Below are 288,358 nucleotides of genomic sequence, written 5' to 3'. Positions count from 1 at the left end.
GAGATCCCTTTTTTGGTTCCAAGTATAACATTTTACCCAAAGGGTTATACCTGGAACCAAAAATGGTTATCCTATGGGGAAAGCAGAAGGACAATTTTGGAACTTTTTCCCCTAAGAGTATGTGAGGCCAATAAAAATGTAATGAATGACTAACTGTCTTGAACAACAAATGGGTCCTGGAGAAGACTAGCCTACCTTCATCAGGCCAGAAGGCACCTCAACTTTCTTTTCATTTGTAACATTGCATAATTAAAAAAGGATTATAAACCAACTTTGGGAAAAGTTATAGTCCTAATGAACATTCTGTAAAAGTACATCTGATTACATATATTAACTAGAGAGCCCTTTAGCTAGCTAGGTTGTACATAAAAAAACAATTATGGTATCAAAGGCTTTAAAAAATGTACTAGAATGTAGCTTACCGGAGACAAATCTCCAGGCGTTCAACTGGGCTGATGGACTCCCGGTAGTTGGTATCCATCCGGGCGATTCTGGCTCCAACCATCTGGAGCAGGTGATCGAACTGGCTTCGGTCCAGACGAAAGTAACTTCGGAATTCCTCTCCAAACAGTCGAAGCTCTTGAATGAGACGGTGGAACTCCCCTGCCTGCTTTCAGGACTTTAACCATCTCTAGACCTGCGCTTTCAGCGGGGCTGGTCCCGGCCCAACAGCGTGATCAAGACCACCTTCCTCAACGTTGGTCTCATTCAGTGTTGCCAACTAATTTTCAGGGTAAATTTCTAGAGGCAGGTTGATTAGTTGCTAAAAGTTCCTAAATGACGTTGCCATGTCATTGCGTGATAACGTAACACTGCGTCTTACGTAGAATACACAATAACGTCACTCAAATTGACTGGTCATCTCGGCAAAAAAAAATTGATATGACATTTGTTCAGGTACAGACTCCCACTATTTTCTGTAAATTTTTGATTAGGGCATGTTAATTGATGTTATAAGTTCTGTTCAAGAGCAAACATTCGTGACCAACTATATTCATTGGGTTAGGCTCGTCGAACCTGTACTACTGCTGCTGTCAGCCAGCCAACAATGATTTGCAATTTGCTGAAATTGCTGCTGGCTGTGCACGAGCTGAGCGCCTGCTGCTGACGCCACTCACAATGCAATTTTGCAGCCAGGCACGTGTGTTGTGACTGAGTGTGTGAAAATCATTTTTGTGTAATTTTAGAAGGAAAATGTGTGCATGTTAGCGACTTTTAGGACAGCCAATAGCTACTTTCCTTACTGAGGAGTTGGCAACACTGCTTAGGAACCTATAACAAGTCACAGTAACACATTAACATTTTTAACCATAACATTTTTTTTGTGTACAATCTACATTAACAATCTAAATGGACCAAAAAGAGACAATAGAAAAAACTGTCAATGGCATTGTGAGAAAATTATGGTAACTAGTCTGGCCCTAATTCAGGTTAATTGTTTGTTTTTTTCAGATCCCCCCTCCACACACACACAGGCTGTGCTGGCTCACAGAAAGAGTGGGTCATCTTCATTTTGGTCAAGGCTCTCTGGCAGGTTCAGCAACTGAGGGAGCTGACTTAAATGAGTAAGCAGCTGATGTGCCAAAAAGCTGCAAAACATTATCAGGCAGCTGGTGCTCATGCAAGCCTCACCAGACAGCTTCAGTCCATATCGAATGTACATGATGGAGTTAAGGGTCTGCAAGGACATCCGATTTCTAAGTTTGCTTTTTACCACACTCATCTGGCTGAATAATCTCTCGACTTCAGCATTCGAGTGTGGCAAGGACAACACAGACACAGCAGCCATGGCAAGTTCTTGAAAATGGGTTGATATCAGCTGCATCCCTGAACTTCCAAATCTCACTCCAGAAGCCCAGTGTGTTTTTTGTCTGCTTCCATTTACTAAGATGGATGGCACGTGTAAATGATTAGTTATTGGAGAAACAAGACCAAGATGAGACTCTGGACAAGGCGGATACGGTATATTAGAGGCCTTTAATCAAGCATAATAATATCTGGCAAACGTGCCGCACGGCTCCTATTCGTCCAACCCTTAGGGAGCTTTCGGAAAAAGAGGAGGTACAACATATTTGGGCAGTACATTTATACATTGAAATGACGTAGGTAGATTCTAGTAGTCCTGGCTCCTGGTTGGTTGTTCGTAGGTGATAGACAGTCCTCTCCAGCCTGGCGTCAGTATCCCATTGGTTCTCGACAGAGTTCTTTGTCTTTGGAGCCCATCCCAAAGGGTTTTGAGCAGTGTATATTTATGGGTTGTCAGTGTGTTTTATCTTATTCCGCCACCCTGGTGGGGGTTTCCCGTGCAGTTAGTATATTGAGAAACAGAGAGAGAGAGAGTATAACACAGAGTACAAGCCAAAATTGTATGGTTAAGCCCAGGCAGACAACAGTCAGTGAATGCGTCATTACATGTTTTAATATGTTATTACAACACACGCCATTGCTGGACAATCTTGTTTATCTCTGCAGGGGAGTAGCCAAGGAGCTTGGCTATTTTTTCTATTTCTCCGGGGCTCTTATTGTGCTTTAGAGTTTCCTCCACATTGAAAACTGACATGTACTGCAATGCTTCGATGTTGTCCGGCAGTCTCACCCTCAACTCATTAGTGAGGGAGATGGTGAAGGCAACACACCGCTTTCGGACATTGTTTTCATCCTCAGGCGCAAGGTGGAGCACAGCTGCCTTTGACTCAAAAAGGTAACCAAGGTACGGTTTGGGACTGATGAATCCATGTATTGGCCCTTTGAGGACATCAACATTTGCCAGTGGATTCAGCACCCTGCTGCGCACAGACATGATCAGGCTAACCAAGCTTGCTCTCCCTCAAAAGCCTTGATGGCCAACTGTACCTCACCCAGCACTGACTTCAAAAAAGTCAGATACAATATATTTTGAGGATCACTGTACATGGAGTATAAAACCTCAGCCATGTTGCAGTGTTCACTGGACTTGGTGACTGCGAAATGCAGCCTAAGCTCCTCCCACTGGTCCAAAATGCATGAAACCGCAGGTTCAATGGAGAGCAAACATGTGGCACACACCTTGGTTATCTGTAAAGGTCTCTCCCCACAGTTGATGGTCTCATATGGGGCCTTGTAGGCCTCCCTGCGCTTTGGAAACACTGAAAACCAGTTATAAGTCTCTCATACCAAGGACTCCACACTATGGGGGATGGTGTCATTGGAAGCATGACTGCAGAAAGTGGAACACACAGCGAATAAAAACCAGATATTTGAGGCCATACTCCTTCTTCAGCACTTTATGGACCCCATTGTTAATCCCCGTCATAACAGAGGCATTGTCAGTCCCTATCCCCAGGAGTTTCTCTTTTTTAAGACAACACTTCTCGAGGAAAGCCACAACAGCACGGGCTATAGATTTGGCATCTCCTCCCTCCAACTCAACAAGCCCCAGAAATGTTGAAACAGTTGTCTGCTTGGTGTCACTAAAGTACCCTATCACAACCCCCAGGTACTTAAACACTTACATCCGTGGACTCATCGAGGAGGAGGCTATAACGCTGGTCACCCACATCTGTGACCAACTTTTTCAGAAAGTTTGGTGCTAGAACACCATTAATCATTTCTGTGCACTTTGTCCTGTCCGTTTTGAAGTGGGTAGCAGCAGTGGAGTCTGAGAAAGCAGCTCTACATGCTTCTCCAATGTGATCACATGTCAGCATGGAACAGTGTTCAGCGATAGCTAATAGTTGATCTCTCTTTTGACGAACATATCAAGACTGTTTCAAGGACAGCTTTTTTCCATCTACGTAACATTGCAAAAATCATAAACTTTCTGTCCAAAAATGATGCAGAAAAATTAATCCATGCTTTTGTCACTTCTAGGTTAGACTACTGCAATGCTCTCCTTTCCGGCTACCCGATAAAGCACTAAATAAAATTCAGTTAGTGCTAAACAGGCTGCTAGAATCTTGACTAGAACCAAAAAAGGTGATCATATTACTCCAGTGCTAGCCTCTCTACACTGGCTTCCTGGGCTAGGGATGATTTCAAGGTTTTACTGCTAACCTACAAAGCATTACATGGGCTTGCTCCTATCTGTTATTCCGATTTGGCCCTACATACACCAAGTCCCGTGGTTTTGGCTTGCTAGACACTAAAGCATGCAGAGAAGTATTCAGGTATTCTGTTACTGTTTGTTTGAACTTTAGAATGTGCAAAATGACAGCACAGTCTGTGATGGTCTTTTGTAACTCAGAAAAGTTCCAAAACTTGTGCTGACTGTAATAAACTCCAACTGGACTTGAACAGTCTATCTCCTTTCCCAGTTTCATCAACAGTTTTGAATACACGCTGTTCCTGATGCAATGGGGGTTGTACCTAATAAAGTGACCACTGTATCTATAGACTTTCCAGAATGTGTTCTGGGAATACCCGGGGTATTAAATATTTGGCTGTAAGTGTTGAACAGTTGAATCTATTACCTCGTGGTACCATTCAGCTTGTCTGGGGATGACAAAGAAGGACTTCAACAAAGACAAAATAGAAAATGATTGGAAGGGGTAGAAATTCAACATTGGCCATGGTGACAATCCAGGATGACTTCTGCCGCGCTCAAAACAACTGGAAACACGGAACTGGGAAATCTCAGACTTCAGTTCAAGACAACTGGGAAAAAAAGAGCTCTGACTGGGAAAATACGTTTTGAACGGTCATCTGACTCGGAATTGCAAGTCAGGAACTCTTGCCTCTTTCTAGAGCTCTGACCTGAAGATCACTGATGTCATCATGATTCGACATAGTTTTTTTCCAGAGTTCCTATTTGTCTTGAAAGCGCCATAAATCCAGAGAATGCCAGACTTTGATGACCAGTAGTGCATTGTTCAGGGAAAAGTTATAAGGAAAATGGTGAAATAGAACTTTTAAGTGTGTGCCCTCAGGCCACTACTCTACTATCACATATCTATAACACAAAATCCATATGTATGTTTGTGTCTGTGCCTGTGTCTCTTCACAGTCCCCGCTATTCCATAAGGAGTATTTTTATAATTTTTTTCAATCTGATTTTACTTCTTGCATAAGTTACTTGATGTGGAATAGAGTTCCATGTAGTCACGTCTCTATGTAGCCATGAGCCCCACCCTGCCAATTGTAAACCCTTTCTCCATCCCATTCCCCCAGTAAAGCAAGCAAATAAACGTAGGGGGGAGGCTGTGATTGTAATTTATGTAGTAAATTACTTTTCCTGTCAATCACTTTATTTGATAAACTTCCTTTATTGTGCATGCGTGTCCCTTTTTGGACTTTTGGGGCCCTAAGCAAGATTTAGTTGGTGCCCCCCTCCCCCTCCCGACTTTATTCTAAATATATTGCCACCAATATTATCATGCAAAAAAAAGAATAAACACCACCCGTCGCTGTTTATTCCTTTTTTCTCTTCGATTGGCCCTAATACTCTTCTGTATTAAAATTGGACTTCCAGAGGTTTAATGTGAATAAAGTCATATTATATATATTTTTTAAATCACAACAGCTGTGATTGAAACAAAGTTTCAATACAATTTTATAAATGCCGATAGATAATTTGTTGGCCATGATGGAATCTTTTTGTGTCTGTATAATTAATTATGCGAGAAATGGCAGTTTTCTTTATTATTTTGGTTAGGTCAGGGTGTGACATGGGTGATGTATGTGTTTTTGTACTGTCTAGGGGTTTTGTATGTTTATGGGGGTGTATACTATCTAGGTGTTTATGTATGTCTATGGTTGCCTAGATTGGTTCTCAATTAGAGGCAGCTGTTTATCGTTGTCTCTGATTGGGAACCATATTTAGGCAGCCATCTTCTTTGGGTGTGGGTTATTGTCTATGTCTAGTTGCCTGTGTCTGCACTAGTTTTATATAGCTTCACGTTCGGTTTGTTGTTTTGTATAGTTTGTTAAGTGTTCTTCATTAAAATATAATGTATTCACATCACGCTGCGCCTTGGTCTCCTCCATACGACGAACGTGACAGAATAACCCCCCTTAAAAGGACCAAGCAGCGTGATAAGGAGGAACAGCGCTTTGTGGAATCGAGGACTCGGGAAGAAATACTGGATGGTAAAACATCCTGGACCTGGGAGGAGGTAATGGCAGGGGACAAGACCCTGCCATGGAAGCAGGTGGAGACAGCACAGGAGGAACGGCGGCGGTATATGGGTACAAGGCTAGCACGGAAGCCAGAGAGGCAGCCCCAATAAAATTTTTTGGGGGGGGCACACGAGGAGTTTGGCTAAGTCAGGTAGGAGACCTGAGCCAACTGCTTACCGTGGCAGGCGTCGTACTGGTCAGGCACCGTGTTATGCGGTGGAGCGCACGGTGTCCCCAGTACGCGTGCTTAGCCCGGTGCGCTACATCCCAGCTCCTCGCATCTGCCGGGCTTGGGTGAGGATCCAGCCAGGGCAGATGGTGCCAGCCCTGCTCTCCAGACAGCCAGTGTGTCTCCTCGGGCCAGGATATCCTGCGCCGGCGTTGCGCACGGTGTCTCCCGTATGTCTGCACAGCCCAGTGCGTGCCAGGCTAGAGTCACCCTCCAGCCAGGACGGGTTGTGCAGGCCATTAGCTCGAGACCTCCAGTGCATCTTCACGGTCCGGTCAATCCAGTACCACCAGTGCCAACACCACGCACAAGACCTCCAGTACGCCTCCACAGCCCAGTACATCCTGTTCCTCCTCCCCGCACTCGCCCTGAGGTGCGTGTCTCCAGCCCGGTACCACCAGTGCCGGCACCACGCACCAGGCCACCAGTGCGCCTCCAGGGTCCAGTACTCCCTGTTCTTGCTCCTCGCACTCGCCCTGAGGTGCGTATCCCCAGCCCGGTACCACCAGTGCCGGCACCACGCACCAGGCCTATAGTGCGCCTCAGCAGTCAGTACGCCCTGTTCCTCCTCCCCGCACTCGCCCTGAGGTGCGTGTCCTCAGCCCAGTACCACCAGTACCGGCACCACCAGGCCTACAGTGCGCCTCGCCAGTCCAGAGCGTGTCCGGCAACAGTGCCCAGTCCAGAGCGTCCGGCAACAGTGCCCAGTCCAGAGCGTCCGGCAACAGTGCCCAGTCCAGAGCGTCCGGCAACAGTGCCCAGTCCAGAGCGTCCGGCAACAGTGCCCAGTCCAGAGCGTCCGGCAGCAGTGCCCAGTCCAGAGCGTCCGGCTACAGTGCCCAGTCCAGAGCGTCCGGCGACGGGCCGCAGACCGGAACCTCCTACGACGGGCCGCAGACCGGAACCTCCCACGACGGGCCGCAGACCGGAACCTCCCACGACGGGCCGCAGACCGGAACCTCCCACGACGGGCCGCAGACCGGAACCTCCCACGACGGGCCGCAGGCCGGAACCTACCACGACGGGCCGCAGGCCGGAACCTACCACGACGGGCCGCAGTCCGGATCCGCCAGAGTCTCCCTCCAGTCCGGATCCGCCAGAGTCTCCCTCCAGTCCGGATCCGCCAGAGTCTCCCTCCAGTCCGGATCCGCCAGTCTCCCTCCAGTCCGGATCCGCCAGAGTCTCCCTCCAATCCAGAGGCGCCACTCACTCCAGACTCGACCGTCAGTCCAGTGGCGTCCTCTAGTCCGTGGTTGGCCGTGACGGTTCCCGCTCCAGAGACATTAAGTAAGTGTGAAGTGGAGCGGGGACTTCTAGGCCTATGCAATTTTCTTAAAAACAAAATACATAATGAAACCGTCTTTGAAAGCAGCCAATTACAATACTAATGTCACCTCCTGCTGCTGCACACAGAGATCGGTTTGGGCTTTTGAGAATGAATGGTATGCTTCAAAATAAAAGCATGAGCTGACGCACACCCAAAAGTGTAGAGGTGCTGACTAACAGAAGGTAAACTGTATTAAAAAAAATAGAATAAAATAAAATAATAAATACTCCAGCAAAAAACCACATCCACACTGGAGAGATGTTTGGAATCAGGTGCAATTGCCTAAAATTGGGGAGAAAAGGGGGTACAATTGGTAGTTACAGTCTTGTCCAATCGCTGCAACTCCTCCACCGACTCTGGAGAGCCGAAGGTTGAGAGCCGTGCGTCCTCCGAAACACGACCCCTGCTTCTTGACACAATGCCCGCTTAACCCAGAAGCCAGCTGCATCATTGTGTCAGAGGAAACAACGTACACCTGGTCCGCTACAGGAGTCGCTAGAGCACGATGGGACAAGGACATCCCGGCCGGCCAAACCCTCCACTAACCCGGACGATGCTGGGCCAATTGTGTGCCGCCTAATGGGTCTCCCGGTCGCGGCCGGCTGCGACACAGCCTGGAATCGAATCAGGATATGTGCCTTAGACTGCTGCGCCACTTGGGAGGCCTTATACCTACTTTTAAACAGTCCCTAAATTAAACAAGCATGTACCTCTTCATCGATGATGTTCCTCTGCCCAGGCATTGCTACCTTCTTCCAGATCTTTCAACACCTGGATAGGTATTTTATGTATCAGCTAACCACATCATATGTTATAGCAATCTGTCAGTCGATGATGTGGCACGCAACCATTGGTTGATGCACGCAACGTCTTAGCAGGGAAACACACCTAATGTCTTTGTCCTCTGGGGAGGAAGTCAACAGGTGTTAAATTAATTCCACGCTCTGCTAAATGAGAGCTCTGAATATCTCAAATTCACCATGCAGACTGATGAGTGAAAAATATGCTTTCTGGACTTATGAATCATTAAAGACAATGACACATTGCACACTAACTTGTACACAGAACCCACAAACTCCAACACCACGCCTTTATCCTGGAATTTTGGTTTTGTTTCTTACAACCTCATGCTAATCACATTAGCCTACGTTAGTGAAACCGTTGATTTAGAAGGCTGTAACATAACAAAATGTGGAAAAGGTCAAGGAGTCTGAATACTTTTCGAATGTACTGTATATTCTGGAATCAAACCAAAAATTGCGCACCTTTTCCAAGAATCCGCTTTAGTGGTGTACAAACGCAGTCATATCATTGTGGACAGCCTAGTGAGATCAGATCTGCCCCCTGAGCCCACTCAAACACTCTTGGCACCAATTCCAAACGGGAATGACAAATGTGGTTCACAATGCAATAGCACCACAAAATCACCCTTCTTCAGACACCCACATAGAAGCTGTAAAATCCCTGTTAGCAGTGACAGATTATGTAAGACAAAGGGTGTTATCTATCTTATGACCTGTTCATGTGGGAAAGCTTGCGTTGGGCAAACAAAAATATATTTAAATCAACCAATAGCTGAACATCTCAGCTCAATCAGGTGTAAGAACACTGACTACCCAGTAGCAGCTCACTTTGTTGAAGCTAACCATCCTATCTCCTCCCTCAAATACATAGGTATCGAGCATGTTACTATACCAATAAGAGGCGGTAACATCAAGACACTTAGACTACAGAGGGAGGCTTACTGGATCTCCTGCCTAAAAAACGCTGACCCCTAGTGGTTTGAATATTGACTTGGATCTCAGGCCCTTTTTATGAATAATGACAACTCAATTAACATATTTTTTCCACAGCTAATTAACTTACACTTCATATCATGTTTCCCATGTTGATGATGTGTTTAGTTTGACCCACAAGAACGTATGAAATTAAATAATGAAACAAAGATGAAATTACACTAAATGTTACAATAATGATCGATGATATTAACATAATATATTCTACTATATATGGGATATACAGTACCAGTCAAAAGTTTGGACACACCTATCCATTCAAGGGTTTTCTTTATTTGGACTATTTTCTACATTGTAGAATAATAGTGAATACATAAAAACTCTGAAATAACACGTGGAATCATGTAGTAACCAAAAAAGTGTTACATTTTTTAAAATATATTTTATATTTCTTCAAAGAAGGAATCCTTTGCCTTGATGACAGCTTTGCACATGGTTGTCATTCTCTCAACCAGCTTCACCTGGAATGCTTTTCCAACAGTCTTAAACAAGTTCCCACATACAGTGCCTTGCGAAAGTATTCGGCCCCCTTGAACTTTGCGACCTTTTGCCACATTTCAGGCTTCAAACATAAAGATATAAAACTGTATTTTTTGTGAAGAATCAACAACAAGTGGGACACAATCATGAAGTGGAACGACATTTATTGGATATTTCAAACTTTTTTAACAAATCAAAAACTGAAAAATTGGGCGTGCAAAATTATTCAGCCCCCTTAAATTAATACTTTGTAGCGCCACCTTTTGCTGCGATTACAGCTGTAAGTCGCTTGGGGTATATCTCTATCAGTTTTGCACATCGAGAGACTGAAATTTTTTCCCATTCCTCCTTGCAAAACAGCTCGAGCTCAGTGAGGTTGGATGGAGAGCATTTGTGAACAGCAGTTTTCAGTTCTTTCCACAGATTCTCGATTGGATTCAGGTCTGGACTTTGACTTGGCCATTCTAACACCTGGATATGTTTATTTTTGAACCATTCCATTGTAGATTTTGCTTTATGTTTTGGATCATTGTCTTGTTGGAAGACAAATCTCCGTCCCAGTCTCAGGTCTTTTGCAGACTCCATCAGGTTTTCTTCCAGAATGGTCCTGTATTTGGCTCCATCCATCTTCCCATCAATTTTAACCATCTTCCCTGTCCCTGCTGAAGAAAAGCAGGCCCAAACCATGATGCTGCCACCACCATGTTTGACAGTGGGGATGGTGTGTTCAGGGTGATGAGCTGTGTTGCTTTTACGCCAAACATAACGTTTTGCATTGTTGCCAAAAAGTTCAATTTTGGTTTCATCTGACCAGAGCACCTTCTTCCACGTTTGGTGTGTCTCCCAGGTGGCTTGTGGCAAACTTTAAACAACACTTTTTATGGATATCTTTAAGAAATGGCTTTCTTCTTGCCACTCTTCCATAAAGGCCAGATTTGTGCAATATACGACTGATTGTTGTCCTATGGACAGAGTCTCAGATCTCTGCAGTTCATCCAGAGTGATCATGGGCCTCTTGGCTGCATCTCTGATCAGTCTTCTCCTTGTATGAGCTGAAAGTTTAGAGGGACGGCCAGGTCTTGGTAGATTTGCAGTGGTCTGATACTCCTTCCATTTCAATATTATCGCTTGCACAGTGCTCCTTGGGATGTTTCAAGCTTGGGAAATCTTTTTGTATCCAAATCTGGCTTTAAACTTCTTCACAACAGTATCTCGGACCTGCCTGGTGTGTTCCTTGTTCTTCATGATGCTCTCTGCGCTTTTAACGGACCTCTGAGACTATCACAGTGCAGGTGCATTTATACGGAGACTTGATTACACATAGGTGGATTGTATTTATCATCATTAGTCATTTAGGTCGACATTGGATCATTCAGAGATCCTCACTGAACTTCTGGAGAGAGTTTGCTGCACTGAAAGTAAAGGGGCTGAATAATTTTGCACGCCCAATTTTTCCGTTTTTGATTTGTTAAAAAAGTTTGAAATATCCAATAAATGTCGTTCCACTTCATGATTGTGTCCCACTTGTTGTTGATTCTTCACAAACAAATACAGTTTTATATCTTTATGTTTGAAGCCTGAAATGTGGCAAAAGGTCGCAAAGTTCAAGGGGGCCGAATACTTTCGCAAGGCACTGTACACTGAGCACTTGTTGCCTGCTTTCCCTTCACTCTGCGATCCAAATCATCCCAAACCATCTCAATTGGGTTGAGGCCAGGTGATCGTGGAGGCCAGGTCATCTGATGCAGCACTCCATAACTCTCCTTCTTGGTCAAATAGCCCTTACACAGCCTGGAGGTGTGTTGGGTCATTGTCCTGTTGAAAAACAAATGAGAGTCCAACTAAGCGCAAATCAGATGTGATGGCGTATGGCTGCAGAATGCTGTGGTAGCCATTCAGGTTAAGTGTGCCTTGAATTCTAAAGCCAGTCTCATCATAGCGCTTGATGGTTTTTGCAACCGCACTTGAAGAAACTTTCAAAGTTCTTGAACTTTTCCGCATTGACTGACCTTCATGTGTTTTAAAGTAATGATGGACTGTAGTTTCTCTTTGCTTATTTGAGCCATGCTGACAGTAAGATGCAGACGATTAAAAAAATGAAGAAAGTGGAACATATGAATAAATATGGAGTGAAGGATTGCACAAGCTTTCTGGAAGATCTGGTGAAGAAGAGGATGGCGGACAGAGGAAAAAAAAGGAGAAAAGTGGAATATGTTTTGAGTGAATATGGATTGGAACAGAACTTTTGGAAGAGCTCGAGGAGGAAATTCAATGTGATGAAAGAGAGGATAAATTAACTGTGGTGGCAGGTGCAGAAATGACTGCTGAGAAGAAGTTGAGTGTAGAGGGAAGGAGTGTTGTGGGGAAGGTTGGCATCAAGTATAAGAAGAGGGATACGTGCTCCAGTAGTTCAGAGATGGAACCTGTCGAGAGTGAGGATGAAGTACCTGCGGTGAGAACCGCCGAGTTTGGGCCTCGTCCCGAGGATGATTCTGGCCCAGTGGGAGTGAGATTTGTAGAGAGAATTGATCCTTGCATTTTGGCTGATCCATATGTGGTGTCAGGTTGGGTGGAGAAGAGGTCGTGACTTGCTTTGCTCTCCGGAGCAGGGCGCTGTTGAAAGGAGTGATGACGGGGGTGGCGTTAAGTGCTGAAGAGGTGCAGTTGAAATTGAAGCTTCTCAGTGTATGTGACGCCTGCTGTTTGGTGAGACGAAGATCCCGTGGAGAGTGTGGGGAAAGACATTGTCTGTCATGCTGAGTTTCGATGCAGAGTCTTTGCCAGATAAGGTCATGGTAGGAAGTGTCAGTTATCCCATGAGAGGGGGGGCACAACTAAAAGGAAGGCATACACTATTGAGACAGCAAAGTATAAGGGAGTTATACTCCAGTCTAGTAGGTGGCGGTAATGCCGCACCCAAGGTCTTTTATGTGTATTTTTTATTATGAACAAAACAAATACAAAAACAGAAATATACAAGAGTACATCAACCTAACAGATATTACATATCGAGATACAATTTCAATTTGTCAAAAAGTTTGATGGTGAGTATTGCTTTTTTGTTTTTACATTTACTGATAATTTCAAAATAATATTTAAACTATCGTAAATAATGTGAAGAGGGGTTTGTTCTTCTTAATTTTATGGGTAAAGAATCTTCCATGAAAAATTAACAATGGAAGTTAAGTCCATATCAGTTGGATCAAAATGAAACATAATATCAGAGTCTCTCAGATCAATATTAATAGTTGTTTCTTTTCAAATAAAATCTAACTCACTCCAAAATGTTCTGACATAAGAACAGTCCCAAAATAAATGGTGAAGAGTTTCTGGATCACAATCATAAACTTTCTTTTAGGAGAATATAGCAATACTCTAAGTGCAACTGTTGAAGATTTTGTAGGCTCAATACAGCTAAAATGAATTTATATTTTAAACTATAAATGCAAGGCCAGCATCCCGGAGTCACCTCCTCACTGTTGACGTTGAGACTGGTGTTTTACGGGTACTATTTAATGAAGCTGCCAGTTGAGGACTTGTGAGGCGTCGGTTTCTCAAACTAGACACTCTAATATGTCCTCTTGCTCAGTTGTGCACCGGGGCCTCACACTCTTTGTATTCTGGTTAGAGCCAGTTTGCGCTGTTCTGTGAAGGGAGTAGTACACAGCGTTGTACGAGATCTTCAGTTTCTTGGCAATTTCTTGCATGGAATAGCCTTCATTTATCAGAACAAGAATAGACTGACGAGTTTCAGAAGAAAGTTATTTGTTTTGGGCCATTTGAGCCTGTAATCGAACCCACAAATGCTGATGCTCTAGTCTAAGGAAGGCCAGTTTTATTGCTTCTTTAAATCAGCACAACAGTTTTCAGCTGTGCTAACAATTGCAAAAGGGTTTTCTAATGATCAATTAGCCTTTTAAAATTATAAACTTGGATTAGCTAACACAACATGCCATTGGAACACAGGAGTGATGGTTGCTGGTAATGGGCCTATGTATGCATATGTAGAAAATCATATATATTTTTAAATCAGTCGTTTCCTGCTACAATAGTCATTTACAACATTAACAATGTCTACACTGTATTTCTGATCAATTTGATGTTATTTTAATGGACAAAAAATGAAATTTTCTTTAAAAAACAAACACATTTCTAAGTGACCCCAGACTTTTGAACGGTAGTGTATGTCTGCCCTTCATAAAACCAGACTGGCTATCATCAATGATTTGGTCAATACCTTTTTTAAGTCTTGTTGCAAAGATTGATGCAAGTAGCTTTCCATAATTCTTCATTAATGTGATTGGTCTCCAATTTTCTAACATCATAGGATCTTCATTTGGTTTGGGTATTACAGAAAGGAGGCCTTGAGTCATAGAAACAGGCAGGACCCCTAAGTCAATTGCCTCCTTAAAAACATCCTCCTGAAAATATTCACTAATAAGACCATCATTCCCTGGAGATGTGTTCTCTTTTACCTTGCCGATAATGTTTTTTATTTAATTCATAGAAATAAATTCATCACAAGACTTTTGGAAGTCTTCATCTATGAATTTTGCATAGTCTTTGACAGTCTAGAAAGGCAGATATGTCACTAGTAGGACAGGCATTACTGGTGTAAAGATTACCACAGAATTCTGAAACATATTTTAACATATATTAAGCTTGTGAATAGAGGTAAATTCAGATGTTTTTCTCTCTAAATTGTAAAAGTATGATGTGTTTTTTTCACCCTCCTCCAACCATCTCCTTCTTTATCTTACAAATGCCCCTTTTGCTCTCTTCATACATTCAGTCCATTTCTAGTTGAAAAGAAAATAACCAACCCTTTCCTTCTTCATCAAGGTCCTCCATAGAGATTAGGGAATGTATTTCCTTAAGTTTATCTTCCCTCAATCTTTTAAGTTCAGCGATTTCTTTACCTCTCTTCATGACTGTTTGTCTTATTTCATACCTTATTAATTCCCAATATTTTCCATAAGACTTAACTGGAGGAAGGTCCAAATATGTTTCTTGTATAATATCTTTGGCATCCATCTTGAAATGATCATCTTCCAACAGTCTACTATTGAGTTTCCAATAACAGATTTGGTTTATTAATTTCAGATCCATAAAAAATTTAAAGATACGAATATAACTTTATGATCAGTAAGAATGGATGGTTCAATGGATACCGTTACTACAGCGTTATCGAATGAATTAGTAATCAACCAGAAGTCAATTCTTGACTGTCTGGACATGTCCTTGTTACTCCAAGTGTAGTCCTTTTTATCAGGATATTTAGATCTCCACATAAACTAAACCAAGACATAGATTATTAAACTCAGGATTGACAATGCTGGATCTGTTAGGAGAGGGATATCTGTCAATCATCACATTAGATACAGAATTAAAATCTCCACCTAAGATCATTTTGATATCCTGAAATACACCTATCACTCTATTAATCTCTTCTTCAAATTCTTGAAATAATATCATGTTGTTTGTTGTTGGATGCACAAATATTCCCTAATAAAGACATTTCACTGTTGAAATTCACTGTTAAAATTAACCAACGTCCAGAGTGGGGGGTCTTACTACTGATGACCTTCCCTTTTAAATGGACATCTTGAAAATGCTTGACATGCAGAGTGGTTGTTGCCATATGATAACCAGATATCGTTACCCCGTTGATTTTTCCAAAAAGATAGAACGGAAGAACAAGCATGAGTCTCTTGTAGAATGTAAAAGCCTGCATTAAACCGTTTGCAATACAGGAAAATAGCCTTACGTTTGAGTAAATGACGAATATCCCTGACATGAACTGAACAAAGAGATAGACATAAACTTCTACCAAAAACCTTGTTATGCTAATATAAGCGTTTACTAAGGATATGCAAGTCAAAAGGATGTCCATCCCATTAATAACCCGTAGAACAAAAAAACTAAGAAATACTGGTCATAAAGTTAACAAATTATTCTTACTCCCACAAGGGGGAGACATTGTGTAGACCTTACAATAAGCGGTTATTCCCCCATAGTTAGTGTTAAATTGACCAGTTTTCATGTCAGCCTTTTCTCATTCAAGTGTTTGAGTAAAAATCTCTACAATAAAAGGCTGCTTTTCACCTGGCAATTGCGCAGAGTACAGGCCTACCAGTTTTGTCCGAGTTAGACTCTGTCTCTCTCTCAAATGTTCAGATTTGGCCGCATTTCTTTCCCATTTTATGACCACTCTTGCACCGACAAGGACTTGTCTCAAGTTTCAAGACCAGCAAGTCTTAATTCGGTAACGCCCAACTTCTACGTAACGAAGGAGGGAGTTGAGTCTTTTCCAAGATGGCGACGACCATAGACAGCTGCAATGCCGTACAGGCGACAAAGAAAAAACATCTCGGAATCCCCGAAGCAATATTTGTGGTGTGTAAAATATGAATTATATACATTGTGGCCATTATACTATATGAAATAACACTCTCGAATGTGTAATTGACGCTGTCCAGCCTCTAGGCTAGCCTGTCACGAATGTTCGCTAGCTATGTTCATTCACATCCTTTTAGGGAAATGACGCCTAGGAAGCCTATTAGGCCTAGCTAACTATCTATCGGATGTATATTGTCATCCAAAGGTAGTGAAACGGCCTTTCTTCAGCAATCTTGTGTGCTCACAATAAGTTTACTGTGCTATGTGAATGACTCGTCTGAAAGCTAACGCGTAACCTAGCTAGTTAACGTTATGTCAACCTTTGTAGGAGGATGTCGAGTCGTTTATGAAGCAACCAGGGAACGACACTGCAGACGCCGTCTTGAGAAAACTGGATGAGCAATACCAGAAATATAAATACATGGAGCTCAACCTGGCCCAGAAGAAACAAAGGTAACTAATATACAGCATAAGTTATTAACGGTAACTAGTCAAATGTCAAAACAGCAAAATGCTTGATTTGGTTTGCCTGGCATGTTATTGTGGGATTGCACGTGTTGGACTATTCCACTGGTTCCATTGTTTCAAGTTTAGCTACCAATATTCCCAGAAGAGAGGAATTTGCCAATCTACAAACTAGTGTGCTATTGCGTTGTCTTCTGAGGTGATATCATTAGCTTTATTTAGCTGATAGGATGACCCTGAGTTTTTGATGGATAAATATGTGATAGTGTTATAGTTCTGCTTCTATGGTGTTTCTCTCTGCTGTACCCAGGTTGAAAAGCCAGATCCCACAGATCAAGCAGACTTTAGAAATCCTACGACACATGCAGAAGAAGAAGGTAAACAGCATACAGTGCAGCCAGTGCACTCCTCTTATACCCTTTTCATAGACAGACAAAGATCCCACAAGTTTACCATGCCTGCTTCCCTTTTACCTACTTTTTGATATATCTGAGTGGGGTAGGGGGTAAAAAACATGGCCAATTAAAAGCCACCTGAAGACCTAGTCATGATTCCTGCATTTTCACAGACACTGTAACCAAAATAGGGGTGGCAGGTAGCCTGGTGGTTAGAGCGTTGGACGAGTAACCGAAAGGTTGCAAGATCAAATCCCGAGCTGACAAGGTAAAAATCTGTCGTTCTGCCCCTGAACAAGGCAGTTAACCCACTGTTCCTAGGTCGTCATTGAAAATAAGGATCTGTTCTTAACTGACTTGCCTCGTTAGATTAAGGTTTAAAAAAATATTACCGGTATCAGGTCTGTATGGTGGTTCTCAAAGTTTTTGCAGGTAAATACATTTCCGTTGTTTGATACCTCCCTAATTTGTAATGCAAACACCCCCCATGGTTTAACACCCTTTACCCCCCTTAATTTGCCAGTTATGTGGTATATAAGAGTGGTAAATAAGTTGCTGTTTGAAAGGGGGTCAGATAAACATTGCCTTATATTCTTACAGGTAATATACCACATCTTCTGTCTGGAATGGGTATTACAGTGATTACATCCTTGCAGGACAATTTGATCACTATAAGCTGTTGATCACTAACTGCATTCAAGATCAGTGGAGTGCAACGTATGTGGTGTTGAGTTGCTTTGTTTGCTTTACAAATCCCTCATCCTATAGGAAACCACAGACCCTATGGAGACACACTTCCTATTGGCTGACAACGTTTACTGCAAGGCTTCAGTACTGCCCACCGACAAAGTTTGCCTGTGGTTAGGGGTGAGTACTAATACATGTCGTGTTCCTAAGTAACATTGTTTGGGATTATCTGATCACTTGCTCCCTATTTATGGAGCCCACTCCTTATCCATGAGGTTAGCCCAATATTAGACCTCTGATTATTACTTAATGAGTCTAGGTCTAAGGGCATTCCATAGCGACATCGTGTGAGTTAAGTCATGGTCAAATGACAGTACCTGCTTGCAACATCCATAAAATTGTAGTGTTTCAATTGCCGATTGCATCGCTGAGCAGTGAACAAGAAACTTATTAAATCCACCTTTAAGATGCTACCCCCTCCCCAAATCAAAATCTAATATGGATGTCAATGCTTTCTTCTGGCTTTGCGCCAATACGTTTCCTCTATTTCCCGTCTGCTGTAGCATGGTACCCATGTTGCGAGGCTGATTAGCTAGACCAGGGGTGTCAAAGTCAAATGGACGGAGGGCCAAATAAAAAAATCAGCTACAAGACGAGGGCCGGACTGTTCGAATGTTCATTGAAACATTTTTAAATGACGCATATAGTCTAGTGAACCTAATTGAACCTACTGAAAACCTAACAAATATATTACAATATGATCAGATAAATAAAGCAATATTTTCTTATGGCTCTGTCAGTAATCTTTAATTTTCAACAGACACAAAAGACAAATTTCCTTTATATAAATATCCCCATAACATGAACATTAAATGAAAGAAACCGGTATTCAAGGCACCATCAGTAGACTATATTTTCTATTTTAGCAAAAGTGGGCTAAATTTACTTCAAAGAAAAAACAATAATAGCAATTTTCTATCATCCACTCAACTGAAATATTTTTAAAATATAATTGGATTGAAATACAAAAAAATAAAGTGCAAAAATCTATTAATCAAAAACAACACTTTGTTTAAGGAGAAGTAACATGCAGTGAAAACAAATATTAAATTTTAACTTTTAAACTTGAACTGAGTAAAAACTCTAAATATGTGATTGCACAGTAATGTTCACTTGTTTGAGGTTGAGGGTGATACTTGGTGGTGTCCCATCTTTTCCACAAGTTCATCAATGTTCGGGGTAAGGCTCTGAGCTGAAGAAATCCTCAGAATTGAGTGGAGGTGTTCAGCAGTAAGTCGACTTCTGTGTGATGTTTTGTTCAGGTTCATCAAAGAAAACAGTTGTTCACACAGGTATGTGCTGCCAAACATAGACAACGTTTGAGCAGCCTGGATGCGCAGCTGGGGCATTGTGCCGGGGAGGAAACGGGCGAACTCCGCAGCACCCACTGCCGCATATTTTGCCCTCAGTGCATCATTGCATTGGAGGTCAATCAACTCCATTTGGAGGTTTGGTGGTGAGCTTTCCACGTCAACAGCAAATGGGTTACCGAGCAGTTCCAACCTGCTTTTTTGTGCTTCAAAGTCAGCAAATCGGCGTCGAAAGTCAGCGGCAAGCATACCTATTTTATCAGCCAACTGTGTGCTCGGGAACGCACTGGTAGAGAGCTTCTCTTTCATGGTCTGGCAGCTGGGAAAGTGGCTCAAATTTTCTTTCCGCATCTGCGTCTCCCACAGAGTCAGTTTGGTTTTAAATGCCTTCACTGTACTGTACATATCAGAGATGACACGATCCCGACCCTGCAGCTGCAAGTTTATTGCATTCAGATGACTCGTAATGTCACACAGAAAAGCCATTTCACACAGAAACATTTCGTCTCGGAGTTGTGTTGTGTCTTTCCCTTTGCTGTCCAAGAACAGACAAATCTCCTCACGAAGCTCGAAACATCTTTGAAGCACCTTTCCCTGGCTTAGCCATCGCACCTCTGTGTGATAAGGCAAATCACCATGCTCCGTTTCTAACTCCGTCAGAAATGCCTTGAACTGGCGGTGATTCAAACCTTTGGCTCTGATAAAGTTAACTGTGCGCGTGATGATGCTCATTACATGCTCCATTTTCAAGGCTTTACCGCACAACGCTTCCTGGTGTATGATACAATGATAAGCTGTCAGCTCACCTGTCGCGTTTTCCTCTTGCATCTTTTCCCGTATCTTCGCCACCAGTCCGCTCCTGTGTCCACACATCGCAGGTGCTCCGTCGGTTGTCAAACCCACGAGTTTTTCCCAAGGCAGCTCCATCTCATTTACACATCTTGACACCTCTTCATACAAATCATGCCCCGTAGTTGTGCCATGCATAGGACGTAAAGCCAAAAACTCCTCTGTCACGCTTAGGTTGGAGTCCACTCCGCGGATGAAAATTGACAACTGGGCAATGTCAGAAATGTCGGTGCTCTCATCCACAGCCAAGGAATATGCAATAAAATCTTTTCCCTTTTTCACAAGCTGCTCTTTTAGATTGATGGACAACTGGTCTACTCTCTCGGCAATGGTGTTTCTGCTCAGACTCACATTTAAAAAGAGTTGCCTTTTTTCTGGGCAAACTTCGTCACAAACTTTAATCATGCAGTTTTTGATGAAATCCCCCTCCGTAAATGGCCGGGCTGATTTAGCGATCTCTTCTGCCAAAATAAAACTGGCCTTGACAGTTGCGTCCGCGTGTGTGTCCGCGTGTTTCGTTTCATAATGTCGTCTCAGATTATACTCTTTCAGTACCGCCACACTTTCTCCACACAGAAGACACACAGGTTTTCCAGCTACCTTCGTGAACATATACTCCGACTCCCACCTTGTTTGAAACCCCCGGTTCTCAGTATCCACCTTCCGTTTTGCCATTTTTGATGGGTATCTGAAAGTTAATTTTACTGTGATGCTGACGACTGCTGTGCCAATAAATATTGAAATGAAGCAGCCTACTGCTCGGTGCGTCACCTTTGCATTGTGGGAAATGTAGTATTGGTGCGTGTAAAAGATCTGCGGGCTGCCGGCTTGCTGCGGGCCGGTTCTAATAATAAATCAAGATCATCCCAGGGGCCGTAAAAAACCTTCTTGCGGGCCGGATGTGGCCCGCGGGCCTTGACTCTGACATATGTGAGCTAGACAAACGGGTGTGAAACAAGAGCTGGTGTACGTGCAAAGTGATGAAAACATGGACTCCATGTTTGGTTTTGGTTGATGAATTGAGGCTGTTCTAAGGGCTAAAGGGGGGGGGGGGTAAACTCTGTTTGGTATACTCTATATATGTGTATCTACAGGCTACATTGAGGTTTTTCTTGAATTATTTTTGGCTATCTGGCATTAGTGCGTAAGCCAAAAGATTTGGTGACGTTGTAGAAGAGGATCATGGCATTACCGGCTATGTTATGTGTGATGGCTGTGAGGCGCTAATAGGATTGGGCGACGTCTGAAATGACACATCGTCCCATCAACCTGTCCAAACATCGTTGATAGAAGATTGTATCGTTTCTATTTTTTGTTTTATCCGGGGCAGGGGGTGGAGCGCGTTGACTAGCAGACATCTGGCATTGTGTTGTGACAACTGCAGAGTTGCCTTTTATTGTCCCCAGCACAAGGTGGACCTGTGTAATGATCCTGCTGTTTAATCAGCTTCTTGATATGCCACACCTGTCAGGTTGATGAATTATCTTGGTAAAGGAGAAATGCTCACTAACGGGGATTTAAACAAATTTATGCACAATTTCAGCTCATGAAACATGGAACTGACACTTCACATGTTGTGTTTATCATTTTTGTTCAGTATAATTTGGAAATGATGCACAAAAAATCTTTCCCATTTTATTCGTTATTGCATTTTCTCCCCAGTCCCTAAACATCTTGCTCTTCAAAAGAAGCAGAGATAACAGAACTTTACTAATGTCAACTAGATTGAAACATTCTTTCTGGTGAGCAAGGGTTTATTTGGTCTTCTAGGGCTACATATAATGACATAAGAGAATTTAAGCTGCATGTATCTAGTTATAGACAAGTTGCGTAACAAGTAGCCTAACGAAATGTCGGAAATTATAAGCAGAAACATAAATAAGGCAAAAAAATATCCGTCATCCACTGTCCAATTTTTTTGGCTAGGGCTTCCTGAGTGGCGCAGTTGTTTAAGTTACTGCAGTGCTTGAGGCGTCACTACAGACCTGAGTAAAAATCCAAGGCTGTGTCGCAGCCGGCCGCGACCGGGAGACCCATGAGGCGGCCACAATTGGCCCAGCGTTGTCTGGATTAGGGGAAGGTTTGGCCGGCCGTGATGTCTTTGTCCCATCGCGCGACTCCTCGTGGCAGGCCGGGCGCATGCACGTTGACTTCGATCGGCAGTTGTAATGTGTTTCCTCCGACACATTGGTTTCAAGGTTAAGCGAACAGGGTCGTGTTTAGAACGGCGCATGGCTCTCGACCTTCTCCTCTCCCGAGTCCCATCGCTGCAACTGCCGTACGGACAAGACTGTAACTACCAATTGGTGCGAAAAAGTCTGACAGCTTATTTTCTATATTAGCGGGTCGGGTGTGGGCCTCCAGATTTTCACTTATCACATATAGTCGGGCAGTTTCAGATGGGTTATTAGTAGGGATGCATCATATATCGGAATTGGCCAATATTAGCTAAAAATGCCAACATCTGTATCAGCCAATGTCAAGTTTAACGCTGATGGGAAAAACCGATGTCAAAGCTGACGTGCATACCTATATAACGTAATGATGTAATGGCGCCACGTAAAATTTTGCGCAATACGTGCACCACAGTTGTCCTAAACTAGCCCACAATGTCTGCTGTGTGAATCGAGCAGTCAACAAGTCGAGCATTCATTTGAAAGAGTAACAACATTTCAGCGAGACAACTCGGGCGAAATCCATTAGTCTAGATAATGGATTTATTGCCCTTGACAATCAACAGTTCTCTGTTGTGGGTGATGTCTGCCTTCGCCGACTGGTCAAGCACCTGTTAACACTACCAAGTGCGCTATTTTCCATTGTTGCCCTACCGGAGTTACACAGTAATAGCGTCACTGCCATTAGCTTCACGACATGCATACCATGGAACGCCGTTTGGGTCTTTGCGTGCCAAAGATACAGTAGCACTGTCAAAGCTGTACAAAAAAGTCTGCAAACAAGCAATGTGTTTACAATACCGTGTTGGTAATAAAGCATAATTTGTTCGACCGCAACTTCTGGGGTAGGTAGCTAGCTTTAGATTGGTACTTAGCTAGCACCAGTACAGCCAGCCTGAAAACAATGACCTGTAGAAACTGCAGTCGTTTTAATTGTTCTCAGCAATGATTTAGGAATCCTTGTGAGTAAGTATTAGCTAGGTTGCCACTTGTTCGCCTATTGAAATTGAACTTCAGTTCATGAAAATAAATAGCTAGCCAGCTACTTAACCCTGTTTCCCAAAGCTAACGTTATAAGCGGCCAGCTAGCGTCATCTGGCTAGTGAGGCTCGACCGGACCGGGTTATATGTTGTGAAGCTAGCCACAATACGATTAGGTACAATAGTGGAATTTGCGGGTTGCCTTCAAAATAAAAGTTTGTCATTGACAGTGATGCAAATGAATACAAATAGTAGAATCATGCCATACTTTTATTTTGAAGGCTAACCGCAAGTCCACTGTCTTATAAATTAGGGTTATTTTAGATGATGACACCTAGCTGTATTGTTAGCTAGCTAACTGCATAGCTACTGAAACAGATTGTCGTTTTGCTATGTTTTTGGGGAAGAACATTGTTTGCACCCATGAGCTAGCTAGCTTTTGTTAATGACCAGCACTGTAGGTGCACGAGACAACTTTACCAACATCATAGCAATATGTATCGATCGATGAGTCGTTGTGACATATGAAATACGAGTGATGGTGTAATCAATGTGTAATAACTACGTAAAAAATTTATGAACGCGTTAAATTATTGTGACGTGCAGTCATTCAGGTTCTGATTGGTCAACAAGCTTATCTGACACTTCAAAATGTGTTATTTGACACTTCAAATAGTGTTAAATAGTATATTTTTTGACACACGAAGACACAAACGCCATTCCATAGAAATCCTGGTTGAGAATGAAACAACTAAACAACACAGCAAGTAAGTGAAAGAAATAGGTTTTGATTATGCTTTACTGGTAATGGGGACATATGTAAATGCCAACAAAATAACTTTTTGGTCAGTATGGTGTGTGTTTAACCTTTTATTTAACTTAACAAATTATTTACAATGACGGCCAAATCCGGACAACGCTGGGCCAATTGTGCGCTTCCCTATGGGACCACCAATCATAGCCGGATGTGATACAGCCTGGATTCGAACCAGGGACTGTAGTGACGCCTCTTGCACTGAGATGCAGTGCCTTAGACCGATGCGTCCATGTGTGTGTGATCACTATTTAACTGCACTAGAATGCTTAAAAGGCCGCTAAAATGTTTAATATCGGTTATCGGTATCGTTTTTTGGGGCAAGGAAAATATCAGTATCGGACAAAAATGTAGTATCGGTGCATCACTAGTTATTAACAGTTGCAGGTGGACAAACAGCTGACCACTACTGTATAAACATTAATACACAATCATGGAAAACAAACGCATTCTTCTGTAAAAAGATCCTCAATCAGCCTTTTGAATTGCCCAAGAGCATGGATGGGCAACTACAGTCAAACTTTCCCCCCCGCCCCAGCTAACACCCCTGACTCCAATAATCAACATCTTCAGTTTAGCATGCAATTACACTGCATTTATTTATATGCAGTACCAGTTATAAGTTTGGACACCTACTCATTCAATGGTTTTTCTTTATTTTTACTCTTTTCTACATTGTAGAAGAATAGTGAAGACATCAAAACTATGAAATAACACATATGTATCATGTAGTAACAAAAAAGCGTGAAACAAATCAAAATATATTTTATATTTGACCTTTTTCAAAGTAGCCACCCTTTGCCTTGATGACAACTTTGCGCACGCTTGTCATTCTCTCAACCAGCTTCACCTGGAATCATTTTCCAACCGTCTTGAAGGAGTTCACACATGCTGAGCACTTGTTGGCTGCTTTTCCATCACTCTGCGGTCCAACTCATCCCAAACCATCGCAATTGGGTTGAGGCCGGGTGATTGGAGGCCAGGTCATCTGATGCAGCACTCCATCACTCTCCTTTTTTGTAAACTAGCCCTTACACAGCCTGGAGGTGTGTTGGGTCATTGTCCTGTTGAAAAACATATTATAGTCCCACTAAGCGCAAACCAGATGGGATGGCGTATCGCTGTAGAATGTTGTGGTAGCCATGCTTGTTAAGTGTGCTTTGATTTCTAAATAAATCAGTGTCACCAGCAAAGCACCATCACACGACCTCCTCCATGCTTCACGGTGGGAACCACACATGCGGAGATCATCCGTTCACCTACTCTGCGTCTCACAAAGACACGATGGTTGGAACCAAGAATCTCAAATTTGGAGTCATCAGATCAAAGGACAGATTTCCACCGGTCTAATGTCCATTGTTCGTGTTTCTTAGCCCAAGCAAGTCTCTTCTTATTATTGGTGTCCTTTAGTAGTTGTTTCTTTGCAGCAATTTGACCATGAAGGCCTGATTCACGCAGTCTCCTCTGAACTGATGTTGAGGTTAGAGGTCGACCGATTAATATTTTTTTTACACCTTTATTTAATCTTTATTTAACTAGGCAAGTCAGTTAAGAACACATTCTTATTTTCAATGACGGTATAGGAACGGTGGGTTAACTGCCTCGTTCGGGGGCAGAACGACAGATTTTCACCTTGTCAGCTCGGGGAATCCAATCTTGCAACCTTACAGGTAACTAGTCCAACGGAGGTAACTTTGGTTATTCCTTTCCTGTGGCGGTCCTCATGAGAGCCAGTTTCATCATAGCGCTTGATGGTTTTTGCGACTGCACTTGAAGAAACTTCAAAGTAATTGACATTTTCTGGGTTGACTGCCCTTCATGTCTTTTAGGAATGATGAACTTTTGTTTCTCTTTGCTTATTTCAGCTGTTCTTCTCATAATATGGACTTTTACCAAATAAGGCGTTCTTCTGTATACCACCCCTACCTTGTCACAACACAACTGATTGGCTCAAACGCATTAAGAAGGAAATACATTCCACAAATTAACTTTTAACAAGGCACACCTGTTAATTGAAATGCATTCCAGGTGACAACCTCATGAAGCTGGTTGAGGGAATGCCAAGAGTGTGCAAAGCTGTCATCAAGGCAAAGGCTTGACTACTTTGAAGAATCTCAAATATATTTTTATTTAACTGTTTTTTTGGTTTCCACATGATTCCATATGTGTTATTTAATAGTTTATTCTACAATGTAGAAAATAAAGAAAAACACTTGAATGAGTAGGTCACAACTTTTGACTGGTACTGCATATATTTAAATATTTTGAATTGAATTAAAAATATTTGTTACATGGAGTCTTTTGTTTCATCCATAATGCATAATAAGCATCATCAACAGGTGGAAACATATTGGGTGTACGCTGATAAGCTGTAGGATGAATACATTAATGTACAAGACCTGTTCACCGAAAATATAATTGGTCATAAGAAGGGCCTGAGATCAAAGTCAATATTCAAACCACTAGGGGTCAATGTTTTTAAAAACAATATCCAGTGGGCTTCCCTCTAGTAGTAGGATCGAGGGCTGGGTGATATGGCCAAAATATCATATGGTATTTTTGACTGTATTTTATGTTTTTGATTACTATTAGTAATCACCCTATGGTGGAATGAATCACTTTGGCCTGTATTTTATTTTATGGTGGAAACGCGTGTGTGTGTGTGTGTGTTATTTCAATGGGTCTTTCTCCATTCGAATTGTTTAATACTGTTCAATTCAACTTAAACCTAAAGTAATTTCCTGCATTTCCATGTATTTCTGCATTTCCTGGGCTCCTTTGATATAATTTCCACACTGCCACCATATGGGCAAAAATACTAGGCCTTATTTTTAACCAAATGTTGCAATTGCATTTAGATCAAAACACTTGGGTGAACTTTTGGAATCATGGCAATAGAATATTTATTATAATTCTATAGTTAGAATATAAATAATAGTGAGCATTTTGAATACAGTGTTTGACATGACAAAGAATGGAAATGCCATGGACGAGTTATTGTGACGTTGTAGGAGCCAAAGTGACGTTTCTTAGGGGACCCTAAAATCTTTGGCTACATTAAATCTTTATTCATAAAGCCAACATATTCATGCTTCACCTATTCCTCTTTGATTTAGAAGATATTGTTGCACAAACAACATGCAACATAGCTAGCCAGCTAACTAGTGATTAGCATTAGTGGCTAACACGATTTAGCTTAACTTGCTAAGAATATACAAACTAGCTATTTGCAGATGTAAGAAATGCAAACTAATATTGTACTTATAGAACGCTTGGGGATGTATATGAAGATCAAAGTGGAAACAACATTTGTCATCAACATTGTTGCTTGTGCTGCATTGACCATGCAGACTGAACGAAAGTGTCTCATGGCCAAGCAGCAACAACATGCGCTCCTTGAGTGAATGGGGGTGGGACTAGGTCTGTGTGAAAAGTGGCATGGAGAGAGGGTATACTCAAGTAGCCAAGTAAACTATAAAAATTGACATTTACACACGCGTATCACATTTAACAAACCAAACATTAAAATATCGTTATAGAAGGCAAAGTAAAAAACCCTAACTGGTCCGTGCATAAATACCGGTGTATATAGTAAAATACAGTACATTGCTCAGCCCTAGTAGGAGCTCAATGTTACATCCTCTCATTGGTAGAGCATCATGCTCAATGCCTGTATTTTAGGGAGGAGAAAGGATGATTAGCTTCAACAAAGTGTGTTGCTACTGGATAGTCAGTGTTCTCACCTGGTTGAGCTGAGGTGTTCAGCTATGCCTTTTAACTGTCTTTTCGTTTGTCCTATGTAGGCTTTCCCACATGTGCAGGTGATGAGAGAGATTACTCCCTTTGTCTTGCTTGAGATGATACCCTCAACGGGTTTTTCGACCTGTATGTGGGTGTCTGAAGAACAATGTTTTTTTGCTATTGCGCATGAGCCATATTTGTAGTTCCCATTTGGAATGGGTGTCAAGTGTCTGAATGGGCTCAGGGGGCAGGTCATATCTCACTAAGCTATCCTCAATATTGCGACCACGCTTAGACCACCAGTGGGGGTTCCTTGAAGAGGTGTGCAGTGTTTTGGTCTGATTGCAGAATAAGCCAGTGCTTTTTCAGGGTTGCTTTCATTTTCTCCGAACACTGTGTGCGTAGTGTACTTCGTGCAAAACTCTGTTTTTCTTCTTTGGTTTAGGCTACAAGGACACAGCTCTAAATGCTGCAGTGATGAAAATATCTCAAAAACCAAGAGAGGAATTGCTAAAAACTAAACCAAAGAAGAAAAACAACACAAGCCAAAGTGATTTATAGGATATTTATTTTGTCCAGATATTTTCTACCTGCAGTCTGCAATGTTTTTAGTTGTTGTCTTTATGTAGGCTATTTTTCCGTAGTTGGCAATGGTTTATTTTCATTTAGATTTGGATATAATTTTGCTTAATGACATGACAATGATTTTCCTATATGAAGACATTTTAAATTTAAATGGATACTGTTCCACTAAAATGTGCATATGAAAATCATACCTGGCACACAGATTGGTAGGTTAACTTGGCATTCCACATGACTCCTTGTGTAGCCTATTACCGGCAACTTCAGGAGAGTAATGTCAGAATCTGTGAAAGCCAGCAGGAGTGGAAGGAGAATGGTTGGGTCAAGTTAAGGTTTTTTTCTTCTGTTTATCTAGATCTCTGGCTCCCTCTTGAGTTATTGTGTGTTATTTCATCAAACAGTAAGCTTAAAGCATAAGACAAGCTGAATGCATATAGTAGATTTAATTAAAACACATGGGTTGTGTGTATATATCAGAAAATACATGTTTAAAAATGTCAACCATGGCCTTCCGAGCAGCGCAGCGGGATCTTGAGTCCAATAGGGTGGTGCACAATTGGCCCAGTGTCGTCCGGATTAGGGGAGGGTTTGGCAGGGTGTGCTTTACTTGGCTCATCGCGCTTTATTGACTCCTTGTGGCGGGCCGGGCGCCTGCAGGCTGACCGCGGTCGTCAGTTGACGACATATTGGTGCCGCTGGCTTCCGGGTTAAGCTGGTGGGTGTTAAGAAGCGCGGTTTGGCGTGTCATGTTTCAGAGGACGCATGGCTCGACCCTTGCCTCCAGAGCCCGTTGGGGAGTTGCAGCGATGAGACAACGCAAAAAGGCGGTAAAATACAAATAATCTATATATGTTGACCAATTGATTGGTCGAAAGAACCGACTACTTTCGGTCGACCAAGATGTATATATTTTTTTTAGAAGGGGACAGCCCTAGGTCCCATGTTTCATGAGCTGAAATAAAAGATCCCAGAAATGTTCCATATGCAGAAAAAGGTTATTTTGCTCACATTTTGTGCACACATGTTTACATCCCTGTTAGTGAGAATTTCTCCTTTGCCAAGATAATCCATCCACCTGACAGGTGGAGTTGATTAAACTTCATGATCATTACTAGGGTTGCACATTTTGGGGAATATTCAGAGGTATAAACTTTCTGTGGGAATTAATGGGAATATATGTAAATTAATATTAATACCATTTAAATGTAATGTTTTTTGCATTGGATATATTTACCTTATCATATGGATGCCGAAACAAAAACCTTTTACCTTAACATAAGTAGACATTGCAAATGATTAAATCCTTCCAATAGAATTTTAAAAAACTATTTGGTTACAAATTGAACTTTAATTAAATGAGTTTACTTTTCACATGGGATGATTTCACTGAACAACAAAAGAAAGGGAACATGGAATGATCCCCAGTGATCTATTGCATCTCCCAAAAATGTTTTCAACATCTGTAAAATAATAGTCTAGAAACTAATGCTTAGGTTGTCTTCCTCCCTGGACCATCTCAATATCCACGTCTTGAACATCAGACTCTGAGGCCTCATCTCCACTGTCACTTTCCAACCCTGTTGAAAAAGCCAAAGATTTGCCCAAGATGCCACCAATTTTTCAACCCTTGTATTGATCAGCCTGTTGCGTACTTTGGTGTGTGTGTTCCCAAACAAGGATCAGTTGCACTCTGAGGAGGCTGATGGGATTTGGAGGGTGATGGAGGCAACAGGGGAAAGAGTCTCAGATCCACAAAGTCCCTTCCACCAGGTGGCTGGTGAGATATGTTGGCACGGCTGCCCTATTGCATCTCCCTCCCAAAGCCTTGCTTGGATGTGTACTTCACCAGACAGCCAAGAACCTTGCCCTCATCCAGGCCAAGGTGGCGAGACACGGTAGTGATGACACCATAGGCCTTGTTGAACTCTGCAGCAGACAGGATGCTCTTGCCAGCATACTTGGGGTCCAACATGTACGCTGCGGTGTGTATGGGCTTCAGGCAGAGGTCTTCATGCTTTTTGATGTGTTTCAGAACTGCAGTTTCCTCTGCTTGGAGCAACAGTGAAGTGGGCAGGGCAGTACAGATTTATTCTCTTACATCTGCAAGCAGAGTCTGAACATCAGACAGGATGGCATTGTCTCCCTCAATCAATGCAATTGCTACTGCTATAGGTTTCAGGCTGCTTTACCACTCTCTCCCAAAATACATCACCCATGAGGATCCTCTTGATTAGGCTGTCCATATCGGCAGACTGTGATATGGCCATTTCTTGGAGAGACTCCTTTCCCTTCAGGAGACTGTCAAACATGATGACAACACCACCCCAACGGGTGTTGCTGGGCAGCTTGGTGCTATTATTCTTCTCACTTTGCTTGGTGAGGAAGATTGCTGCTATAACTTGATGACCCTTCACATACCTAACCATTTCCTTGGCTCTCTTGTAGAGTGTATCCATTGTTTTCAATGCCATGATGTCCTTGAGGAACAGATTCAATGCATGAGCAGCACAGCCAATGGGTGTGATGTGAGGGTAGGACTCCTCCACTTTAGACCAAGCAGCCTTCATGTTCGCAGCATTGTCTGTCACCAGTGCAAATAAATTCTTGATGACTGCCTTCAGCTCATCTGCAATGTAGATACAGGTGTGTCTGTTGTCCCTTGTGTCTATGTTCTTGTAGAATACTGGTTGAGCGGTGGAGATGATGTAGTTAAATATTCCTTGCCCACGGACGTTCGACCACACATCAGAGATGATTGCAATACATTCTGCTTTCTCTATGATTTGCTTGAACTCTGTTGAACTCTGCATCCAGCAAATGAGTAGATAAAGCATGTTTGGTTGGAGGGGTGTATGCTAGGGGAAGAACATTCAGAAATTTCTTCCAATACACATTGCCTGTGAGCATCAGAGGTGAACCAGTTGCATACACAGCTCTAGCAATGCATTCATCAGCATTTCTCTGACTATGTTCCTCCATTGAGTCAAAACTTCTGATTCCAGGAGGACCATGATTTGTTGCTATCGAAAAGGTGTCGGATTCATCATTTTCACCTTGAATATAAATAGTATTTTGTCAGAGGTTGCTTGTTGTGAGTGCTGTGGGGACTTTATGCACTTGGCCAGATGATTCTGTGTCTTTGTTGCATTCTTCACATATGATTTGGCACAGTATTTGCAAATGTATACAGCTTTTCCTTCTATATTAGTTGCAGTGAAATGTCTCCACACATCAGATAGTGCCGTGGCATTTTCCTGTAAAGAATAGAAAACTATTTGTAAAAAAAAAACACACTTCCATGTACTGATACATAATTATGCAGTTAGATTAAACAACTCCTTTTGTAAGAAGAAATGTTTTTAAATGAAACATGTATGGAAACAAGTGAATTAACACTCCTCAGTTAGCAGGCTCAAGCAAGCGGAAACCCACATGGTAGCAAAAACTAACTAGCAGAAATTGTTAACAAGTTAGAAATGATTTAAACACACATTGTGGCGGCTACTATTTACTAGTTAACAAAAAAGCATGTATGTCATATAAAATATATTCACCCCACCCAGTATTGTAATCAAAACTTACCAGAAAGCATGTTGGCTCAGACCTTGTAGTACTGTGTTGCAATTCCATTGAATTGGGGATAGTTTAACTAAAATATGCCACAAGACCTAGAATTTCCTTATGTGTATCCCACAAAAAAGGTTCACTGTTATAAGCACTTTTTTTAATGAATTTAAGCAAAACTTCCCCAAATTCCAGGGCTTAACTAACCATGGAAAATGTATTTCAATTGACCTATTCAGTTATGAACTAAAACTCAGTAAAATCTTTGAAACTGTTGCGTTTTAAATGTTTGGTTCACTATAGTTTAATCCGCTGTGTGTGCTGGGGATGTTGGGGGGGACACACCATTCCGGCCGCACGGGACTGGAATTGCCCATCCCTGCCCTAGAGGTATCAATTCATCCAATTTTAGAAATCCCTGTAGATTTTTCTACCAAGTAAAGTGCAAAAAAACTAAAAGCGTATTTTGCCCAACTCAGTGGAGATCTCCTGAGTCAGCAGAGATATCCCTGGGACATCGTACGTCTCTAAGTTAACAATAAGTAAGATACGGCTGAAGTTTATGCAGGAGGCCCAGTCTCTGCAGTTTACTTTAATATCATTCACTCTTAACCTCCCACTCTGTTTTCATCTCCGCCTCTCCTCTTCCAGGCCAATGTGACGTTGGAGGACAGCATAGAATAAAAGCAAGCACTATTGAAGTTTACTGTTTTATATGTTGCTCACTCACTTTTCCTCGCTTCCCTCCATCCCCTCTCCTCTACCAGGCCAATGTGATGTTGGAGTACGACATCGACGAAGCCCAGTCTCTGCTGGAGAAGAATCTGGCGACCGCATCACGCAACCTGGACTCCCTGGAAGAAGACCTGGACTTCCTGCGAGACCAGTTTACCACCACCGAAGTCAGTATCCTTATGCTTAAATATAGGCCCAGGGACTAGCATTTAACAGGCCTGGAATCTGGAGAAAAATCTGTGATACAATGTTTGAATTAGGGAAATGTAACTCTGGACATTAATACATAGTGTCAGGTGCCCCCCCCCCTCAGGCAAAACTGATCCTAGATCAACACTTCTACTCGTAGAGACTATAGGGTTATAGGCCCAGGTTTTTGGGAGCTGAAATGTCTGCCTGTTTTCTCATTAGGACAGTTTTATGGTCTTGTAGGGCTGAGGTAATTGCTGCAGGCGTTTGACAGGTGATAGCTGTGGCAGACAGTTGTGTCAAAGCATGGAATGCAAGTCTGTGTTCAGTAGGCACGAACCAGGGGGAAACAACACATTGAAACTGAGGTACATACTTAACATTGGCAATTTGATCTTGTTCAAACTGTTGGGGTAAGTACTGTTCTTTTGATAGACTGTTAAAGATAGTGTTGGGTGCTCTAACAACTAAATTAGAGATGCCGCATGCACACACAAGGCGTGGTACTCTCCTTATGAAAGTACTAGATAACTTTCATAGACTGAGATGTCATCCTTAACCCATTGCCCCTCTCAGACATGGCACGAGTCTACAACTGGGACGTAAAGAGAAGGAGCAAGGATAACCTCCTCAAATCAGTTGAGAAGTCTTAAGAAATAGGGATGTCCTCCCGCCCCTGCAACCCACCCAAACTCCATGTCTTTGTTCACATCTCTAGTTTCTACAGTACAAATCTGCATCCTGTTCCCTATATAGTGCACAACTTTTAACATCAAAAGTAGTGCACTGGATCAGGATAGGATGTCATTTGGGACTCAGGCCAAGCTTTATTCTATTGATTTGTTACTTTTTAAAATTATTTTTTCAAGTAAAAAAAGACAAAACAGAAGTTACTACAGCAGTTTTTTTTGTATGATGTTACTACTATTATTAAGCACTCATATTTTTTGACCACCTGCGACTAGGTTTTCACTGTCCACTTTCTCATCCTCACTCTTTTTTGTTTTTTTTCTTTGATGATTTTTCCAGCTGTTATTGACAATGATCTTCACTGTGTACTAGTTTGGGAACTTGGTTTGCTTTCGGAACACCCTGCGCTACTACACATAATCCTCGCTGACCAGGAAATGGGAACGAGGAGGAGAAACAGCTCACCAGTCAAAGCGGAAACCTTCCTCTGATGTGATTTCATGAGTGTGTGATGTCAAAATGGTGCACTCTGGATTCAGAATGTTCAGACGGTTGTTCCATGCCCCCTCTTTCCTCTCCTCTGTTCTGTCCCTTACTCCCTGCATGAGTCTGAAATGGTGCCCTATTCTCTATATGGTGCAATACTTTTTACCAAAAGCCTACGGGCCTTGGTCAATAGTAGTGCACTATATATAGAGAATAGGGTGCCATTTTAGACAACTTCTCAGCCTTCTTGTCGCTCTTCTGCTACCACCTGCCTGTTTTGTTTATCTTCCTCCTGTCTAGTTTGCTCCTCTGTCCACTTCCTAAATGTATTTATTTGTCACGTTGTATCCATTAAGACACTTGAGTGACAAAAATAAATTACAAAAAAGAAACTTTACATGGTGGTCCTGTGTGGGTGACATGAAACATGTTAGAGTGGGTGTGCGCAGACATTTTACACTCACTTCACCTCTCACAGGCCGGGTGGTAGTCTGGCTAAAGCTACAACTTAATTTGGCTGTATATTCCAGTGTTTTAGATTTGATATCAAATGTTTGATATGAGAAAACTACAGAATGTCACCTCATATCGTCACTGTGCAGTGTCGCTGCACAGCTATTTTCAGGTCTCTCCAGAGAATTTCGATCGGGTTCAAGTCCGGGCTCTGGCTGGGCCACTCAAGGACATGCAGAGACTTGTCCCAAAGCCACTCCTGCGTTGTCTTGTTGGAAAGTGGACCTTTGTCCACTTTATGGTAGAGTGCCCAGGACGGGCACTCTGGAGCAAGTTGTCATCAATGATCTCTGTACTGTGCTCCGTTCATCTTTGCCTGCATCCTGACAAGTCTCCCAGTCCCTGCCTCTGAGAAACCCCACAGCATGATGCTGCCACCACCATGCTTCACCGTAGGGATGGTGCCAGGTTTCCTCCAGACGTGACGCTTGGCATTCAGGCCAAAGAGTTCAATCTTGGTTTCATCAGACCAGAGAATCTAGTTTCTCATGGTCTTGAGAGTCTTTAGGTGCATTTTGGGAACACATCCACACAATAAATATCATGTACCTTTCACTGAGGTGTGGCTTCCGTCTGGCCACTCTACCATAAAGGCCTAATTGGTGGAGTGCTGTGGAGATCGTTGTCCTTCTGGAAGGTTCCCCCATCTCCACAGAGGAACCCTGGAGCTCTGTCGAAGTGACCATCAGGTTATTGGTCACCACACTGACCAAGGCCCTTCACCGATTGCTCAGTTCCTAAAGCTTGCCAGGGGGCAAGTCTTGGTGGTTCCAAACGTATAGCATTTAAGAATGATGGAGGCCACTGTGTTCTTGTGGACCTTCAATGCTGCAGAAATGTTTTAGTACCCTTCCCCAGATCTGTGCCTCGACACAATCCTGTCTCGGAGCTCTACGGACAATTCCTTTGACCTCGTGGCTTGGTTTGTATAGACAGGTGTGTGCCTTTCCAAATCATGTCCAACCAATTGAATTTACCACAGGTGGATTCCAATCAAGTTGTAGAAACATCTCAAGGATGATCAATGGAAAAAGGAAGCACCTGAGCTAAATTGAGTCTCATAGCAAAAGGTCTGAATACTTATGTAAATACTTTTTTTTTGTTTTTAATCGATTTGAAAACATTTATAAAACGTTTCACTTTGTCATTATGGGGTATTGTGTGTAGATTGCTGAGGAAATTGTTCTATTTAATTGATTTTAAAATAAGGCTCTAACATAACAAAATGTGGAAAAAGCCAAGGGGTCTAAATACTTTGCTTAGGCACTATGTAATCATGGAAGCATCCACATTAATGTAGAAGTATGTAGGAAACATATATTCTTCACAATAAAATGTACTACAAAATGACTAGGTTATTTACAATTAATTTCTATAGGGCACAACACAATCTGAAACAACCAAAACTAATTGCAAATGCTGTCATTATATGGCCCCCCATAACCAATTGTGCTATTGTGTGCTTTTTTCACGTTATTTGTAACTTATTTTCTACATAATGCTTCTGCCATTGTCACTTATAACTGAAAAGACCTAGATATCTGGACAGCGATTATTCAACCATACTGGAAGATTTTTTCTTTGACGAGTCGGACGTCAAGGATTTACTAAAGACACCCGACAAGGCCCTGATCCCCATCATTCGCAGGAGTAAGAGACTGAGATATCGGGGATGTAGGTCTGGGTGCCTTGTAAGGATCCAAGGGTGAGTGGGTAATCTGCCTTTACCATCGGTCCTATTAGCCAACGTACAACCATTGGATAATAAAATAGATTAACTACGAGCACGTATATCCAACCAACGGGACATGTAATAAAAACTGTACTGTCACCACCGATTCGTGGCTGAACGACGACATGAATAACATACAGCTGGCGGGTTTTGTGCATTTTAAGCAGGATAGAATAGCGGCCTCTGGTAAGACAAGGGTGGCTGTCTATGTATATTTGTAAACAACAGCTGGTGCACGAAATCTAAGGAAGCCTTGAGGTTTTGCCCGCCTGAGGTAGAGTATCTCATGATAAGTTGTAGACCACACTATTTACCAAGAGAGTTATCATCTATATTATTCATAGCTATCTATTTACCACCACAAACCGATGCTGGCACTAAGACCGCACTCAGTGAGCTGTATACAGTCATAAGCAAAGGGGAAAATGTTGATCCAGAAGCGGCGCTCCTGGTGGCCGGGGATTTTAATGCAGGGAAAATTAAATCCTTTTTACATAATTTCTACCAGCGTGTTAAATGTGCAACCAGAGGGGAAAAAACTAGACCATAATTCTATCCTCCTAATTCCTGCCTACAAGCAAAAACTAAAGCAGGAAGCACCAGTGACTCGGTCAATAAAGAAAGTGGTCAGATGATGCAGATGCTAAGCTACAGGACTGTTTTGCTAGCACAGACTGGAATATGTTCCAGGATTTTTCCGATGACATTGAGAAGTACACCACATCAGTCACTGGCTTCATCAATAAGTGCATCGACGACGTCGTCCCCACAGTGACTGTACGTACATACCCCAACCAGAAGCCATGGATTACAGGCAACATCCGCACTGAGCTAAAAGGGGGAGCTGCCTCTTTCAAGGAGTGGGACTCTAACCAGGAAGCTTATAAGAAATCCTGCTATGCCCTCCAACGAACCATCAAACAGGCAAAGCGTCAATACAGGACTAAGATTTAATTGTACTACACTGGCTCTGATGCTCGTCGGATGTGGTAGGGCTTGCAAACTATTAAAGACTACAAAGGGAAGCACAGCCACGAGCTGCCCAGTGACACGAGCCTTCCAGACTAAATTTTTTCTATGCTCACTTCGAGGCAAGTAACACTGAAACATGCATGAAAACATCAGCTGTTCTGGATGACTGTGATCACTCTCTCCGTAGCCAATGTTAGTAAGACCTTTAAACAGGTCAACATTCACAAGGCTGCAGGGCCAGACGATTACCAGGACGTGTACTCCGAGCATGTGCTGACCAACTGGCAAGTGTCTTCACTGATAGTTTCATCCTGACTGTGTCTGTAATACCAACATGTTTCAAGCAGACCACCGTAGTCCCTGTCCCAAGAACATGAAGGTAACCTGCCTAAATGACTACCGACTCGCAGCACTCACCTCTGTAGCGATGAAGTTCTTTGAAAGGCTGGTCATGGCTCACATCACCATTATCCCAGAAACACTAGACCCACTCTAATTTGCATACCGCCCCAACAGATCCATAGATGATGCAATCTCTATTGCACTCCACACTGCCCGTTCCCAAGTGGACAAAAGGTACACCCATGTGAGAATGCTATTCATTGACTACAGCTCAGCGTTCAACACCGTAGTGCCCACTAAGCTAAGGACCCTGGGACTAAACACCTCCCTCTGCAACTGGATCCTGGACTTCCTGACGAGCCGCCCCCAGGTGGTAAGGGTAGGTAACACATCCGCCATGCTGATCCTCAACAAGGGGGCACCTCAGGGGTGCGTGCTCAGTCCCCTCCTGTACTCCCTGTTCACTCATGACTGCACGGCCAGGCATGACTCCAACACCATTAAGTTTGCCGATGACACAACAGTGGTAGGCCTGATCACCGACAACGATGAGACAGCCTATAGGGAGGAGGTCAGAGATCTGGCCATGTGGTGCCAGACCAACAACCTTTCCCTCAACGGGATCAAGACAAAGGAGATGTTTGTGGACTACAGGAAAAGGAGGACCGAGTACGGCCCCATTCTCATCGACGGGGTTGTAGTGGAGCAGGTTGAGAGCTTCAAGTTCCTTGGAGTCCACATCACCAACAAACTATCATGGTCCAAACACACCAAGACAGTTGTGAAGAGGGCACAACAAAGCCTTTTCCCGCACAGGAGACTGAAAAGATTTGGCCTGGGTCCTCAGATCCTCAAAATGTTATACAGCTGCACCATCGAGAGCATGACTGGTTGCATCACTGCCTGTTATGGCAACTGCTCGGTCTCCAACTGCAAGGTAGTACAGAGGGTAGTGTGTACGGCCCAGTACATCACTGGGGCCAAGCTTCCTGCCATCCAGGACCTCTATACCAGAGGAAGGTCCTAAAAATTGTCAAAGACTCCAGCCACCCTAGTCAGACTGTTCTCTCTGCTACCGCACGAAAGGTGGTACCAGAGCACCAAGTCTAGGTCCAAGAGGCTTCTAAACAGCTTCTACCCCAAGCCATAAGACTCCTGAACAGCTATTAAAATGGCTACCCAGACTATTTGCATTGCCCCAGACTATTATACCCAGACTATTTGCATTGCTACTCTCTGTTAATTATCTATGCATAGTCACTTTAATAACTCTATCTACATATTACCTCAAATATTTCAACTAACCGGGGCCCCCACACATTGATTCTGTACCGGTACCTCCTGTATATAGCCTCGCTATTGTTATTTTACTGCTGCTCTTTAATTATTTGTTACTTTTAGTTTTTACTTATCTGTTTTTTACTTTGACATATTCTTCTATTTTTCTTAACTGTATTGTTGGTTAGGGGCTTGTAAGTAAGCATTTCACTGTAAGGTCTACTACACCTGTTGTATTCGGCACATGACAAATAAAATGTATTTGATCCAACAAGTATGTCGTCACAAGCTGGATGTAGTCATTGTGCGCTAGGAATATGGGACCAAATACTTTACTTTTGACTAAATGTAATACATACTGTATGTGAATTTGACCAAATACTTATGGCATCTTCAAATGGGGGGACTAGATACATGAAGTGCTTTCATTTCTAAAACGGTAAAACATATGTATAAAAATACCCTCCTGGTAAAAGTTGACACTCGTGCAAAACATTTGATCTCAAATGTAAAATGTTGGAGTATAGAGCCAAATTAAAATATTTAGCTTCACTGTCTTCAACACATTGGGGAGTGTAACTCAATATCCTTCAGACTAGGGTTGAACAACTATGATTTCAATATTGAAGGTAGGCAGTTATTTGGTCTTGTTATTAAAACAGGCTATTGATGAGGCAAGCTAGGTGAACGTCAGCTAGCTGGGAAGCTAACTAGCTAATGTGAGCTAGCTATGTGGTTTAACCAAAGCTTCTATTATTGGTTAGAAAGATGGTTCTGTACTGAATGTATGTGATAATCATTGCTAAACAATATGAGTAGTGTAGGTAAGAGATGACGTGAACCTATAGGAGGATAGCTCTCCACGAGGTGAATTGGGCTTGAATTGATGGCATGCTGTTCAATACTGAGCCAAGCTGACTGACAAGTGCCGTGGATTGGTACAGGGCAATTTCGCAGTATTGGAGTGATGCTGAGAGTCAGATTTTTCACTTTAAAATGTGTGTGCAACCAATGATTGCACATTGTTAAAAGTAGTCATTGTGCAAAGCGTTGTATGGTTTGTTTTACTTTGAAATCATTGGTTTTTGTTTGACACATTTTAAAGTGAAAAATCTGAGTGTCCGCATCACTCTGTTATCGTGGATTTGCCCTACACCTGAGCTCAGTCCAGTCCCACATCTTGTTATCACTTATTTGGCAAAATAATCAACCATAGTTTCCTCTTTTGATACAGCAGTGTTAAAATGCAACATTTCAACTCCAATTGAATTTCCGGTCACAACTTGTGGACTTGTTTACGTGCTGCTGTGCGGGTTGTTGCAAACTTCACGGTTTTTACTTTGTAATTACCTTCTTTTTTTTTTTCCCCCCTCACTTGACTTTTCATTCAACTTTTTCACCCCGGATGCTTTATCTGGACATGATTCTACACGACCTCCACCAGTCGAAGCTAAGTAGTAACATTAACATTATGCCCTCTATTTACAGTCGCTGTACTCATAATATACAGAAGGACGATTGCCTTATGTTGAGGATCGCCATACTTTCTCATGGCTTCTGGACGGAAATGCTGTAGGAATGCTCAACCGGTGTCGCTCATTCAGCCGTCAAACTTTCAACCGGTTTTCCCCATGAAGCAACGAGTCAGAGGCCGAGCCTCCTTTGGTCTGTCCTCCACCCATTACGGCGCCTGAGACGCCAAAGCCTCCCACCATTAGCTCTGACAAATTGAAAACACTAGTCATTGGTGACTCCATTACCTGCAGTATTAGACTTAAAAAGAATCATCCAGCGATCATACACTGTTTACCAGGGGGCAGGGCTACCGATGTTAAGGCTAATCTGAAGATGGTGCTGGCTAAGGCTAAAACTGGTGAGTGTAGAGAGTATAGGGATATTGTTATCCACATCGGCACCAACGATGTTAGGATGAAACAGTCAGAGATCACCAAGCGCAACATAGCTTCAGCATGTAAATCAGCTAGAAATATGTGTCGGCATCGAGTAATTGTCTCTGGCCCCCTCCCAGTTAGGGGGAGTGATGAGCTCTACAGCAGAGTCTCACAACTCAATTGCTGGTTGAAAACTGTTTTCTGCCATTCCCAAAATATATAATTGGCCCTCTTTCTGGGACTCACCCACAAACAGGACCAAGCCTGGCCTGCTGAGGAGTGACATACTCCATCCTAGCTGGAGGGGTGCTCTCATCTTATCTATGAACATAGACAGGGCTCTAAGTCCACCATGAGAGAGGGTGCAGGCTGTTAGCCAGCCTTTCAGCTTAGTGGAGTCTGCCACTAGTGTAGTCAGCTCAGCTATCCCCTTTGAGACTGTGTCTGTGCCTTGATCTAGGTTGGGAAAAAACAAACATGGCTGTGTTCACTCTAGCTATCCTACTGGAATAAAAACCTCCATTCCTGTCATTATTGAAAGAGATTGTGATATCTCACATCTCAAAATAGGGCTACTTAATGTTAGATCCCTCACTTCCAAGGCAGCCATAGTCAATTAACTAATCACTGATCATAATCTTGATGTGATTGGACGGACTGAAACATGGCTTAAGCCTGATGAATTTACTGTGTTAAATGAGGCCTCTCCTTCTGGTTACACTAGTGACCATATCCCCTGTGCATCCCGCAAAGGTGAGGGTGTTGCTAACATTTAAGATAGCGTATTTCAGTTTACAAAAAAAAAAAAGAATGCATTTTCATCTTTTGAGCTTCTAGTCATGAAATCTATGCAGCCTACTCAATCACTTTTTATAGCTATAGCGTTCCCCAGTTCCCTGAATTCCTATCGGATCTTGTAGTCATGGCAGATAATATTCACATTTTTGGTGACTGATATTCACATGGAAAAGTCCACAGACCCACTCCAAAAGGCTTTCAGAGCCATCATCGACTCAGTGGGTTTTGTCCAACATGTCTCCGGTCCTATGCCACAGTCATACTCTGGACCAAGTTTTGTCCCGTGGAATAAATATTGTGGATCTTAATGTTTTTCCTCGTAATCCTGGACTATCGGACCACCATTTTATTACGTTTGCAATCGCAACAAATAATCTGCTCAGACCCCAACCAAGGATCATCAAAAGCCTTGCTATAAATTCTCGGACAACCCAAAGATTCCTAGATGCCCTTTCAGACTCCCTCCACCTTCCCAAGGACGTTAGGTGGTTCACCGATTTTTGTACTCTAACTGAGGAGCTAAATTTAAACTTGCGTAATACCCTAGATGCAGTCGCACCACTAAAAAATAAATAAAAAATGGTCATAAGAAACTAGCTCCCTGGTATACATAAAATACAGTGCCTTGCGAAAGTATTCGGCCCCCTTGAACTTTGCGACCTTTTGCCACATTTCAGGCTTCAAACATAAATATATAAAACTGTATTTTTTTTGTGAAGAATCAACAACAAGTGGGACACAATCATGAAGTGGAACGACATTTATAGGATATTTGAAATCAAAAACTGAAAAATTGGGCGTGCAAAATTATTCAGCCCCCTTAAGTTAATACTTTGTAGCGCAACCTTTTGCTGCGATTACAGCTGTAAGTTGCTTGGGGTATGTCTCTATCAGTTTTGCACATCGAGAGACTGAATTTTTTTTCCCATTCCTCCTTGCAAAACAGCTCGAGCTCAGTGAGGTTGGATGGAGAGCATTTGTGAACAGCAGTTTTCAGTTATTTCCACAGATTCTCAATTGGATTCAGGTCTGGACTTTGACTTGGCCATTCTAACACCTGGATATGTTTATTTTTGAACCATTCCATTGTAGATTTTGCTTTATGTTTTGGATCATTGTCTTGTTGGAAGACAAATCTCCGTCCCAGTCTCAGGTCTTTTGCAGACTCCATCAGGTTTTCTTCCAGAATGGTCTTGTATTTGGCTCCATCCATCTTCCCATCAATTTTAACCATCTTCCCTGTCCCTGCTGAAGAAAAGCAGGCCCAAACCATGATGCTGCCACCACCATGTTTGACAGTGGGGATGGTGTGTTCAGCTGTGTTGCTTTTACGCCAAACATAACGTTTTGCATTGTTGCCAAAAAGTTCAATTTTGGTTTCATCTGACCAGAGCACCTTCTTCCACATGTTTGGTGTGTCTCCCAGGTGGCTTGTGGCAAACTTTAAACGACACTTTTTATGGATATCTTTAAGAAATGGCTTTCTTCTTGCCACTCTTCCATAAAGGCCAGATTTGTGCAATATACGACTGATTGTTGTCCTATGGACAGAGTCTCCCACCTCAGCTGTAGATCTCTGCAGTTCATCCAGAGTGATCATGGGCCTCTTGGCTGCATCTCTGATCAGTCTTCTCCTTGTATGAGCTGAAAGTTTAGAGGGACGGCCAGGTCTTGGTAGATTTGCAGTTTTCATGATACTCCTTCCATTTCAATATTATCGCTTGCACAGTGCTCCTTGGGATGTTTAAAGCTTGGGAAATCTTTTTGTATCCAAATCCGGCTTTAAACTTCTTCACAACAGTATCTCGGACCTGCCTGGTGTGTTCCTTGTTCTTCATGATGCTCTCTGCGCTTTTGACGGACCTCTGAGACTATCACAGTGCAGGTGCATTTATACGGAGACTTGATTACACACAGGTGGATTGTATTCATCATCATTAGTCATTTAGGTCAACATTGGATCATTCAGAGATCCTCACTGAACTTCTGGAGAGAGTTTGCTGCACTGAAAGTAAAGGGGCTGAATAATTTTGCACGCCCAATTTTTCAGTTTTTGATTTGTTAAAAAAGTTTGAAATATCCAATAAATGTCGTTCCACTTCATGATTGTGTCCCACTTGTTGTTGATTCTTCACAAAAAAATACAGTTTTATATCTTTATGTTTGAAGCCTGAAATGTGGCAAAAGGTCGCAAAGTTCAAGGGGGCCGAATACTTTCGCAAGGCACTGTACCTGAGCCCTTGAACGGAAATGGCGCTACACCAAACTGGAAGTCTTTCGATTATCTTGGAAAGACTGTACCGTGCAGTATCGAAGAGCCCCCACTGCTGCTCAATCATCCAATTTTTCCAACTTAATTGAGGAGAATAAGAACAATCCCAAATGTATTTTGATACTGTCGAAGCTAACTAAAAAGCAGCATTCCCCAAGAGAGGATGGCTTTCACTTCAGTGATAAATTCATGAAGTTCTTTGACGAAAAAATCATTATCATAAGAAAGCAAATTACGGACTCCTCTTTAAATCTCCGTATTTCTCCAAAGCTCAGTTGTCCTGAGTCTGCACAACACTGCCAGGACCTAGGACCAAGGGAGACACAAGTTTTTTTTAAAATCCTAGATCTCTTGACACATTCATGAAAATAGTCATGACCTCCTAAACCTTCAAGCTGCATACTGGACCCTATTCCATCTAAACTACTAAAAAAGCTGCTTCCTGTGCTTGGCCCTCCTATGTTGAACATAGTAAATGCCTCCACCGGATGTGCACCAAACTCACTGAAATTGGTAGTAATAAAGCCTCTCTTGAAAAAGCCAAACCAGAAAATATTTAAAAAACTACCCGCCTATATCAAATCTCCCATTCCTCTCAAAATTGTATAGAAAAAGCTGTTGCGCTACCACATTAAAGACAATGTGTACGAAACGCTTCAGTCTGGTTTTAGACCCCATCATAGCACTGAGACTGCACTTGTGAAGGTGGTAAATGACCTTCTTAATGGCATCGGACCAAGGCTCCCCATCTGTCCTCGTGCTCCTAGACCTTAGTACTGCTTTTGATACCATTGATCACCACATTCTTTTGTAGAGATTGGAAACTCAAATTAGTCTACACGGACAAGTTCTGGCCTGGTTTAGATTTTATCAGTCGGAAGATAACAGTTTGTCCCTATGGATGGTTTGTCCTCTGACAAATCAACTGTAAATGTTGGTGTTCCTCAAGGTTCCGTTTTAGGACCACTATTGTTTTCACTATATATTTTACCTCTTGCTGATGTCATTCGGAAACACAATGTTAACTTTCACTGCTATGTGGACGATACACAGCTGTACATTTCGATGAAACATGGTGAAGCCCCAAAATTGCCGTCCCTAGAAGCCTGTGTTTTAGTCATAAGGAAGTGGATGGCGGAAAATGTGTTACTTTTAAACTCAAAACAAAGATGCTCGTTCTAGGTCCCAAGAAACAAAGAGATCTTCAGTTGGATCTGACAATTAATCTTGATGGTTGTACCGAGAACTAGCATCTTTGTTAAGGCAAATGGTGGCTACCCTGAAGAATCTCAAATATAAAATACGTTTGGATTTGTTTAACACTTTTTTGGTTACTACATGATTCCATATGTGTTATTTCATAGTTTTTATGTCACCACTATTATTTTACAATGTAGAAAATAGTAAAAATAAAGAAAAACCTTTGAGTAGGTGTGTCCAAACTTTTGACTGGTACTGTAAGGTGTCCTGGAGGGCAGGTAGTTTGGTCCTGATGATGGGTTGGGCAGACCATATACCACCCTCTGGAGAGCCCTGCGGTTGTGGACGGTGCAGTTGCCGACCAGGCGGTGATACAGCCCGACAGGATGCTCTCAATTGTGCATCTGTAAAAGTTTGTGAGGGTTTTAGGGGCCAAGCCAAATTTCTTCAGCCTGCTGAGGTTGAAGAGGCGCTGTTGCGCCTTCTTCACCACGCTGCCTGTGTGGGTGGAGCATTTCAGATCGTCAGTGATGTGTACGCCGAGGAACATGAAGCTTTCCTCCTTCACTGCGGTCCCGTCAATGTTGTTAGGGGCGTGCTCCCTCTGCTGTTTCCTGAAGTCCACGATACTCCTTTTGTTTTGTTGAAGTTGAGTGAGAGGTTATTTTTCTGGCACCACTCTCGTAGGGCCCTCATCTCCTTCCTGTAGGCTGTATCATCATCGTTGGTAATCAGGCCTAATACTTTTGTCGTTTGCAAACTTGATGATTGAGTTGGAGACGTGCGTGGTCACGCAGTCATGGGTGAACAGGGAGTACGGGAGGGGGCTGAGCATGCACCCTTCTGGGGCCCCTGTGTTGAGGATCAGCAAAGTGGAGGTGTTGTTTCCTACCTTCACCACCTGAGGGTGGCCCGTCAGGAACCAGTTGCACAGTGCGGGGTTCAAACCCAGGGCCCGAGCTTAATGATGAGCCTGGAGGGTACTAGTGTTGAATGCTGAGCTATAGTCAATGAAGAGCATTCTTACATAGGTATTCTTCTTGTCCAGATGGGATAGGGCAGTGTGCAGTGCGATGGCAATTGCATCTTCTGTGGATCTATTGGGGCAGTAAGCAAATTGAAGTGGTTCTAGGGTGTCGGGTAAGGTAAAGGTGATCTGATCCTTAACTAGCCTCTCAAAGCACTTCATGATGACAGAAGTCATTTAGTCATTTAGTTCACTTAGTTGCCTTTGCCTTCTTAGGTACAGGAATATTGGTGAACATCTTGAAGCAAGTGAGGAGAGCAGACAGGGATTGATTATGTCCTTAAACCCTCCAGCACTCCACAAATGCAGCTTTAAAGAGTTTGGTCTGATCTAGCTGTTAACATTAGAACCCTCAATTACCTAGTTTATACATGTTTCTAATAATGAATGTATCCAGTGTCTAATGATTTAATCACTCTAGGTGGTACTTACTGATGCTCCACAGATACAGGCTGGTTGACACTGTCAGTGGCCATCTTGTGGTTGGTTTCTGGCACTGCAACTAACAACCAAGATATTCTTAAATAATTTTTTGGTCCTATCCAGAATGTCGCCAATTCGGCATGTCCGGAGTCACCGTTTTTGGGTCACGAATATGAAAAAAAAAACTGTACTTTTTAGTGAAAATGGTTTTAAATTATTTTTGGGGTCCTATCCACAATGTCGTCAGTTCGGCATGTCCGGCCGGAGTCACGGTTTTTTTTGTCACGAATTTGAAAAAAAAATGTACTTTTTAGTGAAAATGGTTTTAAATTATTTTTGGGGTCCTATCCAGAATGTCGCCAATTCGGCATGTCCAGAGTCACCGTTTATGGGTCACGAATATTAAAAAAATAATCTGCACTTTTTCGTGAAAATGGGTTTAAAGGGGGAAAATTCTGTCCTCTCCTCGACTCTTCCGTCTTCCTCTCCATTTCCTGGAAACCGAAAAGTGGGTAGAGTGGTTGAGGAGAGTCAGTTCGTTAGTAGGCGAACCGAGGAGTGTCCTCATCTCGATAGCCTGCTCTCCCGAAGGATACTGAAGTGCATCTTCCATGGAATAATTTGGAAATCTGCCCCACACCCTTTGAATCAGCTGTTGTTTAATCAGAGAAAATCATGTTCACATTTAAAAACGATACGCTTACATAGCAGACATTTTTAAAGTCATGCGTGCATACATTTTACCTATGGATGGTCACGGGAATCAAATCTACTAACCTGCATTACAAGCGCAATGCTCTACCAACTGAGCTTCTTATACTTTTATTAATAACATGTCTTCCACAACTAGCTAAATTTGTATCACTTTACACATTTATTTTGGGGTTACAACCCCTGTAAAGGTAATTTGCCTAATGACGAGTGGAGGAGAGTCTAATATCATACAAGCGCATTTGTTTCAACATTTCCTTTCCTCGCATCCGCTCCTCAATTACCTCTGACATTTTTCAAAAGCAGGTGAGGAGAGGACAGAGTCGAGCAAATCCAATTGAGATTCTCCCCAAGACTAGCCGACATCGTTTTACCCAAACAACAAGAGGCTACATCTTTAGACACAAAGCAGAACAGGTTTGTTTTACCAGTCACATTTTATTATTTTTTTTTTGTACATTTCAAGTTGTTTTGATAGATGAGTAGTGGCACAGAAAATCCCATAGCCATTGTTGAATTGAAGGAACTGTAGTTACATGGCATTGTACAGCTTGGAGATAGAGACTTTGTCAAAGATGATGTAGAGTCATCCTGGGTCGTATTCAGTAGAGCACAACATAGCAAAACATTTTCCAGCGGAAAATGTGTTTTTATTAGGTAGTCAGGTAGTCTCTCTCTGTTTTCAATCTGTCTTCTTCATTTTGGTGTCTAGTGAACACGACCCTGGTAGTGCTGTACATTGATTAACGTATTTTTGTGTGTTATTAATATGATGAGCAACTGCTAGCTTGGTATCACTGTTGTTTCACTTCATTCAGTCTGGTTTTACCAGGCTAAGCACTTGCTGCAAACTCCTATGTTCTGACATGGCCTAGGAGCTGTACATGCTGTACGCCTACATGAAGGTCTGGTTGTTTGTTACAGACTAGATAGACGCTTCCTCTAACCACTGACACAGGACCGGATATTTGTCATTAGCCTACTGGTAAAGGTTAGTGCTCTGGGTTATCTGATCCCAGATCTGTGGTTGGGGGAAACTTCTACCTAGAGAGTATCTTACTTGATGATGAGGACCAACTGATCCAAACTCCTGAAACCCTCTGATTTGGTATAATGGAGCTCTAAGCATTGGAGATTTAAAGTGTGTAGAGATTGGTGAAGCCACTGTCGTTCAATTATGAGCACTGGTTATGGCTGGACCATAGTTACAGAAGGAGATCAGTTATCAGCATGTCAGTTATCATGATGTCCAAGATTCCATTCTAGACCCAGAATGTCCAAGCAAGTGGAAGATGCAACGGAATCCAAAGATGCCCATTCTTGATCTACGCCGAAAAAGTAATGAAAAGTCACACTTAATGGGATATCACTTGTCAAGGCCCTGCAAGATGTCCCCTTTATTGTAATAAATGATTGAGAACATTTCCCATCCTGTCCTCCTTGTCAGCGATACATTTTTAGATGAAAGTGCATTTGCACACTGTCAACTCCCCCTTTCCCTACAATGTTACATTCACATTAAATGGTGCTACCAAAACTCTCTTTGGATAAAGTGGATGATAGCAGTTCATCCTTGCAGTTATTATTACTCAGCGTAGAGAAGAAAGAATCAAAGTTTTGGATTCTGATTATCTGATAGCAGGGAGTAGCTTGTAGCGCTGATGACAAAGAGATTGACCTTGAACACAGTGGCTACAAAACATCTTGAACGGAAAATACGTAGGACATCTTTTGTTTCAAAACAGCAAGTTTTGTCCCTCCACCACCTATTGTGCCAAAGCATTTCATTTCTCAGTTACCAAACCAGAAACGTTGTTACATCCAGTGCGCCCAACTAAAATATGACTTTCAACACAACAGCACGTCATTCATGATAACGTTATCGAACGTTAATGTGATTATTTATGGAATGAATATCCTTATTTCTAGACTGATTGATATTGAGATATTGAATGCACATGTCTGTTGCCATACTTGTTGTACTGTGTCATTAATATGTGTAATTTAGATGCCTGCAGATGTGGAATTATAGGTAATGTAGTGTTTTTAGGGTGCGTTTCTCCCAGCTTCCTGTCTGTCCACTGTTACCATGGTTTCCTCAGCTAGATTCTGGAATCACTCATAGGCTAGTCTCAAAGGGGACAGTTAAATGTTCAGGTAAATGTACAGGTAGTGTCGGCCTCCGGTGTGCCCAATATCTCATCATCCGCCTTTACTGGGTCATATTCATTAGTGCACACCATAGCAAAACGTTTTTGAAACAAAAAAAATTGTACCTTATTCTCCCTCCCCATTTCAGTGCATTTTCTTCCGCTTGGTGTCTAGTGAATACGACCCTGGTGTCCCTTTGTCCACTTGTACTTAATGGAGAAGGGTGAGGATTGGAGTGTTAGTTAGATGATGGGAGAAGTAGGTATAGAACCACAGAGTTTGAGTTTGGGACCAGACTTAATTTCCCAAAAGGGGAAAGTAAAAGACTCTGAGACCCTCCTCCTCAGTCTCCTTTGAACAACTGAATCAGATAGGTTCGTTGGGTCAATGTGGCCTTCTAAGGGGACGTGTGATGCCTTCTGGTCGTATCAATTGTGTTATCGGATTGCATAGTGGAAGAGAATAGATCGGGGTAGCAGGTGACTAGAGAGCTGAAATAGATCTGGGTGCAATTCAAGAAAATTACATAAAGCAGGGATGGGCCATGTTTAGCAACTCAGTCAGGGTCTCAACTTACTGTTGTGAATTCTACTATTCTAACTCCCAAGGTGCAGTTTTGAAATATGGTTGTGCATCAGCAGGTTTTCTCTTAAGTCACTCACTCAATTAGCTATGTCAGCTAACAATTATTTTATAAAATGTTTTACTTGTAGTAATCATGGCCGAATAGTGACCAGACATGCCCAGGGGCCTTGACCTCCAGGGTGGACCAATTGATTTTGTTAGTCACTCTCACTCATATATCATATTAACATGGCATAAGTCATGGCAAAAAATGTGTAGATTTGCAGGAAATTAGTTTTAAAACTGCAAAAATGTATCTCCACTCCATGGCAAAATGGATAGAATTGCAGGAAAATAGCTGTAAAACTGCAAATTCTTCTCTCTGCCTCATGGCAAAATGAGTAGAATTGCTTGAAATTTGTTATAAAATGGCACACCATTTCCCTCCGCACCATGGCAAAATGTGTAGAATTGCAGGAAATGTACTTTTTTCTCTCCACCGTCAAGACGGGGGCCAGTAAAACGTTTTACCTGTGAGGTAGGGGGATGCCAACCAAGTCTTGCTTAACGCCACCAAAAGGCTAGGGATGGCCCTAGCTACTGGTATAATGCATTTAGTTAAAAGAGTTAAGTAGTTTAACTGCACAAATAGATTGATTGTACAAATCAGAGACAGGTGTGGGTATAGATGTGGGTACACAGACCACTGCGGCCCCTCATGATGTGAGCCACTGCGGCCCCTCATGATGAGTTCAGATTTTTTGTGTCCCCCACCCCCATCCAAGATCCCCATCCCTGACCTAAAGGGAAACCAGGTATTAACCAGGTTTTGTAGGGAAGGGATCCATCATCCATCCAGATAGCAGATCACTCTGAAAAGTGGACACCTTTTGAGGACCAAGGAGGATCAAATGAAAACCAGGCAGGGATCTAGTTGTGAGTAGGATCCCTCCATCCAGATGCAGATCAGTAGAGGCAAATGGCTAGACTAGATAGCTGAAATTGATCTGGGTGCAAGTTCAGGAGGACCTAAGGGAAACCAGACTCGACTCGGGGATCTAGTTGGATCTAGTAGATCCCTCTAGATCAGCAGAGGCAGCGTCGGTCGCTCTTGGTGACCTCCTCGGAGGAGTGGACCACGTTGGGAACGAAGCCGCTCTTCACCCCCTCCCAGCCCTCCTGGATAGTGATGTCACCGCTCCTCACCTACGGTGAAGATACCAAGGTTAGAAGGGACAATGTTGTATTCACATGCTAGCCTGGTCCCAGATCTGTTTGTGCAATCATATCAACTCCTTGTCACTCCTTGTCACTCATTGTCATGCCAAATGTCATGTTTGCCATGGCAAGGAGTTGACATGATAGCACAAACAGATCTGGGACCAGACTATTGACATGCAGAACATTTTGATAATAAACTATTCATGGGACCAGCTGTTGCCATTGCTAAGCTAGCCAAAGGTTGTACAGGACTCAATTTTAATACATGACTCAATCTTTGTATCTTCAACCTGGAGCTCCTCACCAGCTGAAAGATGTCCCTGGTCAGCTCCGTGAAGGCGTGCTCCACGTTTATGGCGTCGCGGGCCGAAGTTTCTACGTAACGCATCCCGTAGGCGCCGGCGAGTTTCTCAGCCTCCTGACGAGTTACCTGGAGAGGTAAACTTGCGATAGTATTGTCTGTTTATATGAAAATGTGTTGTGCATTACTTATATCATTAGTAAAGGTAGGGGGAAAAATGTATTTATTTCAATGCTCAATCAAACACACACACATCCCACCTACCCCCCTCCACACATACATGTAAACTACTGCAATCTGATAGGCTACCTGGCGCTGAGGTTCCAGGTCACACTTGTGGCCGACCAATAGGAACACAATGCTGTGTGGTTGTACGTGGCTCCGGGCCTCCTCTAGCCAATCATGAACATTCTGGAAGGAACGGCGGTTTGTGATGTCAAACAGGAGGAGCCCGCCCACCGAGTTACGATAGTAGGCTCTGGTGATGGACCTGGAAGAGGGGAGGAGACAGGGATGAGAGGGTGTTTATGTTAGGAGATGAGAAAGGGAATAGGGAGAGGAGAGATAGACAGGAAGTAGAGGAATGAGAGGAGAGAGAATTGAGAGTGTTAGAAGGAGAGGGGAGACATACAATGTTAGAATATTGTAGGGAGGGAGGGAGAAATAAAAATAGATATGTGTTGGGAGGCGAGACAAGTAGCAAGCAATGGATGTGAAAGTGAGAAAGGGGGAGGAGAGTGTGTAGTGAGGGAGAGAGAAAGTTTGGCAGAAAAGAGGAAGAGAATGTGAGAGAAGGAAGGAGGAAGAACATGAAGGGGGGAAGAAGTGAGAGGAGGGATATGAAAGACATGCGAGGTGTGGGTGATGAGGGAGGGAGGGAGGTGCAGTGAAAGAACGGAAGAAGAAGAAGACATAGAAAGAGGATGAAGATAGGAGGACAGTGGTAAAATACATATTCAAAATAAATAAATAACCAGTTTAAATGAATCACAGACAAAAGAGCAGGGTATGATGAGGAATTATTATGGAACGCTGACCAAGCAAGTGTGTGTGTTTAAAAGCTGTTAACTCTTTCAATATGTAAAATAAATGTTTATCTATGAAAAGAGACTCCTGCATACTTGTTTTTCACTTTTTTAGAAACTAAACTATTTATAGGCCTATTCTAACTGTGTCACTGATGTGCCAAAGTGTAAATATTGATGTAGACTAACCTTTGTACCTTATGCACTGTTTCAATAAGGCACCTTTGAATAGTCAAACAACAATATCAGTAGTGATATGACAAAAACTATCTGGCAGTTTAGACCTTGGTGCAAATTGCAACTGTGGACTATCCTATGATATCCTTGTATATACTTTGATCAACAATTATGAATGATAGCCTGCCTAATAGAGGGCTCTGAATAAAAATGATGTATACATTTCATGGTTTGGCCAGCTGCACAAGAAGCATTCTTGATAAACAAGAGCAAGCAAGCGTGATGGATTATACCGAAAACACAGTTTATGCATAATCATCTGTGTGACAGTTCTTATGGAGCCCCCCCCCCCCCCCTCCCCCCTTCCTCCTCCCCCCATACCTGAAGCGCTCCTGTCCCGCGGTATCCCAGATCTGTAGCTTGATGCGTTTCCCCGGCTCGATCTCCACCAGGCGAGAGAAGAAATCCACGCCGACCGTCGGGTCACTCACCTGGGCAAACCTTCCCTCCGTGAACCGCCGGATCAGGCACGATTTTCCCACCGTCGAGTCCCCAATGACGATGAGTCTGAACTGGTACAACCATATCGCCTCCATGGTGACTGCTGTCTAGCTTCTGTTCGTAGAATCGTGGTCGGATGGAACACACGCACAGGCACACACACCGTGAGACACAGACACATGCAGGGACACACGCTCACACAGCGCAAAAGCAGTGCTTTCAGAGGATAGATAGCCTCGGGCGCCCTGGTGAAAGCCTGTGAGAGAGACCTCGCAGACAGAGGGGCAGCTATAACGGAGATTTCAATTGGTTACTGCCCTCCCTCCTCCACAGCACCGTAGCTTGGCTTCCCAACAGAGCGCAGCCCCTGAATGATAACGAGGCCTTTGGATAGAGCACAACACCGCTACTCTTTGTGCCCTTGTTTTGTGACTAAATTCCCTTTGGTGACAAGTAAAAAGGCACGTCTCTTCTGGATTTGACTATGGCTTTGATCTAGGCCTAAGCCCTCCTGCGGTGTTACAATGCCTATTATAGTCCACATGTTTAATTACAAGCATGTGACTATTGGAAATCTGCTTTAGCCTATATTGGCCAACTTTCAAATCACTTGATTGTGGCAACTATTTGATAGCCTGTGTTTTACGTTAGGCTATGAATAAAGCCCCATTGAACTTCCCTTTAGGAAGAATTCAGTTATTCCATTCTGTTTGTAGCCAGTGGCACTTAGGTCAGTTTACATACTCTATTCTATAATCTATTATTTTCTATTCTATTCCATATTCTATAGACCTATGCTTATTTAAAACCCTACAATGCACGGATTTATTATGGTATTGCATTCTATGCACAGGCCTGGTTATCCAGTCACCAGACTGCCTCCAGTGACATCTAGACACACCGCCACTTCCTCACTCTGGCTGGCCGGGAATCACACAGTGAGCTTGGTATGCAAACACAACCGTGGACAAACAGATCCCCTAAATAATACCTGGAATATCCACCCCCATAGCTTTGCCTGAGACCGGATATAGGCTTCAGGTAGGGTCTCTGGAGCATTGACATGGACAGTAGCCTAGGCTAGATTGTACCCTACTATGGTAACTACTGGTCATCATAATGTCTATTGTATTGTATACCGTGGATATTTCACATCAGGTGCTTTTGGATAAACACAAATATGTTTAATTACATGGACAGTCTATTGTACAGAAGCCGTTACTGTAAAGAACTAATAGAGGGTTGTAAAGGTTAGATATTTCACATCAGGTGCTTTTGCATTAAATATCAACTGATTTATTCCAGATTCAATGAATAGATCCCTCCATTTTGCCTTATGGTAGGATCATTGCTTATTTTAGTCTTACAGGCATCATTTTACACGATATGTCAGTAATGGTAAATGGAATGGAGAACAGTAGAATAGAATCTCCACGATTATTTGATGCAGAAGTGCATTAGACAACATCACTTTTGTCGCTCTCACAATAGGCTTTCAAGACCAAGTAGTGTCGCTTTTCTTGTTTCTCGCATCATTATCCTCAAATAAGAAGGCCTTGTATAGTTCACATTTGCTAGAAAGGCCTATTGCCTAAGAGAGAACGAAATGGTTTCATCTTACGTGGTTTGGTTGCGCGGCTCAGAACCCGATTGCTGCACGTTCCATTGCATTGAGAAGCTTTCGTAGAACAAACGCCCGAAAGAACGTCTCACATCAACGCATGAACAGCAGTTTACAATTGCCCTGCGGAAATCTACCAACGGGTCTTCGTTGTGATGTCTTTATAACGGTCTATTAATGACTCCCTAAAAAAAATCAAAGCACGCTTTACTCCCCAGAATGCTATCATTTGTGAATGATAGCCTAGGTCTACACTGTTGTTTTGAAATCACACAACTGTAAAATGTGATAGACCTATGGCAAAATTCTGAAGGTTAATTTTGTTTTCACTCCTCTCCTTATCTCGTTTTGTGTTTTTGAAGGAAGCTAAATGAAATAAATGTTGCCGCTGATGAAATTACAGCGCGAGCAGCACCATCACAGACCCTGACTCATTCCACCGCCCAGCCCGCATCAGCACCTCTACTACCGTAAACATCAATATCGACGCGCACAAACACTTTATCGGCATATCTAGAAAAAAACCCACAGCGACACAAAACGTTGTTAATAAAACCATTAGAGCAATGACATGTAGATCAATGTCCTTGTTCTTAAGTCGTTTTATGAAATGTAATTAATTTGACCTATTGGCTACCATTCTTGGTAGGTTATTGAAAGAACCTTTCACCAATAGTCTTTTATAGCCTATCCAACAATATTAGTAAACTAAAAGGCAAAAAATATAGATAGTGCCACTGCCACTAAATATTTAAGTTTTAGACCCTATATACTGCGTACCAGACATTAAACATATTTTGGACTTTAACTGATATGACGATTTATAGTCGTGAGTGTAAAATTGACAATATTGTATACGCGTAAAGATACATAACATTGTATGTTTGGTTACCACAGCTGCTTGTGCGTTGGTCCGGATACAGTGTATCAAATACGCTGGATATGTAGTTCGTTTCCTTTCCCCCAGCAGCAAAGTGGTGGACAGAAAGTACAGTGAACTATTGACTTACTGTATGTACACAACTTTATCAGTAAACTAAAGGGCTGTGGTTGACTAATCTCCAAACAGCTGACGGGCAGAAGCAGAAGCTTCATGCGCAGATTAATGGCAACGGCTTCCAGGCGAGATGTGCGCGCACACTGTTTGACCAAAATTGACGGTTTGTGGATGAAATGCGCTGACTACTCTTTTTAGAAGTTCTCATTTTTTGCTCTGGATGGAATGAAGGTTGGGTAGGAGAAAGAACGAGAGAGAAATAATGAACGTTTGGTAAGAGAGAAGGGTCGCCCAAAGGATACATTGCATGACTCTGATATAAGGACATGTATGGAATAGAACAATTGCAAGAAAGGAAGACCATTTCGGAATATTTTTGTGCATGCACATTTTGAATAAAAGAGGGAGAAGTTCCTCTTATTTTCTGTCTTCAACAATTCATTAATATTGTTTTCTCTTGCTACTAAGATTTTGACAACTATTCACCTTTGACACACAGGCAACTTCGGGTAACGGGAAAAGAGAGCTGCTGAAAAGTGGACCCATATGAAATAGAAAACTGAAAAAAGAGGACACTGACTTTTGTAATATTATTTTCACATAGAATATTAAATTCTATGTGAACAACTAAGTTGTAGCCTATATTTGTTTCTATATCAAGCCATAACCCAACCATGCAGCAGGAACGCTTGCTGAAGGTTCTAGTCATCGGTGACCTGGGGGTCGGGAAGACGTCCATAATAAAGCGTTATGTCCATCAGATATTCTCCCAACATTACAGAGCCACCGTCGGAGTCGACTTCGCCCTCAAACTCCTCAATTGGGATCACAAGACGGTCGTGCGACTGCAGCTGTGGGACATCGCAGGTTGGTAAACTAATTACGAGTAATCTTCTTCGACAGTTCGCCTACCTTTACTTTTATAACTGTTATATTTGATTTAATACACACGTTTAAAATATGTCAAAAATATGTCACGCACATGGTATGGTGTCTGTAATAGTGGAACATTGCCAGTTGGTAAACTAATTACGCATAGAATAAGAGTAGGCCTATTATAGTAGGCCTATTAGAGTAGGCCTATTAGCTCTGCTACATTTAGTTTTATAACTCCTTTATTTTATTTGAGAATGGAACTTTAACAGTAGGTAGTTACACACACACACACACACACACACACGTGTAATAGTAGTAGCCTAACCGACCCATTCTTGAGCCTCTCTATATTTCACATGACCTGATAATCGACATATAACTGACATGACCTGATGTAAGGCCCTGACATACACTGTCCTATAAAACAGTGTAATAGTGTGAGTGTTGGTGTATGTGTGCGTGTGTACGTGCATGCCTGGCTGTGTATGCATTCATGTGTGCATGCGCGCGTCTGTATGTGTGTGGACTTTACCCCGTCAGTCAATGCACATGCACTAGACATTTTAAGACTCGCACACATCGCACCGAATGTGGATCTAGCGCTTGTCTGCTGATCGTTCCTCGTAGATTACGTTTTTCATATCGGTGCTCACTCGGTTCGGGAATTACGTTCAGAGGTAGGAAGTACTCTCGGCCAGCAAACGCTATGGGTGTGTCTGAGCCCTTATGGTGCTGTATCTCTAAACTGTCAGCAGACTTTTCCTCCGTATCATCTCAACGGTAGATAATGACCTCATCACACCATGTCTACCAGCAACCCCCCCCCCCCCCCCCCCCGCGGGAATCTTCAAAATTGCAAAGGAAATGGGGAGGGAGGGGAATTTGCCTCTCCACTGTGCCCAGGTTAATGAAACCACAATGTTGACCAAATTAATCTTTACAGACAAATAATAATTCATAATAGATCAATGATTTAGTTTTTACATATACATATATTTCATATCAATATTAATATAATCCAAGTTTTTCTCATAATAGTATAAACAAGTGTCAATAATCACCCACTGTCTGGTTCATAATAATGAACTATTCCACCCTGAGACAGTCCTCATGCATTGTTTCACAAGAAATGATTGCAAACATGACATTCATTGAAGCGCTTTCAGTGCAGGGCAGGAAAGGAAAAAGAAAGAAACAAGATGTATGTTTTGCCCATGTATCTGATGCTGTCTGGCCAAAAACAGAATGGCATGTCATACTCTTTTTGGCCAGACACAGCATCAGATACATGGGCTACATACAGTATATAGTAAGACAGAGGGGCGCTGTTTCGCTCACTTGAATGCTTTCTCCGGTGAGATAGTTTCAGCCACTTGCGAATTGAAGGAAAGTTGAAGGGTGCACTGTTCAGATGCTGGGATTATTTTGGATGAATGTGCGACGGTAAACTACTTTTTGAAGTGATTTGTTTGACAATAAGATGAAAACATCATGACTGGTTGTGTTCATGGCACATTAACAGGTAATACATTTTTACAGTTAAATTAAAGGCCTCAGACTGGCCTCTTGCTGATCTAGGATCAGGTTCACCCCTATCCATTGAGTCTTATTAATTTAGACAATGCATGTAGGCAGTGGAAAGACAGAGATATACATTGTAGGAGAACATAGCAGGAAAACCAGTGTGATGGTATTTACACAATGCAAGCTGGCTATTGGCAGTGACAACCAGTGATATTTCAAACCGTATTCTGTACGTTATGTATTGCTGTTAGAAATACCCTGTTCTCTCTCTCTCCGCCCCTCTCTTTCTCTCTCTCAGCTATATCATGGTTACTCACTGGTATATTACAGTCATGTGAGAGAGGTTATCTTCCAGGAGAAATGCCATTTATATGTCAACACTCACTTAAACACACACACGCACACATACACACACATAAATATACACACACACACACACACACACTTGAAATGTCTCAACACATTGGAGTATCGCTTTGCTTCTTAAGTCACTTTATTGAGAAATATTAATTGTTGTTATGTTGTTGATTTAGATGGTATAGTTGTAGATGTTGTTGTTGGTGCTGTTGTTGTTATATCATTGTTGTTGTTGTTTTTCCCCAGGCCAGGAGCGCTATGGCAACATGACGCGGGTTTACTACCGTGAGGCTGTAGGAGCGTTGGTGATCTTTGACATGACGCGGGCCTCTACCTTCCAGGCTGTCCTCAAGTGGAAGGGAGACCTCGACTCCAAGGTAAGAGATACATTATTACTTTAACATGCTTAGAACTAGTCATAATGAAGTATACATGCAGGTTGTACTATACAGTGAGGTGGTAGTGAGTGCCTGTAGCCTGAGTGGCTCAACTAGTACTATCCTCCCTTCAAATAAAACATCCCCACCGTTGTTTTCATTTCATAAAGACTTTTATTTTTTACGTTTGTTAAGATCCTTCTCTCCTCTCATCCATCTCACCCCTCACTCCCATTTTCTCTATATTTCCTTGCACTTACATCTTCTCCCCCATTTTACTCTCCAACCCCCCCTCTCTCTCCCTCACCCCACACCCCTCCCAGGTTGCTCTGGGTAACGGGCGGCCAGTTCCGGCCGTCTTATTGGGTAATAAATGTGACCAGCTGAGTACGGGTCTCTGTTCCAAACTGCCCAAACTGGAGAACTTCACTAGAGACCACGGCTTTGTAGGGTGGTACGAGACCTCCGCCAAGGTGAGGGGTGTGTGTGTGTGTGAGAGAGCAAGACCATGGTTTCGTAGGGTGGTAAGAGGTCAAGGGTCACGACATGGGGTCGCGGCATAGAGAGGGATGGGTCTCTATTGTTGCTGTATGTAGTGTATATCAGGGGATACAAGCTTTGTGTTTGGAAATGTTAAGAGACGTTGTGTGTGTTAGCAGACAATGTTTTGTGTGTATGAGTTGCTTTCTGGAATGTAAAAAGCGTCATTATACCTACTTACTGCTAGCTGAGTGAGGGATTGTGTCTGTGCATTTAAAGACTGTATTTTTTCCTTCCCATTCTCTTGCTCTCTCTATCTGTCCCTCACCCCCTCTCTTTCTCTTGCTCTCATGTCTCTCTCTCACACAAACATCTCTCTCTCTTTGCCCTTCAATTCTTTCCCCCTCTCTCCCCTCTCAGGACAACATCAACATCGACGCGGCCATCATGTGTTTGATAGAGAGCATCATGGCTGTAGAAGAGGAGAGGCCGCCAGCTGGAGATCCTAGCACCCTGGTCTCACCACGCTTTGACTACAATAGGACAGGGATGGCTGGACTGCCTGGGTGCGATGGGTGTAAAAAGTGACCTCTGCCTGGCCGAAGGGAGATGGGGGGATATTTGAGGGATGAGAGATGGGGGGGAAGGAGTGGAGGAGAGAGGATAGCAAGCTTTCTAGTTGTGATGGGTATAATAAGTTAACTTTGCCAGGCCAGAGGGACATGGGCGATATCTGAAGGGGGGATTGAGGGAGAGAGAAGGACAGTGGCTTTTGACTCCAACAAACTCTCTATGCTAGGATGGAAGGGGACCGAGGGGGAGAGATGAAGGAAGAGATGGGAAGGAGTAGGGGGATAGAGAGACACAGAGAGAGAGAGGGGGATGGGAAATATAGTGTGTGTAAAAGAGAGAGCGATAGTAGCATGATGCATTAGATATGGATGGACTGCTACAAAGGGTCATGTGAACTGAGCTAAGCCTGGATGACATGAGAGATCTAATCACATCACAGTGGAGGACAGAAGCCTCCACATTGGCAAGGAAACAGCTGTGATGTTATCAATAGCGTTGCTATTGCAACACACTCATCACGAAGGCTGCTTTTGTAAATTCACTCTGGCCATCTATTCCGATTTCAGAGCACTCTCATCTGAGTGTGTCAGAGCGTAGAACAACTGATGAATTTACAAACTTTCAACACCCGCTGAATAAGACCGGTGTCAATAAACGTCTGCAAGAAAACGTCATTCAATTGTTGCCAGGAGCACAGTTACAGGAGCACAGGAGCACAGTTACAGTCACTAATGCTCTAGATAACATGAAAACAGCCTCTGCTAGGGTGAGTAAAATGGCCAGTGAGGTGTTCTCTCATATGTGTCTAGAAGTAACTAGTGAGCTAGCCAACTTTAGCCAGTTAGCTTGGGTGCTTGGGTGCTTGTTGCAAGGTCAGAACACTCGGATCAACCCTTCTCCACGGGTTGATTTTACAATCTGACAATGCTCTGAATTTACAAACGACCCAGAGCGTACTATGACACACTGGAGGCAATTTATGAACACACCCATAGTGAAAAAGAGACAGTGTCGTTCTATACCAAAATAAGATATACCATCTTCTGTCTGTATGTGTGCTTGTGTATTTAGTTATAACCATCAACATTAAACTTCTGCCTCTACACAACTTTGTAAAGTATAATTAACGTTCAACAAGCTATGGCCAGGTCACACCCATTAACCAACAGCTTGAGAATGATGCTAAAGCTTACTGAATGCTTCCCAGTTGAAACCGTTTGGACCTGTCTCCTCCCCTTCATCTAGACTGATTGAAATGGATTTCCAAGTGACATCAATTATTTTACCTTTATTTAACTAGGCAAGTCAGTTAAGAACAAATTCTTATTTTCAATGACGACCTAGGAACAGTGGGTTAACTGCCTGTTCAGGGGCAGAACGACAGATCTTGTCAGCTCAGGGGTTTGTACTTGCAACCTTCCGGTCCAACGCTCTAACCACTAGGCTACCCTGCCGCCCCATCAATAAGGCATCATAGCTTTCACTTGGATTCACCTGGTCAGTCTATGTCATGGAAAGAGCAGGTGTTCTTAATGTTTTGTTCACTCTGTATATATTCTAACAACATTTTGTGGCATTTTTGTTCGTTTTGGTGTTCGGCAGTGTTCAGAAGGTTTTTTTCCGGCACCTTGTCTGTGATTGGTCAACAGTAGGGATTCCTCAATGAAGTGTTTGTTGTCAATCAACAACAAACAACTAGTTTCATGCAAATCTTGTCACTTGAGAAAAACTGCACCAAATATCTTAGTTTCAAATTGAAAAAGACCTCAACAAAAATGTAAACATTTGACATTTCTTGATTTATCTTAAATTGATTTTGACTATTTTGAGGAAGTGCTATTGTATGTTGTTGTTACGGTGTCTCAAGAGGGTCAAACAGTAATATTTTGAAGCACATATCATTTTAAGGGAGTATGTTAGGCACAGACGTTCTCTTCGCCTGGCTGAGTTCTGCTAGGAGCAAACCAACCTAGCATGTGGACGCTTTTAGTCTGTGATAATGAAACCGGGAGGCTGAAAGGTATAAGTTAGTCTGTGATAATGAAACCGGGAGGCTGAAAGGTATAAGTTAGTCTGTGATAATGAAACCGAGAGGCTGAAAGGTATAAGTTAGTCTGTGATAATGAAACCGGGAGGCTGAAAGGTATAAGTTAGTCTGTGATAATGAAACCGGGAGGCTGAAAGGTATAAGTTAGTCTGTGATAATGAAACCGGGAGGCTGAAAGGTATAAGTTAGTCTGTGATAATGAAACCGGGAGGCTGAAAGGTATAAGTTAGTCTGTGTCTCAAATTGCACCCTATTCAGTAGTAATTATGGGGATTTTTTTAAATACAGTTATACATCACAATATTATTTTGGACAATATTATATTGATACTTTAATTGGCTCCAAGTATGGATATTTAATTTATTTTTACTAGCTAACGTTAGCTAATGTTAGTCAGCTGTACCTGCACCAAAATGACGGTATTATAGATTTTCCTCCATTTTCTTTTTAAATAGTGAGATACCATGTTTTCAGCACTTTTACTTCCGTGACTGATCAAAACAAATGTTAGTATGCCCTCTCTTGCATCTCTGCAGCAGACATATGTTTAAAACATCAAATTGCAATAGAATCGCAGTATTAAGTCGCAATACATATAGAATAGTGAGAATCGCAATACATATCTTATCGGCACCTAAGTATCATGATAATATCATATTGTGAGGTCCCTGGAAATTCCCAGCCCTATTCAGTAGTGCAGTGTGTAGGGAATGGGGTGGTGCCATTTGAGACAACCTTAGTTAGCACATGTGCCTTCAGAAAGTATTCACACCCCTTGACTTTTTCCACATTTTGTTGTGTTACAGCCTGAATTTAAAATGTATTAAATTGAGATGTTGTGTCACTGGTTAACACCCAATAATGTCAAAGCGGAATACATTTTATTTTTATTTTTTACAATTAATAAAAATGAAAAGCTGAAATGTCTTATGTTAATAAGTGTTCAACCCCTTTGTTATGGCAAGCCTGAAAAGTTCAGGAGTAAAAATGTGCTTAACAAGTCACATAATAAGTTTGATGTACTCACTCTGTGTGCAATAATAGTGTTTAACATGATTTCTTTATGAATACCTCATCTCTGTACCCCACACGTACAATTATCTGTAAGGTCCCTCAGTCGAGCAGTGAATTTCAAACACAGATTCAACCACAAAGACAAGGAAGGTTTTCCAATGCCTCACAAAGAAGGGCACAAATAAAGAAAGCAGATATTGAATATCCCTTTGAGCATGGTGAAGTTATTAATTACACTTTGAATGGTGTATCAACACACCCAGTCACTAAAAGATACAGGCGTCTTTCCTAACTCTGTTTCCTAACCCTGAATACATTAAAAAAGCATTATGTTTGGGGCAAATCCAACACAACACATCACTGAGTACCACTTTTCATATTTTCAAGCATGGTGGTGGCTGCATCATGTTATGGGTATGCTTGTCATCGGCAAAGACTAGGGAGTTTTTAAGGATGAAAAGAAACGGAATAGAGCTAAGCACAGGCAAAATCCTGGAGGAAAACCTGGTTCAGTCTGTTTTCCAACAGACGCTGGGAAAAAATTCACCTTTCAGCAGGACAATAACCTAAAACACAAGGCCAAATATACACTGGAGTTGCTTACCAAGACGACATTGAATGTTACAGCTTTGGCTTAAATCGGCTTGAAAATCTGTGGCAAGACATGAAAATGGCTGTCTAGAAATGATCAACAACTAATTTGACAGAGCTTGAAGAATTTTAAAAAGAATAATGTGCAAATATTGTACAACCCAGGTGTGAAAAGCTCTTAGAGACTTACCCAGAAAGACTCACAGCTTTTATCGTCGCCAAAGGTGATTCTATTGACATTGTGTGAATACTTATGTAATTGAGATATTTATGTATTTAATTTTCAATAAATTTGCTGCAATTTCTGAAAATATGTTTTCACTTTGTCATTATGGGGTAATGTTTGTAGATAGGTTAGAAAAATAATCAATTTGTAATGAACACGAGGGGAGACAGAGAGCTGGTTTTAAGCGCAGGGCTCAGCAGGTGTTTATTGCAAATGACCACAGGAGGCAGGTAGCTGGGTCCAGGGGCAGGCAGAAGGTCATACACAGAGGTCCAAAAGGGCAACAGCAGAGGCAGGGAAAAGGCTAGTAACATAGTCCGGGAGATCAGGCAATAGGTAGATAACAGGAAATACGATAAGCTAAAGTACAGGCAGGGAATAGGCAAAAAGGTGTTGTTAGTGAGGCAGGCAAAAACTATCATACACGGGAGGAGTAACTCACGGGAAAAACAGAGCTCTGAAAGACATGTGTCACAAAACAAACAATACCTCTCAGTGATGGGGTGCAAAGAACTGAACTAAATAGTGTGTGATAATGATATACAGGTCTGTGAACAGGTGATCAGAATTCAGGTGATTGGGATCTGGAGAGTGAGCTGCATTCAGAGGATCTAGGTGTTTGAGAGTATGAGCTGGAAAGTGGGCTGGAAAGTGAGCTGCGTTCAGGGGATCTACGTGTTTGAGGGTGTGAGTTGGAAGCAGACGTTACACAACTGAATCCATTTTGAATTCAGGCTGTAAGACAACAAAATGCGGAATAAGTCAAGGGGTACCAACACATTCCTGCAACATTGAAGGTCCCCAAGAACATCATTCTTAAATGGAAGAAGCTTGGTGCCAACAAGAATCTTCCTAGATCTCGCCGCTAAACTGAGCAATCAGGGGAGAAGGGCCTTGACAGAGCTCTAAACTTCCTCTGTTGAGATGGGAGAACATTCCAGAAGGACAGCCATCTCTGCAGCACTCCACCAATCAGGCCTTCATGGTAGAGTGGCCACACGGAAGCCACTCCTCAATAAAAACCACATGACAGCCCCCTTGGAGTTTGCCTAAAGGCACCTAAAGACTCTCAGACCATGAAAAACAAGATTCTCTGGTCTGATGAAACCAAGATTGAACTCTTTTGCCTGAATGTCAAGCATCACGTCTGGAGAAACCTGGCACCATCCTTACGATGAAGCATGGTGGTGGCAGTATCATGCTGTGAAGATGATTTTCATTGGCAGGGACTGGGAGACTAGTCAGGGTTGAGGCAAAGATGAACGGAGCAAAGTACAGCGAGATCTTTGATGAGAGCCTGTTCCAGAGCAGTCAGGATCTCAGACTGGAAGGTTCACCTTCCAACAGGACAATGACCCTAAGCACACAGCCAAGACAATGCAGGAGTGGCTTCGGGACAAGTCTCTGAATGTCCTTGAGTTGCCCAGCCAGAGCCCGATCAAACATCTTTGGATAGACCTGAAAATAGCTGTGCATCAACAATCCCCATCCAACCTTTTTTAATTTATTTTTATGTAACCTTTATTTAACTAGGCAAGTCAGTTAAGAATATAGTCTTATTTACAATGACGGCCTACCCAGCCAAACCCGGACGAATCTGGGCCAATTGTGCGCCACCCTATGGGACTCCCAATCACGGCCGGTTGTGATACAGCCTGGATTCGAACCAGGGTGTCTCTAGTGATGCCTCTAGCACTGAGATGCAGTGCCTTAGACCCCTGTGCCTCTCGGGAGCCCAAGAAAGAACCTGACAGAGCTTGAGAGGCTCTGCAGAGAAGAATGAGAGAAACTCCCCAAATATAGGTGTGTAGCGTCATACCCAAGAAAACTCAAGGCTGTAATCACTGCCAAAGGTGCTTCAACAAAGTACTGAGTAAAGGGTCTGAATACTTATGTAAATGTGATATTTCAGTTTTTTATTTTTAATAAATTAGCAGAAAATAATAAAAACCTGTTTTTGCTCTGGGGTATTGTGTATAGCTTGATGAGGGGAAAAAATATTTAATACATTTTAGAATAAGGCTGTAACGTAACAAAATGTGGAAAAATTTAAGGGGTCTGAATACTTTCTAATTGCACTGTATATGTTTTGACCATGACTGTTTACTATCTAAGATAACACCAAGTAATTTAGTCTCCTCAACTTGTTCAACAGCCACATCATTCATTATCAGATTCAGCTGAGGTCTAGAGCTTGGGAATGATTTGTCCCAAATACAATGATCTTAGTTTTAGAGATGTCCAGGACCAGTTTATTACTGGCCACCCTTAACACAACTGACTGCAACTCCTTGTTAAGGGGTTTCAGTGACTTCACTAGCTTGAGTTGCTGACACGTATATGGTTGAATCATCAGCATACATGGACACACAGACTTTGTTTAATGCCAGTGGCAGATTATGGTAAAAATAGAAAAGAGTAGGGGGCATAGACAGCTGCCCTGTGGCACACCACACCCTACATGTTTGACAATAGAGAAGCTTCCATTAAATAAAACTTTTATATTAGATAGATAGCTATAAATCCATGATATGGCAGAGGTTGAAAAGCTGTAAAATATAACAGGTTATGGTCAATAATATCTAACAGTACAGCTCCCACTATCTTGTTCTTATATATTTATTTAAACCAAGTCAACCAAGTTCAACCAAGTAATTTGTGTCTGTGCAGTACATGTTGAGTGCCATTCTCTATAAGCATGCTGAAAGTCTGTTGACAGTTTGTTTACAGAGAAATAGCATTCTATTTGGTCAAACACAATTTTTAATGATAATGGTAGCTTGATTAATAACCTGAACCAGATTATAGGCACTGGTTACAGTGAGAAGCTTCCTCTTGAGCAGACAGCTTGAAGGAAACCAGTCAATATTCAGGTCACCAAGAAAGTAGACCTCTCTGTTTACAACACATATACTGTGGGGCAAAAAAGGTTGTGAACAGGTGTCTTTTATACTTATAACAAGTTCAAACAGATGCCATTAATACAGGTAATGAGTGGAGGACAGAGGAGCCTCTTAAAGAAGAAGTTACAGGTCTGTGAGAGCCAGAAATCTTGCTTGTTTGTAGGTGACCAAATACTTATTTTCCACCATAATTTGCAAATAAATTCATTAAAAATCCTACAATGTGATTTTCTGGATTTTCTTTTCTCATTTTGTCTGTCATAGTTGAAGGGTACCTATGATGAAAATTACAGGCCTCTCTCATCTTTTTAAGTGGGAGAACTTGCACAATTGGTGGCTGACTAAATACTTTTTTGCGCCACTGTATATTAATGGGCAATTTTCAGGCCTTTCCTGGGTAGCTTCTCAGAGATAGACATAATATGGAAAAGATCAAACAAAGCAAGAGAAAACAAAAACATTCAGCAGTCCATTAATCAGTTGGTGTGTGTAAGTGTGTGTGTGTGCTGCGGGGTTGAAGCTACGAACCAATAGGCTTGGCTCTCTCATTCTTTCCAGGCTTTTGGAAGCGAGGGTGGACAATGACCCTATCACAGCGGATTTAAGCAGTATCCCTATGCGCTCTGGCAGCTTTCATGGCCAGGATAAGTTATTTTTTCTTCTGGCACACAGCTTCTGGATAGGTATGATCGTCGGTTCCAGGCACGCTGGACTCAGTATCTCAGAAACGCCCAGCCTCCTGGGCTTATCATGCACAACAGTGTCTAGGGTTTACCAAGAATGGTGCGACAAACAAAAAAACATCCGGCAGTCCGGTGGGCGAAAACAGCTCGTTGATGAGAGAGGTCGAAGGAGTATGGCAAGAATTGTGCAAGCTAACATGCGGTTCACAAACAGGCAAATAACAAATCTCTTTAGGTATTAATATATGCTCCAGTTGGGCTGAGGGATTTACATGGCTAATCACGTAGTCACTCTCCTGCTGTGCCGAGTCCTCCCTCTGCTTTCCCTATTTCTTTCCTTCATTCTCTCACCCTCTCTCTCTCTCTCCGTCTGCTATTTTTCTCATTGTTTGTCTCTCTTTCTATACTCTTCCCTCCCTCCCTCTCTCTCTCTCCCTACTTTCTCTTTCTCTCTTCCTCTGTCTGCTTCTTTCTGGTTTCTCTCTCCTGCTTTTATCCTCTATCTTTCTCTCTTTACTTTGCCAATTACAAACTCACTCCTGCTGTGCTAGATTCTCCTTTTTCTCTTCCACTCTCTCACTTCAACTTACCCTGCCTCTTTCCCCTCTCTGTATCTCTCACTCAGACTCCCCATCTCCCCCTCTCTTCCCCCTTTCTCCCCTTCCACTCAATTCAATTCAAATCAATTCAAAAGGCTTATATTGGCATGGGAAACATGTTTACATTGCCAAAGCAAGCGGAATAGGTAATAAACAGAAGTGAAATTAACATTAAAAAATGAATACTCATAATCTATACCCTCACAACTGTAGAGGTGTGAAAATAACCACAGCTCCACTAATATAATTAATTGGGATTCATGTTTCCAATGATTCTACAACAAACAGACAGCGACTGCACATGGATGAGTTATATTGCATTCACAAGTATGACTAACAAAACAAATCTGCAAATCCAGGGATGGATGTACATAATACCACACGTCATTCAATCATAAATAAATGTTATTGACTCATTTTCTGATTGCTTTGGCATTATTCCACTTTGTCTGCATCCAAGATAGCACCCTATTCCCTTCATTCCAAAATGGTACCCTGTTCCCATTACTTTTGACCAGGGCCCATAGGGCCAATGAGGAGCCACAAGAATCAACGGCAAGCTCTCCAGGCGCACCCTCTCCAAACGGCTGAATCAACTCCACACGAGAAATGTGTAAAGGAGGGTCTGAGGCCACTGGAGTGCCATTGTGTCCATTCACAATGGAGCACTCAGGTCCCTCTTTGAGAAAAACAGACGATAATGTGTGTTTACTCGCTATGCATAAAGATCTATGTCAGCCCTGAAAACATTTGCCATCTCTGTGAGACCACCCAGGGGTGTAGCCTTCACTCCTGGGAGAGAGGGCCCCCCTGGATAGATGATCTGCACCGGAGTTGATGCAATTGGGGACGTGGGACCCCGAAGCGTGCGCATGTGCGCACTGCTCCCCAGCAATGGGGAGCGAGCCAAGGTTAGGAGGGTCTGAGAGCCAGATAAACCGTTAGGAGCTCCAGGTAAATGATATGCAGTGCACTCCGCACCACTGTCTATACCCCCGAATCAAGTTGCCTCTATACCCCCGAATCAAGACTACCTCGAGACCCAGAAATGGAATAATCTGAGATGGAGTTAGACACCTATTTCTCTGGTTTCCTATGAAGCCTAGAGACTGAATACGGGACAGTTGCATGGATGTGTGTAACACTGCTTGCGCCCTCTACTCTGCTGCCACCAGCCAATCGACTGTAATAGCCGGCGGTTCGTGAGCATTCTGAATTTGTAGACTCTGAGGTGCTTGGTGAGAGCACGTAGGTTTAGAATAGGACGCAAAGTCCCATCCCCTTTCGGAACCAAGAAATACCGGCTGTATCATCCATCCTGGATCTTCGACATAGGAACCACTCGGATTCCCTGCTTCTGGGGACGGGAAGATATTTCCTCTTTCAAAACAGGCGCTGAGGCCTTGGGCAGAGTCAACGTGATGATGCTGAAGCGTGGGGGACACATAACAAATTGTATCCTGTACCCCGATGTCACTGTTACATGATCCAGGGTGACACTGCAGACAGCGAGCCTCCTGTGAAGTGCCATCTGAAAGGGAGGGATGCCAACTTGTGGACTGGGAGAGATGGTTTATCTTTCCATTTCCACCACTCTTGACAACCGTGTGTCTCAATGTGGGGAAGGTATTATTTTCAATGAACTCACATGTGGGAGACAACACTTTTGGACACTTGTGAACACTGTGAAACTAGGGGTTGAAACAAGGGGTTTTATGCGCCAAGTTTTGCCTGAAGCCCGGCCCCACTCTAGGTACAAGGGCTCCGGCAATCAGTGACATACCCCGATTGGCAGTGCCACTTGGGGGCACTCTTGTCACCACAAGCCTTACTCGGTTTTGGCAGTAAGATACGTCCAGGTAAGCGGCAGGTAACCGCCCGCACGCATAAAAAAATAGACCCAGGGGGAAAAAAAAGGTTATCATGTTGGTTATCATACCCACCAGTCATAGGTACTGGCCACAAAGCTTCTTAGTATCTTGCTGGAAATGGGACAGACAGCTCTGAAAAACAGACCCCTTCGGTTTTAACAGATGGGCGATTTGTAATTGTAATCCAATTCCCAGGCATCAAAAGCGTTGAGCTGGAGAGCGACAGCTCATTACGAAGCACAGAAAGTGTGTGTGGGATAGTAGCATGGTCGTCTCCAATCCTGCTTGTTCCCTTGACTCTGCGACCAACAACCAATCGCCTATAGAGTCCATAACCTGCATCACTAGGCACCTCATTGGGACTAGTGAGCTACAGGCAGGAATCCGTAATGCATCCCAGTAATGAGCCACCTATGGGGGCGGGGTGCCTCCTTGTGGACAGAGAGCGAGTTGCTTGTCTTATTACTCTCACCCTGGGGAGAAATGCCCCTTGAACCCTGTGAGCACCATGGAACTCGGGGTAACAGAGGGGGCATCAAACATGGATAAACTTCCAACATACCTTATGCTTCTTTGAGACTGTAATTCCTGAATGAAACCTGGGCCTCCATGGGCAATGGGGACTCCGGCAATGGCTGATATAGAATCCCGTTCAGATGTAACCAAACATAGGGGCAATGTTGTCGCAATAATATTTTTAGGGAGGGGAGCACTGGTGGCTCAGACCTGTGCTCACCTCCTTACTCCAGGGGTTACCTGAGTGCTCGGGGGCTGCTCCCTCATCGAAGGTGCATGCAAGACCCTCCTCACGCAAGACGCTCCTTCCTCCACTCCCTCCAACTCCAGGAATTTAAAATAGGAATGGGTTGCCATAACTCCGGGTGGAAAGCTAGTAAGCTTCATTCACCAGAAGTTATTACTGTATGCTAGCCAATGTTAGCCATGAGGCTTTTATTCTGAGTTAGTAGCCAGCTACCTGGCATTTGCCCAGGGGCTAGTAGCCAAAACTGAGCTAGCACAAAGCTAGCCGAAGAAGTAGCGTGGGTGGCGTCTTCCTTTGTTCTTGAAAATCTCTTTGAACACAGCACCGTGAGGTCAGTTTAGAATAACCAATTGACTGAACAAGAGAGCTACACAAGCATTTCCACTGTGGGGAGGCAGGAATAGCTAGTAGCAGCAGCTGGCTTGCATTGGTGAGTTATCTAACCTGGTTAGCACGCTATGCAGTGCTTGTTTAGCTAGCCTGGTCTTGAAAGTCTACGTAGGACCATCTCACAGAGGTGGGACCAGACCCTTCATGGACAAAGTCTGGGAAGAGAGGCAAGTGGTGCCTGACCCAGGCAGCCGGGAGTACCCACCGAATTTGGCCGCCCTCTACTCGAAAGTAGCCTCCTGTAATGGCAACAGAGCCACAGGAGCCGGGTTGAGCGAGGGCAGCTATAGCATGTACCACGCCCAGCGGCCCAGGCACACAAGACATTTGCTCCAACCAAAGACCCAATCCATCCCGCGTCCTGCAACTGAGGACTCAGCCGAGGTACTGACATCTGGGGGAGGAAGTCCCTATCGGAAACAACGAAGCTTCCACAAGAATGCTACACAATTGCCAAGATAACCTGTGGACTAGAGGAACAATGCCAGCCAAGGGCAAGCCACTGTTACTGACACCGTTCCCTAGTCCCGCACAAGACCTGATTCAAGCGAGGGCAGCCAGAGCATGCCCCGAGCTGAGACATACTAGACAACAAACGTGAGTGTCTTTTGGGAGCGACCCAAACCCAACTTGCTACCCCTTGTCGTTTTAATCAAATTTTTATAGCCAAGCCAGCAATCCAAAGAATAACTGATTGGTTTGTGGTTAGGAAACCATGAAAACAAATACAAAATCGTCCAAAGGGGGAACACGTCCGTCTTTCTGGTATGCGCGTTGAATAAGTTAAAGGGTAGGAGGCTCTGTATGTTTCCTTGTAAATGTAACTTTGAATAGATGCTCCCATGTTGGGAACAGGCGTGGAGTGGACACACACTATTAGACTACAAATGGCTGATATGCATGTATGTAACTATGGGCTATTTTTATTGTATTTTTATTTATTTTACCTTTATTTAACTAGGCAAGTCAGTTAAGAACAAATTCTTATTTTCAATGACGGCCTAGGAACAGTGGGTTATCTGTCTGTTCAGGGGCAGAAATCAGTAGGGGAGAATCAAAATTCAGTGTGTACAAAGTGTACGACGTGTGTAGCCTATAAAATGAACGAACTGTGTACATAGCTAAAATGTGCTACAGCTAACATGAATGTGGATCTTAAGTCTTATAGAGACAAAACGAAAGTATTTTAGGTACCTTGAGGAGGAGGTGAGAAAAACCATGCATCAGCCCACCTGCAAGCAAAAGAATAGACGACTTAAACCCGCCCTGAGGCTGTATGGCATAATCCAATACTTATGTTAGATTACTAGTCCTTTGTATTCAATTATTCACACCCATATCTCTCCTCCTCCTTGCATTTCCTTGCCTGTGAAGCGCAGCTGTGCTGTTGGTAAATACAACAAAATGCTCTTGTGGATAACGCGGGTGGGTAGAAGATTGTGAGGGCTTGATGTGGTAGGCTATAGCACTTGGAGGGCAGATTTCTTGTAGATTTTTCTCAAAGCAAAAAAGAGGACTAATTGGACCAATTTATACATGACTAGGCTACCTTGATTCTAGAAACGAGGTGGAAAGTGGAATTGATGTGACATCAGAAGAGACAGTGGAAAAGATACCAAAAACCGGATTATTTTTTACTGTTGTGAGTATTTTAATATACACATTTTGCTGTTGATACTGTATGTCTATTGGTCTGACTGTCTCAGACTGTCTATTTCTAATCTTTGATTTCCAACAATATTTATAAGTATATCCTTTTTATATTGATCGAGACATCTGCATAGCTATAAATACATCTACATACCTATTAATATTAATATTTTGTGTATGAAAAAGGAATGATCTCTTCAGATGTAATTGGTCTATGTTAATAAAATATCAAAATGAAAGGAGGACCAAGGCACTCTTCATATAATTAATTAAAATGCCTTTATTTGTAAGACATGGTCAATAGAAACAAAGTTTTAAAAATCCAACGCGTGTTGGCTGCATGGCCTTCGTCAGGGAGTAAGTACAAAGAAATGATAATACAATGTCCTCTTTTGAACAGCTTTTTCCAATCAGCCCTAATTAGAAGAGTGCTTACAAAATGGATTGGACAACACCTAATAAGCAATACTATACACATTAAAAAGTGAAATACAGTAGATATGTTGTCAACATTTTTTACTCCAAGCTAGAAGCATCAGAACGCCTAGAAAGGTAGTTCTAACCTTAAATAAGATTGGGCAAAGTACCAAGAAAAGGAAAGCAATCTATTCCATAGTACACTAGAACACAGCAAACATGGACAACAACAGTCTAAACATAGCTGAGGGCAATAGAGCAAAATGTCCACTAGATGACAGCAAATGGACCTATCACGACCTTACAGAAAAGGAATATTCATTTAAATCAGGGTACTTAGTGGCCTGTAATTTGTAAATCCCAAAACTTTCCCTTTGGTTTAACTGTATAAGATGGTCCCCTTTTCTAATTGAGGCCGGAACATGATCAATACCCATAGCTTGTAGGGAGACAGGGTTGCCATGGGGTAGTCTTCATTGCCTACCCGTATGGTATACTTGTGTTCCGCTAAGCGGTCTTGAAGGTGTCTCTTTGTCCGTCCATTGTGGAATACCTTGCACTGTGGACATTCCAATCTGTAGATGACATGAGTGGTTTTGCAGTTAATGAAATGCTTGACGTGATACTCCATTTCAGAAGCTGTGTCAACAAAATACAACATTTCTGCAATGGTTGCACTTAAAAGAGCCCTTGAGTTTGTGGTCAAGCCAAGTTTTTTTGAGAGTCACCAGGAAGATAACTGTGGACTAAATTGTCATTTAGGGTAGAACATCTCTTAAATCTTATGACTGGTGGCTCAGGGAAGACTTGGCGTAGCAGCGTATCAATTTGGATGATTCCCCAATTATTTGTAATGATTATTTTGAATGTTCTCTGCTTCAGTGCCATACTTTGTAACAAAGTACACTCTCTCTGATGTATCAACGAGGCACTCCCCTTCGCAACAAGTTCCTGTGTCAAGTCGTCTGGCACTTATAACTGTGTCTTTCTGTCACGGTTTTCTGTATGTGAAAGAGAGTCGGACCAAAATGCGGCTGTAGATTGCGATGCATGTTTATTTAAACTGAAGTAAACACAAATCTAAATACAAACACTACAAAACAATAAACGTAACGAAAACCGAAACAGCCTAATACTGGTGCACATACACACAGAACAAGGACATCAAGACACTAAGGACAATCACCCACAAACACACAGTGAAACCCAGGCTACCTAAATATGGTTCCCAATCAGAGACAATGACTAACACCTGCCTCTGATTGAGAACCATATCAGGCCAGACATAGAAATAGACAAACAAGACATCCAACATAGAATGCCCACCCAGCTCACGTCCTGACCAACACTAAAACAAGGAAAACACACACGAACGATGGTCAGAACGTGACACTTTCAGGACCTGGGCGCTGTAGTCCCGATTCAAGAAGCGATTCTCCAATTCAGCAGATTTGACACTGCAGTCTGTTTCCTGATCGCAAATTCTGCGGACTCTTTGGAATTGTCCATATGGAATGTTTTCTTTTAGCCTTTTGGGGTGAAAGTTGTCTGCCCTCAGAATGGTATTCCCATCTGTAGGCTTCCGAAAGATTGATGTGTGCAAACAACCTTTGACATTTTTACTGATGTCAAGGTCCAAAAAATGAATGTTATCCTTGCTGTACTCCATAGCTAGTTTCATGTCAGGGTTAATGCTGTTAAGGTATTGGTGGAAGGAAATAAGGTAATCTTCTGAGCCGGACCAAAACAGGCAAACATCATCAATATAGCGTCCCCACCATATAATCCGGTCAAAGAAATGGTTATTAGAAGGATCCAAAATGAAGTCATTTTCCCATTTACCCAAGTACAAACCAACGTAGGAAGGGCTGTAGCTCCCATGGCACACCCTTTGACCTGTTTAAAAATACAGTCCTGAAAGATAAAGATGTTATGATTAAGAGTCCATTCAGTCAGTGAGAGAATGAATTCTGTAGGAGGCATCTCAGTTTCAGGTCGGGTACTCAAGAAATGGTGCAGAGCTGCCAAACCTTATTCATGTTCAATGGTGGTGTAAAGAGACTCCACATCCATGGTGACTAAAAAGGAAGCTGTACCTACAGTTGAAGTCGGAAGTTTACAAACACTTAGGTTGAAGTCATTTTCAACCACTCCACAAATTTCTTGTTAACAAACTATAGTATTGGCAAGTTGGTTAGGACATCTACTTTGTGCATGACACAAGTAATATTTCCAACAATTGTTTACAGACAAATTATTTAATTTATAATTCACTGTATTATAATTCCAGTGGGTCAGATATTTACATACACTAAGTTGACTGTGCTTTTAAACAGCTTGGAAAATTCCAGAAAATGATGTCATGGCTTTAGAAGCTTCTGATAGGCTAATTTACATAATTTGAGTCAATTGGAGATGTACCTGTGGATGTATTTCAAGGCCTACCTTCATACTCAGTTCCTCTTTGCTTGACATCATGGGAAAATCTAAAGAAATCAGCCAAGACTGGTTCATCCTTGGGAGCAATTTCCAAACACCTGAAGGTACCACGTTCATCTGTACAAACAATAGTACGCAAGTATAAAAACCATGGGACCACGCAGCCATCATACCACTCAGAAAGGAGACACGTTCTGTCTCCTAGAGATAAACGTACTTTGTTGCGAAAAGTGCAAATCAATCCCAGAACAACAGTAAAGGACCTTGTGAAGATGCTTGAGGAAGCAGGTACAAAAGTATCTTTAACCACAGTAAAATGAGTCCTATTTCAACATAACCTGAAAGGCCACTCAGCAAGGAAGAAGCCATTGCTCCAAATCCGCCATAAAAAAATCCAGACTACAGTTTGCAACTGCACATGGGGACAAAGATTGTACTTTTTGGAGAAATGTCCTCTGGTCTGATGAAACAAAAATATAACTGTTTGGCCATAATGACCATTGTTATGATGTTTGGAGGAAAAAGTGGGATGCTTGCAAGCCAAAGAACACCATCCCAACCGTGAAGCACGGGGGTGGCAGCATGTTGTGGGGGTGCTTTGCTGTAGGAGGGACTGGTGCACTTCACAAAATAGATGGCTTCATGAGGAAGGAAAATTATGTGGATATATTGAAGCAACATCTCAAGACATCAGTCAGGAAGTTAAAGCTTGGTCGCAAATGGGTCTTCCAAATGGACAATGACACCAAGCATACTTCCAAACTTGTGGCAAAATGGCGTAAGGACAACAAAGTCAAGGTATTGGAGTGGCCATCACAAAGCCCTGACCTCAATCCTATAGAAAATGTGTGGGCAAACTGAAAAAGCGTGTGCGAGCAAGGAGGCCTACAAACCTGACTCAGTTACACCAGCTCTGTCAGGAGGAATGGGCCAAAATTCACCCAACTTAATGTGGGAAGCTTGTGGAAGGCTACCCGAAATGTTTGACCCAAGTTAAACAATTTAAAGGCAATGCTACCAAACACTAATAGAGTGTATGTAAACGCTGACCCACTGGGAATGTGATGAAAGAAACAAAAGCTGAAATAAATCATTTTCTCTACTATGACACACATTCTTAAAATAAAGTGGTGATCCTAACTGACCTAAGATGGAATTTTTACTAAGATTAAATGCCAGGATTTGTGAAAAACTGAGTTTTAATGTAGTTGGCTAAGGTGTATAGGATTGAGGTCATGGCTTTGTGATGGCCACTCCATTACCTTGACTTTGTTGTCCTTACGCCATTTTGCCACAACTTTGGAAGTATGCTTGGTGTCATTGTCCATTTGGAAGACCCATTTGCGACCAAGCTTTAACTTCCTGACTGATGTCTTGAGATGTTGCTTCAATATATCGACGTAATTTTAATCCCTCATGATGACAACTTCTGACATCAACTGTATATTCTTAAATTCTTTAATTTTCATTACCACTAATAACTGGTCTGCCTGGGGGATTTTCAAGATTTTTGTGGACTTTTGGAAGAAGGTAAAAAGAAGCCATACGCGGACTGCCATTGAAAAGAAATGTGAACTCATTGTCTGAAATGTAACCATTCTACTTAGCTTCTGTGAGGATCCCTTTCAATTCAGTTTTTAGGTCTTCCGTAGGGTTGAAGGTAAGAGATTGGTAGAATTCATCATTGTCTAATTGACGGTAGGCTTCTGTCACATATTTGTCTTTACTCCACACTACTGTAGCACCACCTTTGTCTGCTTTTTTAACCATAACCCGTTCATTTTTGGACAATGGTTGAACTGCATCCCGCTCCGTCTTAGAAAGATTACATCGTGTTTGGTTGGAGTCAATTTTACCCTTCAACAGATTCTCCACATCAAAATTCACCTTATTGGCAAATGTATTTGGTGTGGCATTCTGGATGACGGGACAAAAGGTAAACTTCGGCTTAAAAAGTGTTTTTGAAGGCAGAGAAACTGCCTGACCTGAGACACTGGTGTCTGTAGTTGGAGAGATGTTTTGCCTGTACCAGGCCTTCAGACGTAGATTCCAGTAGAAACAAAATAGGTCAATCTTTGTATCGAATTCATTAGTTGAGTATTAGGGGGCAAAGGACAGTCCTTTAGACAAGACCCTTACACAATCATCAGAAAGGGGTTCTCCAGAAATGTTGATCACAGCCTTGTTCTGGTCCTGCTCCGTGTGGTTGGATAGTCTTGATTTATTCCTCCCCCTCCGTGTTGGCCTCTTCTGCATCCTCTCCCTCTCTTCTTGAAGAACCTGCGTGACTCCTCTTCCTGGTCTAAAAAATCTTGGATGGAGCTGGCCTCTGAGTGTCTGGGGTGATCCTAATCGTCACTGCTCATAAAGTTGAAATAAACTGATCTAGGCTTCCTCCTCTGCAGATGTGATTCTGAATTCTTGCGGATTGGTTTTCTCCAGGCAAAGACCTTGCCATCTCTGTAGTCTGCTTCATCTCTTCTAAATGTTCTTAGCTTGTCTTGCTTCAATGTCAGAGTGAATGTGTCTACTTTCTCTTTCAAGATCTCTTCACATTGTGCTTTGTTAGAATTGTCACTGTGTTCTGTGATTTTCCTTTTTACTTCTTCAATTTCCGTTTGGACTACTTGTCTGTCCTTTTTAGATTCTTCTATTAGACGAAGGAAAAAGGAAACCGCACACTGCTCTTGATAGTATCACTGATTTTTAATAAGCTTACGTATCGGCCTCCAGTCTTCGTCAGAGCTTTGACGAAGGCCGTGAGGCAGATACGTACACTTTTTAAAGATCAGTCATACTAGAGAGCAGTGTGGGTATTGATCATGTTCCAACCTCAATTAGAAAAGGGGACCATCTTAAACGGCTAAACCAAAGGGAAAGTTTTGGGATTTACAAAGTACAGGCCACTAAGTACCCTGGTTTAAATGAAGATATGGATTTCCGACCTTTTCTGTAAGGTCGTGATAGGTCCATTTGCTGTCATCTAGTGGGCATTTTGCTCTATTGCCCTCAGGTATGTTTAGACTGTTGTTGTCCATGTTTGCTGTGTTCTAGTGTACTATGGAATAGATTGCTTTCCTTTTCTTGGCACTTTGCCCAGTCTTATTTAAGGTTAGAACTACCTTTCTAGGTGTTCTGATGCTTCTAGCTTGGAGTAAAATTTTTTGACAACATATCTACAGTATTTCACTTTTTAAGGTGTATAGTATTGCTTATTAGGTGTTGTCCAATCCATTTTGTAAGCACTCCCTCTTCTAATTAGGGCTGATTGGAAAAAGCTGTTCAAAAGAGAACATTGTATTATCATTTCTTTGTACTCCCTGACGAAGGCCATGCAGCCAAAATGCGTTGGATTTGTTAAACTTTGTTACTATTGAACATGTCTTACAAATAAAGGCATTTTAATTAATTATATGAAGAGTGCCTTGGTCCTCCTTTATTTATGATAACCAATTTACCCCTTTTACCAAAGAGCATCTTCTGTCTACCAAAATCTACTATTGTGTACCTTAGCAGCCTTCCGGTCCTCCTTTATTTTTTGTTCTATGTTAATATGTTTATATATTTGTAAGATAATGTTTATATCTGCATAGATAAAAGTATTTCTCCAAGATGTTGTCTAAAGGGTTGAGGTTGATGCTGATGATGATTCTGCCATTTAATACAGGTGAGTCTGTGCCTCTCTTATAACTTTAGTGCCAGTCTGTCTGTGCCAAATGTCAGTGCCATCTTATATAGCCGTGCGTGCCAGTCTGTTTGTGCTATCACGCCATCTAATATAGCCTGAGTGCCAGTCTGTTTGTGCTATAATGTGAACTCCTTGTTACTCATTGTCATGCCGAACATGTTTGACTCAAAGGGAAAAAAACAATAGTTTGGTATTTTTTTCATTATTCCACTGTTAATACAGTCCCAAAATGTTTTTAAATTGGATTTTCCCAATGATAGTCAGCAATGGGGTTGGCATTATAGCACTAACAGATCTTGGACCAGGCCACTTCTCATATAGTAGGGCACTATATAGGGAAAAGGGTGCCATTTGGTACGTTTTGTTCCTCTGATATACTGCCAGTGGAAACAGTGAGAGCACACACATTTTCTAATTACGTAATGCTAATAGAATTGATCTACTACACGAACCATTAGATAATTGTTAAAATAATAATGTAGTAGCCCATGTCCCTGCCCAAATTATTTTTCTGTGCCTCAATGTCTGTTTTTTATTTGTTACCTCTTGACCACCAACCTCAATTTCACATCCTTTTCTCTCTTGCTCGCTTTTCTACTTATCCCTCCCTTCTCTTTGTCTCCTTCCTCTGTTTCCCCACTCAATGTTTTCAATTTCTAACCTCCTACCCAAACTTTTATGACTTTTTAATTTTATCACCAAAACATCTGTTTTATTATCCCTTTTCTCATTTACTCTTTCTACTCCTCTCTCTTGTTCTCATTCTCTCTCTGTTTCTCTCATTTCACCCCAACCCATTCTCTCTCCCCCTCTCTTCCTTCCCTTCCCTCCCTACAAATGTCTCCTTTCACAGCACAAAACAGTAACCTTCCTCCACCCATCCTCGACATCAACGACGACATCTCACTCCCCCTGACCCAGATACCATCTGGCCTACCTGGCCCACCTACCCAGTCTTACCTCAGTCTCCTACTCCTGTGTCTAACCGTGGGACTCTCTGGGATCGTCTACCTGTGTGTGCTGCGTTACATCTGTGTAGGCTGCTGCCAGCCCATAGTGGTTGGCCCCGAGTTGGAAGCTTTCTCAGGAGTAGTGTAAATTTAATTTGACATTTGGTGCCCCTGCTACTTTGGTGCCCCTGCATATTGCCCCTGCATATTGCCCCTGCATATTGCCCCTGCATATTGAGGCTCTCTCCAGTTTTAAATGACATGGACATTGTGACAAGTGGAGTACCGCAGTTTCACAAGGCCTCCCACAAGGTCTGAGCAAGTCCACCTCCCCAGCTAATTTCCTGCAATTCTACACATATTGCCATGGGTTAGAGAGTAAATGTGCAGTTTCATAGCTAATATCATGCTATTCTAAACATTTGTATTTTTTAAAGCACATTTTCTGCTATTCTATACATTTTGACTTTGCAGTATTACAGCTAATTTCCTGTTATTCTATAGATTTTTGTCATGACTTATGACCTGTTCATATGCTATCTGGGTTAGGGGGTGCCGACTAACTAACGAAATTACAGTTCACGAAAATGTACGCTTAATCCAGTAGAAACAAATGTATCGAATCTTTATACAAAATTCACAAATTCTACAGCACAACGGAAGAGTCATGTCTTAAGTGTAAAACTACTCTAATAATGACTCAATAATCCATCATTTCTGGAAATGCTATAAAGTCTGGTATGACAATGTTCATGTACTTTTAATCTGTCTGTCTGCATATTTCAAGACATGGCATATGGGGGTGTAGTGAGATACCCAATGGGCTGGACTATTCTCTTCTCATCACTCATCTTGAAAAAAACGTATACTAAAACCATGGAATCCAATGAATCTGCCATAATTAACACAATGGAAAAATCGTGTGATTTACTATTGAAAGTAAACCCAAGTACAGCTTGGGTCTGGGAAGATGAGATGTAGTCATTGTTTGTGTGTGTCTATAAGTTGTTGTTTGTATATATATATGTTTGTATATGGAGTGAAAATAAAGAACAGAACAAAAATAAAATATATTTTAAAAAATGTAATAAAAACAGTTAGAAAATATGGAGCCCGGTTTTGCTTCTGTGAACAAATATCATGGTATCAAAACGATGCTCATTGAAAACAAGGGTTTTAAAAGACTGAGATACAAACGTACAGTTTTTTGGTACATCATCCACAACTTATTTTGTTCTCAGTACATATTGAGGCATAGGCTATCGAGACTCCCCGGTTAGTGTTGTTAATTAATGCACATTGTGATATTTATCGCCCCTCTTCTGGTCTATCTATTGATATATTGAGGCGGACCTTAAGTGATGGAGAGTTCTAGAGCACCTTTTTTTTAAAGAGTGTACTATCTAGATTTTCGGCTGCCCCCATAGGAGAACCCTTTGAATATCCCCTTTTTGGTTCCAGGAAGAAATGTTTTGGTTTCCATGTAGAACACTTAACATGGAACCCAAAATACGAGAAAACTCATAATAGTTCCGTTATGGGGACAGCCGAAGAACCCCTTTGGAACCCTTTTTTTCTAAGAGTGTAGGCCTATTCATGAGGATGCATGTATGGCTTGATAATCAAGGTTGGAGCTGAAGTTACTAGGAACAAAAATATAAACGCACCATGCTACAATTTCAAAGATTTAATGAGATACAGTTCATATAAGGAAATCCATCAATTGAAATAAATTCATTAGCCCCTAATCAATGGATTTTACATGACTGGGAATACAGATATGTATTTGTTGGTTACAGATACCTTAAAAAAGAAACAAGGGGTGTGGATCAGAAAACCAGTCAGTATCTGGTGCATAGAGTTGATCAGACTGTTGATTGTGGCCTGATGAATGTTGTCCCACTCCTCTTCAATGGCTGTGCGAAGTTGCTGGATAATGGCGGGTTCATGACTGTCCTGTGAGGAGCAGAATGTGCCAGATCAGAATGGGGAGGGGGGAGCTGCTGAATACCAGTAACCAGGTCTCTCTCTCTCCCAAAGAGGGGAGAGGTGGAGCTGCTGGATGGTCGACCATTCACACCCTGTTGTAAATTAAAAGAGAGCGAGACTCTTCTTTCTCTTTTGTCCTCAAAAAGTGGATAATGGAACAGTAATTCTAACATAAAGAATGGGGGAATGGTCAGTTGGGAGATGTAGGAAACTAATGTCATATTGTTATCATTTTGTGATGTCATTAAAAGGACAAAATACTGTAACTTGGAAAGGATACCCCTTTATCTGTCAAGTTTTCATCCAATACGTTGTGCATACGATATTAAAAATAATGAAAGTGTTTTTGTTAAGATAGGAATGTGGTTTTAGGAGTCATAAGAGAAAATGGCTAGGTTGCTCTGTGTGTAAAGTGATCTGAATCCTGAATCCTGAATAATCAACACGAGGTGTAGGCTAGAAGCTCACTTCCCAGACAATCACTGGGAAGTGATTGTTTAGCTGCCTTAAGTCAGATATCGATTTGAAGTGGGATCATCATACTACACTGCAAACCATGCCATCCGACTATGAGTTTCAAATCACTGTATGCTCCTAATCTCATCACCGAGGGAAACCGTTGACACGGCTGGCTAACCATCACCATAGGAGCATCGTCCAGAGTGGACAGACGTAAGAAGATGGAAAAGTGGGGATCCCCCTTTTGGACACCAGAGCCTTACAAGCGTGCCGCTTAAAGGCCAAACCAACATTCTTCTGAAGGAAGGCTAGTTCCGACAGAGAAACAGTGAACAGCATTAACACGTAAATACATTCATGATTTCTTATTCCAAATGGGTGGCGGTTTGTGTGAAAAGAAAATGATTAATGTGAGACCGGTCTTCAAATGTATTCATGATAAGTGTCCTTTTATAAGTGTATAAGTCACCATATTTTGTCAGTCCACTAGGGACCTTTCGTCTCATGTATTAAGGGTTTACAGTGCCTTGCAAAAGTATTAATTCCTATTGCCGTTTTTCCTATTTTGTTGCATTATAACCTGTAATTTTATTTGGATTTCATGTAATGGACAAACTCAAAATAGTCCAAATTTGTGAAGTGAAATGGAAAAAATTACTTCTTAAATTAAATTATACTGGTGCAACCAATTACCTTCAGAAGTCACATAATTAGTCCACCTGTGTGTAATCTATGTGTCACATCTCGTATATACATACACCTGTTCTGAAAGGCCCCATAGTCTGAACAAGTGGCACCATCAAGCAAGCGGCACCATGAAGACCAAAGAGCTCTCCAAAGCACAAGGTGCACCTGTGTAATGATCATGCTGTTTAATCAGCTTCTTGATATGCCACACCTGTCAGGTGGATGGATTATTTTGGCAAAGGAGAAACGCTAACTAATAGGGATGTAAACAAATTTGTCCACAACATTTTAGAGTAATAAGCTTTTTGTGAGCATGGAACATTCCTGGTATCTTTTAATTCTGCTCATGAAACATGGGACCAACACTTTACATGTTGCATTTATATTTTTGTTCACAAAACATCATCATGGACTGATTGGACAAGATGCTTTCTTCCAAATAGAGAGATTTGATTTTGAAGAGATGGAAAAAAAAGCTTTGACGCAAATGACATGATTGCCAGTTGTTTAGGTTCAATACTATTCTACCTGCCTACTCCAAATAGCATAACAGACTGCTTTTGACACCAACATGTGGTTTTGGAGTCAAACATCAAATCACTGAATGGGAATTGTTAAGTGTTTAGAATGTCAAAGGCCTCATTCTCTTCAATTGTGTGTCAATCAGAATCACCTTTATTAGCCAAGTACATTTACAGATAATTTTAATTGGTGATATGGTGCTGCTAGTGCTAGACAACATTTAGAGACAGAATAAAGACAGAGGAGTTTACACAAAGTTTACATACAGTACCAGTCAAAAGTTTGGACACACCTCCTCATTCAAGGGTTTTCTTTATTTTTTACAATTTTCTACATTTTAGAATGATACTGAAGACATCAAAACTATGAAATAACACATATGGAATCATGTAAACAAGGCAAAAAAAGAAACAGCCCTTTTTCAGGACCCTGTCTTTCAAAGATAATTCATAAAAATCCAAATAACTTCACAGATCTTCATTGTAAAGGGTTTAAACACTGTTTCCCATGCTTGTTCAATGAACCATAAACAATTAATGAACATGCACGTGTGAAACAGTCGTTATGACACTAACAGCTTACAGACAGTAGGCAATTAAGGTCACAGTTATGAAAACTTAGGACACTAAAGAGGCCTTTCTACTGACTCTGAAAAACACCAGAAGAAAGATGCCCAGGGTCCATGCTCATCTGGGTGAGCGTGCCTTAGGCATGCTGCAAGGAGGCATGAGGACGGCAGATGTGGCCAGGGATATAAATTGTGAGACGCCTCAGACAGTGCTACAGGGAGACAGGACGGACAGCTGATCGTCCTCACAGACCACATGTAACAACACCTGCACAGGATCGGTACATCCGAACATCACTCCTGCAGGACAGGTACAGGATGGCAACAACAACTGCCCGAGTTACACAAAGAACGCACAATCCCTCATTCAGTGCTCAGACTGTCCACAATAGGCTGGGAGAGTCTGGACTGAGGGCTTGTAGGCCTCTTGTTAGGCAGATCCTCACCAGACATCACTGACAACAACGTTGCCTATGGGCACAAACCCACCGTCGCTCAACCAGACAGGACTGGCAAAAGTGCTCTTCACTGACAAGTTGCAGTTTTGTCTCACCAGGGGTGATGGTCGGATTCATGTTTATCGTCTAAGTAATGAGCGTTACACCGAGGCCTATACTCGATCAGACAATACGGAAAATTTCAAGAACTTTGAAAGATTCTTCAAGTGGAGTCACAAAAAACATCAAGCGCTTTGATGAAACTGGCTCTCATGAGGACCGCCACAGGAAAGGAAGATCCGGAGTTACCTTAGGTGCAGAGGATAAGTTCAGTAGAGTTACCACTCTCAGAAATTGCAACCCAAATAAATACTTCACATAGTTCATGTAACAGACACATCTCAACATCAACTGTTCAGAGGAGACCTCGTGAATCACTCCTTCATTTATAAAAATGTTTTACCTTTATGTAACTAGACAAATCAGTTAAAAGAACAAATTCTTATTTACAATGATGGCCTACCCAGGCCAAACCTTAACCCAGACGATACTGGGCCAATTGTGCACCGTCCTATGGGACTCCCAATCACGGCCAGTTGTGCTACAGCCTGGAATCAAACCAGGGTCTGTAGTGATGCCTCTAGCACTGAGATGCCGTGCCTTAGACCGCTGCACCACTCGGTCGATTTGCTGCAAAGAAACTACTTCTAAAGGACACCAATAATAAAACGATACTTGCTTGGGCCAAGAAATACAAACAATGGACGTTTGACCTGTTCTTTGGTCTGATGAGTCCAAATTTGAGATTTTTGGTTCCAACCACTGTGTCTTTGTGAGACACAGAGTAGGTGAATAGATGATCTCCGCATGTGTGGTTCCCACCGTGAAGCATGGAAGAGGAGGTGTGATGTGTGCGGGTGCTTTGCTGGTGACACTGTCAGTGATTTATTTAGAATTCAAGGAACACTTAACCAGCATGGCTACCACAGCATTCTGCAGCGATACGCCATCCCATCTGGTTTGTGCTTAGTGGGACTATCATTTGTTTTTCAACAGGACAATGACCCAACACACCTCCAGGCTGTGTAGGGGCTATTTGACCAAGAAGGAGAGTGATGTAGGGCCGCATCAGATGACCTGGCCTCCACAATCACCTGACCTCAACCCAATTGAGATGGTTTGGGATGAGTATGACCGTAGTGCGAAGGAAAAGCAGCCAACAAGTTCTCAGCATATGTGGGAACTCCTTCAAGACTGTTGGAAATCATTCCAGGTTAAGCTGGTTGAGAGAATGCCAAGAGTGTGCAATAATAACGACCACTTATTGGTTCCCAGGTCAAGGAGGAGAGAGGACGGTGGAGAGAGAACGGTGTGGAGATGATGGAGGATGGTCCTTTGCCCAAGCGAGAAAAACCCATAGGAGTACATCTTGGCCAAAAAAAGCTATAGCTTCTTTACATTTCATTTTAATCCTTGTTTTTAGCCTCCTTAATTCTCCTGTTTTAAGTCAGTTGTATGTATTATTATTATATATATATTTTTTTGTAAATCCTGTTCCAGTCTACCTTTTCACATGTTTTATGTGACAAGCAACGGCCGGCTTCATCACAAGTGGATATAGAGTTGATATGCACTGGATGTACAAATTTACAGAATCAGTATAAATATATCTAAATGCAGATGGATGAACAGAGTGCATATTTTGTGTACAGTTCACAGATTGCTTGATGCGGTGAGCAGCGTAGAGTGCATAGTCCTTTATTCTCTATGGGCCAAATGGCCGGTTGGTGAGGGCCACAGCACGGGGAAAGATTGACCTAAACCGCCTTGCCAGAGGATCGTTTTTGGAAAAGGGGGTGACCGGGGTCGGCGATGATCTTTCCTGCACGCTTTCTTGCTTTGGAAGGACTTGAAGTATTTCACTGTTAGTCCACACCGGTTGTTAACAAAGTATGTGATGAATAAAATGTTATTTGGAGTCGTGCATTTGTAGTTGATTTGGAGTTGTGACCTTGATGGAGTGCAGGTGGCAGCCGATGACCAGGCAGGGTTTTCTGAAGTCAACCACCATCTCCACAGTTTTGTCTGTGTTGAGTTCCAGATTATTGTGACTGCAGTCAAGTTGATATTGTTGACATTCCGGTATGACAGAAGAACATAAGTGTGCTATTCAGATACCAGTGACAGCTACCTATACAATTCTCAAGGGATGGAACCTGACTGCTGCTGCTTGTTGCCATGGGCTACTGGCGCACATGTAGTTGCCATGGAAATGTTCTACCCTCATACCTCTAGATGGCTTTGTCCTCCAACTGTTTGTGGGAGAATGGACCTTTGGAATGGAATTTTAGAAGAGGAAGGAAGAAACATTCAACATGTGTCTGATACATTTTTGTATTGGTTGAAGGTGAAATGTATAATGTATTTGTTTATTCGTTACTTCTGAAATATGTGTTATGTAAATAGCAGTAAACATTGACATTATCATAAATGATCATTACCTATTTGTGGTGGGTGTGTGTAACGCTTATCAAACCAATGTTCATATTGAATAATATAACAATAGTTGGTGATAGTGAAGTGGGATACTAGAAACTGTGTTAAAAATGTTCAAATTAAAAAATGTCTACCTTGTAAATTTGACATTTTGCATATTGCTTTTACAATTTTCAAATGTACCTTGTCGTTTGAAAAATGAAAGTAGAAATATTGGTGCGGTTTGGAAAACTGGGTGATTTCTAAATACGTGGTTCCAGTGGACACTACTATTACAGTGTGCAGGGTGAGACCCTGTTCATCCAAAGTGGGAAATGAATGGGGTGCTTTGGAGGAGAAATATCTCTCGCTCACACACACACACACACACGTTTCACCCTGGCAACTTCAGACTTTAGGCATGCACTCTATTAAAATGACCATGGTGCGTTAAGAGCACGCTCAACCAAATTAAGAAACGATTTTACTGCGAAAAAGACCTGGGAGTGAAATTATTCAAATTTAACAAGTGTGTTGGATCATTAGACCGATAAGCGTTACACGGACCAGTGGTGGTACGGCCTTTTTATTTTACTACTATAAATAGCTCCATTCAAATCGGTTCCATTTCAAATGAAAATGATTGAAATATTCCCAACAAGGTTACTCTGTGATGTAAGCTTGTTTGTGCTCTGAAGTTGATAACTAACTTTCCCAACAGAAGAACTCTGCCTTTCCGTCCCAAATGGCAGAGCCATGTAAGAGATAGGGTGCCATTTGGGATGCACACCCTGTTTGCACCACCCATCCTGAACCCATCTTCTTACTGCTAACCCAGAATCTGGCCAATCATTTCTCAGACATGCATTTCCTGGATATATTCTCTCTCTCTGCTCCAGTACACTCCTCTAGGTCAATGTCACACACACGCCATTTAGCAGATGCTTTCATCCAAATCAACTTACAGTCATGCGTGCATACATTTTATGTACGGGTGATCCCAGGAATTGCGCACACACTAGGCTTGGGTGGTATACCGTGTACCGGGGTATTTGGAAAACTTTTTTCAATACATTTGAATATTTGTAGCTACTTTTTAAGTTAATACCTGTAGTCAACTTGTGCAATACGTTAGGAGATGAAGCAGATTGTGTTCTTCATTTCACCAGTCACATTATTTTACATTATGAAGCTGACCATAGTTCCCCAAAACAGTTGAGTCAGTCGCGTTTGTTTGTAAACAGCAGAATGGGAGATGGCGGGAGCTGGTGAGTTCATGTCGTTCTATATCTAGCGGCGAGACTCTGCTGTGCGGCGCACATGAGGTGCTGAAGTTACACTTGTACGCAATTCACAACTAAATGTTTGCCATCAGATATCTTATAATGACTTTCGGCCAGAAGTCACATAGCTCTGGATGAGTTGTCTGCACCGTTGCCATTTTTTCCCCTTGCTTCTTACTAGCTTTTTTTTGTCTTCTCCGTTCTTCTCCCCTCTGCTCCGAGTACACATGCTGCTCTTCCTTCAGGAAAGTTATGCATCCCAACTTTGTTCATTTGCACAATTTGTCTCGTTCACTTTCGCTTGTAAAAATGTTCATACTCACCGTAAATTACATTTGGTAGCTACTAGCTATGCTTGTATAACTTTATCAGCTGGATTTGCCTGACTTTGCAATTAGTTTCTGTTCATTTTCTCCCCGTAGCATTTTTATATAGCTATGTGATTTCGCTATTAGTTTGTGCAAATGTTCTTAGCATTCTGGTAATAGAGGCCCAATGGGCTTTTCTTGCATTTCTAGTGCCCCCTTGTGTGCAATGCTGGGAATACCAGACAGTATGACAATATGAAAATATGGATACCGCCCAAGCCTAACACACACACACATTTTATAATATTGATCTGCAGAACGGTCCATACTTGCTGGGAGCATATTACAGGTCCCAGGTGGCGGGGAGTAATGTGCAGATAATGTTGTGTTTATGTTAAACAGAATAAATAAAAAGGGAGACAGGAGGAAACGGTTAAAGTTATCAAAATCGTCTTCCTCTAGTGTTAGAGGGGAGATGTCACAAACCACTGCACTTACGCTCCTACCTCGCCCCCTGCTGGCGGCAACAGGCATAAACAATTTACAATGGAAATCCATGACATTTAATTTTATTTATTTAACTAGGCAAGTCAGTGAAGAACAAATTCTTATTTATAATGACGGCCTACATAGAATGACCAGGTGAATCCAATGACACCTTATTGATGGCACTTCAATCAGTGTAGATGAAGCGGAGGATACATGTTAAAGAAGGATTGTTAAGCCTTGAGACATTTTTTAAAATTTGACTAGGCAAGTCAGTTAAGAACAAATTCTTATTTACAATGACGGCCTAGGAACAGTGGGTTAACTGCCTTGTTCAGGAGCAGAACGACATATTTTTACCTCGTCAGCTCGGGGATTGGATCCAGCAACCTTTCGGTTACTGGCCCAACGCTCTAACCACTAGGCTACCTGCCACACAATCTGACATGGACTGTGTATGTGTACCATTCAGAGGGTGAATGGGCAAGACAAAATATTTAAGTGCCTTGGAACAGGGTATGGTAGTAGGTGACAGGAGCACCGGTTTGTGTGTAACGAAGTGTTCACCATCCAAAGGACATCCAGCCAACTTGACACAACTTTGGGAAGCATTGGAGTCAACATGGGCTAGCATCCCTGTGGAGCACTTCCGACACCTTGTAGAGTGCATGCCCCAACGAATTGAGGCTGTTCTGAGGAAAAAAGTAGGGAGGTGCAACTCAATATTAGGAAGGTGTGCCGAATGCTAGGTATACTCAGGTTTATAGGGGTGTGGTAAGGTGTATGAAGGTGAATAGGGTGTCGAAGGTGGTTGGATATAGTGAGACAGGAATCCCCAAAATGGCATAGGCGGTGCGCCATAAACCCTGACAGTATTACCTTCTGTGTGTGGTTGGAATGATGGCTGGCCTAGAAACTGGTATGTGAGTGTCTGAATGGGTCTTTGGTCTCATGTAGGTCTTCTGACTGGGTAAGTCTGAGGGTCGCTGTTAGACTGTCTTCCTGTGTAGGTCGGGTATATTCTCCACGGTTGCTCTCTGGGCATTGCTCGCTCAACAGGTGAGTATTCTTCCTCTGATTCTCTCTCCTCAGGTTGGTCCTCTGGTTTCGCTTGTTTTGTTTCTCTTACAGGTGCTTTGATTCGGGTAGTTATGATTTCTCTGGATGCTCTTCTACGGATTGGATTAAACTGCAGTCTACTGGTAGGTTGGGAGTGTTCTGTTCTCTCTTCTCTCCTTGCAGGTATCCTCAGCCAGTAGTGTGTGCTTTCATTTTCAGAGTCTGTTGTAAGACTTTTCTGTGTTGTCTCCCTTTCCCATCTGACTCTCATGTTTCTGTTTCTCATCCTTTTCTCTCTGGGTGGTGTCTTCATTGACTGCGACCGAGCAGGCTGTGCAGGTAAGTCAACAGGTAGGTCATTAGCAAGGTGGAGCAGTTTTCTCAACCTAATTGAGATGGTTTGGGATGAGTTCTCAGCATATGTGGGAACTCCTTCAAGACTGTTTTTTTTTTTTTTTTTTTTTTTTTTTACCTTTATTTAACCAGGCAAGTCAGTTAAGAACAAATTCTTATTTTCAATGACGGCCTGGGAACAGTGGGTTAACTGCCTGTTCAGGGGCAGAACGACAGATTTGTCAGCTCGGGGGTTTGAACTCGCAACCTTCCGGTTACTAGTCCAACGCTCTAACCACTAGGCTACCCTGCCGCCCCATGGAACTTGGAAATCATTCCAGGTGAAGCTGGTTGAGAGAATGCCAAGAGTGTGCAATAATGTCATCAAGGGAAAGGGGTGGCTACTTTGAAGTTTCTGACATCTAAACTATATTTTAATATTTTTAACACTTTTTTGGTTACTACATGATTGTGTTATTTCATTAGTTTTGATGTCTTCACTATTATTATACAATGTTGAAAATAGTCAAAATTAAGAAAAACCTTTGAATGAGTAGATGTGTCCAAACTTTTGACTGGTACTGTACATTATATAAAGTGAATATAGTGCTAGCTATAAGATAATGAGCAGTGGATATTCAAATGTATAGCGGTGTGAAGCTATGCTCTTCAGTATCCTTTCCATCAATGTTGTGTATGTGTATTTCAGGATCCTGTATTCATCACATTTTCTTATAATTTCCATAGTTGAATTTGTTTTTATCATTTCACCCAAGCAGTCTATTTAATTGTATATCAGTGTGCCTTTCATGTGTGTAGATAGTCATTGGTTAATGTGCTAAGAACAAGCCCCTCCTACCAATTAGGCCTGATCATTTGCAGGTGGATAAAGGTGTGTAGGAGCATGTCATTGTTGGGTTAGATAAGGAGGATGCTCGGGCCTTGTATTGATTAGGTTTGCTCACGTTCATCCTCTCTACACCTTCTTTGAAAAAGGTCAAAGTTAATCGAGGAGAGTCGGTGAGGAGAGAGTGTCCTACCCCATGGAGGGAAATGCGCTCACTTGAAATAGCCTTTCCTTCTCCACTCACAATTAATTTCCAGGTCGCAGTTGTAAATGAGAACTTGTTCTCAACTGGCTTGTCTGGTTAAATAAAGGTGGAACAAAAATTAAATACGTAAATGACGTCTACAGGGGTGGATCTCAAAATAAATGTGCAAAGTGATCAAAACAAATGAACTTACTTGTGCAAGACATTTTATAGATTAAACAAACTTGTGCATGCTTTTCAAAATGTTGCAGATTTCAAAACTCTTTGATGAAAGGTGGCTATCAAGAAGGCTATCAAGAAGTTTGCCTACTAATGAATTTACACACTCCTCGACCACTAATTGGTTCCCAGGTCAAGGAGGAGAGAGGACGGTGGAGAGAGAACGGTGTAGAGATGATGGAGGATGGTCCTTTGCCCAAGCGAGAAAAACCCATAGGAGTACGTCTTGGCCAAAAAAAGCTATAGCTTCTTTACATTTCATTTTAATCCTTGTTTTCTGGAGCAAAGTTCTGTTGAATCTCTCAGCTGAGTTGCCCTGGGGATGGTACAGTGATGCTCTCGAGTGACCCACTCACGTCAGTTGCTGAAGTGTTTTGAAAAACGTGTTCTCAAATGCTCTACCCTGGTTGTGGTGGAGCTTCAAAAGGGTATCCAAACCTTGGTATGAAGTCATTGAAGATTCTTTCAGGCGCTGTTCTTCCGGACTTGTTTTTTTTTGTCGGATAAGCTTGAACCAACCTTGTGAAGTAGTCTACAACCACCAGGATGTATTCAAAACCACCTCTGCTGGATTCCAGGTGTATGTCGTCCATAGAGGCCAGTTCCAGAAGGGGAACTTGATGTGATACTGCCCATAGTTGCTCTTACATGTGTGACTTCTGGTTGACTTAGGGACACCTCCGTAACATGCTCCTCTATATCCCTCCTCATGAATTGCCTTAGAACCTTACCTTTGCCAGGATGAGGACTCTCTCTGTTCCTACAGTACTTCAAGGCCGTCTGCTTGTAATTGACAGGTAGGACAAGCTGCCTTCTTTGATTGGTCTTCCGGTACAGGATTCCATTGTCGATGTACAGCTGTCCTCACTCATGCATTAGTTTCCTGGTTTGGCCATTCACTCGTCTTGCATCGCTGGGCAGGGTTCTGTTTGTCTCTTTCAACCTCATGAGCTCTCCGATGGCTGGATGGACTCTGAGCCCTTTGTAGCTCGTTGTGGTTGGTGGTTGACTGTTGATGGTTCCTTTTATTACAATCAGGCTTGACTACTGTAAAGCTCTCGTCTGGTCTACCCAAGAAAGCCATTGGTCAACTACAAAACATACAGAATGCTGCAGCACGGGTACTGACCAAGACCAGACGTAGAGCACACATTACACCAGTTTTAAGGTCTTTGCACTGGCTGCCTGTGAGTTTTAGAATTCATTTTTAGGATTCTTCGATTGCTTTTAAATCAATCCACAATTGTGTACCCCAATACATGTCAGACATGCTTTTATTAAGTTATGTATCCAATAGGTCCCGCAGGTCCTCTGGCACTGGCATTTTATCTATCCTAAAGCCTAGGACCAAGAGGCATGGAGAGGCAGCCTTTAGTTATTATGCCCCCAGCCTCTGGAATAGTCTGCCAGAGAACCCGAGGGAGGCCGAAACTGTGGACATATTTAACAGAGATCTTAAGACTTTTTAGCTTTGCTTTTCCTCAGGGTGCTTTTTAGTTGTTCAGTTTAGGTTTGTTGTGTAGTAAATATTTCAGCTTTGTTTAATTCATTTTTTATTGTTTTGTACCTGTAAAGCACATTGCGTTGCATTCCATGTCTGAAATGTGCTGTATAAAAGCTTGATTTTATTTGACAAGGGTTCGCTGGGGTGGTGTTGAGGGCCGCCATCCAAGCCACATCTTTCATTTTTGCTGCTTGGCTCCCTTCCCATGTTGCACGGACCACTTCACCTGGCAGCCTTTTGGTGCATTCTGCCATATCCAGGGGATGACGAAAGAGGGTGTCTGTGTTGTCATGGACTTTGTCTGGTCTGTATCTGATGTTGAAGTGGAAGTCAGTGAGTTCTCCAACCCATCTGTGGCCCACTGCATTCAGCTTGGCTGTGCTCATGATGTACAGTATGTTCGTGTAGATGGTGAAATGTGGGGCGTAGAAGAGGTAGTCTCTGAACTTCTCACACACTGCCCACTTCAATGCAATGAACTTTAGTTTGTCGGAGTGAGGGTTCTTGAACCATACCCAACGACTTGGAGACCCCCACTGGTAACGACTTGGAGACCCCCGTTGGAAAAGGACAGCGCCGAGACCTTGTTCTTTATCTTTTTCTCCCCAATTGGTAGTTGCAGTCTTGTCTCATCACTGCAACTCCCGTATGGACTCGGGAGAGGAGAAGGCCGAGAACCGTGCGTCCTCCGAAACATAACCCAATCAAGCCGCAATGCTTCTTGACACAATTCCCACTTAACCTGGAAGCCAGTCGCACCAATGTGTCGGAGGAAACACCGTACACCTGGCGACTGTGTCAGCGTGCACTGAGTCAGGCACGCCACAGGAGTCGCCAGTGCGCGATGGGACAAGGACATCCCTACCGCCAAACCCTCCCCTAACCTGAACGATGCTGTGCCAATTGTGCCCCTCCCCATGGATCTCCCGGTTGCAGCCGGCTGCAACAGAGCCTGGACTCAAACCAAGAATCTCTAGTGGCACAGCTAGCACTGCAATGCAGTGCCTTAGACCACAGTGCCACTCAGGAGGCCTCAATAACTTGTTCTGAGACGTTGGTGTAGAGTGTGATGGGTTGGTCAAAGTTTTAAGATAGGCCAGTACAGGTGGATTCTATAGGGTGTTGATGAGCCTCTCAAGGACAGTGTGGTGTTCCTCTATCCATCTCACTGGAGTTCTGGATGGAAAATGGGCACCTTTCCTCCTCCTTGTATGGATTGCCAGCTGACACTTCTGCTGTGTGACTTTTCAGTTGGAGTAGTTCATAGAGTAGTTTTGCTCCTCTGGAGAAGTCCTGGATGTAGTTTCGATAGTAGTTTAGGAATCCCAGCATTTTGCAAAAACCTCTTATGGTGTTGGGGGTCACCCCATGGCATTGTAGCGCAATCAGAACTCCCCGCATTCAATCCACATGATCTTCACAGGACTTGGTGTTGCAGAGAACTTCATCCAGGTCAGGGATACAGCACTCATCACGCAGTGAGTCCAGCATCTCCTCCATGCTCCTCTGAAATGTTGCAGAAGTGTTCGTCACCTCAAAGAGGATCCTCACCCACTGATAGTCCCCACGTTGTGATGAAGGCGGTGAGATGGTGGGAGCCTTCTGCCATGAAGCTTTGGTTGTAGGCCTTCCCTACAACCAAAGGATGGATAACCAGCTGTTGCCTTCTAGGGTATTGGTTATATCTTGAATCTGAGGCAGAGGTTGCCAGTCTTGTATGGTCTTCTGATTGAGTAACCTGTAGTTGATGCACAGTTGTAGGGTCCCATCTTTCTTGTGGATACACACAACAGGTGCAGAGTACAGTGATTTGGATACATACATACATACATACATACATACAGTAACGGCCGTTGTTGGTGGAAGAAGGTGAGGACCAATACGCAACGTGGTAAGTGTCCATATTTTTTATAAAGAAATTGAACACTGAACAAAAACAACAAAGTGAACGAACGAAACCGAAACAGTTCTGTCTGGTGCAGAATGCAAACACTCAACAGAAAATAATCACCCACAATTCAAGGGTGATAACAGGCTACCTAAGTATGGTTCTCAATTAAGGACAACGATTGACAGCTGCCTCTGATTGAGAACCATACCAGGCCAAACACAGAAATCCCAAATCATAGAAAAAAGAACATAGACTGCACACCCCAACTCACGCCCTGACCATACTAAAACAAAGACCAAACAAAGGAACTAAGGTCAGAACGTGACACATACATACATACATACATACATACACATATATACATATACATATAGATATAACCTCTTTTTTAAAGTGGCTTAGGAACAGAGGTACACCCTCTCTGAACATGGATGTCATCCTTCAGGTTGATGGCCATCTGTATACTGGGAATACACCCGATGTCTTCATCTCCACGTGCGAAGGTTGCAGACTCTTCGTACACCATGTTCTTCATCAGCTCTTGCTCTTCTTTCTCTGGGTGGCTCAAGCTGATCTTTCTCCAGAGGTTTTGAGGGTCGATGTTCTCATCTAGGGGAATGACTTCAACATTGGGTAAGTATTTTTCTTTCCGGATGTTGTTGAGGATACTCACTTGGGTGCCAGTGTCAAGTTAAACACTCACAGGATAGCTGTTCATGTTATATTTGAGAAGGCATTTGTCTCAGACAAGCTGGTCCACTCTCATTTGGGTGGAAGGGACAGGGACTGGTAGAGTGCCTTGCAAAAGTATTCATCCCCCTTGGCGTTTTTTCCTATTTTGTTGCATTGCCTGTAATGTAAATGGATTTTTATTTGGATTTCATGTAATGGACATACAAAACATAGTCCAAATTGGTGAAGTGAAAAAAATAAAAAACTTTGTAAAAGTGGTGCGTGCATATGTATTCACCCCTTCTGCTATGAAGCCCCTAAATAAGATCTGGTGCAACCAATTACCTTTAGATGTCACATAATTGGTTAAATAAAGTCCACCTGTGTGCAATCTAAGTCTCACATGATCTCAGTATGTACACACACACACACACACACACACACACACCCACGTTATGAAAGGCCACAGAGTCTACAACACCACTAAGCAAGGGGCACCACCAAGCAAGCGGCACCATGAAGACCAAGGAGCTCTCCAAACAGGTCAGGGACAAAGTTGTGGAGAAGTACAGCTCAGGGTTGGGTTTTAAAAAAAAGATATCAGAAACGTTGAACATCCTGCGGAGCACCATCAAATCCATTATTTAAAAATAGAAAGAATATGGCACCACAACAAACCTGCCAAGAGAGGGCCGCCCACCAAACTCTGACCAGGCAAGGAGGGCATTAATCAGAGAGGCAAAGAGACCAAAGATAACTCTGAAGGAACTGCAAAGCGCCACAGTGGAGATTGGAGTATCTGTCCATAGGACCACTTTAAACTGTACACTCCACAGTGCTGGGCTTTACGGAAGAGTGGCCAGAGAAAAGACATTGCATAAAGAAAAGAATAAGCAAACACGTTTTGTGTTCACCAAAAGGCATGTGGGAGACTCCCTAAACATATGGAAGAAGGTACTCTGGTCAGATGGCCAAAAAGCTCAATTTTAGTCTCATCAAGGAAAACACTATGTCTGGAGCAAGCCTAACACCTCATCTCCCCCGAGAACATCATCCCCACAGTGAAGCATGGTGGTGGCAGCATGTTTTTCATTGGCAGAGACTGGGAAACTGGTCAGAATTGAAGGAATGATGGATGGTGCTAAATACAGGGAAATTCTTGAGGGAACCTGTTTCAGTCTTCCAGAGATTTGAGACTGGGACAGAGGTCCACCTTCCAGCAGGACAATAACCCTAAGCATACATGGTAGGCATGTTGTGTAAATCAAATGATACAATCACCCCCTAAAAAAGCTATTATAATTCCAGGTTGTAAGGCAACAAAATAGGAAAAATGCCAAGGGGGTGAATACTTTGGTTGCCAAATCACATTTTATTGGACACATACACATATTTAGCAGATGATATTGCGGGTGTAGCGAAATGCTTGTGTTCCTAGCTCCAACAGTGCAGTAATATCTAACAATTCACAACAATACACACACAAATCTAAAAATTAAATAATGGAAGAAATATATAAATATTAGGATGAGCAATGTAGGAGTGGCATTGACTAAAACACAGTAGTGTTTTACAGTAGTGCAGTCCATGAGGATGAGATGCACTACAGAACTTAATGCAACTGGTGGCTACAAAAAAAAAGAGGCCACAATCAAAACCCAACAGTGTGTCTGTATGGAGAGTCTTCTCAATTAACAAGGAAAATATGTATTTATTCCGGGACACACCCGAACCCAGGTGTGTCCCATTTCGCTGACGACCCTCCCGGCTCCGCCCACCGACATCCTATTAAGGAAAACAAGAGCAAAGAGAAGGAATTTGGCAAACAGAAGTGGGAGGGTGGTCACATGTTCATACAAATATTTACACATTAAGTTTGCTGAAAATAAACGCAGTTGACAGTGAGAGGGACATTTCTTTTTTTGCTTAGTTTATAAAGGGCAGCAGCCTCTCAGGTGCAGGGTTGAGTCACCGGGTGGTAGCCAGCTAGTGATGGCTATTTAACAGTCTGATGGCCTTGAGATAAACACAGTTTTTCAGTCTCTAGGTCCCGGCTTTAATGCATCTGTACTGACCTCGCCTTCTGGATGATAGCGGGGTGAACAGGCAGTGGCTCCGGTGGTTGATGATATTTTCGGCCTTCCTGTGACTGTGCTGTAGGTGTCATGGAGGGCAGGTAGTTTGTCCCTGGTGATGCGTTGTGCATACCGCACCACCCCTTCGCGTTTGAGGGCGGAGCAGTTCCCTGAACCAGGCTCTGATACAGCCCGATAGGATGCTCTCAATTGTGCATCAGTAAAAGTTTGTCAGGGTTTTGGGTAACTGAATGCTTTTACAGATGGCACGTTTCAGGCAGGCTGATAAAAATGCAAATGTTTCTCACGATTTTAAAGCATCAGATGTGCCACATTTAGAGCTCAAAGGTCACTCAAGGACACACTCTGAGAAATAATTTAGACTTTAATTTGTAAAGATGACTATGCAAAAATGATATTTACAGCGCATATAATACCTCGAATGAAAGTCAGATTTTGATTTGGTAATTTCTGTATTGGTCTCAGACATTCCACAACTATCGCCACATTTCCACCTTAAATTTCAGACACATTTGGTTGAGTTCGTTTTGCATGGCCCGGTTCCCCGGTTATCTGGAGATCCCTTTCAAGGACCAATGGAATTAGGCTTCTAGAACGTGTAAAGGCCTCTCAGCAGCTGGGGCACCGGGCCAAGCAAAATGAATTCGCCCACTCTAAAAGTCCCATCCAATCAACTATTTCTCAGATCAGCTGATTCCTAAACTGCCATTTTGTCTGCCGGACATAGGCAGAGAGAGAAGCCAAGCAACAGCAACTACACATCAAATAACTGGAATAACGAAAAAGCAGACGATGTGAATTGGCTGTCAAGTCCCATCGGTAAACGTTATTGAGATTTGGGGTTTGAAAGGAAATTGGATCGAATTTTATGGATATATCAGACTAATTACGTAAAACAAAGGAGTGTTTCACTCCTGGCACGAAACTCGAAGGACGCGAGTTGAGTAAGAACCCCGAACCCGTCAGATAGCTAGCTTTTAGCAGTAGTGTTAGTAGGAAAGCTAGCCAGCCGTCTTCTGTTTTGTCTCTCTTGGTTTCGTCCTGGTCAAGTCTGAAGCTCAAGACAAATTGGCAAGTTTGGCAGTTTAATGTTGGTTCCCCTTCCTCGTTTTATGTGTCGCTCGAAACCAAGGGACTGCTCTGTTCAATGTAGCCCAAACACACAAAACGTTAGTGGAAGTTGAAGTCAAGAACTCGGAAGAAGGATTTGGTGTTAACTAAAGTTAGATAGCTAGATAACTGTTAATAGCGAGCTAGCTAACTTAGCTGAACTGTGATTTGAATTCCGGGCACATAGGTAGCTCGCCAGGCAGTGGACTGTGCTTTGTCTCGCTAATTGAACGTTGGAATCTAGGCTGCTCGTAAGCTAGTTATGTTTATTTGTAGCCATCGAGCAAACATTAATGTTTACAATTTGCACAGTGGGACTCTTTCCTGGATCGAATGCTCCAACGGAAATATAAGTTAACACAAGCTAGCCCATATTTGTTAGCTAGTTGTTTTATTATACAGAATATATACCTTGCTAATTATATAGTTATTTAACTGCACACTGATCTGCCATTTCAAGAGGACCGGGGCAGATAAAGCTAGTTTAAAATTATTATTGTGCGCTGGATTTGAACTACCTTCGGTAACGTTAGCTAGGTAACGTTAGCTAGCTAACACACATATTGCAACAAATACATTTTTCAACGACAATAGACTAGACGTCATAACACTTTTTTGTTGTTGTCAAGGAACCGATTGACGTGGCCTGAAACCGTCACACACTTGCCGTCACTGGTGTTACGTGCGTCAGCTAATATCCAATCATTGGACCGTGTGTGTGTTGATCATCTAGCTAATTATTGTGGGGTTTGTAGCGAAACATTGAAACACAATGTCAGGACAGTCTATAACGGATCGGATCGCCGCGGCACAGCACAGCATGACCGGGTCGGCTATTAGCAAAGCCGTGTGCAAGGCCTCGACGCACGAAGTCAGCGGTCCCAAGAAGAAACACCTTGATTGTGAGTATCGTGTGGGTGGGTAGTGTGTCTGCATGCATGCATGCGCGCGCGTGTGTGTTGTCTGTATGTTTCTGTGTGTGATCTTTGATCAGAAGCAGACATGCCAATAATGTAGCTAGCTCGCTACATTGTTGCATTCCATCATAGGGAAGCAGCTACACTAGCTATAATTCACTGTAGCAAGCAGACAGTGTCTGCCTATCTTAACTGACATTTGGCAATGCATTTCTGCGGATGATTATGGTGCATCCCCTACTGTCCATGTCTGGACAGTACACACTGGTCATTAATTTTGTTAGCGTGGTGGTGGCTTGTACTGGTCTCCCATGTTGTCTTTGCCATTCCTTCCTGGTCATAACATTTTAAAATGTGTGTCTTATCTAGGGCGACTTACAGGAGCAGTTGGGGTTAATGCCTTACTCAAGTGCACATGGACAGATTTTTCACCTAGTCTGTTCGGGGATTTGAACCAACAACCTTTCGGTTACCGGCCCAAAACTTTAACTGCTAGGCTACCTGCCGTATGATGGAATATGTTTCTTGTTTCATCTGCCTTTCTTTCTGTAAATCCAATTTCCTTCAGGAACAATAAAGTTTAATTTGAACTTGAGGTCTAGTCGTGTTCCAGGCTATTGGGTCATTATTTGTGCTGTAATTTCACCACTGTCTATGTGAAGACACTAAAGGTCATTGAGGAAGCAGGATCAATGAAAGCGATGTTCAAGTATAAAAAGATAGTTCATGAATCAAGCCTCTGGATAGTTGTTACAGGACAAATATACTTCTTCTTTGCAGCTGTTAGAATGCCAAGGATTGCTTTATAGTGTTGTTGTAACTGGTGTCCCACAATACTTTGCTATAGCAATACCAGATCTCGCTCTGTTAAAATGCTTAGAAAAACTTTAGACTGCTATTGAATGCGTAGTACAATGCTAGACTGGTGTTGTATAATAACTGGTGTCTCCACTTTGCTGTCAAAATGGTTTAGCAAGCTGTAGCTAGGCTATATTACATTGTATCATAACTGTAGTATCGTAACTGGTGTCCCCACACTTATCAGTTGCAGGCAGAAGCCATATCATCAGCCTAACCTGAAATACACGCCATTGTTAATAATAAATTGTGTTTTGAAGCCATTTCCTAGAGAGAGGGTTGGCACAATTACCATATAACTGTTTAACTGACAGTTGTGAATGAAGACAGTCACGGAAATAAAATAACCCTCATTACCCCAAAACTTTTTTGTTGTTGGTGTGTGGTAAACACAGCTGGCTGAAGACAGGATGGCCGGGCATTTGTGTTGAGTCCATTTCTGCGGTAATATGGAATGTTCTGGCCATTTTCTTTTTTACCTCAATCGTTATCCAGATCATGTTACGAACTAAGGATGCACATTCCGGTCAGTTTTTCTGCCGACTAACCAACCCTCATATTAACTGGTCAACAAACGGTTAAATTGTTTTCAAACAATAACATGGGATGACTACAGAGAATACCAGACGGAGGCGCTTTCCATTCAGCACCACAGAGCTCTGCCGACTATACCGTTTTCATATGAGCTTTGGCTCTACATTTGAGGTGCTGTCCATTCAGAGCTGATGAATCCAGGCGCAGCATTGTATTCGCTGATAACGGCATTTGAAGTCGGCCTTGTTGCGACTTCATAACTTATATTTAGAGCAGGGATCAGCAACTAGATTCAGCTGTGGGCATTATTTTTTTCTTAAGTCGATAGTCAGGGGGCCGGAACATAATTAGAAATACTTTGTAGACTTCAAATTGACCTGCAAGAAGCCAAGACAGAATATTTGACTAAAACATAATCATTTCAAACCTTGCTTAAATTTGTATACAATCACATAGATGGGTTAGCTGACAATGTCACAAAAACGATGTGCTTGCTTCCTTGGGGCAGAAGTCAGTGTGTTGTGATTCTGGATGGCCAGATTACAAGCAAGAAGGACTAGAAAATGTGATGTACGGAATAGAGGTCGACCGATTTATGATTTCTCAACGCCGATACCGATTTATTGGAGGACCAAAAAAGCAGATTCCGATTAATCGGCCTATTTATTTATTTATTTATTTATTTATTTATATTTTTATTTATTTATTTTTTATATATATATTTTTTTGTAATAAATTACAATTACAACAATACTGAATGAACACTTATTTTAACTTAATATAATACATCAATAAAATCAACTTAGCCTCAAATAAATAATGAAACATGTTCAATTTGGTTTAAATAATGCAAAAACAAAGTGTTGGAGAAGAAGGTAAAAGTGCAGTATGTGCTTTGTAAGAAAGCTAACGTTTCAGTTCCTTGCTCAGAACATGAGAACATATGAAAGCTGGTGGTTCCTTTTAACATGAGTCTTCAATATTCCCAGGTAAGAAGTTTTAGGTTGTAATTATTATAGGAATTATAGGACTATTTCCCTCTACACCATTTGTATTTCATTAACCTTTGACAATTAGATGTTCTTATAGGCATTTTAGTATTGCCAGTGTAACAGTATAGCTTCCGTCCCTCTCCTCACTCCTCCCTGGGCTCGAACCAGCAACACAGCGACAACAGCCACCCTCGAAGCAGCGTTACCCATGCAGAGCAAGGGGAACAACTACTAGAAGGCTCAGAGCGAGTGACGTTTGAAACGCTATTAGCGCATGCTAACTAGCTAGCCATTTCACTTCGGTTACACCAGCCTCATCTCGGGAGTTGATAGGCTTGAAGTCATAAACAGCGCAATGCTTGACACACATTGAAGAGCTGCTGGCAAAATGCACGAAAGTGCTGTTTGAATGAATGTTTTCGCGCCTGCTTCTGCCTACCACCGCTCAGTCAGATACTTAGATACTTGTATGCTCAGTCAAATTATATGCAACACAGGACACGCTAGATAATATCTAGTAATATCATCAACCATGTGTAGTTAACTAGTGATTATGATTGATTGTTTTTTATAAGATAAGTTTAATGCTAGCTAGCAACTTCCCTTGGCTTACTGCATTTGCGTAACAGGCAGTCTCCATGTGGAGTGCAACGAGAGAGAGGCAGGTCGTTAATGCGTTGGACTAGTTACCTGTAAGGTTGCAAGATTGGATCCCCCGAGCTGACAATGTGAAAATCTGTCGTTCCGCCCCTGAACGAGGCAGTTAACCCACCGTTCCTCGGCCGTCATTGAAAATAACAATGTGTTCTTAACTGACTTGCCTAGTTAATTAAAACCTCTTGTAACTACCCATCCCGGATCCGGGAAAATTGTCATCAACTGACACTAAGTAGCATAACGCAACGGACAAAAAATCTTACAAGAAAATATTCCTATTCATGAAATCAAAAGTGAAATATATTCAAACACAGCTTAGCCTTTTGTTAATCACCCTGTCATCTCAGATTTTGAAAATATGCTTTACAGCCAAAGCAAGACAAGCATTTGTGTAAGTTTATCGATAGCCTAGCATAGCATTATGCCTAGCTAGCAGCAGGCAATCTGGTCACGAATCAGAAAAGCAATCAAATTAAATTGTTTACCTTTGATGAGCTTCAGATGTTTTCACTCACGAGACTCCCAGTTAGATAGCAAATGTTCCTTTTTTCCAGAAAAAAATATTTTTGTAGCCACTAGCTCCGTTAGTTCTTCACGTTTGGTTGAGAAAACGAACGGAAATTGCGGTCACGACAACGCCGAAATAGTCCAAATTAGTTCCATAATATCGACAGAAACATGGCAAACGTTGTTTATAATCAATCCTCAAGGTGTTTTTCAAATATCTATTCAATAATATATAAACCGGGACAGAGCTTTTTTCAGTAAGACCGGGTGGAAAAATGGCTACCTCTGTCTTTTGCGCGAGAAATACACAAAGAGCCATCAGGTGGACACTGACACAATGTTGTCGCTCAGGCTCATTTTTCAAAATAAAAGCCTGAAACTATGTCTTGTGATACTAGACACATCAAGGAAGCCATAGAAAAAGGAATCTCGTTGATATCCCATTCACTGCTCAATAGGGAAGCATAGGAAGGGACTCTTATTTAGAAACCGCTGTGTTCCTGATTGGATTTTTCTCATTCTTTTGCCTGCAATATCAGTTCTGTTATACTCACAGACTATATTTACAGTTTTGGAAACTTTTGAGTGTTTTCTATCCTAAGCTGTCAATTACAGTGCCTTGCGAAAGTATTCGGCCCCCTTGAACTTTGCGACCTTTTGTCACATTTCAGGCTTCAAACATAAAGATATAAAACTGTATTTTTTTGTGAAGAATCAACAAGTGGGACACAATCATGAAGTGGAACGACATTTATTGGATATTTCAAACTTTTTTAACAAATCAAAAACTGAAAAATTGGGCGTGCAAAATTATTCAGCCCCTTTACTTTCAGTGCAGCAAACTCTCTCCAGAAGTTCAGTGAGGATCTCTGAATGATCTAATGATGATAAATACAATCCACCTGTGTGTAATCAAGTCTCCGTATAAATGCACCTGCACTGTGATAGTCTCAGAGGTCCGTTAAAAGCGCAGAGAGCATCATGAAGAACAAGGAACACACCAGGCAGGCCCACTGTTGTGAAGAAGTTTAAAGCCGGATTTGGATACAAAAATATTTCCCAAGCTTTAAACATCCCAAGGAGCACTGTGCAAGCGATAATATTGAAATGGAAGGAGTATCAGACCACTGCAAATCTACCAAGACCTGGCCGTCCCTCTAAACTTTCAGCTCATACAAGGAGAAGACTGATCAGAGATGCAGCCAAGAGGCCCATGATCACTCTGGATGAACTGCAGAGATCTACAGCTGAGGTGGGAGACTCTGTCCATAGGACAACAATCAGTCGTATATTGCACAAATCTGGCCTTTATGGAAGAGTGGCAAGAAGAAAGTCAGTTCTTAAAGATATCCATAAAAAGTGTCATTTAAAGTTTGCCCACAAGCCACCTGGGAGACACACCAAACATGTGGAAGAAGGTGCTCTGGTCAGATGAAACCAAAATTGAACTTTTTGGCAACAATGCAAACATAACGTTTGGCGTAAAAGCAACACAGCTCATCACCCTGAACACACCATGCCCACTGTCAAACATGGTGGCAGCATCATGGGTTGGGCCTGCTTTTCTTCAGCAGGGACAGGGAAGATGGTTAAAATTGATGGGAAGATGGATGGAGCCAAATACAGGACCATTCTGGAAGAAAACCTGATGGAGTCTGCAAAAGACCTGAGACTGGGACGGAGATTTGTCTTCCAACAAGACAATGATTCAAAACATAAAGCAAAATCTACAATGGAATGGTTCAAAAATAAACATATCCAGGTGTTAGAATGGCCAAGTCAAAGTCCAGACCTGAATCCAATCGAGAATCTGTGGAAAGAACTGAAAACTGCTGTTCACAAATGCTCTCCATCCAACCTCACTGAGCTCGAGCTGTTTTGCAAGGAGGAATGGGAAAAAATGTCAGTCTCTCGATGTGCAAAACTGATAGAGACATACCCCAAGCGACTTACAGCTGTAATTGCAGCAAAAGGTGGCGCTACAAAGTATTAACTTAAGGGGGCTGAATAATTTTGCATGCCCAATTTTTCAGTTTTTGATTTGTTAAAAAAGTTTGAAATATCCAATAAATGTCGTTCCACTTCATGATTGTGTCCCACTTGTTGTTGATTCTTCACAAAAAAATACAGTTTTATCTCTTTTTGTTTGAAGCCTGAAATGTGGCAAAAGGTCGCAAAGTTCAAGGGGGCCGAATACTTTCGCAAGGCACTGTATATGCATATTCTATTTTCTGGTCCTGAAAAATAGCCTGTTTACTTTGGGAACGCAGTTGTCAATGAAGTGAGTTTTTGTTGATACAGGACCTCCCACCCCCACCTTCTGTCAACCAAGCATGTAAATGCGGAGCTATACGGAGCCCTCCGCTTTGTTATAAAATTTGGGAAGCACACAGCGATGTACGGAGCTCGATTTAACCTCCGGTGACTCATCTCCGGAGCAAGCATAAATAGGCTTTTAGGCGATTTCATGAGCATGTTGTCTAGACTGATGGCAGACACCACAAATAAACTGTTGAGTAGGGTCTAAGCTACAACATGCAAAAGTTTTTTTTAAAGTGTTTTTAGATATAAAGGTTAAAGAATTTTTATTAAATGTTTTTCCAGAAAGCTTCTAAACGATATACATTTATATTTTTCAGTGATAACTACAGGGATGTCTCATGGTGTGGTGGGGTATGCAAAATGGATCAACTTTGAGCACCTATCTATTTAATGATTTGGCATTAGTCCAAAAAGTCACTGCATACAATGGGCAAATAGTTTATATATAGTGTGTGGACACCCATTCAAATTTGTGGATTCATCCATACCCGTTGCTGACAGGTATATAAAATCAAGCACACAGCCATGCAATCTCCATAAATAAACATTGGCAGTGGAATGGCCTTACTGAAGCTCTCTGTGACTTTCAACGTGGCACCGTCATAGGTTGCCACCTTTCTAACAAGTCATTGGGTCAAATTTCTGCCCTGCTAGAGCTGCCCCTGTCAACTTTAAATGCTTTTATTGTGGAGTGGAAACATCTAGGTGCAACAACGGCTCAGCTGTGAAGTTGTAGGCCACACTAGCTCACTGAACAGGACTGCAGGTTGCTGAAGCGCCTAAAAATGGTCTGTTCTTGGTTGCAACACTCACTACTGAGTTCCAGCATCTGGAAGCAATGTGGAAACATGTTCTCTGAAAAATGTCACCGACAGATAGGGCAGCCGTGCTTCTAGTTCCTAGGCAACTTTGCAGTATTTTTGATTGAACTGATTCTAGGCTAATTCAAAACACCGCCTGCGGAGAAGAGGTATTCCAAGTGGATTTCTATTCTGACTCAGGAGGCGCGCACACTACCAACCGCTTCCAAGTAATATGAGTATATTACTCGCTAATGTTCAGTCATCAGGGAATGTAACGTACTCTGTCTCACGGAAACATGGCGCTCTCGGGATATACTGTCTGACTCTGTACAGCCAGTTGGGCTCTAAGTTCATCGCGCAGACAGGACTAAATATCTCTCTGGGAAGAAGGGCCGGGGTCTATGTTTCATGATTAACGGTGTGGTGTGATTGTGATAACATACAGGAACTCAAGTCCTTTTGGTCACCCGACCTAGAATACTTCACCTTCACATCTGACCGCATTACCTCCCTTGAGAATTATCTTCTGTCATCATCACTTCCGTATCTATTGCCCCTCAAGCCAATACCACGACGGCCCTCAAAGAACTTCACTGGACTTTATGTAAAGTGGAAACCACATATCATGAGGCTGCATTTATTGTCACTGGGGATTTTACATTTTTGTTGTTGAGGAAAACACTATGGAAGTTCTACCAACACATTGACTGTAGTACTCGTGCTGGTAAAACACTCGACCACTGCTATTCTCTCTTCCGGAATGCCTACGACAAGGCCCTCCCCCTTCGGCAAATCAGACTACAATTCCATTTTGCTCCCCCCTTCCTATAGGCAGAAACTCAAATAGGAAGTAACCGGTCTAAGGTCTATTAAACGCTGGTCTGACCAATCGAAATCCATCTTCAAGATTGTTTTGATCACGTGGACTGGGATATGTTCCGGGTAGCCTCTATGAATAACATTGCCGAATATACTGATACGGTGACTGAGTTTATCAGGATGTGTATAGGAGATGTTGTTCCCAGTGTGACTAACACCTACCCTAAACACAAACCGTGGATAGATGGCAGTATTCCCGCAAAACTGAAACCGTGAATCACTGCATTTAACCATGACGAGGTGACTGGGAATATGGCAGAACACCAACAGTGTAGTTATTCCCGCCGCAAGGCAATAAAACGGGCATAACGTCAGTATCGAGACAAAGTGGAGTCGCTATTCAATGGTCATATATTTTTGATTTGCACATCAGCTAGCCAGCCGTTCATGTAGGTAGACTTGGATGACATGTACCAGAGATGTCACACCCATCTAGCTTTGACTCGCCTCCACCTTATCTGGCTTCCAAATGCAAAAGCGCCATGGAATCTGTAATCTCATTTTAATAAATTAGTTCCTGGTTTGATAAAAGGCTGTTTTTATCACTTATTTGCTCTAATTTGTCAATGGGGATAAATTGGGCCACTAACATCTTACTGTGGACTAGTGGATACAAGATGTGGAACATTCCTTTAACAACCTACCTTTTTGCTCCTTGCTAAAACAAGCAAGGTAAACAAGTCTTCCGTTGCCTATTCAACACCCCCCCTCCCTGCAGTGGCAACACACATTAGAAATAGAATGAATAGCACGTGCATGGGACCTCTAACCCTGGCACTTTGGTAAACTTACGGGTACAATCAATCTCAATGGCTGCCTGTTGTAATGCAGTAATTTCCATGGTAACTTGAATGAGCCTTCTACATTATGTTAAAGGTCCAATGCAGCTGTTTTCATCTCAATATCAAATAATTTCCGGTTAACAATTTAAGGGTGAGTTTGTAAATTCACTCTGGCCATCTACTCCGATTTCAGGGCACTCTAGTCTGAGTGAGCACAGAATAGCTGATGAATTTACAAATGCTCGGTAAACGTTGGCAAAAATAATTGTTGCCAGCATCACAGTTAGTCACCGACGCTCTGGATAACATGAAAACAGCCTAACCAGCTCTACTAGGGTGTGTAAAATGGTCAGTGAGGTGTTCTCTCATTTGTTTGGAACTAACTAGCCAACATTAGCCAGTTAGCTTGGGTGCTTGACTGCCGTTGTGAGGTCAGAATGATCCGATCAACACTACTCCTCGGCCAGTGTCCAGTGTGCGCTCTGAATGCTCCGAATTTACGAACTGACAATCTGCAACAATTTGAATTGACAAAGGCCCAGAGGACAGTCTGAGGGCACTCTGGCGCTCCAGATTGAATTGACGAACACACCCTAAATACCTTACTATGATTTGTTTTCAATTAAAATGGTCAAATATAAACATATAGCGTCTTAGCCAAGGGCAATTTGTCAAGCAATACTTTTTTCTAGTCGAATGGTTATTACAGTGACCGTGGTCATTTGGCTGGCCAATAAGTCACCCCAAAATTTCTTTCACTGTCATAGCCCTGCCAAGTGAGGATGCTGTGTAGGCCTAGATTGTTTATTTTCATGGTTATAACTTAAACTGGTATGATTTGTTAGTGTCTCGTGACAGATGTATGTAGGTTTATTTGGATTAAAGAGGGTTCTAACAGGGACACCTTGGCGCCGTATCTATTTATATATGTACATAAACTTTTCAATTTACATTAGCAACGGACTTTCATGTGCCGAGAGTTTGGGTATTTGGCAACGGAGTTTCTTGCACTGCGGTTTAAAATGTATCGTACATATCCCAGTAACGTTAGCCAGTGGCTAAGCCTGCGTACAACAATCCGATTGAACTATGCAAGCAACTTTTCATTTGAACTATATTACATTCTTGAATAATGCAACCCAAAACCACATTACGCTCTTGAATAATGCAGCAATTCACAAGCATGTGCGTTTTCTCTTCCGTACACTAAAGGCCATTTACTACTAGCTCACCTTAGCCTATCAAATTAATTATTTAGCTACCCCTCATACGAATATTAAAGTTCAGTCGGTCTACCTTACAACATTGGAACAAACCAAGCTTCAATTTGATCAATATCATGCAAATCGTTACAAGTGGTAAAAGCTAATTGGGACAGAAAACGTGGGTAATTCACTGCGAGTTGACATCAGCCAGCCATAGTGCACAGCTGACTTATATTTTTTTCATAAAGATACGAGGATAATTTCAGAGTGTAATAGGCTGTGAACATTTAAAGCAAGTCTGAAATGTAAGGAAAATGTCTACATTTTAGCTGTTTCAAAAACATTGCTCTGCTAGTTTTACTGTAGGAGTGTTGGGCTCAATGAGACACTTTCTGTTTACACTGCCCTGCTCGGAGGGGGGGGGGGGGGACTTGAGGAAGGCTTGCCCGTGACCTCCGGAGGTGACGAGTTTACATTACAGTAATGTCTCTGGAGAATCGATAACTCTCGAATCTCGTCAATGTAAAAAGAGCCTGAGTGCAGGCCTTGGTCATAGACTGCCCTATAGCAAAACATGACCAGATACCTGTGCATTCCCTTTGAAAAGAAGTGTAAATTCCTCAAGTTGAATTCCTCTATTTGTATGTTTTCAGGGAGCGAGATGCCTTGACATTATCAACCTGTTTGTTTTCAGACCGGTGTCTGCTACTGCTGCTGCATAAACAGCCCGGCTTGCATGAGGCCTTTTTTGTGATATTTGTTGGCAAAATGCTTGGTTTGTTTGTTGCTACAATTCTGATATTTTGCATGGCAGTATGCAATAATTTTGTCCAATTGATTGTAAAAATGCACTGACGAGGGAAGAAGTTTGTTGACATGTGGCTTGATTGAACCATATTATGCGGTAAATGTGCGATGATTGGTTGAAATTGCGAGCCCTCTTTTTGTACTGTGGCAATAATATTGTAATGATTTGACAGTTTTATGCGGAAATAGTGCAGTGATTAGTCAAGTTTGCAAGCCCTCGCATAGCCTAATTTTATGTCTCATTGCATGTGACTTATGACTGACTACCTGATATGCTGCCAGAATAGCCCTTCTCAACCATGACAAATGACACCCTATTCCTTATATGAGCCTTGGTCAAAAGTAGTGGACTATAAAGGTAACAGGAGGCCATTTTGGATGCAGCTCCAGGCTAGCCTGAGTCCACTACTAATGCAGCTTGACCATAGAAACGGGCTGCGTAGAAGTGTGTGTGTGTGTCTCTGTGTCTCTCCAATGAGGTCTTTTGTGTCTTTAGCACCTTATCAGAAATGATAACAGGCAGTTAACCCTCTGTTCCTAGGCCGTCATTGAAAATAAGAATTTGTTCTTAATTGACCTGCCTAGTTAAATAAAGGTAAAATAAAAAAGTCGGGGGGCACCTTGAGTGTCCCTTTCTCCATTGATAATGTGTGTGTTGCTATTGCGACACTTTGTTAAAGGACAGAAGTGTAAGATTGGTTAATGTGGCTGACGCTCTAAAACGGATTTCACTTTTTATTTTTTTACATTTGTTTTATGGATTTGAGATGTGAACTATTGTGATTATTTTTTAAATAATAATTATTTTTGCAGTGGTGACTCAATGTCTGCAGAATCACTGTCCTAACCTTAACCTGTATGTGAGCCAGAACAAGGTTCATTGTGGAGCCAGCTAGGTTTTTAGCAAGCAGCCAAGTGCTGGGCCCTAAAGACCGTGGAAAACGCTTTCAAACACAGGTCGGAAAAGGATACGGCTCTTTAGTAGTCCAAGTGTGTGTATGTGTTTCTTTGTAGTGGACTCCTGACTAACTGTCTAGGAGCTGTGTGGAACATTTCAGTGCTCCTGTCCTCTACACGTGTTCACGTTAGGGTATTTTTAGCCTGGCTCCCAGGGTCCTTTGGCCGTGTCTGTGTCTGTCGGCTTGTTGTGTTCCTTTTAGACTACATTCCTCCCCCTCCCCTGCCTCTCTCACTGTCCTCTACAGTCGTAGAGAGTGGAAGGAGTAAGGCTGGGCGATTTTTATATCAAATTCATTTGATTTAAAAAAATATATATATATCTAAATGCCTATATCGCAGAAGTTTTTTTTTGTTTGTGCGTTTATGTCCGCTTGTTCTCATGTTGTATTTTTGGTCTCGTCTCTTTCATTTCTCTGTGCTGTGTGCACCTTCCCATTTACACCAGAGATCTGTATATTATGTCCTCGCCTTAACAATGGGAGTCGTTTACCCAAAGGCGGAAAGGCAGGCGACAAGCTTAGATCCAAAATAAGCCCATAGAAATGCATTGGCTTTATTTTGGACAGATGTTAGCGAGAGTGCTTTGCCTCTTCCTCTATGGTTTACACACACACCAACACCTTTTCCACAGATAGAATAATGAGACTGATATTTCACCTGATGCATAAATGTGAAGCATCTGTTTGGCGGCAGTGGGAGAAGATGGAGCAAGATGGATTTTGGCCGACATTCTGCACATTTTCTCATCAATGAAACATTTGAACTCCATACAGTTTTCTGTTTCCAAAACTAGAATCTGTAACAGAGTGCACTGAGTTTGGTGGAATTTACATAATTATTTATAGAGATTACTTTGTTTAGGACGAGTGCACAAGGTAGTGGGCGTTTTCCTAATGAATAACTTTATGCACAAATTGTCCTTGTCCTCTTGGCGGTTGCTAGCTAGCTTGTCCCAAGGAGATCAATTGGGTTAGATAAAAAAAATATTTCCCTTCCCCCTGCCTCTCACACCAACAAAGTTGAGAGGTCAACTTTCCTCTTTGACGAGTGGTTTCAACTTGCTATTTGAAGTTTGGTCAAACTGAATTGGTCATATGGACACACACACACACACACACACACTGAGACATTCTTTTACTGTAATAGAGAAGTTAACTTTTTTAACGATACCCATTTTATGTCTCAACTTACTCAAATTGCTAGTAGAGCAGACACTACTAAAACGAGAGTATCCAAATGAATGCTCCGTTTGTTGCGTGCGGCATTTGGGTGCCACGTACTGCTAGAAGCATTTTAGCCAAAGACTGTTATAATAGCTGTTTAATCTGTTTGATAAATGTGCAATAAGCCTAAAACATTATTATATAATGAATTGGCAACACATTTTTATTATGATAAATAAGGTAGGCCACTTTATTTCAACATCTGAACAAAGTGGGCAGACTAACTTGCTTTTCAAACAGTTGAAGACAGACAGAAGTTATGGGTAGGTAACATGGGGGCCCCTCAGGGGTGCGTGCTCAGTACTCTCCTGTACTCCCTGTTCACTCATGTCTGCACGGCCAGGCACGAATCCAACACCATTAAGTTTGTAGATGAGACAACAGTGGTAGGCCTGATCACAGACAACGATGAGACAGCCTATAGGGAGGTCGTCAGAGACCTGACTGTATGGTGCAAGGACAACAACCTCTCCCTCAACGTGATCAAGACAAAAGAGATGATTGTGCTCTACAGGAAAAGGAGGACCGAGCATGCTCCTATTCTCTTCGATGGGACTGTAGTGGAGCAGGTTGAGAGCTTCAAGTTTCTTGGTGTCCACATCACCAACAAACTATCATGGTCCAAGCACACCAACATAGTCGTGAAGAGGGCACGGCTAAACAATTCCCTTCTCAGGAGACTGAAAAGATTTGGCCTGGGTCCTCAGATCCTCAAGGTTCTACAGCTGCACCATTGAGAGCATCCTGACGGGTTGCATCACTGCCTGGTATGACAACAGTTCGGTCTCCGAACGCAAGGCACTACAGAGGGTAGTGCGTATGGCCCAGTACATCACTGGGGCCAAGCTTCCTGCCATCCAGGACCTCTATACCAGGCGGTGTCAGAAGGCCCTAAAAATTTACAAACTCCAGCCACCCTAGTCATTTGACTTCTCTCTGCTACCACATGGCAACCAGTACTGGAGCACCAAGTCTAGGTCCAAGAGGCTTCTTAATTTAACAGCTTCTACCCCCAAGCCATAAGACTCCTGAACGTCTAATCAAATGGCTACCCAGACTATTTGTATTGCCACTTGCCTCTTTTATACTGCTTCTACTCTTATCTATGCATAGGCAATTTAATAGCTCTACCTACATGGACATATTACTTCTATCTGGTGCCCCCGTACATTGACTCTGTACCGTTACCCCTTGTATATAGCCTCGATATTGTTATTTTACTGCTGCTCTTTAATTATTTTATTAATTTTGGGGGGTATTTTTCTTAACTGCATTGTTGGATAGGGGCTTGTAAAGGAAGCATTTCACCTGTTGTATTTGGCGTGTGTGAAATAAAATTTGATTTGAGAAGGGTGTGTTCATAACAATTACATTAATCAACCTTGTTAGCTAAAAAATAGATTCAAGTTTGCTAAACTTAAAATATAAAGCTTAGCTGGCTAATCACCAGCACGTGGACTTGAGATATTGTTGATGAGACCTGTGTTAACTTCTTGTGGATCATTGGCACGCTAGCGTCCCATCTCAACAACTTCCGGTGAAATTGCAGAGCGCGAAATTCAAATGACAGAAATAGTAATATTCAACATTGAAAATACAAGTGTCATACATCCGTTAACTTCACTAGGGTAGGGAGCAGCATTTGGAATTTTGGATGAGAAGTGTGCCCAAATTAAATTGCCTGCTACTTAGGCCCAGAAGCTAGGATATGCATATAATTCGTAGATTTGGATAGAAAACACTAACAGTTTTAGAAACTTTAAAATAATGTCTGTGAGTATAACAGAACTAATGTCAGGTGAAAATCCAACCAGGAAAAACTATTATTTTGAAAGGCTGTTTTTCCATTGAAAGCCTATCCACCATACAAAGACTTAGGACCCAGTTCATGATATTTAATGCTTCCTCTACATGTGGCCAGTCTTTAGGCATTGTTTCAGGCTTTTACTCTGAAAAATGAGGGAGATACAGCACTTTCAATGAGAGGCCAGTGGAAATTTCCAGCCTTGAGTCCTGCGCGTGATCGGGAGCATGCATTTCTTGTTTCTCCTTTTCGATTGACGAAGCTTTTGTTCCGGTTGAAATATTGATTATTTATGACAAAAACAACCTGAGGATTGATTTTAAGCATCGTTTGATATGTTTCTACTAACTTTTATTGTACTTTTTTGACTTTTCGTCTTGATGTTGAGAGTGTGCATTGTGCCTTTTGGGTTTCTGAACTAAACGCAACAACAAAACTGAGGTTTTTGGACATAAAGAGAGACATTATCGAACAAAACAAATATTTATCGTTTAACATGGAGACCTGGGAGTGCCACCAGATGAAGATCATCAAAGGTAAGTGATTAATTTTAATGCTATTTCAGACTTTTTTTGAGCCCTCCTCCTTGGCTGGAAAATGGCTGTATGGTTTTTGTGTCTAGGCACAGACCTAACATAATCTCATTGTGTGCTTTCGCCGTAAAGCCTTCTTGAAATCTGCCACAGCGGTTGCATTAACTTCTTGCGACTATCAAACCCGGATCCGGGAGCGTAATCATAGCTTCAAACTAATTAGCATAACGCAGTGGACATAAATCTTCCTACAGAATCTTCCTATTCATGAAAATCACAAATGAAAATATTGAGACACCGCTTAGCCTTTTGTTAATCACACTGTCATCTCAGATATTCAAATATGCTTTACAGCCAACGCTAGACAAGCATTTGTGTATCATGGCATAATGCTATACTAGGCTCTGCTGGCAACAGGCAACATTTTCACGAAAATAGGAAAAGCAATCAAATTAAATAATTTACCTTTGAAGAACTTCGGATGTTTTCACTCAGGAGACTCCCAGTTAGATAGCAAATGTTCCTTTTTTCCCAAAATATTATTTTTGTAGGTAAAATAGCTCCCGTTTGTTCGTCACATTTGGCTGAGAAATCGACCGGAAAATGCGGTCACTACAACGCCAAACTTTTTTCCAAATTAGCTCCATAATATCGACAAACATGGCAAACGTTGTTTAGAATCAATCCTTAAGGTGTTTTTCACATAACAATCTGATTAATATATCCGTCGGGACAATTGGTTTCTCATAAGAAGCGATTGGAAAAATGGCTACTTGTGTACTTTACGCAAGATTTTCTGCGGGATCCATCATGTGACCACTTGCTAAATGTGGTCCCTTACGGCTATTCTTCAACATAAATGCGTAAAAAGACGTCACAACGCTGTAGGCCCCCTGGTGGAATACGTAGAAAACGTAAGCTCATTCGTAGCTCATTCACAGCCATATAAGGAGTCATTGGCATGAGGCGGTTTAAAAAAATGCGGCACTTCCTGATTTTGATTTTTATCTGGGTTTCGCCTGTAACATCAGTTCTGTTGTAGTCACAGACTATCTTTGCAGTTTTGGAAACATCGGTGTTTTCTATCCAAAGCTGTCAATTATATGCATAGTCGAGCATCTTTTCGTGACAAAGTATATTGTTTAAAACGGAAACGTTTTTTTTAATCCAAAAATGAAAATACTGCCCCCTAGTTACAAAAGGTTAAGCATACAGTACTCTCGACCAGTCCCTTGTACAGCGCTGTATTTTCCTTTCTGAAACCCTTAATTAAATTGCTTTAGCCTTGATTGTAAAATTTATCAGATGATGCATTGGTCCAGAGCCAGGTGGTATTGGCGGAGTTTGACGCTTTGAAGAGGGAGAGGAACGAGATGGGGTCACAATCCATGCCGGGCACACCTGTGAGCTCTGGAACTCCACCTCCTGTTTGTGGACAGTGTGTCCTTGATGGGCAAGAAGCCATCCACCCTTGATGGGCTATCAGCAGGACAATGGACTCTTTCTGAGTTTAGGCACTTTAAATGTACACTATTAAATGTTTGTGAGGCATGTCACTTCTCCCATATCTTTTGTGTAGCCCACTAAATGCGCTTTTTTTCTAACCACATCTGGATGGATCCATAGCGAATTACTATGAGAATATCACTTAGGCCTAACCCTTAGGCCTAAAGAACATCGGCTACAGTACAGTAAGAAAATCATTTTTGTTTTTCTTGGAATAGAAAAACCATAATATTCATCAAATTTAAGTTACGTTTCTAAAAATCAACCCCATATAGTCTATTATATTCCACGCTCCCTTTTGTCTCTTAGGCCTACAGTGCCATGTCATTTCTAACTTAGCTTCTCAAAGATGCCCTTTGGTGGGCAAACTAGCACTAACTACCATTAATGGCAACAATGGCTGACACTTAAATAACGTGCCATGGAATTGAGGCAGTCCGCAAGCTGTGCTGCAGTACAACACAACTTTTAAAGGAAGAACCACTGTAGATCAGAACTTCTACTCCCCTGGACTGAAGTGGTATCTCTTGGTTTGGCCTAAAGTCTTCAGAAATTGTAACCTGCTGCAGAGATTCAATAGGAGAAATGTAGCTTTATTCACATCATAGGCGTAATTAGATTTGAATACATGATTCAGTTGGATTGTTAAGAAGGCATACAGAACAGCAGTGGCTCCAGTTCAGAATGGATTTGGCTTCTTTCTCAGCAGCTCCATGCTCTGGTTTCATTTTCACGCACACACACACACACACACACACACACACACACACACAACCCTCCTCTCCCTTGATGTATCAGAACTGAAAATAGATTAGCTCCATTAAGCAATTGATCTTTTCACCAGCGCCTGTGGTAGCAGAATTATTGTTTTGGTATTATGGAATGTTCTTCCATGTTTCATCCTTCTACAAAGACAGACATTCCATTGTGTTGTGGAGGAATCTAGATTTTCTTCCACGTAGATGTGGTTTTTAACTCGATCTTGCCTGGGTCGTCATGAGAACGGAAACGCTGGGTAATCTAAAACGGGGAAAGACAAGTCACGGAGGAGACAGAAAAGGAGATTAAAAGGGAGAGGATTATCTTTATAGACTCAAGCTATTTCTAAACCATCTGTCTTTCCCTCTATCTCTCTCGTAGAGGAATTTGTGTATGCAAGCAGGGAAGTCCTCTTTTCGGTGTGTGTTTGAGGCAGGCAGTCAGAGGCAGCAGGAGATTAAGATATACAAGGTGCTCCTTTAAAAAAAAAAAAAAAAAACCTATATTCCCACTAGCTAGCTTAGATAGATAGTCTTAGATAGATAGGTAGTCTGCCTTCCATCTGGTACCCTCATTTCTCCCACCTGCCCCGCTGTCTGTCTTTACTTCCTCAGCTGTCTGACCCAGTGTACCCTCTGGAAAAATGTGTAGCAGTGGGGGGTGGGAAGGAGGGTACCAGGTGGAATGCTATTGTATGCTATTAGCAATACGCATTATCACCTGTAGCCCAACTGATGCACCGTAGTGGCTCTAAATAAATAGGCTTTAGCATGGGGTTGCCTATATGTTTTTACCCTAATGGGCTAATCATTAGCCATTAAAATTCATCAATCTGTCTCTAACTATTAATGTCTGAAAACTTGCATAATCAGTGAATATATTTGTAGGTCTACCTGTTAGGGTGACTGAGGTAACACACCCTCTGCCTGTACTTCTCACAGAAACCACTGTCCCCCTCAACACTTTCCCTGGTTGCCACGACTCTTGCGCAATTAAAACATTTAATCGGTCTCATCACAAATTATTTTGAGGTAGGGTGGCATTTAGCCTACAATTGACCCGTGTTACATTTAGCCCTACTCTTCCCTATGTGCTCATGGTGAATTGCAGAGCGGTAACCTGCTTAAAACTGGGTTTAAAATGATGCAGTTCATGCATATTTAGGAGTTGAGAAAAAACATTAATTTATTTTTCTTTTGTTTTCTTTGCAGAGCTATAGTAAATGTGGACTGTTTTAGCATCTTCAAAGTGCGCCATGTTTTCATGGTCCTTTTTTTGGCGTGGTGGCAATGATTTTGAATTAGCGCAGCGCCACAGCAAAATGACTGCAGCAGAAACACTGGTCTGACCACAGTTCAGGCTAGCCACCAGGTCCCAAAATGAACACCCGCTACCTGCCAAATGCAGGTAGATTTAGGCTTTGGCAGGTAGGAATGTCTAATTCACCAGCCACATTGACGGGTGGTCACACTCTGGGCTCTACAGTGCAAGTATTTCATAAAAATAGTCAAGTATGGGCAAAAGTGCAAGTTGTGATTTATAGCCAAATAAATGCTGCAGTAGCTGTTTTAAAAAGTATTTCTGACATTTTGTTTCATATTTGGTATTGCACAAAAATCTTAATTGCAACGTTATAGCTATCCCACCTTGCGCAGCAACACTGCCTGTCTTGGGGCCTTCGAGCATTGTGAATGAAGTGCAGTCTAATTTACTTAAGTCTACTAAAGTGAGACTTATTCCTCTTTTAAAATATATTTACATTGTTTTCACAAGCTAGGTTGCTTTTCAATGTTTGAGTTTGCTTCCACTGCTAGCAAAAAGAGACAGTCGGCCTGTACTAGTGAGATTCTCACAGGCACAGGTGATGACTGGAGTCATTAAATTGAGCATTTATAATACATTTCTTGTTTTTCGAAACATTAAGGATGCTCATCAATTATATATAAAAAAAAAAAAATGTGTTTATGATAGGGAAAAAAACATTTGGGCTTTTATATTTAAAAAAAAATAATCTAGCTGACAGTGTTTGGTATACAACATTTTTAGATTTAGGCACTGCAAGCTACCGTGGGCTACAATTGACTTTACCTCTTCTTTACTTCTACTCAACTCACGCTAGGGCTGCATCTGAATAGTCTTCAACAGCTTCCTACCCTCGTCCCCTGACTGTCCTTCATTGTTGATTTGAGCAAGATTTTTTTTATGTACAGTGTTAGGTAGAGGCTTTAAGGAGATTTCAAATGTTTCCTTTGGAAGAGGATGACTGACTTCATGTCCATTGATTGGCCTAGCTATCCTTCCTCTCCAGTTGTTTGCACCATCTCTCACACCACAGTCCTTTGCCTCTCCCTCACCCAGCCTATAGTCCTTTACCGTGTGTGAGATATGAGGTAAGAGCCCAAAGTTCAGGCCTGTACCAGGAGCTGCCCATTACGTGTACTGACCACTGCTATCCAGAGGGAAAAGGTCATGCCAGCCCTGTGGTTCCCTGTTGAACCATGCTCGAAGGATTAATACAGCTGTGTACTACACACACACACACACACACACACACACACACACACACACACACACACACACACACACACACACACACACACTCCCCTCTTTGTCTCTTACTGTTCATCTCTCCACCTTTCGCCAGTTGTGGAATCTTTCTAGTGTTCTCAAACTGGGGTCTGTGGGGGTACTGCAGGGGTCTGTTGCCAGATCTGTTTTTATATATAGTATTTATATTAGAGGTCAACCGATTTTATGATTTTTCAACGCCGATACCGACTAATCAGCAGAACAATAATGAATGAACTTATTTTCATTTAATATAATAACATCAATAAATAACATCAATAAAATCAACTAAGCCTCAAATAAATAATGAAACATGTTCAATTTGGTTTAAATAATGCAAAAACAAAGTGTTAGCACATATTGCACTTTTATTTTCTTTTCTATGTAAGAAAGCTAACGTTTCAGTTCCTTGCTCAGAACATGAACATATGAAAGCTGGTGGTTCCTCTTAACATGAGTCTTCAATATTCCCAGGTAAGAAGTTTTAGGTTGTAGTTATTATTGGACTATTTCCCTCTATACCATTTGTATTTCATTAACCTTTGACTATTGGATATTCTTATAGGCACTTTAGTATTGCCAGTGTAACAGTATAGCTTCCGTCCCTCTCCTCGCTCCTCCCTGGGCTCGAACCAGGAACACATCGACAACAGCCACCCTCAAAGCAGCGTTACCCATCGCTCCACAAAAGCCGCGGCCCTTTTGCAGAGCAAGGGGAACAACTACTCCAAGTCTCAGAGCGAGTGACGTTTGAAATGCTATTAGCGCACACCCCGCTCACTAGCTAGCCATTTCACATCGGTTACACCAGCCTTATCTCGGGAGTTGATAGGCTTGAAGTCATAAATAGTGCAATGCTTGAAGCATTGCGAAGAGCTGCTGGCAAAATGCACCAAAATGCTGTTTGAATGACTGCTTACGAGCCTGCTGGTGCCTACCATCGCTCAGACTGCTCTATCAAATCATAGACTTAATTATAACATAATAACACACAGAAATACGAGCCTTAGGTCATTAATATGATCGAATCCGGAAACTATCATCTCAAACAAAATGTTTATTCTTTCAGTGAAATACGGAACCGTTCCGTATTTTATATAACGGGTGGCATCCAAGTCTAAATATTCCTGTTACATTGCACAACCTTCAATGTTATAATTACGTAGATTTTTGTCAAATTAGTGTGCAACGAGCCAGGTGGCCCAAACTGCTGCACAGAAGTGACACATTTTCCCCAGTTAAAAGAAATTCATGTTAGCAGGCAATATTAACTAAATATGTAGGTTAAAAAATATATTTGTGTATTGATTTTAAGAAAAGCATTGATGTTTATGGTTAGGTACACGGAGCAACGACAGTCCTTTTTCGCGAATGCGCACCGCATCGATTGATGCATCGATCGATCATCAACACATGGTTGATGATATTACTAGTTTAACTAGTGATTATGATTGATAGTTTTTTATAAGATAAGTTTAATGCTAGCTAGGATCTTACCATGGCTTCTTACTGCATTCACGTTGCAGGCTCCTTGTGGAGTGCAATGTAAAGCAGGTGGTTAGATCGTTTGACTATAAGGTTGCAAGATTGAATCCCCTAGCTGACAAGGTAAAAATCTGTCGTTCTGCCCCTGAACAAGGCAGTTAACCCACTGTTCCTTGGCCGTCATTGAAAATAAGAATGTGTTAACTGACTTGCCTAGTTAAATAAAAGTGTAAAAACTAATAATCGGCCAAATCGGTGTCCAAAAATACAGATTTCTGATTATGAAAACTTTTAATCGGCCATTCCGATTAATCGGTCGACCTCTAGTGGGAAGGGATAGGTGGAGAGCGGAGGATGGGAGATTTACCATTGAAATAAAATGGATGTAGCCTTATTATAAAATCCACATTAATGACATGCAGAGAATGAGTTGGTGGCAGTAAAAGTTGTTAAAAATGTAGGCGTGCACAAGGAAATTTTGGAGCATAAAAAATACAAGGTAATAAAGCTAGACTCCATAATTTTGCTATGTGCACTGGTGTTCCTAAATAAAAAAATATATGTCAAACAGCTAAATATTTTGGCCCATATGTGACTAAAATGCATGCACTGTTGGGCCTTGCTTTAGAATTAGAATGCCTCATTCTATGAATTCCACTCATTCTCATTTTGTAAGATTTCGTTCCATGTATATTCCAGTATTGTTTATGTAGAGTGATGTTTAATTGATCAGGCTAGCTCTACATCAAACATTTTCTCATAATAGGCTTATGTTTAGCCACTGTCCTCTGTACTGTATGTTGTCTATTTACACAGGCCTATTTGTTCTAGTATCGGCTATATGTTTGTCTCTGGACTGTACTGTGTGGGCGTGTGTCCGATAACACGCTTGTGTGTGTTCCTTGTCCTGAAATCCCCTATTACCTCCTTTACCTTTCATACAGTTTCACGGTCACACCACTGTGTGTGTGAGAGCGTTTTTGTCCTTGATCTCTAATCTGCATACTGTCCCTGATCTCACCAGCTCTCTGTCTGTACAGTATCTTACGCTGTTTGTGTGCCGCTCTGTCTTTGTGTGTCTAACTCTCTCCCTCCTCCAGACCTGACCTGAATGAGATGAAAAGGACGTGTGTCTGACTGTGTCCCTATACTGTGTCTAACCGCCTTTGTCTCGTGTGTGTGTGTTTCAGACCTGATCCACTGCACCAATGAGATGAACGTCTCTGTCCCCCAGCTGGCAGACACACTGTTTGAGAGAACAGCCAATAGTAGCTGGGTGGTGGTTTTCAAAGCCCTCATCACTACACACCACCTCATGATGTACGGCAATGAGGTGAGTGGAACACACACACACACACACACACACACACACACACACACACACACACACACACACACACACACACACACACACACACACACACACACACACACACAACACACACACACACGTAGCCTAGCGGTTAGAGCATTAGGCTAGAATAAAGCATATATGCCTAGGTTATTGTAAATTATAAATAAATAAATTTAAAATTGTAGCAGTGCCAAATTTGTCTATCAACTGTAAAAAGTGAGCACAACAGAGCCACAGTCATCAATAGAAAAAGCAAGCATTTTAACAGAGGCTGCATATCATCAGGAAGGCGGAAGGTTTTTGGTCACGTTCTGATTTTAAAACGTGATACAATAACCCTTCAATATCTCCTGAACATCTCAAATGGCGAGACTAGCTACCACATGGACAGACTTCATTAGTTTGTTTGTGTCGGGAGCATGTTGTCAATGCATAATGCCATTGTGTAGGCCTATTGAGAAAATGTATTATTCTTAGTTGTAATGCATACATTTTTTCTATAGGCTATTACAACAATTAAATATATATATTTAGGTCCTTAAATATATACCATGTAGGTCCATGAAGAAGTACTTAAGTCCTTGAATTTGATTTGCCAATGTCTGTATGAACCCTGTATTGGCTACTTGCTCAGCCCGCTAATGATAGATAAATATCACCTACTATTGAAATTATGCACGCATCATTCACTTTCCTGTCATATCTTGACCCGAAACTGTATTATTATAATTTTTTTTCATTCGGCCCAGTAGCTCTGTTGGCACTGACCCGGTGTGGCACTGGCAAATTTACCTGAATGTCAACCTGCCTTGATCAATGATTTAAATGAGAAAATTTGAAATAGACAAGATGGCTGCATACCCATTGTTGGATTACTTCATGGAGTAAAAAATAGGCAAATAATTTAAACAATTCAAACGAACCACGTGCAACTAGCCATGGAAGTTTTAAAAGACATGTGTTGTCTTCCAAGTCGGGAATTGAGGAAGTATTGCCAAGTAAAGGTTGGTCGAAATGTCTCTGTGCTATGCTTTACACTACCTCAGTAATAACGCCCATCTGCTGGAACAGTAGTAATGGTCTGACTGGGCAATATTTTGAACCGCTATTGGCAGCATTGTGCTGTATAGTTTTAGTCCAACTAGCCAGTATCAATATGCCTCATTCTTCACCTGCTCTTTTCTCTCTGACCTGACCAGTTTTTATTTCTTCATCTCGCTCCTTTTTTCTCTCTCGCTCCTTTTTCTCTCCCTTTCCCTCCAGCTCTCTTCTCCCCCATCTGAGATTTTCTCTATAAAGCTCAGCCAAGAAACAGTCCCATGCATTCTTTGGGGAGTGTGTTGTAATGCTGAATTAAGGAGCAGTCAATATCTTATTGGATCAAGGGGTGGTTTCCTGTTGTACACGGAAATGTATGTGCACACACTGCTACCATGGCTAGTGGGGTGTGTGTGTGTACAGTCCTCTGAGAGTGTTTTTCGCAGTCGTCTCCTCTGTGTGTGTGGTGAGTGTAGACAGACCCTTTTGTACCAATACAAACATATGACAATAAGCATGACAGAGTCAGACCGAGAACCATGGCAGGCTGGGCAGGAGGGAGGACACTGTTAAAGTGCTGATGCTAAGCACATGCTCCTTCCTACCTTGAGGGAGGAGGGGGGGGGGGGGGGGGGCGTAGGTGAATGTGTGTGTTTCTGAGGGAAAGACGTATAGTGTGCGTATGTTATATACTAACACTATATGAGTCATTTCCCTGCTGTCCCAGATACTGAATGGACCGTTCTGCCTCAGTGACGGCACTGGAAGAGTGTCAGTACTACTAATAACCCTCAGAGTGAATGGAGGCGAAATGGAGAAAAGGATGGGAGCGAAAGGAAGTGAAGGAAGGAGGGGGAAAGAGGCGAGGGAATGAATTGAGAGCGAAAGGTACATAGCGCGAGGGGATTGATTGAAGGGGAGAGATCGAAAAGAGTCTGAGGAAAGCAGACGGTGAGATACAGGAAGAGATGGGGAAGAGTGTCAGAGAAATAAAAAAAAAGTGCTGTAGAAAAGTGCTGACAGTGAGTGTTGTCAGAGGGGAGACTGAGGAGAACTCTGAGAATCTGTTATTGTGTATGTGGAGGGTCAGACTGACTCTAATGGAGGTCACCAAGCACAATCATCTAGTGACCTTGAGCATATTGCGTACTGAATGATAGGGTGGATACACAAAGTGGTGTGTACAGGAATGATGAGTCAAGAGGATACCCTTGTCCTTCACAGATAAGCAAACACATCTCTTAACCTCTCTAGGGTATGCGTCCCACCTGGCCAACTTCCAGATTGCAGAGCGCCAAATTCAAATACAGAAATACTCATTATAAAAAATCAGAAAATAAAACGTTTTACCTAGGTTTAAAGATTAACTTCTTGTGAATCCAACCACGGTGTCAGATTTACAAAAATGCTTTACGGCGAAAGCATTCCTTACGATTATTTGAGAACATAGCCCAGCAGACAAATCATTACAAACAGTAACCAGCCAAGTAGAAGAGTTGCACAAGTCAGAAATAGAGATCAAATTAATCCCTTACCTCTGATCTTCATACTGTTGCACTCAGAAGACATTAATTTACTCAATAAATGTACCTTTTGTTCGATAGTCTCTTTATATCCAAAAACCGCAGTTTTCTTCATGCTTTTAATCCACAGGCTCAACGCAGACCAAAAAATCCAAATTGTATCCGTAAAGTTCATAGAAACATGTCAAACGATGTATATTCAATCCTCAGGTTGTTTTTAGCCTAAATGATCTATAATATTTCAACCGGACAATAACGTCATCAATATAAAAGGTAAACAAGAAAGGCACTCTTGGGATGAAAAAGCATGGAAAAGCTCTGTGACAGGACAAGGGTCCACTCATTCAGACTGGTCCTACTCCCTCATTTATCAGAATACAAGCCTGAAACAATTTCTAAAGACTGTTGACATCTAGTGGAAGACATAGGAACTGCAATTTGAGTCCTAAGTCAATGGATACTGTAATGGCATTGAATAGAAAACTAAAACTAAAAATTAAAAAAACAACTTCCTGAATGAATTTTTCTCATGTTTTCGCCTGCCAAATCAGTTCTGTTAAACTCACAGACACTATTTTAGAGTTTTCTATCCAAATCTACCAGTTATATGCACATCATATATTCTGGGCCTGAGTAGCAGGTCGTTTAATTTGGGCATACTTTTCATACAAAATTCCGAATGCTGCACACTACCCTAGAGAAGGCGTCAGCATGCTTCAGTTCAGCTAAGATACTTTTGTATATTTTGTGTATGTGGGCACCCCTTCATATTAGTGGATTCGGCTATTTCGGCCAAACGCTTTGCTGACAGGTGTATAAAATCAAACTCACAGCTATGTAATCTCCATAGACAAACATTGGCAGTAAAACTGCCTTACGGAAGAGCTCAGTGACTTTCAATGTGGTATCGTCATAGGATGCCACCTTTCCAACAAGTCTGTTCCTCACATTTCTATCCTGCTAGAGCTGCCTCGGTCAACTGTAAGGGCTGTTATTGTGAAGTGAAAACGTCTAGGAGCAACAGCGGCTCAGCCGCAAAGTGTTAGGCCACACAAGCTCACAGAACGGGAATGCCAAGTGCTGTAGTGCGTAAACATTGTCTGTCCTCGGTTGCAATGCTCATTACTGCGTTCCAAACTGCCTCTGGAAGCAACGTCAGCACATTAACTGTTTTTCGGGATTTCATGAAATGGGTTACCGTGGCCTAGCAGCCGCACACAAGCCTAAGATCACAATGCCAAGCGTTGTCTGCAGTGGTGTAAAGCTCGCTGCCATTAGACCCTGGAGCAGTGGAGTGATGAATCACACTTCACTATCTGGCAGTCCGACGGACGAATCTGGGTTTGGCGGATGCCAGGAGAACGGTACCTGTCCCAATGCATAGTGCCAACTGTAAAGTTTGGTGGAGGAGGAGTAATAATCTGTGGCTGTTTTTTCATGGTTCGTGCTAGACACCTTAGTTCCAGTGAAGTTAAATCTTAACGCTACAGCATACAATGACATTGTAAGACGATTCTGTGCTTCCAATTTTGTGACTAGATCTGTGTGGAAGAACTTCAATGGCCTGCACAGAGCCCTGACCTCAACCCAATCGAACACCTTCAGTATGAATTGGAACGCCGACTGCGAGCCAGGCCTAATGGCCCAACATCAGTTCCCGAACTCACTAATGTTCTTGTGGCTGTCCCCGCAGCAATGTTCCAACATCTAGTGGAAAGCCTTCCCAGAAGAGTGGAGGCTGTCATAGCAGCAAAAGGGGGATCAACTCCGTATTAATGCTCACGATTTTGGAACGAGACGTTTGACAAGCAGGTCTGCAAATTTGCATCACTGTATTCCAGCACGAGATTGCTGCATACAGTTATTTTGGATAGTTATATGAGGGGAGTTACACATGTTTGTACACACACGCAGCACTTTCACTAGTGTGGGTTCTTTGTTTGTTAGTTAATGTTAGCTAGCTCTAGTTGGCTGTACCTGCTCCAAATCTCCAGTATTTCTCCTTCTCTAGCTTGTTCTCCAACTTCTTTTTAAATGGTGAGCCAGCATTCTTTCAGCACTTTTCTTTCCATGACTGATCAAAATGTATCTAATGGCTCTCTTGTCCCTCTGCAGCAGATGTGGTGAGCAATATGTTTGGAACCTTGAATTGCAATACATATTGACTAGTGAGAATCTAAATGCATATCCTGTTTGCTCCCCCTCACCATTTCTACAGGTGTCTCTCTCTACTACTGAGTAATTCTTCAAGAGTAAATGGGCCGTTGCTTGGTAATCTATAGAGGGGGTAGAAAAAGGTTGTGTATGTAGTGTGGTAAATCAGCGTTCCAAGCGGTGAGTCATATTGTTTGGCTGCATCATTGACCCCCTCGTACTGCTCCATCTACCAACGTGTGTGTGTGTGTGTGTGCCTGTTTGTCATCGTATATATCAACCTGCTTTGTCACTACTCCTACTACACACAACACCCCCTGTCTCACTCTCCGGTAAACTATTTATAAACGGTGTCCTTCTCTTTCCCTACCTGCACCCTCCGTCTCGCTCTATACCCCCTCTCCGTTTCCCTCTTTTCGTTTTCTCTTTCTCCATCTCTTTTACTCTACTCTGTCTCTCTTTCCCCTCCACCCATCTGTCAGTCAGATATCCTACTACTCTCCTACTTCGTCTCACTATCCTCTGACTTAATCAGCGGGCTTCTACGTCATGTGTGTTGTCACTGTGGTGGGAATGAGTGTGCGTGTGATTTGTGTTAAAAGGATTATCACTCAATATCTGTTGGTTTTTCAGTTAACGTATAACTGCTTTTTGGTTTCCCTGGTAATTGCAAACGTTCTCATCGCCTTCTCTTTCAACACACATTCCTTTCATTCTTTCTCTTATTTGTTTAACTTTATTGAGTCTAGTTACTTTAACAATGCCTTTTGATTCCCACTGATTTTTATGTGTATGGCTGTGAAAAGGACACGGGGGTAGGGAAGAAGCAAAGAAGTCTCTCTCTAAAGTTGAGGGATTTACCCATCGAGACAGTGGGAGATAGACAGAATGAAAGAGTGGTTGGCTCTTTCTCAGTTTAGATTCAGTAGATTTATTAATAATGGAGAAGGTTTTTCACTGACAGTCGACTGTTATGCTAACATGAATTATTTGAAGGGCTAGCAGACTGCTGCTCCAACTTGTTTCTCCATCGATCTTTATCTGCAGTCTATGGTGTCATAATGCAGTGCTATGGCAGTACATGTAGGGTCTCATGTCTCAACGTTACCTTGATTTCTCATCAATTACTTTCCGAAATAGCATTTGTTCAATAACTATTCATACATTGTGACAATAATGACACATCATAAGAATGGCTGCAAGTGTTCAGATAAGCATGACATTCCCTTTTTATATCTGTAGACATATCGGCTGAATCGATATAGCGTTAAAAGGCGAATATCGGCCAGTTAATATCGATGGGCCGACAATATTGGTCGGGCTCCACTCTCGATCTATCTCGCTCTCTCTCTCTGCCTGTCGGTCTGTGTGAACTGCCCTGTTTTAGCCCTGTTTGACACACGTCACATTCTTCACTGCAATAAAGAAACCAAATGTCCCCAAAAAAGAGAGTCTGGTGTATTTCCCAAATAAATTTCCCTATATAGTGTACTGTACCCTATGAGCCCTGGACAAAAGTATTGCACTAAATAGGGAAATAGGGTGCCATTTGGGATGCAGAAAAGGGGGTTAAGAATTTTAACTGCATGGGCCAATACTTTAAAACTTTTCTTTGCCACGGGACAAATGCTTAGCCAGACAAATGCACTCACAATCTGCAGAGCACATTTTATCGGCTCTTAATCCAGTTCTTAAAAAAAAAAAATGACAACCACTCTTCCTCCCTACTCTGAGAAATGCTGAAGAGAGAATATGATGGATGTTAGTTTTCCTTCCTTCATTTCATGTTTTCTTAGGCGAGTTCACTCTTTCTAAAAGTAAATAGTTTTTCTCGCTCGCTTTCTTCTCTTGACTCCTAAGCACGAGAACACAAAAGCCTGCTAGTTTGTGTGTGTGCTCTGTCGCTGGAAGCGTGTCAGCTGGCGTAGCGTGAATCCCCCGCATTCCGAGATGCTCGGTTAGAACTGGGAACACCAAACTAGATGGGGGGACGTCAGCCTGGGATGTACACGTTCAGGCCTGCTCATGTCTCTGCAGAACGCTCCTCTTTCTGGGAATTCCCAGCCCTGTTTTCCCATTACTGAGGATGAGGCCAGACGATGTTTTTCATGTGTGTGTGTCCCTCATCCCTGCCAATTGAATCTAGACTATGTTGATATTACACAAGATGGGATTTATCCCAAATGGCACCCTGTGCCCTATATAGTGCGCTACTTTAAACAAGAGCCCTGGGCCCTGGTCAAAATTAGTGCACTGCATGGGGAATAGGGTGGCATTTGGGACACAATGTATGGGATTTTTCCCACCCTGTTTAGTCAATAGCTGTTTATCTGACCTGAGACTTATGGCGCTTTCTTTTTTCTTCTGTTCTTTCTCTCTTTTCAGCGTCTCATCCAGTACCTGGCCTCTAGAAACACCCTCTTCAACTTGAACAACTTCTTGGACAAAGGTGCTTTGCAAGGTATGGTAAATCTTATACAAACACTCATATAATACTAGTGCATGATTAGACACACACTGCTTTGGTCTCAGGTTCTCTCTTGTTTTTAGTGGGGTGTGGGAGGTTCTACTGGGGGGGGGGTTCTGTGCTGTTTTTGGTCAAATGAGGATGGTTCAAAGTCTCGGTGGTCTATCTCTTCTCTCTATCCTCTTACCCTCTCTCCTTCCTTTCTCTCCCTCCCAGGTTATGACATGTCTACGTTCATCCGTCGGTACAGCCGCTATCTGAATGAGAAGGCCATGTCTTACAGGCTGGTGGCTGTGGACTTTACCAAGATGAAGAGAGGGTAGGAAAGCACACATGTTTACTCACTCACGCACACACCTGAATGAATAGATCACCATGTCTTACAGCCTGGTGGCTGTAGACTTTACCATGTTGAAGAGCAAATAGGCTGCATAACATTTCATACATCTAGTCCATTTCACACTACTGGGCTGGCCTGGTTCCGCAACCACTGTAGTTCCTGGAACCGTGCGGGATAGGAAAATATCCAAGCAGCCGAGTACGGTTCAGGTTGGTTCTATAGTGTGAATCGGGTCAAATGTTCCTTAGCATCCCGTCAGAACCAGCTAATCCAGTATTAGTCTAGAAAGAGAAGGGCTAAATCAAAATGTTTGGTTTGTGTGTGTATGTTCCAGGATTGACGGTGTGATGCGTACCATGAGCATAGAGAAGCTCATAAAGACCCTTCCTATTATCCAGAACCAACTAGACGCACTGCTAGACTTCCAGGTAACATGGTGTGTTTGTGCATGTGGAGGAGGGGTGTGTGTATTCAATGGAATGTGTGCATTTTCCAATGGTGGACATGGGTGTCCGGTTTGAGATGAAAAATAAATCAACTTTGGGGGGGGAATGCCTCTCTTCCACCCTCTCTCCAGGCCAACCCCAATGAGTTAACTAACGGGGTGATCAACTCAGCCTTCATGCTGTTGTTCAAGGACTCCATCCGTCTGTTTGCTGCCTACAACGAGGGCGTCATCAACTTACTGGGTAAGGACTGGTCTAGAGTCAAATTTAAAGCCTCCAGCGTCAGGACTATTGGTACTGGTGGGTATTATCATGGTATAATATAATGGTTCATTGGAATTCTATGAGTTTTATCCTATTCATATTATGTGGGTTCTTTCCAGGGCATAGCTCAAGGTTCTTACTTCAATTTGATGTGATTAACTATGTGATGTTAGCCTCTCAGACAGCCAGTACGGTGTGTTTGTCTTTTCACAGGTTGTGATGTATTTCTGAAGTGATAAGTGGTCCTCTGTCTCCTATCACTCTCTACTAATGGCTTCTTTGTACTCTACTCTTCTCACACTTTGTCTCGGTCTCTGTGTCTCTGTGTCTCTGTGTCTCTGTGTCTCTGTGTCTCTGTGTCTCTGTGTCTCTGTGTCTCTGTGTCTCTGTGTCTCTGTGTCTCTGTGTCTCTGTGTGTCTGTGTGTCTGTGTCTCTCTCTCTCTCTGTGTCTCTCTCTGTGTCTCTCTCTCTCTCTGTGTCTCTCTCTGTGTCTCTCTCTCTCTCTGTGTCTCTCTCTCTCTGTGTCTCTCTCTGTGTCTCTCTCTCTCTCTGTGTCTCTCTCTCTCTCTGTCTCTCTCTCTCTCTCTGTGTCTCTCTCTCTCTCTGTGTCTCTCTCTCTCTCTGTGTCTCTCTCTGTGTCTCTCTCTGTCTCTCTCTGTCTCTCTGTGTCTCTCTCTCTCTCTGTGTCTCTCTCTCTCTCTGTGTCTCTCTCAGAGAAATATTTTGATATGAAGAAGGGTCAGTGTAAAGACGCATTGGACATCTATAAGAAGTTCCTTTACAGGATGACCAAGCTGTCAGAGTTTCTCAAAGTAGCAGAGGTACACACAGGCATGCACGTGGACACGGGCGCACATGCTCAACACAATGCCCCGTAATGACTTTTTCACATTTACATAAAGTACCAGTCAAATGTTTGGACACTTACTCATTCCAGGGTTTTTCTTTGTTTTTACTATTATCTACATTGTAGAATAATAGTGAAGACATCACAACTATGAAATAACACATATGGAATCATATAGTAAACAAATCAAAATATATTTGAGATTCAAAGTAGCCACCCTCTGCGTTGATGACAGCTTTGCACACTTGGCATTCTCTCAACCAGCTTCATGAGGTAGTCACCTGGAATCCATTTCAATTAGCAGGTGTGCCTTGTTAAAAGTACATTTGTGGAATTTTCTTCCTTGTTGCGTTTGAGCCAATCAGTTGTGTTGTGACAAGGTAGGGGTGGTATACAAAAATACCAAGTCCATATTATGGCAAGAACAGCTGAAATAAGCAAAGAGAAATGACAGTCCATCATTACTTTATTAAGAGATGAAGATCAGTCAATCCGTAAAATGTCAAGAACTTGAAGTTTCTTCAAGTGCAGTCGCAAAAACCATCAAGCGCAAGTCAAAACACACAGCCTCCCGGTACCGACCCTAATCTATTCTTATGTCACATATAGCATTCTTAGACAAAGATTAAATCATGTATGAGGTTGTTTAGGTCTTATCGACTCAATCTGGAATGTTGCTGTGAGACCGAGGGCATCATGTGTGCCGATGTGTTTCCCTAAATATATCTTGATAACTTTCCCGGCACTGAATGAAATTATTTGAATAGTTATGCTTCTTGATGATATCTTGTACACTGCTCAAAAAAATAAAGGGAACACTAAAATAACACATCCTAGATCTGAATGAATGAAATATTCTTATTAAATACTTTTTTCTTTACATAGTTGAATGTGCTGACTACAAAATCATACAAATTATCAATGGAAATCAAATTTATCAACCCATGGAGGTCTGGATTTGGAGTCACACAAAATTAAAGTGGAAAACCACACTACAAGCTGATCCAACTTTGATGTAATGTCCTTAAAACAAGTCAAAATGAGGCTCAGTAGTGTGTGTGGCCTCCACGTGCCTGTATGACCTCCCTACAACGCCTGGGCATGCTCCTGATGAGGTGGCGGATATTCTCCTGAGGGATCTCCTCCCAGACCTGGACTAAAGCATCTGCCAACTCCTGGACAGTCTGTGGTGCAACGTGGCATTGGTGGATGGAGCGAGACATGATGTCCCAGATGTGCTCAATTGGATTCAGGTCTGGGGAACGGGCGGGCAAGTCCATAGCATCAATGCCTTCCTCTTGCAGGAACTGCTGACACACTCCAGCCACATGAGGTCTAGCATTGTCTTGCATTAGGAGGAACCCAGTGCCAACCGCACCAGCATATGGTCTCAAGGGGTCTGAGGATCTCATCTCTGTACCTAATGGCAGTCAGGCTATCTCTGGCGAGCACATGGAGGGCTGTGCGGCCCCCCCAAAGAAATGCCACCCCAGACCATGACTGACCCACCGCCAAACCTGTCATGCTGGAGGATGTTGCAGGCAGCAGAACGTTCTTCACGGCGTCTCCAGACTGTCACGTCTGTCACATGTGCTCAGTGTGAACCTGCTTTCATCTGTGAAGAGCACAGGGCGCCAGTGGCGAATTTGCCAGTCTTGATGTTTCTGGCAAATGCCAAACTGTAAGCACAACCCCCACCTGTGGACGTCGGGCCCTCATACCACCCTCATGGAGTCTGTTTCTGACCGTTTGAGCAGACACATGCACATTTGTGGCCTGCTGGAGGTCATTTTGCAGTGCTCCTCCTTGCACAAAGGAGGAGGTAGCGGTCCTGCTGCTGGGTTGTTGCCCTCCTACGGCCTCCTCCACGTCTCCTGATGTACTGGCCTGTCTCCTGGTAGCGCCTCCATGCTCTGGACACTACGCTGACAGACACAGCAAACCTTCTTGCCACAGCTCGCATTGATGTGCCATCCTAGATGAGCTGCACTACCTGAGCCACTTGTGTGGGCTGTAGACTCCGTCTCATGCTACCACTAGAGTGAAAGCACCGCCAGCATTCAAAAGTGACCAAAACATCAGCCAGGAAGCATAGGAACTGAGAAGTGGTCTGCAGTCACCACCTGCAGAACCACTCCTTTATTGGGGGTGTCTTGCTAATTGCCTATAATTTCCACCTGTTGTCTATTCCATTTGCACAACAGCATGTGAAATGTATTGTCAATCAGTGTTGCTTCCTAAGTGGACAGTTTGATTTCACAGAAGTGTGATTGACTTGGAGTTACATTGTGTTGTTTAAGTGTTCCCTTTATTTTTTTGAGCAGTGTATTACGTCATCTTACCCACACACATAAAGATAGATATAGAGCACACACACACACACACACACACACACACACACACACACACACAGTTTTAAGATAGCTGTCTGTTAAAGATTCTCAACCAAATTTACTGAGCTTGTGCAATTATGACAAAATCAATGAACATATGATCCCCTAACAGTTGTGCAAATTTGGTAGTCTTGTTCTAACATATTCACAGCTGTAATGGCTTCCAAAGTAGCTTCCACCAAGCATTCATTACATCTTATTTTTTATTAAATTGGAAAATGTTATTTTTCTTGTGTAGATCGGTAAAGAAATCATCAAATGTAATAAAATTTTTTAAATGACATTTTAAGGCTGTGCAATTGGTGTACACTTTCACTGTTCCAATGTTTTGGCCTCAAGCTTCACGTTATTTCAATGTTTTTGGGGCTTTTTAAATGTCTGTTCAATTGCTTGCCATTAATTTGCCACACCCACACCATGTCTCGTCTCTCATTGGTCACTCATGAGACATACTCAACATTGTCCAATCATATTCATCGATCCGGTTGTCAGCATTTTTGATATAGACCCTTGTTTATTTCAGTTGTTTAGAGGTTGTGTCCCAATAATCTGTTCTTTCTCATTAAGTGTGCACTTGTTCGATTCCCTTTATGGATTTGAAAGGAAATGACTGGTATATGGAAACACCCTTCAGCCCATGCCTACACCAATCTAATGCTTATATATTTTTGAGGAGTGGTGTACGAGTGCACACTTCAGGAAGAACGAGAGGTTATTTGGACTCACCCACAGTAGTCACTGCATGGGAGTAATGATTCCTTTTATTTATTTATTTTCTTTTCCCCGTTGTTTTTTCCGTTGGCCCGTTTGTTTGGTTTTCGTTCGGTCTTTGTGACCACAGCAAGTTGGAATAGATCAGGGTGATATCCCCGATCTCTCACAGGTCAGTGTACATTTTTCATCTCTCTCCTCTTCTGGCTCCACCAACATGCTTTCATCCATCTAGCCGTCCATTCGTTCATGTTACAGCCGTCAGCCTCTCTCTTACTGTACATATTCGCTCCCTCTCTCCTTCGGTCTCACTTGCTCTTGCTCTTTCTCGCTCTTTTCTCTGTACTCAATCATTCACTCATTTTTCTCTTTTTCAAACTCTTAACAAGTTACCCTGTCTTATACTTTCCCTATGAATCTGTTGGTTCAATTGATTTAGTATTTATTTTTCAAATTATTATTTACACTGTAGGCCCAAATAGGCACTTGTAAAGAAAGTATTTAACTGGCTATATAAATACCAATAACTTAAGGCACCAAGCTTGATAGTGATGCAAACTGAAATATTGGATTTTGAGTGATACATAATTCCCATTCCCAGTATACCATTTAAAATAGTTCCTTTATCATTCTCCTCCACAGACCATTAAAGGATCATGCATTGTAGGTGGTGGGTTACTTACTGTAATGCTTTTAACCCTAGCATCCCTCCCACTAAAGGCATTTCACTGTGCACGTAACATTCAAACTTGAAACTATACTGCATCTCCCCTCCCCATACAGTATACACAGAGTTTTACAAATGGTTGACTCGCCATAGCTTGTGTTCTCTGACATCTTGACCTACCCACCCGGGTTTGCATGTAGCCCTCGCCCCCTCACACGCACGCATGTAGCCTTGTCCCTTCCTACACGCACGTGCGCACACGTAGACATGCATGAGTGCAGACACACTTTGGCCCGGGGAGGGGGGGAGAAAGGTCAACCATATGAATTAATTATGAGAAACGTATTCTCCTCCTCCCACCATTCAGACAGACAGACAGGCCTATGATAAAGAAAGCATTTTAGGGATTTTTAACATATTCATTTAAACTATATTTGACCCCCTGATTATTACATGAATGCATCATCGTAGTTGTAGCTATGACTTGAAAAGATTTCTGTCTTCAAACTTCAAAGCACATCTTGTTTTGAAAGATTGTCGGGGGATAACTAGCGATCAAAAAGGGGGAAAAGAAACTATTCCCTCTTTCTTTTACTTTGCTCTTTTGTTCTCGCTCTATCTCACTTTCTTTCCTCTGTGTGTCGAGTGGAATGTTTAGGGAATACGTACAGGGTTCAGTCAGAGTTCCATGCTCAGTCTGTTTTTAACTTCTGTGCTTTCTTTGTAAGAGGGAATAGAATAGTGTGTGTGTGTGTGCTAATATTATTGATGTCTGATTTGGTCTCTAAACAATCTAAAGATGGTCTACTTTTGACCACAGCCGCATTGATTGTTCGCCTTGATGTCACCGTAGGTCAAAAGTGCTGCACCACACGGGGAATAAGGTGCCATTTGAATGAATTTTCTCTTGGAATGTGTCTCAAATAGCACCCAAATCTCTATCTAGTGCACTACTTGTAGTGCGTAGGGTGCCATTTGGGACGCACCCTTAGTGAAAGCCAAAGCGCCAGCCTTGCCCACTAGGCTATGCCCTCTCAGGATGTTTATATGTTGGCACAAACCAGACAGGACAGAACAGGGTTTATGTGCATGTTTCTCAACCTCCTCTGCTACCTTCCTTCCCCTCTGTTCTCTCCTCGTTTTTCTGTTTGCTGAAACTTGTTATTATTAACCTACTAATACCGAGCAACCTATTCCCTATATAGTGCCATTTGGTTCGAAGACGTAGTTCTATTCTAGGTATTTGATGCATTGTGGGTAGACCTCTGGGACTAACAACCGTGTGTGCGTTCGTTTATTTATGTGTGACGTGAATGAGTGCGTCATGTCATGTGAAAGAGAGGAAGAGCTGGTTCTGTCTCTCACCCCCTCTTCTGTTTTCTCTGCTTCTCCTCCTTCCAGGCTCCTAGTAGTCTCCTGGAGGCTCTGGAGCAGCACCTAGCCTCTCTGGAGGGGAAAAAGACCAAGGAACTCACTGCTGATACAAGGTACTGGACTGGCGAGACAATGAACACTTGGTGATATACGTTATCGTAAAACTTGTTTAAGAAGCACACATAGGAAAGACCCTCCTAATACCTCTGTTCTTGCCTCTGTCCTCTCCATAGAGCGTCCACCCTGTCCAGTGCGGTGTCGTCTCTGTCCAATACAGGCATGTCATTCAGCCGCATGGACGAGAAGGAGAGACAGCAGGCCTTAGAGGAGGAGCAGGCCAGACTGCAGGCCCTCAAGGTACAGGTAACACACCATTACACTAATACATGAAATGATACTACACCGATGCATAATTTTACACAGCTACACTAACCACCACTACACTGGTGGACAGGGAGTTAAATATGTTACTACATCATTACAACAAATTACACTTCTGCACAAAATTACATTTACATGTTTTACTTACCTTTTATTTAACTTGGCAAGTCAGTTTTAAGAACAAATTCTTATTTACTATGACGGCCTACACCGGCTAACCCGGACGACGCTGGGCCAATTGTGCGCCGCCCTATGGGACTCCCAATCATGGCCGGTTGTGATAGACTGGATTTGAACCAGGGTGTCTGCAGTGACGCCTCAAGCACTGAGAAGCAGTGCCTTAGACCACTGCGCCACTCGGGAGCCCTACATTATACCCGTGGCCTATTCAGATTTAACTGCCTGAAAACAGGGTGTCCGCGGGTCCTTAAAGTCTTACATTCATTTCTGATTTAAAGTCTTAAAATGTCTTAATTTCTGTTTTCAAAAGTATAAAAAAAGCGACGTTGATGACTAGTGTTTCTGTTATTTTTGTGTTTAATTGTTGCCACCCCGACCACAAAAAGAACAATTGAACATCAAACAATACTCTAGGCACACTTTCAAGATGTTAGAGAGCTGTCCAACCACGTGTACCTCTGTGTTTGCACGTCATGTGCGTGTACCAGTGTGGTTCAGGCCGTTGCCCGAGGAAAGAACAAGGCAGCTTAAAATTTTATAGACAACACTAACTAGAGCTGGGACCATAAACAGGAAATTACCGACACTGACATTGCCTTCTTACCAAAGCAATGTCGGGGATTAGGCTACATAACGTTCCTGCAGATTTTTTTGTTCTAAAACCATTATTTGGTCAACAGTAATGCATTAACCTGCTTCCTGCAATAAATGTATCTGCTCTGTCCGTTTCGCTCCTGGCTCTCACTCCCGTTACCCTCTTTGCACATGGCATACGGATAGTTGAGCAACATTTTTAAATGTAATTGCGGGAAAGACAGTTTTTAAAACGACTATTGTTACTGTTCTTAAACAAGAGTATCAGCTTTATGTGAGAAATAAAACTACTTTATAAACGTCGTATGTAATTGAGATGCTCTGCCAACGGAGCGGAGCGTGCCATTTGCGGCGAATACATCAAGTAGCCTATACAGGCCTACCAATGGAAAGTTTTTTTGTAGGACATTCAATTTGCTGTCAGATCAATTGCATGGCTATCTAGCAACAATATCGTATTTAGAGTTGGCAATCGAGTAAGTTCCTACTTCCTCAGGTGGTAAATGATGTAGCATATAGGCATAGCCTAGGCCAATATGTACAAAAAATTGTACAACTTCCTCATCGATGACAAGCGTGCTCTTGGTTGCCATGACATCCTCCTCCAGACAGGCCAGGGGAGTGGTGGCAACCCCTGTTTCAAAGCGGGTGAAGAACTTGTTTAGTTCATTGGCTGTAGAGGCACACCCTCTCGTCCAGGCAGGGATCGATGCGTTGCCTACCTTTTTGAAGGTGGTGTTTGCCATATTCTTAATGCCCAACCAGGCAGACCGAGAGTCTCCCTGTAACATTATCTCCACCTTATCTCTGTACTGGCATCTCGCCTTTTTTTAATCTCTTTGTTCCCCTCTCTCTGTTCCTGGAGGCAAACACTTGTTTCTTCCTATTAAGCACCACTTTCGATTCTTTGGTCACCAATGGTTTGTTGTTTGGAAATATCTTACATGTTTTTTTTTTGGGCTCACCAAATGAACACAATTCAATATAGCCAGATATTACGTTAGTCCTCTCGTTCAGGTCAGCTGATGGTTCTTCAAATACACTCCTGGTGGTACAAACAAAGCATCACTGCAATTGATCAATACTGTCATTGTCCCACACCTGTATTTGTTTTTCCACCACCGTCTGTCTCCCTTTTGAGTAACTGTCTATAAGTTGGTCGTAGAAAAACAGTGTTATGATCTGATCCATGCAGTGGAGGTCTGGCCAAGGATGAATATGCTTTGGGGACCTAGCCGTGACATTAATCGTATTTTTCCTTGTTAGACAAGTCACATACAGCATCAAGCTCTTGATCGAGGTTAAAAATGTCAGCTGCTTTGACACTGTTTGCTCTTGGATGGATATAAACAACTGTCAGAAAAAGCTGGGGGAATTCACGCGGGAGGTAGAAGGGGCGTAGTGACACTGACAACAGCTCTATAACAGGGGTGCATATTTTTTTCCTGCCAATCATAGTTTTACACCATCTTTCATTTAGCAGAACAGACTCCACCTCCGTGCTCCTTACCAGTAGCTTCACTGTCTCTGTCCATACGAGTGATCGAGAATCTGTCAGGGGTGACTTCAGTCGGGCACCGGCTCCAACAGCCAAGTTTCAGAGAAGGCCATCACACAGGCCTCCCTGTATTCATATCGATACCGTGAGTTTGTCCGTAATTCGTCCATTTTCCCCTTAAGCGATTGGAACATGGAGAGCAGGGTAGTTAGAAGCGTAGTCTTTGTTTTTGTTCCTCTGCAGCACAACGCCTTTCCCCTTTTCCTTTTCCTTCTTAGTAGTCCTTCACCCAGGTTGTTGTGTCTCACGATCTCTGCAGGTATGTCCCCTTTGATCGGTTCTCCCGAACGTGAGTTATTACATTGTAAAATATTTAGTTTCTGCAGTTGCGGATGTGTGGTGCCGCCGACTTTTTCGTAGATTCGCTTGCTGTTTCAGGTACCCGCAAAAGTCATCCAAGTAGGAGAATTATCCACTGTACGCACTTCATGTCCCTCTACCGTAGCTTAATCAGTAATCCGATGCAACATAAAACACTATTAAACTACTAAAAGCAAAGCAACAAAAACGGACGAGTTTAAACAACGAACCTGGAACAAACGCTGCAGCGCCCCAAGACTGATTTGGAGCCTGCTCAGTCTGACGCTGCTCAGTCTGTGTCAAGCATAAATCCCTCAGTCGTACCCAGTTGGGTAACTGTGTGAGTGTTTTTCTGTGTTTCTCCAGGACCAGCGTCTGAAGGAGATTGGCATGTCCACTCCATCTGCCTCCCCCAGTACACAGTCTATGGGCAGTGTCAACAACAACCACCACAACACCAATCAAGGCATGGAGTTATTCAGTGCACCCTCCACCAACAGGTACTACTGTTATAACATGGTTACTACAGGTCGTAGGAGGTTATCTAATGTTATAAAGGTATGATTCAATTATTCTATTCAGATTTATGTTGATTCTTTTGATTATAGATTCTCTCTGTGATTTTTTTTTTTGGGGGGGGGTCGGTATCAGTTTGTTTTGTTGACTTAAAGGGATTGTTGAGGCAATCTATATTTCAGGGGAATTACCCTTACTGTGAGTTGTTTCTCAAGCCAGAAGTTACCATATTAGCATTGTCAAAATTCATTAATGTAAACAGGCGTACTGATGTTAGCAAAACTGCCTCAAAAACACGTAGCGTCGATACTCACAAAGAACCTGTCCATGTTCTTCCCCGCAAGAATGTTACTTTTCTAGTAATATCTGAATGCTGAATATCTGTATATTCCATTGCTCTGATAGTGCCATCAAGCCACCTGTGAGTGCCCAATGGTATATACAACCTTATTGTCCATGTTACAGAAACAGAGCGACTACATGAGGAAATGTAGCCTCACAAATCCAGCGACTATTTCAGCAGTATGTATGTTAGAAAATTGAACTCCACCAACTACCGAACTTGGTTTTGAAGTGTTTTTGAGCAGGTTACAGCTTGCGAATATTGGTTTTGTTGTTTACATTCATGAATTTTGATGATGCTAACTCCTATCTGTGGCATAACATTGATTATTGTGCATTCTGTCACTGGGCCTTAATGCACAACTCAATGTAAGGTAAATTCCACCCAAAATATATAGATTTCACCTGAACTAACCCTTCAGTTGTTGATTGTTTGGGCATATAGGGGCAATTTGAATCACATTTATTTACTCATTGATTTTCTTTCCCTCTTCCCTGTCTCCTCTTATTTCTCTCTCTCTAGCATGCCCAACCTCAGTAGTGATCTATTTGACCTGCAGCCAGCCTACCTACCTGCTGTCCAGAGCACTCCCTCGATCTCTACAGCCACCAGTGCCTGGGGAGGTAGGTCACACACACATTTTGACACGTGCATGCAATATACACATGGAAATTCACACACACAGTTTTTTTATCTACTTAACCTCCTGAACTTCAGGTTCAGATCCGGGGCAGAGATGTATAGTGTTGATTAGCTGTGTATTATGTCACACACACGACACAAGTCTCAGTTAACACGTGTGTTCTGACAAGCCTCTGTCTTTAAAGTCAGGTGGCTTTTCAACTGTACAAATTCATGCTCATGTGTCTCTGAGTTCTCTTCATGTCTTCAGTCATTCATGTGTTTGTTCATCCATCAGTTAATTCACTTGTTTCATCCACTTATCGTCCATCCATTCAGCCATGACTTTCTCATCCGCTAGAAGCACCGACACGGCTGAAATATTGTGTTTAACATTTTGTCCAATAAACATTAATTTAAAGAACATATGGTTCGACAGACACCGATACCAACCCAGAAGTTGAATAGAAACTTTACAATAGTAATATGTAGCCTTTATGACCTTTGTCCCCTAGGTGCTGCTGAGACAGCTGAGTCCTCCATGAGTGTAGATTTTGACGCTGTTTTCGGGGGCGGGGCTAGAAGACAGGCCAATTACGACGTACAGCCTGCCACCGATGGTAAAGAGACACAACGGTTGTGTCCCAAATGGCAACCTATTCCCTTTATAGTACACTACTTTTCACCAGGGCCCATAGGGCACTATATAGGGTGCCATTTCGGACACAGACAACCCTAAATAAACCTACTAAACAACCTCTGGCTTAGCTTACTGCTCCCCTATAACAACTATAATCAATTACTTTTAGTGCTGGGTCATATCTCTGATTTGGTTTTGCTAATGGCCCGCTAAGTAAATCAACCTTTTCAGGCTTAGGCCTGTATCCACAAATCGTCTTAGAGTAGGTGTACTGATCTAGGATCAGTTTTTCCTTTTTAGATCCTAATGAACACAATTATATGGACATATACCATATCAGCAATCTTACTCTGAGATGCTTTATGGATACAGGCTCTGGTTTAGATTTCTGGTTGGGTTTTTGCTATGGGCCAGCTAATCCTTTAGGCCTGGTGTTTCTGCTACCACAGTTTCCATTTGTGTGTTTTTAAAGCCTTCAGTAGGAATTTCCTGGTTGTGATCTCACTCCATTCCATCTGTTTAACTCATCTCTTTCTCTCTCTGTGTGCGTGGCTTGTCATCTCAGTCCGTTCCTAATCGCCTGTCACTCATCCATTTGTTGTCGTCCACACAGTCCCACACTCTACACAGACAATCCATCTCTTTGGAGGCACTGACGTGGTACCTTTCCATCTGTTCTCCTCCATCTCTTTCCCTCATCTGTCCTCTACTCCCCCCATTCTCAGCCTTTCCAAACAATTAGCTTAATAGTTAACTCCTCTTTCTTTGTAAAACTAGATTTTTCTTTCTTTCCTGCCCTCTGATCTGTATGTTATGGTGAGTGGGCTATTTTTCTGATTCTTTCCTTCTCTCTCCCTTCCTCCGTGTGCTAGTTGTCTCTGATCCTTCCCTTCTGTTTCCTGCTTGCAAAGCAGGAAGTTCTTACTTCATGAATGTGGCCTATGGCCAGATGGCACCCTATTCCCCATTGGGCTCTGGTCAAAAGTAGTGCACTATGGTAGTATGGGCTCAGGTCAAAAGTAGTGCCCTACATAGGGAATAGAGTTACATTTGGGACGCATAGCTATGTCAGCACAATGTCCAGAAGCTAGACATCGCTTCTTAGACAAATATTATTTGTCCTTTTTTTGTTTTCGCTTCCTCACTTTTTTTTCTGTGATGGGAGGATAAGGAGTGATGGGAGGTGGCAGCTGTCTGTGCAGCTCTGTTGTGCTCCTTGTCTTTTTTTAAATTATTTTTTTCTCCCTCACGCTACTTTGTCTTGCCCTCCTTCGATCGGTCTTCCTCTTCTGTCACACACTCTGATTGCCCCTATTTGTCTCTTTCCTCTCTCCCTTCTCTGTTCCCCCCTCCCTCAACCATCCCTTTTCCTACCTCTCTCCTAGTTGAGGGCAATGTGTTCCCATTTTTAGAATTACTGTTGACAGACCATTGTGGTACTAATGTAATGTTTGCACAGTGAAATACTCCATGACTGCATCCCAAATGGCAGCCTGTGGGTCTTGGTTAAAAGTAGTGCGCTATATAAGGAATGGTGTGCCATTTGGGATGGAGCCATGCAGTGTAACCAGACCAATCAGCCCTGTACAGTAATAGAGTAGTATACCACACACGCACCGGTCAGCCTACAGTACAGGCTCAATAAGTGTAATGACTCAACATGACACCGCAAGCACATAAATCCATCATAACACAAATATAGCTACTGCTGCTGAGCCTAGAAATGGAAGGAATGGAACAAACACCCATTTCTCATAATTCTGCTACTGAGGCCGACTAGAAACTGAAGGAGTAGACAGGGCACATCTACTGTTTTAGTCTAGATATGGAATTAATATAATCCGTCAGCATAATGACAGAATATGTGGACAACTACAAATACCTAGGTGTCTGGTTAGACTGTAAACATGTCAGCCACAAGGAACTACAGTGCCTTCAGGAAGTATTCATACCTGATGACTTATTCCACATTGTTGTTAGACTGAATTCAAAATGAATTAAATATATTTTCTAACCCATCTACACACAATACCCCACAATAATTTTTTTGCAAATGTATTAAATGAAATACAGAAATATTTAATTATTGACACCCCTTTGCTATGACACTCCAAATTGATCTCAGGTGCCTCCAATTACCTCTAATCATCCTTGAGATGTCACTACAACAAGATTGGAGTCCACCTGTGGTCAATTAAATGGTTTGGATTTTGAAGGAAACACCTGTATAAGGTCCCACAATTGACAGTGCATGTCAGAGCAGAAACTATACCATGAAGTTCAGGTAACTATCCGTAGAGCTCTGGGTGAGAATTGTGATGAGGCATATATCTGAGGAAGGGTTTAAAACAACTTCTTGAATGTTAAAAGCTTCCACGAGCATTGGGGAATGGGGTAAAATACAGAACTACCCAGGCTGGTCGGACAGCCTCTAGGCACAAACTGAACAACCAGGCAAGAACATCCTTGGTCAGGGAGGTGACCAAGAACCCAACGACCTCTCTGACAACTACAGAGTTCCTTGGCTTAGATGGGAGAACCTGCCAGAAGGTCTCTACAGCACTTCACCAATCTGGGCTTTATGGGAGAGTGGCCAGATAGAAGTCACCCCTGAGAAAAAGGCACATGACGGCACGCCTGGAGTTTGCAAAAAGGCATGTGAAAGACTGGATTGGCAGAAGAGTCTGTGGTCTGATGATGATACAAAAATTGAACTATTTGGCCTGAATACAAAGTGCTATGTTTAACACCATCCCTACCGTGAAGCATGGGGGTGGCAGCATCACGCTATGGGGATGCTTTTCGGTGGCAGAGACTAGTATGGATCAAGAGAACAATGAATGGAACCAAATATAGCCAAGTCTTTGATAAGAACCTGCTTCATAGTGCTTATGACCTTAGACTAGGGTGAAGATTTACTTTCCAACAGGACAATGACCCCAAGCATACAGCCAAAGCAACGCTGAAATGGCTTCAGAACAAGAATGCGAAAGTCCTTGAGTGGCCCAGCCAAAGCCCAGACTTGAATCCCATTGAACATCTGTGGAAAGACTTAGATTGCTCCCCATCTAACTTAACAGAGCTTGAGGTAATCTGTAAGGAAGAAGGGGAGGAAATCCACAAATCCAGATGTGCAGAGCTTATGCAGACATACCCAAGACGACTCAAAGCTCTAATCGCAGCCAATGTTGCTTCTACAAAGTATTGACTCAGGGTTGTGAATAGTGCAAAAATGTCAAACATGTTTTACTTTGTTATTGGCTATATGTGTAAATGGGTGAGGGGGAGAAAAATCTATTTAATCCATTTTGAGTTCAGGCTGTAAAGCAAACAAAACTGAATTCTTTCAAGGGATATGAATTATTTCTGAAGGCAATGTAAATCCAGCACAACACAAATACCGCTGCTCAGCCTAGAAATATGGTGTATAGACGGGACACAGCTACTGAGCCCTGAGCGTAGAAATAAAAGGGAACACATCCTTTTTATTTTCTGTACGTGTCATGATACTGAACAGATGGTTTGTGATCCCACAGCCTGATCTTGCCTCCCAAGTCCTCTTTTCTCTTGCTTGAGTCAAATCTTTCCTGCATGTGCGCTGCTTTTCTTTTAAGCTCATATCCCATCTGTGTGTGATACTTGACCATGCTTTGTGTATGAATAATGTCATTAAATCTATGTCTCCCTGTATCTTTCCTCCAGGGTTTGACGCTCTAGGGGACCTGCTGAAGCCCACAGTGCCCAGCCACAACCAGGCTCCTCCCATGGCCCTGCACCACCCTGGTCATCCCCATCCAGGGCACCCAGGAGGCAAGCTGCTGCCCAATGACCTTGACTCGTCCCTTGCCAACCTCGTTGGCAGTGAGTACTGTATAGACAACATACATTGTTCTTTTGTATCCTCACATCTGTCTGTTCCCGCCTCTTTCTCCCCTCTGCTTCCTCCATTTGTTTTGGTTTCTTTCGCTTTGTGCTTTCTCCTTACTTCTCATGTGACTATTTCTCCCTCCCTCTTCTCTCACCCGTGGTCTTGTCCTCTAGTGAATGTCTGCTAGTGGTAGAGATGTCAATAGAAACATTTGGACCAGGCTAATGGTAGCGGATGGCCTATCTGCCAGAGCTCTTGCCTGAGAGCCATTGGCGGGAAGGGAGAGGACACACAGAGAGAGGAACCCAGTAGGGAGGCACAGGTCTCAGTCTACTGTATGTTTAACAGCCTTCACTACCCCCTCCCAGGGCTGGCCGGCTCTCTCGTTCTGTCTGCCTGTCTCACTGTCTTTTAGATAGGCTCGCTCACTTTTTTCAAACCCTCTGATGCTTTTGCTCTCTTCTTTCTCATACTCACTTCCTTGTTCCCTTTCTTTCTCTTGCTCTCCTCTTTCTGTCTCACCATCCCTCGCTCTCTCTCGTCCTCAGATCTGCAGTTCGGAGGAGCCCCAGCCAAGAAGTAAGTGTAGGAGTTGTGATGTGTGTCTGCATGCGTGTGTGGGTCTCTGAGTTGGGAAGTGATGTAGTGCCAGACTACTTCAGCATTTTCCCTAGACAATAGAATGCTTTGGCGGGCTTGCATCCTAAAGTTCTCCAGTCTCAGATAGCCCCTGCTCAAAACAGTCTACTTCAAGACATGAGAAACAAAACTAAAATAAACTTGAATAAGTATCTAGTGAATGGAAGTTATACTCGTGTTTTTAATGACAAAACAATGTGTTGTATCAACAATGGAACAGACTGACTGCAGGGTTTTCCCTAGACGATAGACTTTATGGCAGACTGCCATCCCACTCTACTGTACTAGGGCGAGCCGACACAAAGCCCAGCCAATGATGAAAAGCTTCTGTGCTGCTCAAATCTGTTGAAAAATAAATGTAAACTAAAATAACTTGCCCGCATCATTCAAATCTGCAGGATTTTTACCTGTAACAAGACACATTGAGACCTAGTGAAGAGCTCGAGCTACAATATTGTAATAATATATTTTATTTTTAACACGCTTTTCAAAAACACATGCAGGCTTGTATAACTAACCTTGTGGGGCCACACAATTCAGTATCATTCAAAATCCTGTTTTACTGAAACCTTAACCCTAGCTTCTAAACCTAATTCTAACCGTAACCCTAAACCCCATTTAGAAATAGCATTGACCTTGTGGGGACCAACAATGTCCCAAGTTGGACAAATCTTGTTCGTTTACTATTCTTGTGGGGACCAGAAGTCCTCACAAGTATAGTCAAACACGTCCACTCCTGCATAATATCCATGGTAACAGTTGATTAACGAGTGTGGTGTTTTTGCACGGTGCATTTTGTCGTTGTGTGCTCCGTTGTTCAGGCCAGACATGCAGTGGAGTCAGCCTGGAGAGAAGAAGCTAACTGGGGGACACAACTGGCAGAGCAAGACCATGACTAGCACCACGGCCTGGAACCCTGCTCCCATGGCCCCTGCACCCATGCCTGTACAACACATGGTGAGTGGTAGTGTGTGTTTGTGTATTATGTAACCTGTTTTGAGATTATGTCCAGTAAAATAGATATGCTCTAGTCAAGACTGAGTGTGTGTGCGCGCGCGCTAGTCAAGACTGAGTGTGTGCGCGCGCGCTAGTCAAGACTGAGTGCTGAGCTTGCCAATGGATGATTGTCGTCCCGATCTCTTCCACAATACTGACTGACTGTGGAAATCTGTCACTAACCCCTGGCTTCATCTCTTCCTCCCTCCTGTCCTCCCCTCTGTCTTTTTCTGTCTCGTTCTCTTCACTGTAATTATCTTCTGTTCTTTGCGTTGTCATCCTCATTCCTCTCGTCCTGTTTCTGCTGCATTTAATTCACCTTCCTCATTGCCTCTCTCTCTCTCTTGCACTTTGTGCGTCCTTGCCATGCAGAATGGGATGTTCTATGCCAGTTATGTAAGTAGTAGCGTATGTCCGAAATGGCAGCCTATTCTCTAGAGTGCACTACTTTTCACCCAGTGCCTATCTAGTCTGTTTGGAGCAACTTCTGGTCTTTATTACGATCCTCTACCCAGAAGTGTAGACTCATTGTGAAGTGTACTCTCACTCCTCATGCATTTTATGGCATTTGATTGGTGCAAGCATGGCTGAAGGAAGTTTCCACCATATTTCTTAAATCGGTCCATTTGTTTTGAATCCATGAGGGGGAGTGTACTCACCGGGTCAGTATCAGCTTCGTGCGCTCTCTCCCTCCCTCCTGCATTCCTCCCCTACTTGTTGTTTTGTTTTTAAAGATAAGAGGGTTTTTTCCCTCCTCCCTGTACTTGTAGTTGAAGTGATTTCCTCACCTTACTGCCACCTGCCTTTAGAGACTAGTGTTTATTTATACCAGGGAGAGGCACACTACTGTTCTCATTAGGTGCTTAACTGATAAAATACTGCACTAGGCTAATTTGTTAAAATAACACTGCTCTAGTCAATTTGATTTTTACAACCTCACTTCCACGCATGTTGTTTATCTGTAGTTGTGAATGTGATGGTGTCCATGAGCATCGGTGATTTCATTACCACCTCCGCTGTATAGACTCCCCTTTTAGCCTCTCCGCTGCACTATTTGTGAGTTGCTAATCAGGTCTCTCTCTAACAGGCTCCAGCTCCTATGACATTCCCAATGACGACGCCGCAAGTGCCTATGTATGGAATGGTCAGTGCTCACACGCAACAAGACACATTCAACATCACGTGTATAACCTAGATGTATTGTCCTAGAATAATTACTGTGGTCTAGCAGTCAAAAAAAAGAAGTGTAACCAACAAAGAGACAACATACTTGAGTACTGGAAAAATGTTTCTCCCTCTCTCAGGTCCCCCCTCAAATGGGTCAGATGGGGAGTGTACAGTTGATGGCCCCCCAGCCCATGATGTACAACCAGCCTGTACTCAGACCCACCAATCCCTTCGCTCCCATGCCTGGAGCCCAGGTAACCACGCACCATTTCTACAGCCCTACCACCGTACACCATAATACCACATCCCTATTACCCCTTTAAACCCCACAAACCTCTGTCACCAAGGAAACCATCCCCCCCCAAACCATTTAGTTCAGATTGGCCCCATCCATATAGTTCAGGTACAACCCAAATGCCTGCCCAACCTTTACTTCCTCTTTGACTAGTCTTCTTTGTGTTAAACCCTGTAGTCTGTCTTTATTTCTGACTCTCTCTTTCAGATGCAGTTCATGTAATCTCATGGGGGGGAGCAGAGTGCCGAAAGCGATGGCAAAAACGCACGCCGAGCGAACCACCGAAGACTAAATGAACGAATGAATGAATGAACGAAGGAATGACAGACAGACGAAAGGACAGACAGAAGGAAAACCAACCAACACCAAATATGAGAGGAAGAGAGAAGAAAAAGAAAGGGAGGATCAACCCGGGAGATGAGAAGGGTGGAAGGCTAGAGCACGGAGGGGATATGTCATAATAAAGGCGCATCTCTGTCTGAAACAGCCCCCCTCCTGAAAAAAAATATAAATAGTGTATATTAAAAAAAGAAACACCCAAAGCCCATTACTGGGTTTAAAACTACCTAAAACTTGAATGTGTAGGTCGTTTTCAGTCGACGGGGTCAGGGGTTAGAGGTCCTAAGTTTATTGCACTTAGGACCAGTGTATGCCTCCTACATTATGAAGTTTCTTTGTTGGGTTAGTTTGTCTTCTGTTACGTTCTCTGGTCGTTGGTGTACATGGGTAGCCTAGGCCCTGTTACTGGGACTGTATTTATGTTGCTAATAAGCTGATATTGAGCAATTTGTCACAGAGTAAAAGAGGGATGGAGAAGAGGGGATCTAGCCATAGGCAGAAAAAAAAGGTTTGGATTGAAAAAGATCTGTAGGTTAAAGTTGCATCCCACTCTCTTTGGTTGCATCCACACAGGTAGGAAGATGTAGGTGTTTAGATTCAGTTTTTCTATCTCGAAGCACGTGTGTTTGCACGCAAGCTGTTAATAAACCATTTCTTTGTGAGCTGGTCTCTACCTTTCTTAGGCGACAGGTCACTAATTGGAGCGGTTTCTAGAAATCTTTATTTTAATTCTCCAACTTTCTCACCGTTACTGATATCGATCAAACCGGTGGAACCAAAGTCACACAGTACCGTTTGTCCCTGCTCGCTTGCCATCCTTGACTGTTAGGTAGCGAAGAAAAGCACTTACTTGTATGTTACCCAAGGGAGCTGTTTCAGACACGGAGAAGCCTTTACCACATGCAATCAGACTGAGTATAAACATTAAGGATAGCCCTCTACACTCATCCTCACAACCACCATCCTACCACCAGCCTAACCCTCAACCTCTTCTTATGTCTATTTGTCCATGGAGAGCCACTGGAGAACTGTTGTAAAGTGTTTTTAATCCCTCTCTCTACTTTATTTGTGTCTCTTGTAAAAACAGTTTCTTCTTCATCCTCAGTGTGTCCTTAAATGTTGACGGATTCGCACGCACACTAAATTACACACACAAAGCATGTTACACACACACCCACACACACACACCCACCCACCCACGCGCATTAACGTGTAGACACACACACCTCCATCCTGTGGAAACAATGTTTGATTTCAGAATAGGATCATTCTGACAGTTGATGTCACAATTTGTGTTTCCTCTATCATAATGTCCATTGCTCTCGATGGTGTCCTGTTGTTGCTAAAGCCATATGCAGTCATTTTCTTCCCAACTGTCAAGATGGGTCAAATGAAAGGATGTCAAAGTAACTTTTCGTGTCAAAGGAAGGATATTGTCAAACTGTTGATGACTCAACAGAACTGTTTCATGTTTTTATTTTGAACAAATATATGTGCTAATAAGTTTGGTACTGGTTAGCGCTGAATGAAACTTAATTGCCAAGGGTTACTTTATTGTTAAATATTTGGGGGACATGGAGTTGAAATGGACAATACTGGTTTTAGCATACTCTTGGTCCCATAGGCTTTATTAAAGATGTCAATGTAACTGAACTGTTGGTGCCAAAGGTCAAAACAGGTATAGGGTCACAGTTGCCATACTTTTCGCTGTCTAATTCCCCTGTAATAACACACATTGGTTTGTTATATATGCCATGCGTTTCTCATTGAGGACTGTTTTCTGTTTACTTCCTATATCTTGACGCTGAAGCCAATAGTGAGTTATGCCCCCTAGTTATGTTATATATATATATATATATTTAGATGAACAAGCTGAAATGTTTCACTGGTATGACCACATTCAGAACCTGAAAGAAAGGAGAGTTGGTGATAAATGAATGGATCGAATCAAAGTGTATTGCTCACGTACACAGATTTGCAGGTGCAGCGGAGTGCTTGTGTTTTGAATGCACATGCAGATCCCTAAGACGAACCCTTCCCCTTGTCTCGGTCCACATCACCAGTGAGTTGAGTACTGTGGAGCGTCTAACGGATCATTTTCACTTTCTAGTAGACCTAGCGCTCTAGAACACTATCTTAGCATCTTTGCTGCTCTTCGGTCTAGTGCGCATAGCTCTATATTCACCTCTTGGTGACTTGCCAATTGCCATTGTCTTCAAGATTATCTTGGTGTATCGTCACTGTCTAGTAGACCTAGCTCTAATTTCCCCTCTTAGCCTCTTTGTCACTGTCTAGCATGTATAGCTTTATCTTCTCCTGGTTTTTCTTTTCTGTCAAGTTTGTGTCAAACTCATTCGCTCCACCCTTGTACTTGTTTTAAAGTCACGAATTAGTAACTCCCCTCACCTGGTTGTCTAGGTCTTAATTGAAAGGAGAAAAAAACAAAAACCAGCAGACACTCGGCCCTCCATGGAATGAGTTTGACCCCCCTGGTCTATTTAAAGAATTGTCTCCAGGATCACTTTAGATTCATTCCCCTTCTGACCTCGTTTCATTGTCTAGTAGAACCTTATTCAGATAGAATCTCCTATTGGAGTCTTCACTGTCCAGTATGTATAGCTCTAGATTCTTCTTGCTTCGGCTTTTGTAGATGATACATTACAATCCCCTTTGTCTTATAACTTCCTGTTTCTTCACTGGACTCTGTCATAGGCCTTCACTTAATCATGCTGTGAGTGTGCGTGTACGCCATCTTTAAACTTAAACTGTCTCTGATTGGATCATATGCATTTTATGTCTTGTCGGTGAAACCGAACTATCCACAATGGCTAAGGGGGATGTATACTCTCAATGAGGAATTAAGTCTGTAGTCTTTAAGTATTTGAGGGTTCTGGTGGCACTAGTCTTTGTCTGTAGGAAGGATTGCCTCGCTATAGTAGTACCTGTGTAAACGGGGGTTGAGAACCAGTGGTGGTCGTTTGGAAGTTAAACGTCCAATGCAGCTGTTTTCATCTCTATTTCAAATCCTTTCTAGGTAACAATTACTACCTTTTTGATTGTTTTCAATTAAAATGGTCAAAAATAAGCAAAGATATCAGTTTCTCAAGCAAGAATTGTGTTAAGATTGTCAGGGAGTGGTCTGAGTGGGGAGGGGAATGCTAGCTGTAGGTTTGGAACGCTCTTATTGGTCTATTAAATTTACCGCCTGGTGACGTCACCAAGCAAGCCAAAACGCCATCTCACCAAAACAGGCTGAAATTTGACTGTCTTTTCAAACATCTCTAACACTAAAATGGCATTATCATTTTCACAATATCACACTATTATTCCAACCTTACTATGTGGATATATATTAAACACAGAAACCCTTCTCTGGGCTCCTCATACTGTGATAGTCCCTTACTCAGGAGGGTAGGAAGCTCTGGGTAGAAGTTGCTCTGAGACAGATCTAGGATCTGCAAACCCTTGGGGGAGAAATGCAAAACTGACCTTAGATCAGTGTCTAGGGACAACTGTATTTGTATCCCAATGGCACATTATTCCCTATGTAGGCCTCTGGTCAAAAGTAGTGTACTATATGGGGAATAATGCCATTTGGCACACAATCCTTGTTTGGCACTGAAGTTGATGAGCACAGCTTTTTCTCTGGAATTTATCATGTCTAATGTTCTCTGGTTCTTCAGTAGTTTCATTTCTCTCTTTTTGAGTCATTTTTAAACTAGATTGTTCTGCATGGTACCCGGCCTGCCTGTGTTTTGTGTCTTTTGAACTGGTTTCAAAATAGTGGAAGAATAGCAGAGGGGGAGAGAGACAGTGTGGAGACTACAATGTTGATTGTCCTATTATAATCTTAGGGGGTGCGTCTCAATCTTGTGTCTTTCTCTCGTCTTCTAAGACCTGAAGAGCGTTAGCTCCCAGAGCGAATGCCAACAATGTCAAATCACGCTGGTGGTCTGTTTTATGGTAGGCTTTTCTTCCCCTGTGCATGGTCGTGATGTGTTCTTTCTACAGCTCCCCTTAAAAGCATGATCTGATTTACTGTCTGTTAAAACTCTGGGTTCAGGATTGTCATGGTTGCATTTCTGATTACATGCCGCAAGGACAGACACCCCTAACCATAGCTCTAGGGTGAATCTCAATAGTCTTTCCTTGGCTCATTGTGTCCTCTGTCCTCAACGCATTGGAGGAGGTGGTCTGGGGGTGTAGCCAAACCCTTTTACTTTTCCAAAGATGCCACGTTACTTTTTCCCTTTATTGAAATGGGTCTTTCTGATCATATCTGCAAGTGTAGTACCCTCTAGTGGCGAGTCCCTGTAGTAACACAGTAATTGAAGATGTCATCAACCTGAAATGAAAAAGGAACAGGGAAAAAGAGGAATGGCTTTTTGGGGTTATAAACGGATACATCTCTCCCTAAAATTAATCAGTTTATCTGTTATAAACTGATACATTTGCTCATTTTCAGTCAGTGTTCAATGATCATGTGCACATTTTTTCCCTACATGTTTTTTTTGGAAACTACCCTTCTGATAGCTGAACTGGTGATAACTATGTAAATAGAAACATGCAAACACATACACACATATACATCACAATCCCTGTATTGTACTATACAGGGAATATGGTCTGCGTTTACAAGGGCAGCCCAATTCTGATCTTTTGCCCAATTATTGGTAAAAGAGCTGATCTGACTGGTCAAAGAGAAATGATTTGAATTTGGCTGCCTGTGTAAACGCAGCCATGGTGTCATTTGGGACACATACATACACACACATCAGCCATAATGTTATTTTTGTCTTTGTATTATTATTTTTCTGAACATGAGAGCTATTTGATATTTGCATTATACAGTATATAGATATATAATAATACCCAAGGGGTGATTAAGCGTATGAAGAAGGGGATTGGCTGCATATCTACAGGTTGCCAATGGATGTCATTGATTGTCAAGGATGCCAAATGATTCAGAGAATCACACCTTTGTCTCTGATTCTTGTTCTTCCCCCTCTTTGTACATTTTTATTTATTTCTGCAGAAATATTAGGATTTTATTAAGCATGGAAATAATACAAAACGAACGTTACAGAAATACAAAATCATTGGCTTTTATTTTACTTACTGTGTTTATTTTGATTATCTTTTTTTGGAAGAAATAAAGTCATTTTCCATTCCTAAAGCATTTGGTGATTTTAATGATAATTTGTTTTGTAGTGTGGAGTGTCTGCACTGAGTAAGGCTTGCTGCTTAAAACAATCTCCACTTACATTTTTGTAGATGCTCTTATTCAAAATGTCTGGAACCCACAACCCTTGCGTTGCAAGCACCATTCTCTTACAACTGAGCCACATGGGACCCGTTAGAGTATACGGTTTGCAGCATGGTAAGCGGCTTATTCTGACAGGTTTTAGCCGAGCGTTTCTCAAACGTTGTCCTAGGGACCCCAAAAGGTGCGCGTTTTTGTTTTTTGCCCGAGCACTACACAGCAGATTCAAATGATCAAAGCTTGATGATATATTTGAATCAGCTGTGTAGTGCTAGGGCAAAAAACAAAATGTGCACCCCTTTGGGAGACCCTTTCTTAGCCCCAGCTGCCATGCCAGGACACACCTACACATGTGCTTAGTGCGGTACACACACAGGCAGACAGACGGCCAGGACAGGAGAGAGGAATGCCAAGCCACTACTAGATAAGGACTGACAGCTGAAGAGAGAGAGGCGATGACTGGTGGCTATTTTTAAAATTCATTCAGCCAGGCCAAGCAGAGACCCCCTCTCATTCCTCTCTTAGACACCCTAGATCTCTCTCGTTCTTTCTCTCATTCCCTCGCTTCTCTTCTATCCGGGAGAAAGTTCTGGAAGACTGTGTGGGATTAAAGTTTCGAAGCCCCTCGAAGAGGAAAAAGAAGAGCGGGTTAGCGAAAGGGAAAGTTAGAAGAGTTACGAGAGGACAAACTAAATACTAGGCCAATATGGCTCTTCTTTGCTACAACAAAGGCTGTGGAGAGAAGTTTGATGCTGACAAGAACAAAGACGGTAAAACCACTTGCTACTTTAACTCAAACACACGGTTTATTGGTCACTGTTATACTGCGATTGTACACAGGTTGGATTGAATGCACTGTAGACAATGACAGTTTATTAGTAATGAATAATATTATTTGGATTAAATGCATGTTGCAAATATTGCAAGGTATTTGAGTTTTCAGTGTATTGTAGACTAATACTGTTTTTGAATGGACAAATGTAGAGGGGATAATGTGTATTATGGTATTAGTTCATGTGTAATAGCATGGATTATGATAGTCTGACAGACCCCTTTGGGACAGAGGTGGGAATTGACAGGTGTTTTTAGCAGAACTGAAGGGGCCAGTTTCGCAGACGAAGATTGATCCCATACTAATAGACTAAAACACATTTTCAGTTAAGCATCTTTGGGTCCAGAAAACTGGCCTAGTCATCCACACATTGGCATATCATGGAGAGATTCTGGCTTGCGAGATTGTATTGTAGGCATGTGTGTGCAATTGTTGTGCTTGTGTGACAGCTGTGCATATGAGAGAGAGACACTGAGTGAAAGCATGCACCGACATAATTTTCCACGTCTTTAGGTCACCGAGTAGAGGTCTCCTCTTCATAGCAACTGTTAGGTTAGTTAATGCCTTATATGGGCCCAACCCCCTCCCTCTTATGACCAGAACTCTTGACAGCTGTCTGGGAGACCCTGCTGATTGTGTGTGTGTGCCTGCTTGTCTGTGACAAGTTACAACGTTTGTGACAAGTACCTTTTGTTGTTTCTCGCCCTCTAGATGCCTGTCTTCATCATCCAGGTGTTCCCATCTTCCACGATGCTCTGAAGGTATATCAATAAAACACATTTCAGAAACTTACAGATGAGAATCAATAAATATGAAACTATACTCACAGTACTTGATCAAATTGATAAACAACGCGTGTGTGTCCAGGGTTGGTCTTGTTGTAGGAAGAGAACCACAGACTTCTCTGAATTCCTTTCTATCAAGGTAAGGACCATGTGGGACCAACTGGGTTTGAAGTCAAGACTGTTTTAACCCACTGAGCTGAAGCATATAGGCATTAGCTCAGGGAAAAGTACTTATCAAGTATATGCAGTAGTTTGCTGTCAGGGTACTCTACGCAGTATCCTGACATTACTTTTCTATTGTAGGGCTGCACCCAGGGGCGTCATAGTAACGAAAAGCCCCAGGAGCCTATGCAGCCGACAGTGACATCAGACAAGAACGGTGTGAGAAACAACAGAGAGGAGATAATTTACCAGGGGCCCAAATCAGCTGAGGCACTGCAGAAAGAGAGACCCAGGTAGGGTCAGCTTGCTCAGATGGCTGATTAGGTGTTTATGTATTTAAATGATGTATTTATTGTCCTTTACAGTTCAGATGAGGATAAGACCAAACTGAAGCTGAAGGTGTCCGCCTCTCTGACTCAGGTTCTGGAGAAGATGGAAATCAGCAGCAAGGCAGAACTAAAAAAGAAAGGTGTGTGTGTGTATCCCTCCCATACCTTCTCTGTTTGGTATCCCCTTGTTGTTCAAATCGTTGGTTTCTATATAATAGCAGTGCATTTCAATGCTTCTGTTGACTAATACCAATACTTCTCTGAAATATATTATTTTGAAACTACTTGGGTAGTATAACCTCCCCTGTCCTTCTGACCCTTCCTGTCTTTATTTTTCTCTCTCATCCTCACAGAGACTGCAGTTGTCATGCAGGGAACACGATGCAAGAACACAGGATGCAAAACAGTAGGTGTTTCTATTCATTTTTTATTAGTGCTTTTATTTATTTTTTCTCCCCAATTTCGTGATATGCAATTGGTAGTTACAGTCTTGTCCCATCGTTGCAACTCCTACGGACTCAGGAGAGGCGAAGGTCGAGAGCCATAAGTCCTCCGAAACATGACCCCGCCCAAGCCGCACTGCTTCTTGACACACTGTTTGCTTAACCCGGAAGCTAGCCGCACCAGGAAACACTGTGCAGCTGGCAACCGAAGTCAGCATGCATGCGCCCGGCTGCCACAAGGAGTCGCTAGAAAGCGATGGGACAAGGACATCCCAGCCGTCCAAACCCTCCCCTAACCCGGACCACACTGGGCCAATTGTGTGCCGCCTCATGGGTCTCCCGGTCACGACTGGCTGCAACACAGTCTGGGATCGAACCCGGATCTGTAGTGACGCCACTCGGGAGGCCAGGTGTCTCTTTTGTGTGTCTGTGTATGCGTGTCTTTGTGTGTGTGTGCTTGCGCTCGTGTGTATGTATGTTAGTGTGTGTTTCACAGAGAAGGGAGTAAAACATTTGATGTGCAGTAACTCCTGTCTTTGATAATGAATCTGTTGCATTCTGCTGATGTTAGGGTAACAGCCAGTCTCAGACAGTGTTAACTCTTTCCCGTAATACAACAGTTTGTTCCAGAGCCTTATATTCTAGAGAGTTGGGTCGATTTTACGAATGTTGAATATTGTTCCAATTCTAGACATTCAGTTGCATATCATTATTTAAATGTTAATAGGTAGCTAACATGGCTGCCATATAATGTTGTAGTATCATGTAAATGCATCACAATGCAGAAACCTCAATGTCCCAACTTTCTCATTAGAAAAATGTTGTCATCTTAAAATTGTTGTTAGCATGTTAGTTATCCCCCTACCTGAGAGGAGAATTCAGTAGATGATTGTTGTTTGTTGTTGTTGTTGACAGCAATACCAGGGCCCAGAGACCAATGGAGAGACCTGTACACACCACCCTGGAGCACCTGTCTTCCACGAGGGGTAAGACGAGGACTGTATTATACTTACAGCGCATTCTGAAAATATTCATATCCCACCTCCACATTTTGTTGCGGCCTTATTTTGAAATGGATGAAATATATTTTTTCCTAATCCATCTACACACAATACCCCATAATGACAAAGCGAAAAAAGGGTTTTTGAAATGTTTGCAAATATATTACAATTTAAAGGTGTTCAGATCCTTTGCTTTGAGACTCAAAATTGAGCTCAGGTACAACCTGTTTCCATTGATCATCCTTGAGATGTTTCTACATTTTGATTGGAGTTCACCTGTGGTAAATTCAATTGATTGGACATGATTTGGAAAGGCACACACCTGTCTATATAAGGTCCCACAGTTGACAGTGCATGCCAGAGCAAAAACCAAGCCATTAGGTCGACGGAATTGTCCGTAGAACTCCGAGACAGAATTGTGTCGTGGCACAGCTCTGGGGAAGGGTACCAAAACATTTCTGCAGCATTGAAGGTCCCCAAGAACACAGTGGCCTCCATCATTCTTAAATGGAAGAAGTTTGGAACCACCAAGACTCTTACTAGAGCTGGTCGCCCGGCCAAACTGAGCAATCTGGGGAGGTGAGGTGACCAAGAACCCAAAGATCACTCTGACAGAGCTCCAGAGTTCCTCTGTTGAAATGGGAGAACCTTCCAGAAGGACAATCATGTCTGCAGCACTCCATTAATCAGACCTTTATGGTAGAGTGGCCAAAAGGCACCTAAAGAACTCTCAGACCATGAGAAACAAGATTCTCTGGTCTGATGAAACCAAGATTGAACTCTTTGGCCTGAATACCAAGCGTCACGTCTAGAGGAAACCTGGCATCATCCCTACGGTTAAGCATGTTGGTGGCAGCATCATGCTGTGGGGATGTTAAGAACTGGGAAACTACTCAGGATCAAGGGAAAGATGAACGGAGCAAAGTACAGAGAGATCCTTGATGGAAACCTGCTCCAGAGCGCTCAGGACCTCAGACTGGTGTGACGGTTCACCTTCCAACAGGACAATGACCCTAACCACACAGCCAAGACAACGCAGGGGTGGCTTCGGGACAAGTCTCCGAATGTCCTTGAGTGGCCCAGCCAAAGCCCAGACTTGAACCCGATCTAACATCTCTGGAGAGACCTGAAAATAGCTGTGCTACAACTCTCCCTATCCAACCTGACAGAGCTTGAGATGATCTGCGGAGAAGAATGGGAGAAACTCCCCAAATACAAGCGTGCCAAGCTTGTAGCATCATACGCAAGAAGACTCAAGGCTGTAATTGCTGCCAAAGGTGCTTCAACAAAGTACTGAGTAAAGGGTCTGAATACTTACGTAAATGTGATATTTTTTTAAAAAATGTAATACATTTGCAAAAAAATCTAAACATGTTTTTGTTTTGTCGTTATGGGGTATTGTGTGTAGATTGATGAATTTAAAAAAACAGTTTCATCAGTTTTATAATGTAAAGTAACAAAATGTGGAAAAGTCAAGGGGTCTGAATACTTTCCGAATATACTGTGTCCATGCCTGTATTATACAATACTATTATATACTCTTCTACGTGTATAAGTACTAGAGCTGTTGCTGTGTAAAGACCATAGACTTTAATGCTGCTTTATTATAAACATATGAAATGTAATATTAATGTAATACCGTAGGTATAATACGATGCTGTAATTCTAACCTTACAGGTATAAGTACTGGGGTTGTTGCTGTGTGAAGACCATAGACTTTAATGCTTTTCTGGATCAGAAGGGTTGTACCAATGGCAAACATCGCTGGGTCCAAAAAGTGGTCAGTGTTAGCCCTCCTCTCTCTCCTTTTCACCTTTTCTTAATGTCCGGGTTTCGTTCTGTTGCCAATTGTGCCTGTTTTTTTTTTTTTTAACATGAAAATCACTTGGACATTTTGCTGTAAACAGTTAACTGTAAACTCTGGGGCTATTGCCTTTCTCTCTCTTTCTCTCTGAATGTTTGTGTGCAGAACAATAAGAAGGTTGCGTGTAGACATGACTGGCACCAGACAGCCACACAGGTCTACGTGACCATCTATGCCAAGAACGCCAACCCTGAACTGTCCTACGTCGAGGCTAACCGCACAGTGGTAAGAACGGGCCACACACACACACACACACGCACACACACGCACGCACGAACGCAGACATACAAGAACGCCAACCCTGAACTGTCCTACGTCGAGGCTAACCGCACAGTGGTAAGAACGGGCTACACACACACACACACACACACACACACACACACACACACACACACGAACGCAGACATACAAGAACGCCAACCCTCAACTGTCCTCCGTCAAAGCCAATCACAGAGTGGTAACACATACACACGCATATTGACTTTTGGCATATGTTGTTTTCCCGCTGGTGTTTTGTGTAAGGTTGTTAATGATGATTAACATCTCTCTCTCTCTACCGCCCTGTCCCTATCTCTATTCCTGTAGCTGACCTGTCACATTCAGTTTGAGGACAACAAGATTTTCCATAAGGACTACCATCTGTGGGGGGTGAGGGGCAATGCTTTTCCTGTCTTCTTTTTTATTATTATTATTATTATTATTATTATTATTTTTACCTCTTGAATTGTTTCCAGCCTCTCTTTGTACTATACATTCCTCTTTCTTTCTGGCTTGTGTTTCTGTTTTCAATTTCCCTCTTCCTGTCTCTTTCGCCTTTCTCTCCCCTCTAAACACCAACCAACAACTATCCCCACCATAACCCTAAACCTCATATCCCTCTTCCTCCTCTACTCTAGGTAGCGGATGTAGCCAACAGTGGGGTCAACATGGTTTCGTCTAAGGTGGAAGTGTCGCTCCGTAAGGCAGATGCTGTGGCCTGGGGAAAACTAGAGGACCCCAAGTTCAAACCAGAACCCGAACCCCAGGATCTGGACATGGGTACTGTAAACATCCCCCTTTATGTTGTTTTATCTTGTGATTTATAAAGGAAGTGTTTGTTCGACCGGCAGGATGACAAAATACATTTAGGCATTGGGGTCAAAATAAATTAAGGTTAGGCTTAAGATTAAGTTTAGGAACAATGGTTAGCTTAAGGTTAGGTTAAAGGTTAGGGAAACGCATAAACGTTAACATTCGGGGTTAGACACTGTCAATTTCTGCCAGGCTATCCACTGCCATAATCAAAACATCGACTGGGTTCACAATATTGCTCACTGTGTTACAGGTTACACCGATGAGGCCGACGACCCCAGTCAGTGGGACAGGGACATCGACGACGATGACATCAGTGATTCAGACGAGGAGTGGGAGAAACCGCAGATCATCCAGAATCCTCCAGAAGAGGATGAGATGCCCGTGTTAGAAGGCTAAATTGATTGGTTGATTTATTGATTATGTCTGTGGTCCGTCAAGACGGTAACGGTCAAGAGGATGCTCTGACTGGCTGTGAGATTGAGTGTTGTTAGATAGAGTACTTTATTGTCCATTTTCCTTAGTCTAAGGCCATGGTATGGCTGTAATATTGTTACTGGTTTTTAATTTATAAAGAAATTGTATTTGAATTTGTTTTATGTATTGGTCTCTACTGTATTCACAGAAACAAATAAGGAATATCAACCTGTTATAGGTGAGTTTTCGTCTTCGGCCCTCTAGTACATATTAGGCCATTGTCAGGCATCAGACAAATCTGTGTCAGAGTCAATGTCCTAACATGGACACCGTACTCTGGTTTCATTGCAATTAAATAAGAAAGGCCTACCGTATTGAAAAGTCCATCTGTCCATTCTACATCATTCCTGTTTGAATGTGACTTGTTTGTGACGCTAAATGGGCCTGCTGTGCTGTGATATTCATTAGACAGATGGAGTTTCTCTTTTGTTTTAATGTGCGTTGTCACACTTGGGACACACACACACACACACACACACGACTCCAACAGCAATGGATACACTTTATTTCAGCCTCCTGCTAGCAGCCAGTGAATGCTGTCTCTCTCTCTGGGTTCTGGGACATGGATGATTGGCAATTGGATAGCACAAATAAATAGGCTTGGGCCTGAATTCAATCGAAGGCCTGCTGTCGCGAAGGGCGCAGCACGCTTGATATTGGCTGAAGCGTAAATGACCTTTAAAAGTCAAGTGCAGTATGCTTTTCGACAACACGCCTTTGATTGTAATCCGGCCTAAATTCACTGATGATAATCAATCATATGCAGTAAAACAGTAAAATCATAGCCTGCATGATTCCTGTCTTATTGGCAACAAACATGTATGTCGAGTAAACTGTCAAAATAACAGTTTGGCTCTGAGATGGAGCATAATGTATATCGATTTGGGAACACTCAATCAAGTTCAATACATGATGAGTTCAAAGATTCACAATTCAAGATTTGATCACAATTCAAGATTACATTCAAGATTTGAATCACAATAACATCCTCCTTATCAATTGATACCATTAAATAGTATAATATACAACATCTTGACACTTAGGACTTCAAGGAATACTTTTTAGGCCCAAAGGCTGACCTTCCAGCCTGGTTACAGAGATCAACCAGTACAACGAATTAACAGCACAAGATTATTATTATTAAACATCTTTGAACAAACAACGTGCAACATCGAGTCCAGCTTTGCGCATTGCACAGCAGAGTCCAGCCAGTGCGGTCTGTAGGCGTGCGTTCACAAAAACTTGCCGTCAAATACTGTTACACAACCGTGGCATATTACAACGTTTCCAAAACTTTTCCTCTTGACTTGATCGTTAAGTCGTTGTTGCATTGTTCTCCATACCTCTCAGTACCTTGGCGATTGACCACTATATATGTTATGTCACACAAGATTTCAATACTGATATCCTAGCGTCGTGCCATAGACACAACAACAGCCGCTAAGGAATCGTTGGCATAGCGTTGGAGTAACGGTGTCGCAACATTTTTCAGAAACCAGTCTTCCATGAGATTAGGATGTGTAAAGTGAGAACATTAGGGTTGAAAAATTCTGTAAACTTTCCCAAAATTCCTGGGTTTCCTGCGTATTCACTTCTGAAAATCCGGAAATGTTCCAACGGGATTTCTTGAAACCTGGTAATTTAGAAGAAATTACTGGAATTTTGCCACCCTGAGAGCATGTACAGTAGAACAACCCCTGACAAGTGAATAAACATTTAATATCTATTATGTATATATAATATACTTTAACATTCGTGTTGGTTATATTTATATGTTACATATTAACACACACTGATCTCTGTATAGATGTGTCATAAATACAAGGGAGAGCGACCGTTTCCATAGCAATAAAAACACAAGTGACCGATCACTTTTACAACAGACACGCACACGTCGCTCGCACACACATTTTTTCTTTTGAGTTTCTCTCTGTAAAGTGCAAGGCAAGGTACAGTAAACTTTGAAATGAATGACACGCACACAGTGTCGTTTGCACACACACACACACACAATCGTCATATGTCGTTTAAAACTTGGCACACGTGTACAGGTACATCACTAAAGCCTATAGCAATAACAGCAGGACAAGCACGCTATTGGTACAGTAGGACAATCATAGCTAACACTTTATCTGGAAGGCTGATAATAAGCTGATAATAAACACCATTACTTAACTATTAAATGACTAATACATAGCTTGTTCTGCATTGAATGAATTAAATACATGTTATTTTAACTTAATGACACAACTTAACTTATCTCTTGTTCATGGTTTAACTATATATGACTTGGCATACTGGTCTTTGTAATATATATTATTTTCATCCGAAACTACTGCTATTCATAAATGCATGAATAAAATATATAGAACGATATAGTGGTTAACTAACAGTTAAACTATACATGAACTATCTTAACAGTTTATAAGCTGTTTATAACCAGACCTTCAAAATAAAATGTTACTCAATTTCTCCAATGGGAAAATACAAGAAATCTCACTGAATTTATATTCCAGCGTAGGGGTAAGGGATGGTATAAGTATATCCCTAACCACAGACGTAGGATCAACTTTCCCTCCTCGAAACCTAAGCATAACCATAAGGAGGGATAATGCAAACCTTAGACGGATCTTAGATCAGTGTCAATGGGCTACTTCATCCAACTTGGAAGGCATGCAGGGACACATTGAGGTCATCGTGGTTTAGATGTTACAGTAAGTACTGTAGTAGCTAGCCGTAGATATTACAGTGTACTGTAGTAGCTGGACATAAGAAGCTACAGTACATATATTACAGATATTATGGTAAGTACTTTAGCAAGGCCAATATATTAGTACCATATTCTGTCCACATGTATTACATTCCTCAATATGAACCTTCAATAAAAACTTTTTCACATTTTTAAGTCTCCATTTCCTCAGGTGAGAATAAGTTGAGGTGTTTTTTGTTATTGTTGATGTCCTCCAACAAAGATGTCCTCAAACTTCAGATTTTGAGGAAACTAAAAAGTCCCGAAAGTCAAGAGCGAAAAGAGGAAGGCTAGCCTAAACCCCAAAAAGAAGATATATCTAAGAATAAAAACAAAATGTCCACTCCCGTCATGCAAAGGACAGCACCGCCTATGTAAACACATTGCGTTGTCAATTAAACAAAATATGCTTAGAAACTCGTTCCTCATCTCTGATTGGCCACTTTGACTATCAAGAAGAACACGCCCACATCTCTGGTCAGCAGGTCAAACAGCACACCAAACGGTGATGCAATGCAAAGTTACGCCCCCTCGTTAAAAACAACTCCTCCCTGATTACAAAATGGAGAACATTGAATCAAGGGGGAGGTGATAGCTGAATGGGGAGGGTCATTGAATTGTTGAATAATTTATCCCCCCTCCGGTTGCCATAGTGACAGCTGTCTTCTTAAGCCTCCTCGTTAAGTTCCTCAATTGCCTGAAGGATCCGTCTCACATGCCCCACCTTTAATATCCCAAGATCCTGTGGGGGAGAGAGAGAGATGGACAATCAAAGTTTCTCCTTTTTACACAATGTTAATGAATGTTTCTCTATTTTTCAAAATCGTTAGTTTTCATCAACTTAAGTAACTTGTGCAGCTTTCAGGGGCTTCATGCACCCTAAAAATCTGAGGATGCAAAAAGTATGTGAGGACAGTTGGGGGTGGTCCAGAAGGGGGACCCTGTCCTTGCATTTTTTTAACACCTGAAACAGCTTTTTACTGAAATCTAGCGCCAAAGTCATTAAGCTATGTCAAAAACAACAACAAAAATCTGCACATCTAAGTATACCTCGAGCCGTCTATCTTAAACTATATACACGTCTCTGTATCTCGGCTAAAATCTGGGTAAAAGATTGAAAGGAATGTGAGTCTTATTCAGTACATTTAGTTATTGCTTGCTTTTCTAACGTCTACCAACCTTGCCAGCCCGTATGCCAGCTAACATAGGTAGACAAGCTAGCTACTATAACTTGATTAATAGCCTGAAATGGCTTCTTGGTAGCTAGTTGAGGTTGGGAGATTGGGAATCTGAGCTAGCTAAAGCCAACTTCATAAAATTGTTAGGTTGCTAGAAATATTACAGAGAAACATCAACAACAACATATACACTACCGTTCAAAGGTTTGGGGTCACTTAGAAATGTCCTCGTTTTCCATGAAAACATACATGAAATGAGTTGTAAAATGAATAGGAAATATAGTCAAGATGTTGACAAGGTTTTAAATAATGATTTTAATTGAAATAATAATTGTGTCCTTCAAACTGCTATTGTCAAATAATCCTCCATTTGCAGCAATTACAGCCTTGCAGACCGTTACATTCTAGTTGTCAATTTGTTGCGGTAATCTGAAGAGATTTCACACCATGCTTCTTGAAGCACCTCCCGCAAGTTGGATTGGCTTGATGAGCACTTCTTACGGTCAAGCTGCTCCCAAAAAAAGCTCAATAGGGTTGAGATCCGGTGACTGTGCTGGCCACTGCATTATAAACAGAATACCAGCTGACTGCTTCTTCCCTAAATAGATATTGCATAGTTTGGAGCTGTGTTTTGGGTCACTGTGTTGTTGTAGGAGGAAATTGGCTCCAATTAAGTGCAGTTCAAAGAGTATGGCATGGCATTGCAAAATGGAGTGATAGGCTTCCTTCTTCAAGATCCTTTTTACTGTACAAATCTCCCACTTTACCACCACCAAAAGACCCCCAGACCATCACATTGTTTCCACCATGCTTGACAGATCGCGTCCAGCACTCCTCCAGCATCTTTCATTTTTTTCTGCGTCTCACGAATGTTCTTCTTTGTGATCCGAACACCTCAAACTTAGATTCGTCTGTCCATAACACTTTTTTCCAATCTTCCTCTGTCCAATGTCTGTGTTCTTTTGCCCATCTTAATCTTTTATTTGCCAGTCTGAGATATGGCTTTTTTCTTTGAAACTTTGTCTAGAGACTCTGTCTGTTTAATTTCTTTACCAACCTATTGTTCACCTAATACCCTTTTTTGCACTATTGGTTAGAGCCTGTAAGTAAGCATTTCACTGTAAGGTCTACGCCTATTGTATTTGGCGCACGTGACAAATAAACTTTGATTTGATTAGAAGGCCAGCATCCCGGACTCACCTTTTCACTGTTGGCGTTGAGACTGGTGTTTGCCTGTACTATTTAATGAAGCTGCCAGTTGAGGACTTGTGAGGCGTCTGTTTCTCAAACTAGACACTCTAATGTACTTGTCCTCTTGCTCAGTTGTGCACTGGAGCCTCCCACTCCTCTTTCTATTCTGGTTAGAGCCAGTTTGCTCTGTTCTGTGAAAGGAGTAGTACACAGCGCTGTACGAGATCTTCAGTTTCTTGACAACTTCTCACATGGAATAGCGTTCAGTTCTCAGAACAAGAATAGACTGACAAGTTTCAGAAGAAAATACTTTGTTTCTGGCCATTTTGAGCCTGTAATCAAACCCACAAATGCTGATGCTCCAGATACTTAACTAGTCTAAAGATGGCCAGTTTTATTACTTCTTTAATCAGAACAACAGTTTTCAGCTGTGCTAACATAATTGCAAAAGGGTTTTTTTAATGATCAGTTAGCTAAACCAAGGTTATAATTTTAAAAAGCTAACACAACATGCCATTGGAACACAGGAGTGATGCTTGCTGATAATGGGCTTCTGTACGCCTATGTAGATATTCCATAAAAAAATCAGCCATTTCCAGCTACAATAGTCATTTACAACATTAACAATGTCTACACTGTATGTCTGATCAATTTGATGTTATTTTAATGGACAAAAAATGTCATTTTCTTTAAAGAATAAGGACATTTCTAAGTGACCCCAAACTTTTGAACGGTAGTGTATATACAGTACCAGTCAAAAGTTTGGACATACCTACTCATTCAAGGGTTTTTCTTAATTTTATACTATTTTCTACATTGTAGAATAATAGTGAAGGCATCAAAACTATGAAATAATACATATGGAATCATGTAGTAACCCAAAAAGTGTTAAACAAATGAAAATATATGTTAAATTCTTCAAAGTAGCCACCCTTTGCCTTGATGACAGCTATGCACACCTCGGCCTTCTCTCAACCTGCTTCACCTGGGATGCTTTTGCAACAGCACGTGTTTGCGTGTCTGCGTAGCCCTTTGATTAACTGTTCAGGAGTCTCAAGGCTTGGGGGTAGAAGCTTTTAAGAAGCCTTTTGGACCTAGACTTGGGACTCCGGTACAGCTTGCCGTGTGGTAGTAGAGAGAACAGTCTATGACTGGGGTGGCTGGAGTCTTTGAACATTTTTAAGGCCTTCCTCTGACACCGCCTGGTATAGAGGTCCTGGATGGCAGGAAGCTTGGCCCCAGTGATGTACTGGGCCGTACGCACTACCCTCTATAGCGCCTTGCAGTCGGAAGCTGAGCAGTTGCCATACCAGGCAGTGATGCAACCATGCTCTCGATTGTGCAGCTGTAGAACCGTTTGAGGATCTGAGGACCCATGCCGAATCTTTTCAGTCTCCTGAGGGGGAATGGGTTTTGTTGTGCCTTCACGGCTCTCAACCTGCTCCACCCGTCAGTGAGAATGGAGGTGTGATCAGTCCTCCTTTCCCCTGTAGAGCACAATCATCTCCTTTGTCTTGATCATGTTGAGGGAGAGGCTGTTGTCCTGGCACCACATGGCCAGGTCTCTGACCTCCTCCCTATAGGCTATCTCATCGTTGTCGGTGATCAGGCCTACCACTGTTGTGTCATCGGCAAACTTGATTATGGTGTTGGAGTCGTGCCTGGCCATGCAGTCATGAGTGAACAGGGGGTACAGGAGGGGATGGAGCACGCACCCCTGAGGGGCCCCCAAGTTGAGGATCAGAGTGGCGGATGTGTTGTTACCTACACTTACCACCTGGGGGCGACCGGTCAGGAAGTACAGGATCCAGTGGGAGGTGTTTAGTCCCAGGGCCCTTAGCTTAGTGATGAGCTTTGAGGGTGCTATGGTGTTGAACGCTGAGCTGTAGTCAATGAATAGCATTCTCACATATGTGTTCCTTTTGTCCAGGTGGGAAAGGGCAGTGTTGACTGCAATAGAGATTGCATCATCTGTGGATCTGTTGGGGCGGTATGCAAATTGGAGTGGGTCTAGTGTTCCTGGGATAATGGTGTTGATGTGAGCCATGACCAGCCTTTCAAAGCACTTCATGGCTATAGACGTGAGTGCTACAGGTCAGTAGTCATTTAGGCAGGTTACCTTAGTGTTCTTGTGCACAGGGACTATGGTGGTCTGCTTAAAACATGTTGGTATTACAGACACAGTCAGGAACATGTTGAAAATGTCAGTGAAAACACTTGTCAGTTGGTCAGCGCATGCTCTGAGCACACATCCTGGTAATCCGTCTGGCCCTACGGCCTTGTAAATGTTGACCTGTTTAAAGGTCTTACATCGGCTATGAAAAAGCGTGATCACACAGTCGTCTGGAACAGCTGATGCTCTCATGCATGTTTCGGTGTTACTTGCCTCAAAGAAGTAATTTATAAGTAATTTAGCTTGTCTGGTAGTCTCGTGTCACTGGGCAGCTCGCGGCTGTGCTTCCCTTTGTAGTCTGTAATAGTTTGCAAGCCCTGCCACATCCGACGAGCGTCAGAGCCAGTGTAGTAGGATTCAATCTTAGTCCTGTATTGAGGCTTTGCCTGTTTCATGGTTCGTCGGAGGGCATAGCGGGATTTATTATAAGCTTCCAGGTTAGAGTTCCACTCCTTGAAAGCGGCAGCTCTACCCTTTAGCTCAGTGAGGATGTTGCTGGTATTCCATGGCGTCTGGTTGGGGTATGAACTTACAATCACTGTGGGGACGACGTCATAGATGCACTTATTGATGAAGCCAGTGACTGATGTTGTGTACTCCTCAATGCCATTAGAAGAATCCCGGAATATATTCCAGTCTGTGCTAGCAAAACAGTCCTGTAGCTTAGCATCTGCTTCATCTGACCACTTTCTTGATGACCGAGGCACTGGTGCTTCCTGCTTTCGTTTTTGCTTGTAAGCAGGAAACAAGAGGATATAATTATGGTCAGATTTGCCAAATGCGAGGAAGAGCTTTGTACGAGTCTCTGTGTGTGGAGTAAAGGTGGTCTAGAGTTTTTTTCCCCCTCTGGTTGCACATTTAGCATGCTGATAGAAATGAGGTAAAACTGATTCCCTGCATTAAAGTCCCCGGTCACTAGGAGCGCCGACTCTGGATGAGCGTTTTCCTGTTTGCTTATGGCCGTATTCAGCTCATTGAGTGCGGTCTTAGTGCCAGCATCAGTTTGTGGTGGTAAATAGACAGCTACAAAGAATATAAATGAAAACTCTCTTGGTAAATAGTGTGATCTGCAGCTTATCATGAGATACTCTACCTCAGGCGAGCAAAACCTCAAGACTTCCTTAGAATTCATGCACCAGCTGTTGTTTACAAATATACATAGACCGACACCCCTTGTCTTACCAGAGGCCGCTATTCTATCCTGCCGAAAAAGCTTAAAACCCGCCAGCTGTATGTTATTCATGTCGACATTCAAACATGACTCTGTGAAACATAAGATATTACAGTTTTTAATGTCCCGTTAAGATAAACTTGATCGTAGTGTGTCTATTTTATTTTCCATTGATTGTACGTTGGTTAATAGGGACGACGGTAAAGGGAGATTACCCGCTCGCCGTCGATTCCTTACAAGGCACCCAGATCATCTTCACGGATATCTCTGCCTCTTTCTCCTGCGAATGACGGAGATGAGGGCCTTGTCGGGCGTCTGTAGTAAATCCTTCCCGTCCGACTTGTTAAAGAAAAAGTATTCCTCCAGTACGGGGTGAGTAATCTCTTTTCGGTAATAACATTATGTACAAAATAAGTTACAAATAACGCAAAAAAACACAAAAACACATTTGGTTAGCGCCATCTCCTCTGGCGCCATTCAGCCCAAGCAAGTCTTTTCTTATTGTTGATGTCCTTTAGTCGTGGTTTCTTTGCAGCAATTCGACCATGAAGGCCTGATTCACGCAGTCTCCTCTGAACAGTTGATGTTGAGATGTGTCTGTTACTTGAACTCTGAAGCATTTATTTGGGCTGCAATTCTGGCTGGTAACTAATGCACTTTCCTCATGGCGGTCCTCATGAGTGCCAGTTTCATCATAGCGCATCATAGCGCTTGATGATTTTTGCGACTCTACTAGAAGAAACTTTACAAGTTCTTGAAATTTTCTGGATTGACTGACCTTCATGACTTAAAGTAATGATGTGTTGTCATTTCTCTTTGCTTGTTTGAGCTGTTCTTACATTAATATGGACTTGGCCTTTTACCAAATAGGGCTATCTTCTGTATACCACCCCTATCTTGTCACAACACAGCTGATTGGATCAAACGCTTTAACAAGGCACACCTGTTGATTGAAATCCATTTCAGGTGACTACCTCATGAAGCTGGTTGGGAGAATGCCAAGAGTGTGCAAATCTGCCATCAAGGCAAAGGGTGGTTACTTTGAAGAATCTCAAATATAAAATATACTACATGATTCCATGTGTTTATTCATAGTTTTGATGTCTATTTGTACTATTTTCTACAATGTAGAAAATAGTACAAATAAAGAAAATCCCTGGAATGAGTAGGTGTGTCTTAACTTTTGACTGGTACTGTATATATATGTATTATTATTATTATTATTATTATTATTACAGGACAAATCTGTGGGGGCATGTGTCCTTGTACCCCCTATGGGCATGATGCCTCTAGCCGCATTCACATCACGTTTGGAACTCCAAGCTAATATGAACGTGAGTTATTTGCATAAAGAGCTTCCTGTTAGTTGATTCTGATACCTCCATTTCCCACTTTAGAAGTATCATCTTCCTATAATGAGTAAGCAAGTCATTGATAGAAAAGTAATCAATATACTGAACAAAAATATAAACGTAAAATGCAACAATTTCAACGATTGTAATGAGTTATATGAACTAAGGAAATCAGTCAATTGAAATAAATGAATTAGGCCCTAATCTATGGATTTCACATGACTGGGCAGGGGCCACTTGGGAGCCAGGCCCAGCCAATCAGAATACGGTTTTTCCCACAAAAAAAAGCTTAATACAGACAGAAATACTTGATTAGCTGTCCGGGTGGCTGGTCTCGGACAATCCTGCAGGTAAAGAAGCCGGATGTGGAAGTCCTGGGCTAGCGTGGTTATACGTGGTCTGCGTTTGTGAGGCCGGTTGGACGTACTGCCAAATACTCTAAAACAATGTTGGAGGCGGCTTATGGTAGAGAAATTAACATTCAATTCTCTGACAACAGCTCTGGTAGACATTCCTGCAGTCAGCATGCCAATTCCATGCTCCCTTTAAACATCTGTGGCATTGTGTTGTGTGACAAAACTGCACATTTTACACATGTAATGATCATGGTGTTTAATCAGCTTCTTGATATGCCACACCTGGCAGGTAGCTGGAATATATTGGCAAAGGAGAAATTAACACTAACAGGGATATAAACAAATTTGTGCACAACATTTGAGAGAAATAAGATTTGTGTGTGTATTTGACTTTCCTGGGATCTTTTATTTCAGCTCATGAAACATGCGATCAACACTTTACATGTTGCGTTTATATTTTTGTTCAGTATAAAACGGTATACCTTCCTACATTCATAAAGCATAAATGTCACTTAAATTGATTACCAAATCACACACTCAAGAAGGCCATGCACAGTTCCAGTGTAACTGGAAATAACACTATGCCTTAGACACAAAATGGCTGCCTAGTCCTATACCCAAAATGGGCACCCAGTTTCCTATGGTCCTCCTGTACCTTGAGGTCGTGCCGCTGCAGCTGTGAGAGCTGGCAGCCCTGGATGTCCCTGGAGAGAAAAGTATCTCTGTACTCCCCTAACCCCAGAGAGTACAGCCACGCAGCTACCTCCTCACTTTCCCACCTCTCCGCTATAGCCACAGACACAGACACACGCACACGTGCACACAGACAGACCAGCGCAAAGAAACACACATATAGATATACAAAAAGAAAACACACAGACACTGAAAGTTCACATTCCAGAAGAGGCTGCTGGGGGGAGGACGGGCACATAATAATGGATGGAATGGAGTTAATGGAATGGTATCAAACACATGGAATCAATGTGTTTGATATGGTCCAATCTATATTGTTCCAGCTTTTACTATGAGCCCGTCCTTCAATTTAAAGTGCCACCAGCCACCACTGACAAGGACACTGAAAGTTCACGAATCCACGAGCATGCATAGCTGAACTCAAAGAGAAACAGAATCAAACAAGAGAAAATAAACATACAGAAGCTACAAGATAGAGCTACACAGAATTTAGAGCAGGCCAGGGCTATTCATATCTGGAGCCTGATTGTCCCCAGCAGGCCGTGAAGTAGGGGACTCGCCTAGACTCTTACCTGACCGTTGCACCAGGCCACAATGTACTAAGCTGTGGCTGTGGTTGTATGGAGGTTAGGCCTTAAAGCAGGGACTCGCCTGGATCCTTACCTGACAGAGAGCTGTTGGACATCTGCTTGTGGAGCTTCTCTCTCTCCTTCCTCACCTTGGGCATCATCTTTAGCTTCATGCTACTCTTACCACTCACTCTCACAGAGTCCTGGAAAGAGGGAGGGAGGAACAGAAAATGGAAGAATAGAGGGAGGAAGAGAAATAATGGTGTGGTTGAATAAAAATGACTTCTGGATGTCCACAACATCAGCGAGGACATACTTCTCGTACATAGATAACTTTGTGACAGGCAGTGTCAAGCATTTCTTCATAAGCACTGAGAACTGAGCGAATCATTTCCGTTGAGAGTTCTACCTTGTGGCTGGTTGCAGACGATTCTCCCCTTCAAGGTGACCCTGTGCAAATATTGCTTGCTTGTAGTGGGAGACAATGTTGGAGGCTTTGGAAATGGCTTTGTTGTGGTTATCTGCAGATTTATAGGCATCTTTCACAGTGAGTTGTAGTGTGTGAGAAAAGCATCTTTCATGCTGTGGAAAGTGAACTTCATCAAGGTCAGTGGAACTTACAGACCTTCCTCCACTTCATCATCGGTATCCTCTTCTTCAGAGGATGTGTCGTCTTCAAAATTAGAAAAGGCAACAACCATGTGATTGGCGTTATAGTTGACCACGGTGTTGACTTTGGTTGTAGTGATCCAAGATTTCCGCAGACTGTATGTGCTGGCAATGCATTCTCCAGTATGGCGGCCTTTGAACCGTTTACATGCCAGCATAACACTGTGAAGAGTCCAATTCTGTAGGAAGTGCCATGCCTTTTAGAGCATAATATTTGACGGTTTTTGAAAAGGGTTTCAAATAGTATTCAGTGAAGTATTTGAAATTGGCAGACTTTTTTATTTTATTTTATTTTTTACAAATAACTGTTAAAAAACAAATACAAATAGAAAGAATACACAGAAAAAAAACATCTTAAATAACAAATACTCAAATACACGTGTATTTCAACCCAGGTCAGGTATAAATTGAGCAGACAACTTTACCAAAGAAACACAAACACCCCCCCAACCTTTACTCTAGGGTTTCCCAAACTCGTTTTGGTTTTTGCCCCAAAACTACATAGCTGATTCAAGTTTGATGATTAGTTGATTATTTGAATACGGCAAAAACCAAAACGTGCACACATTGGGGTCCCGAGGATCACGTTTAGGAAACCCCATCTTACACACACACACTCACATCCACTTCCTCTGAGCAGTGCATGGCAGGGCAGATCCAGTGTATATCATCTAGCTTGTGGAGTTCAGCACTCAGAGAGTTGAGAGTAGAGAGAAGGTCCTCTTCCTGGGGAGAGTCCAGCTAAAACAGAGCAGGAGGGGGAGGGGGGGGGGACATGGAGGAGAGCGGGAGGGGGGGGGAGGAGAGCGGGAAGGGGGGACAGGGAGGAGAGAGGGAGGGGGGGACAGGGAGGAGAGAGGGAGGGGAAGAGACCAGTAAAATATACATACATGATCTATTAGGAAACCTTTTTCACACTAATGAGCCGAACCAAACAGAACCGAGCTAATTAGCCTAATCTGCACTGGGTTTGTCTGTTCACGAATTCACCATGTTTGCTGGGACAGACAATGTGAAAATAAAATGTCTGATCCAGCACAGTAAGGTTTGGGTTTAGCCTGGGTCCTGGGAACTGTTCTGCTATCATTCCACTCCTTCCCACACCTTGTCATGCAAAAGAATATGTCAATGACAAGGAATGAAAGGAATGTTAGCAAAACAGGTTCTGTATTTCAGGCTAGTTGGGGTTGGCTATAGTGCAGTGGTAGAGTTTATAGTATACCAGTAGTTTTCCCTCCAGCAGCATCCTGGTCTCCAGCTGAAGGACTTTACTGCTGTTCACAATCTCCACTGCTGTACTGCGACTCAGACACTGAAGAAATAAAACATACACAAACTATTGTATCGGGTACTTCAGCATTTCAATTACGATAGGTTAGGGTTAGGAGTTAATCGTAACCCATGACAGTGTAGTTTTGTTGCCCCCTCAAAGTGTTTCCCCACAGTGGCTGCTGGGTAGTGTAGTTGTGTCTTCCCCAGAGTAGCTTCTGGGTGGTGTAGTTTTATGTCCCCGCAGGTCACTGCTGGGTAATGTTGTTTTTGTTCCCACAGGTGGCTGCTGGGTAGTGTAGTTCATTGCATTCAGAGAGGCTGCTGGGTGGTGTAGTTTAGTGTAGTGACAGCTGGGTAGTGTAGTTGTCTTACCTCAGGGCTGGATGGTTTGGAGGGGAATGCTTCAGTGAGGACCATGGCACTAGCATTGACAGCATGGGCTAACTCCTGTTCTACCAGTTTGTGGGTCTTAGCTGCCTCTCTTATCCTACAGGAAATAAACATAACATTGTATTATATATCAAAATAAAAACAAATATAACCGAAGAAAGACTTGAATTGTAAGAGCTCTATTTTCCTCAACATCTTTACATTTTAGAAACATGTATGTAAGAGTTTGGGGAGCACTTTATTATAACTCCACATAATAAAGCATTTATAATGTATTTATAAATTGTTTATTCATCATTTATAAAAATGTTTTTTTAAATGTCAGCAACCTAGTTATTCACACATTTATACACAACTTTAAAAGTATTTAATAATGATCCATAAGATAATTCAGCAGATATTTAATGTAGGTCCTTATAAACCATTTACTAATCATTAGTATTTTTGCGTGGCCTCATCTAAAGTGTGATCTATTTATACATTATAAATACTTTGTAAATGTTTTGAGTGACCCTTGTAATTTATCACAACAAATGGACATTCCAGCAGTACCTGATGCTCCTTAAGATTTAAACAATAAGCACACAATACAGGGGATGCTTAAGAAAATATGAAACATTTTATTTGAAAATAGTCACACTATTGTAATAGTGTGATGTGTAACTTCAGACACACTCCATGCTGAGTGAAATAATGTTTTTAGTCCGAAAATGTGAACAAACGATTTTTGACAGTGACTTTTCTATCAAAGTGTGGATTGCAATCACTCCATAGAGCAGTGTAATCTCAGTTAAACCAGAACAAAAATATTGCGTAATTTGGTCCGATGCATGATTAAGTTCTGAGTCCATAAGTGTTCCGCTTTGTCTCCACCTTCGCAAAAGGAAACTCTCAGCCAAACAACACCACACACTAATTTCACCACATGCGCAAAGCAGTCAAAGTTTAAGCCGTGCCTTTCCCAGTCCTGGTACAGTGGTTCCTCCTTTAAAAGTTGTGTAATACTGCAGCACACTTTGCGGGCTGCTACAGAATTCTATGTCACGTTATTTAATTGTCAGCCATTGTTACCATTAATGCTAGTTAGTGCTAGTTTGACAACCAGAGGGCATCTTTGAGAAGCATTTGAGTCTTCAATATTGGAATTACTATATCATTTGCTATGAAGCCCATAAATAAGATCTGGTGCAACCAATTACCTTCAGAAGTTACATAATTAGTCCACCTGTGTGCAATCTATGTGTCACAATCTCAGTATATATACACACACATGTTCTGAAAGGCCCCAGAGTCTGCAACACCACTAAACAAGTGGCACCACCAAGCAAGCAGCACCATGGCGACTAATGAGCTCTCCAAACAGATCAGTGACAAAGTTGTGGAGAAGTACAGATCAGGGTTGGGTTTTAAAAATATCAGAAACTTTGAACATCCCACGGAGCACCATTAAATCCACTATACAAAAATTGAAAGAATATAGCACCACCACAAACCTGCCAAGAGAGGGCAACCCTCAAAAACATACAGACCAGGCAAGGAGGGCATTAATCAGAGAGGCAGCAAAGAGACCAAAGATAACTCTGAAGGAGCTGCAAAACTCCACAGCGGAGACTGGAGTGTCTGTCCATAGGACCACTTTAAGCCATACACTCCACAGAGCTGGGCTTTACGGAAGAGTGGCCAGAAAAAAGCCATTGCTTAAAGAAGAAAATAAGCAAACACATTTGGTGTTTGCCAAAAGGCATGTGGGAGACTCAGCAAACATATCGAAGAAAGTACTCTGGTTAGATGAGCCAAGAAGAACGCCATGTCTGGCAAAAACCCAACACCTCTCATCACCCTGAGAACATCATCCCCACAGTGAAGCATGGTGGTGGCAGCATCATGGTGTGGGATGTTTTTCACCGGCAGGGACTGGGAAACTGGAAGGAATTATGGATTGAATTGGAGGAATGATGGATGGCACTAAATACAGGGAAATTCTTGATGGAAACCTGTTTCAGTCTTCCAGAGATTTGAGACTGGGACGGTGGTTCACCTTCCAGCAGGACAATGACCCTAAGCATACTGCTAAAGCAACACTTAAGTGGTTTAAGGGGAAACATTTAAATGTCTTGGAATGGCCTAGTCAAAGCCCAGACCTCAATCCAATTGAGAATCTGTGGTATGACTTAAAGATTGTTGTACACCAGCAGAACCTACCCAACTTGAAGTAGCTGGAGCAGTTTTGTCTTGAAGAATGGGTAAAAATCCCAGTGGCTAGATGTGCCAAGCTTATAGAGACATAACCCAAAAGACTCGCAGCTGTAATTGCTGCAAAAGGTGGCTCTACTAAGCATTGACTTTAAGGGGTGAATAGTTATGCAGAATCAAGTTTTCATTTTTTTTTGTGTTATTTCTTGTTTGTTCCACCATAAAAAAGATTTAGCATCTTCAAAGTGGTATGCATGTTGTGTAAATCAAATGATACAACCCCCCACAAAAATACATTTTAATTCCAGGTTGTAAAGCAATAAAATAGTAACAATGCCAATGGGGTGAATACTTTTGCAAGCCACTGTAAATGGGGGACTGAGTGGTTCTGGACTGGTTCCGACTGACATTTTGGTGTACAAAGTGCTCTGTGAATGTTGTTGGGTCCTGTGCCTTACAGTGCCAGAAAGCCCCATCTGTCTGCTCTCCACTACCACTCTCTCAGCGAAGCAGACTTGAAGTGTCAGGTTTCAGACCCTAGTGGCATGTCAAATTTTCTGGCCTATCCAGACAAAGAATATATTTGCTCTTCCTCTGAGAGAACGGACCCCAGTCTTGGAGACGGCATATGAGCATATGAAAGGGGACAATCTAGCGAATCCAACAGTTGTGGTTTCATCTCACTGTGATATTCTCAGCCGGATTTAGAGCTCTCACCATGAAAAAATACTAAATAATTTCATAGAATTTAAACAAGACCACTTTCACTTGGTCACAGATGGACGAAATCAAGCTAAAGTTGGAACGAGTCTGCACACCGCTCAGACGGCTGCTCAGTGGACGTTTATGATAAACTTCTCTGTTATCGCTTATATGAAATGGTGCCAATATTGTACTGTCACTAATTACTGTGTGGTCGTAAATATTTTACAGTCATAACAAAGGTGAAATCTTATAGTAAGTTGTTCATAATTAAATTGTTACTATATACACGAGTGAACAAACTGGACTTGCTCTGTTCGAGAATATCCTATCGACGGGACCTGAAGAACTGTATGTTTCTTGGAGCCATGGCTTGTCAACGACATGAATAATATACATCTTGCTGGTTTTTGCATGCATCGTCAAGACTGGACAGCAGCCTCGGGTAAGATGAAGGGAGGAGGGGAGTGTCGCTTTGTTAAAAACAGCTGGTGTGCGATCTATAATGTTTAGGAAGTCTCAAGTTTTTGCTTGCCAGAGTTAGAATAACTCATGATAACCTACATACCATACGATTTTATCAAGAGAGTTTTAATCTATATTTTCCATTGCTGTCTATTTACTGCCACAAAAAGATGCTGGTATAAGACTGCACTCAGCGAGATGTATAGGGCCATAAGCAAACAGGAAAATGCACACCTCGAGGCAGTGTTTCCCATGGCCGGTGATTTTAATGCAGGGAAACTGAAATCTGTTATACCTCATTCTTACCAGCCCGACACCTGTGCAACTTTAGGCTACAAAACTCGAGATAACCTTTACTCCACACACAGAAATGCATACAAGGCTCTCGCTCGCCCTCTCTTTGGAAAATCTGACCATAACTTAAGCCATCACCTCCGTTGGCCGCCTTTCCTTCCAGTTCTCTGCTGCCAATGACTGGAACGAATTGCAAAAATCGCTGAAGTTGGAGAATTATATCTCCCTATATCTAACTTTAAGCATCAGCTATCTGAGAAGCTTACAGATCGCTGCAGCTGTACACAGCCCATCTGTAAATAGCCCATCCAATCTACCAACCTCATCCCCATTTTGTTTTTATTTACTTTTTTGCACACCAGTATTTCTACTTGCACATCATCATCTGCACATCTATCACTCCAGTGTTAATTTGCTAAATTGTAATTACTTCACTACTATGGCCTATTTATTTCCTTACCTCCTCACGCCATTTGCACACACTGTATATGGACTTTTTATATTGTGTTATTGACTGTACGTTTGTTTATTCCATGTGTAACTCTGTGTTGTTGTTTGTGTTCTTACTGCTTTGCTTTATCTTGGCCAGGTCACAGTTGTAAATGAGAACTTGTTCTCAACTGGCCTACCTGGTTAAATAAAGGTGAAATAAAAATTTAATAAAAAATCCTCATGATTCCTGCTTACAAGCTAAAACTCAAACAGGAAGTACCAGTGACAAGCTCAATACAGGACTGTTTCGCTACCACAGACTGGATTATGTTCCGGGATTCATCCGATAACATTGAGGAGTTTACCACATTAGTCACTGGCGTCATTAATAAGTGCATCGACATCGTTGTCCCCACAGCGACCGTACGTTATCCTGCTACGACATCTGATGAGCCATCAAACAGGTAAAGCATCAATTCAGGACTAAGATCGAATCCTACTACGCTGGCTCTGACGCTTGCTGGATGTGGCAGGGCTTGCAAACTATTACAGAGGGAAACTCAGCCGTGAGCTGCCAGTGACGACAGCCTACCAGACAAGCAGATCACCATAGTTCCTGAACGACAAGGTAACCTGTCTAAATGACTTTCGCCCCATAGCACTCACATCTGTAGCCATGAAATGCTTTGAAAGGCTGGTCATGGCTCACATCAACACCATCATCCCTGACACCCTGGACCCACTCCAATTCGCATACCGCCCCAAAATATCCACAGATGACGCAATCTCTATTGCACTTACAGCCCTCTCCGACCTGGACAAGAGCGACACCTATGTGAGAATGCTGTTCATTGACTACAGCTAAGCGTTCAACACCATAGTGCCCTCCAAGCTCAGGACCCCGGGACTGAACACTGGATCCTGGACTTCCTGACGGGCCGCCCCCAGGTGGTGAGTGTAGGCAACAACACATCTGCCACTGACCCTCAACACGGGGGCCCCTAATTGGTGTGTGTTAAGTCCCCTCCTGTACTCCCTGTTCACCCACGATGGCATGGCCACGCATGACTCCAACACCATCATTAAGTTTGCTGATGACAAGACGGTGGTAGTAGGCATAATCAACGACAACGATAAGACAGCCTATAGGGAGGAGGTCAGTGACCTGGCAGTGTGTTGCCATGACAACAACCTCTCCCTCAATGTCAGTAAGGCAAAGGAGCTGATCGTGGACTACAGAAAACGGAGGGCCAAGCATGCCGCCATCCACATCGCACATATGCTGATGCTACTGTTTATTATCTATCCTGTTGTCTAGTCACTTTACCCCTACCTATATGTATATATCCACCTTGATTACCTTGTACCCCCTGCACATTGATTCGGTACTGGTACAAACAGTGTAGTTATTCCATCCGCCAGGAAATCAAACAAGCGAAATGTCAGTATGTAGACAAAGAGGAGTCGCAATTCAACGGCTCAGACACGAGGCGTACGCGGCAGGGTCTACAGACAATCACTGACTACAAAAAGAAAACCAGCCACATCACGGACACCGATGTCTTGCTCACAGACAAACTACACACCTTCTTTGCCTGCTTTGAGGATAATACAGTGCTACTGAAGGAGCCCGCTGCCAAGGACTGTGGGCTCTCCTTCTCCGTGGCCGACGTGAGTAAGACATTTAAACGTCTTAACCCTTGCAAGGCTTCCGGCCCAAACGGCATCCCTAGCCGCGTTCTCAGAGCATGTATGGACCAGCTGGCTGGTGTGTTTACAGACATATTAAATCTCTCCCTTTCCCAGTCTGCTGTCTCAACTTGCTTCAAGATGGCCACCATTGTTCCTGTACCCAAGAAGGCAAAGGTAAGTGAACTAAATGGCTATTGCCCCATAGCACTCACTTCTGTCATCATGAAGTGCTTTGAGAGGCTAGTCAAGGATCATATCACCTCCACCCTACCTGTCACCTTAGACCCACTTCAGTTTGCTTACCGCCCTAATAGGTCCACAGACGATGCAATTGCCATAACACTGCACACTTCCCTATCCCATCTGGACAAGAGGAATACCTATGTAAGAATGCTGTTCATTGACTATAGCTCAGCATTCAACACCATAGCACCCTCCAAGCTCATCATTAAGCTAGAGGCCCTGGGTCTCAATCGCGCCCTGTGCAATTGGGTCCTGGACTTCCTGATAGGCCTCCCCCAGGTGGTGAAGGTAGGAAACAACATCTCCACTTCACTGATCCTCAAAACCCACAAGGGTGCATGCTCAGCCCCCTCCTGTACTCCCTGTTCACCCATGACTGCGTGGCCATGCACGCCTCCAACTCAATCATCAAGTTTGCAGACGACACAACAGTAGTAGGCTTGATTACCATCAACGACCAGACAGTCTACAGGGAGGAGGTGAGGGCACACGGAGGGTGGTGTCATAAAAGCAACCTCTCACTCAACCTCAACAAACCAAAGAGATTATCGTGGACTTCAGGAAAAAGCAGAGGGAGCAGCCCCCATCGATGGGACAGCAGTGGAGAAGGTGGAAAGTTCCTCGGCGTACACATCACAGACAAACTGAAATGGTCCACCCACACAGAGAGTGTGGTGGAGAAGGCGCAACCGCGCCTCTTCAACCTCAGGAGGCTGAAGAAATGTGGCTTGTCACCTAAAACCCTCACAAACTTTTACAGATGCACAATTGAGAGCATCCTGCCGGGCTGCATCACAGCCTGGTATGGGAACTGCACGGCCCACAACCACAAGGCTCTCCAGAGGGTGGTGCAGTCTGCACAACACATCACCGGGGGCAAACTACCTGCCACCGATGTCACAGAAAGGCCAAAAAGATCATCAAGAACAAAAACCACCCGAGCCACTACCTTTTAAACCCCGCTACCATCCAGAAGGCGAGGTCAGTTTAATGTGCATCAAAGCTGAGACTGAGAGCTGAGACCGAGAGCTTCTATCTCAAGGCCATCAGACTGTTAAACAGCTATCACTAACATAGAGAGGCTGCTGCCAACATACAGACTTGAAATCATTGGCTACTTTAATAAATTAATCACTAGTCACTTTAATAATGCCACTTTAATAATTTTTTACATATCTTGCATTACTCATCTCATATGTACAGTATATACTGTATTTTAAACCATCTATTGCATCTTGTCTATGCCGCTCGGTCATTGCTCATTCATATATTTATATGTATATATTCTTATTCCATTACTTTACTTGGATTTGTGTGTATTAGGTAGTTGTTGTGGAATTGTTAGATTACATGTTAGATACTGCTGCTCAGTCGGAACTAAAAGCACAAGCATTTCGCTACACTCACATCTGCTAACCACGTGTATGTGACCAATTTTTTTTATTTGAGTTATTGTTTCCTATTGTGTATTTATTCCTTGTGTTATTATTTTGAGTTATTGTTTCTTATTGTGTATTTATTCCTTGTGTTATTATTTTGAGTTATTGTTTCTTATTGTGTATTTATTCCTTGTGTTATTATTTTGAGTTATTGTTTCTTATTGTGTATTTATTCCTTGTGTTATTATTTTGAGTTATTGTTTCTTATTGTGTATTTATTCCTTGTGTTATTATTTTGAGTTATTGTTTCTTATTGTGTATTTATTCCTTGATATTATTTTTTTATTTTTCTCTCTGCATTGTTGGGAAGTAAGCATTTCATTGTTTGTCTACATCTGTAAAATGTCTAACTGTAAATAAATACATGTGACATTTCTACCTCAATGACATATCAGTAGTAATGAAGGAATAAAAATCTTCTGGAGCAGAACTGGCCTGTCCGGCCCGCTGTCGTGTGTGGGCTATATGTCCCTGTTTTATGATTAGTTTACGTTCGCAAGGTTGACAACATTAGCAAAACATTCACATTGAAACTCTTCCTCAAGTCCACAACAGTTTTTGTGAATAAAATGTTCATTATAATTCCTTTAACATCCTTGCGTGCTTATTCTTTTACCATTGATATGTTCTCGGCTATTTTGAGACCTTAGATAGACTCAGCAAAATGACGTCGCTACAAGCAGCACTGCAGATATTGCCGTGTGTGAGATGCAAGACTTTGCTCCTCACACACAATATCTGCGTATGTGCATGGGTTAGCTTCACTCTGTTTAGAGCGTGGTAGGTACAGGTCCAAAACAGCGGGGGAAGTTTATCCTCGCGCTTCAACAATCTTAGTTATTGCGGAAATTTACCCACTCTGCTGTTTACTCCGCCTATGTCATATCGCTGAGTCTACCTTTAAAATGACGCTCCAGAACCTTTGTATAATTTCAGCCAAATGATAAATAAACTATTTACTAATCCATTATACCATTTTTTTATTATAAAGTGCTACCAGAATTTGTTCTTAATTTTACATGCCTGTTTAGGTAAAAATTCAGTAAATTCAAATGTATATTTCATATTTTCTCAATGAATTTTTCATAAAATATTTCATTGAATACCTAGTGATGAGTGTGTCTGCCACCATCCCTAGTTGCTGTACTTGAGCACATTCCTCCTCTGTGAGGTATTCCATAGACTGCTGAGAGTTGAGGCGGGGCCTGGAGGAACGGTAGGTGTCAATCTTCCTCTTATCCTCCCATGATGTTAGAGTCCTCTCAAAGTTCTGGAACATAGCAATAGAATGTAGGAATAAAATGAACAGAATGGACATGATGGATGTGTAGAGGTTTATTAGATACATATGTTGCCCTAATGCAGTGTTCCTTAATCCTGCTGTGCAGGCTTTTGTTCCAGCCCAGCACTCACACACTTAATTCGACAAACCAAACAATTATTTGATCAATTGAATTAGGTGTGTCAGAGATGGCCTGGAACAAAAGTTTGCCTATCCATACACACTCACACCCTCCCAAACATAAACGTACCCTGTCTCTGGTGAGCATCTGAGCTCTGTTCTTGTGTGTGATCTTGACTATCCCTGGAGGTTGGATCCATGCTTCGCCATCCACCTGTACTGGTACACCCTCCTCCCCTAGGATAGTTATCTTCACCTGACGACACTGGAGAGAGGGAGGAGAGTGAGGGGGAAGGAGGAGGGGAGATGGGGAGAGAGGGATGGGGGAGAGAGAGAGATGGGGAGAGAGAGAGATGGGGAGAGAGAGAGATGGGGAGAGAGAGAGATGGGGAGAGAGAGAGAGAGAGAGAGATGGGGAGAGAGAGAGAGAGAGAGAGAGAGAGAGATGGGGAGAGAGAGAGAGAGAGAGAGAGAGAGAGAGAGAGAGAGAGAGAGAGAGAGATTCAGTATGTATGTGAGTGTGGTCAATTCAATATAATGTCTACTGTCTTTAGAACTTTAAAATGTGACTGTGATGCATGTGTTGAAGGTTTGTGTGTTAGTGTGTGTGATGTTACCTGTGCTATGCGGTGGTGTGTGTGATGTTACCTGTGCTATGCGGTGGTGTGTGTGATGTTACCTGTGCTATGCGGTGGTGTGTGTGATGTTACCTGTGCTATGCGGTGGTGTGTGTGATGTTACCTGTGCTATGCGGTGGTGTGTGTGATGTTACCTGTGCTATGCGGTGGTGTGTGTGATGTTACCTGTGCTATGCGGTGGTGTGTGTGATGTTACCTGTGCTATGCGGTGGTGTGTGTGATGTTACCTGTGCTATGTGGTGGTGTGTGTGATGTTACCTGTGTTATGCGGTGGTGTGTGTGATGTTACCTGTGTTATGCGGTGGTGTGTGTGATGTTACCTGTGCTATGCGGTGGTGTGTGTGATGTTACCTGTGCTATGTGGTTGTGTGTGTGATGTTACCTGTGTTATGCGGTGGTGTGTGTGATGTTACCTGTGTTATGCGGTGGTGTGTGTGATGTTACCTGTGCTATGCGGTGGTGTGTGTGATGTTACCTGTGCTATGCGGTGGTGTGTGTGATGTTACCTGTGTTATGCGGTGGTGTGTGTGATGTTACTTGTGCTATGCGGTGGTGTGTGTGATGTTACCTGTGCTATGCGGTGGTGTGTGTGATGTTACCTGTGCTATGCGGTGGTGTGTGTGATGTTACCTGTGCTATGCGGTGGTGTGTGTGATGTTACCTGTGCTATGCGGTGGTGTGTGTGATGTTACCTGTGCTATGCGGTGGTGTGTGTGATGTTACCTGTGCTATGCGGTGGTGTGTGTGATGTTACCTGTGCTATGTGGTGGTGTGTGTGATGTTACCTGTGTTATGCGGTGGTGTGTGTGATGTTACCTGTGTTATGCGGTGGTGTGTGTGATGTTACCTGTGCTATGCGGTGGTGTGTGTGATGTTACCTGTGTTATGCGGTGGTGTGTGTGATGTTACTTGTGCTATGTGGTTGTGTGTGTGATGTTACCTGTGTTATGCGGTGGTGTGTGTGATGTTACCTGTGTTATGCGGTGGTGTGTGTGATGTTACCTGTGCTATGCGGTGGTGTGTGTGATGTTACCTGTGCTATGCGGTGGTGTGTGTGATGTTACCTGTGTTATGCGGTGGTGTGTGTGATGTTACTTGTGCTATGTGGTTGTGTGTGTGATGTTACCTGTGTGGTGGTGTGTGTGATGTTACTTGTGCTATGTGGTTGTGTGTGTGATGTTACCTGTGTTATGCGGTGGTGTGTGTGATGTTACCTGTGTTATGCGGTGGTGTGTGTGATGTTACCTGTGCTATGCGGTGGTGTGTGTGATGTTATCTGTGCTATGCGGTGGTGTGTGTGATGTTACCTGTGCTATGCGGTGGTGTGTGTGATGTTACCTGTGCTATGCGGTGGTGTGTGTGATGTTACCTGTGCTATGCGGTGGTGTTGGATGTTGATGACTCTGGATACAGCCATCTGCATACTGCCAAACACAGCCACCACCTCTAACTTCTTATCATCAAACGACGGAGCGCCAAAATTCTGAACACACAGAACCCAAAAAAGGATTACTTGCAAAAATAAAAAACACACTAAATGCATATAAGAGTGTGACATTTGTTGAAATTAATCCTGAAAAACTGTTACCAGGTAAGACAGTATATTAGCTAAAAGCTAGCTGCAAAGTGTAAATTTTTTTCAGTGAATAAGAAAAGAGTGTGTTAACTCACGTTGTCCTCTTTGGTTCCCCCCCAGAAGTTGATTCCCCCCGCATAGCTCGGGATGTTGAGAACAGCTAGACCCTGAAGACTAGGCAGACACATAGGTACACCATCACACTATAGAGAGAGAGAGAGAGAGAGAGAGAGAGAGAGAGAGAGAGAGAGACATCATTTTATTGTCAATCCCTCTCTAATAATCCCTCTCTAATATGTACTGATAATATTACAGATAACTACACCACAACGTCAGAAAAAGATGTTGGAGTGCCATTTAGTAGAAGTCACACTAGACTAAAACATACAGTGCCTTGCGAAAGTATTCGGCCCCCTTGAACTTTGCAACCTTTTGCCACATTTCAGGCTTCAAACATAAAGATATAAAACTGTATTTTTTTGTGAAGAATCAACAACAAGTGGGACACAATCATGAAGTGGAACGACATTTATTGGATATTTCAAACTTTTTGAACAAATCAAAAACTGAAAAATTGGGCGTGCAAAATGATTCAGCCCCTTTACTTTCAGTGCAGCAAACTCTCTCCAGAAGTTCAGTGAGGATCTCTGAATGATCCAATGTTGACCTAAATGACTAATGATGATAAATACAATCCACCTGTGTGTAATCAAGTCTCTGTATAAATGCACCTGCACTGTGATAGTCTCAGAGGTCCGTTAAAAGCGCAGAGAGCATCATGAAGAACAAGGAACACACCAGGCAGGTCCGAGATACTGTTGTGAAGAAGTTTAAAGCCGGATTTGGATACAAAAAGATTTCCCAAGCTTTAAACATCCCAAGGAGCACTGTGCAAGCGATAATATTGAAATGGAAGGAGTATCAGACCACTGCAAATCTACCAAGACCTGGCCGTCCCTCTAAACTTTCAGCTCATACAAGGAGAAGACTGATCAGAGATGCAGCCAAGAGGCCCATGATCACTCTGGATGAACTGCAGAGATCTACAGCTGAGGGGGGAGACTCTGTCCATAGGACAACAATCAGTCGTATATTGCACAAATCTGGCCTTTATGGAAGAGTGGCAAGAAGAAAGCCATTTCTTAAAGATATCCATAAAAAGTGTCGTTTAAAGTTTGCCACAAGCCACCTGGGAGACACACCAAACATGTGGAAGAAGGTGCTCTGGTCAGATGAAACCAAAATTGAACTTTTTGGCAACAATGCAAAACGTTATGTTTGGCGTAAAAGCAACACAGCTGAACACACCATCCCCACTGTCAAACATGGTGGTGGCAGCATCATGGTTTGGGCCTGCTTTTCTTCAGCAGGGACAGGGAAGATGGTTAAAATTGATGGGAAGATGGATGGAGCCAAATACAGGACCATTCTGGAAGAAAACCTGATGGAGTCTGCAAAAGACCTGAGACTGGGACGGAGATTTGTCTTCCAACAAGACAATGATCCAAAACATAAAGCAAAATCTACAATGGAATGGTTCAAAAATAAACATATCCAGGTGTTAGAATGGCCAAGTCAAAGTCCAGACCTGAATCCAATCGAGAATCTGTGGAAAGAACTGAAAACTGCTGTTCACAAATGCTCTCCATCCAACCTCACTGAGCTCGAGCTGTTTTGCAAGGAGGAATGGGAAAAAAATTCAGTCTCTCGATGTGCAAAACTGATAGAGACATACTCCAAGCGACTTACAGCTGTAATCGCAGCAAAAGGTGGCGCTACAAAGTATTAACTTAAGGGGGCTGAATAACTTTGCACGCCCAATTTTTCAGTTTTTGATTTGTTAAAAAAGTTTTAAATATCCAATAAATGTCGTTCCACTTCATGATTGTGTCCCACTTGTTGTTGATTCTTCACAAAAAAAAACAGTTTTATATCTTTATGTTTGAAGCCTAAAATGTGGCAAAAGGTCGCAAAGTTCAAGGGAGCCGAATACTTTCGCAAGGCACTGTATTTCCTTATTCCTTCGAAGTGTGTATTTGTTTGTCTTGGTATTATTTGGCAGACAACTGTGTGTGACCTTACTTCCAACAGTACTCGTTGTTCCAGATTCTTGTATGTCTTATGTACCAGTTCCTTGGTGCCCATCACTCCATACCACAACTTGTTCTTAGTACGACTACTGCAGAGAGAAAGAAGGATGTATTTGATTACTTTCATCCAGTACCCTGATATGCTAAAACATTTAACCATTGAAGAAACATTCTAATTTCAACTTCCATTTACCTTTCATTGCCTTGGTGCAAAATTGTACACTATATTGCAATACACAGTATATGTATCAATAAAGTTTGTATTTGAATAAGAGGATATTTACTGTGTACCTGCATTTCTTGGGATGTTCATCTCTCTTGTTGTTGAACTCCAGGGAGATCTTAGCATCCAGACCGATCCCAAAGTAGTTGTTCATTACACACTTCTCTGAGCACTGACTGTAGAGGTACACACAGCATAAGGAACATGAATACTCTCCAATATCAATTCTTGAGTTGTATTGCGCACTAATTAGTAGCCTATATTTCCTCTTGTTTTTCTGTAACTACTGTAAAACCACTCACTGTAATATTGTACAGTGCCTTGCGAAAGTATTCGGCCCCCTTGAACTTTGCGACCTTTTGCCACATTTCAGGCTTCAAACATAAAGATATAAAACTGTATTTTTTTGTGAAGAATCAACAACAAGTGGGACACAATCATGAAGTGGAACGACATTTATTGGATATTTTAAACCTTTTTAACAAATAAAAAACTGAAAAATTGGGCGTGCAAAATTATTCAGCCCCCTTAAGTTAATACTTTGTAGCGCCACCTTTTGCTGCGATTACAGCTGTAAGTCGCTTGGGGTATGTCTCTATCAGTTTTGCACATCGAGAGACTGACATTTTTTCCCATTCCTCCTTGCAAAACAGCTCGAGCTCAGTGAGGTTGGATGGAGAGCATTTGTGAACAGCAGTTTTCAGTTCTTTCCACAGATTCTCGATTGGATTCAGGTCTGGACTTTGACTTGGCCATTCTAACACCTGGATATGTTTATTTTTGAACCATTCCATTGTAGATTTTGCTTTATATTTTGCATCATTGTCTTGTTGGACGACAAATCTCCGTCCCAGTCTCAGGTCTTTTGCAGACTCCATCAGGTTTTCTTCCAGAATGGTCCTGTATTTGGCTCCATCCATCTTCCCATCAATTTTAACCATCTTCCCTGTCCCTGCTGCATGTTTGACAGGGGGGGATGGTGTGTTCAGCTGTGTTGCTTTTACGCCAAACATAACGTTTTGCATTGTTGCCAAAAAGTTCAATTTTGGTTTCATCTGACCAGAGCACCTTCTTCCACATGTTTGGTGTGTCTCACAGGTGGCTTGTGGCAAACTTTAAACAACACTTTTTATGGATATCTTTAAGAAATGGCTTTCTTCTTGCCACTCTTCCATAAAGGCCAGATTTGTGCAATATACGACTGATTGTTGTCCTATGGACAGAGTCTCCCACCTCAGCTGTAGATCTCTGCAGTTCATCCAGAGTGATCATGGGCTTCTTGGCCGCATCTCTGATCAGTCTTCTCCTTGTATGAGCTGAAAGTTTAGAGGGACGGCCAGGTCTTGGTAGATTTGCAGTGGTCTGATACTCCTTCCATTTCAATATTATCGCTTGCACAGTGCTCCTTGGGATGTTTAAAGCTTTGGAAATTTTTTTGTATCCAAATCCGTCTTTAAACTTCTTCACAACAGTATCTCGGACCTGCCTGGTGTGTTCCTTGTTCTTCATGATGCTCTCTGCGCTTTTAACGGACCTCTGAGACTATCACAGTGCAGGTGCATTTATACGGAGACTTGATTACACACAGGTGGATTGTATTTATCATCATTAGTCATTTAGGTTAACATTGGATCATTCAGAGATCCTCACTGAACTTCTGGAGAGAGTTTGCTGCACTGAAAGTAAAGGGGCTGAATAATTTTGCACGCCCAATTTTTCAGTTTTTGATTTGTTAAAAAAGTTTGAAATATCCAATAAATGTCGTTCCAGTTCATGATTGTGTCCCACTTGTTGTTGATTCTTCACAAAAAAATACAGTTTTATATCTTTATGTTTGAAGCCTGAAATGTGGCAAAAGGTCGCAAAGTTCAAGGGGGCCGAATACTTTCGCAAGGCACTGTATCAACAAAGACGGATTGATTGTGAACTGTGCTACATTCAATCAAACTTGCATTGAGGTATTTTATGTAATTTCTAGATATATATATTTTTTTAAACACACACTACTTACTCTTCGTTGAAAGACGGAGGGCTGAGACTCTCTGGTTTCTCCAGGACAATGGTGGAGGAGGAGGAAGAGGGGCTTAAACTGACGTGACCTGAGAGAGGCATAATGGGTAAATGGACCGGGAAGTGTGATTTGACTTATTATCTTATCTGATTTCAATTGAAACATTTACAAGGCCCTCCCTCTCAGTACTGTGGCCCAAACATGTAAGTGCTATAATATTAATATTATTATTGTTGACTGCAATTAGAAGTCAGAGTGCATCTAGAGTAGGATTCAAACCTGGGCAAATGTAGGATTCAAAGTGTGTGTGTGTGTTCATGTGTGTGAGCGTGTGTCTGTAGTAACTCACGTGGCTCTGCCTCTTTCAGTTCCTCACTGTTCTCTCTCTTGATGGAGGAGGAGGAAGACATGCGCTGGAGATGAGTGTGTTTATTCTGTTCATCCACCACTGGAGAGAGAGCGAAGGAGTGAGAAAGAGGGAGAGAGTGGGGGAGAGAAAGATGGAGAGAGCAGTATATGTGAGATTTTATGTGGGCGTCTGCAGTACATTAGCGCTTCTGTATGTGTGTGTGTGTCACAGTGTACAGTTGAAGTCGGAAGTTTACATACACCTAAGCCAAATACATTAAACTCAGTTTTCACAATTCCTGACATTTAAGCCTATTAAATATTACCTGTCTTAGGTCAGTTAGGATCACCACTTTATTTTAAGAATGTGAAATGTCAGAATAATTGTTGAGAGTGATTTATTTCAGCTTTTATTTCTTTCATCACATTCCCAATGGGTTAGATGTTTACATACACTCAATTCGTACTTGGTAGCATTGCCTTTAAATTGTTTAACTTAGGTAAAACGTTTTGGGTAGCCTTCCACAAGCTTCCCACAATAAGTTGGATGAATTTTATCCCATTCCCCCTGACAGACCTGGTGTAACTGAGTCAGGTTTGTAGGCCTCCTTGTTTGCACACGCTTTTTCAGTTCTGCCCACAACTTTTCTATGGGATTGAGGTCAGGGCTTTGTGAAGGCCACTCCACTCCATCTATTTTGTGAAGTGCACCAGCCCCTCCTGCAGCAAAGCACCCCCACAACATGATGCGGCTTCGGCTTGCAAGCCTCCCCCTTTTTCCTCCAAACATAATAATGGTCATTATGGACAAACAGTTCTATTTTTGTTTCATCAGACCAGAGGACATTTCTCCAAAAAGTACGATCTTTGTCCCCATGTGCAGTTGCAAACCGTAGTCTGGCTTTTTTATGGAGGTTTTGGAGCAGTGGCTTCTTCCTTGCTGAGCGACCTTTTAGGTTATGTCCATATAGGACTCGTTTTACTGTGGATATAGATACTTTGTACCTGTTTCCTCCAGCATCTTCACAAGGTCCTTTGCTGTTGTTCTGGGATTGATTTGCACTTTTCGAACCAAAGTACGTTAATCTCAAGGAGACAGAACGCATCTCCTTCCTGAGCGGTAAGACGGCTGCGTGGTCACATGGTGTTTATACTTGCGTACTATTGTTTGTACAGATGGACGTGGTACCTTCAGGCGTTTGGAAATTGCTCCCAAGGATGAACCAGACTTGTGGAAGTCAACAATTTTTTTTCTGAGGTCTTAGCTGATTTCTTTTGATTTTCCCATGATGTCAAGCAATGAGTTTGAAGGTAGGCCTTGAAATACATCCACAGGTACACCTCCAATTGACTCAAATGATGTCAATCAGCCTATCAGAAACTTCTAAAGCCATGACATACTTTTGTGGAATTTCCCAAGCTGTTTAATGGCACAGTCAACTTAGTGTATGTAAACTTCTGACCCACTGGAATTGTGATACAATGAATTATAAGTGAAATAATCTGTCTGTAAACAATTGTTGGAAAAATTACTTGTGTCATGCACAAAGTAGATGTTAACAAGAAATTTGTGGAGTTGTTGAAAAACAAGTTTTAATGACTCCAACCTAAGTGTATGTAAACGTCCGACTTCAACTGTATATATCTAGTCATTATACACCACATCTCGTTTGACATTTCATTACAAAATCGTGGGCATTAATATGGAGCTGGTACCCCTTTTACTGCTATAATGAGCCTCCACTCTTCTGGGAAGGCTTTCCACTAGATGTTGGACTATTGCTGCGGGGACTTATTTCCATTCAGCCACATGAGCATTAGTGAGGTCAGGCACTAATGTTGGGCGGCTAGGCCTGGCTCACAGTTGGCGTTCCAATTCATCCCAAAGGAGTTCGATGCGGATGAGGTCAGGGCTCTGTGCAGGCCAGTCAAGTTCTTCCAAACTATTTCTGTGTGGATCTCTCTTTGTGCATGGGGGCATTGTCATGCTGAAACAGGAAAGGGCCTTCTCCAAACTGTTGCCACAAAGCACATAATCGTCTAGAATGTCATTGTATGCTGTAGCGTTAAAATGTTCCTTCACTGGAACTAAGGGACCTAGCCCGAACCATGAAAAACAGCCCCAGACCATTATTCCTCCTCCACCAAACTTTACAGTTGGCACTATGCATTCGGGCAGGTAGAGTTCTCCTGGCATCCACCAAGCCCAGATTTGTTCGTTCGGACTGCCAGATGGTGAAGCATCACTACAGAAAATGCGTTTCCACCGCTCCAGAGTCCAATGGTGGTGAGCTTTATACCACTGCAGCCGATGCTTGGCATTGCACATGGTGATCTTAGGATTGTGTGCAGCTGCTTGGCCATGGAAACCCTTTTCATGAAGCTCCCGACAAACAGTTCTTGTGCTGAGGTTCCAGAGGCAGTTTGGAACTCAGTAGTGATGTTGCAACTGAAGACAGACTATTTTTACTCGCTACGTGCTTCAGCACTCAGTGGTCCCGTTCTGTGAGCTTGTGTGGCCTACCACTTCGCAGCTGAGTCGCTGTTACTCCTAGACGTTTCCACTTCACAGTAACAGTACATACAGTTGACCGGGGCAGCTCCAGCAGGGCATCAATTTGACAAACTGACTTGTTGGAAAGGTGGCAACCTATGACATTGACATGTTTAAGTCACTGAGGTCTTAAGTAAGGCCATTCTACTGCCAATGTTTGTCTATGGAGATTGCATGGCTGTGTGCTTTATTTTATACACCTGTCAGCAACAGGTGTGGCCTGAAATAGCCGAATCTACTAATTTGAAGGGGTGTCCACATAATTTTGTATATATAGTGTATGTTTCTATATATGTGTTTATGTGTGTGTGTGTTGTACCTTTCTCAGCCTGTTCTATTATCTGTCTCAGTGCTTTCTTCAGACTGTTAGCTCTCAGCATAAGCTGTTCTCTGGACCTATGGCAGGTTTGGAGACAATTCAAATTCAAGTAAGTCAATTCAGAAAGTAAAATGAAATTCCAATTCAATAATTGAAAAAAAGCAATCCATCCAACTGAAAAAGATAAGCTATTTATTTAATACATTTTTTATTTTATTTTTAAATATTAATTTCAAATAATTTCCTCCATTGAGTGAGGTAAACGTGAATTGACCTCAACCCTAACCTGTATGGGGGCCGGGGTTCCCCTCCGGTAGTGTCTGTACCCCTCTCCTGGTCCCCATCCTGGGGTGGCACACTGCCGGCTGGGACCACCTGGGCATCAGCCTCCTCACTCAGAGCCTTCACCAGACTGTCCAGTTTCTCATTCAACAGGGCACACTGAGGGAGAGATAAACACTAACCCAAACCCTTCACCAGGCTGTCCAGCTTCTCATAGAGTTCAATTTGGATGAACTTTACACTCTGTACTATACTCTATACTCTATATATATATAAAAATACAACACAATAGATACTTTATGTAAATATTGTAGAACCAGGATCGTTTAAAAATATGGACGTTTAAAAATATTCAGGGTTAAACATACTACACTTTGCTTCCAGACAGTTAGAGAGGAGTGAATGCATCTGTCTACGTCCCAAATGGAGCCCTTTTCTCTATGCAGTGCATTACTTTTGACCAGGACTCATACAGGTCTGGTCAAAAGTAGCGTACTATAAAGTGAATAGGGTGCCATTTGGAATGAAACCTCAAACTTTGACATTTTCTAGATGCTCCTCTACCACTACCCACCTCTCTCTGCCCACTTGTTATCCGCATTATACAACCTGTTACGTAAGACACACACATTTATGCACACAGAAACACACATGCATGCACACACACACACCTTCTTGGCCATAGCGTCTGCCTCCTCCTTGTTCTCTGTAGCTCTCTCGTATGCTCTCCCCACCTCCGCTACAAAATCATTTACCGTTCCACACAAAAACCTGCAGGAGAGAGGGATGGAGACAGGGAAGGAGAGCGGGTGAGTGGGATGGAGAGAGAGAGAGAGAGAAAGAGAGAGAGATGGAGAGGGGTGGAGAAAGAGAGAGAAAGAGAGAGGGGGGTGAGTGGGATGGAGGAAGAGAGCGAGAGATACGAGTGTGAAATATATTTCTCCATTCCTGTATTATGTATGTAAAGTCAATAAACCATACTGTACTTCACATTTCAGGTGAGAGAGATACGTACACAGTATAAGCATAGAGCAGACATGCCATTCCCTATTACACGGACGATGTCCCCTAGGTAGTACGCTCTACAGTAGTACGCCTCCTCTGCCAAGGAGGCCCCCTAAGTATTGTCTCTAGTCTAATGCTCTTCAAATGTCCCCCAAGTAGTATACTAAGTAAGGTTTAATCTTGTGTAAGGACCCAGCTGGCAGAGGGACCGAGCAGTGCCCTTGGCAGAGGAGAAAATCAATACAGAGAGACACACAGACACACCCTCCCTATCTCCTCTCTCTATTAGCCTTTCCCATTCCCTCCCTCTTCAGAGACACTCCCTCTCTCTGATTTATCTCCTCCTTCACTCCAGACATCCCCATGACATTCAGACATGATCCCACCCTCCCTTCTCTCTCAATCTCTCCCTCTCTCCCTCCCTCCCACTCATCCTTCCTCCTTACCTACCCATATCCCTCCTCCACCCCCCCATCACATCTGGAGGACTGGGCTATCCCAGCATGCATCACACGTACTTGGCAGAGGATATGACGTCCATATGTTTGTCAGAGTCCAGGATCTTGGTGAGGTGGGAGGCCACAGAGTCTGCATACTGAGTGATGTGAACCTGAGGGGAGAGGTATGACAGTTTCATTAAAAAGCCTGTGCATTGTGAGAAACTGTGGTGTCATTTTGGCTCAGAGATTAACAACCAGTTAAATGTAAAAGCTTGTGTATTTTGAGAAATTGTGTCGGTACTTCAGCTCAAACGTGAGTCCTATGCAAACTGAGTGATATGGACCTGAGAGGAGAGGAAAAACCAGTTTCATGATACATCCTGTGCATTTAGATAAACTGTGGCTTAATTTTGGCTCAGAGAGTAGTAGTGTTAGTAGTAGTATTTATTGGAATCCCCAATTAGACTCTCCAAGGCATTGGCTACTCTTCCTGGGGTTCCCCATAATGACAAAGCAAAACAATATCACATAAGTATTCAAAGAGTTTAGTCCCTTTACTCAGTACTTTCTTGAAGCATCTTTGGCAGCGATTACAGTCTCGAGTCTTATTGGGTATGATGCTACAAGCTTGGAATTATATTTGGGCATTCTTCTCTGTAGATCCTCTTAAGCTCTGTCAGGTTGGACGGGGAGAATCACTGCACAGGTATTTTCAGGTCTCTCCAGGGATGTTCTGATGATATCACGTAGTCCAAATACTGACTTATTAACAACCAGTTTCATGATAAAGCCTGTGTATTTAGAAGCACTCTGGTGTCATTTTGGCTTAAAGAAACAACCAGTTTCCTGGAAAAGCTTGTATATTGTGAGAAACTGTGGTGTCATTTTGGCTCAAAGAGAAACAGACGGTTTCATGATAAAGCTTGTGTATTTAAAAAAAACTTGGTGTCATTTTGGCTCAAACCTGAGCCCTACGTACCTGCAAGGGGGAGTCGGGACTAAAATCGTCTTCCTTCACCATGGGATAGTGTTTGGTAGGCAGCTCGTATGTCATCACACTCCACCTGAGAACAAAAACACAAACAAACATGGATGTCAAATGCCAGGAAATCGCACTGTATCAACCCATGAAATCGGGACAAATGACACTGACAGTTATTCTGACTCACTCAACATATTGACCTCATCATTTATCTGATTATTTGGTAGACTAAACAGCTTACCTTAATCCTTCTCTAGTATGATAACCATAGAGAAAGTTGCTCATCCAGTCTTAGAAGATACGGCTTGCAAAGTCCAGATTTATATTCTGTATGTTATCACTTACAGTTAAATGTTCATGAGTTGTGACTCAACATCCTGTCCCAGTATCATAGCAAATACCTTTCAGACAGTAAATACTGTTCAGATAATAAATACCTTTCAGATAATAAATACCTTTCAGATAGTCAATACCTTTCCGATAATAAATACCTTTCAGACAGTCAATACCTTTCAGATAATAAATACCTTTCACATAGTCAATACCTTTCAGATAATAAATACCTTTCAGACAGTCAATACCTTTCAGATAATAAATACCTTTCAGATAATAAATACCTTTCAGACAGTCAATACCTTTCAGATAATAAATACCTTTCAGACAGTCAATACCTTTCAGATAATAAATACCTTTCAGACAGTCAATACCTTTCAGATAATAAATACCTTTCAGATAATAAATACCTTTCAGACAGTCAATACCTTTCAGATAGTCAATACCTTTCAGATAATAAATACCTTTCAGACAGTCAATACCTTTCAGATAATAAATACCTTTCAGATAGTAAATACCTTTCAGATAGTAAATTATTTTCAAATAATAAATACTGTCCCTATCAGATAATAAATACCTTTCAGATAGCAAATACCATTCAGATAATAAATACCTTTCAGATAGTAAATACCTTTCAGATAGTAAATACCTTTCAGATAGTAAATACCTTTTAGTTGTAAATGGCTTTCATAAAAATACCTTTCATAGCTACACTGTAATTGCCTATGTGACTTTTAGTGCCCCTTTATTCAATGTAGTCTCGAAATCGCTCCTACCTGTCAAGCATCTTGGTGGTTGCTCTCTCCAGCTTCTCCAGGATCTGTAGCAGTTGAGCATCATCATCACATAGTCCTCCCCATCCCAGCACCCTGGCTAGGTCATTACCTGTACCCAGAGGGAGGACCCCTAGCTGACACTGGAGGGGAGGTGGGGTGGTGAAACACACAGAACAGAGATCAATACATATACACACAGACATATGAAGAGACTTATTGATCAGAATCTAGCGCTCCACATATTCGCTCCACATATTCCACATATTTTCTCTCTCTCTCTCTCTCTCTCTCTCTCTCTCTCTCTCTCTCTCTCTCTCTCTCTCTCTCTCTCTCTCTCTCTCTCTCTCTCTCTCTCTCTCTCTCTCTCTCTCTCTCTCTCTCTCTCTCTCTCTCTCTCTCTCTCTCTCTCTCTCTCTCTCTCTCTCTCTCTCTCTCTCTCTCTCTCTCTCTCTCTCTCTCTCTCCAATATTTACTTGTTTGTGCAGGTTGAGTTTATCCAGTTCAGACAGGACCCAGCCAACACTACCGTCCCCGCCACACACCAAGATACGAAACGTAGCGAACTTCTGGAACACACGCAGACTGGAAAAGAGAGGGTGAGAAACAGAGGATAGTGGGAGATAGGAAAGGAGAGAGCTGGAATCAGTGGAGCACTTCTCATAGTCAATAGTCAAAGATTGTTACAAAGGATCAACATTAACAAGAAAGACTGGTAATTCTTCACTTAAAAAAAGAAAAGGAGAGCTGCACACTCTAGGAGCTCAGATTCAATAATTGTATAACCTAATAACAGACAAGCCATCTTCATCAGGGTATAATACTTGACTTAAAGCAGGTATAATTTCTGTCGTTTATCTGTCAGGGACTATGTATTACATGCTATTGCCCCAGATTTAGCTAGATAGCTAACTTTCATCTGTAGTCTCTGATGCCGTTATAATGCATTAAGAGACGTCATGGGCATGTATAACCTCCTTTTAATGTCTTAATATCATCTCATAATGATCCTGAATAAATACCAGTAGACAACCTTCAATAGACATTATAAAGGCTCATACGTGCTTATACCAAGTTATAAAGCCTTATACCTGGCAGGCTTAAAGTAAAGCGCTATCTAACGGTTATCAATCAAAAACATTATAACACGGCCAAGATGTCGCACTCTTACCCCAGCTGTGGTCCTCCGTTCATCAAGTCAAAGACCTGTGCAGGGTTGAGCAGCTGTTTGAATTTCCTTAGAAACTTAACCCCTTGGTTGTCTCCGCTCTTAGAGTTACACAGCACCAGGAGAGGAGAGGTGCAGGAGGGAGAGGTGGCCTTCCAAAAGCCTGAAGGGAAAGATAAAAACACGGGTTTAAGTTTGGGGTCGTAGGTGTGTGGTTGTCTTCACTCTTGGGGTGTGTGGTGGAAATTCAACACCAGGGACACCTGAAGTCAATATGAAATGAAGTCTTTATTATCAGTTACCTGGAGAGGTTACAACAAACACACGTGCAAAGTACAAGTCTGCCACAAGTCCCTTCAGTCCTCTTATATACTGCTACACAAAAAAGCTACATAGGCATGGTTCATAGGGTTGGTTCTTGCAGATGACTGGCTGTTATCGCGCGGGCTCAGTTCCCAAGAAACGGAGCAATGTCTCCTATCTTAACTTCCAGAACATATTCTGGGGGTTCTGCCAATTGGTCTGAGGAGAAAGTCACAGTCACCTGCACACACCAAGATAGAGCAGAGAAGATGTATACTGTGTACAATTCAAGGCTATCTCTTCAGACACATTTCCGTTACAGAGGCATCCGGATTGTTTCTGAGAATTGGCCTTTTTCCTTTCCTAGCAACTTCCAAGGGAGGAAAAGTCAGTAAGGAAAAGCGAGAAGAAGAAGAAGATAGCGTTTGAACGAATCCTCCATCCTCGTTTGTGTGTGCGGGTATGAGAAATAGAGAGAGAAAGTGTGGTGTGTGTATCTCACCGTCAGAGTCGATACTATTGAGGGTTGTGGGAGGGATGATTGACACCCGACATTGACCCAGAGGACACGCTTTTCCCATCTGCTCCTTACAGCTGCTGTGCACCTGTACACACACACACACACATGAACACACACACCATGAATCAGGGGTGGCATTTAGAATGTTAGAAAGGTGACAATTTCATCCAATGACCTTTTAGATCTAACACTTTCCCAGAATCCTGTAGCATCACTTTGGACACCACAGCTTATGATGGAGTGTGTGATGTTTTTCTGGCTTGAAGAGTGATGTTCAGATACTGTGTGTGCGTGTGCGTGTGTGTGGGCGCGCGCGTGTATAGACTCACAATAGCCTTGCACCATAGACATCTCCAGTCCTGCAGTCTCCTGACACTGCCACAGTTCTTGTCACACACCACACACTTCGCACTGACCGGTAGGTTGCCCTCTAACCACTGATGAGGCATGGAGACCTGTGAACACGCACATATCGAATATGTACACGTGTAAGTTATCTTTGACTTGTCATTCCTTTTTTAAAGCCTTACTGTGCGACAGTCACACTTCTTTCCTATTATTCCATATTCATTAGAAATGTGAGTGAAATATTGACAGGAAAGGTAGGAGGAGAGGGAGAGAGGATGTACTAGAATAGCAGTGGATATGATTCGAACCCACGCTTGCACTGCTAACATTGTGGAGGCAGCGGCTTAGACCAGCAAGGTTGTTTCACAGAAGATGCTGCTAAGGCAATGAAAAATACATTTTGGTGTAAAGAGACTTTGTGTTTACCCACCCCTTCGTCGTCCTCCATGATGTCATTTCCTATGGAGGCCAGCGTGGTCCATTTACAGGTGTTGGTGGAGCGCACCGCACATCGCTTATGGGCTTTGAATTTACACACTGGGGGAGGGAGGGAGAGAGAATGAGGCAAAGCGAGAGAGAGAGTGTTTGTATAGAAACCAAAAAACAAATTTGAACCTGTTTCATTGCTTTGAATTAAAGCTGTGGATGTAAAGTTGCATGAATGAAAATAGTGTGCTTTGAGGGTATGTGTGTGTTACTTCGCAGGACAGTCTGTGGGAGGTGACTCCGGAGAGGGCCTCTCTACACACATTACAGAAGGTGGTGTGTGTATCTGTGTGTGTGTGTGTGTGTGTGTGTGTGTGTGTGTGTGTGTTACTTCGCAGGACAGTCCATGGGAGGTGACTCCGGAGAGGGCCTCTCTACACACATTACAGAAGGTGGTGTGTGTATCTGTGTGTGTGTGTGTGTGTGTGTGTGTGTGTGTGTGTGTGTGTACCTTTGCAGGACAGTCCATGGGAGGTGACTCCGGAGAGGGCCTCTCTACACACATTACAGAAGGTGGTGTGTGTGTCTGTGTGTGTGTGTGTGTACCATTGCAGGACAGTCCATGGGAGGTGACTCTGGAGAGGGCCTCTCTACACACATTAGATAAGGTGGTGTGTGTGTCCGTGTGTGTGTGTGCGTGTGTGTGTACCTTCGCAGGACAGTCCATGGGATGTGACTCCGGAGAGGGCCTCTCTACACACATTACAGAAGGTGGTGTGTGTGTCTGTGTGTGTGTGTGTGTGTGTACCTTCGCAGGACAGTCCATGGGAGGTGACTCCGGAGAGGGCCTCTCTACACACATTACAGAAGGTGGGTCTGGCGTGGGAGCAGGCGTACCAGTTATGCATCCCAGAAAAATGTTCCATATTGAATAGACTGGCCTGCAGAGAAAGATGGAGGGAGAGAGATGGGGGGAGGGAGAGAGAGAGATGGGGGGAGGGAGAGAGAGGGGGGGGAGGGAGAGAGAGGGGGGGGAGGGAGAGAGAGGGGGGGAGGGAGAGAGAGGGGGGGGAGGGAGAGAGATGGGGGGAGGGAGAGAGATGGGGGGAGGGAGAGAGAGAGAGGGGGAGGGAAGCGAGAGAGAAGAATATGCTACTTTTACTCAAATCCACTTACAAGGAGTAAGTACATTTTTAAGAATGTGTGATAATCCTTGTAGGAATTGAAACGACAACCATGCTCTTACCAACTAAACCACACAGGACTACAAGAAGGAAGCACGATAGGGGGGAGAGAGAGAAATACTGCTTTCACATAGGATTTACGGTATTTTGCCTGTAAAAGAAATTGGTCAATGTTTATATGACCCCTGACAGACAGGTCCATTTATACCATATTCTTGCCAGCATAAGCCTTTTATACCTCCCGTGCAAACGCCGGCATGACGTGATGAGTGGTGGTACTGATGTGCAGATGTGGGTGGGCATCTATTTTATTACATCCGGTGAATATACACCGTCAAAAATAAATCCATTTGAAATTTGTTTAGGCAGGCCCTAAGAAACATTTTAAGACGAATACAATTTATTTTCAAAACAATTAGAATGGCATATTTTGAGTTCAGTTATGTTACATCCAAATGAATGAAATCAAAGGTTGGTTATTTTGTTCATTAAACAGACGAGACACACCCGCCCCGATCACAGTCAACACACTCAACACCCTGTTCACGAAAATGGTTAGTTTCTTCAGACATGCAGACCGAGGCATCGAGGCATTCAGTTACTGTTCGGTTGAACGTTAGAATGGGCAAAACGAGTGACAGAAGCGACTTTGAGCGTGGTGTGATCGTCGGTGCCAGGCGCGCTGGTTCCAGTATCTCAGAAAGGGCCGGCCTCCTGAGCTTTTCACACACAACAGTATCTAGGGTTTACAGAGAATGGTGCGACAAACAAAAAACATCCAGTCGACCGCAGTCCTGTGGGCGAAAACAGCTCGTTGATGAGAGAGGTCAAAGGAGAATGGCAAGAATGGTGCAAGCTAACAGGCGGGGCCACAAGCAGCAAATAACGGTGCAGTACAACAGTGGTGTGCAGAATGGCACATCGGAGCGCATAATATGTCGGTCCTTATCACGGATGGGCTATTGCAGCAGACAACCACACCGGGTTCCACTCTTATCAGCTAAAAACAAGAAGAAGTGGCACCAGTGGGCACATGATCACCAACACCGGACAAATGAGGAGTGGAAAAACATTGCCTGGTCCAACAAATCCTGGTTCATGTTGCGTCATGCTGATGGCAGAGTCAGGATTTGGTGTAAGCAGCATGAGTCCATGGCCTGCCTGGTGTCAATGGTACAAGCTGGTGACGGTGGTATAATGGTGTGGGGAATGCAACGTTTGAACGCCACAGCCTATCTGAACATAGAATCCGTGCCCCAAAGAATTCAGGTTCTTCTTGGGCTAAAGGGGGTTCCGACCCTGTACTAGATGGGTGTACCTAATAAACTGGCCACTGAATATTTTGTAGTAAAAATATAATGGAATATAACAGAATAAAATACAAATAGTATTTTACCCACACAACTTTTGTCACGGGAACATGTAGATCCGCTGTCATATAAAGAAGGGACATTTTGAAACAGAGCCCAAGCCCATGCTTTTTTTGTCCATGTTTCATCTCTTTCTTTACATTCCACTTTGTTAGGGAGAGAGTATCTTCATCATGATAGTGACAGAAAATAATATAAATCCTATTTTCAAAAGAGTCTTGTGTTCATATTTCACAACCTCCGCAGGATTTTAGAGCTAAATAATAGGCCTACACTTGCTAAATGTTTCTGATCAGTCATAGATGAGCAAATGAATAGATGAGCTATACCAACTCCACTTAAACTACATTACCAAAAGTATGCTTGTCGAACGTCTCATTCCAAAAGCATGGGCATTAATATAGAGTTGGTACCCCTTTTGCTGCTATAACAGCCTCCACTCTCTTGGGAATGCTTTCTACTAGATGTTGGAACATTGCTGCGAGGACTTGCTTCCATTCAGCCACAATAGCATTAGTGAGGTCGGGCACTGATGTTGGGCGATTAGGCCTGGCTCGCAGTCGGCGTTCCAATTCATCCCAAAGGTGTTTGAAGGGGTTGAGGGCTCTGTGCAGGCCAGTAAAGTTGTTCCACACCGATCTTGGCAAACCATTTCTGTATGGACCTTGTGCACGGGGACATTGCCATGCTGAAACAGGAAAGTATGGCAATGTATGGTTTAGCGCTAAGATTTTTCTGCACTGGACATTATTCCTTCTCCACCAAACGTTACAGTTGGCACTATGCATTCAGGCAGGTAGCGTTCTCCTGGCATCCGCCAAAACCAGATTCGTCCGTTGGACAGCCAGATGGTGAAGCGTGATTCATCACAGAGAATGCATAAAAGTCCAATGGGGGCGAGGTTTACACCACGCTTGGCATTGCGCATGGTGACTTTAGGTTTGTGTGCAGCTGCTCGGCCATGGAGACCCATTTCCTGAAGCTCCCGACAAACTATTATGTTGCTGACTGACGTTGCTTTCAGAGGCAGTTAGGAACTCGGTAGTGAGTGTTGCAACCGAGGACATACGATTTTTTACGCGCTTCATTACTCTGCGGTCCCATTCTGTGAGTGTGTGTGGGCTACCACTTCGTGGCTGAGCCGTTGTTGCTCCGAGTCGTTTCACTACACAACTACAGCACTTACAGTTGACCGGGGCAGTTCTAGTTCTAGATCTTCAGTAAGGCCGATCTACTGCCAATGTGTGTCTATGGAGATTGTACGGCGTGTAATCAATTTTATACACCTGTTGGCAACGGGTGTGGCTGAAATAACCGAATCCGCTAATTTGAAGGGGTGTCCACACACTTGTGTGTTTATATAGTGTATTTACCCAGCCAGGGAATTAACCAAATGTACAGATGGATATTCAGTGAAACAAAAATCACATTGATTGATTAAGACAAGTCACAGGCTTTTGGTTGGGAGGAGGCCTAGGCTACTAGGCGACTGCGAGTGAAGAGCAAAATAATCCACTTGTTAAGCTACATAACATGCTGGCAAAATGTTCTGATCAGCGCGAATGAATGAGCCAACTAAACAAGATGATCATAAGCAACACCCACCTCAACTCCGCAAAAATTTCCAGAGCCTAACTGTAGCCTAACCAATATCCAAACGGAGATTCGGTGACAAGAAAAATCTGACATTGATTCATTCATCAAGATGAGTCCCTATAATTGTCTCAAAGCAACGTGAAACGGTGCTGAAATAATTTAACATAGGCGGGTAAGCTATTGCTTAGCTATTGCATTAGCCTACTTTATTACAATATTTATTACCACAGTAATTATTTATGGATCCATCCAGCTGTGGTTAAGAAAACAGTGCATGTGGTGGGCTATGAGAAGAGATGGGTGAAGTGACTTGCCTCTTAGAGTTTAGAACTGGCAGGAGGATAGTAGTAACGGGCGCTGCCTAGCAACCATCAAGAGCTGGTGCATACCTAGGTAGTGCATACCTATGCCGTCTCAGCATTACGGTTTCATTTCATACTAAGCTGTAGGCAGAACATTACCGCAATCATGGCTAGGTCAGTTGGCGGAAATAAAAGCAGACGCCTTGTCCCGGCAATACCTTTCATTTATATAGAAAAATCAGCAAAAAGTTGGTGGGATGCTAAAGTTGGTGGAAAAACGTATTGGTTTGAAATGTGTAAAAGAGGTTGAGAGTTTTCACTTTACTGTCTCAAAGCAAATACAACACAAATATATCATTTTGTACCAATGGTACGAAATGGCTGAATGCTAAATGCTACCAATTTAGTTGATGAGAATTACCCACTGCTACCACTAAATGTATTCGAAATGAACAGGTAGATACCAGAAACAGGACTGTAGAATAAAACAAAAGTATAGTCAAAGGCAAAAGGGTGAGAAGGAATGAACGAATGGAGGGATGAAAAGATAAAAGCTTGAGGGGATGGAGGGATGAGAGGACTAGTGTTTACCTCATACGTTTCCCATTTCTGTACAGACTTCAGAGCACCGATCCAATCCTCCATCTCCTTCCTGCTCTCAGCACACAGCATCAACTTCCTGAATGGAGTGATCACCTGGAGAGAGAGGGTGGAGGGGTGGGGGATGGAGAGAGAGAGACAGGGAAAGGAAGAGAGAGAGAGAGATAGGGAGGGAGGGACAGGCTGTATAAGAATACATAGTACTGTAGATTTACAAAGACTTACACAGTCCTACAGTTTTGCAGTGAAGAGTGTAATAAAATTGGAAATGTGTAGTTATGGTGGTCATTATGGTTACTGTGTAGCTGTAGTCATGGTTACGGTAGACGTAGTGTGTCATCATGGTTACCGTGAAGCTGTTGTTGATGTTCTTGGTACTGGTCTCGGCCACGCTGGCGTCTGATAGGTCCACCTCGTCAAATATCAGAGACTGATGGACAACAACCAAAAAAATGTAACCGAGCTAAACACAACCATAAACAAAACAGACAGCATCTAATCATCCTCTATGAATGAAAAAAGTCTTAAATGCCCAGTGAAGTCAAAAACGGGATTTTCCTGTGTTTTATATATATTTCCACACTATGAGGTTGGAATATTACTGGGGAATTGTGACAATTATGATTATACCCGTTTAGTGTAAGAGCGGTTTGAAAAGATTGCCTGAAATTTCAGCCTGTTTTGGTGGGATGGAGTTTTGGTCTGCCTGGTGACATCACCAGGTGGTAAATTAGTTAATAGACCAATAAGAAAGAGAATCCAAACCTCTCAGCCAATAACAACTAGTTTTCAGTTTTCCCCTCCCCACTAAGACCACTTCCAGACAGTCCTAACAATTTTTTTTATTGAGAAATCTCTCTTTGCTAAGAATCATTTTTTGTTTGTTTTAGACCATTTTGCTTGAAAAAAATCGCAGTAAAGTATTTCATTGTTACTCAGAAATTATTTGAACCTTTAACTACACCCACATACTTAATCATGTGAAAAAAGTGACAGCTTGCACATCCAAGAAATGTCTGGGCCTGGTCAAATAATAATAATAGTTTGAGTGTTAAACCTATAAACTAGTTACCTTGGAGTCTTTGGCATAGTAAAGTGTCCGGCCTCTCAGTTTGAAGTACCTCCTCTTCCATCTCTGGAAAGAACTGGTCTGTTTCAATAGGATCCCTTCCTTTACACTTTTCTATGGAGAGGACAGAGAGACAGAGAGAGAGAGAGAGAGGCTTGAGATAGGGCATGTGGGGATGGGCTGTTAGGTGGAGTGTTGTGTGTGTGTGTGTGTGTGGGGGGCGGGGGGGAGGGGGGGGTATGGGGGTGGAGAGAGAGGGTGTGTGTGTGTGTGTGTGTGTGTGTGTGTGTGCTTCATGATGTCTATGTGTGTGGGTGAGATTATGAAATACAAGATATAATCAAGAAGCATAACTATTCAAATAATTTCATTCAGTTTCATTGGCTCCAAATGCCGGGAAAGTTTCCAAGATATATTTAGGGAAACACATTGGCATGCATGATGCCCTCTATCACCTAGCAACATTCCAGCACAAGTCGATATGGCAAAAACAACTTACAGACAACTTCCTCATACAGTACCAGTAAAAAGTTTGGACACACCTACTCATTCAAGTGTTTTTCTTTATTTGAACGATTTCCTACATTGTAGAGTAATAGTGAAGACATCAACACTATGAAATAACACATATGTAGTAATCCAAAAAGTGTTAAATATATCAAAATATAGTTTAGATTTGGATTTAGATTCTTCAAAGTAGCCAACCTTTGCCTTGATGACAACTTTGCACACTCTTGGCATTCTCTCAACCAGCTTCACCTGGAATGATTTTTCAACAGTCTTGAAGGAGTTTCCACATATGCTGAGCACTTGTTGGCTGCTTTTCCTTCACTCTGCGGTCCAACTCATCCCAAACCATCTCAATTGGGTTGAGGTCGGATGATTGTGGAGACCAGATCATTTGATGCAGCACTCCATCACACTCTTTCTTGGTCAATAGCCCTTACACAGCCTGGAGGTGTGTGGGTCATTGTCCTGTTGAAAAACAAAAGATAGTCCCACTAAGCGCAAACCAGATGGGATGGCGTATGGCTGCAGAATGCTGTGGTAGCCATGCTGGTTAAGTGTGCCTTGAATTCTAAATAAATCACAGACAGTGTCACCAGCAAAGCCCCCACACACCATCACGCATCCTCCTCCATGCTTCATGTTGGGAACCACGCATGCGGAGATCATCCGTTCACCTACACTGTGTCTCACAAAGACACGGCGGTTGGAACCAAAAATCTCATCAGAACAGAGACAAATTTCCACCGGTCTAATGTCCATTGCTCGTGTTTCTTGGTTTTCATGAAGCATTTATTTGGGCTGCAATTTCTGTGGCTAGTAACTCTAAAGAACTTATCCTCAACAGCAGAGGTAACTCTGGGTCTTCCTTTCCTGTGGCGGTCCTCATGAGAGCCAGTTTCATCATAGCGCTTGTTGGTTTTTGCGACTTCACAAAGTTCTTTACATTTTTCAGATTGACTGACCTTCATGTCTTAAATTAATGATGTGTTGTCATTTCTCTTTGCTTGTTTGAGCTGTTCTTGCCATAATATTGACTTGGTCTTTTACCAAATAGGGCTATCTTCTGTATACCACCCTTACCTTGTCACAACACAACTGATTGGCTCAAATGCATTAAAAATGAAAGAAATTCCACAAATGAACTTTTAACAATGCACACCTGTTAATTTAAATGCATTCAAGGTGACTACCTCATGAAGTTGGTTGAGAGAATGCCAAGAGTGTGCAAAGCTGTCATCAAGGCATTAAGGCAACTATGTTATTTCATAGTTTTGATGTCTTCACTATTATTCTACAATGTAGAAAATAGTAAAATAAAGAAAAACCCTTGAATGAGTAGGTGTGTTCAGATTTTTGACTGGTACTGTACATGATTTCATCTTTGTCTAAGAATGCTACACGTGACATCAAATGAGAATAGGGCTATGTGTTTTGACATGCCTTAAAAGGGCAGAAATGAGATACAAGTAAATAAGTGAAAGTATGTACACTGAGTATACCAAACATTACAAATACATTAGGAACCCCCCCTTTTGCCCAAAGAACAGCCTAAATTCATTAGGGCATGGACTCTACAAGGTGTCGAAAGCGATCTACAGGGATGCTGTCCCATGTTGCCTCCAACGCTTCCCACAAGTGTGTCAAGTTGGCTGGATGTCCTTTGGGTGGTGGACCATTCTTGATACACACGGGAAACTGTTGAGCATGAAAAACCCAGCAGCGTCGGAGTTCTTGACACAAACTGGTGCGCCTGGCACATACTACCATACCCTGTTCAAAGGCACCTAAATATTTTGTCTTGCCCATTCACCCTCTGAATGACACACATACACAATCCATGTCTCAATTGTCCCCTAGGCTTAAAGATCTTTATTTAACCTGTCTCCTCCCCATCATCTACACTAACTGAAGTAGATTTAACAAGTGACATCAATAAGGGATCATAGCTTTCACCTGGATTCACCTGGTCAGTCTACAGTACGTCATGGAAAGAGCAGGTGTTCTTAATGTTTTGTACACTCAGTGTATATGCATACTAAGACAGAGAGAGCGAAAGAGATAGAGGGAGAGACAGAGAGAGACATTAGTGACAGGTGTAACAGTGGCATGATGCCCTGTGTGTCAACCCAACCCCTAAATATGTCCTGAGGGAACCAGACACAAAGACAGGTGCGTCCCCCCCTCCCATAGCGAATCACTATGGGTGAATACACAATCTGACAGGTTTGTGTGAGAGTGTGATATGTTTGACTATCCTGGTGGTCAAGGTGAAAATGGCCTCATATGTTTCACAGGGCTGTTTGTGTGTGTGTGTGTGTGTGTGTGTGTGTGTGTGTGTGTGTGTGTGTGTGTGTGTGTGTGTGTGTGTGTGTGTGTGTGTGTGTTCAAAGCTGGGCACTGCTCAAGGGACTCTGCTGGGTGGTAAGTGTAGATACGTCAGACACACGTCAGAATTTGCATAGCAGATTGGACCTTTTAACTGTCATAACTCAGCTATCTATCCTGGCAAACAGACACACAAACACACACACTCACACACACGTCTAAAGACTGTCTCTGATGTCATGAAAACTCTAATTTCCTCTCTTTTCCTTTCCATTTTCCCAATTCAATAAAGGGGAATGGAAACAATAGGCTTTAGAACACCAGCTAACTGGAACTGTGAATCGTGGATGGAACCAAAAATCTCAAATTTGGACTCATCAGACTAAAGGACAACCCGTCTAATGTCCATTGCTTGTGTTTCTTGGCCCAAGCAAGTCTCTTCTTATTGGTGTCCTTTAGTAGTGGTTTCTATGCAGCAATTAGACCAATTAGACCCCTTGCTCCCCTTGCTCTGCTCCGCTTTTGTGGAGCGATGGGTAACGATGCTTTGTGGGTGACTATTGTTGATGTGTGCAGAGGGTCCCTGGTTCGCGCCCGGGTATGGGCGAGGGGACGGTCTAAACTTATACTGTTACATAAGCATAGCAAATTTATATGAAGGTCTGGTTATTAAATGGGTAAATAGTTTAATCCATTCTCCATTTCATGAATTTATTCACATGTAAATAGTAATATGCTGTAAAATGCTCTGATGACAAACAAACGTTGCTGCCCTGTTACCAACTGTCCACATGGCTGGGAGAACTTATTCAAGTAAGTAGACACATTTCGAAAATGTAAAAAAAATAAATCTCAAATTAGCTGCTAACGTAGCTAGCAAGCTATCTAGCCAACTTGACATACTGTATAGATAGCTAGCTAAGTTAATTAAATATCACCAGCTACTTAACTTCATATTAGCTAGCTATCTTGATGTATTTATCACTGTAAAAAACAAACTCCAAATGCATTTGAAGGTAGCTAGCTAACAGCCACGGATGAGGGTGAAAGGATAGCAGCCCCAACTGTAAAAGTGAGAGAGTAGACTAATTTGGAATGGAAAGGTACTTTTGTGTAGTTCCAGTCCTTAGAAGTGAGGACGGAGATAATAGTCATGTAACATTCAGTGCGGTCTAACTTGAGTATAATGAAGTCTGTTTCTTGTGAGGTTTTCTATCCTCAGATACAGAGAGCTGTGAAAGCCTGTCTGCAGATGAAGTGCTCCCAATGAAGAACAGTGGTTCTCAGTCCTGGACTCAAAGGGATGAACATTTTTGTTTTTGCCTCAGCACTACACAGCTGATTCAAATGGTCAACTCATCATCAAGCCTCAAGTGGTATTTATGTATTCATTTATGATGCTATATTTGATATGATCCTGCTATTGTCACATGCTAAAAATGTGTGTGCACATGCATCTATCTATCCAATGTTATCATGATTTGTTATAAGGGATATTATACTTTAGTAATCCACAATGACCTGGTGATGTACAATTCTAATAATGACATTATCTTCCATATTCCTACAGATACCTTGTAACTGGAGATTCCTTCAAAACAATTTCCTTACAGTTACCGTGTAGGGCACTGCAAGGTTGTTTGACCAGGGCCATCTGGGTTGCCTCCTGGGGGAATTCAGGCGTGTGAAGGCTACCTGTGTCCTGCATAACTTCATGAGGACCAACTTGCCGCCGTGTGCCAGAGGAGAAGTCTGCTGCTCTGCAGGACGTTTCAAGGATGGGGTCCAACAACGCAGCAAGAGAGGCAATCCATGTGCGGGAGATCTTCACCTCCTACTTCTTCAAGGAGGGTGCTGTTCTCTGGCAACTCCATAGACTACACTATGCACAATGTGGATGGCTCTTTTAAGTGCAATAAGAGTATTCTTCCATTTACTTAGCTATGTCAACTGCAGTTATTCAATTCCTCTCCTATTCAGTTTATTTATTCAGTTTCTCTCCTTTTGATTTCTACTTCTTAGGTGAGGGTGCTGTTAAGGTAACAAAACAGGCTATTTTAAGTCACCCATATTGAAAAAATGTAGAACAATTGGACTCCTAATAACTTCAAATAATAGGCAAGAGGGAGAGAGAGGCATGAACACAAAGCCACTTCATTATTTCTAGAACTACACTATAGTGTTGGTCCTTGAGTTGTCTGTGCATGTTTTTCAGCACAAAGTACTATGCAACCACTTAGTGTGGACACCAGGTGAGGCCACACACAGATTGTTGAGTACTGTCTCTTTAACTACCTTATTTTCTCAATAACAGTCTCTCTCCTTCACTTCATCCCTCTCTCCCCTTTTCTGTAAATCCTCTAGGTTATATCAGCTGTGTCGGTGAACCCCTCCCGCATCTGAACTGCCTACATAGAGGGCACGGCTAGATCAGAGGTGAGAGGTCACTTGGTCAGGTCAACAAGAAGCATTATTAAAGAGATGCTTTACATTGAAATACAGATCGAGGTGTAGTAGTCCCAGAGTTAAAATCCAAGGTCAGTTTTGCGTTTCACCTCCTGATGATTATGATGACTGACAGTGTTAGAATAAAAAAAAACACAAGGCTTAAAAATGCTATCTCTCTCTCTCTCCATCTGTCTCTCATCTGCAGGTATGTTTTGATGTGAGAGAGGATGCCAACCCCCAGTCCAGTCATCTCCACTCACCCGCTCTTAAGATAACCATCCTTAAAAATGCTATCTCTCTCTCTCTCCATCTGTCTCTCATCTGCAGGTATGTTTTGATGTGAGAGAGGATGCCAACCCCCAGTCCAGTCATCTCCACTCACCCGCTCTTAAGATAACCATCGGGCCGACTGGGAGCCAAAGGCTGGTTAGGAGACACCACTAGAGACACTATTATGTAATTGGGATGAACTGAGAGAATATTAGGTTTGCACTGTGATTCATTAATCATATGCTGTATTCCCTGCTCCTCTGTTCTTACCTCTTTCCCTTTCTGTCTTTTAAACCTCTCTCACTACCTCCTATTTCTTCCTCTGCTTTTATAATGCACACCAGATGTGCATTGAAGTACAGATTGAACTTGTATTTATAATATAATATTACAATTATAATATTGATATTGCATGTATTATGTATTTATAACACTTGGGAAATGTACTTCTTTCAATACATCGTTTCACATTCTCTACTGGTTGAAATTAAGTCTCTCGTTTGATGAAATACTACACCTGTCCTGTGTTTATCAGATCAATGCAGATTAAAGAAATTAGATACAAAATTGTACATTCAATTTTCAGTAAATGCTTAAGCTAGCTAGATTCATTACATCCACTGTTTCACAAGATGAGAGCCTGATTTCCTGGTTTCTCAGGAGTCCCTAAAACATGAAACAATCAGAATTACAATTTCATACTCATGTCTCAACACCAATAAAGCTAGCCAGCTAGCTGGCTAATGTTAGTTAGTCAGCTACTGTTGACTAACCCCATTCAGTACAAATGAGCGCAACCGCTGCATTCAAACGAGGCTGCAATGAAAACTAATGGGATTACAGCGACTGTTGGCATCAACATCTGGGGTGTGAACTATGTTTCTATTCAAGCATTGATTGACATGGTAATGGCCAGATAGTACTGGAGAAAAGTTGAAAAAACTGACCCCTCTGACGCTGTACGTTAAATTGCAGGATACCTAGTCAATTGTACAACTGAATGCATTCATTTTTTTTTGCATTATCACTGCAAGCCATAATTTTAGAGCCGCCCTAAAAACCCGATTCAAATTCAATCTATTTAACTTTCAACAAGGCACACCTGTTAATTGAAATGCATTCCAAGTGACTACCTCATGAAGCTGGTTGAGAGAATGCCAAGAGTGTGCAAAGCTGTCATCAAGGCAAAAGGTGACTACTTTGAAGAATCTAACATCTACAATATATTTTGATTTGTTTAACACTTTTTTGGTTACTACATAATTCCATATGTGTTATTTAATAGTGATGTCTTCACTATTAATCTACAATGTAGAAAATAGTAAAAATAAAGAAAAACCCTGGAATGAGTAGGTGTGTCCAAACTTTTGACTGGCACCAAAACATATTAGAAAGTCTTACATTTGTAATATAATAGTCATACAACAATAACTATATTGAAAGAATAAGGTTATGGGAATACATTGTCTCATTCAAACCTGAAAAAAAGTTATATCATGACATTATACAACATTAATCTCAGGGATATTGGTATCAAAATTGTACGGGAATGACATCATATTATATGAATAAGGCATATGATAACAATAATTGGCTTTCACAACTTACATTTCTTCTTACATACATTAGGCCTATAGTCTAATATATAAAGAGTCCGAATGGGAACAAATTAAAAGCATGTGCAAGAAAGGGGAAATGACCAGTGACAATCTGAGCTACTTGGTGGTTACTAGGATTCCCATTACTACTACCTACAAAAAGTATTCAGACCCCTTGACTTTTTCTACATTTTGTTACGTTACAGTCTTATTCTAAAATTGATTACGTTATTTTTTTCTTGATCAATCTACAAGCAGACTTGGATCATCTCCGACAAGCTATCTCCCTGCAGGGAGCCACCATTGGGAGACATCAGGAGTTGCTACAGGGCCTTTTGGAAGGGCTCAGTTCCTTGACGGAATGCCCCGACCATGGGTTAAAGGCTATTATGAAGCAAATCAGGGTGTTAAGTCTTCCAGGCTTTGGTCAATGATGTGCTTCGGGACATGCTAAACCGGTTTGTGTTCGTCTACCTGGACAACATCCTGTTTTTTCCCGATCTGCCCAAGAACATGTACTCCATGTCAGACAGGTCCTTCAGCGCCTCCTGGTGAACCAAATGTTTGTGAAAGCCGAGAAGTGTGAGTTCTATCACCTTTCTGAGATATGTTATTGCTGAAGGCAATGTTCAGATGGATCCTGGAAAGGTGAAAGCAGTGGTGGATTGGCCTCAACCAATGTCCAACTGTTTCTTGGGTTTGCAAGCTTCTACCGGTGTTTCATTCGGGATTACAGCACAGGTCCTATGTCAGAATGGTTCAGATAATAACTACAGAATGAAGCCAACATCAGCGTGAGCTTTGGTTGCGAATGGTATGAACTCTTATTCACTACAGAAGTGATACCTCCTAGCCGTTGAGTTAGCAACAGCAGACGCAACCAAGGGTTAGGAAGGAACAGACAGAGTATTCCGTCTACCACACAACGACGTTACTACAATGTATCCAATTTACCAGCAGAGACATTCTTCAAAGGACTCGGTTGGGCAACACAGCCTTCCATCTACCACCAACCTACCGAAGAGTAAATATTTATTGCATTTTTCTTTTCCAAATGGGAGGTAATTTAGAATGCATAAGATACTGTATTTACGATAGTACAGCTTCTTCACTTTGTTCCTCAGTCTTCCCGCTCTTTCACTCAAACCCAGCCCCTTTTCTTTTGTGTAACAAGCTGTCATATCTGTTCCGCCCGCTAGGGACGTTTTCCTTTATGACGCAATTTGTAATCAAGTCATGATTTAATTATGTTTATGAGTGATTATGTGTGATTGGTTAGGTATTTAGTAAATAAATGATTAAACCCAATTTTGTATTGCTGATTCAAATTGTTAGCCAGGGTTCGTGCAGATAACCAAGAATTTACAACTTTCAGATCAGACTGAATTAAGATGACGATTAATATGGACTGCTATTGATGTAAACTATTACTAGGTCTTTAAGAGTTTATTCGGAAGATAACAGCTCTATAAATATTTTTTCGTGGTGCCCGACTCTCTAGTTAATTACATTTACATGATTAGCTCAATCAGGTAATATTAATTACGGATAAATGATTTTATAGAATAACATGTCATATCACGGCATAGCCAAAGACACGACAACTGTGTGTGCTCAAAACAAGACTCCCCGGCAAGCTCCTTCTGGCCTCTTGCAGCCACTACCGGTTCCTCAGCGTCACTAGTCTCATATATCTCTGGACTTTGTCACTGGGCTCCCTCGGTCTGATGGCAACACTGTCATTCTAACAGTAGTCGACCGGTTCTCCAAGGCCGCCCATTTCATGCCTCTCCCCAAACAACCTTCTGCCAAGGAGACAGCCCAGCTTATGGTGCAGCATCTCTTCCGGATCCATGGACTCCCAGTAGACACGGTCTCCGATCAGGGTCCTCAGTTCTTGTCTCAGTTCTGGAAGACATTCTGCAACCTTATTGGGTCGTCGGCCAGCCTGTCATCCGGATTCCATCTCCAAACTAACGGTCAGTCGGAGCGAGCCAACCAAGACCTGGAGACCACCTTAAGGTGCCTGGTCTCAACTAACCCCACTACCTGGAGCCGTCAAATGGTCTGGGTGGAGTATGCCCGGAACACTCTTCCCAGTTCTGCCACGAGACTCTCCCCTTTCGAGTGCTCCATATGGTATCAGCCACTACTGGAGGTCAGCGTACCCTCGGCCCAGATGTTTGTCCGCCGCTGTCGACATACCTGGAGAAGAGCCAGGGTGGTTATTCTCAAGACCAACTCCAAGTATCGTCGACAAGCGGACCGTCGCCGGACCCCAGCTCCCCGCTACCACATTGGGCAGAGGGTACGGCTTCTAACTTGGGATCTGCCCCTTCGGGTAGAGTCCCGCAAGCGGTACCCCGATTCATTGGTCCATCTCCAGAGTCCTGATTTCCACTGCTGTCCGTCTTGTGTTACCCCGTAAACTCCGTATTCACCCTACCTTCCATGTGTCTAGGATTAAGCCTGTGTCTCACTGTCCTTTGTCTTCTGTCTCCAGGCCCATCCCTCCCCCGGGTTATCGGTGGCCAGCCAGCGTATACGGTAAGATGCCTCCTGAAGGTTCGACCACAGGGCAGGGGCTTCCAGTACCTGGTTGATTGGGTTGTTTATGGCCCGGAAGAGAGGTGCTGTGTTCCTGCTAAAGACATCTCATGCACTCATTGCCGATTTCCACCGCCGATAGCACAGGCAGCCAGGTCTGCGCCCGGGTAGGACGCCAGGTGGAGTGGGGGGGGTACTGTCACGCCCTGATCTGTGTCACCTGTCCTTGTGATTGTCTCCACCCCCTCCAGGTGTCGCTTATTTCCCCCAGTGTATTTATCGCTGTGTTTCCTGTCTCTCTGTGCCAGTTCATCTTGTATATTTCCAAGTCAACCAGCACTTTTCCCGTTCTCCTGCTTTTTGCATTCTCCTTTTTCTAGTCCTCGTCCTAGTTTTGACCCTTACCTGTTTCTGGACGTTGTACCTGCTTGCCTGACCATTCTGCCTGCCTTGACCACGAGCCTGTATGCCACTCTGTACCTCCTGGACTCTTGATCTGGTTTTGCCTGTCCACGACCATTCTCTTGCCTACCACTTTGGATTAATAAACATGGTAAGACTCCACCCATCTGCCTCCTGTGTCTGCATTTGGGTCTCGCCTTGTGCCTTGATAAAAACAGGTTTCAAGAAATGTTTGCTAATTTCTTACAAATGAAAAACTAAAAAATCACATTTACATCATTCATTGCTCACTCTTACCAATTCAAGATGGCGCTATCCATACCTCTAATAAACGATCAAGATCATAATGCTTCAAATATATATAATATATATGTTACCAGTACATGTTTAGTATTAGTGGATTGAATACATCGCTTTGCTCAGCTTTACTTCCTGACGTGTTTCCATTCCCCTTTAAACAATTGCGGTGTCCTTCATAGGGCTTAACTCTCTCTAATCTTTTCAACAATGATCCCCTGATAAAAGTGTTTGGCTCATCGGAGTCTGGGCATGCATACAAGGGAATGACCTATATGTGTGTGTGTGTTGGAGAGAGATGGCAAGACTGGGAGAAAGAAAGCGAGAGAGAGAGAGAGAGAGAGTACGCATATATTAGAAATGTATACAGACACAGACTAGACAAACGTGTCTAGTCTCCTTGTTGACAACGGCTAGAAGGAGTGGTAAGGCACAGAACACTTCCTCTTTCTGTCTATTTCTCCCAGTTCTATGCTGTATACTAAGGAGCATCCTCTCACCTATGTTATTTATCTTCCTCTCTCTCAGTAGCAGTGAGAGTAATAAGAGAGATAAGTACCTCTGTTGCAGCAATAAATCAAATGCATTGCTATATCAAGGCATACACAATCTGATTCCCAGAGTTTGTATGTGTCTGTATGTGTGTGTGTGTGAACAGCTGTAGCTGTATTTGTGTGTAGTAGGGTCATCTTATTATCTTCCTGTGTGTGTGTGTGTGTGTGTGTGTGTGTGTGTGTGTGTGTGTGTGTGTGTGTGTGTGTGTGTGTGTGTGTGTGTGTGTGTGTGAGTGTACATGTGTACGGGGGGGGGGGGGGGGGACATGACGACAAACTGTAAGAGGAATAATGACAATTGGTAAAAAGTTGAAGCTGCTTCTTAGGAAGTATTATTACTGTCTTATAAAAATTCATAGCACCTAGATACATAGCCAAAAATGTTGCTACACCCACAGATGTTCATTTCTTCTCCGCAATGAGTCTGGATTGGAGTACCTCCATGACGTTTCTCTAGAACAGAAAAACATTCTAACCACTCTGATTGGTCCCAGAAACCGATAGGTTGGGCCAGAGCCAGAACACAAGTGGGTAAAAGCCGATATTTGAAAGTTTGTCATTGGCTTCGCTACTCTGATTGGTTAGAGATGATCCAATAGATCATGAATTTGTTTTGTACAACACCCCTCATTTTGACGTCACCACAAACGACTTCAATGATGGCAGTCTCAGACTGAAATATGTGGTGAATGATAGAGCAGTGTAAGAATTCAGGCAATTGATGCAGTCATTGAATGAGCAATATGAAACTGGGTAAAACAATATTATGTCATTTCCGCTCATGATATCAGTCAACCGAGCCGCTCATGGGGCGGCAGTGTAGCCTCGTGGTTAGAGCATTGGACAAGTAACCGAAAGGTCGCAAGATCGAATCCCCAAGCTGATAAGGTACAAATCTGTCGTTCTGCCCCTGAACAAGGCAGTTAACCCACTGTTCCTAGGCCGTCATCGAAAATAAGAATTTGATCTTAACCGACTTGCCTAGTTAAATTAAGGTAAAATAAAAATGAAAACAACAACGCTGACTGCATCAAATAAACCTGAAACTGATGTAGAAGAAATGAGGGAGAAAGAAAACAAAGACAGACAATTTACTGGTAGGTAAATGAGGTGAAGTGTAAGATCAACCCTTGAGGCTGGTAACTCATAGACAACCAAACAAAACTATCTCACCCTACCTCAACCTCTCCTCTAGACTCTGTCAGTCCTTAGTCACCCATTCATCCCTCACTCTCTCTTTCTCAGTCCATACTGTGTCAGTTAGATCTTGTCAGACAGACAGATGAGTCTAGTCATTAAAGTAGGACAAATCACATTTACTACCAATTAAACCCTATCTAACCATGTGGGCTCTGTTAGTGGGCCTGCTGCAACACATACACACACACACACACACACACACACACACACACACACATACCTCTATGTTGTAGCTATGTGGTTTCTCTGTGTAGCTGGTCTCCAGTTCGTCTCCGTGACTGAGTTGGCTCTCGTCCCCGTGTCCTGCCCCCACCTCACAGTGGAACAGCAGGGGGGCCAGACAACACACACTGCTAGGACAGCACCTGGGCATGATGGCTCTCTGCCTCTCTGTACAGTGTGTCTGTTGGTCTGTCTGTCACACATTGATGTCTTCACTTGCAGGTAGCCTGTTAACTACAATAGGGAGACACTACTTTCCACTTTACTTTTCTGGGAACCAGGACAACAGAATCAGACGTTTCTCCGGCTGTCTCTGTCTCACTCTCTCTGTTTCGTCTCTTTCTGTCAATCTCCCTCTCTCTCAAAATCCTAAACAAGACTACTGAAGTCCTCTCTGCTTTTTAATACTTCACTTTCTTCTTCGGTGTTCTCTCTCTCTCTCTGGTGACTGAACAGTCTAACGTTGTGGTGATTATCTCTGTGTTAACTGCTGATCCAACAGAAATGTTTCTACATACTCCCTCTTTTGCTCCGGGCTTTAGGATTAAGGCACTCCCTCTCAGGTGTGTAAGAGGATACACCTTTACCAGGATGACATGCAGATCATCTACCCTCCTCCTTTTCACTCCCTCTCTCCTTCTTTAATCTCAACCCGTTCACCTCTTTTCTTTGCCAAACACTTTTGATTCTCTCTCTCTCTCTCTCTTTCTCACACACACACCTTCCTCTTTAAGGTGTGTATTCAGGTAGGAAGTGGGAGGGGAGACCTGAGCTAAAAATAGAACAGGTAGGACCTGTTAGACTGGACACTGTAGATGGGAACACACACACACACACACCCATCTTGTCTCTGTTAGATATTACACTGATCAAAAATATAAACGCAATATAAATGTAAAGTGTGTCAGTTAGATCTTGTCAGTCAGTCAGTACCCGCAAAACACTAGTTTCAACGTCAACAGTGAAGAGGCGACTCCAGGATGCTGACCTTCTAGACAGAGTTGCAAAGAAAAAGCCATATCTCTGTCCAGTGTCTGTGTTCTTTTGCCCATCTTAATCTTTTCTTTTCATTGGCCAGTCTAAGATACGGCTTTTTATTTGCAACTCTGCCTAGAAGGCCAGCATCCCAGAGTCGCCTCTTCACTGTTGACATTGAGACTGGTGTTTTGCGGGTAATATTTAATGAAGTTGCCAGTTGAGGACTTGTGAGGCGTCTGTTTCTCAAACTAGACACTCTAATGTACTTGTCCTCTTGCTCAGTTGTGAACCGGGGCCTCCCAATCCTCTTTCTATTCTGGTTAGAGCCAGTTTGCGCTGTTCTGTGAAGGGAGTAGTACACAGCGTTGTACGAGATCTTCAGTTTCTTGGCAATTTCTCACATGGAATAGCCTTAATTTCTCAGAACAAGAATAGATGAGTTTCAGAAGAAAGTTCTTTGTTTCTGGCCATTTTGAGCCTGTAATCAAACCCACAAATGCTGATGCTCCAGATACTCAACTAGTCTAAAGAAGGCCAGTTTTATTACTTCTTTAATCAGAACAACAGTTTTCAGCTGTACTAACATAATTGCAAAAGGGTTTTCTAATGATCAATTAGCCTTTTAGCTAACACAAGGTGCCATTGGAACACAGGAGTGATGGTTGCTGATAATGGGCCTCTGTATGCCTATGTAGATATTCCATAAAAAATCACCAGTTTCCAGCTACAATAGTCATTTACAACATTAACCATGTCTACACTGTATTTCTGATCAATTTGATGTTATTTTAATGGACAAAAAAATTGCTTTTGTTTCAAAAACAAGGACATTTCTAAGTGACCCCAAACCTTTGAACGGTAGTGTATTTCTGTATTGTTTTAGTGATTCACCATAGTGAAGCCATAGGCTCAGGTTTTCTGGGTCTCTATATTTTTGGTTGGATAGGTTTCTCAATTTCTATCTTAGGTTGTTGCATTCTTCATCAAACCATTTGTCATTGTTGTTCATTTCTTAGGTTATCTGCTTGACATTTTTTAGATTTGATAGGGAAGCTGAGAGGTCAACTATAGTGTTTAGGTTCTCTACTGCCAGGTTTACACCTTCACTACTACAGTGAAAAATGTTGCCCAGAAAATTGTCTAGAAGGGATTGGTAGATTTCCACACTACTCTCCTTCCATCTATAGCATGTCTTAATATTATTCAGCTCCTTTAGATTTGATGCCTCATGATTGAGCAAAGCTCTGTTCAAGTAGAGTGAGATTTTTCTGTGATCTGATAGGACTGACTGTGAACGCTCTAAGAGACTCTGGGTTGAAGTCAGTGATAAAGTAGTCTACAGTAACACTGCCAAGAGATGAGCTATATGTGTACCTATCATAGGAGTCCCCTCGAAGCCTACCATTGACTATGTACATCCTCAGCGTCCGACAGAGCTGCAGGAGTTGTGACCCGTTTTTCTTGGTTATGTTGTCGTAGTTGTGTCTAGGGGGGCATATGGGGGAGGGAATGTTTTCACCTCCAGGTAGGTGTTCATCCCCCTGTGTAATGCGTGCGTACTGGAGGTAGAGAAGTCAGGCACAGGAGAGCAAAGACTATGTTACAATGGCGCAGTTTAATTAATAAAATCACTGTGAACAAAAACAATATATCCAATGGGACAAAAACCCCAGACATAACGTGCACAAGCACTTACAAAAAACATTACCGGACAAAGACATGTGGGGATCAGAGGGTTAAATACACAACATGCAAGTGATTGAATTGAAACCAGGTGTGTGGGAAGACAAGACAAAACAAATGGAAAATTAAAGGTGGATCGGCGATGGCTAGAAGACCGGTGACGCCGAACGCCGAACGTCGCCCGAACAAGGATAGGGACCGACTTCGGAGGAAGTGCTGAGGGTGTCAGGTTCGCGACAAGTTCTAGCATTTAGGTCGCCACAGCAATTGTTGATCTCCCCCTCTAAGATGGAGAAGCTGTCATTGTTATAGGTAGCGGATATTAAATGTATATCGTTATAGGTAGCACAGATGAAGACATTTTTTTCTGTTGAGATAATTTCCTTATTCATTTCTAGCCAGATGTAAAATGTTCCTGTTTTGACTAGTTTAATAGAGTGGGTTAGGTCTGCTCTATTCCAAATTAGCATACCCCCTGAGTCTCTTCCCTGTTTCACACCTGGTAGTTTGGTGGATGGGACTACCAGCTCTCTGTAACCTAGAAGGCAACCAGTGGGTCCATCTCCTTTATACCATGCTTCTTGTAGGATGACAATGTCTGTACATTAAATGTATTTGATGAAGTCTGGATTCCTGCTCTTTAGGCCAAAAGCAGATGACCTCAGACCTTGTATATTCCAGGATGGGATAGTAAAAGCTTTGTGTTCCATAGTGTCTAGTGTTGTTTTTGTGTGGTTTAGGCCTGGACCATCATAGTAGCTGTGAGCAGAGCATGTTGAGCATCTGATACATACCTCTTAGGTTGCAGGATGGGAGATGGGCAGGTGTAATAGTGGGGGTTGTGCCTGTTGCTCTACTCACTGCCTGGGCATATGCCCTGCTGTCATGTTGAGGTTCTTGCTGCAGGGGCAGGGAGCATGGGGTGGGCAGACGGGGCATAGGTCTGATATTGGGGGGCCTATATAGAGTGTGGCAAGGGTTTGCTTGGGGTGGTCTTAGCTGGTTGGGGTGTGGCTTGTGATGCTGTGGTCTGGGTGTAGATCCTCTTGGCATGGGTTCTCTCAGTGCAGGTCTTTCAGGAGGGGTCTTGCAGGTCTGGGAGGGTGTCTCGCTGGTCTGGGCGGGGTGTCCATTGCTCCTGTGTGAGGATCTGGGGCTACTGTTCAGGGTGATGTCCTTCAGGGTCCTGGCAAAAGTTGGGATGGCTGCCTTGTAGAGGTGGACCTGGTCATAAAGGCTGTTAAAGTCCAGGGTGGAGTGGTGGGCCAGGTAGACATTAGGTTTTGAGGCACAGTCTCGTGAAATGCTTGTATTCACCTGCTGTATGGTGGCAGGGTGAAAGTCTTTTTGTGGTATCAGGGTGAAGATAACCACTTGTGTGTTGGGGAAAGCATAAGAAGCTTTTTCAATCACTCCCTTGAGTGCTGTGGCCACCCTTTCCTGCTGGGCCCTCAGGTAATTTGTGTCCGTGTGAATTATGTGGCTGGAGGACCCTAGTCTGTCCTCTGACAACAGCTCCAGGGCATGTCTAGTGTTCGAGCACCAGAGCTTAGCTATTTGGTGTTTGGGAAAAAGTTATTCCTCTTGAATATATTTGCCATTTGAGTCAACGAGGAGCACAATCTCTGGCTTTTGTCCTCAGTGGATGTGTGTGGGGCTATTAAGAGGGAGGGTGTCTGTTGGGTTGGTGGGTTGTCTATCCCATTGTTGTGTTGGGGTCTGGGTAGGCTGTTCTGCTGGCTTCTCTGGGGGAGCTTCTCTCTCGCTATCTCCCCCTCTCTCTCTGGAAAATTGAGGGCAGGTGAATTATTGGATGCCTTTTAATAAAACATTTAAAAAATAGTGTTTTGGAGGGATTTATTGACCAAGGTCTAGAAAGATATATCCAAATTTTGTTTTGTTATGTTTTGACATCTCCTTTGTCTAGTATTCAGCCCAACCAAGAAGCTTCAACTGCTGGAGAACACTGAATTCAGCTAATCTATTTGAGGATCAACCATCCATCAATCTTGAGTAAGAAGTATCTTCACTGTTTAACTTCTTGATTCTACTTGAGACGCATATGTCTCAAGTAGGCACCTGGAAATGCAAATGCGCTACGCTAAATGCTAAATGTACTCGTTAAAACTCAAACCTTGATCAAAATTCACAAGCAGGGTATTGAATTAAAGCTACACTCGTTGTGAACCTAGCCAACAAGTCAGATTTTTAAAATGCTTTTCGGCGAAAGCATGAGAAGCTATTATCTGATAGCATGCAACACCTCAAAATGCCTGAATGCGACGTAAACAAAGACTCTGCTTATCCGACGCAGTACAAAACGCAGAAATAAAATATAAAACATTCATTACCTTTGACGAGCTTCTTTCTTGGCACTCCTATATGCCCCATAAACATCACTATTGGGTCTTTTTTTTGTTTAAATCGGTCCATATATACCCAAAATAGCTTTCTATGGAAGCTGTGTCATTCAGAAAAAAACATTGTTTTTAAACGCTGCGTCATTTTTTAAAATTAAAAAAGTCGACGATAAACTTTCACAAAACACTTCGAAATCCTTTTGTAATCCAACTTTAGGTATTAGTAAACGTTTATAATCTATCAAAATGATTACAGGGCGATGTATATTCAATAGCTCCTCGTCTGCAAATCAATGGCTGCCAATGTCCACATTCACAGCATCCTGGTGGAGACTGGAAGAAACGGAATCCAGATAGTTGGATTTTCCAACAAAAAATTCAATTGAAAACGACGGCAATGGCGACATCGTGTGGAATTTGTATGAATTGCATGCAGGTCGATATTAAATTTTGTCCCCTTTTAACAACCCATGGAAGTGACTTATGGAAATTATTTTTAGCTTTCAGAGAGCAGTTTTTCTTGCGTTTTTCAATGAAACACACGATCTGTTATAGTCACAGCCGTGATTTAACCAGTTTTAGAAACTTCAGAGTGTTTTCTATCCACACATACTAATCATATGCATATACTATATTCCTGGCATGAGTAGCAGGACGCTGAAAAGTTGCGCGATTTTTAACAGAATGTTCGAAAAAGGAGGGGGTAGAAGTAAGAGTTAATGCTGATACATTTCAATGTTAAACAAATTCATTTAAACATTAACACAACAATTAAAATGGCTGCTACAGTTGTGGCTCTCTCTAGCGATGCAGAAACTGATGTCAAGGAAATTAGACCTGGAGCAAGGATCTGGGACGAAATGCCACAAAGGAGACTGTTTTTACCTCTTTGTATCATGGCGAGAGACATCCTGAAGAAGGAGGAGGCCATAGCCAACCCCATTAAGGAGGAAGAGCTCTGCCACCATCTCATACATGAAATTCATCCAAACTACTTGAGGTTAGTACAGAGAGTACGTGCACTCTGGTGTATATTTCTTCTCAGTAAGGAAGCAAGGACAACACTTCTGATCAGAGGAATAACAGTCGGAGGAAAACATGTTGCGTTCAAAGAGAATAATCCTTTCAGTTTGAAGTCACGCATGTCTGACCAGAACTCAATTCAAGTTACAAATAAAGAACTACCTGAATCAGCAGATGGTAGTGTTGTGACTGAGTTTCTGGCAAAAGCTGGATGTAAGGTGGTGGGGAGGGTGATGAGGCTGCTCCAATGGAGATTGTTTTGTATATGTTGAAGCAGCCCCCATCACTCCAATCACAGGGTTTGTAAAGATTGGCCCTCACTGGATCAAAGTGTTTTATGACGGACCTGCACGTAGACATGACTAGGAGACATAATCCCACTCTAGAGGGGGTCAGGAGATGATAGAGTACAGTCTTCCTACACTGGAATACATAAGGTGCAAAAAGAAGAAGAATAAGAGGAAACGTTTTCTAAATGAAGCTGGGAAAGTGGCTACTGAGACCAGTGACAATCATAACCTCATGGAAAACGCGGTGCAACCCCAAATGCGGTGCAACCAAATGCTGGCCTTTATTCAAACAATCCATAATAAACAAATGCCCAAGAGGCCTAGGGTACGAATCTCCCCATCAGAGTCTGTAGTTAGGACACCAGCAGAAAAGAAGGCTGATATGGAGGATATATTCCTAGGAGAAGTGGAGAAAAGTCCCCCTAATTTGCCATCCAGAACGAAATTATTAATGAATGGTGGAACATGAATGATTGAAATCATCTAGATTTGAGTAGCCTATATTACCTGGTTCAGAGAAGGACATTCTTAGTATGTGAGTATAACCTCTGTCACTGACATGTCTTTTCAAGAGAATGAGGAATCTGCAGATATTCACATTTTAATGAAAACTCTTAATACATGTCCCAAACAAAACCCGCCTTTGAGACAGAAACTCAGTCTCCCTAATCCTGCTATCAGAAAACATTGTACCATGAACTTTTTCAAACCATTAATCAGACTAAAATGCTCTGTGACCCTCATCCCAAACCTAAAGGAATATTAGGAGGTCATGTGAATATTTGTAGCATTATTCCTAAGAGTGAACAGGTGGAACATTAATTGACTGACTCCAATCTTGATTTTTTTCTGTTTCTCTGAGACATCACTGAATAAATCTTCTCCTATTTCCACCTTTAATGTCCCTAGATATTCCATATTCAGGAGAGACAGGGGAGAGGGCAGAGGGGGTGGATTGCTTATGAACATGAAAAATAACTTTAAATGCATCATAAATGCAAATGTATCATATGGAAACATGTCAATGACCGTGAATGTACAATATGGGGCTGAATGTCTTACTCCCCCTCATATGTCTTTCACAATTATTGGATTATATCGACCACTAACATCTGATACCTTGTTTTATGATAATCTAAATGCCATGCTTAAAAAATGTGATCATAAGAAGTATATCATCTTCATGGGCGATTTCAATATAAACTGTGAAAACAAAATTTACAGGAAAACAATCAGGAATCACAGACCATTTCAACCTGACAATACAAGGACCAACTAAAGAAACACAGACATCCCAGACTCAAATTGATCTGCTGTTCACTAACATACCTGATCGAATAACTATGTCCATTAACTTACTAACAGTCATATATGACCATAATGCTAAATTGTGGTTAGAAAGCTCACTAAAAAAGAGATTTAAGAACGATATCAATGTGCAACAGTATGATAGAAAAAATCTTAAAAAGTGAGCAGAGTAACTACAATGCAGCTATAAGTCAAATTGACTGGTCTGATCTGTTATGCAATGAAGACCCAGAGTCTGGATACAGAACATTTATGTCAGCTATTGACTAAGTGAATACCTCTTTTACCAGGAAATGTCAATATAAGTCAAGTAGTCAAACCTCCCTACCATGAATCAACGAGGACCTCTGGAGGCAGATGAGAAAACGGGATCTTTCCTTGAAAAAAGCACTGAAGTCTGGTCAGAATGATGCCAGACGTATATTCACATCACTGAGAAATAAGGTGGTTAGGAATAAAAACAAAATCAAAAGCAGAGTTCTTAGACTGATCAATGACGCAAAAGGAAACGGCAAAGTGATTTGGGAAAATCTCAACAAACTAACAGGGAGAGGAGCTGAAAAGTCCATAAAACATCCTGAAAGAAAGGTTAATGGGATTCTAATTCAAGACTCCATTTTCATATCCACCACCTTTAACATTTTTTTTTGTTGACTCTGTCAGGGAACTGGCTCAAGGATGTTCAACCAAGACCACAGTTCTCACTCCCACGGACAATAATAAACCAATATTCAGAATTCCTGAAATCTCAGCGTCAGCAGTGGACAGTACTAGTACTATAGCTTCTTCGGAAACTCTAGAAAAAAATATGATTTGGTCTAGAGACTGTATTCCCGAAGACACACAAATATTCTCTGACCATCTCTGTCCATCAAATATAGGTTCTTCCCCAATGCTTAGAAGTCTGCAGCAGTGATACCTGCTTAAAATCTGGTGACCAAACAATGGTGAAAAATTACCAACCTAAAAGCACTCTTCCAGTGCTATCAAAAGTAGCTGAAAGATATAGTTGAAGTCGGAAGTTTATGTACACCTCAGCCAAGTACATTTAAACTCAGTTTTTCACAATTCCTGACATTTAATCCAAGTAAAAATTCCCTGTTTTAGGTCAGTTAGGATCACCACTATACTTTAAGAATGTGAAATGTCAGAATAATACAAGAGGGAATGATTTATTTCATATTTTATTTCTTTCATCACATTCCCAGTGGGTCAGAAATGTACATACACTCAATTAGTATTTGATAGTATTGCCTTTAAATTGTTTAACTTGGGTCAAACATTTTGGGTAGCCTTCCACAAGCTTCCCACAAAATGAATTTTGTCCCATTCCTCATGACAGAGCTGGTGTAACCGAGTCAGATTTGTAGGCCTCCTTGCTCGCACACGCTTTTACAGTTCTGCCTAGAAATGTTCAATGGGATTGAGGTCAGGGCTTTGTGATGGTCACTCCAATACCTTGACTTTGTTGTCCTTAAGGCATTTTGCCACATCTTTTGAAGTATGCTTGTCAATTTGGAAGACCCATTTGCAACCAAGCTTCAACTTTCTGACTGGTGTCTTGAGATGTTGCTTCAATATATCCACATAAATTCCCTTCCTCATGATGCCATCTATTTTATGAAGTGCACCAGTCCCTCCTGCAGCAAAGCAACCCCACAACATGATGTTGCCACTCCCTTGCTTCGTGGTTGGGACGGTGTTCTTCAGCTTGCAAGCCTCCCCATTTTTCCTCCAAACATAACGATGGTCATTATGGCCAAACAGTTCTATTTTTGTTTCATCAGACATTTCTCCAAAAAGTGCGATCTTTGTGTGCAGTTAAAAACCGTAGTCTGTTTTTTTTATGGCGGTTTTGGAGCAGTGGCTTCTTTCTTGCTGAGCGGCCTTTCAGGTTATGTCCATATAGGACTTGTTTTACTGTGGATATAGATACTTTTGTACCTGTTTCCTACAGCATCTTCACAAGGTCCTTTGCTGTTGTTCTGGGATTGATTTGCACATTTCGCATCAAAGTATGTTCAACTCTAGGAGACAGAACGCATCTCCTTCCTGAGCGGGATGACAGCTGCATGGTCCCATGGTGTTTATACTTGCGTACTATTGTTTGTACAGATGAACGTGGTACCTTCTGGTGTTTGGAAATTGCTCCCAAGGATGAACCAGGCTTGTGGAGGTCTACAATTTTTTTCTGAGGTCATGGCTGATTTCTTTAGATTTTCCCATGATGTCAAGCAAAGAGGCACTGAGTTTGAAGGTAGGCCTTGAAATACATCCACAGGTACACCTCCAATTGCCTCAAATTATTTCAATTAGCCTATCAGAAGCTTCTAAAGCCATGACATCATTTTCTGGAATTTTCCAAGCTGTTGAAAGGCACAGTCAACTTAGTGTATGTAAACTTCTGACCCACTGGAATTGTGATAAAGTGAATTATAAGTGAAATAATCTGTCTGTTAACAATTGCTGGAAAAATTCCATTCCAACCATTTTACCGAAACAGCCAATTGCTATTTTCTGGAGTGCATTAAATCTAAACAAGACATGTCTGGTGAAGTCGGCACAGCCTTTTTAGATCTTAAAAAGGCCTTTGATACTGTGAAGTATAATGCGGTCTCCTTATCCAAACTATCCCCCCGTAATGTGTTGGCTAAAGCCATTAGTTGGATGTATTCCTATCTGACAAATAGAAGCCAAAGGGTTAGTCTGGGGGACACTCAGTCGGACTCTCTTTAATATAACATTGTGGTCCCACAAGGGTCAATATTAGGCACCCTTCTGTTTACCATCTACAGTATATAAATGATCTCCCACTTGCTTGCCCACAAGTTAACATGCAGATGTATGCAGATGATACAGCCCTGTATGTACATTACACTCAAAAAACAGACAAGTTGTTAACAAGTTAACTGAAGCTATGGTAAACGTTTCTTAATGGATGACAGATTCTTGCCTGCATTTAAATATTGACAAAACTGTCTGTATCTACTTCTCTAAGAAAATCAAGGGAACTGGTCTGTCTGCCCAATATAAAGGATCAAAACTGGCGGAGGAATAAAAATAGCATAAATAGGAAAGTATACGAGTTTCATTTGAGGACCAGGATGTTGACAACTGTGCCAAACAGATTGCAAAATAGTTGGGAAGAGATTTTGGATGTACCGATTCCATGGTATGAGTTGATATATAAAACATCGCAAGATTCAAGACTTTGTGCTTTTCAGCTAAAATAATTATATAGAATTCTTGCCACAAACAACATTTTGAAAATTTGGGGCATAAAATCATCAAAGCTCTGCAGATTTTGTTGTGAGGATACAGAATCAATAGACCATTTATTTTGGTATTGCCCTCAGGTAGCCTGTTTCTGGTCTCAAGTTCAGGAATGGCTGAAAATCCATTGATCTAAAATTGAATAGTACTCTATTAAGAGATCTGGAGAGACCGGGTCAGTCAATTACTAATATACTAATACTCTTAGTAAAAGTATTTATCTTCAACTCGCAATCTGTGGATTCTATTCGATTAGTTGGATTGAAATTGTACGTTAAACATCACAGCATAGTTGAAAGATATGTGTTGCATAGAAACCCGAGGTGGGTGGCCAGCAGAGATAGATGGGATGGGCTGAGGGAAGCTGAGGGTTGGGATGTGAAATTGGAGACAAGTGGGAGTGGAGTTGCTGTGCGGGAGTTAGAATGATGGTCAAAGATAAAAGTTGTTTGTTTTTTAAGTAAAAAAAAAAAACATAATAAAAAGTATGTTTGAATGACACTGAGGGACAGTGTTTTTACAACTAATGCCGGTTGATGCCGTGCAGGTGTTTATACACACATGCATATACACACACTCTCATTTAAATAAACACATACAAGAACACACACATACATGTAATAGTGCCAGGCACGCAAACATATACAATTGGCATTGCTGTTATGATTTTAGTTGCCCTTGATGTCCTTTGCTTTAAAAGTATTTAATTTTGTAATATATTTGTATTATTTTTGCTGTTTTCTTCTGTCTTTTCCTTTTTTCTCTTTAGTTCATTATTTAGGTTTTTGGTGCATTGGGGGGAACTGTGTGTGTGTGTGTGTGTGGGGGGGGGGGGGGGGGGGGGGGGGTCTTGGAGGGTTTTGGTTCACGTTTTTTGGCCTGGTGGGAGATCTGTCAACGTGCCCTTGAGCAGGGCATTGACCCTGGATGCTCTGTGTGTCGCTCTGAATGGGAGTCTGTTGGATGAATGGTATGATGTAGTTGTTGAGCGGCTTCACTGCAAGTGTACTGTATGTTTCGGATATTCAATAAAAAAAAATGTTTAATAGAGGGGGATGGTATTGTATTGTCCCTTCTCGACACAGTAAACTTGGTCAATCTGCCTTCTCTGTTAGAGCTGAAACTGCACTGATTATTGTACTTTTACATTTAAATTGAAAACATGACTAAAATCTATCCAAACCTGTACACATGAGTTATCTGTGGCTCCTCATACGTAAGACGACAGTTGATGATAGTGTTTTTTCTTCACAAATACATTGTTGTTCTAATTATATTGTATTGGATGTAATGTATTTGTATTGTGGCTGTGTGATTGTCCTTACCTGCCCTGGGACTACGGGTGCATATTAGCTTTTGGCTAACCCCGGCACATTTACATGGATGTTACATTATTGTAATATTGTTCTTGATTAATGTGCATTGTCCCCTATAAATAAATAAATATGCCTTCTCTCCCCCTCCCCACACTTTTTCTCTCTCCCACTCTCACTCCTTCTGTCTTTCTTCCGATAGCTTTCTATTGTGTCAATTTCCTCTCCCGTTCCCTCCATCACTCTCTCTTTCCATCTGGAAATCCACCTGTCTCTCTCCTTGTCTTAATAACACACTACCTACCCCCTTTCACTCCCCTTCATCTCCCTGTCTCTCCTTATCTCTTACCCAACCTAAAGATAATCTCTCTTTAGCGAATCCACTTAAATAAACATTTTCACTTAGTGATGCATTGATGTCAATGGGAGACTAAGTGAAACGTGCACTTAAGTAGAGGTCAGGTTAGAAGTCAGGATCCACTTTTCTAAACGCTCTCGTTGGCTGGCCTTCGCTTCATACTCGTCGCCAAACCAACTAGCTACAGGTTATCTACAAGTCTCTGCTAGGTAAAGCCCCGCCCTATCCCAGCTCGCTGGTCACCATAGCAGCACCCACTCGTAGCACACGCTTCAGCAGGTATATCTCACTGGTCACCCCCAAAGCCAATTCCTCCTTTGGTCGCCTTTCCTTCCAGTTCTCTGCTGCCACTGACTGGAATGAACTGCAAAAATCACTGAAGCTGGAGATTCCCATCTCCCTCACTAGCTTTAAGAACCAGCTGTCAGAGCAGCTCACAGATCACTGCACCTGTTCACAGCCCATCTGTATACAGCCCACCAAATCCCCATACAGTATTTATTTATTTTGCTCCTTTTGCACCACAGTATCTCTACTTGCACATCCATCTTTTGCACATCTACCATTCCAGTGTTTAATTGCCATATTGTAATTGCTTCGCCACCATGGACTATTTATTGCCTTAACTCCCTTATTTGACCTTATTTGCACTCACTGTATATAAACTTTGTTTTCTTTTTTTTCTACTGTATTATTGACTACGTTTTGTTCATTCCATGTGTAACTCTGTGTTGTTGTATGTGTCGAACTGCTATGCTTTATCTTGGCCAGGTCGCAGTTGCAAATGAGAACTTGTTCTCAACTAGCCTACCTGGTTAAATAAAGGTGAGAAAAAAAAGGGAACTGATTTGGAATAAGCCTGCACCTACTCCTCTTCTCCTGTAGAGGGGAGCAGAGCCAATGGACTAACATAGAACCTTATAAGGCTCTGGGCTGATGGTGGCAGAGAGAAAACGGGGGCTAGAGAGAGGGAGGGAGAAGAAGAGAAAGGAGAAGAGTGGTGCAGTCATTTGTAAATGTCAGATACACCATCACTTTAACCCTTCACACACACACAGACAAACACACACACAGACACACACACACACAATCACAGTGAAGAGGTCCATGACCATCCGATGGCACGCCGAGTTGCCATGGTGACAAGAGAACTTCAATGTTAGCCCACGTCTGGGCTAAAGCACACACACACACACACACACCTGTTCACCTTCTGTCCACCTTACCTAGTAAAAATATTCCTCACTCACAACTGAAAAGGAAATTTCCTGTGCCATTTTTAGATTTTGGTTTAACACACTTAGAAGTACTGTGTGTTTGTGCATGCTCCTGTGTGTGTGTGTGCTCCTACGTGTTTGTGTGTATGTGTTCCTGTGTGTGTGTGTGTGTGTGTGTGTGTGTGTGTGTGTGTGTGTGTGTGTCTGTGTGTGTCTGTGTGTGTCTGTGTGTGTGTGTGTGTGTGTGTGGGTGTGTGTGTGTGTGTTTGTGGAGAACTTGACATTGGCATTCTACAAATGGCACAATTCATTCGTCCTTTTCAGAGAAAACAAACACACACTCACACAACACCTTGCGTAGGAGGATACTGCGCTATGGTGACCACATCCTCTCATGTAGCTGTAGTTTTATTAATAGGCAGAGGACAAACGAGCAAGAGAGATACGCAGAGAGCATACACACACATACACATGCAAACATGAGAATACACTGAAGCATACGTATAACATAATTAGACCTTGTTCTTTTTATATGGGTATCTATAATGATTACAATGGACATATTTGTTCACAAACATACACAGAGAGAGGGAAAGAGAGAGATTGACAGAACAACAATGCAATTATATAGGGGAAGTTTGGCGGAGGGCGTGTGTGTTAATCTGCCCGGCCATTTGCATTAAGCAATGTTCACATCGGCGAACCTGTGTGTGTGTGTTTGTGGCGTGTGTGTGTGGTGCGTGGCAGAGCCACAGTCTGAAAGTCCAAAGGTAGATGAACATTAGACTGCTCAATAAGACATGGCTGTAGACGGCTATAAAGGCTGTAAAACCAGAGAGGACTGCAGAACACACACACGCACGTACACACTTCACACATGCACACACACACCCGCTCTACACAGCTTTATTGCTAAGAAAATGCTAGATGTAGGTTGGGCGGATATGGTGGGAGGAGAATGAGGGAGATAGAATGAAAGGGTTGGAAAAAGAGAGAGAGCGAGATAGAGGGAGTTAGGGAAGAAGGAAGGGGAGGAGGGAGCGAGAGATATCTAGGAGAGTTCTCCCTGGGTGCTGCGTGATGTGGATGTGAATGAAGATCTGATACAGTTTAACTGGTGCAGAGGTATGACCTGATATGCACACTCATGCTGAAACACACACGAACACGCATGCACACACACATCCTTTTACAATCGGTATAGTGGTGTGGTTTGTAACACACACACACACACACACACATAATAAAACACATACACACACACTTCAGTCACGACAGCCTCCTCGACCCTGAGAGCGCTGTTAGTCGTGTCATTGCCACAGGAGACGTGATTTCCGTGGCAACAGGAGGGGGGAGGCCCTTATCTCACCTCACCCGTCAGTGTTAACTCCTTAGTATCCTCCCTCCCTCCCCTCTACCTCACTCACTCCCTCCCTCTCATAATCAAGGTATTTTATCATTACAGTATTTAAAAAAAAAATCTCTCCCTTTTTCTCCTCAATTGGTAGTTAACTTTTTAGGGATAGGGGGCAGCATTTTCATTTTGGATGAATTGCGTGTCCATAGTGAACTGCCTCCTACTCTGTCCCAGATGCTAATATATGCATATTATTATTACTATTGGATAGAAAACACTCTGACGTTTCTAAAACTGTTTGAATTATGTCTGTGAGTATAACAGAACTCATATGGCAGGCAAAATTCCAAACAGGAAGTTTTGGGGCTGGTTGATTTTCAACTCATCGCCTATTCACATCCCAGTAAGATATGGATCTGTTCGCACTTCCTACGCCTTCCACTAGATGTCAACAGTCAGTAGAACGTGGAATGAAGCCTCTAGTGTGATGTGGGGCCGGATGGCAGCTATTTGAGTCAGTGGTCTGGCAGAATGCCAGTTCCTGGTCAGGCGCATTTCTCATGATATTGCCAAGCGTTCCATTACTCTGTAGACAAAAACGAATGCTCCGGTTGGAACGTTATTGGATATATATGATAATAACATCCTGAAGATTTGACCAGTTTATTCGACCTGGAATATAACTTTTTGAAGTTTTCGCGCCAGCTTTTGGACATGTGAACTAAACGTGCTAGCAAAAGTAGCTAATTGGACACTAGTAATGGACATTATCGAACAAAACAACGATTTATTGCGGAATGTCCTATGTCCTATGAGTGTCATCTGATGAAGATTATCAAAGGTTAGTGATTAATTTTATCTCTATTTCTGCTTTTGTGACTCTATCTTTGGCTGGGAAAAATGGCTGTGTGTTTTTGGGGATTTGGTGGTGTTTTCGCTGTAAAACATTTTAAGGATGGGTAGATTAACAATATGTTTATCTTTCATTTGCTGTATTGGACTTGTTAATGTGTGAAAGTTAAATATTTCAAAAAAATATTTTTGAATTTCCAGGTAAAAGGCCCCATGACCATTAACGTAATGTTCAAAGGAGCACATCAAATTAGGTGTCAAATGAAAAAGGGTCTATATTTTTTTTTAAATTAAGGCATATATAAAAATGTTAAACATTGTCCATCCACAAGTAGGGATATGGCTTTGATTTCTAGTCAAACAAATGGAAAATGGGTCTTAGAAAAACAAATTGAGCAGAAAAAGTCTTAAAAGGCATTAGAAATACATAACCCTGCCAACTCATATCAACATTTATATTTTGTTTTGCAGAAATTATTTGCACTCTGTAAGTTTAAGAACTATTACCTAGTGTCATTCTGTTACCAAAACCCCACATATCTTTAAGATATACTCTAATTTCTGACAGCGCTCTCAGGGATTATGAAAGTTCACATAAATTACATGTAAAGGTAGACCTACCAATTTGTTACAGTGTTTTTACGTAACAACTTGGTTTATAAGTGATAAAAACACTTAATTCTGTTACCAAATCGGTAACAGAATGACCAAAAAAATCTGAAACAATAGTAGCCACAAACCACAGTTGGGTCACCTAACATACAGATACACACACACACAAAGACAGAAGGTAATTTAGGCTGACGGGATGAGACAGGGATTTGACGCCTAACATCAGCTCATAACTGTTTTCTTTCTCTTTTTGTTGAGTGGTGGTCAAAGCAAGAGTTTAAAAATAGTCTGGACAACCCCTCTCTCTCTCTCTCTCTCTCTCTCTGCCTTTCTCACTCTCCAGTTAATGTCACCTCTCCCGGATCTTACTGACACCTACCCATGAGCCCCCTCTCTTTCCATTTACAGTAACCAGCCCCCTCACCCACCGAGCACCGGCCGACACCGGACGTCCACGGACGTTGAAAAGTAGTGGAAATTTGGTCAGTCCAAATCTGAACCAACTATAGACGTCTGTTCCACAAGTTTGGACAGCACAGTACAGCAAATGACAGTAGAGCCCAGTACAGTAAAGAAAAGTAGAGTAGGTCAGTACATTTCAGTACTGTATAGTAGAGTTTAGTACATTACAGTACAGTAGAGCACATTAGAGTATAATTTATTATTTAATTTCATTTGAATAATAGCCCGTGTAAATTAATTATAGCCCGTTTTTTGGGGTCCGATACGATTAATATTTTTGGGGGGGACAAAACTTACCGTTACTGATATATCTGTTGATACACTGTTTAACAGAGGGAAAATGTAAAGGTTTCATTTTCCACACAGTGTTCTTATAAATTACCATCCAAAAGAGCAATTGTCCAAGAAATATACTTCAAATGTTGATTTCTTACATTGTTTCAATAATGACACGTCATGAGAATGGCGTGTTCAGATAAGCATGAGATACCCTTTTTTTCATCCTTTCTATTGAATATCAATTATCGTGGAATTATCGTCCGATACCGATATATTTTCTAAAATGCCAATATTGGACGATAATTTCGGTGAACCTATACATCGGTCGGGCTCTAAGAATAATACTGAAACATGCAAAGGATGATATTACACTTTTCAACCTTTGCGTACCTATTCAGGATACATCACCATAAAGAGAACGACATTCATAATTATTAAACACTTCTGGGTAGCACAGATCAGGGACCCATGATGCCATTCTTTTACCATCATTCTGTGTAAATCCACTTCACTTACTGTAGTTCAATAACCTAAATAATATCTATATTTTTTTACAACTCAAGGTGTCATATCATGGCTGACATGCCATTCTTTCTGCAGAGTTTTGGGAAAACCAGGTCACATAAAAAAAACGTCATTCTGTACCAACATGTTTGCACTGTTCTTTAAGTAAAAGTGTTTTTGTAAGATTTTCAGTGGAAATTGTTTAAAGTAGTCCTTAGAGTTGTATGGTTTGTTACACTTTGCAATCACAGTTTTTTTATTGAGTCTCAGCATCATTCCGTTAACGTGGAATTCCACATATTCAGACATGACACATTTTCCACAAGACACAATGACCCATTGAAATAAGTAGTGTGTTTGAGTGTATGCGTGCGTGCGTGCGTGCGTGCGTGCGTGTGTTTCTACCTATAAAGGAGAGGTGCAATGCTCCTTTACAAGAGTTGAAATCAGGTCAACAGAATTGAGGACAGAAGGTGATTTGTCTCCCGCCTCTCCTGGCCTTGGCCTCACAAACACTAGCATTGGCCTTGACACTTAAAGGCATGTACTAAAATAATTTATATCTCTCTAAAAGAAAACAGCAGGGGTCATACATTTCAGGGTCCATCGACAGAGGCCATCAAGCCATATCTATCTGTATTCTGTAGGGCCATTGCAGAGCTTGTATTGTCACCTCACCTGTCAATCGCTAACACCAAACTGCCTTTTGGGAATCTGTATCTCTACAGCCACAACCTTTTTCTTTTTTTATTTCTCTTTTATTTAAGTCAGTTAAGAACAATTTCTTATTTACAATGACGGCCTACCTTATCCTATACTGATCTCCTATAGTATACCAAGGTTCACTTTTGGGGCTATCTGGTTCCATTACACCAGACAAAAGCTCAACCAAGGGCAGCTTATGTACTGTATTTGAAAGAAAACAAATAGTATTTGAACCCAGTTCTGGAATCTACATGTGAAACTCAATAGTTTACATCAAGTCCGTCCAGACAAACAAGTCAATCAACCAGGTATGATACGTATTGCAAGCCATCAGACCAACACACAAAGAGAGATTGGATGACCAGCGTCCAATAGAGAGGATCCCTCACATGAAATACAGTATGCACTGATATGAATTACAGAAAGGGCTAATTGCTTTAGAAAACGATCTGAATCCACAAATATCAATGAGGGTAGGGAATAGTCTGGTCTGGTCTGAAATCTGCATGCGGAAATTCTATCTTTTCATAGAAAATCAATGAGGATAGGGAAAACAAAAGATAGAGAGATAGAGGGAGGGATCGAGGGATGAGTAAATAGGCCACATTGTCTCTCTCTCCTCCCTTTTTCTTTCTAAATGACCACCATTACATTTCATTCCACTGTCCCTGATCAATACACTTCTCTTCCCCTCCTCTCGCTCCTTTCTTCATAATTTCCTCTCTCTCTCTCTCTCTCTATCTCATCCTGTCTTTTCCGCATCGATAGGTTTCATAATGTGATGGATGGACAGGACGTCGCAACTGGCTCCAGCCAGACCATAATGATCAGCACTGTCACCATCGGCAAGACCAAAGTCATCTACATCTTACAGGCTGTGATTCAATCCAGTCACACTTTTTCCCCCGGCTATGCGAAATTTAAAGGTAATTTTTGAGTAAGCCGACATATGCAGCGTTTACGTGAATGCGGTCGACATTGCCTTTAACAAATGCTTACGGCCTCCCAGGTGGCGCAGTGGTCTAGGGCACTGCATCGCAGCGCTAGCTGTGCCACCAGAGACTCTGGGTTCGCGCCCAGGCTCTGTCGCAGCCGGCCGCGACTGGGAGGTCCGTGGGGCAACGCACAATTGGCCTAGCGTAGTCCGGGTTAGGGAGGGTTTGGTCGGTAGGGATGTCCTTGTCTCATCGCGCACCAGCGACTCCTGTGGCGGGCCGGACGCAGTGCACGCTAACCAAGGTCGCCAGGTGCACGGTGTTTCCCCCTGACACATTGGTGCGGCTGGCTTCCGGGTTGGATGCGCGCTGTGTTAAGAAGCAGTGCGGCTTGGTTGGGTTGTGTATCGGAGGACGCATGACTTTTGACCTTCGTCTCTCCCGAGCCCGTACGGGAGTTGTAGCGATGAGACAAGATAGTAACTACTAATAATTGGATACCACGAAATTGGGGAGAAAAAGGGGGTAAAATTCAACAACAAAAAAAGAAGAAGAAAAAAATGCTTAGATGACAAAGTGCAATCAGATTGAATCCCTACTTTACTATTGTCTGGAGGACGCAACAATAGGACCTTAACTATGCAGATGATAGATGGAAAGACCACTCGTTTCAATAACTAGGGGCCTGAGTTTGACTCAAGGTCTTACCAATGCCAGAAGACATGCAATAGATATTACATATTTGTTATAACTCTGTGTAAATGTTGTTGAAATGCTGTTGAAATACAGTTGATAATAGAGGGAGGGATGTAGTAGGCTACTGTTGAAATGGTTGCAAAAGTTAGAACATAGTTGTTACAAAACCTCTGTGAGTTTGTGTGTGTGTGTGTGTGTGTGTGTGTGTGTGTGTGTGTGTGTGTGTGTGTCTGAGGGTGCCATGCGTGGGTGTGAGTGGTACTCTCTCCCATCTCCCATGCAAATGAAGTTGAACTTGTCCTGCTCTCCTCCTCTCCTCTTCTCCCCCTCATCCCTCTCTCCTCTCACCCACTCTTTCCACCTCTCTACTTTCTGTATACAGAATTCACTCTCTTTTTCTACTTTTGTAACACCACTCTCACACACTCTTCTCTCACGACACATCCATTTTCTACCGTCAGCTTTCTCTCTCTCTCTCTCTCTCTCTCTCTCTCTCTAGCTGTACTCTAGCTTTACATAATAACATAAGATTATTTGCAAAAGCTACTGAACATGTAGGCCTAAGTTACAATGAAAGTGTCTGCTAAATGACATTACGCATATTGCTTTATTACAGTAGAGAAAAACCCCACTCACTGAGCCAGGCCTCTCCCTGTATCTCTCTAAAAATAACAGGCTGATTTGCATACGTGTCACAACCGGGTCAGCCGGCCTATTGTTCGATTGCTTGTTACGTTGAACATGCAAAGTGACCAGACTTCAGAGGAGCTAATTTACAAGTCAAATATCAATCGGAGAAGGTTGAATAAAGTAGCAACAGGTAGGGTTAGCATAGAGATGAACACACACACACACACACACGTAGGCTTGCAATTGATACACACACAGACATGCACACACACCATTAACATTTGAATTGTTGTTGATCCAAGGCACACAATATTTGTCTAACAAAACTAGGTTCTAAAATTAGACCTCATATGGGACTTCTAAAAATGGAGTCACAGAGGAGGCAACTTTAAGTGGTTGTGTGTGTGTGGTTTAGTGTGAGCGTGTGTGTGTGTGTGTGTGTGTGTGTGTGTGTGTGTGTGTGTGTGTGTGTGTGTGTGTGTGTGCATGTGTGTGTGTGGTTGTGGGCAAAACTGACATTTCCATGGCTGAGTGTATTTATAACTCTGAAAGTATACAACGATTGGGTTATTGTAAGACTTAGCTGGAGAGTAGTTGGGCTGTGTATGTGTGTGTGTGTGTGTGGTGTACAAACTGAAATTAAAGTAATTAATGCTCTCTCTCTCTCGCTCATGTATAAAATCTGGTGTTCAGTTAGTCCAGTTCAGTGCCAGTGTGGCAACATCGTGCTCTCCACGCCCCCTCAGCCTGTTGCATAAGGGCCACAGAGGCACACATAAGCATGCATGCACACACATAAACGCAAGCATGCACACAAACACATACACACACACATTTCTATGCATGCACTCACCTACACACACAAACAAACATTCCTGTGTGTGTGAGTGCGTGTGTGTGTGTGTGTGTGTTTGTGTGTGTGTGTGTGTGTGTGTGTGTGTGTGTGTGTGTGTGTGTGTGTGTGTGTGTGTGTGTGTGTGTGTGTGTGTGTGTGTGTGTGAGTGAGTGAGTGAGTGCGTGTGTTTGTGTGAGTGCATGTGAGTGCGTGTGCGTGCGTGTGTTTGTGTGTGTGTGAGTGCGTGTGACTGCGTGTGCGTGTGTGCGTGTGTGAGCGCACGTGTGTGTGTGTGTGAGTGCGTGTGTGTGAGTGTGTGTGCGTGTGTTTGCGTGTTTGTGTGTGTGTATGTGTGTGTGTGTGTGTGTTTGAGTGCGTGTGTGTGTGAATGCGTGTGAGTGCGTGTGTGCATGTGTTTGTGTGTGAGTGTGTGTGTTTGCGTGTTTGTGTGTATGTGTGTGTGTGTGTGTGTGTGTGTGTGTGTGTGTGTGTGTGTGTGTGTGTGTGTGTGTGTGTGTGTGTGTGTGAGTGCGTGTGTTTGTGTGAAACTGGCAGCCAACAGCTTGTAACACAGCAGGCCTGTACACTCACATTGACAGACTTAGAGATGCGGACTGCCAGGAAAAGAGAGAGGGATGAAGAAAGAGGAGGGATAGTGAGGAAAAGAAAAAGAGAGAGAGGGAAAGAGCGAGAGGGAGAGAGAGAGTGACTGTGTACTGTACAGACTCGGTGAGCATAGCCTTGCTATTGAGAAAGGTTTCCGTAGGCCACTGCCCACAAAATGAGGTGGAAACTGAGCTGCACTTCCTAACCTCCTGCCAAATGTATGACCATATTAAAGACACGCATTTCCCTCAGATTACACAGACGCTCCATTTTGATGAACTCACATATTTATTTGGTGAAATACCACAGTGTGCCATTACAACAGCAATATTTGTGACCTGTTGTCACAAGAAAAGGACAGTAAGTGAAGAACAAACACCATTGTAAATACAACCCATATTTATGTTGATTTATTTTCCCTTTTGTACTTTAACTGTTTGCACATTGTTACAACGATGTACATAGCCATATTATGGCATTTGACATTTCTCTATTCATTTGACTGTCACGCCCTGGTCTAAGTATTTTGTGTTTTTCTTCATGTATTGGGTCAGGCCAGGGTGTGGCATGGGGTTTTTGTATTGTGGTGTGTTTTGTCTTGGGGTGTTGGTGTGTATGTATTGGGATTGTAGCTAGTGGGGTTATCTAGCAAAGTCTATGGCTGTCTGGAGTGGTTCTCAATCAGAGGCAGGTGTTTATCGTTGTCTCTGATTGGGAACCATATTTAGGCAGCCATATTCTTTGAGTTTGTGGTGGGTGATTGTCCTTAGTGTCTTGATGTCCTTATTCTGTGTTAGTTTACACTAGTATAGGCTGTTTCGGTTTTCGTTACGTTTATTGTTTTGTAGTGTTTGTATTTAGATTCGTGTTTCGTTTGTTGAATAAACATGGATCGCAATCTACACGCTGCATTTTGGTCCGACTCTCCTTCTCACCAAGAAAACCGTTACAGAATCACCCACCACAAAAAGACCAAGCAGCGTGTCAACAGGCAGGAGCAGCCCAAAGAGGAGATGCGCAATAAGGATTTCTGGACATGGAAGGAAATCCTCGACGGGAGAGGACCCTGGGCTAAACCAGGGGAGTGTAGCCGCCCAAAGGTGCAGCAGGAGAAGAGGCAACAGGAGCAGCCCAAAGAGGAGGACAGTATGGACTATACTTCTTGGGAGGAGATAGACAGGTGGGCGGTCGACCCAGGGAGAGTGCCGGAGCCCGCCTGGGATTCGATGGAGCAGTGCGCGGAAGGTTATCGGAGAATGGAGTTGGCAAAGCAAGCACGGCGGCGCGGACGGAAGCCCGAGAGTCAGCCCCAAAAATTTATTGGGGGGGGCTAACAGGGAGTATGGCTACGCCAGGTAGGAGACCTGCGCAAACTCCCTGTGCTTACCGGGGGGCTAGAGAGACCGGGCAGGCACCGTGTTATGCTGTGGTGCGCACGGTGTCTCCAGTGCGGGTGCATAGCCCGGTGCGGTACATTCCAGCTCCGCCTATCGGCCGGACTAGAGTGAGCATCGAGCCAAGTGCCATGAAGCCGGCTCTACGCAGCTGGTCCCCAGTGCGTCTCCTTGGGCCGGCTTACATGGCACCAGCCTTGCGCTCGGTGTCTCCGGTTCGCCTGCATAGCCCAGTGCGGGCTATTCCACCTCGCCGCACTGGCAGGGCGACCGTGAGCATTCAACCAGGTAAGGTTGGGCAGGCTCGGTGCTCAAGAGCTCCAGTGCGTCTGCACGGTCCGGTCTTTCCAGTTCCACCTCCACACCCTAGCCCTTCGGTAGCAGCTCCCCGCACCAGGCTTCCTGTGCGTGTCCTCGGCCCAGTACCACCAGTGCCAGCACCACGCATCAGGCCTACAGTGCGCCTCGCCTGTCCAGTGCTGCCAGAGCCTTCCTCCTCTCCAGCGCTGTCGGAGTCTCCCGCCTGTTTAGCGCTGCCAGAGCTTTCCGCCTCTACAGCGCTGCCGGAGTCTCCAGCCTGTTCAGAACTGCCAGTCTGCAAGGAGCTGCCAGTCTGCAAGGAGCTGCCAGTCTGCAAGGAGTTGCCAATCTGCAAGGAGCTGCCAGTCTGCAAGGAGCTGCCAGTCTGCATAGAGCTGCCAGTCCGCAAGGAGCTGCCAGTCTGCAAGGAGCCGCCAGAGCTGCCAGTCTGCAGGATGCCGCCAAAGCTGCCAGTCTGCAAGGAGCCGCCAGAGCTGCCAATCTGCATGGAGCCGCCAGAGCTGCCAGTCTGCATGGAGCAGCCAGAGCCGCCAGTTAGCATGGAGCAGCCAGAGCCGCCAGTTAGCATGGAGCAGCCAGGGCCGGCAGTTAGCATGGAGCAGCCAGAGCCGCCAGTCAGCATGGAGCAGCCAGAGCAGCCAGTCTGCAAGGAGCCGCCAGAGCTGCCAATCTGCATGGAGCCGCCAGAGCTGCCAGTCTGCATGGAGCAGCCAGAGCCGCCAGTTAGCATGGAGCAGCCAGAGCCGCCAGTTAGCATGGAGCAGCCAGGGCCGCCAGTCAGCATGGAGCAGCCAGAGCCGCCAGTCAGCATGGAGCAGCCAGTCTGCATGGAGCAGCCAGAGCAGCCAGTAAAGCATGGAGCAGCCAGAGCTGCCAGTCAGCATGGAGCAGCCAGTCAGCATGGAGCAGCCAGAGCAGCCAGTCAGCAGGGAGCAGCCAGAACTGCCAGTCAGCCAGACTCTTCCAGATCTGCCAGTCAACCAGACTCTTCCAGATCTGCCAGTCAACCAGACTCTTCCAGATCTGCCAGTCTACCAGACTCTTCCAGATCTGCCAGTCATACAGACTCTTCCAGATCTGCCAGTCAACCAGACTCTTCCAGATCTGCCAGTCAGCCAGACTCTTCCAGATCTGCCAGTCAGCCAGACTCTTCCAGATCTGCCAGTCAGCCAGACTCTTCCAGATCTGCCAGTCAACCAGACTCTTCCAGATCCGCCAGTCAGCCGGGAACCTAGCCAGAACTGCCAGTCGGCCAGGATCCGCCAGTCGGCAAGGATCTGCCAGATCTGCCAGTCAGCCAGGATCTGCCAGTCAGCCAGGATCTGCCGAAACCACCAGCCAGCCAGGATCTGGTAGATTCATCAACCTGCCTGAGCTTCCTCTCACTCCTGAGCTTCCTCTCACTCCTGAGCTTCCTCTCACTCCTGAGCTTCCTCTCACTCCTGAGCTTCCTCTCACTCCTGAGCTTCCTCTCAGTCCCGAGCTGCCCCTCAGTCCCGATCTGCTCCTCAGTCCAGTGGGGTTCTGGGTGAGGACTACTAGGCCATGGTCGGCGGCGAGGGTGGACTATCCAAGGACGCGAGGAGAAGGGACTAAGACATTGATTGAGTGGGGTCCACGTCCCGCGCCGGAGCCGCCACCATGGACAGACGCCCACCCGGACCCTCCCTATTGTTTTGAGGTGCGTTCGGGAGTCCACACCTTAGGGGGGGGGGGGTTCTGTCACGCCCTGGTCTAAGTATTTTGTGTTTTTCTTCATGTATTGGGTCAGGCCAGGGTGTGGCATGGGGTTTTTGTATTGTGGTGTGTTTTGTCTTGGGGTGTTGGTGTGTATGTATTGGGATTGTAGCTAGTGGGGTTATCTAGCAAAGTCTATGGCTGTCTGGAGTGGTTCTCAATCAGAGGCAGGTGTTTATCGTTGTCTCTGATTGGGAACCATATTTAGGCAGCCATATTCTTTGAGTTTGTGGTGGGTGATTGTCCTTAGTGTCTTGATGTCCTTATTCTGTGTTAGTTTACACTAGTATAGGCTGTTTCGGTTTTCGTTACGTTTATTGTTTTGTAGTGTTTGTATTTAGATTCGTGTTTCGTTTGTTGAATAAACATGGATCGCAATCTACACGCTGCATTTTGGTCCGACTCTCCTTCTCACCAAGAAAACCGTTACATTGACACATTTGTGAGTGTGATGTTTATCAAATCAAATCAAACTTTATTTGTCACATGTGCCGAGTACAGCAAGTCTAGACCTTACCGTGCAGTTCAAGAGTTTACTGTTAATTTCTGATGTTTTTTTCCACATTTATTTACAATCTATTTCACTTGCTTTGGCTTTGGCATTGTATACATATACATGTTACCCATGCCAATAAAGCTCTTTGAATTGAACTGAGAGAGGTACATTTACATGTCTTACTGCATTGTCCTGTTAATTGTTATTACTCATTGAATATTATAATTTTTCCTATTATTATTATTATTATTATTATTATTATCTGTGTCATCCTTGATTTGATACTTGTTTATATGTTTGCTTTGGCAATGTATGTGGTAACATTTTCCATTTCAATAAAGCGTATTTATTTTTTCAGAGAGAGAGGAAATACCACCATGGTTAATGAGTATATTACTTGCTAAGGTACAGTCTCTGGTCAATAAAGTAGACAAGTTCAGTGCGAGAATATCCTACCAGAGGGATACCAGAGACTGTAATGTAATATGTCTGTGGACGTGCTGGATCTGGCTATACAGCCTGCAGGGTTTTCCATACATCGGCAGACAAGAAAGAACTTTCCATACATCGGGCAGACAAGAAAGAACTTCCATACATCGGGCAGACAAGAAAGAACTTCCATACATCGGGCAGACAAGAAATAACTTCCATACATCGGGCAGACAAGAAATAACTTTACATACATCGGGCAGACAAGAAAGAACTTTCCATACATCGGCAGACAAGAAAGAACTTTCCATACATCGGGGAGACAAGAAAAAACTTTCCATACATCGGGCAGACAAGAAAGAACTTTCCATACATCGGGCAGACAAGAAAGAACTTTCCATACATCGGGCAGACAAGAAAGAACTTTCCATACATCGGGCAGACAAGAAAGAACTTTGCAGCAAGAAAATATGTTTTATGATCAACAACTCATGGTGTGATTGTAGTAATGGACAACACCTTAGGACTTTTTATTTTCCCAATGTGGAAAACTTTACGATCAAATGCAGACCCCATTATCTCCCAAGAGAATTTTCCTCTCTTTGTATCACGGCTGTGTACATCCCCCCTAAGCCGACACCACACTGGCACTCAAGGAATTAGACGGGACTTTAAACAAACTGGAGACAGCACATCTTGAGGCTGCATTCATTGTGTGGCCGGGGAATTTAATACAGGAAATCTGAGAAAATTCCACCAACATATCTCCTGTCTCACTTGCGGGATAAATATGCTGGATCATTGTTATTCTCCATTACAAGACAGAAAACAGATTCAAAGTCCCCCCCCCCTGCTCAGCAAATCAGACCACGCTTCTATTCTGCTTGTACCAGGCAAGAATTAAAGCAGAAAGTACCCGTGGTAAGATCTGTTCAATGCTGGTCTGACCAATCAGAATCTAGGCTACAAGACAGCTTTGATTATTTGGATTGAGAAATGTTCAGGGTCGCCTCTGACAATAACAACAACAAGTATACAGACTCAGTCATAGGGTTCATCAGGAAATGCAGCTACCGCCTCCAGAAATCAATCAAAGACTCAAAAAGACAGTACAGGGACAAAGTGGAATCGCATTTCAACGACTCGGATGCAATACGCATGTGGCAAGGACTACAAACCATCACAGACTACCAGAGCCAAATTAGTTACGCAGTGAACACCGATGCCTCTTTCCCAGACAAGCTAAACACGTTCTATGCTCGCTTCGAGATAATCAACACCGGTCCTTCTACAAGGGCCCCTGCTCTGACCGACGTGAGTAAGACCTTCAACCTCGTGAGTACTCGGAAAGCAGTCGGCCCAGATGGTATCCCTGGCCGCGTCTTCATAGCATGTGCAGACAGGCTGGCTGGAGTCTTCAAGGACATATTCAACCTTTCTCTATCTCATTCTGTGATCCCCATATGGTTCAATATGTCCACCATTGTGCCTGTACCCAAGCAAACTAAGGTAACCAGCCTAAATGGCGCCGAAGAATATGAATGACGTTTCACATTCTCACAATCAATTGTGCTATTAAAAAGTATATATATATATATTTTTAAAGCATTTTGTGTAACTTATTTTTAAATTATTGTGTACATAATGTTGCTGCTACCGTCTCTTATGACCGAAAATAACTTCTGGACATCAGAAAAGCGATTATTCAAAAGCGGACTGAAATAAACGTTTTCCTTTATCCAACGGGAAGGATGGGAAGGACGGGAGGGATATCCGACGGGGAGGATATCCTGCTTTCACTGGAACAGGCCCAGATTCACGCGTTTTGCGTGAGGAAAAGATGCCGGAAAAGGGGCAACTATTAAAACATTCCCTAATCAGAAACCGTGGATTGATGGCAGCATTCGCGTGAAACTGAAAGCGCGAACCACTACTTTTAATCAGGGCAAGGTGTCTGGTAACATGACCGAATACAAACAGTGCAGCTATTCCCTCCGCAAGGCTATCAAACAAGCTAAGCGTCAGTACAGAGACAAAGTAGAATCTCAATTCAACGGCTCAGACACAAGAGGCATGTGGCAGGGTCTACAGTCAATCACGGACTACAGGAAGAAATCCAGCCCAGTCACGGACCAGGATGTCCTGCTCCCAGGCAGACTAAATAACTTTTTTGCCCGCTTTGAGGACAATACAGTGCCACTGACACGGCCTGCAACGAAAACATGCGGTCTCTCCTTCACTGCAGCCGAGGTGAGTAAGACATTTAAACGTGTTAACCCTCGCAAGGCTGCAGGCCCAGACGGCATCCCCAGCCGCGCCCTCAGAGCATGCGCAGACCAGCTGGCCGGTGTGTTTACGGACATATTCAATCAATCCCTATACCAGTCTGCTGTTCCCACATGCTTCAAGAGGGCCACCATTGTTCCTGTTCCCAAGAAAGCTAAGGTAACTGAGCTAAACGACTACCGCCCCGTAGCACTCACTTCCGTCATCATGAAGTGCTTTGAGAGACTAGTCAAGGACCATATCACCTCCACCCTACCTGACACCCTAGACCCACTCCAATTTGCTTACCGCCCAAATAGGTCCACAGACGATGCAATCTCAACCACACTGCACACTGCCCTAACCCATCTGGACAAGAGGAATACCTATGTGAGAATGCTGTTCATTGACTACAGCTCGGCATTCAACACCATAGTACCCTCCAAGCTCGTCATCAAGCTCGAGACCCTGGTTCTCGACCCCGCCCTGTGCAACTGGGTACTGGACTTCCTGACGGGCCGCCCCCAGGTGGTGAGGGTAGGCAACAACATCTCCTCCCCGCTGATCCTCAACACTGGGGCCCCACAAGGGTGCGTTCTGAGCCCTCTCCTGTACTCCCTGTTCACCCACGACTGCGTGGCCACGCACGCCTCCAACTCAATCATCAAGTTTGCGGACGACACAACAGTGGTAGGCTTGATTACCAACAACGACGAGACGGCCTACAGGGAGGAGGTGAGGGCCCTCGGAGTGTGGTGTCAGGAAAATAACCTCACACTCAACGTCAACAAAACTAAGGAGATGATTGTGGACTTCAGGAAACAGCAGAGGGAACACCCCCTTATCCACATCGATAGAACAGTAGTGGAGAGAGTAGCAAGTTTTAAGTTCCTCGGCATACACATCACAGACAAACTGAATTGGTCCACTCACACAGACAGCATTGTGAAGAAGGCGCAGCAGCGCCTCTTCAACCTCAGGAGGCTGAAGAAATTCGGCTTGTCACCAAAAGCACTCACAAACTTCTACAGATGCACAATCGAGAGCATGCTGGAGGGCTGTATCACCGCCTGGTACGGCAACTGCTCCGCCCTCAACCGTAAGGCTCTCCAGAGGGTAGTGAGGTCTGCACAACGCATCACCGGGGGCAAACTACCTGCCCTCCAGGACACCTACACCACCCGATGTCACAGGAAGGCCATAAAGATCATCAAGGACATCAACCACCCGAGCCACTGCCTGTTCACCCCGCTATCATCCAGAAGGCGAGGTCAGTACAGGTGCATCAAAGCTGGGACCGAGAGACTGAAAAACAGCTTCTATCTCAAGGCCATCAGACTGTTAAACAGCCACCACTAACATTGAGTGGCTGCTGCCAACACACTGACACTGACTCAACTCCAGCCACTTTAATAATGGGAATTGATGGGAAATGATGTAAATATATCACTAGCCACTTTAAACAATGCTACCTTATATAATGTTACTTACCCTACATTATTCATCTCATATGCATACGTATATACTGTACTCTATATCATCGACTGTATCCTTATGTAATACATGTATCACTAGCCACTTTAACTATGCCACTTTGTTTACATACTCATCTCATATGTATATACTGTACTCGATACCATCTACTGTATCTTGCCTATGCTGCTCTGTACCATCACTCATTCATATATCCTTATGTACATATTCTTTATCCCCTTACACTGTGTACAAGACAGTAGTTTTGGAATTGTTAGTTAGATTACTTGTTGGTTATTACTGCATTGTCGGAACTAGAAGCACAAGCATTTCGCTACACTCGCATTAACATCTGCTAACCATGTGTATGTGACAAATAAAATTTGATTTGATTTGATTTGAGATCGGGCATCCTTCTGAACATCCGAAGGCGAGCAAGTAAACTCTCACTACCTTCCATTCTTGATTCTAACGTGCAATCATTGGACAATAAAATGGACGACCTACGATTAAAATTGGGCAGCAGGTAGCCTCGTGGTTAGAGAGTTGGACTAGTAACCAAAAGGTTGCAAGATCGAATCCCCGAGCTGACAGGGTAAAAATATGTTGTTCTGCCCCTGAACAAGGCAGTTAACCCACTGTTCCTAGGCCGTCATTGATAATGAGAATTTGTTCTTAACTGTGACTTGCCTAGTTAAATAAGCTCCACCTTACCTGACACGTTGTACCCACTCCAATTCGCATACAGATCCAACAGATCCATGGACGACGCAATCCGCCATTGCTCTACAACACTGTCCTATCCCACCTGGACAAGAGGAACACGAAGGTGAGAATGCAGTTCATCGACTACAGCTCAGCGTTCAACACCATAGTTCCCACCAAGCTTGACACTAAACTCAAGGCCCTGGGTATGAACACCTACCTCTGCAACTGGATCCAGGACCTCCTGACGGGCCGTGTTCAGCCCCCTTCTGTACCCCCATATCAGCGTGGCCACGCACAAATCCCACGCCATCATTACGTTTGCCAACGACATGACTAAGGTCAGCCTGATCGCCGACGGCAACGAGACAGCCTACAGGGAGGAGGTTAGAGCCCAGGCACAGTGGTTGCAAGAAAACAGCCTCTCCTTCAACGTCAGCAAACCAAGGAACTGATCATGGACTACAGGAAACAGGGGTGGGGAGCACCATGGGGAGGGTCAAAAGCTTTAAGTTCCTTCGCGTGCACATCACAGATAACTTGACATGGTCCAATCACACCATCACCGAGGTGAAGAAGGCGCAACAGCAGAACCAGAAATTTGTCTTGGGTCCTCAAGAAGTCCTCAAGAAGTTCTACAGCTTGACTGACTACATGTCTAAGGAAGGCCTGAAAGATCGTCAAGGACTCCAGTCACCCGAGCCATGGACGGTTCACTCTGTTACAATCTAGCAAGCAGTAGCAGCTGTCTCCCTGCACAGACCTGCACCTTAGTGACTATTTGCACCTCAGAGACTATCTGCACTGACTACCCATACATCCAACCCTCTTACACACACACACACACACACACACACACGCACACGCACACGCACACACACGCGCGCACTCACACAGTCAATGTTGCTGTTCTATTATATACTATTTATTCCACTGTGAGAACAAGTCACTACCCACATTATATTTGTATTACTATGTTACCTCTCTAATTTGTTATTTTTGACTTGACACTTTTTATTGCTATTAATGTTATTGACTACGTTGTTGAGGGGGATAGCACATGAGCATTTCGCTGCACCTTTCATAATATTTTATTTAAAAAAAAAAATTCACCTTTCCTTAACTTCTTCGATATAGGGGGCGCTCTTTTAATTTTTGGATGAAAAACGTTCCCATTTTAAACAAGATATTTTGTCACGAAAAGATGCTCGACTATACATATAATTGACAGCTTTGGAAAGAAAACACTCTGACGTTTCCAAAACTGCAAAGATATTGTCTGTGAGTGCCACAGAACTGATGTTACAGAAAAAACCCAGATAAAAATACAATCAGGAAGTGCCGCATTTTTTGAAACCGCCTCATGGCAATGACTCCTTATATGGCTGTGGAGGAGCTAGGAGTCAGTTGACCTTTTCCACGTTTTCCTCAAGGTGTCTGCAGCATTGTGACGTATTTGTAGGCATATCATTGGAAGATTGACAGTAAGAGACTACATTTACCAGGTGGTCGCTTGGTGTCCTCCGTCGCAATTATTGCGTAATCTCCAGCTGCAGTATTTTTCCGTTTTCTTCTGATGAGAAGCCAGCTGCCACCACTGATAGATTATCGAATAGATATGTGAAAAACACCTTGAGGATTGATTCTAAGCAACGTTTGCCATGTTTCTGTCGATATTATGGAGCTAATTTGGAAAAAAGTTTGGCGTTGTAAGTGACTGCATTTTCGTTTTTTTTTCTTAGCCAAACGTGATGAACAAAACGGAGCTATTTCTCTTACACAAATAATCTATTTGGAAAAAATGAACATTTGCTATCTAACTGAGAGTCTCGTCATTGAAAACATCCGAAGTTCTTCAAAGGTAAATTATTTTATTTGAATGCTTTTCTTGTTTTTGTGAAAATGTTGCCTGCTGAATGCTAGGCTTAATGCTATGCTAGGCTATCAATACTCTTACACAAATGCTTGTGTAGCTTTGGTTAAAGCATATTTTGAAAATCTGAGATGACAGTGTTGTTAACAAAAGGCTAAGCTTGTGTTTCAATATATTTATTTAATTTCATTTGCGATTTTCATGAATAGGAAACGTTGCGATATGGTAATGAGCTTGAGGCTATGATTACGCTCCCGGATACGGGATTGCTCGACACTAGAGGTTAACCAGCTAGGCCAGTTGAGAACAAGTTCTCATTTACAACTGCGACCTGGCCAAGATGAAGCAAAGCAGTGTGACAAAAACAACAACACAGAGTTACACATGAAATAAACAAACGTACAGTCAATACCACAATAGAAAAATCTGTATACAGTGTGCGCAAATGAAGTAAGGAGGTAAAGGCAATAAATAGGCCAATAGTGGCGAAGTAATTACAAATTAGCAATTTACACTGGAGTGATATATGTGCAGATGAGTATGTGCAAGTAGAAATACTGGTCTGCAAAAGAGCAGAAAAACCAAAACAAATAAGGATATGAGGTAGGTAGTTGGTTGGCTTAAAGTTAGTGAGAGAGATATAAGTCTCCAACTTCAATGATTTTTGCAATTCATTCCAATCATTGGCAGCAGACAACTGGAAGGAAAGGCGGCCAAAGAAGGTGTTGGCTTTGTGAAATATACCTGCTGGAGCGCGTGCTACGGGTGGGTGTTGCTATGGTGACCAGTGAGCTGAGATAAGACGGAGCCACACCTAGCAAAAACTTATAGATGACCTGGAGCCTGTGGATTTGGCGAAGAATATGAAGCGAGGACAAGCCAACGAGAGCATACAGGTCACAGTGGTGGGTAGTATTTGGGGCTTTGGTGACAAAACGGATGGCACTGTGATAGACTGCATCCAATTTGCTGAGAAGAGTGTTGGAGGCTAATTTGTAAATGACATCGCCGAAGTCAAGGATCAGTAGGATAGTCAGTTTTACGAGGGTACTGTATGTTTGGCAGCATGAGTGAAGGAGGCTTTGCTGCGAAATAGGAAGCCAATTCTAGATTTAACTTTGGATAGGAGATGCTTAACCTCTTGGAACTCCCCATACCGGATCCGGTATCAGGAATACAGACTCAAGCTCATTACCATAACGCAACGTTAACTATTCATGAAAATCGCAAATGAAATGAAATAAATATGCCATCTCGCAAGCTTAGCCTTTTGTAAACAAAACTGTCATCTCAGATTTTCAAAATATGCTTCTCAACCATAGGAAAACAATAATTTGTGTAACAGTAGCTAGCAAACAAAGGATTTAGCGTTAGCATTAGCGTTAGCATCCAGCACGCAACATTTCAACAAAAACATAAAAGCCTTCAAATAAAATCATTTACCTTTGAAGAACTTCTGATGTTTTCAATGAGGATACTCTCAGTTGGATAGCAGATGCTCAGTTTTTCCAAAAAGATTCTTTGTGTATTAGAAATAGCTCCGTTTTATACATCACATTTGGCTACCAAAAAAAAACCGAAAATTCAGTCCTCAAAACGCGAACTTTTTTCCAAATTAACTCCATAATATCGACTGAAAACATGGCAAACGCTGTTTAGAATCAATCATCAAGGTGTTTTTCACATATCTCTTCATTGATACATCGTTCTTGGACACATGCTTTCTCCCCTGAATCAAATGGTAAAGTGGAAGCAGCTGGCAATTGCGCACCGAATTCGACGCAGGACACCAGGCGGACACTTGGAAAATGTAGTCTCTTATGGTCAATCTTCCAATGATATGCCTACAAATACGTCACAATGCTGCTAAGACCTTGGGCGAACGACAGAAAGTGTAGGCTCATTCCTTGCGCAATCACAGCCATATAAGGAGACAATGGAAAACAGAGCTTCAGAAATTCTGCTAATTCCTGGGTGATGCATCATCTTGGTTTCGCCTGTAGAATGAGTTCTGGGGCACTTACAGACAAAATCTTTGCAGATTCTGAAACTTCAGAGTGTTTTCTTTCCATTCATTCCAAAACGGTCAATATGCATAGTCGAGCATCTTTTCGTGACAAAATATCGCGCTTAAAACGGGAACGTTTTTTATCCAAAAATGAAATAGCGCCCCCAGAGATCCAACAGGTTAATGTGAGTCTGAAAGAAGAGTTTACAGTCGAACCAGACACCTAGATATTTAAACATTGTGCCTTGCGAAAGTATTCGGCCCCCTTGAACTTTGCGACTTTTGCCACATTTCAGGCTTCAAACATAAATATATAAAACTGTATTTTTTTGTGAAGAATCAACAAGTGGGACACAATCATGAAGTGGAACGACATTTATTGGATATTTAAAACTTTTTTAACAAATCAAAAACTGAAAAATTGGGCGTGCAAAATGATTCAGCCCCCTTAAGTTAATACTTTGTAGCGCCACCTTTTGCTGCGATTACAGCTGTAAGTCGCTTGGGGTATGTCTCTATCAGTTTTGCACATTGAGAGACTGACATTTTTTCCCATTCCTCCTTCGTTCAGTGAGCTCAGTGAGGTTGGATGGAGAGCATTTGTGAACAGCAGTTTTCAGTTCTTTCCACAGATTCTCGATTGGATTCAGGTCTGGACTTTGACTTGGCCATTCTAACACCTGGATATGTTTACGATGAGCCTCATAAAGAAGAAGTTACAGGTCTGTGAGAGCCAGAAATCTTGCTTGTTTGTATGTGACCAAATACTTATTTTCCACCATAATTTGCAAATAAATTCATAAAAAATCCTACAATGTGATCTTCTGGATTTCTTTCCCTCATTTTGTCTGTCATAGTTGAAGTGTACCTATGATGAAAATTACAGGCCTCTCTCATCTTTTTAAGTGGGAGAACTTGCACAATTGGTGGCTGACTAAATACTTTTTTGCCCCACTGTACAGCTGACCCTGACATCCCATCTCTGGGAGACTGAATCTGCAATAGGTAAGCAGCTTGGTTTGAAAAAATCAACTGTGGGAGCAATTATTAGGAAATGGGAGACATACAAGACCACTGATAATCTCCCTCGATCTGGGGCTCCACGCAAGATCACCCCGTGGGGTCAAAATGATCACAAGAACGGTGAGCAAAAATCCCAGAACCACACGGGGGGACCTAGTGAATGACCTGCAGAGAGCTGGGATCAAAGTAACAAAGCCTACCATCAGTAACACACTACGCCGCCAGGGACTCAAATCCTGCAGTGTCAGACGTGTCCACCTGCTTACATGTCCAGGTCCGTCTGAAGTTTGCTAGAGAGCATTTGGATGATCCAGAAGAAGATTGGGAGAATGTCATATGGTCAGATGAAACCAAAATATAACTTTTTGGTAAAAACTCAACTCGTCGTGTTTGGAGGACAAAGAATGCTGAGTTGCATCCAAAGAACACCATACCTACTGTGAAGCATGGGGGTGGAAACATCATGCTTTGGGGCTGTTTTTCTGCAAAGGGACCAGGACGACTGATCCGTGTAAATGAAAGAACGAATGAGGCCATGTATCGTGAGATTTTGAGTGAAAACCTCCTTCCATCAGCAAGGGCATTGAAGATGAAACGTGGCTGGGTCTTTCAGCATGACAAGGATCCCAAACAAACCGCCCGGGCAACGAAGGAGTGGCTTCGTAAGAAGCATTTCAAGGTCATGGAGTGGCCTAGCCAGTCTCCAGATCTCAACCCCATAGAAAATCTTTGGAGGGAGTTGAAAGTCCGTGTTGCCCAGCAGCAGCCCCAAAACATCACTGCTCTAGTGGATATCTGCATGGAGGAATGGGCCAAAATACCAGCAGCAGTGTGTGAAAACCTTGTGAAGACTTACATAAAACGTTTGACCTCTGTCATTGCCAACAAAGGGTATATAACAAAGTATTGAGATAAACTTTTGTTATTGACCAAATACTTATTTTCCACCATAATTTGCAAATAAATTCATTAAAAATCCTACAATGTGATTTTCTGGATTTTTTTTCTCATTTTGTCTGTCATAGTTGAAGTGTACCTTTTTAAGTGGGAGAACTTGCACAATTGGTGGCTGACTAAATACAATTTGTTGCACCACTGTATATGGGGACATAGGATTGTGGGAGGAGGGAGGGAAACGGGTTCCTACGGTCTATCATAACCTTTTTAATTTTTCACACACTGCCATGTCCAAATTGTACCATTGTACCAAATTGTACCTTACAAAAATCTACCAAACTGTGCCATTGTATATTCTACTGCTGTTTCTCATGATTGGTATTAATAAAAAGCTATAACACTAAAGAGGCAATCCTAACACTTAGGTGTTTGTGTGAAACCATTTACAGCGTACGAAGAACGTGCTCCACATCATGTACAGTAATGAGTAATTGCAGCAAAATATGACAACCAACCTAAACTCAGCTGTATAGAAAATAAGTCATAGCTTCAGAAATAGACTCAGATCTAGACAGATGAGACAGAGATAAATGGTTTACAAAGGGGAACACACGAGTGGTTAGCACACACGTAAGTGTGGGAACGTGTTTGTGTGAGTGTACACACGTACCACAGAAGCGTGGGCATGCTCTGTGGTAACAGAAGCAGTACACTGTTTTTACGCCATCTCTCTCTGTTCTCTTTCCCTCCACTCTTCAAAGTAAATGGGAATCACATGGGAGTCTCACTGAAACCACCTGCACCTGCACTCAATGCAGAGGTACCCCTGTACTCCAATAACACACACACACTCAAGAGTTCAGCAGAGGCAGGGGAACCCTGTATAACAGGAAGACAATAAAAAACTGTTACTGCCAGTTGAGATTTCCTTCCCAGAGACCTACTTTAAATACAACGTCTGTGTGTGTCCCCGAAACAAACCTACTTTAAATACAAAGACCTATAAAAACTGACTGTCTCACTTTACACCAATGGTCAACAAACACTTCTTCTCCTTTTACCATCGCTTCCTCTGTCTCCCTCCCTCTCCCTCTGTCTTTTGTTCTGCTTCATTTACAGTGATATCTGATCTCCTTATTGTTAAGAACACACTGGAGTTCCTTTCCCCCTTCCCCCTATTCATCTACCTGTTCTCCTCTCCTCTAACTAAGGTTGCAAAGGGTCGGAAACTTTCCGGGAAATTTTCCATGGGAAGTTAAGCCCGGGAATGTGGGGAATTTTGCTTAAATTCATCAAAAAAGTTATATATAACGGTGAACCTTTTTTTGGGGGGACACATGTAAGGAAATTGTAGGTCTTGTGGTATATTTTGGTTAAACTATCCCCAATGCAATGCAATTGCAACCCTCTGCATGCAAAGTGCACTGCAGCACTCTTCCATCACATGTACAGCTGATTCTCAAGATCTTGCACACTAATGAGATGCTATTGAGCCCACGCTACTACACTGTCTGAGCCAAGGACTACATGCTTTCTGGTAAGTTGAATATATTTTATATGACATACATGCTTTTTTTTGTTAACTAGTAAATAGTATCCTACAGCAAACTGTGTTTAAATAATTTCTAACTTGTTAACAATTTCTGCTAGTTAATTTTTGCTACCATCTGGGTTTTAGCTTGCAACAGAAGGTATTTGAGGAGTGTTAATTCACCTGTTTCCATACATGTTTCATTTTAAAACATTTATCTTACAAAGGAGTTTGTTAATCTTACTGCTTAACTACTTATCAGTGCATGGAATTGTATTTATACATTTTTTTACTCATTTTTTTCTAATTTTCTAATTCCACGTGCACTATCTGATGTGTGGAGGCATTTCACTGCAGCTAATGTAGAAGGAAAAGTTGTGTACATTGGCAAATACAGTGCCAAATCAAATGTGAAGAATGCAACAAAGATGCAGAATCATCTGGCCAAGTGCATAAAGTTCCCTCGGGCTCACAACAAGCAACCGCTGACAAAAGTCCCTCTACTTCTATTTGAGGTGAAAATGATGAATCCGACACCTTATCATTAGCAACAGCTCATGGTCCTCCTGGAATCTTAGTTTTATTTTACTCAATGGAGGAACGTAGTCAGAGAAATGCTGATGAATGTCTTGCTCAAGCTGTGTATGCAACTGGTTCACCTCTGATGCTCACAGGCAATGTGTATTGGAAGAGATTTCTGAATGTTCTTCCCCCAGCATACACCCCTCCAAACAGACATGCTTTATATATTCATTTGCTGGATGCAGAGTTCAACAGAGTTCAAGTGAAGGTCAAACAAATCATAAAGAAAGCAGACTGTATTGCAATCATCTCTGATGTGTGGTCGAATGTTCGTGGGCAAGGAATAATTAACGACATCATCTCCACCCCTCAACCAGTATTCTACAAAAGCACAGACACAAGGGAAAACAGACACACCGGTCTCTACATTGCAGATGAGCTGAAGGCAGTCATCAATGACCTTGGACAACAGAAGGTATTTGCACTGGTGACAGACAATGCTGCGAACATGAAGGCTGCTTGGTCTAAAGTGGAGGAGTCCTACCCTCACATTACACCCATTGGCTGTGCTGCTCATGCATTGAATCTGCTCCTCAAGGACATTATGGCACTGAAAACAATGGATACACTCTACAAGAGAAACAAGGAAATGGTTAGGTATGCGAAGGGTCATCAAGTTATAGCAGCAATCTACCTCACCAAGCAAAGTGAGAAGAATAAGAGCACCACATTGAAGCTGCCCAGCAACACCCATTGTTATGGTGTTGTCATCATGTGTCAAAGTCTTCTGGAGGGGTAAGGAGTCTCTCCAAGAAATGGCCATATCACAGTCTGCCGATATGGACCGCCCCATCAAGAGGATCCTCCTGGATTATGTATTTTGGGAGAGAGTGATAAGCAGCCTGAAACTCCTGAAACCTATAGTAGTAGCCATTGACGGAGACAATGCCATCCTGTCTCCATCATCCTCCAAATCCCACCAACATCAGCCGCCTCTGGTCCTTGTTTGGGAACACACACACCAAAGCACGCAACAGGCTGACCAATACAAGGGTTGAAAAATTGGTGGTCATCTGGGCAAATTTTATTTTTTATTTTTTTGTAATTGTTTTTAGCTAAGAGAGGGGAGAGTGTGGAGGTGTGTGTGTGTGTGTGTGTGTGTGTGTGTGTGTGTGTGTGTTATTCCTCCTCAGCCAGCAGGCCTACATTATCTTGATGAGGTGCCCTAGGTTCTGAATACCTGCCAAAATTACACACTGAAATATGATTTAATGTATAGGTCCCAAATTGCACCCTATACCTTAGGTAGTGACCTATTCCCATAGGGCTTTGTTCAAAAGTAATGCACTACACAGGGAATAGAGTGCATTTGGGATGCAACCTTAGAGTACGAGTGTTAGCTAGGCTCTATGCCTGATTAGAAAATACAAGAGGGAAGACAGAGAGAGAGACAGCGAGAGAGAGAGAGAGAGAGAGAGAGAGACAGCGAGAGAGAGAGAGAGAGAGAGAGAGAGAGAGAGAGAGAGAGAGAGAGAGAGAGAGAGAGAGAGAGAAGGGAAAAGCAGGAGGGAGAGAGAGGGAGGTCGGACCCCACCCCAACAAGATTAGAAAGAGGATGACTGAGGGAGAGAGATGGAAGGGGAGAAAGAGAGGTTGAAAGAGAGAGAGGGGGGGGGGGGTAGAACAAGAGATAAAAGGAAGGAGAAAGAGAGAGGGAGAAAGGAGACAGAGAGGAGAAGAGTGTGCACCCCACCCTAACAAGATTAGAAAACTCTCTGTCCTTCCTCATGCCAAACTCTTAAGACTAAAGGTGCTGAACGTCTGTTCCTGTCTTCTCTCCCTCACTCCCTCTCTCACAATCTCTCTCAATCTCTCTCACTCTTTCTCTCTCATGAGTAATGAGATGATTTTAAAGAAAACATCCTTCCTCTGCCAAGCTTCTTTGTTTTTGTTTTCAAGAGTAACACAACTTTACTTGGGCTATTTAAAGGGACAGTCCACTGAAAATACAACCTAACATGATTTTCCACTCACTGTGGCTTTAGCCGATTATCCAAAGACTGTTTTTGGGATAGATTTGGCAGAAATACATATCTATTGACTGACCTACCTACTTACCTACCTGCCTACCTATTCATCCATCTATCTGCCAACGCAGCTGAGAGACAGATCTAGCCCATCACACATTTTTCTCTTTCTCCTTTTAAAATTGTTTCGACTGTTCACAAGATGGCAGCGATTGTAACACTTGAGAGAGTTTCTCTCGCATCAATCGGAGAAGGGAGAGAAGGGGTGAAGAGGGGGAGAGAGGGATGAGGAGCTTAGGAAAGAGAGGGAGCGGAAGGGAGGTGAGGAGGGAGGAGAGGGGCAACCCCGGGCTACATTTCTCTCGTCAATAAAAAAAAGTCCTTGTACAGGTAACTGCCAAAATAAAGGAAACACAAAGTGTCTTAATAAGGCGTTGGGCCATCGCAAGCCGGGCAGAACAGCTTCAATGCACCGTGGCATAGATTCTACATGCTTCTGGAACTCTATGGGAGGGATGCGATGCCATTCTTCCACGAGGAGTTCCGTCAGCTGGTATTTTGTTGATGGTGGTGGAAAACACTGTTGTTACGGAGGCGAAGTCAGGTGCAGGAGAGCAGAGTGTAGTTAACAGGCGCTCTTTATTCCGGTCCAAACGAAAGCACATAAGTACATAAACGTGTCCGAAACACGGGAACATGAACAAAAGTCTGGCGCGTGACAATACCCACGTAACAAAAAAAAACAATTTCACACAAAGACATGGAGGGGAACAGAGGCCTAAATACATGCAGTGTGAATGAAAACCAGGTGTGTATGGAAACAAGACAAAACAAATGGAAATATGAAAAATGGAGCGGCGATGGCTAGAAAGCCGGTGACGTCGATCGCCGAACGCCGCCCGAACAAGGAGAGGAGCCGACTTCGGCGGAAGTCGTGACAGTTGTCTCAGGGAGCCGCTCCAGAATTGACCATAAGTGGCTGACACACGTACTCTTTATTAAACCCCCTATGCTCCTTTGAGACACCTCTTCCAAAGTCACTGAGATCTCTTCGTCTTTAGCCATGTTAGCCAAAATAATACTCTGTATCCCTCATTTACTCAAGTGTTTACTTTATTTTGGCAGTTAGGCTACCTGTAGAAAGATCTATTTTAGAAAAACACCAATGGAGAGTATGCATTAGCTCTTGGCCTCTCTCTCTCTTTCTTTCTCTCTCTCTCTGTCTCTCAGTAAAAGACAAGCTTGCAGGCATGTAGCTGTGCTCTTCTCTATAGACACACACTCTCTTATTTCAGAAAAACACATACTATTAGAGAACACATTAGACAGTAGATTCAGACAGGGAAATGGATAGCCATGGAAAACACAGGCCGAATCTCAGCATTTTATCAGCTCATACTGCCAGACTATGAGACAGAGAGAGAGAGAGAGAGAGAGAGAGAGAGAGAGAGAGAGAGAGAGAGAGAGAGAGAGACACACAGAGAGACACAGAGAGAGACAGAGAGAGAGAGACACACAGAGAGAGAGACACACAGAGAGAGAGAGACACACAGAGAGAGACACAGAGAGAGAGAGATATAGAGAGAGAGACACAGAGAGAGAGAGAGAGAGAGAGACACACAGAGAGAGAGAGAGAGAGACAGAGAGGGATTTTCCCTTTTGTACTTTTGTACACATCACTACGACACTGTATATAGACATAATATGACATTTGAAATGTCTTTATTCTTTTGGAACCCTTGTGAGTGCAATGTTTACAGTACCATTTTTATTGATAATTTCACTTTTGTTTATTATCTGTTTCACTTGCTTTGGCAATGTAAACATATGTTTCCCATGCCAATAAAACCCTTCAATTGAATTTAATTGACCGAGAGCGAGAGAGAGAGAAGGAAAAAGTGAGAGTTTCCGGACATTAAAGTCACAGTAGATTCAGACAGGGAAGTGCATAAGAAATAGATACTGTATATATAGCCTTTAGGCTCTATACTGTATGCATTGTGCATTACACTTTAGTATCTCTCTCTCAATCGCTCTTTCTCTTCTCTCGCTCTCTCTATCTATCTCTCTCTCGCTCTCTTTTTCACTCTCTCTTTCAGTTCCCGGAGGTAATAGCTGGAAACTCACAGTTCTGCACACAGCCATTCCTCAATACGGAACCTCAGCCAAAAATACACACACAAAAACACCCCAAACAACCCCCAAACTGCCTCACTGCGTTATACCAAGAAAATCACCATATCAGACTTGCACCCCAAAATCCACTTCCCTCCACTAACTGATCAACCAGCTATTGTCTGAGTGTGTGTGTTTGTGTGTCTGCCTGTAACCCGGCAACAACAACTTCATAGATTGCTTTTCTTCCTGTCAGCGTTGTATTTCTATTTCCAGTAACTTCAGATTCAAAAATAGAAAATAGCAATCAACTGACACTACTACTGGGACTTGCCTAAAGCAGTAGTTTTCAACCCTCTGCTCGGGGACCCCCAGACATTTCACCATTGTGCTGTAGCCCTGACGTAGCTCACCTGATTCACCTGGTCAAGGGCTTTATGATTGGTTGACAAGTTGTTCTAGCTGTGGAATAGTTCAAATACATGGAAAGGCTGGGGGTCCCCGAGGAGAGGTTTGAAAACCCCTTGCATAAAGGGCATGACAGTAAGCCAGGCATGACAATAACTAAAATGGACATTCCCATTCAATACTGAATTAATCTGTAGACCTACATGTATATCTAAATCTTTGGCTGTGGTATAATGCGAAGTCATTGTTTACAAGACTTATAATTCATTCAATCTAAATGTATTTGTCTACAAATATTATACATTCTCTGTAGACCTCTCCTCATGAAACACTGCTGTCTGTTTCTGTATCGAGCTACTGAATAGAACTCTTTATGACCTTGTCCTATACAGTTGATTCCTGGAATCTCTCTCTCTCTCTCTCTCTCTCTCTCTCTCTCTCTCAAAGCCAGGTCCTCATGGTACAATGGCGTCTGATTGCACTTGACCTATTTCCGTCTTTTCTTTCTTTCTTTAGTTCTCTCTATTTTTCTCTCTCTTCTTACTTTCCATTGTCCAAGGGCCAACATCTCGCAAACACAAGTATGTGGGTGCACACATATACACGCATACACACACAGGCACATATACACATTGTCTACGCTTAAAATTTAATTGGCAGATGTGTCTTTTCAGCGGTGACTCTCTCCTTCTAATCCTTCCTTCCAGATACACCAACGCTGCGTTCCAAATGGCTCCCCATTATTATATAGCGCCCTTTATCTGAAAAAAGCAGTGCTCTATATAGGGGATAGGGTGCCATTTAACACACAAGTGGATCTTTAATTCAGGAGAGAAAGGACTGTTGATGTTTATACAACAGAGAGTGAACACACACGCAAGCACACACTCACACATGCCAGCACACACACACACGCACACCTGACAAAGATCGAGACACTGTCAATAAAACAGTGAAATGGGAGCTTTAACAGTGTGCGGGACTTCCTGTTCGTCACAAGTATGCTTCATTAGCCCAGCACCTACGTTTTAAAGGATGTGCGTATGACCACAAACTTTTCCTGAGTTTCGAAATTACCATGATTGCCTTACATGATTCAGAAAGTGTCTCAAGAGAGTGTGTGTGTGTGTGTGTGTGTGTGTGTGTGTGTGTGTGTGTGTGTGTGTGTGTGTGTGTGTGTGTGTGTGTGTGTGTGTGTGTGTGTGTGTGTGTGTGTGTGTGTACAGCTTCCTCTTTCAAGAGGTTTCTGAGCAGCAGACAAAAAGTCAGAGAGACTATTTTTAGAGTGAGCTAGAAAGAGAGAGAAAGAAAAGAGAAAGGAAGAGAAGAGAGAGAATGAAAATAAAGAGAGAGAGGCAAAAAATAAATAGAGATGGACAGAGAAAGTACAAGAGAAAATACAGAAAGCGAGACAAATTGACAGTGTGAGAAAATAGAGCAAGAAAGGAAGTGTATGACACCAGTCACTTCTTGTTTTCCTTCTGTTCTTCTTGTAAATGGACGATGCTCGCAAAGGAGAACATACTCGCTACAAACTACCTCACAACTCAGACGGAAACAGCTTGTGTGCCTCATTACAAAAGATGATTATGAACGTTAAAATAGGTGCACAAGGTTGATGTGCTGCTATCAATCAGTCAACCGTTGTCTGTATGTCAGTCAGTCTTGTCAGTCTATCCATCCATTGGTCGGTCACTCCCTCGCTCCCACCATCCCTTCCTCTATCCATCCCTCCATCCCATCCCTGCCTCATCCCTCCATCCATTTGTTGCTCTCTAAGACGGTGGCATTCTTAATGCTAAACCCTTCATGGACGAGGTATTCCCACTGCTCCCATCCATCACCATTAGCAACCAGACGGAAATGACCGGGAATGATGCTGACCCACATGATGCACACTCATCCATCTACAACACAAACACGTGCGTATGTGTTTGTGTGTGTGTGTGTGTGTGTGTGTGTATCATCCATCTCTAACATATGCCTAGATGGCCATGGTAGAAAAGACATCCATCTACAACAAATGCCTTTAGGGGATTGGTAGTGAATAGACACTAGACAGCCATGGCAGAAAGGACAGAATTAGGATTTAAAACCAAGCAATTGCCTATAAGAAAGAACAGGAGCTTTCAGCTCTTTTACAACATTTGTCATTTTTGCTTTTTAAGATTTTTTTTTATATTATTTAACCTTTATTTAACTAGGCAAGTCAGTTAAGAGCAAATTCTTATTTACAATGACGAGGGCTGGGATTTAAAAAATTAAATGTAAAAAAAAAAACATATAAATATAGGAACAACACAACACTACATAAAGCGAGACCTAAGACAACAACATAGCAAGGCAGCAACACATGACAACGCAGCATGGTAGCAACACAACATGACAACAACAAGGTAGCAACACAACACTGGAGCGGCACAAAACATGGTTCAAACATTATTGGGCACAGACAACAGCACAAAGGGCAAGAAGGTAGAGACAAGATTAAAGTTGGGGTTGTCACTAGACGCTAGCGTTGTAGCGTTCCTTCTTTTCGGGATGGCATCTTTTCCTCCCCTCAGCAAAGCTTCCTAACACACTCAGAACCTGTGCTCTAAAGACAAAAGGAACACGTTATAACACTTTAATGTTTCTACTAAGGAAGAGGTAGAGAGAGAGAGAGAGAGAGAGAGAGAGAGAGAGAGAGAGAGAGAGAGAGAGAGAGAGAGAGAGAGAGAGAGAGAGAGAGAGAGAGAGAGAGAGAGAGAGAGAGAGAGAGAGAGAGAGAGAGAGAGAGAGAGAGAGAGAGAGAGAGAGAGAGAGAGAGGGGAGAACACCTGCTCTAAGGAAGATACGTTAAAGTGTAATGCACAATGCATTTAGAGGCTAAAGGTTATATACAGAGCTGGGACGATAAACTGAAAATGATCAACACCGACCATACCGCTCACTTATCGCAAGCATTCTGCTGATATCGCTCCCTACGATAAGTAGCCCATGTTAGAGAAATGTGAAGTTTGCTAATATGGGTGATTGTTAATGGGACAACTGATGGCTACAACCATCAATGGGAAAATCAAAAGAAATCAGCCAAGACCTCAGAAAAACAATTGTAGACCCCAAGGATGAACCTCCAGAAGTCTGGTACATCCTTGGGGGCAATTTCCAAATGCCTGAAGGTACCACGTTCATCTGTACAAACAACAGTACGCAGGTATAAACACCACGGGTCCACGCGACCTTCATACCGCTCAGGAAGGAGACGCGTTCTGTCTTCTAGAGATGAACGTACTTTGGTGTGAAAAGTGCAAATCAATCCCAGAACAACAGCAAATGACCTTGTGAAGATGCTGGAGGAAACAGGTACAAAAGTATCTATATCCACAATAAAACGAGTCCTATATTGACATAACCTGAAAGGCCGCTCAGCGAGGAAGAAGCCACTGCTCCAAAACCGCCATAAAAAAGCCAGACTACGGTTTGCAACTGCACATGGGGACAAAGATCGTACTTTTTGGAGAAATGTCCTCTGGCCTGATTAAACAAAAATATAACTGTTTGGCCATAATGACCATTGTTATGTTTGGAGGAAAAAGGGAGACTTGCAAGCCGAAGAACACCATCCAAACCGTGAAGCACGGGGTGGCAGCATCATGATGTGGGAGTGCCTTGCTGCAGGAGGGCTGGTGCACTTCACAAAATAGAATGGCATCATGAGGCAGGAGAATTATGTGGACATATTGAAGCAACATCTCAAGACAACATTCAGGAAGTTAAAGCTTGGTTGCAAATGGGTCTTCCAAATGGACAATGACCCCAAGCATACTTCCAAAGTTGTGGCAAAATGGCTTCAGGACAACAACGTCAAGGTATTGGAGTGGCCAGCACAAAGCCCTGATCTCAATCCCATAGAACATTTGTGGGCAAAACTGAAAAAGCGTGTGCGAGCAACGAGGCCTACAAACCTGACTCAGTTACACCAGCTCTGTCAGGAGGAATGGGCCAAAATTCCCCCAACATATTGTGGGAAGCTTGTGGAAGGCTACCTGAAACGTTTGACCAAAGTTAAACAATTTAAAGGCAATGCTACCAAATACCAATTGAGTGTATGTAAACTTCTGACCCACTGGGAATGTGATGAAAGAAATAAAAGCTGAAATAAATCATTCTCTCAATTATTATTCTGACATTTCACATTCTTAAAGTAATGTGGTGATCCTAACTGACCTAAGACAGGGATTTTTTTACTTGGATTAAATGTCAGGAATTGTGAAAAACTGAGTTTAAATGTTTTTGGCTAAGGTGTATGTAAACTTCCGACTTCAACTGTATATGTTTCTTATGAATTTCCTTGTCTGAATCTACTGTGACTCTAATGACCGGAAATCTCTCTGATGACAAAATAGAGGGAAGGAGCCCAGTATGCCTCTAACAGAGAGACAGAGAGAAATAGATAAATACTAAAGTCTAATGCACAATGCATACAGTATAGGGCCTAAAGGCTATATATAGTATCTATTTATTATGCACTTTCCTCTCTGAATTTCTCTCTCTCTCTCTGAATCTCTCTCTCTCTCTCTCTCTCTCTCTCTCTCTCTCTCTCTCTCTCTCTGAATCTCTCGCTCTCTCTCATCCATTTCCCTGTGTGAATCTAATGTGTTCTCTGATATTATATATTTTTCTGATATATTCGAGTGAGAGACAGACAGAGAGAGAGAGAGAGAGAGAGAGAGAGAGAGAGAGAGAGAGAGAGAGAGTGTGTGTCTATAAAGAATAACACGGATCCATGTCCCCAGGCTTGTCTTTTCTGACTCAGTGCACACACGCGCACACACACACAGCAGATTTGCCCAAGGATTCATCCCAAATGGCGTCCTATACCAGTTACACTGAGTGTACAAAACATTAGGAACATCTGTTCTTTCTATGACATAGACTGACCAGGTGAATCCAAGTGAAAGCTATGATCCCTTACAAATGTCACCTGTTAAATCCACTTCAATCAGCATAGATGAAGGAGAGGATACAGATTAAAGAAGGATTTTTAACCCTTGAGACAATTGAGACATGGATTGTGTATGTGTGCCGTTCAGAGGCTGAATGGGCAAGACAGAATATTTAAGTGCCTTTGAAAGAGGTATGGTAGTAGGTTCCAGGCACACTGGTTTGAGTGTGTCAAGAACTGCAACCCTTCCAGATTTTCCCACGCTCAACAGTTTCCTGTGTGTATCAAGAATGGTCCGCCACTCAAAGGACATCCAGACAACTTGACACAACTGTGGGAAGCATTGGAATCAACATGGGCCAGCATCCCTGTAGATCGTTCTCAACACCGTGTAGAGTCCATGCCCTGACGAACTGAGGCTGTTCTGAGGGCAAAAGTGGCAGCAACTCAATATTAGGAAAGTGTTCCTAACGTTTTGTACACTAATTATGCACAATAATATATAATAACGCAATAAGGTATCCCTTATGGGCCCTGTTAAAAAGTAGTGCACAATGTAGGGAACAGGGTGACATTTGAGATGCAGACAGTCTATGAATTACTCATCAGGTTGGTATAGTATCACACAGAGGGAGGGAGTGTTTCTGTCTGTCTTTATCGCTTCTCATTCTCCTGTCATTATCCACACACACATCTTCTCTTTGTCTCCCTTTGTTCTCTCCGTCCTTATCTCTCTCCTCCTTCTCTCCCCTGTTCTGTCCCACTGCGTGTCATCTCTGTTCGCTTTCTCGTAAACCCCCTCCCTGGCTCTCTTCTCTCTCTCTCTTTCTGTCTCTCTAGCTCCTATCTTCTTTCTCTCTCTCTCTCTCTATCTCCCTGGTCCAGTGGCTGTACTTTCTAATGGTCTGTCAGTCTAATGATGGACGATGCTACCCTAATGTTGTTTTAAAAGGACACAGAGGAGGAGAGGAAGAGAGAGAGGAGAGAAGAAGAAGAGAGAGAGATGAGAGGGTGGAGATGAAAGGTGAGGAAGGGAGGAGAAACGAAAAGATGATAGGATAGGGAGATGAGGAGAGGAGAGATAAAAAGCCAATACAGCACGTTGAATTGAGAGAGAGAGAGAGAGAGAGAGAGAGAGAGAGAGAGAGAGAGAGAGAGAGAGAGAGAGAGAGAGAGAGAGAGAGAGAGAGAGAGAGAGAGAGAGAGAGAGAGAACTATTGATACTTTGATACAAGGCTTGTCATTTCCCAACATTCCATAATGTCCAGTGTTCTCATTGGACAGATGATGACTCCAGATAGACCTGACAGCCAATCAATAGAAACGAGGTTGGGAGGCTCCAGTTAAAAAAGAACAGACAGGGATGGAGACGTGTGTGTCTCCTCTGATGACTGGCCCAGCCCTGTCTATCAATGATAATCAATCATTCACAGTTTATAAGATAGTCTATATTAGTTTAACATATTAAACATCAGAACATGTTATAGATTATCAATATGTTGTCTATCTAACAGGGACAGTTAATGGAAACTGAATTTACGTTTGATATCTGGATAGATTTGGTCCCTCCCTCTCTCTCTCTCTCTCCCTGTTTTCTCAGTCACTGCTCATCTCTCCTCTTTCTCTCGACATCTTTCTTTCATCTCTCCAGGTATTGACCCACAAAGCTGAATCAGGCCAGAGCTATAAATCACACACCATCACTCTATCACTGAGCTACACACACACACATGCACATGCACGGACACACACTCACCACACGCCTACACACGCGTACATGCACCACACACAGACACACACAAATCCCCATCTTCCTACATGCAGTATCATCCCACACACTCATGTCACACTATAGCTATAATTCAGCCCTCAGAGAGAGAGAGAGAGAGAGAGAGAGAGAGAGAGAGAGACAGTAAGAGAGAGAGAGAGAGAAAGAGAGAGAGAGAGAGAGAGAGAAGACAGTAAGATAGAGAGAAAAGGAGAGAAAGGAAAGGAAAGAGAGACAGAGAGAGAAAGAGGGATGTGTGCATCCCTTCTTTCGCCTCTTCTTCTAGAGGTCTTTCTTGTGTACCTTGTGAAAATCCTAATTAGGGAACTGCCCTTTTCTCTGCCTGTGTGTGTGTGTGTTTGTGTGTGTGTGTGTGTGTGTGTGTGTGTGTGTGTGTGTGTGTGTGTGTGTTGTCTTCTTTATTTGTCAGACCAAATGGGGGCAAAGTAAACAAAAGCCAAAACAGCAGTAAATAAAAAGTCTTAAGGCTTTATATACCTGGAGGAAGAGAGAGAGAAAAATACATAGAAAGAGAGCGAGAGAGAGGAAGAGAGTGATAAAGAGGTAGAGAGTAATAAAGAGCGTTGACTAGGAACTAGTGCTGGCACAATTACTGTAAAACTTTTATACCATGACATTATTGAATACTCCTTTCTGATTGGCTTGAAGGGCATTCTAGAGAGTGCATTATTTCCCTATAACTCACGGTATATTTGAACGTGGAATTCGATGTCTATGGTTCCTTCTTACATGTTCTATGTTTGAGCTGCTTTTGAAAGCAAAAGTCGAATTTAAAACAGTATTGGCATGGTTGAATTCGAAGCTGGGAATGATGGTTAAGTTAGCTAAACTAGCAGGACTGTTTGCTTGGTTACCAAGGCAACTACTGTCGCTCTCTAGTAAACTTGCTAGCTACTTCAATGGATGTTGAACACATTTCTAGCAGCAAATGTATTAAAATTACAGCTATGGTATAAAAGGGATAATCAACTTGTGGCTCTATGCGTTCTCTGGAAAATAATTCAACTCCATGGAAGGTGAGTTCCACTCAGCTATAGCGTGTCCTTGAACACACCTTCCACGTCGTTCATTATTTTCTATAGGATGCATAGCCTCTTGTTGATTATCACTTACGTAACCTATGGTTATGGATGAAGACCGTCATGAAAATAAAATAACCGTTTAAAAATGAACAGCTTACTGAAGACGGAACTGCTGGGCATTCGTGCAGTTGAGTCCGTTTCTGCTGTACCATGGACTCTTAATTACAGCGTGATGAAACTTTGTTGCTCCTTGCTGAAACAAGCAAGGTGTTGTGGCAAAGATTCTACATTCCATGTTGATGTATAATGTTAATTCAAACTATGTTAAGGGTAGACTCAACGAAAGGACGTTGCACGAGCAGCACCACAGATATGGAGATGAGCAAGACGCAACACTTGGCTCTCGCACAGTATCTGCACATGTGTATGGGTTCGCTTCATGCTGTTTACAGCGTGGTAGCCAGGGCACCAAAACAGCTGAGAAGTTGAGCCTCGCACTTTAACACTCTTAGTTGTTGGGGAAATTGACCCACTATAATGTTTACTTTCTGCAACTACGTCATATTGCTGAGTCTAGCTTTAACTGATGTCGCTCTGTAATGTCAGTTTGGTTAAATAAAAACACAGCACATTGATGGCCACTCTTCCTGCTTTACTTCGTACTTTTATTCCCAGTTTTGCTCATATGGGTAAACTCGCAGTGGCCGCCAGTCCAACCATTATTCCATCATTGGCTTGAATGCTGACGCCCGTACTATTCATTCTATTTCTATGGCAGCACATGCAGTCAGGAGCTGAGGAGAGGAGAAAATGTGCATCTGTATAATATACAGTACCAGTCAAAAGTTTGGACACACCTACTCATTCAAGGGTTTTCCTTTATTTTTACTATTTTCTACATTCTAGAATAATAGTGAAGATAACCATCCTATGAAATAACGCATATGGAATCATGTAGTAACCAAAAAAAGTGTTAAACAAAAATATATTTTATATTTGAGATTCTTCAAAGTAGCCACCCTTTGTCTTGATGACAGCTTTGCACACTTTGAGCCAATCAGTTGTGTTGTGACAAGAACGGGATTCTATACAGAAGATAGCCCTATTTGGTATAAGACCAAGTCCAAATTATGACAAGAGCAGCTCAAATAAGCAAAGAGAAATGACAGTCCATCATTACTAAAAGACATGAAGGTCAGTCAATCTGGAACATTTCAAGTGCAGTCGCAAGTACCATCAAGCGCTATGATGAAATTGGCTCTCATGAGGACCGCCATAGGAAAGGAATACCCAAAGTTTCCTCTGCTGCAGAGGATAAGTTACCAACCTCAGAAATTGCAGCCCAAATAAATTCTTCACAGAGTTCAAGTAACAGACACATCTCAACATCAACTGTTCAGAGGAGACTGCGTGAATCAGGCCTTCATGGTCGAATTGCTGCAAAGAAACCACTACTAAAGGACACCAATAAAAAGAAGAGACTTGCTTGGGCCAAGAAACATGAGCAATGGACATTAGACCAGTGGAAATCTGTCCTTTGGTCTGATGAGTACAAATTTGAGATTTTTGGTTCCAACTGCCGTGTCTTTGTGAGACGCAGAGTAAGTAAACGAATGTACTCTGCATGTGTGGTTCCCACCGTGAAGCATGGAGGAGCATGGAGGAGGTGTTATGGTGCTTTTCTGGAGACAGATTTATTTAGAATTCAAGGCACACTTAACCAGCATGGCTTAACAGCATTCTGCAGCGATACACCATCACCTCTGTTTTTTTTCAACAGGACAATGACCTAATACACCTCCAGGCTGTGTAAGGGCTATTTGTCCAAGAAGGAGAGTGATGGCCTCCACAATCACCCGACCTCAAACCAATTGAGATGGATTGGAATGAGTTGTACCGCAGAGTGAAGGAAAAGCAACCAACAAGTGCTCAGTATATGTGGGAACTCCTTCAAGACTGTTGGAAAAGCAGGTGAAGCTGGTTGAGAGAATGCCAAGAGTGTGTAAAGCTGTCATCAAGGCAAAGGGTGGCTACTTTGAAGAATCTCAAATATAAAATATATTTTGATTTGGTTAACACTTTTTTGGTTACTACATAAATCCATATGTTATTTAATAGTTTTGATGTCTTCACTATTATTCTACAATGTAGAAAATAGTAAAATAAAGAAAAACCCTGGAATGAGTAGGTGTGTCCAAACTTTTGACGGTATATTTTTTGGTATATATTTTTTGGGGCTATTCGACTGGTTATTACGGTGACCGCTGTCATTTGGCCGGCCAAAAACCATCATCCAAAATTCCATGACCATCACAGCCCTACTCGGAACAGATGACAACAGGACCTCATGGAAGACAGGACACCTGTTACCTGTAGGCAACTCTGTAGGCACTCTGCTTCCATCTTCCCTCCCCCCTCACTGTCATAGGTTTACTGAACACACAGCCCTCACCCTATTGTTTCCCCTCCCCTCTGGTGTTTTCCCTATTCCACACCTCACATTCAAGTTCCCCAATACATTCGACCTAGAGCATTCTATTTTCTCCAGTAGCACACTAAGCTTGGAAGCCAATAAGATAATGTGAATTATTGACGATGCACTTAGGCTGATGTTATAATTTCACTTTTTTGTAATATATATATTATTTGACATCACATTTTATGTATGTTTCTGCATATGTACTATGATATTCTAATAAACCTAAACATAAGCTATGGGTAAAAATGGGTTCCTACTGGTTCCTACTCTTTCCCCTACCTACTTAGACACTCTTCTGGTAACCCTGGAAACCAACAATCCCTTGAGGCCTAAGCACCGGTTCGACCTAGGGGAAACCCTAACCACTCTAACCATTTTGGGGCTGACTGTCGTAGTTGTAGTGTTAATGGTGAGTTTGTGTGTTTGTTAATGGTTTAATTTAATCATGTATGGGTGACATGTCAAGGCTAATAACACTTAGCTCTGAGCTAATGAGCCTGATGCAAATACACTGGGGACTACCGAAGGGGTAGAGGAAAGAGACAGAGAGAAAGAAAGAGAGAGAGGGGGAGAAAGATGGGAAAGGGAGGGAGAGCGGGAGAAAGGGGAGAGAGAGAGAGAGAGAGAGAGAGAGAGAGAGAGAAGGGGGGATAGATCCAGGAGGGAGGGAGAAGGAGTTGGGAGAGAGAGACAAAAAGAGAGTAGTGAGAGAGAGGGAGATTGTTTGTGTTTGCCATTAATTAGCATACTGTATCTGTTTTGTTAAAACAAATCAGTGCTCATTTTCACAGACAAACACACATGCACGCACATACACACACACACAGTTCTAATCCAATCAGCCTATAGTTATAAGGGGCCAAATTCTCAGGTCTATGACTAGGTTAATCTGAGTCATGTGACTTCAGGAAACACAATCTAATAATCTCTCTCTCTCTCTCTCTCTCACACACAAACACACACACAAACTATTTTAGGCATGGTTCTGCATTGCATGGCCTATTTGATTGACAACTTGCAATCCAATCTAGGATTTGATATTAGCTACTGTAGCTCCTGTACTATTATCGTACAACCTAACGATTATCTAACCAATCATCAATACAACCTAGTATTGTCACGATACCAGAATTTTGACTTCGATATCAATACCAGAGCTGTGTTCAAATACCCATACTAACATACTGTATACTACATACTAAATGAGTATGCCTACTATATACTATTAGTTCATTTTAGTATACCGTAAACGAACGGTATCCTTTCAGTTAAGCGTACTAACGCTTCACCCATCTTCAGGAAGTTGTGCTAGCTTGTTAGCATAACAAATTACTAGCTAGACATCTTACGACTTCGGGTGAGTTCGTAAATTCAATCTGGAGTGCCAGAGTGTACTCAGAGTGCGCTCTGGGCATTCGTAAATTCATCGCATTGTCATATTGTCCATTAGTAAATTCAGAGCGTTGTCAGATTGTTTGTTCGTAAATTCTGTGCGTTTTGCTCTTGGAGCGTTCAGAGCACACACTGGATGCTCTGGCCGAGGAGTAGGGTTGATCCAAGCATTCTGATCTCACAACGGCAGTCAAACACACAAACTAACTGGGAAACGTTGGTTAGCTTGCTAGCAACTTCTAGACACAAATGAGAGAACACCTCACTCTGACCATTTTACTAGCCCTAGCAGAGCTAGTTAAGCTGTTTTCATGTTATCTAGAGCGTTGGTGAGTGTAACTGTGCTGCTGGCAACAATTTAATTACGATTTTTTGCAAATGTTTACTGACACCGGCCATATTCAATGGTTGTAAATTCATCAGTTATTCGATGCTCTGGCACACTCAGAAGAGAGTGCTCTGAAATCGGAGTAGATAGCCAGAGCGAATTAACAACGTCCATTAAGAAAGCACAACGATTTTACCACGTAGCTAAGCTAAGAATGATGTGAATAATTAAGTCAATAAATGTTGGGTCGTTAGTTAGATAGCATATAGTTAATATACTGGTGTATTAGTAGCCAACTAACATTAGGTAGCTACCTAATACTGCTGTAATGATATGCTATGCGGTTCGTAAGGATAGCGTAGCTAACAAACTGTCAGCCAACATAACGTGTAACGTAACTTTATTACGTAACGTTATTTTATTACATTGCTCAACATTTTCTTAACATTTGTCATAATTAGTTAAAGCAATGAATTTGTATCTGCTCTAGTCGCACTTCAGCTGCATATTTTCCTCCATTTTCTTAAAATCTGAAAACGTTGTGAAGCCACGCCCACTTTCTGAAGAATTGCATTATGGGCCCTAAAAGCACAGAAATAGTGTCCACTGCTTGTATACTTCGTATTTTGGTGAATTTAGTACGACATCTGGGGAACATTTGGCATACTATCTGTATCCATACTATGACCAATAAGCATACTACATACTCAATTTACTTCACAAATAGTATAGTTAGTGCAGTTAGTATGAGTATTCGAATACAGCTCAGGTTTAGTATCACAATACTCGTTCACGATACTCGATACCAAAACAATAACAAAACGATACCACAACAAACAAAAAAGAAGGCGTATTAGCCAAAGTCACACAATGGCACATCATCCAGACAGATAAACTCAGCTACTGCTCTGTTCAATATCATTACGTTTGAAAATGTTTATGCACATTTTTCAGAGACAGCCATGTATGCATTAATTAATCAATCATACAATCAATCTAACTTTGTTTTTACCAACCTAACTACAAAACAACGTAATGATACTAATTTATTTGAATGGTACATCTCTATTGATAAACTGGGTAAATCAAGACGTATCTTAGGTCAATTCACAATACAGGTGAATGCATATTATTCAATAGGAGTGTGTGCTTGCATTGAGATATTGAGCTTGTTTTAGCTGATTTCATGGGGCTACAAATGACAAAACAATCTCTTCCATTTAAGACTTATTTTAATTGAGACTGCTAGGAGAACATATTATTTTATTGTACTGGTCAACAACATTTGCATAGAAGACGCAATAATATTTGTTTTAACTGTGCGGTGTCTCTTTAAAAAAGTAATGACGTATTTCGACCAGGCAGAACGTGGCTGTGGAATATGACTTGGTGGCTATGGAATCTAGTGGAAATCAGATGCGAGGTGAGGAAGACGAAGAAGTGAATTCGTTTTTGGCGGCGAGAGAAACAAAGTGAATTAATAAAGTTTTTGGTGACAATCAGCTTTGAAATCAGCATATATTGCATTATGGTTTGCAACCAAACAAAGTACTTGGGTTTTGAATTCAGCTGTAAGCTAGCAAGGAAAGTTAGCCGACAAATTAAAGATAGAAGCTACCAGTATCGTCTTGCATTGTGTAAAGGTGTTCTAGTTCTAGCCTGTATGGACATTGTTTTGCGAAAAGTAATAAACATTTTCAAAATGTCTACATGCCGCGTTGCATTGTTCAAGTGTGATAACTTCTGTGCAGCATGAGTGGGGAAGTAACAATGCAGCCAGATAGCTCAAGCAATGAATGAGTAAGTGGAGCAGGCATAGACCTATGACTGTCGATCAATAACTGTAACGATTCAACCCGGCAATCACTATAAATATATTGACCAAATTCAAACAAACTTTATGTCTTACTCAATAATACACTGTTATTAATCAGTTACTAATCAGTTGCCAATTATGTGAGTGGGTGTGAGTGTGTTTTCAGAACATTAAGCCTATCCCCACTATCCTAACCAGGATCAATTCCACAGTTCATCTCTCATGATGACAAGAAAAATAGGCGTATAATGCCATAGAGTGCTATGAAGAAAAACACAAAACCTCTCACCACTGTGTGTGTGTGTGTGTGTGTGAGTGAGCATGCATGCTTGCTCCTGAGTGGTGCAGCAGTCAGTGCAAGAGGCATCACTACAGTCTCTGGTTCGAATCCAGGCTGTATCACATCCGGTGATGATTGGGAGCCCCATAGGGCGGCGTAAAATTGGCCCAGCTTCGTCCGGGTTTGGCTGGGGTAGGCCTTCATTGTAAATAAGAATGTGTTCTTAAATGACTTGCCTAGTTAAATAAAGGTTCAATAAAAAATGTAAGTGTGTGTGTGTGTGTCTCTCCTACCTTGGCACGTAACTGTCCTGACGTGGACACTTTCCGGATCAGCTTCTGCTCCGTCTCGTCCGTCTCTCCGTCGCTATCCGAGCTCTCTTCCCCGGGTTCGGGCGGTGCTAGGCGGTCAGATTCCTGTGAAGACGTCGACTCCCGCAGTTCTTGGACGTACAAGACATTCGGGTTTAGTTTGGAAGCCATGATGGTGATTGTTTGAAGGAACGGACTTGGGAAAAGGAGGAGAGGAGAAGATGGGACGTGATGTGCGTGACCAGACTTCAATCTTTACACTTCGTCCGTTGATCTAATGTAGCCTCGATCCTCTGAAAAGATGAATGATTCATATTTTATTATTTTTTTTAAAGTGCCAGTTGGCAGTTAGTTAGGCAGGTGTTTGAAATGTCCCCGTATGTCAGCTAGAGCAAATCAGTTTGCCACTCTCACTCTTTGGGTTTGCGTTTTGATGGTGTAAGTCATATAGCCTGTACCATTGTGTGAAATCATTATTTTAATTCATGCAAACTTAAAATGGCTTAACTTGGGTGGTGTTACTGTTAACACAGTTTGAAAATAAAAGAGAGCCGCACACTGTTAACACAGTTAACACAGTTCAGAAAATGGAGTGTCGCTAGGGTGGGAGTGACAGAGTTTTTCTCTTTACTGGTTCCTCTGCTTAACTGTCTTGGTCACTGCATGATGTGGTGAAGCCTATACCACTTGTGTGAATACCAACACAATCATTTTGACTTTATGCAAACTGTTAGAATGGTTAGCCTGGGTACTGTTAAACTGTTTAGCCGGTTGTTGAGTTAAAACGAACATCGAGCTACATTTGGCTGCCCACAACATGAAATGTAGGCCTATTTCTCTACATAGGGCAATAATAAGACATATGCCTTATTCATTGTATAACAGCTTTTTCTGAACATCTGCCATTGATGATAATGAAGATGATGATGATGATGGTTATTACAAAGGATAGGCCTAATATAGCATTAACTAAATGATGACATGACAATAAGCCTTCGTGCTTCAACGCTGATGAAAAGACAGTCATCAAATATAACATGATTACAAAAAAAAACTGTAACTGTAATCCGTTACATTAAGCCTTTAGAAAATGCAGCATATGACATTCATTTTTCACATGCAAATTGCAGTTTTCGGTAGTGCTCAAACCATGTCATTCCACGAGAGCAGTCCTCCATGACGATAAACAACAGAGTAGGCTAAAAAGTCCTTCATTTTGGGGTTATGCTCAGGTAAAACAATTTGCCTAATCTATATTTCCATATTTACAAGTCCTGCTCTTGAAGATCAAGGGGTATTCAATTAGGCTAATTGGAATGACTGGAAATCTGACAGACATGGGTTTTTAATGTAAAGATAGGCTATAGCCTAATCGTATTATTATCTACATCAGAAAGCAAAGGGTTAGAAGAAGCCTACCTACACAACCAACCGATAAAGGAAATTCCAACATCCATTTATGGCCACCAGCTATGTAAACGCTAACATCGATTTATCCTGCAACAGATATCGTTCAATTGGTAATATTAATTTGTGTCTTCATCTAATGCCTCTTAAAGGGAAATTAATCTAAAAATAACTGAAAGTAATCAGATTATGTTACTGAGTTTGTGTAATCCAAAAGTTACGTTACTGATTACAATTTTGGACAGGTAACTAACTAGTAACTGTAAAGAATTAGGCTACATTTATAAAGTAACACACACACAGGATTGTCATAAGAATCATGCACACACATCCCAGTAGGCTATTAAAACACACACACCGCGTGAACATTTCAATTTGTCACTTTCAAGACATTTTGCCATATAATGTTATAATGTGTATCGCAATTACAAACATCATGTTATATTTCTCAGTGGTCACCTGCAGGTCGAGTGGTTGCTAACAGAACACCTGACTGTCATCATGTGTCTCAAGTGTGTGTCCTGTTTCCTTGGTTTCAGCTCTCTGAATTTAACCGACGTGTTGCTACTACACAACGACCGATCTTCCCATCTAGTCTACAGTTGTCAAAGGGCAGTATGATTTCAAATCCGATGACGATACAGTAGCGCTATGCGTTTATAAGGCTATTTCTTTTGAGACGAAAACGTTAAAAATAAACCGATTGTTTTGTAACCTTCAGTTATTTTGTCTTTGGAACAACAGGCAGTAAGTAGCGCGTCGCCAGGGCTTCTTTCTACCTTTTAGAGCTGGCGGCTCACGAGCGACAACGTTTGATCATTCATTCCATTGCGAATGGGATCGTTAATAACGACGGAGACTGGCACAAAACACGGATTTCAATAATATTATTTTATCCGTTCCATCTATCAACGTATTCATTAATGTATTCCGTTCACCGGCGAAGCTCAGTAAAAACCGTTTAAATTCTAAAATCCTCATCGTCAAAACCCGGTAGCCTAAGTCAGCCTCTTTCAAGCATCTAGGTAACGTTTAGGGACGAACACCGTAGCAAGCTGTGGTGCCATGCATCTGTATTCTACCGGGGGCGATTAAATAAGTATCTCTGTTACCGTGGCGTCCCCCGCTGCTTTTGCCCGACCTGGGTACCTGTCTCTCGGCTTGAATCCTCCCACACGACTGGGCACTATCAAATCTCTGGTTCTCTCGCTCCGCTCTCACACCGACACACACTATACGCAGAGCATCGGGGGCGATTTGAATCAGTGGTTGGGAGGGGAGGAGGAGGAGATGGGGAGAGACAGAAGAGCTTAGAGGAAGGAGGGTGATTTGAAGGCTACTTAAACTAGCCTTCACGAGAATGCAGAGAAACAGAGAGAGATTAAATCAAAACTGCAAGCTATTTCTTCCCAGGTTAAACGGGGGAGTTAAACATTTACAATGAAAACACCAACATCACCGGATAATTGTAATCAGTTTACCGGCATTAATCAGATATGCACGGGAGATAGTTAGCCATGGTTCGGGCAGTGGTTGTTGTCTCTCAATTAAATTCAATTCAAGGGGCTTTATTGGCATGGGGCAACATATTGCCAAAGCAAGTGAAATTGATAAAGAAAAGTGAAATAAACAATAAAAAGTAAATATTACAATCACACAAGTTTCCAAAGAATAAAGACATTTCATGTTTTGCAAATGGTTAAAGTACAAAAGGGAAAATAAATGTATATGGGTTGTATTTACAATGGTGTTTGTTCTTCAATGGTTTCTATTTTCTTGTTGCAGCAAGTCACACATCTTGCTGCTGTGATTGCCCACTGTATCTCACCCAATAGATATGAGACTTTATCAAAATGGATTTGTTTTCGAATTCTTTGTAGGTCTGTGTAGTCTGAGGGAAATATATGTCTCTAATATGGTCATACATTTGGCAGGAGGTTAGAAAGTGCAGCTCAGTTTCCACATTTTGTGGGCAGTGTGTACACAGCCTGTCTTCTCTTGAGAGCCAGGTCTCTCTACGGCAACCTTTCTCAATAGCAAGGCTGTGCTCACTGAGTATATACATAGTCAAAGCTTTCCCTAATTTTGGGTCAGTCATAATGGTCAGGGATTCTACCACGGTGTACTCTCTGTTTAGGGCCAAATAGCATTCTAGTTTGCTCAGTTTGTTTGTTAATTCATTCCAATGTGTAAAGTAATTTTTTACTTTTTGTTTTCTAATGATTTGGTTGGGTCTAATTGTGTTGCTGTCCTGGGGCTCTGTGGGGTCTGTTTGTGTTTGTGAACAGAGCCCTTGGACCAGCTTGCTTAGGGGACTCTTCTCTAGGTTCATCTCTCTGTAGGTGATGGCTTTGTTATGGAAGGTTTGGGAATCACTTCCTTTTAGGTGGTTGTAGAATTTAACAGATCTTTTGTGGATTTTGATCATCAGCGGGTATCAGCCTAATTCTGCTCTGCATGCATTATTTGGTGTTTTACGTTGTACACTGAGGATATTTTAGCAGAATTCTGCATGCAGAGTCTCAATTTGGTGTTTATCCCATTTTGAGAATTGATGGTTGGTGAGCTGACCCCCAGACCTCACAACCATAAAGGGTAATGGGTTCTATAACTGATTCAAGTCTTTTTAGCCAGATCCTAATTGGTGTGTTGAATTTGATCTTTATTTTGATGTCATTGAAGGCCCTTCTCTCCTTGTCTCTCCGATCATTCACTGCTTTGTGGAAGTTACCTGTTGCGCTGATGTTTAGGCCGAGGTATGTATTGTTTTTTGTGTGCTCTAGGGCAATGGTGTCTAGATGGAATTCGTATTTGTGGTCCTGGCAACTGGACCTTTTTTTGGAACACCATTACTTTTGTCTGACAGAATCTGTGCAGAAGATCTAAGTGCTGCTGCAGGCCCTCCTTGGTTGGGGACAGAAGCACCAGATCATCAGCAACCAGCACACATTTTACTTCAGATTCTAGTAGGGTGAGGCCGGGTGCTGCAGACTGTTGTAGTGCCCTCTCCAATTCATTGATATATATGTTGAAGAGGGTGGGGCTAAAGCTGCACCCCTGTCTCACCCCACAGCCATGTGAAAATAAATGTGTTTTTTGTCCATTTTAACCACACACTTGTTGATTGTGTATATGCATTTTATAATATTGTATGTTTTCCCCCAACATCACTTTACATCAATTTGGAGAGCAGACCCTCATGCCAAATTGATTCAAAAACTTTTTGGAAGTCAACTAAGCATGAGAAGACTTTGCCTTTGTTTTTTTGTTTTTTGTCAATTAGGGTGAGCAGGTTGAATACATGGTCTGTCGTACAGTAATTTGGTAAAAAGCCAATTTGACATTTGCTCAGTACATTGTTTTCACTGAGGAAATTTGCTGTTAACGATAATTCAAAGGATTTTCCTAAAGTTGCTGTTGATGTACAGTACCAGTCAAAAGTTAAAGGATTTTTCTTGATTTTTACTATTCTATTTTATTTTAACCTTTATTTATCTAGGCAAGTCAATTTTCTACATTGGAGAATAATAGTGAAGACATCAAAACTATGAAATAATATGGAATCACGTAGTAAGCAAAAAAGTGTTAAACAAATCCAAATATATTTTAGATTTTAGATTCTTCAAAGTAGCCCCCCTTTGGATTAGGATTAGGACTTTACACATTCTTAGCATTCGCTCAACCAGCTTCACCTGGAATGCTTTCCCAACAGTCTTGGAGTTCCCACATATGCTGAGCACTTGTTGGCTGCTTTTCCTTCACTCTGTGAATTTGGTTGAGGTCATGTGATTGTGGAGGCCAGGTCATCTGATGCAGCACTCCATCACTCTCCTTCTTGGTCAAATAGCCCTTACACAGCCTGGAGGTGTGTTGGGTCAGTGTCCTGTTGAAAAACAAATGATAGTCCCACTAAGCGCAAACCAGATGGGATGGCTTATTGCTGCAGAATGCTATGGTAGCCATGCTGGTTAAGTGTGCTTTGAATTCTATATAAATCACTGACAGTGTCACCAGCAAAGCACCACCACACCTCCTCCTCCATGCTTCACGGTGGGAACCGCACATGCAGAGATCATCCGTTCACCTACTCTGTGTATCACAAAGACACAGCGGTTGGAACAAAAAATTGCAAATTTGGACTCATCAGACCAAAGGACAGATTTCCACTGGCCTAATGTCCATTGCTTGTGTTTCTTGACCCAGCAAGTCTCTTCTTATTATTGGTGTCCTTTAGTTGTGGTTTCTTTGTAGCAATTCGACCACGAAGGCCTGATTAAGCATCTCCAATCCAAAATTGAATCTAGAATTGGCTTCCTATATCGCAACAAAGCATCCTTCACTCATGCTGCCAAATATACCCTCGTAAAACTGACCATCCACCGATCCTCGACTTCGGTGATGTCATCTATAAAATAGCCTCCAACACTCTACTCAACAAACTGGATGCAGTCTATCACAGTGCAGTCCGTTTTGTCACCAAAGCCCCATACACTACCCACCATTGCGACCTGTACGCTCTCGTTGGTTGGCCCTCGCTTCATACGCCTCGCCAAACCCACTGGCTACAGGTTATCTACAAGTCTCTGCTCGGTAAAGCATCGCCTTATCTCAGCTCACTGGTCACCATAGCAGGTATATTTGGTCACCCCCAAAGCCAATTCCTCCTTTGGTCGTCTTTCCTTCTAGTTCTCTGCTGCCAATGACTGGAACGAACTGCAAAAATCTCTAAAGCTGGAGACTCATATCTCCCTCACTAGCTTTAAGCACCAGCTGTCAGAGCAGCTCACAGATCACTGCACCTGCCCATCTATCTACCTACCTCATCCCCATACAGTATTTATTTATCTTGCTCCTTTGCACCCCATTATCTCTACCTGCACATTCATCTTCTGCACATCTACCATTCCAGTGTTTAATTGCTATATTGTAATTACTTCGCCACCTGCTCCTTTGCACCCCAGTATCTCTACTTGCACATTCATCTTCTGCACATCTACCATTCCAGTGTTTAATTGCTATATTGTAATTACTTCGCCACATATCTTACCTCATTTGCACTCACTGTATATAGACTTTTTGTTTTCTTTTGTTCTACTGCATTATTGACTATGTGTTGTTTATTCCATGTGTAACTCTGTGTTGTTGTATGTGTCGAATTGCTATGCTTTATCTTGGCCAGGTCGCAGTTGCAAATGAGAACTTGTTCTCAACTAGCCTACCTGGTTAAATAAAGGTGAAATATATATATATTTTTTTAAATTCACGCAGTCTCCTCTGAACAGTTGTTTTTGAGATGTGTTTGTTACTTGAACACTGTGAAGCATTTATTTGGGCTGCAATTTCTGAGAGTGGTAACTCTAATGAACTTATCCCCTGCAGCAGAGGTAACTCTGGGTCTTCCTTTCCTGTGGCGGTCCTCATGAGAGCCAGTTTCATTATAGCTCTTGATGGTTTTTGCGACTGCACTTGAAGAAACTTTCAAAGTTCTTGAAATTTCCCGGATTGACTGACCTTCATGTCCTAAAGTAATGATGGACTGTCATTTCTGTTTTCTTATTTGAGCTGTTCTTGCCATAATATGGACTTTTACCAAATAGGGCTATTTTCTGTATACCACCCCTCCCGTGTCACAACACAACTGATTGGCTCAAAAGCATTAAGAAGGAAAGAAATTCCACAAAATAACTTTTAACAAGTAAATGAAAATGCATTCCAGGTGACTACCTCATGAATCTAGTTAAGAGAATGCCAAGAGTGCTGCAATGGGAATTTTGATTTTTTTATAACAAATTTCTGTGTTCTGTTCATGTGCTGTTCTAATAACCAATTTCTGTGTTCATGCAAGTGCCTGACTGTACAAATCACACCTATCAGTGCCTGCAATTTGGCAGTACGCCCAGACCATGTTTTGAAAACAAATTACTTTGTTTTGAGAACAAACGAAAGATATCTCAGTTTCAAGGTCTCAGCTTAGAAAGGAGAAGCCTCGTGAGGTGTTGGTCTGTCGCATGTTATGAAACAGTATTTGTCAGTCACATGAGTGAAACAAAACGGTAATGATTAATTATCATCAAATCAAATGTATTTATATAGCCCTTTTTACATCAGCTGATATCTCAAAGTGCTGTACAGAAACCCAGCCTAAAATGCCAAACAGCAAGCAACGCAGGTGTAGAAGCACGGTGGCTAGGAAAACCTCCCTAGAAAGGCCAAAACTTAGGAAGAAACCTAGAGAGGAACCAGGCTATGAGGGGTGGCCAGTCCTCTTCTGGCTGTGCCAGGTGGAGATTATAACAGAACATGGTCAAGATGTTCAAATGTTCATAAATGACCAGCATGGTCAAATAATAATAATCACAGTTGTTGTCGAGGGTGCAACAAGTTAGCACCTCAAGAGTAAATGTCAGTTGGCTTTTCATAGCCGATCATTAAGAGTATCTCTACCGCTCCTGCGGTCTCTAGAGATTTGAAAACAGCATTTCTAGGACAGGTAGCACGCCCGGTGCACAGGTCAGGGTGCCGCAGGCAGAACAGTTGAAACTGGAGCAGCAGCACGGCCAGGTAGACTGGGGACAGCAAAGAGTCATCATGCCAGGTAGTCCTGAGGCATGGTCCTAGGGCTCAGGTCCTCCAAGAGAGAGAAAGAAAGAGAGAATTAGAGAGAGAGCATACTTAAATTCACACAGGACACCGGATAAGACAGGAGAAGTACTCCAGATATAAGAGACTGACCCTAGCCCTCCGACACATAAACTACTGCAGCATAAACACTGGAGGCTGAGACAGGAGGGGTCAGGAGACTCTGTGGCCCCATCCGATGATACCCCCGAACAGGGCCAAACAGGCAGGATATAACCCCACCCACTTTGCCAAAGCACAGCCCCCACACCACTAGAGGGATATCTTCAACCACCAACTTTCCATCCTGAGACAAGGCAGAGTATAGCCCACAAAGATCTCCGCCACGGCACAACCCAAGGGGAATTTGTCAGAGCTAATGGTGGGAAGCTTCGGCGTTAAAAGACAACTGCTGGGTCTGCCCAGGAAGAGCTCCTGATTGACATGTGTACTATTTTTTTATTTTAAAAAAAGAAAGAATTCACCTTTATTTAACCAGGTAGGCTAGTTGACGATAGTCAGTTTTACTAGGGTAAGTTTGGCGGCGTGAGTGAAGGAGGCTTTGTTGCGGAATAGAAAGCCGACTCTAGATTTGATTTTAGATTGGAGATGTTTGATATGAGTCTGGAAGGAGAGTTTACAGTCTAGCCAGACACCTAGGTACTTATAGATGTCCACATATTCTAGGTCGGAACTATCCAGGGTGGTGATGCTAGTCGGGCTTGCGGGTGCAGGCAGTGAACGGTTGACAAGCATGCATTTGGTTTTACTAGCGTTTAAGAGCAGTTGGAGGCCACGGAAGGAGTGTTGTATGGCATTGAAGCTCGTTTGTAGGTTAAATAGCACAGTGTCCAAGGATGGGCCGGAAGTATACAGAATGGTGTCGTCTGCGTAGAGGTGGATCAGGGAATCGCCCGCAGCAAGAGCAACATCCTTGATATATACAGAGAAAAGAGTCGGCCCGAGAATTGAACCCTGTGGCACCCCCATTGAGACTGCCAGAGGACCGGACAGCATGCCCTCCGATTTGACACACTGAACTCTGTCTGCAAAGTAGTTGGTGAACCAGGCAAGGCAGTCATCAGAAAAACCGAGGCTACTGAGTCTGCCGATGATGGCGATTGACAGAGTCGAAAGCCTTGGCAAGGTCGATGAAGACGGCTGCACAGTACTGTCTTTTATCGATGGCGGTTATGATATCGTTTAGTACCTTGAGCGTGGCTGAGGTGCACCCGTGACCGGCTCGGAAACCAGATTGCACAGCGGAGATGGTACGGTGGGATTCGAGATGGTCAGTGACCTGTTTGTTGACTTGGCTTTCGAAGACCTTAGACAGGCAGGCCAGGATGGATATAGGTCTGTAACAGTTTGGGTCCAGGGTGTCTCCCCCTTTGAAGAGGGGGATGACTGCGGCAGCTTTCCAATCCTTGGGGGATCTCAGACGATATGAAAGAGAGGTTGAACAGGCTGGTAATAGGGGTTGCGACAACGGTGGTGGATAGTTTCAGAAATAGAGGGTCCAGATTGTCAAGCCCAGCTGATTTGTACGGGTCCAGGTTTTGCAGCTCTTTCAGAACATCTGCTATCTGGATTTGGGTAAAGGAGAACCTGGAGAGGCTTGGGCGAGTAGCTGCGGGGGGGCGGAGCTGTTGGCCGAGGTTGGAGTAGCCAGGAGGAAGGCATGGCCAGCCGTTGAGAAATGCTTGTTGAAGTTTTCAATAATCATGGATTTATCGGTGGTGACCGTGTTACCTAGCCTCAGTGCAGTGGGCAGCTAGGAGGAGGTGCTCTTGTTCTCCATGGACTTTACAGTGTCCCAGAACTTTTTGGAGTTAGAGCTACAGGATGCAAATTTCTGCCTGAAGAAGCTGGCCTTTGCTTTCCTGACTGACTGCGTGTATTGGTTCCTGATTTCCCTGAACAGTTGCATATCGCGGGGACTATTCGATGCTATTGCAGTCCGCCACAGGATGTTTTTGTGCTGGTCGAGGACAGTCAGGTCTGGAGTGAACCAATCTGTTCTTAGTTCTGCATTTTTTGAACGGAGCATGCTTATCTAAAATGGTGAGGAAGTTACTTTTAAAGAATGACCAGGCATCCTCAACTGACGGGATGAGGTCAATATCCTTCCAGGATACCCGGGCCAGGTCGATTAGAAAGGCCTGCTCACAGAAGTGGGAGCGTTTGACAGTGATGAGGGGTGGTCGTTTGACTGCCGATCCGTAGCGGATACAGCCAATGAGGCATTGATCGCTGAGATCCTGTTTGAATACAGCGGCGGTGTATTTGGAGGGCCAGTTGGTCAGGATGACGTCTATGAGGTTGCCCTTGTTTACAGATTTAGGGTTGTACCTGGTGGGTTCCTTGATGATTTGTGTGAGATTGAGGACATCTATCTTATATTGTAGGACTGCCGGGGTGTTAAGCATATCCCAGTTTAGGTCACCTAACAGAACAAACTCTGAAGCTAGATGGGGGGGCGTTGAGTTGGTTGGAACCTTGGAACCTCTCCAGCACACTGACAATAAACAATGATTCATTTAAGACTGACTTCGTGTGCCCCTGTGTAAGACTTTTTCCACAACCGTGTGCAAAGCTGTCATGAAGGCAAAAGGTGGCTACTTCATAATAATCTCAAATATCACTTTTTTGGTTACTACATGATTCCATATGCTATTTCATAGTTTTCATGTCTTCACAATTATTCTACAATGTACAAAATAGTAAAAAATAAATAGAAATCTTTGAATGAGTAGGTGTGTCCAAACTTTTGACTGGTATTTAATATCCCATGGTAGTTATTTGGGTCAAATTTGTCTCCACGTTTGTGGTTTGGGGTGATCAGTCCTTGGTTTTAAATATGAGGGAAGATGCCAGAGCTGAGGATGATGTTAACCCTGCTGCTGTGTTCCGGTCGAATTGGACCGATTTACACGTTTTTTCTCTGAAATATGTAGTTAATGTATTCTGATTGTCATAAGGTTCCATAACTTTGTCCACGCAGGGCATCTGAACACACAAAATTCATTTTGATGATTTTCATAAATTTTGGGTGTTTTATTTAACTTTTGTACACCTGTGGTGTTCCTGGTCAAAATAACCGGTCATTAGAAAGGTCTCGGGTAGACAGCCATACCCTCTGCCCGAGACAATAGCGAGGAGCCGGAGTCCTGTGGCGGTCCGTTTGTAGACGATGCCTGGAGGTGGTCTTGAGAAGAGCAGACCAAGCTCTCTTTCAGGTACGCCGACAGTGGAGGACGAACATCTGGGCTGAGGGTATGTTGACCTCTTCTACTTGCTCTGGGAAGAGCGGGGGATGATACCCCATGCAGCACTCGAAGGGTGAGAGCCCAGT

At 42.6% G+C, this 288,358-nt stretch overlaps 6 protein-coding genes across 19 annotated transcripts; 4 read left to right on the top strand and 2 right to left on the bottom strand.

The window, feature by feature from the left end:
- Nucleotides 1–16,199: 16,199 nt before the first annotated feature.
- LOC139378805 (von Hippel-Lindau binding protein 1) lies at nt 16,200–35,909 on the top strand. Its single transcript, XM_071121323.1, has 6 exons — nt 16,200–16,321; nt 16,653–16,777; nt 17,100–17,166; nt 17,953–18,051; nt 32,714–32,852; nt 33,447–35,909. The coding sequence occupies exons 1-6, from the start codon at nt 16,241–16,243 to the stop codon at nt 33,521–33,523; spliced, it is 588 nt and encodes a 195-aa protein (XP_070977424.1). The 5' UTR covers nt 16,200–16,240; the 3' UTR covers nt 33,524–35,909.
- An 11,715-nt stretch (nt 35,910–47,624) lies between these two features.
- On the bottom strand, nt 47,625–53,241 carry LOC139378803 (RAB39B, member RAS oncogene family b). Its single transcript, XM_071121320.1, has 4 exons — nt 53,027–53,241; nt 51,753–51,933; nt 51,447–51,572; nt 47,625–51,127 (listed from the first exon to the last, which is right to left on the bottom strand). Exons 1-4 carry the CDS (start codon nt 53,239–53,241, stop codon nt 51,008–51,010), a joined length of 642 nt encoding a protein of 213 aa, XP_070977421.1. The 3' UTR covers nt 47,625–51,007.
- Nucleotides 53,242–53,437: 196 nt separating this feature from the next.
- LOC139378804 (ras-related protein Rab-38) lies at nt 53,438–61,727 on the top strand. The gene is made up of 4 exons (XM_071121322.1): nt 53,438–56,631; nt 58,768–58,898; nt 59,222–59,371; nt 59,799–61,727. Exons 1-4 carry the CDS (start codon nt 56,439–56,441, stop codon nt 59,964–59,966), a joined length of 642 nt encoding a protein of 213 aa, XP_070977423.1. The 5' UTR covers nt 53,438–56,438; the 3' UTR covers nt 59,967–61,727.
- A 37,201-nt stretch (nt 61,728–98,928) lies between these two features.
- On the top strand, nt 98,929–149,493 carry LOC139378800 (phosphatidylinositol-binding clathrin assembly protein). Of its 12 annotated transcripts, none has more exons than XM_071121308.1 (20): nt 98,929–100,234; nt 122,624–122,766; nt 129,888–129,963; nt 130,186–130,288; nt 130,644–130,737; nt 130,887–130,998; nt 131,735–131,841; nt 135,102–135,143; nt 135,614–135,634; nt 137,040–137,125; nt 137,246–137,369; nt 140,392–140,525; nt 141,407–141,507; nt 142,021–142,125; nt 145,848–146,006; nt 146,562–146,592; nt 147,474–147,609; nt 148,736–148,792; nt 148,953–149,069; nt 149,318–149,493. In XM_071121308.1, the coding sequence occupies exons 1-20, from the start codon at nt 100,105–100,107 to the stop codon at nt 149,330–149,332; spliced, it is 1,893 nt and encodes a 630-aa protein (XP_070977409.1). In that variant the 5' UTR covers nt 98,929–100,104; the 3' UTR covers nt 149,333–149,493. The 12 variants fall into 12 exon arrangements, 11 of the variants coding, with proteins under 11 accessions (XP_070977409.1, XP_070977411.1, XP_070977410.1 ...); XR_011628331.1 differs by having other exon boundaries at nt 98,946–100,234; nt 147,474–147,621; nt 148,721–148,792; XM_071121307.1 differs by having other exon boundaries at nt 99,869–100,234; nt 137,246–137,375.
- Nucleotides 149,494–155,084: 5,591 nt separating this feature from the next.
- On the top strand, nt 155,085–164,576 carry LOC139378799 (cysteine and histidine-rich domain-containing protein 1). The gene is made up of 12 exons (XM_071121306.1): nt 155,085–155,482; nt 156,256–156,305; nt 156,412–156,468; nt 156,633–156,784; nt 156,857–156,960; nt 157,174–157,226; nt 158,179–158,249; nt 159,942–160,044; nt 160,234–160,353; nt 160,714–160,776; nt 161,025–161,166; nt 161,453–164,576. Exons 1-12 carry the CDS (start codon nt 155,419–155,421, stop codon nt 161,596–161,598), a joined length of 1,125 nt encoding a protein of 374 aa, XP_070977407.1. The 5' UTR covers nt 155,085–155,418; the 3' UTR covers nt 161,599–164,576.
- LOC139378798 (diacylglycerol kinase delta) lies at nt 162,165–279,619 on the bottom strand. Of its 3 annotated transcripts, XM_071121303.1 has the most exons (29): nt 276,961–277,253; nt 206,765–206,875; nt 206,042–206,122; nt 205,684–205,788; nt 201,449–201,581; nt 200,645–200,751; nt 200,196–200,321; nt 199,849–199,951; nt 199,047–199,206; nt 198,352–198,460; nt 197,879–198,018; nt 196,767–196,851; nt 195,866–195,957; nt 195,014–195,113; nt 194,347–194,501; nt 194,061–194,137; nt 191,189–191,287; nt 190,840–190,927; nt 188,897–189,004; nt 188,598–188,694; nt 186,611–186,718; nt 186,309–186,422; nt 184,432–184,566; nt 184,006–184,169; nt 175,422–175,536; nt 175,000–175,089; nt 174,399–174,518; nt 173,203–173,311; nt 162,165–165,167 (listed from the first exon to the last, which is right to left on the bottom strand). In XM_071121303.1, exons 1-29 carry the CDS (start codon nt 277,147–277,149, stop codon nt 165,115–165,117), a joined length of 3,273 nt encoding a protein of 1,090 aa, XP_070977404.1. In that variant the 5' UTR covers nt 277,150–277,253; the 3' UTR covers nt 162,165–165,114. The 3 variants fall into 3 exon arrangements, with proteins under 3 accessions (XP_070977404.1, XP_070977405.1, XP_070977406.1); XM_071121304.1 differs by lacking the exons at nt 162,165–165,167; nt 173,203–173,311 and adding an exon at nt 279,498–279,619 and having other exon boundaries at nt 174,036–174,518; nt 276,961–277,271; XM_071121305.1 differs by lacking the exons at nt 162,165–165,167; nt 173,203–173,311 and adding an exon at nt 279,535–279,616 and having other exon boundaries at nt 174,036–174,518; nt 276,961–277,271.
- Between the last annotated feature and the right edge of the window lie 8,739 nt (nt 279,620–288,358).

Source organism: Oncorhynchus clarkii, chromosome 21, assembly GCF_045791955.1.
Source record: "Oncorhynchus clarkii lewisi isolate Uvic-CL-2024 chromosome 21, UVic_Ocla_1.0, whole genome shotgun sequence".
Taxonomy (NCBI): domain Eukaryota; kingdom Metazoa; phylum Chordata; class Actinopteri; order Salmoniformes; family Salmonidae; genus Oncorhynchus; species Oncorhynchus clarkii.
The sequence above is the reverse complement of the archived record's forward strand: the minus strand, read 5'-3'. Positions and strand labels throughout refer to the sequence as shown.

Coding starts and splice junctions, on each gene's coding strand:
- LOC139378805 (XM_071121323.1), top strand. CDS start 16,241: ATGGCGACGACCATAGACAGCTGCAATGCCGTACAGGCGACAAAGAAA. Junction 16,778..17,099: donor CTGGCCCAGAAGAAACAAAG/GTAACTAATATA, acceptor TGCTGTACCCAG/GTTGAAAAGCCAGATCCCAC. Junction 17,167..17,952: donor GACACATGCAGAAGAAGAAG/GTAAACAGCATA, acceptor CTCATCCTATAG/GAAACCACAGACCCTATGGA.
- LOC139378803 (XM_071121320.1), bottom strand. CDS start 53,241: ATGGAGGCGATATGGTTGTACCAGTTCAGACTCATCGTCATTGGGGAC. Junction 51,934..53,026: donor GCGGGACAGGAGCGCTTCAG/GTATGGGGGGAG, acceptor CCCCTCTTCCAG/GTCCATCACCAGAGCCTACT. Junction 51,573..51,752: donor ACCTGGAACCTCAGCGCCAG/GTAGCCTATCAG, acceptor TTACCTCTCCAG/GTAACTCGTCAGGAGGCTGA.
- LOC139378804 (XM_071121322.1), top strand. CDS start 56,439: ATGCAGCAGGAACGCTTGCTGAAGGTTCTAGTCATCGGTGACCTGGGG. Junction 56,632..58,767: donor GCAGCTGTGGGACATCGCAG/GTTGGTAAACTA, acceptor GTTTTTCCCCAG/GCCAGGAGCGCTATGGCAAC. Junction 58,899..59,221: donor AGGGAGACCTCGACTCCAAG/GTAAGAGATACA, acceptor CACCCCTCCCAG/GTTGCTCTGGGTAACGGGCG.
- LOC139378800 (XM_071121307.1), top strand. CDS start 100,105: ATGTCAGGACAGTCTATAACGGATCGGATCGCCGCGGCACAGCACAGC. Junction 141,508..142,020: donor AGCCACCAGTGCCTGGGGAG/GTAGGTCACACA, acceptor TTTGTCCCCTAG/GTGCTGCTGAGACAGCTGAG. Junction 146,593..147,473: donor GGAGGAGCCCCAGCCAAGAA/GTAAGTGTAGGA, acceptor TCCGTTGTTCAG/GCCAGACATGCAGTGGAGTC.
- LOC139378799 (XM_071121306.1), top strand. CDS start 155,419: ATGGCTCTTCTTTGCTACAACAAAGGCTGTGGAGAGAAGTTTGATGCT. Junction 156,469..156,632: donor CTGAATTCCTTTCTATCAAG/GTAAGGACCATG, acceptor TTTCTATTGTAG/GGCTGCACCCAGGGGCGTCA. Junction 156,961..157,173: donor GGCAGAACTAAAAAAGAAAG/GTGTGTGTGTGT, acceptor TCATCCTCACAG/AGACTGCAGTTGTCATGCAG.
- LOC139378798 (XM_071121303.1), bottom strand. CDS start 277,149: ATGGCTTCCAAACTAAACCCGAATGTCTTGTACGTCCAAGAACTGCGG. Junction 194,138..194,346: donor GAACCCCGGCCCCCATACAG/GTTAGGGTTGAG, acceptor AACCTGCCATAG/GTCCAGAGAACAGCTTATGC. Junction 191,288..194,060: donor AATAGAACAGGCTGAGAAAG/GTACAACACACA, acceptor CTCTCTCTCCAG/TGGTGGATGAACAGAATAAA.